At 39.4% G+C, this 286,308-nt stretch overlaps 6 protein-coding genes and 2 long non-coding RNA genes across 12 annotated transcripts in view; 3 read left to right on the top strand and 5 right to left on the bottom strand.

Moving 5' to 3' along the window:
- Window positions 1–8,858: 8,858 nt before the first annotated feature.
- GCSAM (germinal center associated signaling and motility) lies at window positions 8,859–16,594 on the top strand. 4 transcript variants are annotated; one of them, XM_033132777.1, is made up of 6 exons: window positions 8,859–9,096; window positions 9,788–9,856; window positions 11,460–11,504; window positions 12,505–12,551; window positions 14,241–14,269; window positions 15,170–16,594. In XM_033132777.1, exons 1-6 carry the CDS (start codon window positions 9,068–9,070, stop codon window positions 15,458–15,460), a joined length of 510 nt encoding a protein of 169 aa, XP_032988668.1. In that variant the 5' UTR covers window positions 8,859–9,067; the 3' UTR covers window positions 15,461–16,594. The 4 variants fall into 4 exon arrangements, with proteins under 4 accessions (XP_032988668.1, XP_032988657.1, XP_032988676.1 ...); XM_033132766.1 differs by having other exon boundaries at window positions 15,167–16,594; XM_033132785.1 differs by lacking the exon at window positions 9,788–9,856.
- Window positions 16,595–20,639: 4,045 nt separating this feature from the next.
- On the bottom strand, window positions 20,640–50,087 carry C2H3orf52 (chromosome 2 C3orf52 homolog). Its single transcript, XM_033092199.1, has 6 exons — window positions 49,862–50,087; window positions 43,424–43,553; window positions 35,725–35,852; window positions 30,061–30,131; window positions 26,337–26,518; window positions 20,640–22,120 (listed from the first exon to the last, which is right to left on the bottom strand). The coding sequence occupies exons 1-6, from the start codon at window positions 49,997–49,999 to the stop codon at window positions 22,116–22,118; spliced, it is 654 nt and encodes a 217-aa protein (XP_032948090.1). The 5' UTR covers window positions 50,000–50,087; the 3' UTR covers window positions 20,640–22,115.
- A 6,164-nt stretch (window positions 50,088–56,251) lies between these two features.
- On the bottom strand, window positions 56,252–89,869 carry TMPRSS7 (transmembrane serine protease 7). Its single transcript, XM_033132178.1, has 18 exons — window positions 89,731–89,869; window positions 87,752–88,022; window positions 84,400–84,530; window positions 83,339–83,406; window positions 82,029–82,222; window positions 80,982–81,020; window positions 79,799–80,027; window positions 78,359–78,489; window positions 76,414–76,526; window positions 73,192–73,298; window positions 69,775–69,911; window positions 67,783–67,890; window positions 65,623–65,733; window positions 64,791–64,907; window positions 63,711–63,882; window positions 61,141–61,409; window positions 59,429–59,565; window positions 56,252–57,120 (listed from the first exon to the last, which is right to left on the bottom strand). The coding sequence occupies exons 1-18, from the start codon at window positions 89,776–89,778 to the stop codon at window positions 56,950–56,952; spliced, it is 2,553 nt and encodes an 850-aa protein (XP_032988069.1). The 5' UTR covers window positions 89,779–89,869; the 3' UTR covers window positions 56,252–56,949.
- A 12,417-nt stretch (window positions 89,870–102,286) lies between these two features.
- On the bottom strand, window positions 102,287–115,992 carry TAGLN3 (transgelin 3). Of its 2 annotated transcripts, XM_033091306.1 has the most exons (5): window positions 115,740–115,992; window positions 115,259–115,440; window positions 113,928–114,102; window positions 104,178–104,280; window positions 102,292–102,757 (listed from the first exon to the last, which is right to left on the bottom strand). In XM_033091306.1, exons 2-5 carry the CDS (start codon window positions 115,436–115,438, stop codon window positions 102,616–102,618), a joined length of 600 nt encoding a protein of 199 aa, XP_032947197.1. In that variant the 5' UTR covers window positions 115,439–115,440; window positions 115,740–115,992; the 3' UTR covers window positions 102,292–102,615. The 2 variants fall into 2 exon arrangements, with proteins under 2 accessions (XP_032947188.1, XP_032947197.1); XM_033091297.1 differs by lacking the exon at window positions 115,740–115,992 and having other exon boundaries at window positions 102,287–102,757; window positions 115,259–115,680.
- Window positions 115,993–126,469: 10,477 nt separating this feature from the next.
- ABHD10 (abhydrolase domain containing 10, depalmitoylase) lies at window positions 126,470–141,675 on the bottom strand. Its single transcript, XM_033091960.1, has 5 exons — window positions 141,500–141,675; window positions 138,544–138,727; window positions 133,029–133,140; window positions 132,522–132,659; window positions 126,470–127,481 (listed from the first exon to the last, which is right to left on the bottom strand). Exons 1-5 carry the CDS (start codon window positions 141,633–141,635, stop codon window positions 127,137–127,139), a joined length of 915 nt encoding a protein of 304 aa, XP_032947851.1. The 5' UTR covers window positions 141,636–141,675; the 3' UTR covers window positions 126,470–127,136.
- Window positions 141,676–146,124: 4,449 nt separating this feature from the next.
- On the bottom strand, window positions 146,125–249,315 carry PHLDB2 (pleckstrin homology like domain family B member 2). The gene is given in 19 exon segments (XM_033127558.1): window positions 146,125–146,591; window positions 147,225–147,310; window positions 150,834–151,053; window positions 152,886–153,032; window positions 153,959–154,049; window positions 163,931–164,138; window positions 171,413–171,512; window positions 172,683–172,823; window positions 175,424–175,567; window positions 179,343–179,432; window positions 182,068–182,178; window positions 183,168–183,323; window positions 188,841–188,969; window positions 199,478–199,615; window positions 200,844–200,987; window positions 206,136–206,519; window positions 229,466–230,550; window positions 230,553–230,819; window positions 249,011–249,315. Coding segments are annotated over 19 exon segments (3,948 nt in total). The 5' UTR covers window positions 249,177–249,315; the 3' UTR covers window positions 146,125–146,450.
- On the top strand, window positions 230,738–262,863 carry LOC117034549 (uncharacterized). Its single transcript, XR_004425111.1, has 3 exons — window positions 230,738–230,821; window positions 256,895–256,899; window positions 262,753–262,863. It is a non-coding gene; the product is annotated as an uncharacterized LOC117034549 (long non-coding RNA).
- A 17,011-nt stretch (window positions 262,864–279,874) lies between these two features.
- LOC117034545 (uncharacterized) overlaps window positions 279,875–286,308 on the top strand; it is a 10,648-nt gene continuing 4,214 nt past the window's right edge. The window contains exons 1-2 of the long non-coding RNA XR_004425109.1: window positions 279,875–279,987; window positions 280,731–280,802. This is a non-coding gene — a long non-coding RNA (uncharacterized LOC117034545). The remainder of the gene's footprint in view (window positions 279,988–280,730; window positions 280,803–286,308) is intronic.

Below are 286,308 nucleotides of genomic sequence, written 5' to 3'. Positions count from 1 at the left end.
GTTCCTGAACATAAAGCAAAGGGCTTCAGTTTTTCACCATTAATTATGAGATTAGCTGAGGGTTTGTCATATATGGCCTTTATTATGTTAAGGTATTTTCCTTCTATACCTATTTTATTAAGTGTTTTAATCATAAATGGATGTTGCATCTTGTCAAATGCTTTTTCTGCATCAATTAATATAATCATATGATTTTTGTCCTTTATTTTGTTTATGTGATGTATCACATAGATGGATTTGCGGATGTTGAACCATCCTTGTGCCCCGGGGATGAACCCCACTTGGTCGTGATGAATAATCTTTCTAATGCATTGTTGTGTTCGATTTGCTAGTATTTTGTTTAGGATTTTTGCATCTGTATTCATCAGAGATATTGGTCTGTAGTTTTCTTTTTGTGTGTTGTCCTTACCAGGTTTTGGTGTCAGGGTAATGTTGGCCTCATAAAATGAGTTAGGCAGTACTGTCTCTTCTTCATTTTTTTTGGAAGAGTTTGAGCAGAATTGGTGTTAGATCCTCTTTGAAGGTTTGGTAGAATTCACTAGTGAAGCCATCTGGTCCCGTGCTTTTGCTTTTGGGAAGGTTTTGGATGACTGATTCAATTTTGTTACTGGTGATTGGTCTGTTTAGATTTTCCAGTTCTTCATGGTTCAGCCTAGGAAGGCTATATGTTTCTAAGAACTTGTCCATTTCTTCTAGGTTATTGAATTTGGTGGCATATACTCCTTCATAGTATTCTTGGATGATCTTTTGTATTTCTGTGGTGTCCGTGATAACTTCCCCTTTTTCATTTCTGATTTTGTTAATCAGTGTCTTCTCTCTTTTTATATTAGTGAGTCTAGCCAAGGGTTTGTCAATTTGTTAATCTTTTCAAAGAAGCAGTTCTTTGTCACATTAATTTTTCTATTGTCTTTTTGTTCTCTATTTCATTTAGTTCTGCTCTGATTTTTGTTATTTCCTTTTTTCTGCTAACCTTGGGTTTCATTTGTTCTTCTTTTTCTAGTTCTTTAAGGTGTAACATGAGGTTATTTATTTGGGATTTTTCTTGTTTCTTGAGATAAACCTGTAATGACATAAATTTCCCTCTTAAAACTGCTTTCGCTGCATCCAAAAAATGTTGGTAGGATGTATTTTCATTGTCATTTGGTTCTATGTATCTTTTGATCTCTCCTCTAATTTCTTCTTTGACCCAGTCGCTCTTTAAAAGTATGTTGTTTTATCTCCATGTATTTGTGTTTTTTCCTGCTTTCTTTTTGCAGTTGATATCCAATTTCAAAACCTGGTGATCAGAGAATATGCTTGGTATGATTTCAATCTTCTTAAATTTGCTGAGGCTGATTTTATGTCCCAATATATGTCTATCCTTGAGAATGTTCCATGTACACTGGAAAAAAATGTATAGTCTGATATTTTAGGATGAAGTGCTCTATATATGTCAATTATGTCCATTTCATCTAATGTGTCATTTAGGGCTGCTATTTCATTATTTATTTTCTGTTTGAATGATCTATCCATAGCTGTCAATGATGTATTTAAGTCCCCTAGTATAATTGTGTTTTGGTCAATTTCTCCCTTTAGTTCTGTTAGTAGTTGCTTGGTATATTTCAGTGCTCCGTGATTGGGGGCATAAATATTGATGACTATTATGACTTTTTGTTGTATAGTCCCCTTTACCATTATGAAATGTCCATCTTTGTCTCTTGTTACCTTTTTCACCCTGAAGTCTGTTTCATCTGATATCATTATGGCTATACCTGATTTTCTCTGGGTACCATTTGCTTGGACTGTCACTTTCCACCCTTTCACTTTGAGTCTATACTTGTCCTTGTAACTGAGATGTGTCTCTTGGAGACAGCATATGGTTGGGTTTAGTTTTTTGATCCAATCTGCTACTCTGTGCCTTTTTATTGGTGAGTTCAGTTCGTTTACATTTAGGGTGATTATTGATATATGAGGATTTCCTGTCATTTTATCTTTAGTTCTCTGGTAAGGCTGTGTCTCCATTATTTCTTTGCCTTTTTGTTGTTGTCTATTATTTCTGTGCGGTGGTGTTCTATGATGTTTCCCTCTGTTTCTTCTTTTATTACAGTATATATTTCAGTTCTGGATTTTTTTTTGAGTGGTTACCCTTAAGTTTATGTAAAAGAAAGTTTGATATTTAGAGTATTCCATTTTCTTCAGCGCGCTTACTTTCTCCATTCCCATATTCTGGTTCAGGCCTTATTCTCCCCCTTTTTATGTTTTGGTTGCCACAAATTGTCCCTGTTGATGGTGGTCGAATAGCCCCCTTTAGTATTTTTTGTAGTGCAGGTCGTGTATTAGAAAATTCCCTCAGCTTCTGTATGTCTGGAAAGGTCTTTATTCCTCCTTCATATCTAACGGATATCTTTCCTGGATATATTATTCTTGGCTCATAATTTCTCTCTTTCAATAGTTTGAATATTTGGTTCCACTCCCTCCTGGCTTGTAGAGTTTCTGCTGAAAAATCTGATGATAATCTAATGGGCTTTCCTTTGTAGGTTACCGTCTTCTTTTCCCTGGCTGCCTTGAGGATTCTTTCTTTGTCATTGATTTTAGACAGCTTCAATACAATGTGCCTTGGAGGCCTGTTGGGATTGAGGTAATTAGGTGTTCTATTTGCTTCTTGGATTCGAAGAGCCAGTTCTGTCCACAAATTTGGGAAGTTCTCATCGACAATTTGTTTGAATATATTCTCTGTTCCATTCTCTCTCTCTTCTCCATCTGGTATGCCCATTATTCTTATATTGCTTTTTCTGATGGAGTCAGAAAGTTCTTGTAAAGTTCTTTCATTTCTTTTAAGTCTCTTTCTTCTTCCATCTGTGTAATTTCCAGCTTTCTATCTTCAATGTCACTGATTCTTTCCTCCATCTGGTCAACTCTAATACCTAAGCTGGTTATTTCATTCTTAATTTCTTCTATTGAGTTCTTAATCTCCAGAAATTCTATTTGGTTCTTTTTTAAAAAATTTCAATCTCTTTCATAAAATGCTCATGTTGTTCTTTGATTGTGTTTCTGAGTTCATTAAACTGCTTTTCTGTGTTTTCTTGCATCTCATTGAGTTTTTTCAGGACTGCAACCTTGAATTCTCTGTCATTTAAGTCACATATTTACATATCTTTGAGTTCCTTTTCTGGAGACTTTTCACTTTCTTTCTGAGCTGTCTGGTTGCCTTGGTTATTCATGGCAATTACTGATTTATTATTTCTCTTCCTAGACATCTACAGGAGTGGCTTCTGCAACAGGTTGATAGGAAGAAGTCTTTCTTTTGTTTTCCAGTACTTGTTGGTAGAATGTTTTATTTTCTCTCCTACTGCAGCCTTTCTTTTTCTCTCTCACACGGTAGTGCTATGTTTTCTCTGCACTATTCCAGCTTTTCACACAATGGGGGGATTCCCTGGGAGATGGGTTTCTCCTCTGTTAATAGTTCACCTGGGTCACAGGGCGCAGTGTCTGTGTGGTATGCGGAGAGCTTTTGAAGTTCCAAAGCTCTTCCTGCACCAGATTCAGAGCCCGTATGTTTCAGCAGTTCTGTTTACTCCTGCAAGGATCTGCCCAGATAGGTGGGGCCAGGGGCGGGGAGAGTTGTAAGAGGTGGCCCAGAGCAATGATGGCGCCCACCATGACAGCAGGTCCTGCTTCCACAGCTCCCTCCCCTTTGCCGGAACTAGTTGGGCTGTGAATCTGTGTCTGCGGTCCACAATTCTCAGAACAGCAAATATTCTGTTCTTTTGATTTGACACTGCTACTGTTCTGCTTCTAGCACTGGGCAGGTGGGGGCGGGGCGAGCTCTGGGATGGTAGGGAGGGGGCGGCTAGTCTCAGTGCCTAAGGCTTCCGTTCTCTGCTCGGCAGTGAGGGCTTAAACCACCGTTTTCAGGCTTCTTCCCTCAGTCTTTTCTCTGAGGTCTCTGCCGTGAGCGTTGGGTTCAGCTGTGTTATATGCTGCACCCTCAGCCCTGTGGGCCATAAGCGGAGCCCTAGCAGTCCGAGTTCTTCCCTCTCCCACAGCTGCAGTACTTCTGAGATGCAGCGAGCTCGGAGCGTTGAGCTAGGTCTGTGTCCTGCACCCGCGCGGCTCTGTCTCCGCACTTCTCCCTTCCCTCCTCCCCCGCTTGCGCGATTCACCCACCTTTAGGTGAATTCAGTAGTGGGCCTCTTCGTCTTGCCTGTCTGCTGTGCAGGGAGTCCTTTGTGGAGTTACAGTTGTTCGGTTAGTTGTAAATTCCAGGGGAGATATACAGAGGCTCACCTCATGCCGCCATTTTGATGACGTCTCAGTGTTACAGGTCTTAAACCTAGTTGTCCTTTTTCTTCCAGATATTTAATCTTCATTATTCTATGTTAGTCTTACTACTGAGAAATAGGAAACTTTGCCACAAAGGAACATTCTTTCCAAAGGTTATTGTGAGGACAGAGCCAGGAGTGCAGTTTCCAGGCTCTCGGCCTCATGTGGAAAGGTGCTGGCTCAGGTAGTAAATGGCCATCAACTGTGATTGGATGGCCATCAGCTGTGGCTAATTGGCCATCAGCTGTAATCAGTGAGCCATTGGCCACGAATATAACTGCCGTGGCTACGCTAGCAGAAAAATGGGGGCTAGCAAGAAGATGGTGACTGGCAAGCGCGGATTGCAGTTAGGACAGCGCGTGGTGGACAGTGCGGCTCTTGCTTCCTGTGTCTCCAACCCAGCCACCAGCGAGAATAGTGGCATGACTCCCATATCTATGGCTCTGTAGGTGTTCCTTTGTGGCCTCACCATATCCTGTGTTCTTATGTGGGGAGGGGACCAGAGACTCCGCATGCCACCCTGCATGACAGTTATTCATGGCCCAAACGATGACAGGGACGTGGTGGACCATCCACCTGCTGCTTACATCTAGATATGTCCTCTCAGTGAGTTGAACAAATTCCCATTTTATTTCCAAACAGTCCCCTTACAGTTAAAAATAATGTTCTGCATTATTATTGCTCCTGGCAATTCAGTGGAGTAATATTGTAACATTCCTGTACCAGGAAACAAAATCCCAGCCCCAGAGTTTACCTCAGAGGCCCTGGAACTCTGTTGCTACCTCCTCTTTCAAAAAACAACAACAAACAAACAAACAAAAAACTCTTTAATGAGGAATACCAGCAGTTAATAGTGATAGTTTTCAAACACATGACTCTCTGACATTAGCCAAGACTCCTAATCAGGGCCGGCCCGATGGCTTAGACGTTGGAGCTCTGTGCTCCTAAAGCCGAAGTCTGCTGGTTGGATTCCCACATGGGCCAGTGGGCTCTCAACCACAAGGTTGCCGGTTGGCTTCCTCAACTCCCACAAAGGATGGTGGGCTCCGCCTGCTGCAACTAAGCTTGAACACGGCACCTTGAGCTGAGCTGCCTCCCAGATGGCTCAGTTGGTTGGAGCGTGGGCTCTCAACCACAAGGTTGCCAGTTCGATTCCTCGACTCCCACAGGGGATGGTGGCCCTGCAACTAACAATGGCAACTGGACCTGGAGTTGAGCTGCACCCTCCACAACCTTCACAACTAAGACTGAAAGGACAACAACTTGAAGCTGAACAGCACCCTCCACAACTAAGATTGAAAAGGGCAACAACTTGACTTGGGGAAAAAAAAAAGTCCTGGAAGTACACACTGTTCCCCAGTAAAGTCCTGTTCCCCTTCCCCAATAAAATCTTAAAAAAAAAAAAAAAAAAAAAACTCCTAATCAGCTTATACTCTGCATCACGGAGTATGTAATTAGAAAAATCTACTCAGGAAGACCTTTGAACATTATCCGCCGCGCAGTCTCACCATTTCTATAAGATTTTTTGGAGAGAAGCAGAATAGGGAAAGCTTAGCTAAGCTATTAGATTTCTGACTCTACAAGAGCTCTTAAACAAACTAGTTCTTTTCCTATCATAAGTCCTGTTCCAAAAGCATTTTTTCTTACGCATAAATAGATCTCCAGCTCCCTTCTCTAATCACAAAAATCTAAAAATGAGTAGGCTAGACCTAGATTTGTACTGTCCAGTTCTTTGATGGTAAAGGGGCCCAAAGAATCACTTAACTGAAAGGCGTCTAACCTGCCTTGGCAGCTGAGGCCAGCTGGGAGTTTGAAAGCCAAGCAAGAACTGGGAAGCCACAACACACTCCAAACATGCAAATATGTTTCAGCCTTTCCAGTCACGTTGATGTGATATCGACCAGAGTTGAGAGCCAAGCTTACTTTTCCACAAGTACTTATTAGATAGGACAATTAATAGGTAAGTAAGATCCAAACCCTCTTTGAACTTGCCTAGCGCTCTTCCTTGAGTAAGTCTCTTCTGCGAGCCTGGGTGTCCTCATCTATAAAATAGAGGAAATGATATTTATCCCATAGAATTCTAGTCTAAGCAAAGAGAAATTTTATCTAAAGCATTTAACACCATGTATGTATTATAAAAAGCTCTCAACAAATTTGTTATTCCAATTATATTATCCTATGATATTGGAGGTACAGCAAAATAGTCTTTACATTGGTCATTAATTCTCTGCAGTAATGCCAAAGGATAGAAAAAGTAAATTTAAAGATTCCAATTCAACATTCCTCTGATTTCACCACCATCGGCTTGCAAACATTCAGGCTTTTATTTCTAATTCAATAGATATTGCTTCTCCTATTAGGAGTTCTTAAGCATTTGGGGTATAAGCATTGAGGAGGATAAAGAGAGAATATGATTCAAAGATGTGTTATTTTGGCTTCTTTGTGTGGGGGTATGTGTTGTTGTATTTCCATTTATGGAGTGGGGGTAGATTATTTAGTCCAGAGTTGATTTCACAGCAATAAATGTGCGTATTATAAATGTCCTGCTCTTTCCTGCTATCTTACACAATCATAAGGAATTTTCATGTTTGCTAGCTAATATTTCCATAGCTCAACATCTCCATCTAGTGGCCCCAAATTGAACTTGAAAGTTAGTGAGCAATCCCAGCCTTTCTTTAAATTACAATGGTGGATTGATTTCCAACCCTCACCCCAGGACTTGACTCTCTGCTCTCAGAGAAGGTTTTGCTCAATACTGGCACTAATTAAGCAACCCAAGAAGCAGAGTACAAGCTGTTTCTTCAAGCTACCCTACCCAGTGTCTGGGATATCTTAATTCACACTGGTGAAGTTTCAGTAATAGCCCTACTCAATGGCTAAGCTCCCTTGTCCATTTTGTCTTTCTTCTACAATGCTGAAAAACTCTGGTTCCCTGATGCTGACCTTTAGGAAGCAAAAAAGGTATAGAGGCCATTGAGGAAATCCCCCACAGAGACCGATTCAAATCTAGAGAGCAGTTAGAGGGGCAACGGTGATGTGTAATGGATCTGAGGTGATACTCCGGTTTCTCTAAAACTGTTTCTTCTAAGTCGCTGCCCCATGCGGCTCCTGACTGTTGTAAGTATGTCCTCTATAATACTCCAGGACAAACAATAAAGTATTTTGCACTTTGTTTTATTTCATTTCAGGGAGCTCATGAGGGCAGGCCCGTATCTGCTATGCTCACCACTGAACCCACAATGCCCAGCGTGCAGTAAGTGCTCAATATAGAGGAATGAGGGGAAAAATGAGTGCCCAAATTGGATCCAACCATCAAAACTAAGGATAATATAAAAAAAAAATCCATGATTCCTATCCCCAAGTTCATTTCTTTTTTTTTTTTAACCTTTTTCTATTGAAATGTGATTTACCTACAGCAAAATGCACGCTTTTTGGCATATAGCTCTGTGAATTATGAGAAATGCATACAGTCATGTAACCACCACCACAAGATACAGAATAACAACAAAAAATTCCTTCTTCCCCTTGAAGGTCAACCTCTCCCCCACCCCATCTACTGGCCACCATTGATATGTTTTCTGTCCTTACGGTTTTGCTTTGCCCTGAATGTCACAAAAGGTAGGCTTGAGGTCTGGCTTCTTTCACTTAGCATAATACATTTGAGATTCATCCATGTCGTTGCACACATCACTAGTTCATTCCTTTTTATTACTGGGCAGTATTCCATTGTGTGGATGCAACACAGTTTATTTGGCCATTCATTACTTTAAGATCATTTGGAGTATTTCTAGGGTTTGTTTAGGGTTGTTTTTTTGTTTGTTTGTTTTTGTTTTTGGCAATTACAAGTAAAGCAGCTATAAACATTTGCACACATGTTCTTTGAGGTCTTAATTTTTTCTTTTACTTGGATAAACACCTAGGAGTGGGATAGCCAGGTTGTATGGTAAGGCTATGTTTTCCTTTATAAGAAATTGCCACTGTTTTCCAAAGAGGCTGAACCACTTTGCATTCCCATCAGCAATGCATGAGACTTCCAGATGCCCTGCATTCCTTGTAAATACGTGATATTATCAGTTTTTGTTTCAATGTTAGCCATCCTAATAGGTGTGTGAAAGTATTGCATTGTGGTTTTCTTTCCATTTCCTGGTGACTATAGTTGTGTTGAGCATCTTGTCATGTATTTATTTGCCATCTGTATATTTTCTTTGATAAAGTGTCTTTTCAAATATTTTGCCCATTTTGTTATTGGGTGCCTGTTTTCTTAGTTAATTTTGAGAGTTCTTTATATATTCTGGGGAAAAGTCTTTTATCAGACGTATGTTTTGCTAATATTTTCTACTGGTTTGTGGCTTGAATTTTAATTTGTTGTAAACTTTCCTTGCTTTACAACCAAGATCCTCCCTCGGATTTTTCAAAGACTACAAAGTGGTTGAATAAACCTAATTATCTGACGTGGAAACCTCGTGGCCTCTCTGTAATTGCAGGCGGGGCATCCCCAGAGGCCCACAGCTCTCACTGACCAACGACTTCTGGTTAAGGCGAATAGCCTGGTTCCTTCCTGCTCTGACATTTTAGGAGGTGGCACATGTGTGCACCTCTGACTCTCCACCCCCGGGGCCCCTCCTCTCCTCTGCAGAGAGATTCTCTTCTCCTTTCAGCTCTCTCTGCACTGGTGGCCTGAGCAGCACAGCCCCATCTCGAAGTCAGGAGCTGCCTTGTCAGAGCACGACGCAGGCTGAGGAAAGGCCCAGAGAGGACTGACAGGATGGGGAACACTCTGCTGAGGGAAAACAGGTGAGTCCACACTCTCTAAGAGGGACCAGAAGAGATGGGTTAGGAAAATGTGGCCAGAAAGAGAAAAAGAGGTCTGCTTTTGGAAGTGGGGTAGGGTATGGAGAGGGAATTAGGTAAGGAACTGACAAGAATGAAATGCCTGCTATGTGCCAGACACCAAGTTCGATTCCTTATAGGTTTGGCCTTCTCCCTTGAATCACAATTACCAGCTGGTGGAGAAGAGCTAAAAAGGGAAGGACTTCATCAAAGGAGGTCTACGCAATAGATCACCACTAAGAAATGGAACAACTTTCTGAGGCCCAGGAAGGGATGCTCTCTTAATGCCCTCCAAGGAGCTCAGAGACACCATCACCCTTTGAGTTACTATTTAAGTTAAAAATAAATAGCACGCTTCCTGCCACTATGAGGTCTTGTCTGGTGCACACTTCCAGTGGCATGTAAGCAGAGGTCGTTGAAATCGGTAGAGAAGTAGGCTTAATTTTCTAGACCTCAATTTCCTCGATAAGACTTATCGATTGTGGTGTATGCTTTAGGTGGGTGTATTAAAGGATGTGAGGGCAACAAGAGGAAGCCGAGGAGATCTGAGGTTACATACAAAGAGAAGAAATAAAGAAAGCTGGAAAATTTATGAAGAAAGCTAGGAAACTTGGAGAGGAAACACTTAGCTCACTCCCGATATGTTGAGTTTTAGGTGGCGACAGAACACTCAGGAGATATCCTGTACACTGAGAAATCAAAACTTCAGACAAAGAACATGCAGGTGAGAGCAAGTCCAACAGAACCTCTCTAAGCCTTTGCCCATTAACTCTCTTTGATCTCCATGAGATTAATAGTTATAGGTATCCTCATTTTGTAGATTAAGAAATTGTGGCTCAAAGAGTCCAGAGATAGTGATCTAATGACTCAAAATTGACCATTTCTTTTTTGTTTGTTTGTTTTTTGTTTTTTGTTTTTTTTTTTAATTAAAGTTTATTGGGGTGACAATTGTTAGTAAAGTTACATAGGTTTCAGGTGTACAATTCTGTATTACGTCATCTATAAATCCCAGCCAGAGTCAGTTGTGCTGGTGTGTTCAGCAGCCAGAATCAGTTCTCCTTTCATCACCATGTATTTGATCCCTTTTACCCTTATCTACCACTCCCCACCCTCATTACCCTCTGGTCAAAATTGACCATTTCCTTTCATTTCACTCCATATCTCCTCAGTGAACCTGATTTCTTAGCATTGCTGTGATTCAGTGGTTCTCTTCTGGTGTTTCTTTAGCCAAAGAAACAGGAGATGAAACAGGAGATATAAACAATGGCTTAAACAACCCTGTATATAGCCTGAAGAGGAGGAAGAACTACAGCCATGCCTCTCAGTCCCAAAGGCTCTGATAGTACATAGATCCTAGAGGCTGTCAGAACCCTCAGCCACGGTCCACGCAGCAGATTCATCTCCACTGCTCTTTTGGAGGAAACTCCCTGGGAAAGCTCACAGGGGGAGATATTTTTGGATGGTGTTTTCCAAACTTTTTTACGTAGTGTCACCTGCACATGCGGTAATTTATAAAGGGATTTCACATTCAACTACGCAGGATTTGACCTTGTCTCGTATTCAGAAAGATGCCCAGTGGATACTTAGACTTCAGCCTAGATGTCTGACTGCAGAGAGACCCTGAGCCTTTCTGCCATGAGAAAGATAACAAGTCCTGTTTATTCAGCTATACCTTGGGGCCAAGGATGCAGATTTGATGACCTTTTAAGCCAGTTAGAGTTGCTCTGTTTTTGGCTACTCATTCATTTATCAAATATGTATCGAAAATGTATTTACTACGTGCCAAGCACTGTGGCATATGTTGGAGATACACACCACGCTAAACAGATAAATATGGTCCCCAACTTTGAGGAGCTCATGGCATAGTGCAGGATAGAGGTAAGTGAGCAGACAATGATAATATGGTATAAATAGGAGAAATTCGGAATCCTGTGTAAATGTTGTCTACCCTGTACTTGGAAGAAATTTCTAAAATGTCCACACACTTATGCCTTGATTTCCTGAAGATACCTCTTGTTGTCCTTCATCACAAGGGACCAGGTAAATCACTGGAACTGAGGATGAGGAAGCCCTTTACCTTTGCAGGGAATACAGCAGAAAGTTCCTGCCCTGATTAGAAGTTCGTAGTGTCATCTTCATGTTTCCAAAGGGCAAGAAATATCCTGGGGGGACAAAGGCATTCTAGCAATACAGATGTGTCCAAGTCACCTAGAATGAATACTCTTGGGAGGAAAAAGATTTTTCATAGAAATGGCAAAGGGAAGAGACACCCTAACAAAGCAGGAGAAACCAACATTGTGATTTGTGTCATCTCTTGGGTATTTTAGATGCTGGAACCGCCACATCGCTGAAGGGTGTTTCTGCCTTCCATGGTGAGTGGAGTATTGTTTTCAGGGGTTATTTCCCTAAGTGTGGTTTCAGTGCGGCGTTTGCTGCAAGTTACCTATGAACTGCCCACTGTCTGTGGCCACAAAGGAAGCGTATCACTAGCCCAGACACAATCATCTGACAGTCAGTCAGGGATGCGATGCTTCAAGTTTAATGAAATACAGGAACAATAGTTTCATGGGTGGTATGCGCTCCTTAAATGGAAAAGCTTCAGATGCAAGGATGACACTGGCAACGAATGCAGAGCAAGAGCCCTTAATCACACTGCAAATCCCAGAGTCTCTCTGTACAGAAGCACACATTTCGGTCCCTTGCACAGAGAATTTATAAGCAGGATGACCATATAATTTATCATCCAAACGGGGAAACCTTTGAGATGAAAGGGATGCTAAAAATAGGTAAGGGTCACTAAGTGATTGGCAACGACATTAACGAGACTGTCTGAGCAAACCAGGACAAATGGTCATTCTCCTTAGAGCAGACGTTATTCTTGCTCCTGAGATAATGGCTTCCAGTATATTTACATTTGTTCGTCTATACAGTGTAGTTACCTCTGTGCTCATATGAGAATTTGTTTGCTGGCTTGTTTGTTTGGAGATCATAGACTGGGACCATGGCTCCTTAACTCACATGACATGAAATAAATATTTTGTCAGGGGAAAAAAAAACTCCAAAAACATTACCTGTAATATCATCATAGTTCTCCATTTATAAATCAATTCTATGTCAGCCTTAGAAAAGGGAGAAGGGAGGAGACAGAGAGAGAGAAATACAAAGGAGTGGATTTCTATTTGATCTCATCCTTCAGTTTTTCCTTTTTGTTTTTTTCTATCTTCTCATTTCTCTAGTCTGAAGGGGGTGTGATAAAAGACTCATAACTTTAACAAATTCAAGTGTTAAAAGTAAGCTTTTAAAAGGAATGTAATTTCCTTTAAGCGTTTCTTAATTTTGAAACAACCAATTTACTTTCCTTTTCTTTTACAGGAAAAAAATACCCATTTTTAAAGCCAGGCAAGATTCTCAAAAGAAAAGTAAGTTATTTTTTCCTCATGATTTTTCACTTTGATAGACTTACTTCCAAACTGTCACTTCTCTGTGCACCCAAAGCTCCCTGGGCATATTTCTGTATAAAACTTACACAGTTTGCTGCCATTTGTCCAGTTGCATGTCTCTGTTTCTCCACTAGACTGTGAGCTCATTGAAACAGCAATTGGCTGATTGATCTCCATGTCCTTCAGCTGATCCCTGAGGTCTGGAGGCTGAAGAAGTTAAGTGGGAATAGTGAACTCAAAGGGTAGAGGCATGAGGCACTCCTAAGGAACTGCCAAGAGACCAGCTTGGGCACAGAGAGCACAGAGGAGGGCCTGGTGGTCAAGTTTAGGAATGGGGCTTACATCTTGAGAACTACAGGAGGTATTGAAGTTGCTTTTCACAAGGGGCAGGTATGATCACATTTGCATGAAATACATCACCCAGGTCGCTGTGTGGAGAACACATTGTAGTATGGAGTGACAAGAGCAGATGCTGGAAGACCAGTTAGGAGGCTGATGCAACGGTCTCTGACAAAGGAACAGGCTGGAGTTAAGGCAAGAGAAGAATTCAAGAAGGAGAGAGTAGTGAATAGTATCCCACACAAGAGAGAGAATAAGAAAATATAGGCCTCAGGACAGATTACTGCATTTTCTTCTAAAGAAGGAAAATGAAGGAATTTTGCCTTTGCCTTCCTGGGTTTAAAGAGGAGAGCATAGTTCATTCACCCTGAATCTTAAAAACTAGCCCTGTAAGGTGTGTGAATAAATAACACAGCCCTCCGACTCCTGGCCATTTCACCCAGGGGAATTGTGGGCCCAGGAAAACCTAACCTGCATTAGAGCAAAATATGGTAGAAATAAGACCTCACAGACCCATTTTCTGTACTGATAATCAGGAAAGTCCTAGGTGGCCACAGGAATCTATGGAGATGTAAGAATCTGGGCGATCAGTATTGAGAGAATGTAAATCCATATAAAGTGGCCTGCCTGGGCACACCCACCTCCGGCGTAGGGTGGTGTGGTGCGTGAGGCTTCCTTGTGAAAGCTCAGTTTTGCTTATTGAGCTGGTGGTGTGTTTGTGAGGGGTAGCAAGTGTGTCTATCTGCCTCTTTCAGCGGTGGCCCGAGCCAGTTGCTTTTAAGAAAACCGGCTTTTTAAAAATTGGCTTGCTTCTGTTTGTATCTGTGAGCAGGTTCAGGAATGGAAATGTTCAGCTTAAGAGTTTCCTCCTCTGCAAAGCTTTCCTTGAGCACCAGCTCCCATACTACCACCCTCCCCTGCCGTCTACAGTAAAAACTACACCCTTCTCCTTCTCTTGGGCCCTTGTCTGCCTCCTGTGCTAGTCGGAGCCCCTTAAGTACATGGGGCTGTTTCCGATTCTTTGCCTGGTACAGGGTGTGCATGCAACGAGCTTTGTGTAAGGAAGGAGAAGGGGGAAGCAGGGAAGTGTGATTTCTTAACCAAAGACCCACAGAATGTGTCTCCTTCCACTCGGTCTCTCCTCCTGAGCACAGCTCTGGCTGTGTCTTGGTTGGATGGCCCTGTCACTCCCCAGGGATGTGTTGTAAGTCAGGACAGCATGATTAGGGCTACCCCAGCTGTTCCTTGGCTCCCTGGTTCCTTATATCCCAGTCCCCTCTCACGGGTCCCCATGACCTGAAATTCATTTAGTATATTTTCTTTCTCCAGATGAAGGAACATCATCTGCTACCACACAGGTAATATGAACATCTATGAACTTTTTTCTGAGATGATGGGAAAAATGTAGACACCCCAGATGGCAGGAGAAGTTGGCCTCCAAGACCCCTTCTGGCCTTAATATGAAAAAAGGAGTTCAGATGCTCGTGCTTATGAACCCAGGGACCTATGCAGGAACTAGTGGCAGAAGCAGTAGCCACCTCTGTTGTACAATGTATTGAAATGAACTAATATTTATTGAGCACTTAGTTTGTGCCGGGCAGTGTGTTGAGTGCTTTGCATGCACCATCTCATGTAACAATCGCAACAACCCTGTAAGATTAGTGCTATCATTTCCCCCATTTTACAGTTGAGAAAACTGACAGATTAAGTGAAACTCCCCAACTCCAGACAGCTTTCAAGATGGCAGAGCCTGATTTAGAACCAGGCCTCACTGCTAAATCCATGGTCTTTGCCCTGGACTTTCCCGCTTTGTTTTTTATCTTCTGAGGTTTCATTGAATGAGACCTTCTCCTGCATGGCTTCCCTTCATATTATTGCAAACATTTCTAGAACAAGTGGTTAAATATCATAACACAATCATTTTTAGGTGTCATCAGAGTGTTCTCTTTTATAAGAATGGGCTGCTTTCAGGGCCCTGAGACTGGGAATTATACAGAGTGGTTAGGGCTCACTCTGGGACATGGGGCAGAGAGCATGTGCCTGAGTCGGCTGAACACTCTGGGCAGCATACGCACTCTGGCTGCCCGGGCCAGGGGTTGGGGTGGAGGCAGCCATTTTGGAAACAAGTGGCCAAGAGATGGAGGGGAGATGGTTCCTGGAAGACGGACTTTGCCCAGGTTTGGGCCTGTGTTGAGACTGCAGGGTAGTGGGAATGACCAGAGGCCAAGTCTTGATGCCAGCTCTACTTTGACCAGCAGGACAATGCTGACCAGACCTTCATGGAGGAGCTGTGCTACACCCTCATCAATCATGGCACCCTCAGCAGAATGCCATCAGGGATCTCTGCCGAGGCCTGTTATGAGAACGTTCCCCCCAAGGCCCAGCGGCCCAGAGAGTTGGTGAGAGGAACTGAGACTGAGTACTCACTTCTCCGTGTGCAGTCCACCCCTCAGCATCCACCTTCCCCAGAAAATGAATATGAACTTGTCACACCCCATAGAAACTCCTCTCACCCTGCAACAAACACATCTATTTCTGCCCCCTTCTGAGGCTCGCGTTTCCCATTTATAATGAAGTGGTTGGACCAATGTTTCTTTAACACCAGTAAATAAAAGCTGTGGGGAGGGGGGCCCTGGGTGAAGCAGGCATGGAGCACAGCGCCCTTCCAGCTTGCCTCCTTCCCCACTCCGCCCCACACCCACAGCGGCCCTTTCTACAGGGGTCTCTGCATAACGTGGTTTGTAAACCACAGGGCCTCTTAGACCCTACTCAGTATCCAACATCTAAAGATGAACCGACTGTTCTGAACACCACCCTTTGAGGAAGGAATGGACATAGTTGGTCCTAAGTGGCTTTGGAAACGAGCTTCTCTACTCAGTGGCAGGAGGGGCTTCCTGGTCCCCTACAATGGTGCACATCACAAAGGGTTCTGCTCCTCTGTCAGGTTCTTATAAAATGGCCACATGATTGTCCTCTAAAGTCACAGGAATCCACTCATTCCACACATGCTTAGGGCCCAACCTCTAATTCACAGACTTCTGGATAGCCACCTGTGCATCCGTCTCACTCCATGCCTCCAAGTGGTGTCCTTTGGATAGTGCCTAGGGACTTCTTGGCCCTGGTGGCTCGCTTGGCTGGTTACATGGGTTGAATCCCATGTAAGTCTCAGGCCAAGATTTTATATAATTTTTCATATAATTTTAGTCCATAAGTTTTTTAACTTTTGTGTTTCTTCCCAGAAATCTTAAGGAAATCATAGCATCAGAGAATGATAGAGTAGAAAGATCGCTGGAGATTCTCTCATCCCATTAAGACACATAACATTGAAAATTAGTGGCGAAATGTTATTTGCAGTTTAATTTCCTGGCTTCCATTATATTGGCTTCTTTCTTCCAATATACTATATAGAAGAGCCTCTACTCTGTAGTATATGTGTGTATTAGGTAATATGTCACGTACAAAATATGAATAAAATGTCCTCATGGGAAGAATAACACACACACACACCCCTTTTCTATCGAGCACTTCTCTGGATGCTCTGATTATTTATTTTTCCTCATCTTTTCTTCAGTGTTCCTAGAATTATGTCTATCCCCTAAAACAGGGGACAGCAAACTATGGTCCAAAGGCCAAATCTGGCCAACTGCCTGTTTTTGCAATAAAATGTTATTGGAATAATCTAACCACACTCATTTGTTTATGTAACGTCTGAGGATGCCACAGGAGAGTTGAGTAGTTGTGATACACACTGTAGGTCATGCAAAAAAAAAAGACAGAAATACTTACTTTTCAGCCCTTTCCAAAAAAAAAAAAAAAAAAAAAAAAGGGTGAAGAAAGAAAGAAATAAGAAAAAGTTCATAGACCCCGGCCCTAAATAATCAAAATTGAGATCAACTAAACAGAAATACGTTTGGGTATGGATGTAACATATAAGAGCTGGTACCAATAAAATGGTATGGAAATATTAAACCACAAGTTAGATGAGTGAACCCAAAAACAATTAGCAAATTAGACTATTTCTACACTCACACCTGTTTCTCAACTTTCTGTTTAATTTCTCCGATGGCCATTCTCCTAATTTTAGGGATGTTAAAATAGTAAAAGGTCTGTTGAGACAAGAGGTAAATGCATTGTGTTTAATTACTGTTTTGTTCCCCAAACTAACCAAAGTTAAATAACCTTATTTTAAATGTTCTAAGTGGCCAATAAGGACAAATCCAGTGGCTTGAAGTTTTATGCAGTAACTTGGGCTCAGCGGGCTCAACACAATTTTGTTGAGACTTCATCCAGTTGGATGGTCACCAGTTAAACAGCCAATCACATCTTAGTATTGTATCCTGGGCTGACTTCCTGTTTTTAGCAGAATTCTTTCCCATGGAACCCTAACTTTGACCCTTGCCAGGATTCACTTAAGTTCAAAAGGAGGCATAGGTGCTAGCAGGGAACACTTTATAAGATATAACATGGCTTACAGGGAAGAGCATGAACACTAGAGTTAATCAATGATTCAAATCCTGTTTCTATCTCTTCCTCCCTCTGTGACCTTCAGCATGTATCTAGGAAGCTCAGCTTTTTCACCCATAAACAGGAGGAGTACATCTAATGTATGTAAATCATCTCACAGACCCTGAATAAATGATATCATCAATACAAAATAAACAAAAATCTGTATGATGTATAAAGAAGACCATGTGCTGATGTCCCTGGTGAGCCAGGGTCACCCAGCAGTCTTCCAGCAAGGCAGAAACAGGGAATTACTGGGTTTTATGCTGGATTTTTCACTTGGACATTGAACCCTGTGGAAGCTGACTCGTGCAAATATTCTTAGTACAACATAATAAGTTAGATTTGTTTGAGTCTTATCTTGTGAAAGTATTACCAGTCCCAAATAGTATATGCCTTTTATCAGGAACATATTAAGTACAAATGCTTAACCAAAGAAAGTTGTTCTTATAATGAAACTTAAAGGGATTATGGAAGGGAATTATTTTTGAGCAGGAGAGCCCTGTAGGAGTTGCTTTGAAATACTTACAATGTCTCTATATAATGCTGTTCCTTTTCTATAGATTCCAGGATTTCTGATGAAAGCTGTGCACCCTCTTCACAGAAAATGCACACACATACACACAATTGGTATACAATATCAAGGGACCGGGGGTGCAATCCCTTAGTTAAAGAATTTCTGTCTTGATAAAGAAAATGAGGCTGAGGATTTAAATTGCACCCTCAAGCCACAAATATATCAGAAAACTCCGCTCTCTCATGTTGGTCTTAAAACTGTAAACACCCAAAGTTCACAGAAGCACATTTTATGCATCAGCTGCGGGCTTTGTGGTTTCTGTTTTACGTTCATACTAGCGACTAAAAATAATCCCTTAGTCTGTGAATGCATTTTTATTTAGAACAGAAGAAAGTACAAGAAAATGACGAAGATAGATGAGGAAAATCTACCGTTAACAACAAATGAATTCAAATGCTGGTGCTTTTTTAAAGACAACCTTGGGTGACAGGTGCTGCAGCTATTCTCAAGGATGGAAGGGCAGAGGCAAAACAGAAAAGATGAGCCCTCAGGAATCCACAGGAGCCTGCAGAGAAAAGGAGATTCGGTTTATGTTGTTCTCTTCCAAACCAGCCTCTTATGTTCAGAAAGCACTTTGAAAGCCATTTGATGTGAGCGTACCTCAGTTGTGCCAATTGTTAAATAGATCAGTGTAAGTCCCTCCCACTTTCCTATAGAGAGGTCTTTTGCAAAGCACTTGGGGAAGGATTGAATGTCATTACCCTCCCAGAGAGTCTGTTACAGTCTGATAATCACACCTTTCAATGCATCCCTCCCCCATCACCCCTTGTGCTCCTCGTGGATTCCCAGATATCAGAGCTAAACCTGAACTGAGCATGGCCCTGGGATGACCATCAGGATGAGAGGTCTTTGATGGTGTGTGGCTGCCCGGTGAGCTGAGCTTTGCTCCCCAAACCTGTGGAACTTCTGTGCTTGTCCTTCCTCTTCTCCAGACCTTGGTTTCCTAACTGTAAGAGGAGGGGACTGCCTTCTGATGCTGAGAGGATGTGATCTCTAATTACGAAGAAAAATTTAAAGAATGTCTCTGGATGCAGCTGTCAGCAGTGCAATAATAGTGTGAATTAACCGATCTTAAAGCAAACAAACAGCAATGGGAGGAGAGAAGGGAAGACTGAAAGAACATCTCCCATTTTCTCATCACTGATCAGACTCTGAGCAGGGCAGGAGTCTGGTCCAGAGTCCACAGCTAAATGGGAAAGGACAGATGTGCACCTCATCCTAACACAACACAAACTCGTTTATTCAAATCCCACCACTACTTCAGGGTTCAGCTTGTACTTCCTAGGCAAAGCCTTCTCCAATTAAACTGTACTGACCACTCTTTCCTCTGACCACCCACAACCCTCTAGTTTGTCTTTATTTAATTTTAACATCTGACTATTTTTTTTCTGTTGTTTCTTGTTTCATCTGCGCAGAGCCTGACGCCATGTAAGACCAGCAGCTTCTTTTATTATTGTCTTCTTCTTCACTGGTGTTTCCTATAGCCTTCTGCAAAACACCTCATTAAAAAGTCTATAGATCCATCCAGGCATGTTGTCACAAAGGGCAATATTTCATCCTTTCTTATGGCCGAGTAATATTCCATTGTACTCGTATATATGTAACACCACGTCTTCATCTAATCATCTATCGAAGGACACACTCAAGTGTGGGATATAAAACTGAAAACAACAAACGAACAAGACAAATAAAAACTCATAGACACAGACAACAGTTGAGTGGTTACCAGAGGGTAAGGGGGAAAGGGGATGGTAGAAGACGGTAAAGGGGGTCAAATATATGATGATGGAAGGAGAACTCACTGTGGGTGGTGAATACACAATGCAATATCTAGGTGATATTTATTATAGAATTGTACACTTGAAACCTATATAATTTTACTAACCAATGTCATCCCAATAAATTTAATAAATTTTTTCTTCAAGTCTATAGAACTAAGTTAAATAGCAAGGCAAAAAAATTATTGGACACATGCATAGATTTTTTGTTAGAATTGGGGGGTAGGTTCCACTGATCCGGTTGTACCCTTTCTGTCCGTATCTAAAGGACTTCCAGAAAAGACCAGCTATCCTTCTCAAATCCTTCAATTATTTCACAGATAATTGTTGAAACCTCATTATGTACCAGGCATTATGCTTATCATTAATATGTGTGATGACCAATAAATTCACCTCTGATAGCAGAACAATGTATATTTAAGTGCCATTTTTTCCAAACATCTCAAAATGTTTTACTCACAAAGGTCAGTTTTTTCCACACCACCTAGACCAAAGAGTCAACCCCAAGGACAGTTCTATGACTTATAAGTGGTACTTGCATCTGTTGCTTTCCAAAGAAGGGAAGATGAAAACCAAACCCAGTCGTGTCCCCTGATATGACCAGCCTTTTCTTCCAGCCCCAGGCCCTGCCAGAGAGGGCCTTGGGAAGAAGTGAGGGAGCAAAGGCCCTGCCCTCTGCCCACTGGAATGCATAGGACTCAGCCTACCCCAGCATACCCCAGTTCGATCTTATTCCCTCATAGAGAAAGCCGCCCTCAGGGAAATGACAAGATCACTTCCAACACCATTTGCTGCAAGAAAATATCAACCCAAATCATGGCCCTGGAGAGTCAACGCCAACGAAGCAAACACAAATAAACAATGCAGAGGCAACAATAATTTATTGTAAATATTTTTAAATCCTTTTCCATTAAAGTTCTTCATTATTTTCTAAAAAGTACAAACACACTGACGTTTACATATGATGTGTAAAAACTAAAGAGGAAGAAGGAAAATTCACCTGTTTCACTAGTTTAAGGAACTAGTATCCTCAAAATGAGACACTGAGTTACAATAAATGCATCTTCTATTTAAATAAGAAACAAAGTTCACATTATCCAGAGTCCTGGGTCATTAAGAGCTCAAAGCAAACCTACCTGAGACACACACGGGTACATCCCCATACATAGCTGCCCACATACTAACTTCCACCCCAGGCCAACAACTGAGATATCAGGACTAAGGAGCGCTTGTTATAGGACCACAAAACTCTTTCTCCTGGAAAATTTCCAGCAAAACAATTTTCCCAACAAACCAAATACTCTGTTCTTTCATGACAGGCGATTCTCTATCTGCAAATGACCGATACAATCACTGATATCGCCCCCACCGTGCAAATGAATTAGCATGAAGTTTCTGTTTATTTCAGAGAATGGTTCTTCCTGTTTCACAGCTATCTTCAACAAGACCCACAATCAATGCCTGAAGGCACTGAGTCCTACAGAAAGGCTATTAACACTGGACAATGAAAAGCCAATGTGTAATAGCTATAGCAGATGGTAAGCCGTCTTAATGATTCCCTGACGGAAGTCTGTGAAAACACACATGGAAAAACTATCCAAAATGATAACAGTGTGTTCAAAACTCACAGGGAACCATGTTTCTAAAAGAGGTGCTCAGGAGTCACAGGAAAAATGAGGAGATGCAAAGTAATTAAGAAACACACATCTTATTTCTGCAGCTGTATGTAACACAGTAACGGTGGGTGATGTGCCACCTAGCAAGCCTATGGATGGGTTGCTAAGATACAGAGGTACAGGTCATATCAGTAGCCACAGAACCATGCTGCTTCCGTCTTGTAAAGTGCCTTCCTCTTCCTCACAGGCTTGCTTAGAGGTAGATCAAATATATGGTGAGTGGGAGCAGGATTTCAGTGAGCAAGTGGCCCGATTCTCCCTCACCTCACTGCCTGCCTCTCCTGAGCTCTCTCCACTGGCACAGGTTGGCAGGATTCTTCCTGAAAGGCCACCCCAGCCCTAAAGAGAAGGTGTCCATGTGCAGGAGGCAGCTACTGCTTCAAGAATAGCGGTAACCTCACAAGGCAAGGTTCACCCAGCCACCCAGTCACCCCTTCCCCATCTGGCTTCCGTCTTTGTTACAACTGCAACTGGCTGGAGCTCTCCAGTGCAACTGTGCTGGACGTCATCACTGTGCAGAATCAGGAGAAAAAGGACCCTGTCTACCCTGCTACTCATTTCTAGTCCTTCTGTGTGAATTCACAGGATCTTTTCTGTAAAACGGCATGAATCTCTTCATCCCACAATTCAGTGAAGCACTGCTTTCAGGCACAGACCAGCCTCCACCACTTCACTCTGAAAAGAAAATACAGACAAAAGGTGCTAACGTTTTTAAATCGTGATTGTTTTAAACATTTATGTTTCTATTTGACTTTATTGGGCTTGAACATAAACTCATGTAAAACTGGAATGTTTGTAAATTCCTAACAGTTTACTCTCCAGCCAACACACCACACACACACAACTTTGAATCCTTTTTTCAAAAGACAAATAACATATTGTTTGCTCATTTGTTTTGGTATAATTCATGATAAATAACATTTTGATGAGGACTTTTGGATATTGAGGACATTTTAACATTCAATTCTTTTTCATACTCTAACTATAAAAAATACCTCTAAATGTTCAGGTTTTTAAAAGATGGACAATATACTGCATTAAAATTCTGATGAGGGAAATGGTGCAGACCTGGCCTGACCTGGTGGGGGTATGAAATTGCCCTCACTGAGAATTACTGCTCTTTGGGTAAACTCTCCAAGTTTCCTGAAGAATCTATAAACAACCAAAATGGTTTTCCCTTGATGCCCGAGATGGTCCTTTCAAGGACAGAACTCACACTGGCTTCTCCGCCAACAGCCAGCTCATCAGTTTAGCCCAAAAATGTGCAAACAAGATTCACTGTTCTTGCCACCTTGAGCTTTTTTCTCTTCACTTTTATATAAGTCCAGTTTTTGCCTTTCTTTCTCACTCAGTCTACTGTGGGTAGCTGGTGCCTTCACATGAGCGAAAACAGTACAAAATAATTAACCCGTGCCCAAAATAACTCATGAGGTCCAAAATAAGCCACTGTTTTACATCTGTAAAACAGACTTCCCTTCCTTATACCCAAGCCCTACCCATACATAAGGTGAAGAAGTTCAAAGACAGAGCAAGTGGGGAGGGGACATGATCCATTAAAAAAAAAATTCCTTCAACCTTGAGGGCATCCTGCTAAGTGAAATATGTCATGTAGGGAAAGACAAGTAACACATGGTCTCACTTATATGTGGAATCTAAAGAAACAAAACTCACAAGAAAAAGAGCAGATTGGTGGCTGTGGGTGGGGAGTAATTTGGGTGGAGGTTGTCAAAAGGTACAATCTTCCAGTCAGAAGATAAATAAGTACTGGGGTGTAATATACAACATGATGACTACTGTTAACAATGCTGTACGCTACATTTGAAAGCTGCTAAAAGGGTAGATCCTAAAAGTTCTTACCACAAGATGAAAAAAAAAAAACGTAACGTTAAAAAAACAACAGACTCAAAATGAAGTCACTTGTGCTAAGAGACTTACTATCTTTCCCACAGAGACTTACTATCTAACCTAACTGCAATTTCAGCCTCTCCCAGGAATGGAATTTTAAACCAGTCTGGAATTTCCTGGCCAGCACTACTGAGGTAATCTGCCTGATAAATCTGCCAGAAAACCCCCGTTTTCTCCTAAGGGAGGGTAACCTTGCCTGAAATAATCCATTCTTTTAACTTCCTTGTCCCACCCTCTTTCTGCCTATAAAAACCTTTCATTTTGTACAACTCTTTGGAGCACCTCTCTATTTACTAAATGGGATGCTTAGCGATTCATGCATCATTCAACAAAGGTAATTATATCTCTTTAAGTTTACTCGGCTGAATTTTTGTTGTTTAACAGTAACCGTATGAGGTGATGGATGTTAACTGAATTTATTGGGGTAATCATTTTGCCAGTACGTGTGTGTCAAGTCATGCTGTACATTTTAAATTCAGTGTTGTAAGTCAATCATATCTCAAATAAACTGGAAGAAAATTAAAAATAACAAACTCCCTTCTGATTATAATATTAAGGGATGTTTTATTTTTATAAGACATGGAAATATGCCTGCAGCTCGGTCAAATAGTCATTGTATTTCCAAATTAGAAAATGAGAAATACACACACACACACACACACACACACACACACACACAATATCCCAGGAATCCAAATTACAGTCTAATTTAAGCTTCGGACTCTAAAGTACACACTAAAATAAGCCCCAAAGGAACCACACTCTGGCCTCAGGTTCCAATCCTTGGAACCCTGGAATTGTAAAATTTTGCGTAGGAGGAGGACTATGTTCATTTTTTTTCTGGGGAGAAGGTTCAAATTCTCTAAGGGACATACAAACCCAATGATTTTTTGTTTTGTGAGGTCGTCTTGTGTTGATCTTGGTTGTGAAGGAAACCAACAATTTTAAGAATTTCTGCTCTTTGATGAATTAGAACATTATTTCGTGGGAAACTAGTTGCCCAACTCATCACAGGAAGTGGGTGGGGGTAGCCTGCCAAACCCATGGCGCATATGTACGTGGGGAACTGGCCTAAGAACAGACCGGGCCTCACTCGGTCCCTCCCAGGGACTTCCGCCTATCCCTGCTCTTCCCTTTGTTGGGAGTCTGCCCCTGAGCTTGTCCCCTATCTTGGCCTGCCTGCCATCTCTTCTTCCTTCCTCACTTTGCAAATGGTCGCTATCTACCCCTCCATTTGAAAGGTAACAGATACTCATATTCCTGAAACTATCAAATGGCTCAAATACTGCACAGGCATGCTCTGGAAAGTGGATTTGGGGGCACAACCTGACCCCCAGAAGAAATGTCAGAGATAAAGATGCAATCTCCTGAGCAGCAACTGTTTAGCTCAGGCTGTATTCCCAGGGCCTGAGGCAGATCTGTACTTGGGGAAATGTCTCTGGGGCTGTTTGGCTGAGTTCAAAGTCTCCTCTGAGTTCTCCTCAGGCCTCACAAGCAACCTGTCCTTAATCATACTCTGTGTGGACCTCCCAACCTCATAAGCCTCGTAAACCTTGTCTCACCCTCCTCCCACCTCCCTAACCTACATTTGGAAAGAGCTGGTAACCATGATATTACAAGAGGAGGCTCAGAAAAATCACAACCCATCACATCACAGCAGCACCACCACACACGTCTCGTGCAGAGCAGACCTCCCTTCTGTCATCTCTTTACACAGGAGGGGGTCATAAGATACTTTCTTTCTTTTTAAAATTATTATAGAGGAAGCCTAACGCCCTCACTCCATACCTGTATGCCACCTTCCTGGCCCACAGACACACTTTATTTGTTCAGATCCTTCTGTGAGGAAACTTCATTTATGAGACTTTGCCAGTGAGCTAAAATTTGGCCTTCTGAATGTCTTTCTTTCTATTCATTTGGGGAAAAGAAAACTTTAGAAAGCACTTTATATAATGTTCTGCTTTCTTAGGCTGAGATTAGTCTACTCTCACCTCCCATCATCAAAAAATAAATGTCATCATAATAAACGCCTCTTCTGGCGCTTTGCGGTGACATGTGTGCTTTATATTATACGAGTAATCTCCGTTCCGCTCTTCTGATTCTAGGCTGCTGGCACTGTGCCTGGTGCTAAGCACATCTCCTTCTAATTTCCCTTTGTCATTTTTTCAACTAGTACTTCCTACTACTAACGTGCAGAGACTGTTTCTGATGAATTGTGGATAAGAACATAAAATATCCAAGAATGTTAGCATTATGGGCTAGCAAGAGCCAATGCATCTCCAAAGGAGGAATCAGAAGTGGGAAATAAGAAGAGATGGAAAATAAAGGCCAAAGCTTCAGTAGAGCTGCAATGGAAGGACATTTAAAAAGCTGTGGTAGTTTTCTAAGGAAAGAGACTAATTTGCTTTTTTATGCCCCTCTGTTAATTTCTTCATGGACTCAGAGGCCTTCCACAAAAAAAGAGATAGGTTCCTACATTGAGATAACCTTTCACTGATTTCGCTATATTGTTCATTTCAAATTCTTCAATACTGACTTCGTTTGTGAAAACATGGTTTTTTCATGAAGGTTACAGTCCTACCTCAGAGATATTATGTGTTGGGTTCCAGCCCACCACAATAAAGCGAGAACCGCAATAAAGCGAATCATAATCTTTTTGCTGGTGGAGGGTCTTGCCTTTAATTTGTAAAATATGCAACCTCTGTGAAGCACAATACAGCGAAGCACAGTAAAATGAGGTAATAATGATATTACAAAATGGGATATGGGGCTTAGAATGTGGGTGTTCTACAACAAGAAAACATTTAACAATCCTCATCTTTATAGTTTAATTATTTTTTTCCATGATTTTTTTCCCCCCAACTACTCTGTCTGCTCATGGAGGGCTGGAACATCACCTGCACAGAAATCATCCCAAACCATCTGTCCCCAATCTGGTTCACATGTTTACCATCACAGCTCTGTCTTCCTGACTTGCTTGACTTACCGTAGACCAAGAGGGACTCTGGACCAAGCCCCAGAGTCTCACAACCAGGCATGTTCTGATCATGCAAATCCTGCAGCAAAATGCCCAGCACCAACTCCTCACTCATCATATACTTCATGAAACTGTCATCTCCTGATGGAACCCCAAACTGCAGGTGGTAGGTTACGGTGGCATTTTCACCACTGAAAGGCAAATCAAACAGAGACATTAAAACATACAACAAAATTGTACTGCAACTCAGGAAATCGGTCTTAGCAATAACAGTTCTTTAGCTCTGCATGTTCTTCCAAGTACAAAGCAGCAAAGGATGTACTACCCTGGAAGAGTGTGCTGTCCCAGAAGAATCCTTTTCCATAGGTACACCACTAAAAGTTTAGGTGATCCTAACATCCTCCCTCCACCTAGAACCCATCTCCCAGGAGTCCACCAAGAGAGGCCATCAGAGGGAGAGGCGTGACCCAGCTATTGTGAAGGAAGCTCCAAGGGCTAGCACATTGTCTGCCCCAACACCAGCCCTTTACCCCGCAAGGCAGACCAGGAAAGCCCTGTTCTCCTCCTGTATTTCTCCAATTCTCACACTACACCCTCTCCCTGCCCCAACAAGTACATGTTATTCAAAGCTACTCATTATTTAAGCTATAAAAATGTTTTAGGTAGGGTCCAGAGCTCCCTGCCATCAGCTGGGGGCAGAATTGCTCTCCAACAGACTGCTCCACGTACCAGCAGCAAACCATACCTCCCCTGTTTGTCCCCACAGTGAGAAGCTTGTTCTGTCCCATTTCCACTACTGAGGCTCCCAGCTTTGCAACTCTCAGGAAGAGAACCTAAGGAAAAGGAGATCTAGAAATATCTTCCTAGAACATATTTTTCCCATTTCCAAAATTAGAATAATCATAGGGCTATCCTTAGTTAATTAGTGGCTTATGCCATTTGTTAAATGCTACCTCAACATTTAGATTTTTCACAATTATACTATTTACTTTGGTTCAAGAAGGCCCAGATCAAGAGCTAGCAATAAAACAATTAGGACGTGGCCACATCTGAGACTCTCACCCTGAGGCAAGTTTTATAGACAGTCCCAGTAGTGAACTTTGCCTCTGCTACAGACCGGCAAAGAGCGCCCTCTTGTGGCCAGAAGTCACATAGGCCAACACTCTTACATTAATGTGGCTGACATTTCAGTTTATAAACTCTACAACCAAGAAGTGTGCCAAACCCTGTGGTTCAAATGAGTAATATACAGTGTGGACTCTGGAGAAACTGACAGTTTCAAGGACACCTCTAAAGGCAAGCTGACAAATGAACTTTCAAACCCTAAGCCAGCTACTCCAGTTGGCAGGTGGTGTATCCTGTGCTCCATCTTCTAATTACCGCCAATGACAGTAAACATCTTGACACGCAGCTACCCTGCTACTCCCATGGGCAAGGCCTGGGGTCAGCTTATGGAAAGGACCAGAGGCTGCCTTTCAGAAGACCTGGCCAGAAGCTGAATGAGAGGACTGGTGAATGATTAGGATAACCCAGCCTGGCTATCCTCATCCCACCAAGTCAGATCACGGGTTGAATTTACATAGTGCTGAATTCTGAGGGAAGAAGAGGGATTTTCAGGGAAGCACCCTGTGGGCTTTGCCTCAGCTGCCCACCCCTAGAGTGGGTCAGTCCCACAGCTGAAGAAGCAATGGGCATTTTCCCAGGTTCCTGTTGGGCTGGTCCAGGACTGAGGTCAGGACCCCCTGTAGACAGACACAAATGTCTGCCACGCACGTGGCTGTCTCCTGTTCACGTGCAGCAACAGCCTTTCAGAGGCAAAGGCTTCTGTTTCTCAATTCAACATTGTTGAGACTCTGCCTGGGTGTTTTTTTTTAATGAAACAAAAATGTTTCCCTGACAGAATTTCTTTATCCAAAATACTGAAATCCTTGGGTTTTTCTTCCCAATTACTTTTTTTTTTTTAATTGGGGAAGGGGAACAGGACTTTATTGGGGAACAGTGTGTACTTCCAGGACTTTTTTCCAAGTCAAGTTGTTGTCCTTTCAGTCCTAGTTGTGGAGGGCACAGCTCAGCTCCAGGTCCAGTTGCCGTTTTCTAGTTGCAGGTGGCACAGCCCACCATCCCTTGCGGGAGTCAAACCGGCAACCTTGTGGTTGAGAGGACACACTCCAACCAACCGAGCCATCCCGGAGCTCAGCGGCAGCTCAGCTCAAGGTGCCGTGTTCAAGCTTAGTTGCAGGGGGCGGAGCCCACCGTCCCTTGGAGGAGTTGAACCGGAAACCTTGTGGTTGAGAGCCCACTGGCCCATGTGGGAATCGAACCGGCAGCCTTCGGAGTTAGGAACATGGAGTTCTAACCGCCTGAGCCACCGGGCCGGCTCCTTCCCAATTACTTTTAAAAGCAGAATCTCTAACATTGTGTTCAGATTCTAGCCATGTTTTACTGTTTTCTGATGGTATTTTTCCCCAATGTCTACCCCAACCCATTAGGCAATCCCACTTCCTCTGGACCCATATGGCTGGATTCTTGGAAAAACACTTCAGGCTCAGACCTCTTCCTTCTCTCAACTCTGTCTCAGTCTTCGAATTGCAAGTTGGAGCAGGGGCACGAAGAAAAGCACGTTGTGTCTGATTATGCATTTCTCCCTTTGCTATTGGCATTTTAATATCAGTGGTTTATGATTCAAATAAGCAGTGTAAAAGATGTCACCTTAATGTAACATGCACAGGGAGATCCATAAAGAAGGGATAGCGAGTGTTGTTGCCAAGGCAACCTGCCATTATATGCATTTTCAGATTTCAGGTCCACATTGGTCCTACCCTGTTGTGTTACCACTTGCGTTACATGCTTCCCTTCCCAGGTATACTCTTGTTATGGCTTAGAAAATGTAGGGTTTGAAAGGGGGAACCTCAATATAATATTGCCTGTGATCGTCACATTCCAGGGATATCTTAGGAATAGTAGATAAGAAAGCTTAGCCATGTAAATTTTCTCCTAACAATATATAAAGGATAATCAAATAACTCCTCTATACACATACACCCTTTTACATAAGTTTCTACTGATATAGACAAAAATATTAAAGATCATGAGGAAATTTTTTTTAAATGTGTGTGTATATGCTATACATGTATAGGATATAAAGTATATATGGTAAATGCATGTATAGAAGAAATAACACCAAACTATTGATGGCTGCTCATTTTGAACAGGAAGTGGAATTCACTATGTGTATGGAATTGATTGGCACATACATTGTCCAGGGGTAGGAGGGCGGGGTGGGTCAGAAGGTAGACTTTTCCTGTAGTGTACATGTATATTTTTTAATATTATACAAGGAATATAGACCCCTGTACTACTTGTGTTTCTCAAAATCCAATACATGGATTCTATCATTTCCATCACATCACTGTCTAAGATCTGTTTCTATTTCGACCATTAGCTCATTTGAGTATCTGTTGTTAAACAGGCATGGTCTACCTAAGACTGGCTTTTCCTCTCTTCCATGTGACCTTGTTGAGTCATCTCATTACTCAGGGCTTCATTTTTCTTCTTTGTAAAATGAGGGAGTTGAGCTAGTTGGTGTCCAAAGACCCACCCAGCACCAAACTCTGTGATTCTGTTGTTGGTTCCCTTCGTGCTTTGGGACTCTGGAAGTCCTTCTAGGTATAAAATGGTGATGGGTGTCACTTTCCAGAGAAAAAGACCAATGTGTAATGTTCCACATTCTTACCTGAAGTCCACGATTTCCACCGAAGTAAAATAACGATTCAGAGACGGGGATGAACTGTACACATCTGTGAGCTGAAACAAACAGGAACAAGTAAAACAACCCCATACATTACTGCCAGATCATGGTGCATGTCACCTGACAAAGCAGAACTACTCCTAGACAAAGAATATCCCATACTTGCTAGAAATTACCTTATCCAGAGAGCCTGGGTCAAAAAATAGAAAGGGGAGGCCTTAGTACCAATCAAAATTCAAATTGATACTCAAAAGAACCTCATTTATAAGGAACAAGTGATCAGACCAGGATTTTCAACACCCCATAGGCTGTGCTGACATCTTGTGGCCTTAACGGTGCGAGAGGTCAACAACCTGAGCCCACACAGACCCCAAGGAACCTGGGAAGGAGCGAACACCGCAGTGGCTGGGAAGACTGCAGAACGGGCCACTCGGGGCCTGGCAGGTCACTGGACCAGGGCTCTTCTCTCCTTTATCTCATTGCAAGGAGAAACAGCCATGGTAAACCACCGGTATGGCAGCCCTTTCCCCTGAAAAATGGGACCAAGTGGGGCTGGTCTATAATTGCAAAGATATGGAGTTCTTATTTTATGCCTGAAATAGTGCCATCACAAAAAATAAGGACACCTGTGTTTCATGCCTTCAGATTTTACCAATTTCGGTTCAACCCTTTTCTTTAAGAAATAAAACAAAGCCAAAGCTACTCCTTCACATAATTCTTGGTTTCCCTCCTTTCCTCCCCTAGGGCTAGTTACTGTCCTGGTATGTATCCTTTTCACGCATGTTTTTATAAATGTAATACTTTCTTGTGTAATCATAACAATACATGACTTAATTTGTGTTTTTATTCAAATGAAAAGTACCGTAATCTTCTAAGACTTGCTTTTTTTCATTCAAAATTATGTTTGAGATTTACTCATCATGGTACATGTAGATAGGGGTCGTTCACTCTAAGTCCTACCTCCTGCATAGAATAATTAAATTAAGCAATTGTACCAACTTTTCCATTCCCCTACTCATGGCCATGTGCATTGTTTCCAGTTTTCTCCTATTATAAACTTTGCGGAAGTTACCATTCTTGATGTCTCTGTGCCTGTCTTCTCTACATGTTTGAGTGTCCCTTAGGTACATGCCAAGAAATGGACTTGCTGGGTCCACAAGCAGGTCCATCTCCAACTGAAATAAATCTTGCCAAATTGCTCTCCACCTTATTCTCCTCCTAGCAATGTAGAACCGGTCCATTTCCCACAGCCTTGCTGGCACTTAGTAGTGTTACCTGATTTTTAGAGTTTTGAGGGGTATAACCTTGTGTTTTACATTGGTTTAATTTGCTTTGTCTTGCTTACTAGTGAGGTTGAGTATCTTTTCATATGTTTACTAACTCTTTGGGGTTTCTCACCTTTGAATTGCCTATTAGTTCCCGTCTTTTCTTGGGCTGTCTTTTACTTATCTATCTCGAACGATTGGTGTTATATTCTGGATACTAGCTGTTGGTTTTACATTACAAATATCTCCTCTCAGTCTTTGATTAGTCGTTTCCTCATGTTTCAGAGATGTGAATCCTAACCTAGCAGTACTTGAGAGAACATATCTATGCTACATTTCTTTTAAATTTATTTTTTAAGGTAAAATGCCTTGTTCTTTAGCAGACAGGTTCTAGCATAAATCAAGAGAACTGCTCTGGGATCTGGTTACAGCATAGATGCACTCTAGGGCTGGAATGAGCCCACAGCCAGGCCTCTGGGAACCCAGCCAGACCCTCTCCTGCCCAACCTGAAGCCTTACCCCAGACATTGTCATAGAAATCTGACCAGTATCCGATGTCACCCTTGTGCTGAGACCAGTGTGTCCAGCTGCACCCATTACGGCTCAGAGTCCATTACTTTATCCAGCAGCAAGCAGCAGAATGTAACAAAAAGCAGTACTCTGAGGGGGACTCTGCCTGTCTTGGTTCCCACTCAAAAGAATCTCAAGGAGGCTGCGTTTCCACAATACATTCCCACTTAATTCACCTGGTGACAATTCAATCTCTCAAAGGTAGGGCGCAAAGATCAGAGAACCTATAGACTATACTCCTCGAATCTTGTCATCACTGCTGTGATCTTTTTAAGAACCTGACATAACAGGCATTACTAACCATCTCTCCCTTTTTTACTGATAAAGAAGACAGCATTCCGAGAGGTTATAAAACCTGCCCAAGGTCACCCTGCTAGTAAATAATTCAATCCTAGGCGTTACAGACACCAAAGCCCAGCTTCTTTGCATGTTACCACACTACCTAGCGAGGATAAAGCAAGGAAGGAAAGTGTTTCCTTCTGAATATCAAGAAAGAAAGAAGCATAAGGTAATAAGAACTTTGGGAAAATATGACTGGGTCATCTTATAGTTTTTGAGCTCCAGAGAAAAGAATGTTGCCACTAAGCCACTTGGAAAACTTCGACAGTAGGAAGAAGGCTTTCACAGAACTGGTCAAGTTGACAGAGAGAAGGATTAGGACGCTATGGATGGGATTTTTTTCAAGTAGTAGTAGTAGTAGTAGTAATTCTCTCTTCCTTTTAGGTTGAGCTTCTTATGGCGGTGGTCATATCTGACCTGTGTGGACAAAGAAGCCGCTCTGAAATATATCTGGTAAGTCCAGTAACCAAAAGTAACCTCACAGGATGGTCTATCATAAATTCCTAACTGGGCAGGTCCTGGTGGGTAGTCACACCGAAGCACATAACTTCTTTAGTAAAAGGCTTATCTCCGCCCGAACCAAGCCCTGTCCATTGTTCTTGTGCATCTAGCTTAACACTTCTTTGAAATGTCAGAATAATCTTCTTTTTCAGGCCTCTTGGAGGTAAAACCACCCACAAAGGAGCACATAGTCTTGTTAACTATCCTACAATTCAAACATAGAGGTTATCCTGCCTTGCTTTCTCCCACCCTCATGTAATCGTCCTGATGTTCCCTCCTTAATTCCAAAGTTATAAAAGAAACTGCAAAACTGTCATTCTCAAGATCATTTGAGATCTTGCTTCCTGGCATGTTGTCAGTTTGGCTTAAATAAACTCATAAATAGTCTCTGCAGGTTTGGACATTCGTATTCAACACCTTCCTTCCAGCCTGCTCTGTTCCCTCCCTCCCTTCCTTCCTTTATTAATTGTTGGGTCTAGCACTGTGTAGGCTCTCAGAAAAAAAAAAAAATTCAAGTTAAAATTTTAAGCTGAGATAGTGTGTTATACTAGATCACTTGAAGATTATTTTTGGTGGCATGGTCCCACGCTATAATTAGGATATGTTTGTATATTTGGGAGCCATTAAGCATCCTATCTACTGTGGGCCCAAGGAAGTGAAACAGGGGTCCTCCTCACCCCTTGTTCTGGTGTCTCCCGTACTGCGCCTACAAGGCTGTGTAAAGACTGAGCTAGGAGCCCGTGAGCTGATTATCAGTCGGGCATAGTAGCTAATTAGAAACCCGCTTCCAGAATAAGAGAGATACCTTCCCCAGGTTATCAGAGGTGCCATCCTTAGCTCCTGCATCAAGCACATGGGCTGAGGTATTATACCTCGTAGCTAATGGGCTGGCTTACGCAGAGTAACAGCCCCAACCCTAAGGGAAGAACACTCTGACAAAGAGATATGAGAGGGGCTAGGAAAACTGTGTTTACAATAGCAAGACAATAAAGCAAAAGAGAGGGCATAGTGTTCCAATAGTCACTCCCATTTACTTCCATATGCAGAAACTTCTGGAGACTGGCCTAGCTGGAGGAAAAGGGTTCTTGACCTGACAATAGAACAGTAATATCCCTAAGTTCCCTCATTTTGTTCCCGAACATATTTGGTTGGAAAGCCAGGGGCAGGAGTCTTTTTACTTCACTGTGCCTTTTATCATCTGTAAATTGGATAATTTTTTAAAAATATTTTACAAAGTTCTTTACATGCATTTCACATGCACCTGTGGGAATACTGGGACAGGACAGTGATTTCCATTGATCAGAGGAGGAACCAGCTCAGAGGCCTGTGAACTTGCCCGAGGAATCACAGCCAGTCCCTGTTCCTTTGCCACTACAAAGTGATGAGCCAAAAATACCGGTAGAATCTGCTCGTGTCTGGCTCTGCGTGAGAGATATGGCTCTAAGGTGAATGACTAACATCCATTTCCCTTTGACATAGAGAGTCCAGTCTGTGACATGTGTGCTTGCTGATTCATTTCATTTCCACTCATCAAATGCAAAACCCCTCAATTTAAAAAAGCAACCAACAGGAAAGCAGCAAAAGGCTCTTCACTCAGCAACTTGCTCTGGAAGCAGGTAGAAGGAAAGGAGGAAAAGGGAATGGCAAATAAGACATAAACAAGGAAAACAAGGAGGAAGAGAAACCAGAATAATCATCCCAGAATACAAACTCCTGTGATCCAAGGAGCAATCAAATGTCAGGCACTTGAGTACACAGAACTGACTCTGGGGTGACCGAGATGGAATCGCCTCCCTCGGGAGCTTTGGTAGGAATCAAATGGAAGCCAGATGAAGAGGACTCACCCCATTCGACCCATCACAGCAAAGAAGAGTGCAATGGACAGCAAGCTGGTCTTGTTTAGACTTTCTTATCAAAATCTTTCCTGTGTCTGGCTGTGAACCACCCTGTCTTTGACAAGATGACCAGAATTGCCCCAACAACCCTCACAGTCTGGATGCAGAGCCCCCATATGGCACAGAGGGCTCAATCCCCTGAATTTCTCACTCCAAGAATGATGCTACCATCCATCCACATGGCCACCCAACACGGGACCTGGAGTCATGCTTTCCCTCATTCCTACACCCAACCAGCCATTAAGCCCGGTTGAGTGAGAAGGCTTCTTAAATCTCACTTGAGTCTTCCTTATCACCCCGACATTGCCCCAGTTCAAGTCCCCCTCTACCCCCCCATTTGTCACCTGTACTACTGCAACACCTTCTAACTAAACACTCTACCTCCAGTGTTTTTCCACCATTACACAGAAAGGCTAAAGTGAATAGTTGACCATGTCTACCTGCAGATTAAAATCTTTCAGTGCCTTACCAAACAGCAGGAAAACCACGGTCTGACCCTCCCTTCCTGTTCAGACTCATGTCTGCAAATCCCCACCACACAGCATGCGGAGGCCATAGTACACTGCTGTGCAGATCCCGTAATGTCTGCTGCTCTTTCATCTAGAACATTCCACCTCATATTTCAAGACTCATCCTGAGTATCACCTCCATCCCACCTCAGGTAGTCTAGATGCCCTCCTTTGTGGTTGTAAAACACACTGCACATGTCTCAACACAGGACAAATCACACTGTTTGATAACTATTTAATTTCTTCTTTTACTTGGACTGTGAGCCCCCACTAAGGGCACAGACTTTGTGGCCCTGGCACTTGGTAGAGGGTCCTCAATGAAACCACAAGTTAAATCAAATAGAGCAGAGTAAGGAAACAGAACACTCTCCTCCAGGATGCATTTCACTGGAGGCCAGGGTTCTTCCCTCTGCTTTTGCATGATGGAAAACCCATTTCTAAGCATCCGTTTCTGCCAAAATCCAGACAAAGAATTCAAGCCTGAAACTACTTACTCTGTAGTTCAATGCCACCTGTTGTAGCAGAATCCATACTCTAATGTTAAGAAAACAATGCATAAGGTGTCATTACCCTCTTCTTGAGCAGGTGAGACAATTCCTCTTCAGCAACACACTCCTCTGGAATCTTCAGCATGACCAAGAATGTTTTATTTGATGATAACTCAAGTATTTCATTTTCATCTTCATCGATGTAAGTTACTAAAGAGAGTGGAGCGTGGGGAAAAAAGGTAAAAGTAAACACATGCATAAACTACTCAACTCATTGGCGGCTGTACTTTAAAAAACAAAAAATGAGTACTCTTCAAGGATAAAGCCTGTCAACAGTAAGCAAGTAAGAACAGAAATGCTTTTCCCCCTCAGTAAGATTGAACAAAGACAAGGTCTTGCCTCCATCATGATAAAAAGTTTATTTTACCCCATAAGGGGTCTCAGATTCTATTGAATACAGACTGGGAGGAGGGCCAGCAGGAAGGAGTGGAAAGAACACGAATTTGTTTGCTAAACTAAACCTGCAGCTTAGCTCTATACATGTGGTGTCAAGGCAGGGGATGGGGACAGTCTGGGGGTGGGGGTGAACAATGGGTGATGGGGCATAGAGTGTGGGAGCAAGGAATCACCTTCACTCTGTGCACTTGATGAGTGACATCATCGACCAGAACAGAGCGGGAACTAGAATAGGAGCGTGTGAGCCCACGACTTGAAATCTCCCAGGGAGACACAGGATGGGCAGGAAGTCATCACTCTAGAGTATATCGCACAGATGAGGAATGTTGACACACTCTGTTTGCAGAAGGGAAACCGGAGCACTCAGAGCCTCAGGGCACACAGGCTATTCCTGGGACAATGAGCTCTGTGTGGTTGCTTGCGTTCTAATCACTGTGAGCTAACTGAATTTTATGCTAGTTAGAGCTCAAGGAAAAACACACAAAGTCAGGAGCCAAGAGCTAGAAGCTGGCACGCATGGTACTAATTATGCTCCAAGCTCCGCCTGGGCCTCACCGGCTGGGCCCACACAAAAGCCACCTATCTGACCCTGAAAAAGGTGTCGGTGGGCAGAACCAGGTGTTTGTGTTGCCCTAGACTTTTCAAATCCCAACTGATCATATAATCAGCTTCTTTTCCTGGACTTTGAAAAGGCCATAATGGAATCAATTCAGGGTTTATGATGAAAGGGCAGGTGAAAAGAAGTGAGAATCCTGGTACCTATTCCCTGAGAAAGTCTGGAAATGTGAGGCATGAGGAGCAAGGGAATATGCACAGAAGAGTTAACAGAGGACAGAGACTGCCAGCTTAGAAAGCCCTCTTAGGGTGGCCCCTGGAACTTGGTGGCCCCTGGAGGGTTCCCACCATTCCCTGACAAAAGTGGCTCACATGTTCCTTAACTGTTTTCACAAACAACGTGACTCATGTTGAACATCTCCTTCCCTTCTGGGAGTCTGGAATTTTAGTACATGCCAGGCAGAGGTTGCCTATATGACCAACCCCTATAAAACCCTGGGCACTGAGTCTCTAATGAGCTTCCCTGGTGGACCAGATTCTACACCTCATTGCTAGAGGAATTAAGTGCCTCTTATGGGACTGCACCTGGACAGGACTCTTGGAAGCTTGCACCTCATTTCCTCCAGATTTCGCTTTATATCCTTTTGCTATAATAAATCAGTCACCTCTAAAACTATATGCTGAGTCCTGTAAGTCCTCCGAGCAAACCACTGAATCTAGGGGTGATCATGGGGGACCTCAAACACAGGGAATCTCTGCATCTTTATTTGTTTTAAGTTATTACATTATTTTGTCTGACAATAAAAGTTACGCCCTCATAGCAGAAAACTTGCAAAGTATATAGAAAATTGTAGCAAAGGAAGAGACTAATAATTCTTTAATCAAGTTTTTCCCCCCACACTTTATATTATATATTTGAGGTCTTAATGAGAAGGTAATTTGTATACAGCTTTTGTTGTTTGTTGCTGTCATTGCGTATTTGTCTTGATTCTTTGGTGGTTGCTGTTAACATATCAAAAGCCATTCCCCATGTGTTTGAAATTCCTTGCAAAGATTAATTTAATGGCTGCATCTTGTTCATAACTGGCTTGCCCATTTTCCTAAGTCTTTTAGTGTTTTCAGCTTTCCACTGTTGCAAATCATGCTTCAATGGAAATCTTTGAGCTCTGCACCCATGACATATCATTACCTTGGAAAGGAAAAGGGGATGCTAGAGGGTGGATATGGCATTCACATAACTGCTGAACTCAAGGGCCCTGACAAGAGATGCCAAGTTCAAAAAGAGGGTCTCCCAATAATAGTTCTAATGACATACACTTAACTTGTATCATCAAATAATGAATCTGTCCTAAGATCTGGCTAAATGATTGTGTTTGGTAAATAACAACAAACAACAAAAACAGTGGGTTTACCTAGTCAGCAGAGGTTGTATGTCATTAATGAGACTTCATCTGGGCAACCCTTTCCATGTAGAAGATGTGTTCCAAAAAACAGAAAGCCTACAACATGCAAAGTACATTGCAAGTACACAAAATCAGCTCTTTGGCTGGAATATAAGAAATGAGGCTGCAGAGGGAATCTTTACATGCCAGGTAACTGCAGGAGGTAACGGACGTCATGAAATGTCTCCCAGGAAGGAGGTGCAGGTTAAACTGGAACCAGGAGAGACCGGAGGCAGGGAGGCCAGTAGGCACAAGATTGGGAGAGACAGATTTTGATGGACAGCAATGAAAAGTGCAAGGAAGGAAGGAGAAAGGCAGGAGAAAGGGAAGGATGGGGAGAGGGAGGAAGGGAGGAGAAAGCCCAGGATGGTGGAAGCAAAGCTGGCTTTAAAGGTAGCCAGACTTCATGTGAATCCCAGCTCAGGAATTTATTAGCCACGGGATCTAAGTAAGTCCCTTAAGTCCCTGAAGCTGTTTTCTCAATAGAAATATCGATGTCCACATTGTAGGTGACAGTAACACAATGGGAACCAATATGTATAAAGTATCCCCCACAGTGCCTTGGAGTAACTGGATAGTCAACGACAAAAGATGCTATCAAGACACTACCAAGAAATGACTGACAAAACTTGGTTATTTACCTAGATATGGGAGAGAAGAAGAAATCAAAAATATTCCAAAATATAAAGTCTGGATAACAGGAAGAATACTAGCAACTATATGAAACATCACATACAGACACTTTGCCATGCACTTGTAGATATTTCTCACGTAATCCTCAAATCAACCCTATGCGTTAAATATTAATGTTTTCATTTTAAAATAAAGACATTGAGGCTTAGCGAAAAGGCATAATTTGTTCAGGTCAATCGAGCTACTAAGTAGTAAGGTCAGAGTACCTTTATAGATTCAGATTCAGAAATCATTTATATTTTACTAATCTGGAAACGGAGGCCAAGTGGATTGAAGAATTGGCCTAAAATTACACCACTGGATGGTAGCAGAGCTGGAATAATCCTGGTCTCGTGATTCCCCATGAAACTATGAAGAGTGAGCTAACTGGGGAAGGGGATATACACGAATAGTAGTTTCATATGGGTAACGCTTGAGGTGATGACAGGTATTTCCAGGTAGAGCTCTCTAGCAAACAGTATGACTAAAACTCAGGAATGGTATGTGGATGTAGACCTAGGAGTCACCTCCTAGGGAAGGTGGCTGCTGACTGAGGAGTAAATGAGCTCCTCAATGAAAAGAATGAAAAATGTGAAAAGTAAGAAACCTGAAGACAATACGGAGGCTGAAGGCAGAAATTACAGGAGACCTCAAGTCCGGGAGTTCTGTAGACCCTGAAGGCTGCAAACACGGCAGGGGATGAGAGAAAGGTTATTAAGCCTATTATTCATTGGGTGTCGTGATGAATTGCTAGCGACCTTCAGAAGAATAATTTGGGACTGATGATACAAGTGATTTAGAAGTGAGCAGGAGGCAAAACCCGAATGCAGTCCTCTCTTTCTAGAAGTGTGCTGGTGAAAGAAGGAAAAGTGAAAAATGCCGAAATGAAGCAGCAAGATTCTAATGCAAGACGGCTTTGAAGGAGAGATGACACTAACACATTTGAAGAGGTCCGAGTTGATAAGAGTCTGTGGATGCTTAGAGAGAAATGGAGCTACCTGAAGGTCCACAAGTCAGAAGAAGCTGGCAAGGATTCTATGGAGAGCACAGGTCAGTCTTGGGAAGGTAGAGAAATATATGAGTCTTGAGGAAAAACAGGTGAAAATGCAAAGAAATTTCAAGGTACTTGGCCTACAGGGTTGCTAGTATGTTCCTGCCCCCAAGGACTTTGATAGCTAATGCTGTCTGCCTAAAATTTTCCCATGAGTCACCTGACAGCAGACAGAGCATTGCCTTGTGCAACCTGTCTGTTTGCCAAGACGTGTGATAGCATAAAATGTAGCTCTTTCTCCCAACTCACAAGGAAAACAAATCCATTCACTACAGCGTCACTTGGGATTTGTAGTGAAAACAAATCCATTCACTACAGCTTACATCTTTGTGTCATAGTGTTCCTAATCACGGAAAAGTCTGTGTGTTAGAGAGCAAAGGGGTCAGACAGAAAACCAGAATGCTGGGGATATCACACAGGGGTCCCTAGAGTGTTAAATCTGATCACCTTTAAATCAGATTTCTAAGTATCCTCCTACTTGTCACAGTTTGGTTTTCATAACATTTAAAATATTTGCCCAAACAAAGAAAGGTTTCATTAGTATAGTGTTACTCAATGTCTCTCTTCTCTGAGAGAGAGAGAGAGAGAGAGAGAGAAAGAGAGAGAGAGAGGGAAAGGCTTTTTTACTGCACCACTCACACCAAAGCATTTATAATTTCTCAGGGAGAAGGAGAGAATCGATTAATAACCTCTCCCTAAAGAGCTGGGACAAAACCAGGCTTCCAGACTCAGCAGCATTCCCTGGGCTCTGCCCATAAAATTGTCCAGTTTAAAAAGATTTCATTGTCCATTGTGAGCCTGGCAGAGTGCTAGCCTCTCCTCCACAGTGTGTACGCAGCCCCAGCTCAGGATCATTAAGCTGAGCCATGATCCTGAATTTGCCATCATTCCCATGGCAATGCCAAAGGCAGAGTGGCAGGGAGCCCACCCCAGGTGCAAGCAATAAGGGGTGCACAGTCTATAGAGAATAATAATCAAACCAACCACAGGTTCTTCTGCTTGCATTGTTTCAATGTCAGTGACAAGATACACCCTTGCCCCCCCAGCAAGCACCTTGCCCTGGGTACCCCCATTTTCCTAGTTAACCTCTGCATTCTGGGATGTATGTACTGTCCCTTTCTGTGTCCACTCCAGCTCCAGAGTTACTAACACCTCTGCCACCAAGCCTCGGTCTGAGGACTACAGAGTCCTGAGATAGGAGATTAATGAGTTGAGAGGAAGGGAAGGAAGAGGCGAATGGCAAATGCAGTTCCTGAGGAACTCGCTTCTTAGCACATCCGGACGGCCATAGGTAAGCCTTTGACCCTCTTGACACTGCCCTTTTCTCGGATTGTAGTGATTTCCACAGTGCCCAGAAGTTCTACAAATATTTCATTCCTGCCAATGGGCTTAGCAATTAGGCAATAGTTGATTATTGCAAATTGTCATCGCGCAAGTGCCTACAGAGCTGCTGTGGGTGGTGGAGGCTGTCATGGAGGGGAGCCCTGTCCCCACCCACTTTGTATCTATTGCACCCACTACCACCTACCATGGCTCTCCCATAGGCCCAAAGCCTTGAAGGCTGAGGCGTCACGTAAAATGAAATGATTTCCCTAATTAAAAAAAGTAAAAGTTTGAAAATCTCTCTTACAGCATTAACATTTTAAGGACACAACGTTATACCCAAATTGAAAATGAAGATTGTGCTACAAGTGTTGAAAAGTTCTTCCCTGAATATCATCCTATGAACTTTCATGTCTCCCAAAGAAACTGTTGAAGGAAATGGAATCCTTTCCTCTGCAGGTTGTTCTTTGTGAGTTGAAAGGGTCAGATAACTTTTTCAGAATGGGAGACAGCTCCTGAGTCTTGTGCTTTAGAATCCTGAATATTCAACCACCTAGACCTGTTGCGTCATCCCTTGTAATAGGCCCCAGATGCCAACAGACAAACCCATCTGCTTTCAGGAAAGCACCAACTGGTTGTGATAGGACAAGACTGTGACTCAACTTCAGTGTCCACATCCACATGTGGGGGTTGATGGTAAGAGGGAGCATCAATGCTCACACAAAAACTATTGTCCTCAGCACAACAGAGGAGGTGGAGCACCTCTTACTAACTTCTCCCTACCTCAAAACCAGCCTATGGCCTCAAAGAATCATCCATCCCACTTCAACAATGTCCTAAGTAACTACGTGAACATGATGCTTGCACGAGAAACGCACATGCTGGAGACTGGCACATGTTATCAATGTTTTCCTATTTCTTCAGGGACCATGAAACCTTGAGACAGTAGCAAAAGGGGTTGGGAGGAGGAAGAATGGGAGGTGAATGGCAAATGCAGATCCTGAGGAAAATTCCCAGGGTCACCTCTGGAGAGACTCAGGGGCTCCCCTTCTTGCTCTCATCTGTGACCGGATTTGCTATGGAGAGCCTGACTCAACCTTGAGGGGCTGGATCACCCTCAAGTGTGTCCCACTCCAGGAGAACCCCCTCTCCCCTACAATCACTCCCACATATAACTAAAAAGTTTTCTTCTATCATGTTTTGAAATTAAAATGATTGCCCACTGGAGGGTGCTATATTTGTGCATCATATAAACCTTAATACCTACATATCATCATAAAAAATTGGTAAATACCTAAAAGGCTTTAAAATGGTGTAGAAGACTACCTCATTCAGTCATTTAAATAAGGAAGTTTTTAGACTTATTGTGGTGATCGTTTCACAATGTATGCAAATATCGAATCATTATGTTACACACCTGAAATTAATATAACGTTATATGTCAATTATATCTCAATTTAAAAAAAATGTAAAGATGTTCAGAAATAATTTTTAATAAATTGGCAAAATGATCTCAATGTACATTAAATTTTTAAAGCTAGGCCACAAGACTACAAAAAAATCTGATCTCAAATTATTTTTAAAATGCAAGTGAAAAAATATACCAGTGTATGACAAAGTATTAATATTAATATGGATGAGTTTTATGGGTAACTTAACATGTATTTTTATATTCATAATAAATAATTTTAAAATGCGATAATGTATGTAAAACATATAGTTAGCATCATATAAGTTTTTGTTTTACATACACATGCAATATAAATACGATAAACAGTTATTGCCAAAATAAGTTCAAATACTGACAGCTTACAGGTACATGGTTCTACAAAGAAGTTTTGAAAACTTTCAAATACATTATTCATCATTTTATCATTATAATCATATACCAGGTATATCAGATGAAATATGATAATTATTTTTACTAAACAAATTATAAGAAAAAAGTCAACATTTTTTATCTCAAAAAATGTTGAAGATAGAATAAAATATAAATTAGTGTTTAAATAAGTTAAAAATGTAAGAAATCTACAAGCTCCAATGGGCAGCATTTAAAGTAAAACGTTCTCCATACTTCAAACAGTCTCCCTACTTCTTCCAGAGCTTATTAAAACAAACAAGAATTGTGTATTTCTCCCATATAACATATTCCAAACCAGTTTTAAATTCAAATTATAAATAATGAAATAGCAATGAGTACATCTTCCATTTCAGTGTAAGTCATAAGCATTAAACAAGTTTTCTTAAAGTGCATCAACTTAGTCACGTTGAAATCCTCTTACCTCCAAAAAGAAATAAGCTTATGATGATCACTATAACGAGACCTAGGAAAATGGAGGCGATGACCATCCAGAGTTTACACTTTCCGATCAAATTCCTATTACAGGAGCTCCAAGGGCTTTTCTGGTTAGCCTGGAAAGCAGAGAAGACTGTGAGGCAGTCACTCTGTTTCAATAAACATTTCTGAATAGTTAGTATGGGCCAGTGATACAGAAATAGGGTAGCAGGATCCTGACTTCAAGGGGCTACACTTTACAGAGGCAAGTTTACAAAGGGTACAATGGAACTTCACAAAAATGCTGGCAAGAAAATGCTCTGGGGGCTCTGAGGTAGGCAGGGCAGGCAGGATTTTGAAGAATGGACAGAGTAAAACACTTGAAACCCAGGAAACAGAGAATCCTCGGTGTTGATTTATAACGGAAATGGGCAAGAGACTCATCTGATTGAATAGTGGGTTTCAGAGACAATTAATGAGAGCTGAGATTAGAAAGAGTGAAAGCATGGAGCACATTCGAGAGGGTTTTGAATGCTGCCAGAGCAGTTTGGACTTAATTTGGTGTGTACTGGAGACCTGTTGAAGTTTCTGGAACACAACAACTGAATTGAAGATTAAAAGAAAAATGATGTGGAGTTTAGAGTGGACACATCAAGAAAAAGCAAAGAGGCTTCTGCTGCAGCCCAGAATCTATGCAATAAAGGTCTAGAAAGGAAAATGAAGGAAAGGACAAGAGAGACACCAGGAAATAAGCTGTAATGGGGATAGTGAAGCTCAGCGTGGGCTCAAATAAAATAATTACAGTCAACACCATTGCATTTCATCCTAACAGCCCTCAAGCGATGCATTAGCCCATTTAAAAGATGCGTATCAGAGAGAATAGCCAGGACTAATCCCTGCTGTGTTTCACTGGAAATCTGGCGTGCTCTCCCTTTTGTCCCCAGCCTCCCGGTGTCATGAGCTCCAGGTCAGGAGCTAGCCTGGTTGCTGTAGGGCTGCCTCCACTCTCAGCACTACTACCTGCCCCTATAAGGTGCCATGACTCTTCTCTTTCCTCCCTCTGAGGAGTTCGGTAATTCCCACGTGGAGACCACGGGAAACAATGGAATGTGAAGAGGGGAAAGTGTGTTCCTGTGTCAGGGTTCCAATCCCCATTATACCACTTACAGGCTGGGTGACTATCAGCAAGCTACTGAAACTCCCAGCCCCGATGTCCTCCACTGTAAAACACACAAATACTAAATCTAGCTCACAGGGCTGTTGTAAAAACTAGAGATCGTGTAAATGAAGCACTTGATGAACAAATATTAGGACCTCAACAAATGGGTGTAATCATTACTGAGTGTTTACCTGTCTCACAAAGCAGCAGCAGGCACTTCAGGAGTACCTTACTTAGTGCTTTCAAAAATGACACCTTGTTTGTTCACTTGCTCTCCCATCACGATTTCAGTGGTGGCCATCAGAAAAGAAAATTGTCCACATTAGGACTACAGCTCAGACTTTTTCAATGAGAGGTTCCTAAGCCTGGCTGCATATCAGAATCACCTGAGAAGGAATGTAAACTACACACACATAGGCCCTACCAGGATCCAGATTATAGAGAGGTGTGGGCAGGTCCCGGCTTGTAATTTTAAACCTCCCAAAGTGAATCAATTGTTTTAACAGTGTTGAAATCTCTTGTCTGAAGTCTCCACACTCTTCAGGGGCCAGGTCAAATCTCTCACTTTGTGGAGGCCTCCCCACCACCCTCCATGGAGCTGTCCACACAGCTCATCTGCCGCTGCCTTGTCTGGTTTCGTGTTCAACTATAAACCGATACTGGCCTTATCTTCCTAGGTAAAGTGAAACCACAGAGAGGGAAGGATGATTCTTAAACTTCCGTGTTCCTATATCCCACACTTGTGCCTCATGTAGGTAACAGGCACTTAATACTTGTGCATTGCTGAGTTACAGAGGGCTCCAAAATTTTAAAAGATGTACCTTGAGAAATTCTAGTAGAGGTCACACTTTGTAGCACCCGAGTGTACTTTCACTGGATCTTCAGATTGGGGGTAAGGGAGCAGTAGAGGCCCTGGGACTATCTGGACAGAGGAAAACCCTCTTGAAGGTAAGTGGTTCTGGAGTGCAGGGACAAAGCCACATGTCCTCCCCACCTGAAGATGAACAACTGTTCCAAAGCCACCAAAGGCCAGGGCTCACTAAGGCACGTGGGAAAAGAAGTCCCAGTACAAGGAACCTTTAACGTCTCAGGGGACAGAAGCATAGCTTCCTAGTTACAGAGCTCCTGAGTCATGTGCCAGTTTAATTCTTATACAAGAGGCAACCAGAACCCTAAAGATTAGTACACAATGGAATGGTCCCGAGTCTCAAAGGAGTCACAGAATGAGCATCCATACACGTCTTCAGCCTCTTGTGCCTTCACATATGTAGTCCCTTAGAGATGATAAAGCTAGGACCCTGGTGGTTTGAGGAGACCACTACTCTGTGACTTCCTGGGGGCACTCAGCTCAGAATTGCACAGCCCTCATCTGTAGGAAATGCTTCTTCCTGTCCAGCCCAAAACTGCCATCCTACAGCCTGACCCCCTTCCTTGTCCTATCGTCACTCCTAAGATAAAGACCACTAACCCTTGTATGATTAATCTTCACAGGATTTAAGTCCTTATAAAACTGTATGTCATTCACTCCTAACCCAACATTAGGATTCAGTGCTTCTCAGCTATCTACTCATCAGAACCAACGGAGGAATTAGCACTTTTGAGAAGTGCCCCCAGGAGATTCCACTGTGTCCTGAGGGTGGAGAGTCTCTGAAACAGCTGGTGTGCACCACCTGTGCTAGGTATCTGGGTCTCCCTTCAAAACCGGAACACGGAGACACACGGCCTCCTTCACTGGCTTCTTCCTCCTCTCTTGCCCAAATTTCAGGTCATGAGGAGAGGCCACGCGCAAATTCTTCTTCAGGGTGTCTTCCCGAGAGTTTTGCAAACAGCATCTTACACTCTATGATTGCATTATATGGCTCAAGAATTTGTGTGGCTTTCCTCTGAACATTCCCCAGGTATTCACATCCCTCTTCAGACAAGAGTCCAAATACGTGGCACAAGGCACTTCAACTATGGCAGGACTTCCTACCTCTTGAAAACAAAAAGATTTTCTTCTCTTTGGCTCAATCAGCAGTAGATATTTCATAGATCTAGAGAAATTTTCTTAGCACATAGGAAAATCTGTACTTTATAATATTCAGTGTGAGATTTAATCCACTTGTTGATCCGAGCACAAAAAGCCAGTTTGATTCTTGTCCTACATTCTGAACAATGCATAGCAATGGGGCTAATTTATAGCTAGTCCATTCATATAAAGTCTTGCCTGTCTCAATCCTATCAATATACTCAATTATTATTGTCATAATAAAGTTCCCACCCCTTAAAACGTCTCTGGGACTTCTATTTGGAAACTGAGCCCATCTAATGAGCCATAAAAGAAAATCAATCTCCCTCTATTATCCATCATTTCTTTTTCACTTTTGACTCAACCATAGTGCCATGTTTACAGTGCTGGCAAGCAAAGGGAAATTCAATGGCTTATATTCCTTTCCCTCAAGCCTCAAATTCAATTCAAGAAAGTGAAAGAAGTTCTTTCCAAGATATTTGTATGCTCTCCCCAACAGGCCTATATCCACAATATAGGATGTCTTCTTCCCAGTGATCTCCAAACGGTTTCCTACTCCTCACTCATCCACCTGCAACTCCCTCATCATTCCAGATAGGCTATTCAACTCCTCAATAAACTTCTTTAAGTTTATGAACTGACAGAAAATAGTGCTATATAATATGGGTAGTCATATGGAAATGAGTATAACTATATATTATATTTATATATTTAAATTATGTGTTGCTATATATCTAGCTGTATAAAATAAATCGACCTAAATAGCATAGGTTTGAGATCTTAAAAATCCAAGTTCAAATCTGAGTCACCACTGAGTAAACTTGAATATTTTAGTAACTCCTCTGAGCCTCAAGTTCTTCACTCAGTTCATCTGTCAAGTTCTTCACTTCATCTGTCAAATCAGAATACATACTGACACCTTCCTCTTAAGTTTGTTGTGATAATGAAATACATGTATGCATGAGAAGCATTTGGCACAGGATAGGTACAAAACATATGGTTAATAAAAATACATGGACTTAAGTTTACATTGAAAAATTGTAAATCTTATAGTTTGAGGAGACCTCCATACAAAATTCTTAAGAGTCTGAATCCTGTGCTTGTGCTAACCAACACTTTTAAGAACTCTATATTAATTGACTTTTCAATTTAAAATACAGTTCAACTTATTCTATAGAACCAAAGAGAAAGGTTAACGCATTAGATGAGGGATTTTTTTTCCCTTTTTAAATGTTTTTCCCATTCAAGCATTTCTAGAAAGCCCTCCAAGTGCTCATGTAACGCTCATCTTCACGTCATTCAGTCACTCACCACAGATTTCCTATTCAGTGACCTACAAAGCAAATTCACAAGGAAGTCTGGGCTATCTGTATATACCTGACTAAGGAAGGAGGAGGTAAATAGAACATGAAAGAGCCATCTGTACTAGGTAGGTGCTAAACAATTATAAAATACTGATACTCTACTTGTGTTTGGCATGTTCAGCTGTTTTCAACACGGCATTCCCAGGCCTGACGGAGAAGCCAGATTAGCCTCATTACCACCAATGGCCAGCTAGGAAAACACACACCTCAGTGCCTTGCCCCAGGACACATCTTTTAGTGGTGAAGCTGTCACCAGAATGTGGATCTCTGGATTCAGTCCCAAGCCACAGAATCTTCGGGTGTCCTGGGTCTACCTAACATGAGGCAAGTATTCCTAACTCCCATTCCTACACACTTCATTGGAGAATTGCTACAGCAAGTCCACAATGCGGCCACTTGCGCAGGGATCAGACTTTCTTCTTCCAACTTTCATTCTTCTGTTGTGTTCATCTTTCAGTCAAATATAGGATACCAAATTATTCTCCAGGGTACCTATAGGTACCTATAAAAGCAGACTTTCCAGGAATCAGTGTCAAAGCAAAAGCAATGCTTTCACTGTTTGAATTTCCTGCTTATCCCTCAAATCAACAATTGAGCAGCAAAGGTCGGAGTGGAGAAGTGGGACCCTATAAAGATCAGGTTGGAAATATATATATATCAAAAAAAGTATACAAATTTTTAAGAAAGGAAAAAACTGAATTAATTGTAATAATATATACTGCTAACAACAGATGAATACAAGTCACACTTGACTTCTGCAATCATAAGAGGTGCTCAAAGTGGTTACCATCAGCGTCCAGACACTTCTGATTACAGCGAACTACTGCTTGAGCATAGATACTGTGTTTCCTCGAAAATAAGACCTAGCCGGACCATCAGCTTTAATGTGTCTTTTGGAACAAAAATTAATATAAGACCCAGTATTATATTATATTACATTATATTATATTAGACCTGGTCTTATAATAAAATAAGACTGAGTCTTATACTAATTTTTGCTCCAAAAAAGATGCATTAGAGCTGATGGTCCAACTAGGTCTTATTTTCAGGAAAACACGGTAACATCTCCTAAAATGTGTACACATATTTTGGCACCCCCAGTATACACGGAGTTCCGTGTACCCAGTAAACCTGAAGTCAGTCTTATAGGTTAATCACAAGGTAGATGGCTGAGAATGCTAAGTCTGCTGTTTTACAAGCATTTGATGAGAATGAACAATGCTCCTGTCACTGCTAGGGCTTAATCAGAAAGAGTTCAGCAAACGTCACCAAGGACTTCCTTAGAGGCTGAGATAAGACAGAAGCGAATGAAGTGCAGTCTAGTTCTTTGGGACAAGTACTTTGAAATTATTTCCCTTCAGTTAAGCCGGGCAAGTTCACGCCCTAGCAGCCCTTCTAGTTCTTGCTGCTTTTTCCACTCTCCCCTATCTCTCTTGCTGTGAAATCAAATGGCCAGACTGGGAAAAGATTAAAACTATGTGGATGTGCGCCAGGCTGGGTGATGGTGGGTGAGAGTTAGGAGAAGGGTAGAGGGTGACTGGAAGTGGCAAGGTAGTCAAGAGGGAAGCAAAGAGATATTCTGAAGAAAAAAGGAGAAGACTCCATCTATCTAGTTTTCTCTATTTGGAAAAATAAAAAAACCTAACTACATTAAAAGTCACAGGCTTTTTTAAAACGACCTCTTTCTCTGGGGATTCACTTTCAGAAGCCACACACCTCCTAGGTAGGATACCGCAAGTTTCATGGGGACTGGAGGGGTCGGCAGGGCCTGGAGTGTGTTGGCGGTTTCCGCTCTATTTAGAACTTTCCAGCGCGGCTGGCGTTGGTGGCGCGGGGAGAGCTGGCTGGAAACCCGGCCGGGAGGCGGGCTCTGCGCGCGCTGGGATGACGCGGTGAGCTCCACGGAAACCTTACCTGGGCTGGACAGGGGTCCTCCGCCGAAAAAGGGATGACCTGGGCGGCTCCATTAAGAGGCGTCTGCTCATCTGGCTGCCCCTCGAGCACTGAGAGCTCCAGCTCATCTTCGGGCGATGGGGGCCTGGCGCCTTCCATGGACAGCAGAGGAGGACTACACAGCCCGCCGGGAAACAGCCGGCACGCATCAGAGAGGGGGCAAAGTCCTTGGGTGGCTCACTCTCAAGTCCCTGATGGGCGGGGCGGGGTGGGGGTGGGGGAGACCTCGGCCGGCGGGCGGGGCGGCTGGCACCGGCGCGGGGGAAACTCCGCTCGCTCCTGCTGGCTGCTGGCAGCCTTGCCGCCATGGGCTCCCTTGCAGAGCAGAGGAGGGCTGTTTTTCTGGTTTGTTCAGGGCGCTACGTGCACTGCCTTTCCTTGTTCGTGCTGATACAAAGCAAAAGCTGGGCCAAAGGACTGGTTGGGTGGCGGGCTAGGCACAAGTGGCCCGGCAGTGCCGTTCCAGGGAAGAAAGTTGGCATTCCATCCCCAGGAGCTGTCTGTTTCTGGATTTGACCCAGCTTTCGCTGCCTAGCAAAAGTTCATTCATTTACTCAGCAAATAACTAGGAAGCAGCTTTGACATCCTAGCCATGGTAAGAGGTTCTGCGCATGTGGAGATGCCTAGTAATCCACAGAAACACACTCCTTCCTCTTAACAAGTCCAGGGTCAGGCAAATATATCAATGGTGGAGGGGACAGCAGGCTCTGGAGCCAGGCTGCCCAGGTTAATCCACTCTGACAGGGTTCCTCACTGTGAGACCTTGGGCTTCATCTTTCTGTGCTAAAGTTTCTTTCCTCATCTGGAAAGTTGGCATAATATTACCTACCTAATGGAGCTGTTGCCAGAGTTGAAAGAGTGAATGTCAATAAAACACTCAGAACAGTGACTGTCACATAGCAAACATTCATCAAGTTGGTTATTATTATCTACCTTTGAAGAGGAGTCACAGACATCACCCCACACACACACACACACACACACACACCCTGAGGGAAAATTACAAACACCCACACACAATCCATAGCTCAGAACTTCTGGCTTGGTGAGCCTGAAATTATGTTCGCTAAACTTGGTGTGTGCTAATCCTCTCGAGCTTCTGTTCAGAGCAGGCTTGCCTCCCTACTTCTTTCTCAAGCCTGCCGTCAACACACACACACACACACAAACATATTGAGAGCAGTTTGAGGTGTGGACAAGATGCATATAAATAAGCTCCACTTCAGAAGATGTTGACTTGTGTCCAAAAGTCTGGCACCCTCAATGCCTACTGTTCAGACACTGCCTAGATGTTGGGTCTCTAGTTGTCTACCAATCATCTGGACTTGAGACTCCATCTGCCTGCTGGATGTGGTCCTACTAGCTGCAGACACTCAGCTGCTGGCCTGCACTGACTTCTGCTTTCTCTACTTTTCCCTGTTTAGAGCCAGATCCTGCAGGAATCAGGCTGCATTTTCAGCTGGGAATTTGGAAGAGACTTTTTAATGAAGGAGCAAGGGTTAAGGGAACCAAGAAGGGGTGCTGAGGCACCCAAAGACTAGCAACAGCAGAAAGCTGTCAGCACCCCCAGACCTGCTGGACCACTGAGGAGGGCCCTCCTGATAAGATCTGTAGTCAAAAAAAGTTGCAGCCACTATTGAGACTGCAGCCTAGCAAGGAGGGAGCAGAGGGGAAATACTCTGACCTGTCTCCCCACCTGCCAGTCTCCTGCCTGTGACTCCCATTAGTGATGGAGATTGGGGGTCAGCCTGGGGGCACTCAGAGCAAAGAATGAATCTAGGAGTGGGCAAAGAGAGAAGAATCTGAATGTATACCTTTCCCTACAATAGCTGACATCTAGTCTTCCCTCTCAGGCATTCAGTAGTAAGTAGACCCCTCTGGTCTGACCAGATTCCTCTTCCTGGAGGGTCCTTACTTAGCCCATTGTATTGCCACCTCTACTTCTGTGTATATGATGCTTCTGCTGCTTGGAATATTTTTTTCCTCCCACTCCAGCCCACTTTCTGCATGGACATCACCCATTTATCTTTAAATCCTGACTGAAACATACTTTTCCCACTAAACCCTCCTTGACTCCCTTTCTCTACCAAAAGTTATCTACACTCTTCTCTGCTACCAATACCCGTTGTCCTTGTGCTAAATATGTCATATATTCAGTCCAATTTAACAAGTAGTGTTGAGTGCTTGCTACGTGTCAAGCATTCTTCTGGGTGCTTGAGATATGTCTGAAAACATAACTAAATAAAATCACTGCTACTGTGAGGCTTATCTTTAATGAGGGGAAACAAACTTAATAAATCGTGTTTCTAGAATATAAGAAGGTAATGTGTGCTATGGATAAAAAAGTAAAGCAGAGTATATGGGAGGCTGGAGTGCTGAGTGGTGAAGGTTGGGGGAGGGGAAGAGTTGCAATTATAAATAAAGTGATCAACTTAGGACTCATTAAAAAAGTGAAATAAATAAGTCATGGGATCGAATGTATGGCATAGTGTCTATAGTTAATAACACTATAATGCATATTTGAAAGATGCTAAGAGAGTCGGTCTTAAAAGTTCTCATCATGAGAAAAACAATTGTAACTATGTATGGTGACAGATGTTATTGTGGTGATCATTTTATACACATATTAAATCATTATGTTATATACCCAAAACTAATATAATCTTATATATCAATTAGTCCTTAATAAAAAAAAAAAAACGGTGAAATTTGAACAAAGAGTTACAGGTGTAAAGGAGTGAGCTGTGCAGATTTCTGAAAGAAGAGGGAACTCCAGAACTAAGGACCTGATTGATACTGGAGTCTATTTGACATTTACTGTCTGAGAATCAATAGAGGCCAGAATGGCTAAAGTGGAGTATGAAAGGTAATTTTTTTCTTGTCTGTCTTCTTTATTGTTTAAACTCCTTGAAGTACCTATGTAGTCCCAGTATTTAGCTCTGCATCCAGCAACGTGCCCTCTGTATGATTAACTTGAATGATATTCTCAGCAGTTTTCTAGGCCCAGGACTCAAGACCTCTCAAACCTGGACCCTCTTCCTTACCCAGTGCCCGTACAATCTTTCCCACAATCCCCTTGTTGATTGCAAGATCTCAGTCTCAATGGGAGATTCCCTCTGTCATGTCAGATGAATTGTAGCTGTCTTCCTGTCTGGTTTCTCCATGAACAGATGTCTAAAATCTCCTTCACTCCCCCAGAGGATCAAAAAGCTACTGTTTGCCTGTCACAAACGCACTCTAAACTGGATCTTTTAATGCCTTCTGAATGTTGTACAGCAAGGTTTATGTACTCTCTAATCTAGACTACATTTTCAGAATTCCATAAGCCTAACCCTCGTACACAGTTGAAATCCATATGGTAGTATAGGTTTTGAAGACAAGCACAGTTAGGGTATTAGACTCTCGCAGTCTGGGTATTCTTGGGCAAGTTTAATGTCTATGAGCTTTATTCCTCTTTGCAAAATGATTCCTACCCAGAGTGTTGGGAGGAGTAAATTATTGTAAAGTATTTATTCTTGTGCCTGACAAATAGTAGTGTCAGTAAATATTCCCTTACTTTCCATGACTATAAGTATTTTTGTAATACTTATACTTTGTAATACCACCCACCCCTGACCTTTAGCATCCAGCAAGAATCCTTGACTCAATATGTTTTCTTTCAATATTGATTTGTGTTCCTGTCCTGTCATATTTTCTTCATCACTGACACTTGACTTGCTGATACCTCCCAATATTGCTGACACTACTTAAATTCCTGCTTGCAACCTGTTCCTTATTTCTGGGAACCGCAGATTTCTTAATCTCCAGACAGCTGACCTAGAATGTAGCTGAGTGTCCCAACCTCTACTTGAGGACTGTTTTCATCCTTCCACTCTGATTCCAAACTAACGATTCAGAACGAGTTAGAGGTGTTTCTCTCTGGATATAGAACCAGTTTTGGATTAAACAATTCTTGATGAAAATTAAGGATAAATGAATTCAGGAACTAAATTCTATTTAAATTTTCTTTTGCAATTTCTTCAAAATCCATTACTATAGGGTAGCTTTTTAGAGAGTATTGTTCTTTCATAAATACTTCTTTAAACATGCTTTTTTAAAAAACAAGTTATACTGTCTTTATACAAGCAGTTCCTTTTAATATAATTTAAAATTAATATTGACTCCATTGCTTTAGTTTGTTCAGAGTCAAATGCAAATAACATTCAAAAATTAAAACATACTTGTTGCCAAGACTTGCTGACCAGTACAAGATTTTCAGTTTTGCTTTTCTTGTCAAAGTATTTGCTCTTCTTTCTTCATCTCCTTTAAGAGCAAATGATTTCCTAAATGTTATTGTATAAACCAAAAAATAAACTAACATTATCAAAATGACATCACCAAAGCACCAGAGTATCTCATAACCTTCAAACAGATCTGTGTTCTTGAAAACACAACAGTCTGTACCCATACGAGTAAGTTGTCGGATGGCAAGCGGTCCTACTCTGATTATCAGAAATTGGGTCAGCCACTCAGGCTAATCAAGCAGAAAACAACCAAGAAATAGTTGCCTGGCTTGTTATGTTTCATTTTACAGTTTTCAAGACACTTGTAAAGAAGAGCATGCATCCCTACAAATTCTCTCCAGTAATCTGGCACATGAAATTGCTGCTGCCCTTGCACTCTGCCAACTAAATTGGGATTTGCCTCTATTCATGCCTTCGTAAGAATGAAGTGAATATTCAGGTTCTAAAGGCATCTTGGCATGAAATAGCCAATTAAGTTAGGTTGGTGTTTCTCAAAGACCCCCTCCCTCACCCTCCGCCCCCCCCCAGCCCGCCGCCCCGCCCCGCCCCCCCAACCTCTGAGGAATGTGGATGCTCCTATCAGCACCAGCAAGTAAGTACTTAGAGTGGTAGCATGAATGTGTGGTTTGAAAACTCCCTCACGCCAATCTAATACATTCTGCCGGCCCTCCTCCATCTCCTCATTGAGATCAGAAACTTACGCAAGGTTTTGGTGTATGTTGGTGAATAGTAAATCACCTCTTTAGAAATGACCGTAAGTAAGAAGTACAATTCGCCTTATACCCAGGTCACAGCAATACCAGGCAAAGTAAACACAGGTTTTAAGAACTGTCAGCCTAATTGGCTCTTCTACACAGTGGATTCAGTAGCTAAATTCCCCTTTGTGAATAAAGTGGTACACTTGGCTCTCTGAACTGCACTATGTCATAGCCAGTTTCCTGAAACCTTAAGGACCTATTATCTTTCTGAATATGTCCCTAATGGTTTATCCAAAATGTTTTATCTTTTATCTGAGGGAAACAGCCTTTCAGCAAATCAAAATATGGTTGGTGAACTGGAAAATATTCACTATCTTAGGGAAATCATATCCACATTTCAGTCTTTCTATCCGATACAAGGGATGACCCTTTTGGTCTCTCTCCTTTTACTGTTACATTAAGAGTTATTGAGGTCTTATAAAAACCATTTTTATTATTCTGGACCCTACTTTAAAATATCATTATTATTACTCTTTGACTTTGTTTCAAGGAAAGTAAATGATATCATTCTTCTCCGTTCTGCTGTTTTCACCAGTTTGGTGGTATTGTTAAGTCTGGTTTCTGTTAATGAAAAGATTACTTTGAGATCAAGTGTGAAACGCTCTAAATCAAGACAAAATAAATTGATAACTATAATGTGTTGAGTATGTACTACAGATTTATAACTATGGTAGGTATTATAAGTCTCTGAAAATAAAAGAAAGTCTTGGCAATTGGAGTTTTATAAAGGAACCAAAATCCAGATGATAATATTTCTTTAAAAAAAAATTCATTTTCAAAACAATCATTCAAAAATTCCCGTCTTTATTTTTTTTTCCTTAAAATTGCATGGCTCTCTGTGTTTACTCTTACTTTTATATTTTTTACAGTGAATAATAATAGAGAAAAAATATTTCTCTTTTCTTTTAATGCTACTCAACTGCAACTGTTTTACCATATAGTAACTCAGAGATTAGATGGAACATCTGACTTCTCATGTGAAATCTCAAGTTTTTAAAATGTTGGTGAATAATTCTCTCTCTCTCTCTTTTTTTCTTATTGGTTTCAGGTGTACAAAACAATGCAATAGTTAGACATTTATACCCCTCACAAAGTGATAAGCCCCACTCCCCCAATCTACTACCCTTCTGACATTGTACATAGCTGTTACAATTCCACTGACTCTATTCCCTATACTCTACTCCATATGCTGTGACTATATATACACATTTATATATATATATATATATACATATATATATAATTATAGTTGACATTCTTTATTATTCAGCTTTAGCTTCAGGTTTACACTGCATTGGTCAGGCACCCGTGTCTTTTAATTACTGACCAGAATTACTGTAATTTCCTTAAATCCCATGCAAGTTGTTTCAATTCAACTACCACAATGCTTTATTATATCATATTAGTAAAGATTACTGTCAGTTTTGTTGGTTGGTTGATTTCTCTGAACACAATATTATCATGTGTCACGGCTGAAGAAAGTCCAACTATGATATGGTTAGACAAATTGGATTAGAAAGCACCAATATAGGTACTTCCTCTGTCGATAAATGAGTTTAGCCCCATTTGCATTTGTGGAAGAGACATTTTTGTGTGTTGAATTTCATTAGAACACTGAAGATCAGGCACATTTGTTATGGAATTTCTTATTTCAATAAATCAGATTTGCCTAATTCCTTACCTTATCTGTACATTGAATTGGAGCAAAAAATAAAGTATGACTATCTGAGCATCTCACCCACTTCTTATTTTAGAGGCTTAGTTCATGACATTGCTTTAGATTTCTTCCATTCCTGAATCAATGACCCTTTAAGAATGAATACAGCTATATCCTTAAAGCAATTTGTATGAAATAAAATGCATCTCTCAGTTTTTCAATAAACACCAAATGTATGCAATCTGAAGTTTGCTAAACAAAAAATTAAAGTGTTTCATTTTATTTATAATTACTCCATTTTTTTAAAAAGTATCTATCACATAAATCATAATCAAAATCCAACTTGTACTATTACAAAAGAGAAGGGACATATTTTTGAATCCAGGAAACAAAGTTTGATACCCTTGTATAAACACCAGGAAAGTTTGGTCTTCCACATCCATGTCCCCAGCTAACAATGCCAGTCAAAATCCATTTTCCATCGCTTTTTCTTCGACAAGCTAAAGGTCCACCCGAATCTCCCTGCACAAGAAGATAATGTAAGTATAAAGCACATCTGCCATTAATTTTGTCATTAATGTGTCTAATGGATTATGTTCAAAACTCCCATTCTGACAGGTTTTTTCTTGGCTAATTATTACGGAATTTGGGGAAGTGTCAAGAAACAAAGTGAAACTTCTAATGTCATTTTCAAATTATTCTTCCTAATCAAAATGCTGTATTTATCACAAGAAACTTGATTCTTTAGACCAAGAGTAATATTAGAATAGTCCTGCAGGGAAAACAATTCTCAAATACCTCCAAACAAATAATAAACCTCAATAGTAATGGTAATAATAATAATAACAACATTTATTTAATGTTAATGTTATTTAATGCGAGCTATGTGCTAAGCACTGTTTTGGGTCATTTAACCTTCACAATAACCTTATGAGGCGTGGTGAGACAGGTGAGTTAGCATGTTGTTAGGTAGATAGGAAAGTCCCTGGTGGAGTAAACAAAGGCCGCCATATCCTGGAACTCCAGGTTCTGAAATAACTCATTCACTCCAGGACAAAAATGTAACTGCTCCCTGAGGTTAATAAGTTATCTCGTAAATCCCTTTAGGCTGGACAAACAGAACAGATCTGATAGACAGAAATGGGTTATTTCCTTAATCCCTTCAGGTTGGAAAAACAGAGCAAATCTGATAGACAAACTCTATAGAAGGTGCCAGCTCCCTTCCCCTAGCAGGCAAGGGAAAATGTAAGAATACTAAGAGCCGTTTGCCTTAGCCAGTGGGCATCCCAGTCGGGTACCCACTCTTGCTTGAGAGCTGTATCTCCTTGCTTTAATCAACTATCCTCTTTTGTAATTTCTCGCCTCTCTGGTCCGGGCTTCCTTTCTTTGGTTTCGTGGGACCACGATCCCAGCACACACACGCAGAAATTTCCTACATCAATGGTTGCCTTGGAAGGCTAACCTCTACCTCTGGCCCAGCAACTTCTGTGAGTGGCTCATGGTCCCAAAGAAGAAATTAGAAGAGACCATGTTTAGTTAGCCAGGTCCAATGAAGCAACCCTAAGGATCACTGGCCGATAGCTGCCACAGACAAATCACCCTCACCTGAGAGTCCCTTCTGATACCTCAACTTCACAAAGCAAAGACTGAAATAATTCAAAGTTTAAACATAATTTTTACACTATTCATCATTTAAATTATAATATGTGGGTTATTTTCTCATTTTGGAGAATGAGTAAAGCTGCAACTTAGAGGCCAAGATAAAAATGCTTTTCAAATTTGCCCATGTTGTAACCCCACAATTCTCAACCCGATTAGGTAAATTCTGACTAGTAGAGAAATGGCTTTTTTTTTATTTTAATTATTGCCATATCAACTCTACTAATTTAACCTGTAAATCCTGGTGGCTATAAGAAATAGGACTATATAATAGGACAAGCTGGGACTTCTGCAGGAAGCACCCAGAACCCAGTAGTTTTAGTATCAGAGAAATAAGGGTTCAAAGCCCAGCTCAGGCATTACTTACTAGATGTGTGACCTTGGGTAATTTACGTACCCTCTCTGTGCCCCAGTTACCTCTTCTGTAAAATGGGGACGAAAGACTTATTTGAATGAATTTGTGTAAAGAACCTAGCACAGTGCTTGCCACAAAATAGGAACTCAGAAGATAAAAATCATTATTATAATAAGATGGGTTTTTGTGGCATGGTGGCTAAGGTTGTTGAAAGATGTGGCAACAGCTTCTAGTATCCACTTCATCTCCTCAATCACCTGTTGGCTTTTTGGCAATCATTTAGATATCTGCATAGATTGGAATCTGAGGCTCAGAAAAATGTCCCCCGTGAAAGTGACCTCCAACTTTATCACTGTCAGGAGTGTGTCCTCTGTCACATCTCCCACTCCTCTTTCCTTTCCCACAGTCTGTGTGTCAAAGGAGTAAGTGAATAAAACCATTATTATTTCAGAAGGTAAATAGTTGCTGCTAAGGAATTATGTAGGTAGCAATCCTCTGTGTGTGTGTGTGTGTGTGTGTGTGTGTGTGTGTGTGTGTGTGTTGCTTTGTTTTTTAGTTTCTGATTATAAGAAAATCATGTCAGAATGATAAATGCTGACCTCATTCTCTAAATGTTGGAAAACACATGGGCACTAAAAAACTGAGTTTTATAGACCCAATTTTTTTAATCACCTTTTCCTGATCTTAGAGAATTGGATTATATCTGAATTAAGGGAAGCACTGGCCCTAGTTATTTCCCAGTGTTGTGTGAATCAAATGTGAAAGCTTTTATGGAAAGTATAACATGTTAAGCAAGGGAAAGGTGAGATGACTTACTCTGCAAGCATCTCTCTTGCCTGACATGACACCCGCACAAAGCATCCTCGAAGTGATGATCCCATAGGTGGAAACACAGAGGGTTTGGTCAATGATCTCTACTTCTGCTTGCTGCAAAACAGGGGACCCTTTATTGTCTGGAAAACACAGTAGAGACAGAAATCACCGAAATGGCTATCTTATTCAGGGCCTTATAAACAATTTACTCACATTATCTTCTTTATCCTCATACTTTCTTTTGGATAAATTCTATTATGATCCCCATTTTGCTAATGAAGACAGAGAGTCTGAGGAGGTTAAAGGACTTGCCCAATGACACACAACTAGCAGGAAACAGAGCAGGATTCAAACCCAAGGTCTGATTCCACCATTTGAGCCAAAGTGACATACCCCTGCACTGTGTCCTCCGGCTTTCAGCAGGACTGTGAATCTCTGGTTATTATCAATACTTACTGGTCAAGTGGAGCAGCATAACTGATATATGGGAGTGTCCAAGGAACCATAAACACGTATAAGTTTAGATGTAGCCCTTTCACTTCCTTGTTAACCTGTCTGGCTAAGATGACTCCAAAAAATAAACACACATGCACACTCAGGCTTGTAAAGAGAGTGTTTCCTAATAAGATGATTGAGGAAACTCTTTCCTCCTGTGATACATGATAATATAGTTGAAGTCCTGGTAGGTTTCAGATATTCCAGCAATTAGTAGCCACTTCTCTCATTGAGTCTATTGAGACCTCAGCAAGCCCAAACAGATGGTGAATGTCCTAACTTTAGTAGCTAAATGAAGGCAGTGAGCACTTGAAGAGCTGCCCACAATGAATCTTTAGAGTGTCACTGAGGGTGTGGTTCATGATTTATAAAAAATGTATGTCCTAAACTCTTAGAAATGACTTCAAGGGAGTCTGAGATGGTTGGGAGACCAATGAAAAGCTAACTAACATTTAGGTAGACGTTCACCAAGCTTTGGACTTTTCTCCTCACTACTATATATTTAGAATCAACCACGACTCCTAGGCTATGGAAAATCTTGGCAGGGCAGATGTGGGGCATCCCTACCATACACTCAGACATTTGTGCATAATGAAAACAGATATCCCCTCTGGGTGGAGGAAATGTCAAAAGGCATCCCCTTTGGGTCAACGGATTCTAGGCTGCTATAACCCCAGGCCTGAATTTACAGTCTGAGGAGCTAGGGCAGGCTGGATTTCAGCCCTTACTCTCATCACCTTGGCCAGTTGCCCTTGTGCAACACATACTTATATAATCCTCCAGACAGTTGTCCATAAGTTGACACAGTACGGTGTGTGTGTGTGTGTGTGTGTGTGTGTGTATCCTACTCTCCTTTATGAAAATGAATCACTTCTTTGTATGAAAAGGGAACTTAAAAATAAGGAGGAATTCCTTGATGTTTTATAGTGGGGAACGTAGAAAAGCCTTCAGAGTTTGAAAGAGCCCAAACTATTCAATGCTGCCTTGCGCATAGACCCCCTTTCCTTATGAGGTGTGTCCTGCTTTTTTGAGGGGTAAGGAGAAACCGTCATACAACAGAAAGAATCATACCCTCCTCCATCCTACCTCTGCGAGTTGTTAGGAGGCTCAAATGAGACCATGCACAAAATCCCTCTCTGTGAACCCCAAGGCACCACGTCAGTACAAGTTATTATCTGAGGGGAAGGGCATGGCCATTGGCCATTCATTCGTACACACACCTGCTTCGTGCCTGCGCCCCCAGCCGGTTACCCAGCACTTCTCCCCACTGCGTACTTTCTGGCCAGCAGGAGGAATGCATATTGGCTGTATGAGCTGTTTCAGGGTCTCAGGCCAGGCGACACTGAGCTGTAGCAAGGCAATGTCATAGTCAAAAGTGTGGCTGTTATAGTACTCGTGGACCACGATTCTTCTCACCGGGGAGATGAACTTGGCATTCCCCTGCACATACATCCCGAGGTGAGCAGTCCATGGAGTGGGGTCTGACAGCCTGGTAGAAAAGGAATGAAGCACGAAATCAGTGGCTTGATGAACCATACATGGTGAAGACCATACATGGACCATACATGGTCCCGCAGACAGATGAGGGCTCAGGAAAGGGAGGCCTGACTTACAGTCTCTATCGTAGTCCCTGGCTTTGTCCACAGACATGGCAAAAAGCACAACTTCTCTGAGCCTCCCTTACCTCCTTACTAAAACCAGAGATGCAGTAAGGTGTAGTAAAGGTGGTGAATGATAGCTATGTTCCAGATAATTCCCTCGATGACATCCTAAGGAAAGGCTGGAAATGTTATTGCCACTGGTATTTCATGAACTACATACAGGTCAAGAATGTTAGTGACTAAAATTAATGTTATTTTTTTCCTATTCATGCTGACAATGGTATTTGATGGAGACAGCCAGCCAGGACCAGTAAGACAGTGGTCTGGGGTTCATTTTGTCAAATTTAAATGATATGAATACCAAGATAGATTAGAAATCAGTCTCACAAACAGGAATTTAATGAACTTGCTTCTTGCAAACTGCCAGAAGCTTCAAACGTCACTGCTCAGGCGTAACCATTCACAGGGGTCACACTCCCTTTAGTCCTTCCAGAATTCTAACCTGTGAACTTGCACAAAGTCACCAAGTATCTTGTAGTCTCCATGTGAGGTTGCCATCTCTACTGGTGCAATATCCTTACTATGGTGGGGTGAAGAGAATTTGGAAGCTTTGGGAAAAAAAATAAGGGCAGAGTCCAGAGTGCGGCCCCTAATTTGCTTAGCTGAGATCTCATGAGTGGTTCTGGGGACGCAAGGGAGTGTTAAGGTTAACATATTACTTAGAGCAGTTTCTTTGCATAAAAGATTAATGATCAAAACAGAAGACATTTTAGTTATTAACCTGAATCCTATAATTTCCAGCAGAAGAAAACACTCTGATAAATTTGTTGAAATACTCCACTTAAACATTTTTTGAAGAAGAAATCAATGATATTTTTGTATCTAAGATCTAGTAGGTGACATTTTAAGTGAAGTTATTTTCTAAGCTTTCCTTTTACCTTTAGCTGGAAGAACGTCTGCCCCATAATAATCCCACTGGTAAAGACAGAGCCCTTCCAAGGCTAACATTAATGGATGTGTCCCGGATCCCCCTCTGTGATATTGTGATATATAATACAAAATATTTATTTGGTCTTAGGTCCATTTCTGGCACAGAGCTCCTAAAACCCTTAGAATTTCCTAAGTGATGAGAGGGACAAAGGGTTGTCTTTTGTTATGTTAATGAGATGACTTTGGGATCTAAGGTTGGTGGCACATTGCCAGGAAAATCAAACATGTGATTAGAGGGTTGGAACTTTCAGTCCCACCCCCCGACCTGGAGGAGGAAAGAGGAGCTGGAAGGTTGAGTCTGTCATCAATGGACAATGATTTAATCAACCGTGCCTACATAATGACGCCTGCATAAGAACCTGAAAGGGCAGGGTTCAGAGAGCTTCTGGGTTGGTGAACACATGGAAATTTGGGGAGAGTGTCTCACTCAGAGAGGGCATGGAAGCTCCTTGACCTTTCCCCATATATCGCCCTATGCTTCTCTTTCATCTGGCTGTTCCTGAGCTATATCCTTTGATAATAAACTGGTAATCCAGTAAGTAAAATGTTTCTCTGAGTTGTATGAGCCTGTCTAGCAAATTAATCGAACCCAAGAGGGAGGTGGAACCTTCAATCTATAGATAGTCGGTCAGAAGTAGAGTTGACAACCTGGACTTGCTATTGGCATCTGAAATGGGGGGGGGGGGGTCATTCTTGTAGGACTGAGCCCTTAACCTGTGGGACACTCTCTCAGGTAGGTAATGTCAGAATTGAGTTGAATTTTAGGACACTTGGGTAGTGTTGGAGAATTGCTCGGTGGTGTGGGAACCCCCACCACCGCATTGGAAATTGGGTGCAGAATCCCACTCTAAAAAGGGATCCCCACACCCCAGCCATCCTTCAGTGTCTACTCTTCACCACATTACCCACACATTCCCATAGGTTTGCTCCCTCTGACTTGAAAGCCATATCCTATTTTTTTAAGTTTAGTAAAAGCCTATTCATTCTCAATGTTCCTTTGTGTTGTTTTTTTTCTTTATATCAATAATTCCTAGAAGGAATATTGGGCACACAACTAGTGTCAAAAAAAGAACAACCACCAAAAACCTACAATTGGATTGCTTGAATGTCGCCAACAGAAAGCTTCTTCCCCCACTTGAAGGCAGATGTATGGTCTGTGGTCAATGTGCAACTTTAGAATAAGGATTGAGATGCCCTACCTGTTTCCATGGAAACAGTGGGCTGCAGAGAGAAGCCACTCCCTGGAGATGACGGAGGCTCCACAGTAGGCAGAGCCAACGAAGTGGAGGCTGACTTGCCACGGCCAACCCCCTTCCAGTGTGTCAGTGCCCCCAATGATGCGGTGGAGGGTGGAGGAACTCCTTCTGCAGCCTTTAGGAGAGGAAGGGTCATGTGATTTAAGGGCAGACTTAGAAGAAAAGTCAAATTAAGTTGAGTTCAGTTCTGGGTCGGTAACTGATTAGCCAGGTAAGTGATTTGAAACCTGCTTTTCTAGAGAAGAGGCAATACCAGCAACAACAAACCACTCCCTCCTTCCTGAAAACAGGCTTTTACAGAGTCTCTTCTATACAATAACGTGAAGGGAAAACGGGGCCTGCTAATAACAGCTGCATTGATATGAACAGCAGCCGTGGGGTTGAGGTTGTTAGATAGAAAGGAAAAGATTAGTTCCAAATGCAACAGAATTGAGAGTGTCTTTGGAGTTGTACTGATTTGAGAAAAGCACTGGGAGAGAATTTGTAAGTCCAAGACAAATGAAAACCTAGTAAGAAAAACTAATTATCACAGCACTTCTTTTCAAGTGTAAATAGTACTGAGAAGGATGTAAAGTTAACCTGTTGCCTAGCAGCTGATTAGAGGTCACACAAGTAACAACATATGGCAGGTTACAGTTCTCAAATCATAGCTAAAGCAAGAACGAGCTGGCACTTGATATTGACCTAACGTAAGGCACAATTAACCTTCATTCACTGCATTCCAGTATTTCTTTTCTCATAGGTTTTTTTTTATTTGAGAACTTATTTTTTGATTAGTTACTAAAAAGTGAAGTATTCATTGCAAATATCTAGTATATTAATGTTTGTTAACAAGAAAGAAGGTGGAATGTACACTAGCATTTTTTATTCTGACAAACGATTTTAGATTCAGTTCACCAGTGTTTTTCCCTGGGCCTAAGGCAACCTCCGCCAGGAAGATTACACCAGGAAGAGAATGAAAATGAAAAACAGGCAGACTGAAGAGGGAATAGAAGGACTCAGAAGAAACCAATTGCTACTCACTGCAGCCTTCTTCATCGCTTCCGTCTGGACAGTCCACAGTCCCATCACATTTTGCATTTTGTTTCCTAAAGCAAATATCATTGCCACACTTAAAAGTTCTATTGTTGCATGGAATGCCTAAGAATAAACAAAAGAAGAAAAAGTTTTTCCTAGCCAAAAATAGACGACACTGAACTCCGCCAAGGATGGCTTAAGCACAGGATGGGTATTTGCCACTCTGGGAAACACGGCAGACCAAAGGGAAACAACGCTGTGGTGACCTGTCCCTTCACCTCAGCAGCCTCTGGGAGGCAGGCAGGCTGGCACACCTGCTGAGAATCAATCCAAGGGCCTCTCCTTTCTTCCACTGCAGATGAGATGGAAATCAGGTGGCCGTATCAGTGGCTTTAGGCCAGGGCCTCTCTGTTATTACCTTGACTTTGTTCTCCAAGAAAGTTTTTGAGCAAAAAGCATACCATACTCAGTCATTTCATAACATTGGGGGGAAAAAATGGACAGACTTTGTGAATTACAGCACATTTGTTTACAACACTGGCAGTGTGTGTTTCAGCAGGGGCTAGAAAAAAAATGCTGTGTCCCATCACAGTATCTAGCAAATATATAATGAAAATCTTCCAGTATTCACACACACACACACTCCACCTCAGAATGACCAACTGTCCCGTTTTGTCTAAGACTGAGAATTCCCAAGATGTGGGATTTTCAGTGCTAAAACTGGGAAAACCCTGGGGAAAATGAGACAAGTTGATTATCCAATCCAACAGAGGTATTTTGATTCTGATTTAAAAGCATTTTATAGGTAGCACAGCAGAGGCAGAGGACTCGCCCTCACTTTGAGTGCAGTTCTGCTCGTCCTGGCCGTCCTCACAGTCTCTGAAGCCATCACAGACCAGAGGGCCATGCTGCTTGAAGGAGCTGGCATTGCAGGCAGGTTTAAGAGTCACTAGAATGAGAACAGACAGAAAGCTCACGAGCCTGACACACCAGCTGGACTCTCTGACGACCAGTAGTGCCCCTCTAAAGGTGCAAAGGGTTAAGAAGACTAAAAGGAAATTTTTTAAAAAGTGTACACACATGGAGAAAAGCAAATGTTTAAACTTTGGTGTAATTCCTAGCACTTTGACTCAGTCAGATCCGACTTTTGCTTTTGCATACATGTGGTAAACTCTGGCAGCTTGTTTATTTAATTATAATTAAATGCATTGTAAGATTTTATTTTCAGGAAAATACAAATCATAAGCTGTTATGTAAATTGAACTCATCTACCTTCCTAAACAAAGTGGAAGTATCCTGAGATGGGAAATTTTGTCTTATTTTTCTCTGTACCTCAAGCCCCTAACCAAATAGTAGGCGGTCACTAAAGGTTTGTTGAATGACTTAATGAGTGTGAAATCTTAGAGGACAACAGACTGTAGTCTGTGTGTAAGGAAAACTCTCTTTAAAATTATTTTATCCCGAGACATGCATTTCCTGAATTGGAAGGTACCAGTGTAAACTTACCACAATTCAGAGTATTTTTGAAAATGGCCTTTATACCAGTGACAGATACAGTATATTAGCAAATACTCTTAGCAGGTCTGATTCCTTAGACATTTCTGGTTTTGTGAAAGTTATCATTTTTTGTTATCTGCTCCCTTTTTTTCAGAAATATCTTTTGTGAGGGGTAAGGAAAGGCCATTGCTGACCTAAAATAGTTCATTAAGTCTCTAAGAGTACCTAGTTGACTCCTAGAGAATAGCCCTCAAAATGGCATGATAAGAAATAATGATTGCCAAAAAATGGTGTTTATTATCAAGTAACAATAATCACTTTTGTTTGGAGCATCATAGCAGGTAATAATAAAAATGTGAAAAACAAAAGCAACCTTCATCACTGTATAATGGTCAGTGTTTATTTTCTTAATAAATAGAAGATCCTATAGATTTTTCTGAGGGTTTTATTTTGTCAATTAAAAAATAGAGAGTATAGAGCCAAAGGTTGTTTTTCATGAATATCATCTTTTCACATTTAGTTTTATTAACTGTAATATTTATATCGAAAAACATGAAAAAAATTAAATAGCTTCACCATCACAATCATTTGAACTAAACTCTGGATCTTTAGGAGAAAGTGTTACCAGTGGTCACATATGGTCCAATGAACTGGCCTCCCCCTATTGTTCCCTGAAACTGGAGATAAATTCAGGAATGATGTGCAAAGAGTAATGAAAAATCAACAGAAATTCTCTGTCCCAAATAGAAATATTCAATACCCTACCTTTTAGCCATCACCAATGTGATGTCAATGCAAACTGTCTAGGTAAAAAGTACTTTTATTCATAACACCTGCACTCCATAAATGAACATGCTGAAAGAATTTACCTCCCTGCTGATTCTGTGTTTCTCTCTAGATGAAAGATCTGTGCTCTAAAATAGGATTGTTATATTTAAGATTGTAGTTGATTAGATTATTAGCCACAGGCCCTCATCCCTGTGGTATACTATGCACTCCCACTCTTTCTATGACCCCAAACTGTTCAGAATAAACTGTCTTGTCCCTTGACTATGACCTCAGCTATATGATTTGATTTGGCTGGTGGAATATGACACAAGGGATGGTGTGCCAGTTCCAACCCACAACTTAAGAGGGATCTGGTGATTTTGCTCCCTCCTCCTTTGCTTCTGGCACTTCCCTGGCTAGCCCACTAGATCAATGGGGAAAAAAGCCACAAGGAGTAGACCTGACCCCAACCTGGGAATAACCAAACTCAGGGGAACCCACCAATTGAAGCAGAGCCACCCAGTGAGGCCAGCCTAGATCAGTCACATCCCAGACAACCCACAGATACATAATTCAGGATAAATGATTGTTGAAGCCACTGAGTGTGGGGTCTCGTTTGTTTTGCAGCAATAGATAATAGGTGCAAAGACCCATGATATGCACCAGCAGCAACAAGGGCTCTGACAAATTATTTATTCAATAAGAATGTCATAGCAAAACCTTGATTACCCACCACAGAAAAGTTCATCACTTTCATCAAAGCAGTCATTTACTCCATCACACCGCTGGGCCTGAGGAACACATAGACCGGAGGAGCATCTAAAAGATCCAACAGGACAGGCTACAGACAATAAAAAATTGGAAATCTTGTATGGGTCCCTAAAAGTCACCAGACCATATTAATAAAGACATATGAAGTATTAAGTGATTAAGGAGTTGACAGTGTAGCAATAGCAATTATATAATTTCTCCATCAAATCAAGGTTATAGGTAATAATTTAAAAAACAAAAAAGCAAAATTTAGGAGAGCAAAGAAAGCAAATGAATTCAGCAGAAACTCTGAGTCATCACTGCAACCAGGTCACATGTATAATCAAACTTCTACTACCTCCTTCCTTGACTCAGTTCCCTGGCTTTATCACAGACTCAATGAAAGCAAAAGCTGGCAGATACATTAGAGAGTCCAGCATGCTTAGTATGCAGTCTATACACCTCTCAGGAAATTATAAGTGGACTCTGATGTCTCTGAATTCTCTAATCAGATATATTAGTTTGAGGAGTCTGTACCTTTAATTACATTTTCAAGTAATCTCTGCCTCAAAATATATTAGTAACCATTGATCTTAGAAAGTTAGACCTAGAGAGATTAGCGATTGGCCTCAAAACTCAGGACTCTTCTCTCCTCCCTCCCAGTCCATCATTTTTTCCACTTTAACCAGACTACTAGACAAAGATTCCCACCCTCGTCTTGAATCATTATTGCTGAACTTATCACAAACATATAGAAATAATAAACCCTTCCTCCTTGCTATGGTCTGAATGCTTTGCGTCCCTCTAAATTCATATGTTGAAATCCTTCTGCCCAGTGGCAAAGCCTTCACGAATGGGATTAGTGCTATTATAAAAGAGGAACCACAGCTCTGGTTAGCCCCTTGCACCATGAGAAGATACAAGAAGTCTTCAGTGCCCAGGAGGGCCCTCACCTGACTATACTGGTGCCCTGATGTTGGACTTTCAGCCTCAAGAACTGTCAGAAATTACTTTCTGTTCTTTATAAGCTACTCCGTCTGTGGCATTTTGTTACAGCAGCCTGAATAGACGAAGACACTCCCCTTGTGCAAAGGAGTAGGTAAGAGTACATGGTCAGTTCACCACTATCTCAATGGCACACAGGGAGGGGGATGAGTTCCTGGAAAATATTCATGATTTGAAAAAAGCAATTGAACATAAAATGGCTTACTATGTACCTGTGTCCTTGACAGAAATTCTAATAGTCTCATATTCAGAAGTATAATATTCTAAATCCAGAAGCAGGTATATTGCGGATTAGCAAAGAAGGACATCATCTAATGGAGCTTTCTCTGAAGTCTTACTCTCGTGGAGTCCTAAGTAGTTAACCCTGACTTTTCCCCTTTTAAAACAGATCAAGAATTTCCTGTGCAAGTCAGTATCTACTCTCTCCAGCTCTAATGACTTCCCTCAAACATGGCTTTTCTACTAACCACTTCCTGGCCACTGTTCTAGCAGTTCTCAGTGTGAAGTTTGACATTCTGAGGGCTGATAGTTGAGTTCTCCCTAACCAACCAGCTCTCCCTATAGGGCACAGGCCAAAGTGAGTCACAACTGTTGGCCTCTGATCCACCAAATGTCGGTGTAAATATCACATTTACCAAGAATTATGGCCAGCAAGAACAACAAAGCAAGAAATGGGCTTTTCCTATATTTTTATGAATAATGTGAGATATTATTTTTCAATTATAAATTAATAATTACAACCATATTATTTTTTTCTATAATTTAATCTATAGCAGTAATAAGTATGTACTTTTATATATTATTATTTATCTTATATTTAGTTTACATTATATATACTTGCTATACAAATGAAAATATAACAGAAACCAGCAGCAATAAAGCAGTTTTCATTCCTTTAAATTCTCCAAGTTTAGAGTTGTAAAGTATTAGCCTCCCTTTACCAATTTATTAAAGCTAAGCCCAGGCTTACGTTGACTGATGTTGTAACTGCCATATTCCACCAAAAGTGGCTGGTCCGATAGCCTGGAACTGCACTGAAACTGAATGTGAACAAGGGCGCTGGGCACTCGAAATATCGTCTGGTGATCCATGTAGGAGCCACAGTACCTGAGGAGACAAGAGTTGGAGGATACATGGTCTAAGGGTCTGTCAACTGCATTCCTACTAACAATGAATTCACTGATGCTTGGTCATTTAGGCTTCACACATGAGAAGCTTCTGGTAGAGCTAACAGTAGTTGTCCATTCCGTGCTAAGTGTCTGTGATTGATTAAGTTCTGCGCCCTGGATTTTTCTCCTCTGCTAAGTAAAACCAGAGCAGTACTATCGACTACCTGCTACCCATTGCTTTCCTCACCAACACTTATAATACACAGATACTATACGAGTTTAATTCTCCCAATCAACCCTCTTTATTTGGCGTAAATAACTGCAATACAAGAATTGCCTGCTTTTGCCCACAAACCTGTCTATAGAGCAGAGTGGAATCCATGAGCTCAGGTTGAAAATAAACAAAGAATCTAAGCAACACTTAAAGCAGAAGACAACAATACTATTTCAAACTAAATTGACATCTGATACACACTTCAGGGCTTGTCCTTGGCAAAATTTCATAGCAATGTCCATCTACAATATTTCCCTCTCTCACTTTTTCTTACTCAGTTTTTCTCAAGCAAAAGAAACTGTCCCTCCTGTTAGTAATTCTCATTAGACGAGCGCTATGGGTAGTGGAACATGAAGTCTTATTACACAGGGGGCCCAGGGTAAGTTAGGCCTCTGCTCTTTGTAGGCAAAGCCCTTCCCAGGGTGAAAACTGCAAGGTCTCACAAGGAAACAGGAGACACAAGCCTTGAGGAGCGACACCCTCCATTGGAATCCATGAATGTCAATCGCTCCAGGTCCCAAAAGCACTTGGGAACAGTGTATGTTCCATGGATCAGACACCGTCATTCATTGGAAGGAGCACAGAGGTAACCTATGATTTCAAGGTTCAAAAGAGGAAAGCGTCTATGTATATTTTAGGAAGAATCTTTTGCAATTGGCTGAAGTTCAGGACCTGACAGGAAAATAGACCAGCTCCTGGGATATAAGGAAGAAAAAACAGCTGCAGGTAGCCACCTGGTCAAGTTGTCTGAGAGGCACCTGAAAACCAAGTCAAGCTTTTGCGGCCAGAACCGACTCTCACTGGTCATCTTGGGATCAAAATATAAAATGTGTTCTGAAAACATGATTGTTATCTGTATCTCAAAGTGATTTTCTTCATGGTATTCATTAACATTTTCTAGAGTTTTCTTGCAAAGATGAGCGTCACTCTAATGTTAAAAGAGGAGTCAGGAGGAAAGGGGTCTTTGGATCCGTGCTTGGGCTGGAATTTAGAGGGGAACTCTATGTAATGGGGCATGTCGGTGGCTAATGGAACAAAAGTTTTAAAAAAGTGAAAGGTTGGAGAAACCCAGTAAGATGTAGTTTACATGTACAGATATGTGACAGGTAAGAAAACCGAGATGTGAAAAGGTAAACTTGTTAAAGTTCAAACAGCAAGTAAGTTGAAGCCGGATTTGGACACAACTCTGCCTGATACTAAACCCTAGCACTTTTTAGCATACCAGCAGTCTTCCCCTCAGGAACTTTGTTCTGCTACAGCTTTGTAGGAAGGCCTTCCATTTTATCAGGGTTCATATACTACCTTCAAGCTGCCCCGAACCTACATACCCCATCCCCATGTTCTTTCATCTCAACATCACTGGGCTTTCTGGTGTCAGAATTGCTTTTTCTTCCTTCCCCATCACAAACCCAACACCCTTACGCTAACTTCTCAGCAAAGTGTCAGAAATTAGTTCTATTTATTAAAGCCTTTCCTCTAATTGAGACTCATAATGACAAGGGCTGGCATTTTAAATCCCAAGAGTACTGCTGGCTTCAAAGGAATCTGATAGGATTTCAGCCAGCCCGAAAGACAAAATGAAGAGCTGGCCCTTCAGAGCAAGTATTTAGGGCAGAAAGCTTTCCTGGTATTGTTTGGAACGAGTCCCTGCTCATACCTTGCAGCACCATGTCTGGGTTAGGCCAACCTTACCTCTGGATAAGGCCTTTTATCAGATTTCACACATACGGAAATCGTGGGTGGTAGGTATTGTATTGGGTGGGAGGGTAGGGAGTATCTCATTTCCAAAGCACAGCTCTATTTTAGGCATACAACTTTACAAAAAGTTTGTTTTACAGATCTCTAATTAGAATACTAAAATGCTCTATCCTTAAAGCTTTGGGGCACATTCTGTAATATTTTTCTACCCAATTTCATTTCTAAAGCAATCTTACTAATCATAAGAAAGCCAATCTTTCTTCATGTGTAATATGCATTATTCCATTGAGTGTTTAAAAAAAAAACCACCCACCTTATTAACTAGGAATGATTACCTCATTTTACAGACTGAAGATCAAAGAGGTTAAATAATGTGTCCTAGTTAATGTAGCTACTAAATTGCAGGGCTGGAATTTGAACCCACATCTTCTGCTTCTGACACAATAGATCCTTGATTCTGTAATACTCCCCAAAGGAATACAAGCCACATCTTAATAATGGATCCAAGAATGCCTTTAAATCAGATAGACTCTACCCAGTGAAGACAGGACCAATGACTGTTTAGCAAGTAATCTGAGTCTAAACTAAATGAAAGGCGGTTTTTCAGGAAAATCCTATAGAAAGGAAAGGTTTTCATTCATGGAATAATAATAAACAAAGAATTAGCAGGCAAATGCCTTGGGCTAACTTCACAAGGATTCTTATCTCAAAGTAAACTGAGAAGCTCTTCTGCTGCCAAGACAGGGCATCTTATATTTTTAAATACAAGACCTATTATAACTTCAGAAGCAAACAAAAAATAATGACAACTAAAGGACAAGTTACAGGTGAAAGTGAGGACCTACTAGGTGGGCTCAGGAAACCCAGGCATCTAGATTTGTCTCAGCCTCTACCTGGTCAGTCAGCCTCAACCCAGGTCCCAGCCTCAGGATAAAACCAGCGATTGGGGCCTTCCTACTGCACAGAAGTAGCTAATGGTTTCTAACTTTTCTACCACCAGGATTCCTATTCACTATTTTGCTCCATGGCTCCATGGTTTGAAAGACTTTGTGTGTCAAACTATTTTAGTAAAGTATAGTGTGCACAGCCACAGCAGCATAGAGCAAGGACTTGGGGACCATAGACCCAGGCTTGTACCCTAGCTTACTCACTTACGAGCTGAGTGGCATTGAGCAAGTTATTTAACTCCTGTATTCCTCCATTTCCCTATCTGTAAATAGGAAACTCTTTGGGGACCAGAAATCCAAGGCTTTGAACCTCTGAGCGAGGCCTTTCACCAGATTCCTTACATATGGAAAGCACTTACATGTGCTCATTAATTTCCCACCATCCGTGGTCACAGCCTTTCATACTCTTCTTGGTTATTGAATAGTTATGGAATTTCAGTGCGATGCCAAGAGTTGATAGGGGAGTCTGTGAAAAACAAACAAGTCAGAAAACACACACAAAAACCAAAAATGACCCAACTGAACGACATGTGTCAAGCTAAGATTCCCTTACTCAGAAGTCATTCCCTTGGTTTCTGTTGTAAGGGCATTTCATTCTTTGTGCCCTGTGGCCTTTGGTGGGGTAGACCACATCCCCTGAGCGAACTGGGATGACGAGGAGAGCATGATGGAGAGGAAAGCGGCAACGCAGTGCTCAGGGAAGAGCTATGAGGCTGCACTTTGAGTGAGCAAGGTGACAAGGGACACATGAGGTCATTCATCTCTAGGTTTCAGTTTCCTCCTATTCAATGAACTTAACTTTGATATCACCCACCTGCCAATGAGCGTACACATTTTTCTCCTTAAATGACAATCATGACATTGTTTATTTAAAGTACTATTCAGATTTTTAGAAACAGGAGAAATGAATCAACATCCTTTTCACATGAAACCTGGTTACTCCTGAAGACAGTTACTGAGTGACCCCTAGGTCTTCTCAGAAGAGATAAAGCGAGAGAAGGAACTGCCTGTATAGAACCTGTACAATGAGTGCATATGCACACACACACATACACACACACACACTATACAACTAACCTTTTTATGGCATTGTATGACATGCATATACATTGTGTCTGATGTGCCACAATTTTTATTTTAATTTTCATTTTGACCCAGAAATTATTTGAGAGTTTTTACATTCACAGGGAGTAGAATTTTGGTTTACACATTTTCAAGTTTTCTAATTCTACTTTAATTAGATACAAGATCATTTATTGCTTATACTGTTTTTAATTTTTTAATTTATTAAGGATTTTGTTTTGATCAAACGTATGAATTCTCCACAGTCATTTTAAAAAAGAGTAATTTCTGTGTGTGTGTGTGTGTGTGTGCGCGTGTGTAATCCTCATTATTTGTATGGTTTAATACCTTTCCTAACCTTATTTATTGTCCCCCACTACCTCTGTCATGAACCAAGAGAAAAAAATTAAAATATCTCTTTTAAGCATTGTCCATTTATTTTTTATTGTTCCATAGGATTTGATTTATAAGTACTAATGCTATATCCTTTGGTGCATAAATAATTGTCATAATTACATCTTCTTTTTTTCACTGAAGTTGTTGCCCTGATTTCAACATTGCCTGGCACTAAGTTTGTGATCCCTGCTTTTTTTTGTTTACGTTTGCCTAGAATGATATTGCCCATCCACTTCTCTTCAGCTTTATTAAATCACTTTTTTATTCATTTTGTCTTTTAAAAGCAACATACTGTACAGTTAAGTTTGCAGCAACATTTTGTGATTCAATCCTACTCTCTTTCTTTTTTGTTGTTATTGAGATTTTATTGCCTAAACATGAGTTAGAACATAATGATTTGATATTTATGTATATTGCAAAATGCTGACTACAATAAGTTTAGTTAACATCTATTACTGTGCAGTAAAAATAGTTTTATTGTGATAAGAATTTTTAAGATCTACTCTTAGCAATTTGTCAATACAATACGATATTATTAAATATAGTTAATAAAATTATGTTAATATTAACTATAGTCACCATGCTATACATTATATCCTCATGATTTATTTGTTTTATAACTGGAAGTATGTACATTTTGATCACCTTCATCCATTTTGCCCAACCCCTGTCTCTAGCAACCACCAATCTCTTCTCTGTATCTATGAGTTCAGTTATTTATTTATTTATTTATTTATTTTAGATTCCAACATATAAGTAAGACCATAAAGTGTTTGTCTTTCTCTGTATTTGTCTTTCTCTTCCTTTCTAACTCCTCCTTTCATCTTCTCTTCCCCTTACCCTCTCCCCAAACTTCAGACTTGATAGTCAACTGAAGCTTTGAGATTTTGCTACCCTGAGGCTTAAGAACCTGGCCGTGAGTAAGAGTGCAGTACCTTTATGTTTTAATTACTTTGTAAATGTTTGTGATGATGATAAAAAATAAATTAAGGATGCATGCCATCAAGACATTGACATCAAGTACAGATTTGGGTATAATAAAATCATTAAAAATATTTAACTTACTTGCACAAATCATACGTGTAGCAAGCGTACACCTGCCTCAGGGCCTTTGCTTTAGCTGTTCCATTTGCCTGCCACACTCTTTCATAGGTATGCACAAGGTTAGTTCCCTCATATCTTTCCGGTTTCTGTGCAAATGTCCCCTTGTCAGTGAGGCTTTCCCTGACCATCCTATTTAAGATAATAAATGTACCCTTTGTACACCCCACCAGTCACTCAGCTACACCCTCCTCCTTGCGTTAGTGTTCTCCGTAGCACTGGGCCACCATGTAACATACTATATATTTGTCACTTGTTTGTTTGTTGCCTATCTCCTGCTGCTCTCTGTGAGAGCAGAGCTCTTGTGTGGATGTGTCTGATCTTAGGGATCGCAGTGTTTAGAATACTCCCTGATATGTGTAGGCATTCAATAATAAAATGCTGAATGAATACAAACTATATACTGCTGGCTGTTTGCATCTAATTGTTATGCCACACAATAATATATGTACTGAAAGAGCAAAGGTGATATCTTACTCTATCTCCCGCCACATGATAGTACCGTTGGAGAAAGAAAACTAGTTTGCAGACTAAGATTTAAAAAAAAAGAAAAAAAGCAGGAACACCCTATCTAGCCCCAGAGGGAAATGTATATACTTCACATAAATTTGCACTCTGTGTTGCTTATTCAACTGAAATATATATTGCCTAATCCAATTCATTATTCCTTTATTATTCCTATTATAATACTGATGATGAAGTAATTAAAATTTAATAAATGAGCTCTGTAATAATAAATTAATAATTTGTTTGATCCTGTAACAATGTCTTTGCATTTTTTAATACAAACAAGCAAAAATAATAAATTGGAAAAATAAGCCCAGTCCGCAAAGGGCAGTTAATTTGTGGGCAGAGGACTGAAATTATGAGAAACTTTAATGTTTTGATAATACGTTTCAATAAAGTTTAAATATTATAAAATTAACTAATGTATTTGTAATTAAATTTAAATATAAAGGTAATTTAATTCAAAAATAAATTGCTACTGAAAACAGGATAAGATAGTGGTAAAACTTGGCTACCTGAAATTTCCAGGTACACTTGCATTTTGGAGGATAGTAGCTTGGGTAATACGGACTTGAAATTTTCCCTTCAAAGCCAGTGATTTCTTTGACCAACACTGCATTTTCACAGTCTGGAAAAAAAAATATCCAGTAACACAATGATTTGTAGTTGTGAGATTCTAGGAAACACATTGCATATATTTCTTTAAAAATGTACACTTTCTTGATCAACAAGCGTATATATTTTTTGAAATGTAAACTAAAATTTAAAAAAAGAAATAGTATCCTTCAGATGTAGAGCTAAACTACTTGTTCAAATTCTATATTTGTTTTCAAATTATATATTTTGGCTACAGATCGATAGGATGCTTTCTTTCCTTTAAAAACATAGTTTAAATATATTTTTAAAGCTTCTGGGCTTATTTTGCTCAAATGAGTGTATATTTGTTGTTGAAGAACTATACCCAGTTTACATAACATGTTGTTCTGTTTAAATAAGACAATCTAAATGTCTTTTCTTACTGATATGGTCATCCTTCTGCTAGAATGTGAGTTCCCTGAAAGTATTGATTTATGTCTGTTTTGTTTAATGCTATTTCTCTAACACCTAGAATAATTCTTGGCATATAATAGACACTCACCTGAATAGATGAAGTCCACTACAATCTTTCTGAGATAATCACATTTTTAACCTTTGGAGTTAGAGATAATTTTCAACCCAACAATATCTTAAATATCTAGTTCAATTTTGTTTAATAAGTCCATTTTACATTTGGTTCTGTAATAATTTGAAGTGGAAAACCATCAAAATAAGCCACTGCCCTAAAATATAGATGAAACTATAGCTCCCATCATCTACTTAAGCCAAAACCTCAGCCCTCCTCATCTGCATCTCCCATTCAGATCCCCTTGGCTTTACTAATGCTTATAAAGAAGTTACCAAGACATGACTTACAAGATCTGAGCAGTTGCAACACATACTACAAAGCGACTAGAGTTTCAGTGAAGGCTGTTTTTGTTTTGTTTTACTTCATCAACCCAGGTCAAAAAGAGAAGAATGAGTGGGAGAATGACATTTTGCTCATGATTACCTAGAAAACCCCATTAAATCCTCGACATTTTGCTTCACAGGCACTTTCTAGGCTGGCATTCACATGCATTACTATAGATGAGAAGTCATGAAAGACAGTTTAGTATGCTGTTATTGACCTATAGTCTCACAGCTCCAAACCAAGCCTGCTTTGTCCTGCAGTGTTGGGGTTGGGACTCTGCAAACCACTTCTTTCCTTTACCGCCTGGCTTCCTGATAGGCTCTGCCAACAGGGGGTGCTAAAGGTAAACTAGAAAGCTGGAGGAGGAAGAATTCCTGGGAGTGTCACCCAGCAACCCTTCTTCACCCTGCAGATACATTTCCTTCCTGTAACAGAGTTGAATCCTGTTAGCAGTTTTTCCAGCTTCCATTTTATTGCATCTCCTTTAAAAATACCAACTGTCTGGCACCCACTCCTCAAAGGTCTGGGTCCCAGGTTCGTGAACACCTGCCTTTCAACTCAGAGACACCAGCCCCAGCTGAGCAATAAACCCTCCTCAGAGGTCTCAGTTTCTTTCTGCAGACACTTCTCCAAGCTCAAAACTCTAATCATTCTGACTGCTTTCCTTCCCCTGCCCGCCCCCCCACCTATAGGTGGAACTTACTTCCTACATGTGTTAGACCTATTGTACCTTACAGTTTTCTTTTTGCCTTTTCAGTTACCTAGTTAACACCTTATACTGAGTTAATAGCTCTTTACATTAAATTCGTTCTGTTAGAATAACTAATATGATCTCTCTCTTCTGACTGGACCCTGAGTCAGAGTCCCTGACTTACACAACTAGTGTGATAGCACAGCTTCAGGACAGATCACACAGGAGTGTCATCACAAATATTTCTAAGGGGGACTTTTTTCAGTTGGAAAAGACTTACTTTGTTCTGGAATGACCTCAAAATATGCCCGGATTCCTGATAGCCTCTGTATCTGAGGAGACTTAAATATCACCAACATGAGATTATTTGTAGAAACAAATGACATTAATGTTCTTGTGGGTTCACAAATTCTGAAACCAGATAACAAGAGTACATGAATAATATGTTACTGAGGAGTGGGCCTCTATCCATCACTGATGCACACATTTCCTGGGGCCATCCACACAGTTCTTGTGAATCAGGCTCTGCCAGCCAGATTTTCATCAACTAGTGGCCACAGGGCATGACAGAGGGAGGGGAGTTGATAAAGATACACAAGTATTTGTTCAGTAACTACCAAAGAATTCTCTTGAATAGCCATCACTGGATCCTCCTTGAGACCAAACAAGGTAGAAAGGAAGGGTATTTAATAGCTAAGACCATGGGCTCTGCACTAAGACAAAGTGGGTTCAAAGCTCAGTTCCATCATTTAACTGGCTGAAAAACTCTGGGCAATGAAGTAATAAAATCTTCACAACTGCCAGTTTCCTTACTATGAAATGGTAGTAATAATAATAGTATACGCCTCCTAGTACTGTGGTGAGGATTAAATGAGATAATAACTAATATGTCTGGCAGGATAAAAATAAACAAATAGTAAGGACTGAGAAACGGGAGCCAGCGATAATCTTACTTTTCACTACATATTTTTATATATTGTATGGATTTTTAACAAGCACATTCATCCTCAAAATATACATAGATACATACAAACAGAAAACACTGTTACATACATACATAAATACTATTAAAATAATGAGATAATTCATGTACCTTTTTAGTACAGTGAATAACAAATAATAAATTTTTAATAAAGCCCAACCATCATGATTAGGCTAAAAGATATTGAGCATTCATGAAGTAAAAAAATATTAGGGTATATATAAGTATATGTGTGTGTAATAACATATATGTATGAAATAATTTATGCAAAAATATAAGACATTTGTTCTGGGTAATGGGATTGTGAAATAATTGATTTTTTTTTTTGGATTGACCTCATTTTCACAATGAATATGGTGTTATCTTTACAATAAGGAAAAAAAATCATTTTAATAATTTTATGCAATCATCATAGACTATTCTCATATTTTACTGAAACAGTATACTTCATTGTGACTGCAATATAAAATTAAAGAAAACATGTTATGTTTCAGAACTATTGGCTAAAGTTCCTGCTGTATTGATTTTTGACTCTCATATGCTACCAGAGCAAAGCAAACATTGTTTGTTGTCTGATAGGCTTATACAGAGGGTCCTACGTAAGTCGGGAATGGGTCATTGACTTCATGAGTATACACAAAAATGGTTTTTAAAAAATCCAAGGGGAACTCAGACCTACAAAACAGGAGATGTTGTAAAAAAAATTTTCACTCGCCAACCAGAGTGCTTGCATGATACCTATACAAGATGGTGCTCCGGATTGGCAAGAGGGAGTCGTAAATTGTCAGGGAGTCGGTGACACAGTTGTCGGCTTCAATCTGGACGGACTCTATTGACAGACGAATCACATAGCCCACTATGGCCACCAGCTTGAAGTGGCACACCAGCCTCCCTGAGGTTGCAGAAATCTCCAGAGGGTAGCGGAGAGACAGATGATCTGCATACAAGTACTGAGAGCAGCCTTTCTCTGTGGAGACAGCACTTTTATTTTGTTTTAGGAACTACTTTTCTAGTCATCTTTCTAGAAGAGTAAAGAGCAAAAGAGGTCACGTGGAAAACATCTGCTGTCTTTGCCAGCCGAGAGCCCATTCCCTTCTCTCCTGATAACAGCACTAGATTTTACTTTGAGAAATTATTCCTACCCTGCCTATATGGTTGGATTAGGGTTAAACTCACCCTTAGGTATGGGGTAGGCACATGACTCAGATTGGCCAGAGTCAAAGAAACTAGTTCAGGAGTCAGCACGTCAGCTAATCCAAGAATATGAGACTCAGCCCCAGAATTTCTGCAGGAACTATTAGGAAATATGTCAGGATTTTTCCACCATACCGTGTTTCCCTGAAAATAAGACCTAGTCGGACCATCAGCTCTAATGGAGCAAAAATTAATATAAGACATGCTAATTTTTGCTCCAAAATAAGAGCAGCTCTTATTTTAATATAAGAGCGGGTAGAATATAATATAAAATAAAATAAAATAAAATACCGAGCCTTATATAAATTTTTGCTCCAAAAAACTTACTAGACCTGATGGTCCGGCTAGGTCTTATTTTCAGGGAAACACGGTAGTTGCTAAACTGATAAATTATAAGCTTGGATCTGCTAGTGGCCATTTATGCTACCACATTGGAAGAAAACACTTGAAGTCTCAAAAGAGGAAAACAGAGACGCAGTCCTAATGATAGTTTATCTTAGGACCTGGACCCAACAAAGCCTGAAGCCAGATCACCCCAAATATGTTCCAGTTATATGAGTCAATCAAGTTTCTTTTGTGCTTGAGCCAGTTTGAGTATATTTCTGTCACTTGCAACCGAGAGAGCACTAACAAATACCATCATTTGAAACGGAAAACTATAGCCAAAAAGGATACTGATTTGGAGGAACTGGGGGAAGGAGGGAGGAAACCACACGGCATAATTTACCGGATCCTATGGTTGAAGAGTAATCTGACCGAAGCCCAGCTGCATTAAAAAAACACACAGAAAAGAGATTGTCAGTCCCAGTATTTCATTTTCATTTTGTTAGAATTTTGTCTAGTAAAAATATTTTCAGTCCTTTAAGAGCAATCGGACATATCTGAGATTTGTTTTAAAATAATACAGTGAGAGTAAGGGAGGTTGTTTAGGTATTTAGACATCAAAAGGGACAGACATGAATTGATAGTTGTTGAAGCTGAGTAAAGGGTATGTGGGAATTCATTATACTATTCTCTTTCCTTTTGTATGCTTGAAATTACCCACAATAACAAGTTGTAAATATTTTTAAAAGGAAAAAGAAACCAAGCAAATATGATAATAATTAGTCATATTAATTAGTCTTATATCTGAAATAGTGTATGTGGTACAGCATTTTCATTCATTTGACGAATACTTATCAGCCACCTAATAACATATGCCTAGCATACACATACATATATATACTATGTATATATATCATTTATATCATATATACATATAATTTAAATCATAAATATAATTTAAATTAAAAGAGACAGCTGCATAAATTTTGGGTTACACAATAATTAAACCATTTTACTGTTGAGACAAATTGATGGAATTTGCACTTTGACGGGGCTATCGGGCAGGTTGTTTTGGAGCACTGGGCAACACTACATCACATAGGTTCAGTTCTGTCTGGATAAGAGAAGAGACAAGATAAACCTCAGCAAAATTTTCCTTCTTCAGGACTATGTTCCTTGGTGCTTTAGTTTGAATAAGCCAAATTAAATATAGGGGGGCTACTCTTTAATAATTTCAATGTTATATATATTGTGGCTCCAATTCTATTGTGCAGTCACTGTGTGTAACATTTAACAACTTCCTTTATCAACATAGCTCCAATGTCTTCAACTAATCCTGTTCCACTGAGATTGTGAAAGAGAATACTCCCTTACAAGAGTGACTATGAGAATGACAGTGTCAGGAGGGCTGTAGGAAGGAATGCTTAAAGGGGAATTACCCAACAATCACCGTTTAGTACCACAGAGTCCATGTCCACAGCCAGACCCTGCAAGCTTCCCACAGAGGTCCGGTTTATGATGCTCGTCTGGATGGAGTCCTTCAAGATGGCAGCCACACAATCCTCACAGAAGATATGGGTCTTAGCATGTGGCATGACAAACACAATCCAAAAGTGAACAAGGAGGCCACCTTTGTTGTTACTGCTATAGTGAAAAGAGAAAGATATTCAAGGACATCTCGTAAGAAGTAGACTTTTATAGGAAACCAGTGACCTAACTGATAAATTCAAGGTAAGGCCAGTGAGCACATCCTTCAATGAAACATAACTTCCTTTTTTAGGAAGTCATTGACTCCTGGATTGGGAAGGGAGAGTGTCACGGTATATGTATTCTTGTGTTGAGTTCAAATGTATAACTGTTAGTGTATAGTTGCATCTCCACAGAGAATATAGTATTTCTATGGGTAGCAATCAATATTCACTGCTATTATAATAACAAGTTATAATTTTTGATACTTCACTGTTTAGCGCTTCACAGTGCTAAATCTGCTTTATCCCATTTAATCTTATGAGGAAGTTCCTACTATTACTCTAGATTTACAGATGAGGAAATTAAGGCAAACAACAACTCAGAATCACACAGCTAGTAAGTAGGAAATCCAGGAATCGCCCTTGGTTTGGTTTCCAGTGACCGGAAACTCCTGGAGCAGAAGCTCCTAACTGCATAAATATTGTCACGTTTTATGAAAAAAAAATATACAAGAATGCTCTACAGTGAATGACTTAGAAAATAAAAGATGAATGAAGGTAAACAAATTATTTTATTTCAAGACTTCTCAGTGATTTTAATATGCCAAAGTGGATTGTGAATCTCTGCATATATATTGCGGGTGAAGGATGGTGGTTTCCAGTACCCAGCACACAATTTTTCCTAAAAGTTATTTAACCATGGGATCCTTTTTGTCTCAGAAGGTCTCTAGTGACCAGTTTTTTACTGAGCATAGTCTGAGAAATGCTGACCTATGTTTTATTTTTGCCTCCATCCAATATAGTCACCATATTTACGGCTATTTTGTCCAGTGACTTTCATACAGGGTCCAGGATCCCAGCTATGGGGAAAGAGAGGGCTTTCATAGATGAAGAGAAAAATTCAGCATGACAGCATAGCAAAGAATTGCGTCACTATTGCACTAAAAGGGCATTAACTCTCAACCACTCCCAATAAGTTACTTGAGAATGGTGGTATCTCAGCCCTTCTGTGGCTCTGAGAGGAATTTATAACAGTGAATGTAGAAACCCCAAAACAAGGAACACAGATTACCTGACATCTGCAATGACCGACTGCTTGTAAAATTTGGAGAAGGCAGATGTTGTGTAAACCAAGTTTACCTGAAAAAGAAGAACTGAAAGGTTTCTGAAATCTTTCAAAATTGGCTTCCTCTCATAGTACCTAGCATGCCTTAGGTGCAAGCTCTGATTAGCTAGCAAGGAGAAAAACAAAGCTCAAACTAAAGGCCTCTATCTCCAAACTCAGACATTATTCCTTGAATTCAAATACATTTTTACTTCCTCTAGTAGTCTTGGGTTGCTTTATTTTCATTCTGCTTTCTGTGAAGAATAGTTTACCTTCATTCAGTTACTCCTGTGTTTATACACCCTAAACAAGCTTAACTTCTGTATTCTGCCTATTCCAAAGTTAATTTTCTCCACAATTAATAAATCAAAATCCTTTAAGCATACTTTCAAAGTATTTGACCCAAGCTCTTTTCTATCAATAAATAGCATTGAAAATTTAGACTCTTAAGGATACATTCCTGTATGAGCCACTAGGGGGCGGGTGGTGCCCACCGCCAGGTCTACTATTCCTTTTCTGAACTCCAGTCTCCAGGGAAACAAGCAGCCCTTTTAAAACTCCGTAATTAGCTCTCAAAAGAGAGAGATTTCCATCAATTTACTTTCTTTACTCTTACTTAGCATTTCTGAACCAAACTGACTCATCTGTCAAATCTTTTCCTGTATTTCCCTCACTACACAATAGCAAAATCACCTACCTAATTGCCCAAGAGTAAAACAAACAAACTTAGAAATAATATTGCATATATAGCATAGTAGAAAACATTAGGAGCTGTGGAGTTTAAATTCACTATGTAATACGGAACATTTTACCTACACCTGCTGGCCCCATTGTGGTTTTTTCCTCCTCTTTTTCTTTCTTTCTTTAAATAAATCTGTAAAGTGGTGATCAAAATGCCTATCCCTGGGATAATGTGACAAATAACTGATATATATTGCACAGTAAGATACTTGTGACTGTTCGACACCGTCCCCTCACCCTCTGAGCCCACGCTGCCCAGACTCTCACCCTCTCCCCCATCACCTCACCACTTGCTGCACAGTCTGTGCCACTGACAGAAATTCCCTGGAATCCTTCTGTTGGTATTCAGGAAGAAATTCAATGTTGGTGATGCGAAACATCCCAACAAAGTAAAAAGCATCTCTGCTTTCTGTCTTACCTGTAAGACAGAGAAAAGGCAGGTAGGGGGTTTTCCCACATGAGTAATAATGAGGTATTGTCTGATCTATGTCAGTATCAGGCTCCCCAAAATGATTTTATTTTACGCAACTATGTATTTTACTGGTTCACAGCTTGTGAAGCTCTAAATGTAGTTAACATCTCTTCTATCAGTAGTAAACACCATATCCCTTAAAATATTCTATCAGATTCTGACAAGTAGTTAAGAACAAGATTAAAAGATAAAAGACAGAAGATATCTCTTTGACTTTATACGTGTTCTAACATTAAGGGGCCAAAAAAAGCATATACAGTTTTTATGGATCTTGAGTCTATGGAAGGTAGGGAGGTAAAAAATGTATCTCCTCAAGCTCTGAGGTGAAGTGAGCTTCCTGGGAGAAGAGGAAAGCTTCCCTCAGCGGACCTTCACTGAGCTCATCCTCTCTCTGACTTGTATGGCTGATGCCCAGGGTGCTGGGCCAGTCCTGAGCTCTGTGCAGTGCAGGGAGAATGTATCCTGATGATCCACAAAGCGTGGTTCTCAGACTGGTGTCAGGTCACTCCTGCTCAAATACTCTGCCCAGTGAGGACCATAGGATGGGGTGTCAGGCCCGCACAGAAACTTCTGACAAGACAAGCAAAGACAGTGCTGTGTCTGAATTGCCTTCGGGCACCTGAGAATAGCTTGAGGAGATGGGGCTCTCCTTTCTGCCTTTTCTTTTGGTTACCAACGTCTTGCTGCTTTGCGGCACCATCCCCCAGACTCCCATGGCTGTGGTATATTTCTTTCCTGTGGCACCTGCCCCGCTGACTCATAAGTTCTGTCTGCATGTCTGTCCTTCTAGAGGAACAGTAACTTCTCAGCCCCTAACGTAGTGCACCGAGTGCCTGAGTTCATTTTGAAGTTCAATAAATGTTTTTGGGAAGGAAGGGAGAGAAGAAGGGGGGATAGAAGAAGAAAGGGAGATAATAGTTCTAGTCTCTCTTAGCACAATGCCCAGCACACGGAAATGCTAAATAAGTGATGACTGAATTAAAAAGTCAGTGCATGAGTATCATGCTAAGTGAAATAAGTCAAATGGCAAGGGACAAAAATCAAACGATTTTACTCATTTATGGTATACAAAACAAAAAGCAACAAACAAAAAAACAAGTGAACTCATCGACACGGATAACAGTAATGTGGTTACCAGAGGAGAAGGAGGACGGGGGCAGGATGAAGAAGATAAACGCGGTCAAATATGTGGTGACAGAAGGAGACTAGACTTTGGGTGGTGAGCATACAATGCAATGTACAGGTGATGTATTTTAAAATTGTACACCTGACACTTATATAATGTTATTAACCAATATTACCCCAATAAATTTAATTTAAAAAAAAAAAGGTGCAACCTGTTTGAGTGATAAGAAGCCGCCTCCTTTATATGACTCAGCCAGGGTCACATCAGCTTCAAGCAGTGCAGGGAGGTGGGAGTGGGGGAGGGGCAACAAGGAAGGGGCAGGAGGCCTGAGCTTCTGTCCTAGATTTATCCTTTCAAGTTATGTGACTTTGGATGGATCACCCTGCCTCACTAGGCCTCTCATTTGGAACAAACGTTGTTTTTATTTCTGATTTTACCAAGGAAGTGCTTCTTGGACTTTTTTCTTTTTATCCCCTTTTAGACTCTTTAAAATTTGAATGAGAGCTATGACTTCTATCTAGAAGGTCATACCTCCTTCGGGTATCAGTAAATGCGTATGAGTCAAGATAACAACAATGCAAGGGAGATCATTTGGCCTTGACCCAGATTACATTTACCTAACTCTCTAGCTCATCCCAACGTACAAGACCCTGCATCATCTCCCAGATGATCTGTCACCTCATGTCTCAGGGTCACCCTCCACGCCCAAATTTCACGCATCCAAACTAACCTGGGTTGTTTGTTGAACAATTCTTGCTTGTTCATACCAGTTTCCATTATAGTGATCTGTCTTTATGAAAGGCCCTTCTCTGATTTTCACACAGCCAAAAAACTACTTCTACACAATTTTCCAAAACTTGATACAAAAATGCTACGGCGATGCAAAGGTACCAGGTAAGGGCTGGCAGAGACCTGATGGGAATTTAATCGGTTTGCTCTGAGTTGTAGTCGCGTGTCTTTTGTGTTGTCTTAATTGCCCATTGACTTGACTTCCCTCATTAGTCTATAAGGACAAAGATGCTTTCTTGTCTACCACTCGGTCCCTAGGGCTCTCAAAGGCCCAGCTGGCATTCCAAGTGTCAAATGAATTTTCAGGAACCAGTTGATGAAGCCTTACTCAGGACTCCATATCTGGGCAGGTTGGGTGCCTCCTTTTTGTGATTGCCAAGTAATTACTTAAACAAACAAACAAACAAACAAACAAAAATCACCTTATTCTCTCTCTCCAGCACTGAACTGTGAGATTTTTGAAATTAAAAAATGTGTCTGTGAGCTTTTTGAAGATGAGAGGCATTTTGGTATGCCTGATGTCTTACATTGTGCCACACAAATTATACGTGATGGACTTGTCTATGACCTGAACTGTTCAAGACAATATGTATTAATTCTTTGCCTATAAATCTTGCTTTCCTACCAGATTTTAATATCTTGGAGAGAACACATATCTTGTATCAAATATATTAAGGTGTATACAGTGGGAAGTCTAGCATAAGTTAGCAAATGCTATAGTTGCTGAGCTGCATGGGTTCGTACTCTCTAAGGAAGAATTTCGTTATGACTCCTGTTTCAAAAGGATCAATTAGATCGACAAAAACATAAAAACAGAGGAGAAAAAGGTACATGAATAAAATGAAGCCCAGGGAGCTGGAATACAAGGTTGCCTAGAAACAAGCAGTGGGTGGAATGAGGAAATGAAATAGCTTAGCATTCTATTCTTTTTTTTTTTTAAGCTAAAAATGGATTACATTTCTGAACTAGTCAAAATTTGCTCCTGAGCGTTCTCCTCAGTTTTTCTCATCCTAGTCCCCATCTTTGCTCCTCTTGCTTTCCTATGGAAAGAAAGCGGTGGTCGGAAAAGAATAAATGGGAAAGACAGTTCTGGTTTCTTTCTCCTTAAAACCTCAACAGTTTTAGAAATGACTATTAGTCTGAGAAACAGGAAAATTCTTTCAGAAACCCCAGGGGCAGATTGGGCCTGCATTTCTCCTGCGGAACTCACAGGATAAGCTCTAACCCCAAAGGAACACAGATTTTAACTCACTGATGTAGAGCCACAGAAGTGTCCAGGCTATGACTGCTAGGATGAATAAAAATACTGTGAAGAGAATGATTTTATTTTGGACATTCCAAAAGGGAGCTTTCTTCTTGAGTTCCTTCTTGGGTTTGGCTTTGTTGATGGGCTTTTGAGGTGGTCGTCTCCCTGGTCTCACTGGTCTCATTGGTCTCATTGGTCTCATTGGTCTCACTGGTCTCACTGGTCTCCCTGGCAACTTCCCCGGGGTACTGACCACCTGAACTGAGATATTGGATATCTTTAAAAAAAAAAAAAAAAAAAAAAGCAAAAAACAGAAAGATGTATTACCGATCAGAAGTAGTCTAAAGTTTACCTGGAACCACTCAGTAAAGAGAATCTTGGTGGTAAGAATCCTACATATGTGGGACAAACGATTTATATAAGCGTACCAAATTGACTTGCATTGAATTACACAATTGAGATCAGAAAAAACAGACATTATAAGAACTCTAGTGAAAGGGTTCCCAGGTCCTGTCCTCAACTCCCTACTTCTGCTGAACAGATGCTGTAGAAGATAAGCCTGAATTTCATAGAGTGTAGACTAGCAGACCTGGAGATCAGGAGGTAAGGATTCTCTGTGGGTCAATTCATGTGTACACAGCTGTGCAGATGAATGTGTTTTTAAAATGTTTGTATTATATATTATATATATATATTTTCTCCCACAATCAATTTCTTCTGGGCTGAGACAGGATTGAAAATAATACCATATGTTAGTTCCTCAGAGAAATGAGTTGGTTTCCCAATTATGGCTTCATGACAAAGTGGTGGGGAAAAAGAGTGAAGGATGATTTTGTGGTTTGGGTAGGGCTGTAGGATAGGGATCGAAGTGCTTGTTTCACCATTGCCTCGTGTGTGTGAGTGCTGGTAAGCCAGCCACTGAAGTGATCAGTGACTCAGTTTCTCAATCACAAATGAAAGAATGATTTAAAAAGAAAGACGGAAACAGAGGGCTTACATTAGAAAATTATTGGTTTTAGCATATTGATGTGCAAAGTGTTATATGCAAGAGGAAAAAAATACATTATTTAACTGTTTCCCCTTCTCTGTTTTTTCCTACTCTACCCTGTGCCATTTGATCCTGTGAATTCTTGAATAATGTATTCGAGAGTTTAGCTTCTTTGAAGGAGAGATTTATACATGTAACTAAACTCCAGTGATGAAATGACTTTTAACCACACATTCTTTTAAAGGCAGCAATCTAGAACACCAATTCCAAAGAAATAATCTCTCTTTTGAGCTCTACTAAGAGTTCTGTCATTCTCTCTTACTCTCTCTCACTCTTCCCTTCAAAGTACATGCCTTTCTGTCTTTAATCCTACCAATTAATGGGATAATACGTGGCCAAGTACATTCTGAATTATTCATGGCTCCCTCATTCTTTTTTGCCAAACACCCTTGTCAACCCCTTGAGTGAAATGTAGCTTATATCCCACCAGGTGAAATTGAACTAGACCAGACCTCATTTAATGTGATGTCCTGCAGGAGTGAGGATGATGTTTCTAAAGAGAAAAACATTCCATTGTAGGATGAGTCGACTATGGTGTCAAGCTACTTTCAAATATTCCGCCAAATAAATAAAACGGGAAAAACACACAGGAATACTAGCACATGTATAACTGACAAGGCCAAAGTTGGGTCTTTAAGTGCAGGAACACATTAGAGGCAGTCTCAGTTAGCACTGATTAAATTTTAAAATGGAATTTCTGTAGAGATCAGTACAATTTCCCTGGAGTTTTAGAAAAACAGCTGCAAATCAATTGCCAAGTACAGCACTTCAAAACAAGCCCACATTTGTAAAATCCATTAAGTGAGTACCATAGGAAGATAAAATATTCTATTATTGTTGCTCTTATTTTTATAAAGTAACACAGTCTCATTTTACTAACAGGGTCAACAACAAGTAGCATTCAAGTAACAGAAACAGCTTCCCACACTGTACTCACCTTCACATCAGCAGGTTTGGATGAAACGTCACTGTTTTCTTTGTCCATTTTTAGGTGTTCTGCCTGTGAACATCCAGAGGTGTCTCAAAGCTAGTTTTCACCCCCTTACATTCTCGCTTGAGAAGAATTGGTTGCCGCATTCAAGCTAGCTTTCAGAGGAAAGGAATCAATTTACCTCCACTGGGTCCAGTTCAGAAACTGAAGCTGCCTCATTGCTATATAGTGAATGTTAAAGGGACCTAGCAGTTAACTTTGCACCCAAACTAATGGTTTCTTAATGTAACTCTAATATCAGTCAGACCCCTCGGAGCTGAGTCTCCAGACAAGGTTGCCTCACATGAACACAGTCCAACCACCCAAAAATATTAACAAGTCTTTAAATGTTTACCAGTCTTTACTGAAGAATATTAAGAGCTCTAACTTATAACCCTCAGCTCTGTTTGCTAGAAATCCCCATACCCTCATTTCTCTTGCTCCAGAAACTTCACTCTCCAATTTAGCTACCCATTTTCCAGCTACCCTCTCTGAAAATCCCTATCTGATTTTCTCTGAAAAACCAGTAAGAGCGTTATTTTTTTTTCTTTTTCCTCCCCCTCCTCTTGAAATCCTCAGTAAATCCAGGCCCTTTCTCATAAAAATCCCCTGTTCCCATCTCTCCCATTCTTCCCCATGCCAACCTGACTTAGGTTCAGGGTGGGAAGAGGAAGGTAATCATTAGGGGGAGTGTCAGAATTTTTCTTAGCAGACATGGGAAGGAAAAAGGCTAGGATTGGTCCTACACATCTCATCCTTGTGACGTGGACTTTCTCCCTTGTGGACACTTGGTGTCAATGGAAAGCTGATCAATCATCTTTGAAAGGGGGAAATACTGCTGTGCTGATGTGGACACAAACTTTGTTGTCATTCAAAGCCAGGTCATACAAAAGAAAGTGAGAAACTGCCTGTTGAAAGTGGTGAAAGATTAGGGAGTATAGACAGAATGACAAACAAGTTATGTCATGTTGTGCACATTTACTTCCTGGCTTTTATTATTTATTAATAACACTGATGAAATGACTAATGATGCTTCGGGCTTTATAATTGTAAGATTGGGATATTTAAAAATGAAGTCCTCTTTAATTGACCATCCTTTGTGTATTATTTCCCTTGTTTCTAGAACTACTTATTTCACCAATGTAAGTTAAGGATATGTCCTAGGCAGTGGCCCCTGACAAAGATTCTCTTCTTGAAAGTCAAGCTTTCAAGGCTTCTCTGAGCCCTCGTTTTGACTAGGCCTCATGCTTGGACTCGGAGCTCCCCCTGCCTAGCCCAGCTATAGCAAGAATCCTGCTGTCAGTTTGGTGAGAATCTCCATCTGGATATCTGATCAAGTTCCTCATACCTCACCCTTGATGTATAAATCTTTGGCCTGCCTTTAGGAAGAACCTTCCTCCCCGTGATGTCTCTTTGTAGTAATTGTCTACCAATTGTCCCCATCACTCTGCTCATTGGCTATAAATCAGCAACTGTCTTTACTATATTTGGAATTGAGCTAAGTTCTATTATGAAGTCTCTGCCTTATTGCAATAGTACGGAATAAATCTCCCTTTACAGCCTTACACTGTGTCCAGCTTTGTATTTCTTTGAAACCATCAAGAATGGAAAGGGGCAGGAAATCATAGGAGGCTGTACTTTATGCAAAAAATTTAAAAACAATTATAAAGCCAACTAAAGGCTGCTTTTTTATTATCACCACTTGCCAGCAATTCTAAATAATGTCAGTGATAAAATACTCCTCTCCAAAGAGAATCTTTGACAGGTATAGGTTTTAAACAATTGCTGCCATTACAACTGAGTTTTAATTATATATATATATATATATATATATATATATATATATATATATATGTATTTGAATAATATATATATCCTTTGAAGCTTATATACATACATATATGTATGTGTGTATATATATATATATATATATATATATATATAAGCTTCAAAGGAGCACATTTTTATTACTCATCTTTTAATAAGTAATGAATGTCATGTAGAACTTAAGAAGTACACAGAACGGGAACTGCAAGGTGTAATATTTTATATATAATATTTTGTATGCAATATTTACTTTGTTAATTTTAGTTTTACTAACATAATTATACATACAAAGTTGAATAAGTTTTTTCACTGTTTTTCTAGCCATTATTAGTTGTTTTATTTCATGATTATTACTGAAAATGTTTCCATTGTATAAAGACATGAGTTGTTAAAAATGATGTAGTCTAGGTGGACAGATGTATGACAAAGTATAACAAATGTTAATGGTAGAATCTAGTGTGAGTATGGGTTTACACTATAGAATTCTTTCAACTATATTTTTGAAACTTTTCTTGATAAAATGTTGTGGGGCAGGGCGGGGGTGGAGATTATCACCTCCAGGAGTCAAATACTCTACATAAGCCACGGATTTGAGAGGCAATAACAGAAAAAGCGGGGGTACAAGATAAAGTCTTGGTGAATGAGCATGCATACGTCTCCTTGCTGCTTTCACTTGCATGAACATTCTGGTACAGAGCCCCTTCAATCCCAGAACATATGACCAAAGACAATCACAATGACCAGATGTAGGTTGGTCCTTCCCATCATAAATAGCTTGAAAGATAGTGGAGAGCCTTTTATTCCTTTTCCAGGAACAAAGGCCCTGTGCTAAGGGAAGCCGGGCAGGTATCTACCTGCCTGCCAGCCGAGCAGATAGTGTGCATTGACCTGGATCGAAAGAGAAATACCTCTCTTTATTGAATTCAGCAGTGATTGCCAGGAACACAGAACTTACCCAATAAATCAATTCAACACGCGAAAAATTTCTAAATATTTCAACCTTCTGACGCAAAGGTGAGCCCAGCGCATCTGAAGGCCTGGAGGCCAAGACGTCCATTTAATCTGAACCCATGGCAGAAAAGACGCTTAGCAGGATGTGACAGTTCCATCCTTGTCTAACCAGAGGAGAGGCCATCTCTCCCATAACTGATAAAGTTCATTTCTGCTGCTTAGACCCACTTCTCTCTATTATGCTAAATGATCACATGCAAAGTTACCATCTGATCACCACTCATCACTGAGCTCTCTGCAGGGGGTGAGGGGGTGAATCCTGAGGAATCACAAGGTTGCACAGGAGCCTGGGAAGCGAGCCAGCCATTTAACACCATCACTCTCAGTGTCCTGTAATAAAATGACATGGCAGTGATCCTGGCTTCCCTTTCCTTGCCGACTCACAGGGAGCGTGATCCTAATCCTTTGTGTCATATCACATTGATCTTTTTTAGAAAACGAAATCATAGGGGGCATCTTAGAGAACTCCTAGATCTATTTTAATATCCCCTTCAATGGTTTTCCTCCTCTAGGCTCACCCTTTCCATGTGCATATCACTACTAACCAAATCTTCTTAACATAACGGTAAGGTCACCTCCATCTTTGACAATTGCAGCCCAGCCTCCTTTTGTTCAGTCCCCCTCGCCTGCCATGCAAGGTCTACCTCAGTGTGACACCAAGCCACCTTCCTGTGCCCTCCTGTCACAGCTACTAAATCTGCTCTTTCAAGTTATGCATTTTCAATCTTTGTTCATCCATTTACTCATCCACCCATCTGTTTACTTAACAGTTATTGTATGCCTACTATGTGACAGATGCCAAATATTTTTTGAATGAATAAAATATATCATTGCCCTTAAAAAGCTTTCAATAGAGAGGGAAGGCATGCCAATGACAATATTAGGTAATAAACGCTATCAAAGAGATGTCAACAAATGGCATAGCATCACAGAGGAGGCTGATATTGACAGCCAACTCCTCTGAATCTGAAGCCCCCGGCCCACGTTACGTTATTCAAACCCTAACCACTTTCAACACCGTACTTGTAGTTCTCCTGTGAGTTTTTCCACCCCAGCCTGCAGCATTCTCTTTTTTTCCCTAACTCAAAAGCTTTATTGTACATACCAGTATGTGAGAATTTAATAATGTTATAATAAGTAACACTACTTTGTGGAATCTCTCATGTTGTCTTGGTTATTTAGCTTTGTCATATGTATAGCCTATCTTCGAGGTCCTTGAAGACAAAGTCCCTGTATTAGCCTTTTTGATGTAATAGGCTCGGAGGCCTGGAGGTGACAGCCCCTTCAGGAATTAGTTACCTCTGGGATTGCTTTCACCTTATTTACAAGCTAATAAGTTAGCCTGTTACTATTTAATGGATGGCGGCAGAAGACAATGAGATTCATGGCTTAACAAACAGCATGAATATGCATGTTTGCATTGGGTCTCTTCTTCCCATGAATCCCACAAGAGTGACACAATGTGGTTCAGATAACTGCAGGGGGTTTACATATAGCTGAGGAACAGGGAGCCTGGGGAATGCCCCATTTTTACAGCATGCCATAAGAAAGTCTGCCCATTGACCGAGATATTACCTCGTCCTTCAAGTTGCTCCCTAAAAACATAACCAGAGAAATGGCCAAGATAGAGCGCAGTCAGAACATTTTTTTCATATACAGTGCATCCATTTCCTGGGGTTTCCACAATAAAGTACCACAAAGGGGTTTAAAAGTAATAGACAATTATTGTCTCACAGTTCTGGAGGCTAGAAGTTCAAAATTAAGGTGTCAGCAAGCCATGTCTAAAATACATAAAGAAGAATCTTTCCTTGCCCCTTCCTAGCTTCTGGTGGTCGCTGGCACTCCTTGGTGCTCCTTGGCTTTTAGCCACAGAACTTCAGTGTCTGCCTCTGTTGTCACATGGGAGTCTCCACTCATTTGTCTCTGTGTGTCTTCTCTTCTTATAAGGCTACCAGCCATATTGGATTAAGGGCCCACTCTACTCTGCTATGACCTCATCTAAAACAACTACAACTGCGATGACCCTACTTCCAGCCAAGGTTATATTTTGAGGTAGCTGGGAGTTAGGACTTCAACATATCTTTTGGGGGACATAATTAAGCCAATAACACCCTGAAAGAACTGCAAGAGTAGGAATCCGCGCTTGCCAGCGTAGCCACGGAAGTTATATCAGTGGCTAATGGCTAACCGGTAACAGCTGATGGCCAACTAGTCACAGCTGATGGCCACCTACTACCAGAGCCGACACCTTTCCACGTGAGGCCGAGAGCCTGGAAACTGCTCTCTGAGACTCTGTCCCCACAACACCCTCAGCAGAAAAACTCTAGAGGGCCCAGATCAGCCCAAGCTCATAAACAGCACGCTCACAGAAAGCCATCAACATATTGAGCTTGTGAAGAAGCATCTGGCTCGCTGTAGGAGCTGAATCAGCTCCGTGTTTGATGAAGGAATGAATCTGCTGCACTAAAAAGTATTGACTTTGGAAATTATGCAAAGGTCACTAGATTACAAAGGAACGCTTTTTTTTAATCCAACTTTAAAAATCATAGTAATCAGATTGAAAGGGGAGGATTGGGGAAATGACAGAATCATGGAAAATAAGGACAATTATGATAGAATGAAATAAAACAGATGAATCCAATGAACTTGGCACAGGGAGGCATGGAGAAAAAGGAGAAATAAAAACAAAAGGAGAAAAAAACAAAGCGACAGGAGCAATTAAGTCATTTGTAATGTGTATACCATGGCTTAAACTGGCCCGGAGAACATCTCACTTCTTAGCAGAGTCCAGTCCTGCCCTGCTCTGCAGTTAGCTTCTCCACCAATTTCACTCTGTTACCCGGTTCCATGGTCTGAGCTTCTCTAGAGTTTAGCACCATGTCATACCAACTTCCTCACAGGCTATGTGCATATTCTGGAATCTGACATAAATACCATTTAACTATTTGCTCATTATCCTGACTCATTCCCAATTCAAGGCCTCAGTGGCCTCGATGTAATTTACAAATGGCAAATGAGAAATGCCTCAGTATATGTTCCGGTCATTTCTGTCAAAGGTTAGATGCTTTGCAGCACAGCTAAAATCCAGATAAAATCTTTAGTGATATGGTAAAACAAAAATCCTCCCTTTCCCAAATCCCTCAGCCCCCAGAAAAGTATTTCAGAATTAATTAGACCCTTTCTACTAAGAGCGGTTTGGCTCTTCAACATTGCCTCCGCTAACTGAGGAAGTTATATAGGGCTGAAGCAGGGCTTTTTTGTTTGTTTTGTTTTGTTTTTCAGTTACAAACGAACTGTAAGTTCAGGTTTTGCTCCAGTTAACGCAGACAACGACTGTGTTATTTCTATAGCATTAGCTACAAAATTATTTTTTATTCATTTCCACCAGCATCTATGATTAAAATCTCTTAAAATCTCGGGGAAGCTGAGACAGGTGCTTATTTGCCAGGAGGTTTCCCGGCTGTCCCATTGCTATCGAGCTCATTGGAGAATTCTAAACTAGGGTTGGGGATATTCATGGGCCTAGTATCAGGATGCAGGGGCCTCCAGTGGAATTTTATTGCGTTTCTACAACAGGCTAAGTGCATCTGACTTATTGAGGGTGTCTGCTGCCCTCCTCTCACTTTCTCGTCAAGCATAAAGAACATATGAGTGGACGTCTCTGCTAAGTGATCATTCAGGGCATCAATTTGCTCCAATGGACCGGAAAGAGTTTTATCTCCAATGGCATTTCCACACTCCTTTCACAAGTTGGATGTCACCAAAAGTCCCTGATAACGCCAACTAGCAATTACTCACAGCTCCCAGATTCCCTTTCTCAAGATTCAGGTTCTTCAGCCTCACTGATAAAATGCCTTTGTGTCTTAGCAAACCAGCGAAGGATGGAATCTGTCCCCTGGGCTGGTATCAGAAGGTGAGGGTCATTGTTCTCCACAGTAAACCTGAGCCGCAGGGCAGAACTGCGCAGGTAGAGGACTCTGATTTATGACTCTTGTTATGATAAACCCACATCCACTGAAGCAGTCTGTTCCTTAGAAAACCCTGAAGGTAGCGTGATGCCCGATATGTAGCAAGTGCTCAGTAAATCTTGGCTAATGTAGTAATAAAATATTAATTGACGACATATACTAATCACTATGAATTAATGAATACAACATTGCTAAAGACCTAGTTTATCCATCCTTATTCTTTTTACCACAAAGGGGAGTATTACAGACTGCTTTGCTTCTCAAAATTAAATTTTGTACCCAAGGAGAGTGCCTCACCCACCTTACCCTAATCCTGGACCTAATTAAAAGATCCCAAACAAAAAGAAAGATTTACAACATTGACACAACATTGCAAAAATAATCCTGATCAAGAATCATATGTAAAGCAAACTACCTTAAATATTGGCTACTTGTGTACACAAGGTGCTCGGAATTCAGGAATGAATTAAACACATCTTTTGAGCTGGGTCCAGAAAATTATATATATCTGTGCTTTCCTGAACTATAGACAGCTCTTCCCAGTGAGTTCCTACTGGGGAAGGTTAAGTGCTAATCAAATGTAGGGACCACATCTTCCCCTGTGTGTCCCCTAGAGCCTAACACTGTGTCGAGGATGGAGAAGTCAGTGTTGTATTCATAGAACTTTTGAAGATAATGTTCAAAGTTCAAATTCCAGTTCCCTCTTACTAACTGTGAAAGCTTGGGCAATCTTTTGACCTCTTAATCTGGAAAACTGTGTAAATACTGACCTTGTGGGATTGTTATAAACATTAAAGGGGGAGAATTACATAGTGCCTGATACTTAGTAGCTGCTTAATAAATACCATTTGAGTGAAAATTCCTCATTTCATTATTATTTTTCTTTCCAGTTATTCTGAAGCAAGATTTCTTCTAAGGCAGTTTCTTTTTTGCAATCTATATGGGCTAAACTCATCCCATCTTAAGACTGATGCATTGTTCTTCCAAAGGATTGTTGATTCAAGAATGTAGAATTACAATGGATATTTAACTTTATCCAATAGGAGGTTATTCAGTGTGTTTCATTAAAATAAAGGTCACTAGGATAATATTCATCCCAAATGAATATTGAACCATAGTGAGATTTATCCTTGCCCTTTAAAATAGCTTTACATTTTTAGCTCAGGGCCATAAAAGTTAACATATTTATTTTGAGAATATGTAATAGGCTCCTAGCCACATCAGATCTTTGATTTAGCTGAGTAGCAAATCAATTAACCACATTTTGCTTTAGTTCTCTTGTGTAAGACAGTCAAGTTGAATTCCGGAAATGATAATTTGTTTTGGTCTCATATTTTGCAGTATTTTTTTTTTTTTTTTTTTACCAGTTGACCCTTCTGTCCACCAAACCTGTATGCTTCTTAGAGCATTGGCAAGCATGAACAGTTCATGGATTTAATGTGCTCTTTGGCCGAGATGAAAAATGCTGAGATTTGGGGCAAGGACACAGCAATCATAAAATTCCTTTGCAGCTGCACAGGAAGAACACCAAGTTCTACCAACATCCTAGTATGCAGATGGTATCTTTCAAAAATATTCACACATATATTTTTTAAATGATAATGCTGATAAGAGCGTAGAGAAATGGCCACGCAAACTTTGCAGGCGAGACTGTAAACTGGTAGCGTGGAGGATAATTTGAGAATATTAATCAAAAATAGATATTTAGCCTCTAGCAAATTGCCTTAAGGAAACTATTATAAAGATATATCTATAAGGGTGTTTTATAGCATTAATTTTAATGGTGAAATTTAGAAGCGTTCTAAAATTCAACAATAAAGGATTAATTAAATGAAATGTGTTACACCCATTCAATGGATTTTCAATGAAAAATTATTCAGTCTTTTCCATGTAGAAGAGCTTTCCATGTAGAAGGGGCCATCTTCCCCTTCCTACCTTGTTGGGACATTCCCATGAGTCACCTCTTCCTGTGAAAAGATATCTGCCCTCCTCCTTTCTATGAAGCTTCATTGGTGCACAGGTTGTAGTAGAGAGAAGCTAGTTGACTGCCAAGGGATAACAGAGCTGTAAACTTTCTAAAAATGTTATGCTGATTATATATACATTTTAATATTCTAAAATCATATGCACTAAATTGTGAGCAGTGGTAATGCCGGATGATGGGATTAAAAAGGGTCTTTCATGTTCCCTGAATTGTTTACAAAGATTTATCAAGGGGGAATAAATCTATTTTGAAATATAAAAAGGAAAAACTATCATGCTGGCCCAATGCACAAACACCTTGAAGCTAGAGAGATAGTCAATAAATCAATTAATCATGCTAATCATTAAGATCTGTGTTATTAATAAAGCGGTAACAAGATAATAAAAATGTACAAACCAACACCTAGAATCACTGTATGCTTCCAAGGAGCATTGCTTCAGAGACTCATATATTATGGATTATATCACAACTCCATGCACTACAAGGAAATTTTGACTTACTGATGTATTACAGAAAGTGTTAATGTTAGAAAATATTCAGTTAACTTCCTATTGTTTGTTGGATGCACAGGATGGCAAAGGACTCTTTTGACGTGAAATTCTCATTTCTACAATTTACAGCATGTTAATATCGCATGGAGAAAAACTAAGCACCAGAGAATACTACTGCTCAGTTGGCCACTTAGCCAGTAGTTTTAATGGCACAGTGGTGTCCCTGAGACACAGGGTTTGCATAATCATGCAGTTTATCCTCCCTCAAGCACCACTGCTTGTAATTAAAAAGAATACATAGCATGCTAAATAGGTCTATAATTTAAGAGAAAAAAGCTTGCTCTTAAAAAAAAAAAAAAGGACTTGACTGTACTCAGGATCCAATCAAAACATTGGATTATTTTAAGGAGCTGAAGTGGGTAAAGGAACTATCAAGGACTGGCACCTACCATTTGAAAAGTTTCATAAACAATGCTTGGGAGCAGAGAATCTTATCTTCCTCAGGGGATATAGTGGCCTTAAGCTTATTCATTATCTGCACAGTGTGAGGGCATTACGAAGGCTGCGTGAAAAATGGTCTTGAATCTACATCATCCAAGAAACTGACCATGGCCTATTTAAACAGGGGAAATTTAGCCTTCAAAATGTCCAAAGGAACTAGGCATACAAAACAACTTGCAAGAATGATGAGCTCTTTTCCACCAATAATGCTACCATAATTTAAAATTTTATCTTTGTGCTTTGTTGTTATCATAACAGTGAAAGATTCATAGTCAACAGGATTACTTCGATTTCAATGGTGAATTTAGCAGTTTTGCTCATTTGAGGCCATGGCAATTACATTTCCTATCAACAACAGTACTGCCACCTATGTCATTAAAGCTTTGTGTAATTAATAACTAAAATGGCAGCATGCCTAGAAATGAAAAACAAGACCTTATAAAAAGTGAGCTTTGTGTTTCCATTGACATAAGACCCAGCTTCAATCAGTTATTGATGGGAGGAATGATATGAAAAGTAGAGAACTCTGGACTAGTCGGCCTGGAATCAGACATTTTCTTAAGTCATTTTTCTTCCTTTGACATATCAGAGAATAAGAAGTGGGCCTTGTATTCACACTGCAGCCTGGTGCAACTCTACAGATAGCATGCCTGCAGATGTCACTAGTCGTTCGCAAATCTTAAGATCTACAGGAGCCTTGAGAATCGTCACCTAAAGAAGCTAACACATCCTCTGAGAGTCCACTGGAGAATTGTTCATTCCTAGAAAGATGTCATATGAACATGGCAAATGAATGCCTTCCTCAAACCTTATGTTAGAGTTGCTGCAAAAGCAAAAGGGGGAGGTTGATGGATCCCAAAAAGTGAAATAAAACTGGGAGGAAATGCCTGGAAAGAGACTGAAGGTGGTTAGGACTCTTTTTAGGGTTGGGAGTGGGGAACCATCAGCAGGAGAATAGATTTGGGAGAAAGCTTTCAGGCTGTCTGTTCTGTTTCCCTCATTGCTCAGGCTCACCATTGCTATACCAAAGACAGTAAGGGGCAGAAAAACAGCGAAATCAGCATAGAGCTGGGAGGAAGTAGCCTGCCAAATCCTGGGCAATGCGGGAGCCCAGCCAGAGTGAGGAGCAGGTAATAAGAACAGTGGTAGACTTGCCAGCACCTGGGCATTTCAACCAGCGGTTGTCAGAGGGTCGTTAGGACTCTTGGAGGATACATTAAGTTCTTTAGGTGATTCACGGACTAATTTCCTTTAGCATAATCTTTTTTCCTGTTTGTTTTTAGTATTAAAAGCCTTTTAAATCTTCTGCTGAATCCTAATATATAAAATAAGTAAGATCAGCCATGGGACCGGCCCGGTGGCTCTGGCAGTTGGAGCTCTGTGCTCCTAGAGCCGAAGGCTGCCGGTTCGATTCCCACATGGGCCAGTGGGCTCTCAACCACAAGGTTGCCGGTTCGCTTCCTCAACTTCCACAAAGGATGGTGGGCTGCGCCCCCTGCAACTAAGATTGAACAGGCACCTTGAGCTGGGTTGCAGCTGAGCTCACAGATGGCTCAGTCGATTGGAGTGCATCCTCTCAACAACAAGGTTGCCAGTTCGACTCCCACAAGGGATGGTGGGCTGTGCCCCCTGCAACTAACAATGGCAACTGGACCTGGAGCTGAGCTGCGCCCTCCACAACTAAAATTGAAAGGACAACAACTTGACTTGGAAAGGATCCTGGAAGCACACACTGTTCCCCAATAGGGTCCTGTTCCCCTTGCCCAATAAAATCTTTAAAAAAAAAAAAAAAGATAAGCCATGCCCTGGTTGAAACAGGCCTGGAGACCCAAGGATTCTGCCTTCTCAGCAGCCAACTCTCCCCCCAAAGGGGATCCCATAGAAATCTTTATGGAAGCCTAGAAGTGGAAAAATGAAAAACCACCACCTAGACATTTAATGTGGCAATATCTATAGTTCCATTTACTTTACCTTTTCTTGTCAATTAATTATACTGATAAAAGACCTTAGTTCTTTTCTTATTAAATAAATCACCTTTGTTGTGGTGGTGGTTTCTATTGGTAGGAAGGAAAATATGAGTTGGCGGTCCCGGGCTTATTTGCCTTCTTTATTTTCTATGGATGAGAAAAATCTTTAAAATTGATCTCACTTAGCTAGATCTCAGTCTTAGGCAATATCCAAGAGTTTTAGGGGTTTAGGCCCTAGAAATGACTGTTAAGAGAACAATCTGCATAACTCCTGGCTAATGAAGATACTGTAGAAATGTTGGACTCAGGATCCGGCCTGTACGTAGAGGGGAGATTATTGCTAGAGAAGTGAAAAGCGCTCACTCCTTCAAGCATTCATCACCCATGCATGCGATACAACCACCCATCCATTAGATACGTCTTGGGCATCTATAGAGAATTCCTTCAGAACTGGGGCTTTGGCTTGCTCATTCCTGTGTCCCCCCTACAGAGTCTAGCATAATAAGCATAAGGTAGGTACTCAAAAAATATGTGAGAGTCAAAGAAGTTACTCTTGAACTCACGGCATGAGGCTCTCAGAGTGGGCAAAACTGCTTCTAAACTTTCTACTGCAATTGCAGAGATAAACATTACAACCTTGTAAGGGCTTCCTCAAAGCACACCTATATTTTCCACAGCTACAGCTACAGCTTAATTCCATCTTGCTGGTCATTTGAAGGAAATAGAAATCAGCCCTGCCTGCAAAGTCCCTAAGACAAAGAATGAACTTTACACTTTAAGACACAAGACTAATTTGTTTATTCGGTGCGTTCTATAAGTTGAGGAGGGACATTTCTGGCCAATAAATAAATAAATAATCAGACAAACGGAGATTTGAGGGCAAAGAAGGAGCCGAGGAAGAGGAAGCGGAGTCTTTGCATAGTTCTAAACGAACAGAAGGTGGCAGCAGTAGGCAACGCGGATTCTCAGCAGTAATGCAGCACTTGCAAGAACCAGGGACAGGAGGCTTCGAGAAAGAGAAGGTCAGAAGGTGACTATTTCTTTGTCATAGAGACCGTGGTGTGGAACGTTCATCCTCTCTACTGGAGGCGGGAGGCGGCGTCTTACATGATCTGCCTGGGCATCCCGTACCCGGTCATGCCCGCCTGGGAGGCGCCCTTGTTGCTGCCCATCTGCAGGCCAATTACGTTCTGTCCCTGGCGAAGCTGCTCCTCTGAAAATCCTCTCCGATTCTGCTGGGCTTTCCTGGGCAGAGGGAGTGAGATGGTATAATGCCATTCTGACAGTTTTCAAACCGTTCCCAAGATATGCAGGGAGACAGGCTGTCCTGGGAGTCAGCAGATAGAAGAGCGAGCAGGCCCTGTGCCAGGTTATGGTCCTGCCATGAGCTATGGCCCTACACTGGGCTGTGGTCCCACCAGGAGCTATGGTCCACGATGAACTATAGCCTTACCACAAGCAAGCCCTACCATGATACTCTTAGAAACCCAGATGGTTTTCCAGAATTTCCAGCAATGATCAGTAGATGCTTCTCTGGGGACTTCACTCTCAGACAGAATTCCTGTCACCCTCTCTTTCACAGTTACTTTAAAGCGTTGTGAAAATTAAAATCAGCTCTCGTTGCCAAGCACGTCGTTAATCCCATTCCCCCCTTCCCTGTATAAGGCCAAGGATGAAATGTTCCATCACACAGCTGAGGGACCTAGGAGTTAAGGAAGGGAAATCTCTTACTCTGGCCTAGAGGTCAGCAGACCTCAGTAAAGAGCCAGATAGTAAATAATTGTGGTGTTGGGGGTCATATGGACCATGGTAATATGGACCACTCACAAAGCTGGGACTGAAACAAGGGTTTCAACTGGCCATTATCAAGGACGTTTTCAGACCAGGTTCCTTTGAAAGGACACAAACTGGTACCTTTTTATAACAGTCAAGAAGAAGAAAAGGGGATTAGAGAACTAAAGAGTCAATTATCTGGCACATGTTCTTTTCTCTTCATCTCCCACTGAGCCATTAGGTAGAGTTTAAGCTCCCTTGCTACCCCTACCCCTGAAAACAACAACAACAAAACAAATCATTTTAGGAAAAAGCCCTTTACTGACATGACCATATAATTTATTATCTCGACCAGGCCACTTCTGAGAGCAAAAGAAAGTGCTATTAATAAACACACTGGGCCAGCAGGCATTAAGCACTGTCCCAGGCAACTAGGACATATTTTCTCTCTATTAAGTGGATGGATGGATAGATATAGATAGATAGATAGATAGATAGATAGATAGATAGATAGATGATAGATAGATAGAGATAGACAGATTGATTCAGGGCTGCTTGGGTCATAATAAAACCAAGTTCAGACATCAAGCCACATCTGAGAAAAGCTATTCAGTCCTCCTCAGCCTCAGGAGAAACAGAACCTGGGCAGGGTTGGAGGATCCAGCTGTCAAACAGGGAAGGCCCCGCCACTTCTGCTCTGGGTGGGGTGTTGGCCTGAACATCAGCGTCGGTCTTTCCTTGCTCTGGGGGAACTCAGTTGTGGGGCCAAGAGTGCTTGTGCCTAGAGGCTTTGGCTTTGTGTTGAACTAGCCTCTGGGGAGCTACAAGGCTTCAGATGCAACCTCTTATTAAAATCGTCCTCTGCCCCAGAGCCCTGAGAAGGGATTTTTACCTGTGAAACCAGGATGGCTCTCCCCGGTAGCAGCCATCATCCTTGGTGACTGCGACACTACCAAGAGCCATCAGAGTCCTCTGCACAGCTGCCATGTCCTTCCCTGGAAACCAACAGAGAGATTAAAGCCCAGCATATGTCATGGTGAAGGAATCTGGAAGGATGGGGTTGGACCTCTGGGAAGGAAGTTCTGATAAGACGCTGCAGGCAATCACATTCAGGGGACAGGGACAGCAAATGCTTCCCAAAGTGGCCCAAACACAACCATAGCAAAATCTCTCAGAAAGGAACAAAAAATCACCTGGCTCATTCGTCTCTATATGGCACATACCAGAAATGCCCAGTTTCTAATCCATTCAGAGTTGCTGTATGAATAACACATCCCAAACACTTAACAGCTCAGATATAGGTAGGTCCCTGTCCTGAGCAGAGGACTGGCCTCAGTGGGTTCTGTGGGCTGTGTTAAGGGGAAGCCCTGTGGGTAGGCTGGTGTGGTGGACTGCAGGACAGGAAAGAGAAAGGGAAACTAGAGAAGAGTTGGTTAGATGGATTAGCTGCAACAAACTCCAAGTGGCTTCTCTCTTTTATCTGTTTAAAAGGGTCTAAAATCACCCATGTGCATCAAATTGAGTATTCACTTGGTTATTTGGACTTTTGGAAGCCTGACAAGTGAAGAAAAGCAAATCAACAGAGAAAGCACTCAATATGACACAAATGATAGGCCCTTTACTTTGTGCTGCTTGAAAGGAGCTAAAAGGAGAGAATAAATAACTGGGCTGTGTGTGTGTGTGTGTGTGTGTGTGTGTGCGCGCGCACACACACACACACGACAGAAAGAGAGCGAGACAGAGACAGAGAGAGAGAGGGAGGAGGAAGAGGGTGAAGAAGGACAATGAAGAAGATGAAGAAAAAGATGAGGATAAAGAGAAATGTGTGATGTGCCCCTCACATCACAGGAGGGAAAGCACTGTTTTATGAGGAGCCCAGCGACCCTTAACCCACAGAGAAGGCAACTGGACCCTACAAATTAGCCTGTTCCTCCCATGCTTTCTCCTTTCCTCCCTTCCAGTTGACTGACATGGTCTGGACTGGGAAAGATGCTACTGTATGGTTAGCCTGCAATTTAGAACCAGATCGAAAGCCATGCAAGACACAAGTGTGGAGTGCAAAAGCTAAAGGCATAGGGTTAGAAAGGAGGGCAGCATTCAGCCTGGTGGGGAGCTGGAAAACTAAGGGCAACTGTTCAAATGCTCTCTTTAGACTGAGTGATCTGCGGTCTCTCCAGCCTGGCTGATGCAGCCCAGTCACTAGGAAATACAGAATTACAGAGGAAAGGCAGATGGAAAGTGAAAATGAAGTATAATGCCAATAAAATAAGCAATTAAGGCCCACAGAGGAAGTCCAGTTCAGGATGCACATTTATTCAAAGATGAGAGAGAGACAGCAGATCCTTCTTCCCTCATCTCTCTCCTCCATCCCATTAACTATGGGCCAATTTCCTGGATCCCGTGGGATTGGTTAATGGATACAGGGATGAAATGCTCTCAGGGGGGCAGTCCTCAGACTCAAGGGATAGCTGGGGTGGTGGAACATGGAGAATCTTGGCAGCACATGGAAGGAGGAGGGCACAAGAAATACTGAGAATTAAGAGAGACGAAAGAGAAATAGTTATTAGAATGATTCTTCTCTTCCACAGATAAAAACATTTCTGTCACTGTCACTGTATGACAGGATACTTGGAAACTGTTTTTAAATAGACCTGTAGTGATGACATTCTGAAGGATCACTCTGGGAAGAGGAAGGGAGAGAGTTCGCTCTTCAGTAGTGAGTCATTAAAGAGAAGCTAGAGAAATGATTAAGCACAGGGAGGCTTAGGAAGGTTAGGGCATATCACTCATCTCCACTCTGTACAAATGACACCCTGGAAATCTGTTTCTGACGATTGGAAAGAGTGGGTCTGATATGTCCAGGTTCTGGGGGAATGTGGAGTCTGACACCTAGCAACTCAGCCACAGACATTCCCCTGGAGCCGTGGGTGAGGAAGCAAGAAGCTCTGTTAACCACAGACCTGGCCTCCTTCACAAGTCGCTGGCAAATGTATCTACTACATGAATCCAGAAAGGATGGAGTGAACAAAGTTTCTAAGTTAAACCTAAGAAATCTAGGAACCTAGAACTATAAATACCATCCCACCCTCATCCCCGACAGTGGAAAAGGAAGCGATTGCACGATTGGTGCAGAAGAAGCTGGGGAGGGAGGCATTAGACAGCAACAAATTGGAAGAGTTTTCTTTCAGAAAGTTCGCAAGGCAAGTGATTTGATATAAATGATAAGCCAGACACTTAATTATACATGACATTGACCGCATGTAATTGATATTATTCCTCCCAATATGTGGATGGGGAACTAGTTCAGGGAAGTTAATTAACAGGCCAGTCACCCAACAAGTAAAGCAGGGCCCGGCTCTAGTTCAGGTGTCTGAATGCAAAGCCCACAAACAGTCCACTAGGCTACCCTGCCATCTCCCATGGGTCCCCGTCGCTGGCTGCTTGGGGAGGCACACGCCTCAGTGATCAGGGATGATCTGAAGGTTGGCAACAGCTGCTTCAGTGCCAGGCCAGAGGGAATGCACTGGGAGGATAAAACTGGGCCACAATTCTTGGGCCCCACAAGATCAGGGCACCAACCCCGAATGGCGCTTGGTAAGTCTAGTGTTTTTGTCTGGAATAATTTCTCCAGGTCTCAACCCAAGTAAGATTAAAGCAGGAAAAAGTAGTTGAGACCTAGAGTCCCCCATAGGTGTGCCGATCAAATCAATTATTGTCAAGATTCTAAATAACATAATACACAGAAATCTGTCTCTGCAACCAGTTCATGTCTAGCTTGTTTTCTTGTCATGTCTGATTAGTTTTCTAATAGATATTCCTGTGAAGAATTCCAGCACTCTTAGGCTGACAAAATGGAGAGAGGGTCTCTTTGCAGCCTCACTTTTCTTGCCAGTTCAAAAGCCTGCATCAAGTGCTGTTTAGTGGAAAGGGGACATTGGTGGGGGCTGATTCCTGTAACTAGGGGTCAAAAATTTAAATGTCTAAAGGAACAGTGAGATTAAGGAAGATCTCTGAAGTGAGTCCGGTAGAAAGCAACGAAAGCTAAACTGCTTGTGTCACAAGCAAGTGTACCATCTGCCTAGAACAAAGCCTGCTTCATGGCAGGATTCCCCAAGCTTCTTGGATGATTTATGGGACGACATAGGGGGATCTCCTTTAAAACTATGAAATTTGAGGTCATTGCCCAGAGAGACTGACTCAGCCTGGGAGTTTATATTTTTAATTAGCTCCCCAGGTGATACATGCCCTCAGGCAAGTTTGAGAAACATGGGTTTCACCTGGTGACTCCCAAACTAGATTGATCATCAGAATTACCTGAGGGTCTTAAAAATTCAGATTTGGGGACAGTCTCCTGAGATAACTCCGATGCAGCCAGATTGGATAGGGAAGCACTGCTCTAATTCTTTGGTTTTCCATTAAAAAAAAAAAAATCACAATGGCTGACGTGGTAAATACTAAGCAATATTTGTTAAGCATTAACTCCTTCCTTAAGAGATATCTCCCAAAGTCAAATTGCAAAATCAATAATTAGAAAGGCTCTGATCCAAGTTGGGAGTCAGCTCAGAGGCCTGGCAGCTTGGAATCTCTTTGTTCCCTGAAAGCTACCCCTAAATATTTTGGCAAGACAGCTTGAAAACCACTGCTCAAGGATATTCTTCCAAGAAAAAAAAAAAAAAGAAAGAAAAATATCAACTAGGTGCTAGAAATTTTCTAGATGCTGGAGAACAGAAATGAGACTGAGTCCTGGTGGCAATCTAAAAACGAGACCACCAGACATAAGAAGAGTAGTGACACATGAAAGCAGAGAGGCCAAATGTACACTAACAGCTTGGAATTTTAATCAGGCTACCTGGAACTTTCCCGCCCCCATCACAGGAGGAAGCTAATATCAGAACTTGAAGTTGTAAAAAAAAGATGGCGGCACAGCAGCTGCCCTGTCTCACCAGGTAAACCTTCTCAGACAGCGTCTCATCTAGCAGCTGACATTTTCACTTGAGAATAGAATGTTCCCTGTTTCCTGCATTATCATAAAACAATGTTTCCCCACGAGTGGCCTTATACTGTAAATTACTGAATGATAATCTCTGGGGAGTAGAGCCAAGACTTCTGCATTATAAGGACCCCTGTCCCAAACCAGGGATTCTTAATGCCCATAGAGTTTGAGTACCATTACCATAAAGATACTTGAACAGGATTTGTTCTCTTAAAATTTTTTTTATTACTTTCATGATATCCTATGCATGTCTTTCAAACAAACAAACAAACAAGCAAACAAACACACAAACACAACACAGAACAGTAAAGAGAAAGAAAAAAGGCAGAGATAAGTCATATGCGTGGGTAAAGTCAGGTTGGATACTCTACTTTCAATATTAAAAATCAATCTTACAGTCTAAACTCCTTGCTTCAGGGCTACTTTCATATTACATAAAAATGAGTTTCAACTCATTTTTGTTACTCATGGAATACTGTTGTTTTGTTTTTGTTTTTGTTTTTGTTTTTTTTATCTGCCTGAGATTTACAGAGAAAGCAATGAATGGATGAATCAACTATTTCTTATTTCCCTGAGTAATGACTTAGGCATAGCCCCCAATTTTCCACTCATGGTAGAGGACATATTGTTATAATCAAGGGAGAAATGTCACAGGATAGGCTGGGCTTCCACTGTGGGTGTTATGAATTTTTGTTGCTTCCCTCCCTGGAGAAACTCCCTCGGGCAGTGGATTTCAAAGTGGGGTTCCCAGACCAGCAGACGCAGCATCACCTGTGAATTGGTTAAAAAAAAGAAATGCAAATTCTTAGGCCCTCGCCCACACTTAATACCTCAGAAACTCTGGGGCTGAGGCCCAGCAACCTGTGTTTTGACAATCCTATCTCGTGATTCCAACACACATTGGAGTTTGAGAACCACTGCCGGAGGGGAAACAAGCCAAACACAATTGTGAGCAACACTTGGAATAAATGGTGTGAAGGCTGTTCTTACAGAAAAGGAAGCTTCAAGCTGGAGGCATCTGTGATGTCTCAGGTCACTACAGGAACCTCACAGTATCCCAAAATATCTCTCAGACTGGGTGAAATCTCTTCCTTCTCTGCTGTTGAGGAATGATACATACAGTGACACCTCCCCAGAGAATATATTTGGACCTTCCAGGCATTCCACCCCTGATGTAAAACCACACCTTCTCCATAACTCCCATTCATCAGGGAGAGGGAACAGGGAAGAATGACAAAACCATGTGTCCAGGACTCTCATCAGTAGAATTACTAAGAGTGATCAGATTTGATTGATCTTTGAGTCTTACCTGCTCTGACATTCTAGAATTCTACATGTCGTATGCTCGCCACATAGTTATGCAAAGGAACCCAAAAGGTTAGTTGCTGATAGACTTCCAATAGGGGAAAGAAGCCAGCACTTATTAGGTGTCTATTAGCCATGCATTGTGTTAGGCATTTTACCCATTTAATCCTTACAAGAACTCTCTGAAGGAGGTGTCAGACCTGTTTACAGAGGCGAGAATTGAGGCTCTGAGAAGCTAAACAGCTTAAGCAAGGTCACACAACTAGGATGTAGCTAAAGAAGAGTTTCAACCCATCTACTTGGCTCCAAAACCCATGCTCTTTCCACTGCACCAAGATCTTCTGGGTCTGGAATTGGCAAAGCAATACATTATGGGGAAAGACATCAAGAAAGCAATGACCAAGAGGTGGAAAGAGTCAATAAGGGGACCCCTGAAGCTGGCCTCTCTGTACTGGGGAATGGTAGATGTGGTGAAGATATGAGAGATGACAGAGAGGGCAAAGGTCATGCAGGCAACCCTACCAGCTTCTGGGTGAAGCCATTAATGAACTCCATTTATTCCAAGACAGAATACGTGCCTTTCCTGCCTTGCTCCTATGCCTCATTTTCCATTAGTCTTAAAAAACGACATGCCAATAACAATGGTAATTTTTATATTACCAGCATTTACTGTACTCTATTAAGCAATTCTAAAGCATGATCTCATTTACTCCCCATATCATCCCTGTGAGATAGATCTCATTATAGCTGAGAAAATCAAAACGTAGAAAAGTTCATTGGTAAGTGATGGAGCAGAGATACGAGCCACGCAGTCTAGTTTCTGATTCAAGAGTCTGTACTTGACGACCTTCCAGGATAAGCATTCTGGAGTCTGCCGGACCAGCACACTCACCAGCTCTCACAGGTTCTCTCTCTCTCACACACACCTACCTCTCCTTGCTCTTCCCTTTACCTCCTCCAAACAAAAGATGCTGAAGCCTACCTCCAGTTCGCTCTCCTGAGGCATAGACAGCTGAGATGGCCCTTCAGGCCCACATGGCATACACCAGGCATTCATTCATCTTACTCATCCAAGAGAAATATTTGCCCAGTCCCCTCCCATTGCTCTAAGTGGCCCTGACTCTTTTCCCATTACTGAAAGGAAATGCTCACTCCAGCTTCCTCCCAGGGGAGCTTCAGTACTTTGTCTGTAATATCCCTATGGTTGGGTTATTTTCTGGACCATTCAGCACTGGATTTCTTCTGAAAGCCCCTGAACCTTTCCTTCTGGTTGCCCCCAAATCCATTCCAAACATTTCACATTGCATCTAAAAGGGATTTCAGGATAGTGGGTACATCTGGGGCCTCTGCCTGTCTAGATAACAGAAGCCTAAATGAGAAGGCATTTGGCAAGCCTGGGTTCCTGCAGCTTTATGGGTCTGCAACATAATACAGCATGAAGTCACTGGGCAGCTGTGGGCAAGCAGAGCTTTATTTGGAAAGATGCCATGCAGGGTAAATGGGGGGCTGAGAGCTGTTGAGCATAAAATTCCAGCAGAGGAGGAAGAGAAGTATTCGGGCAAGGAGGGTGGTACCCACAGCAGCCATAGCCACCACAATCACAAGCAAAGAATCAAAAATGAATGGGAATATACTGAAAATCACAGTCAGGGTATAGAATACTACCACAGGGCGACTGTGACACTTAGCTGAGCAAATGTTTGGTCCAATAGCTGTATGTACAAACATGTCCACACTCACACACACATAGACACACACCAACCCTGCCTTGAGGTATTCCTCTGATTCCAGCATACTCATCCCCAAACTCAGGAGTGACCGACAGCTCTTACAGAAAGGATCCAGCCTCTTTCTCAATCCATGTTCCGTACTGTGGGTCTCACTGCTGGGCTTGCTCAAGGCCACTGTCCCTCCCCCTTTCTTTGCTCAAAGCAACCTCTGGCTCCATTACATGGTAACCAGCTCTGGACTGAGATTCAGACAGTGATCCTGGGGGACACCAAGTACCCACTCCAACACTTAGACTCTCCCTGAACCTCAGTCCTCAGGAGGGGCGTCCAGAGAGGGGGCTACCAGACCCTGGGGCCATTTGGCTACTGCTAAGCATCTGCTTTCCTGTGGCAAGCTACCCCCACCTATTGCATAACCTACCTATAGCAGGTCAGCCACAGCATCCTTAGTACGGGTTTCCTTCCTTATTTGCTTTAAAGTCTAATGCTCTTTCTGCCTTGGGGATGAGACCTCTCTGTGTCTGCCTTTTTCTGTTTTCCTAGAAGCAGTTTCCTGTCCTGGAGCCCACTTGTCCACTCTCCTCTCTCAGGCTAATCACACTCATGCCTCTCAACCTCCCTCTTCCCTAAGAGGTATCTAACACACAGGGCTAGTCAGGTAGTATACGCCTCTCCCTGCTCTATTTATCAGGGACCATTGCTCCCTCCACCCCTCCGCACTCACTGCCAGCACTGCTGGGGTGTAAAGTTCATTTATTTGCGTGGTTTTCGGAAAAAGAAGAAAGGCGAGCAAAGTATCTTCAGTAATGGAAAGACAGGAAAGCACTCTAGGGATCTACACCTCCCACACACCACCCAGTTTCTTTGTCCTCCACTTCCTGGGTACTTGGGGGGCCTCATGGGGCCCCTTCCATTCACACAAATCCCCTAGTTAGTGCAGGGGTTCTAACTCTTAGTCCCACACAGCCCTGACTCATCCTCCTCCTCTTCATCTCATCAGTCACCATTATGACTCAACAGCACGCTCATAGTATAGATGACGGCAATAACTGGCCAAATCATGGCACGGCAGACTAGTGAAGGCCTATTCTTTGGCATCAGAGAGCCTGGGCTTGAATCCCGGCTATTACTAAGTAGCCATATGATGTACATGCATAATCATGGGCAAGCTCCAGTTTTGTCATCTGTGAAATGGGCAAGTTAATAACACTTACCTCAGAGAATTCTAAGAGAATTGATTGGTATTATGTACTAAAGCACTTGAATCATGCTTAGCACATAGGAAAATGTCAATAAGCAGTAGCTATCTTTATTAGCCGGGGATAATCATCATAGTTTTGATCTAAAAAGAAGGGAACAAGTCTCAACTGTGACATTCCCTGTGGATTTGGAGGTAAGAGTCCCTGAAGCCAGTGGCCTGGACTAAAGGTCTGGATACCTGAGTTTCTAAGTAATTGCAAAACCAAGGAAAACTGATTGTTGTCTTAGGATTTGAACTGCTTAGGATTTGAACTTCATACTCATCTATGAAGGAAACAGGGAATGCCGGCTTTCTGCCTGACACACAGGGGGTATGAGGATTAAGGATACAAATGTTTCTTTATAAACTATTTAGTAGAATGGTCCTCTGCTAGAAATCTATGTCAACCATCATCTGAATGTCCCTTAAAACACCACTGTCTATTAATCACAGGAAAGTTACCTCATTCTCACTGTCAGCAGAACCATTTGGGTCACTGCCCCAGGTATCCTATTGGTTGGGCCACTGATGACAGCCAATGACAATGAGCATGAGAAAGTAGTCAACCTGGCAACCCTGCTTGGACTGGTCCGTATCTCCCAATGCCCAGGCAGGCCTAGTATGAAGAGTTACATGGGTGGGCACCTACATTTGGGCTTAGGGGAACACGAAGCACTACGACTGTAGGTCCCAAATTCTCTGGCAGTGTCTCCATTCCTATACTTTCCCCCCAATTACGGTGAATTATTAAATATGTTAAGAAATATGATTTGATTTTTATGCCTCTTAAGATTTCTTAATCAAGGCAACTCACAAATGTGAAAGAAACAATCGTCTGTCACTGTCTCTGAGAGAATGCATATCTGGAAAGTAGAGTCACTAAAGCTCCCAGATAATACTTTAATAAACAGTTGGGGTGCTATTTATTTCTCAGATTGAATAATAAAATTGCACCAGGTGGATCTATGAGCGGTGCTGCTGATGAGTCAGACACACACTCATCCCCCCACTCTCCTCCAGTAGCTATCATTTGTTCAGAAACCGTACATTGTGGGAGGGGTAGCAGGAATGAAAGGCATCCACGTAACCATTTTAACTTTCTCTCCATGGAGGCTTCTGTTTACTCCTTAGTTTGCTAAGGTCCCCGCTGTGCCGTGGGGTGTGCATTCCCTTAGAGGAAGATACCCCTTTCAATAGAACATCACAAAGGGGAGGCTAACAGCGCCCCCCGGGGTGACAGCTGGTAACCCTCCCCCCTCTACACACACACACACACCGGAAGGCACAGGGAAGAACACTGTGAGCAGTTTTCACAAAGAGATGGGCAATGGGAGGGGGAGGGGAGAACAATCCCAAAGGCACAGGGCTGTTTACCTTCCCACAAATCCACAGTCTGAAAAATATCGGTGGTCCTGACGCCATAGATCTCCGCAGCCTTTAGGAACTGGGAGATTTGCTCCATCTGCTTAAAAGCCATCTTGGACTCTGAGATCTTGGCAATGGGTTCTTGTCCGGGTGGGTATAAACTGTTTATTAGCTTGCATAGGACCTGAAGGGGGGAAGGGAAGGACATAATCAATGTTTCCCTTTGTATCTCCGGGTCACTAATGCAAAGTGAATCCTAGTCCCCGCAGGTCCCTGCTTACAGGTTTGGACACAGGCAAATCTTGGGCCCCGGGAAGGCATGGGTTCTAGGCTGGGTGGCTAGGCTCCCACATCAAACCCTGAAGACCCAGGCAACCCCATTCCCAGGGCTGTTGCTGACCACAGAGAGTCCAATTGCCTGGGAACCCCTTTCCCACCTTGCTCCTCCCTTCCTTTTTCTGGGTGAAGGAAAGAATGTTTACAGGTAGGGAATGATGTGCAGGGACCAGGTCATGATTCCAGACTTGCAATGCAGGTATGAGCTAGTGGAGCCCGGGGAAGTCAAATGATAGAGTCTAATATTATTTCTTCTTTCAAAGACAGATCCGGATCAGGCTCCTATTGAATAACTCATCCCATATGTGTTAATGATGTGTGCAAGAACTGAACTGAGTACCTTCCTCCTAGATATCTATAACCCAAGTCCTGGGCAACCCAAGAGAAGCGTGGGATAGCAGTTATGTAACAACAGTTAATCACAGCCTGCAGGAGAAAGATGGGCTTGTTTGAATCGGCAGAACCTGCAGTCCTCCATTCCCCAAACACACAGGATAATCTGGTCAGAAAAGCAGTTATCTATTAAGGATTCCCTTCAGTTTCCTGAGAACCTCTCCATTCAACAGACAGACAGTGAGCATCCCATGGAGCATGGTTCTTGGGAGGATGGTGGTTAGGTCCCCCCACCCCCACCCCTTTGTTTTACTATGTAAAACCAACCGATTCCCCTGGGGAACGAATGGCCCCAGATGAGCTGATGCACCAAAAAGGTTGGAGAGGTCTCAAGGAAATACTTATCTCTATTCTCACTGGAAAAAGCAAAAGGGCTTCAGATTTGCCAGCAACTCAGAAGGAGGCTGCGATGCTCCAATGGGTGGAGAATCCTCTGAACTAGCTAGGGAATTGTGCAGGGAGCCCAGAGTTTGCTACCCGGAAGAAAGAAAGCCATTTTCATTCCCACCCCGGGAGACACAGAGCTTGGCAGCAGCAGCCTCACGTGAAAAGAGAAGGCCCTGGGAGGTCTGCCTGCCCGCAGCCCAGCCACGAGATCTCTCCGTGCTTACCGTCCCGTCCATTAACCACTGCTGAAAATGGGCCCTGCCGGGGGGCGGGTGCTCTATGTCCTCCGCACACTGCAGGATGATCCAGTCCACCAGCTTGTTCTCCAGGTCCGCGTCATACTTCTGCTCGATCTTCTCCTGCACCTCTCGGCTTAAGCCGTAGCTCGGGCCCCTGTTAGCCATCTCTGCAAGAGAAGAGAGTTCACCGCGGCATCCACACAATAACAGCCCGGGCTCCCTGCGCACGGGGCTGGGTTGTGGCTGGGCCGCCTGGCCCAGCTGCAGCGAAGCGGGCAGAAAGCCGGGCGTGGTTTAAATCAAAGAGCCAATGAAGCCACTGGGGTTTCACCTACAAACGGGAAAGAAAAGCGCAGCCACGCTCCTGTGACAGACACTAGAATAAAGCCCCTGCGGGTCCAGGAGGGCTGGATCCTGCCTCTCGGTCCCGCCCATTAAAGAGAGGCGATAATGTACAAAGACTCACAATCGAGGCTGAAGCCCCAGGCAGCAAGAGGACTGGGTGGTCGTTTCTTCCCCCTCTAGTAGCACTTTGCAAAGGCAGGAACCCTGAGATGGGAACGAGCAGGTCATTAACAGGCGGAGAGGAGGGCCGCCTTGACGTTCAGCTGCTGATGCTGCATGGCTCTTAGAAGAACGGTACACTGATTCGATTTTCTCCTGGCTGAGGAGGGTCAAACCAGGGCCGTTGCTAAGGGCCATCCAAAAAGCCAGCCCTCTCGTGTGTCAGTCAACCCCGCCAGTCTCCCTCCCTCTGAGAGCTTTTTTTCAGTTGCACAATTCTTTCCCCTCCTCCGGGGGAGAGCCCCCGTTTTATCCGAGGCCAGCACACAGCTGCACAGGGGATGAAGTCTGGGGGAGGGTCCATTCAGTCAGCTGTCCATCTGTCAGGAGTTGCCAAACCACTTTCCCTCTGCCCTGAGGGAACAGTTGTCTGGCAGGCTAGAACAGGAGGGGCTGGGCTCTGCAACCATTAACCTATTCAGCTGCCAGCCAGATTTCGTTCAGAAATTTCCATCCTAATGTGAAACTCTTGTACCTCAGTTTGACTTATTCAAGGAATGTAGTTTTTTTAATGTTATTTTTAATCCAAAGACATTAAGAGCGTATTTTGTAAATAAAAAAATCTCAACATACCAAGAACTCTTGGAGTGAGAGATTTTGAGTGTAAAGATTTTCTCTGTTTATTTTAATTAACGACCAGGAAGGCACAACTGATATACTATCAGTGGTAACTTGAGTATTCAGTATTAACAAACAGGACCTCAGGAGAAATCATCAGACTTAAGTTGGCCTGAAATTTTTATAACTGCTGAAGGGTTTAGCAGTTTTTCTTCTTAGACTGGGAATAAAGATTGAGTCTTATTGGCATTGTGTAAGTCTCTGGGTACTTTTCATGAGAGAAAAATTTGTTTTGTGGTTCATTCAACAAATATTTTTGTGTGCACTTAACGATGCCAAGTACTGTGCTGAAGAGGAATAAAGTATAATTTCTAGTACATGGGATGGTAATCTTTGTCCCAGTGGGAAATTGATTAGAAGCTATGCAGGAAATGACTCCTCAAATAATACATGTATTGAGAAAAATCTCCTGCTGGCTGGGGCCTGGACTAGTGAAAATTTGATTACTTGGTAGATATGTGGGTGGTTTGCTTGAGACAAGACTTAGTGGTCAGTAGGCGAATGCCTAGGAGTGAGAACTCTGAAAAACAAAAGGGTTGTGGGAGAATCAGGAACTTTCAAGAGAGCAGTCAGTTCAGAAAAAGGCATGAGAGGGGCTGACGAGCGCAGGGCTGATGCTGTGTGGAATCCTCAGTTGAAGAAGCTCTAAAGACGACAGAACTGCCTATCGCCAGAGTTGGAGCTCAGAGAAAGAGCAGGAAAATTGTCAACAGAATTTTAAAGTCACTGAATTGCATCTTGGGTGGCAGCAATAAGGTCAATTCCAATCTGAGACTAAAGAAAGGGGGCCCAGACAGAAAGCATGCTACTCTCTCTGTGGCTGGAATTGCTCTGAAGAAGCTGTTGGTTTGTTATAAAAGGTAGAAACAATTCTAAAAGACGTACATTTGCTTCTCACCTTCTCCCCCCTTTTTTTGCAGACTGTGCTTTGCAGATCTTTTGTACCCAAAGATGTCTTCCCATTATATGGGGGCTTTAGGTAAATGATTGAGCTCAAGGTTCTAGAAAGGATACAGTGGGCAGGGGTGTGTGGGGGGATGGGCACACTTTGCTAGCAAGGCATAAGTTAGACACGTCCAGAAACCCACAGGAAGTCTTTAGAGAAAGAAGCTTGATCCCCTGGGGGAGTGAAAATGGAAATTGGCTCAATCCTACATTTAATGAGTGCCCACAAGTATTATAGTTAATTGTTTCAACAACTTTTTTAAGGGCATATATATCTGAGATTTAAAAAAAAAATGAGTGAGCCCCACTGATGAATTCTCACCTGCCTCACAAGGTTCTGTGGTGCATCCCCAAGCATGAGCGCAGAATGAAGTGACGTTTGGAGGGCGAGGAGTCACCACTGTATGCAGCCCAGCAGCGTTGGATCCCTGGGAGCACAGAGGCTTTTCCTCACCCGTGCTGGGTGCTTGCCTCCGCCCCTGCAGTGTATGAAGTCATATCCAAGACCATGCAGCCAGCCATTGGAATTCAGTACTCTGTCACACCCAGCTATCAGGTTTCAGCAGTGCCACAGGGCTCGGGTGGTAGTCGTGGGCTTACCATAGCAGTGGTTCATAGCAGCCATCATCACCCAACAGCTGTGCAGCCCCATGGAGGCCAGGCGGTCCAGCGTCAAGCTCTTCCAGCATCACCAGTGCAGGGACAGCAGCAATTTCAAGGCAAACGGCAGTGGAGGATGCACTGTCCTATCTTGACCAGGTGAGGCTGCAATTTGGTCGTCAGTCTCAAGTGTACAATGATTTCCTTGACATCATGAAGGAATTTAAATCTCAGAGCATTGATACTCCAGGAGTGATGATAAGTTATGTGTCCCAGCTGTTCGAAGGCCACCACCCCGACCTGATCATGGGCTTTAATACCTTCTTGCCCCCTGGCTCAAGATTGAGGTACAAACAAATGACATGGCGAATGTGACAACTCCTGGCCAGGTTTTTCAGATCCCTACCCATGGTGTGCAGCTCCAGACTCAACCACCACCCCAACGTCCTTCCCAGCCTGCAGTCCGGCCAGCTCTCCGGGCCCCACCTGCCAAAATCAGCAAGGTGAGCACTTAGAAAACTATCACATGACTTGCATCCTTAGAAAGCACCCTCCTTTGACATTTCCACTTTATGTAAGACTTACCAGTAGATACACGTTACAGTGGGTCTAGAGAAGATGCAGTAGTCACATCCCTGTAAAATGATTCACATTGACGTACCACATATTTAGATATGTTTAAATCTCGACATCAACAACCTACAATGACTGTCTTGTCCCCAACATCTGCTTATTAAACCCACAAGCATCCCAACAGGTGGTGACTTTGTGTAGTCGTACTTTGACAACAAAGGTAGAAATGGTCATCTTATGGTCAGATTATGCTACTGCCTGCGTGGTCATCATTTTACCAAAGTTACTCCATGTACCAGATTAGGTCATATCAAGCTAATCAGAAGATGGTGTTGATGACAATGGTTATGATGAGGATGGGGAATCCTTGGTCTAGAATTGCACTTCCTGATACAGTGGCCACTAGCCAGATAATTTAAATTTAAATTAGTTAAAATAATTCCATTTTTTAGTTGCACTAGCTATATTTTAAGTGCTCATTGCCTCAGGTAGCTAGCGGGTATCATACAGGACAGTGTAAATAAAGAACATTTCCATTATCTCAGAGAATTCTATTGGGTAGAGCTGGCTTAGAAGATTTTTATGTGGAGTTACCGCAACAATTGAGTTGTCTTGTTTTGACATTCAAGATTTATGTAGAATGAGGGTTTTTTTTATTCTATTTGTACCTGTTGAGCGAGTGAGCTTAAAATTGCATATGAAAAATTGTTCATTATATCTACTTTTAAGGTTGTATTTAGAAATTTTGAGACTAAAATATTGGTACTAGGATGTGTGAACCCTCCACACCTCCCATCCCTGCCCAGTGTGATTGAGTTGGGCTGAAATGGCCTTGCCAGAGTAAATAAAGGCTATAAGTTGATCAGAAAAAGAGAGAACGAGAGAGAGAGAGAGAGAGAGAGAGAGAGAGAGAGAGAGAGAGAGAGAGAGATCGAGAAATGAATGAGACATGGCAACATGTTCTAGTAGCAAAGTTTAACTTGTAAACAATAAATGCAAGCCAGGTATCATGCCAAAACTATGCAAAAGGTACTCAGGTACGATTATACCTAGAGGAAAGAAATAGGGGAGTAGGGAAAAGGTTTATAAGTGAGATTATGTTAAGTCTCAAAAGATGAGCATGTTTTTGCCAGGTGAAAGGGCAAGATATTTGCTAGGCGGATGGATGAGGCAAGAGGAAAAAGGAAGTTTACTGGCAAAGTCAGCTAATTTAAGAAGGTGAAAAATGTTCTTTTATAAAATTAATTTAGTTTTCTAAAGCTTTTTTTTTTATTAGTTTCAGGTGTACAAAACAACATAATGAATAAACATTTATACCCCCTCACAAAGTGATCACCTCCTTTTAGTGTGCTACTCCTCTGACATCATATATAGCTGTGTAGGGTAGATGTTGAGGAAAATTTGCCTTTATTGGTTGATTTGAGCTTTTGTCTACTAGCTTTTATCTGTTCCTGTATGTGAGGTGATTCCTGTGCTGTGATCAGGGGTTGAGTAAATTCCCCCTTTGGTCTCAGTCTCCCAAGCAGGGGAGATATGGGATGAGGTTACTTTTCTGTCCCCCTTTGGTCCCATTCTCCCGAGCAGGGGAGACATGGGATGAGGTTTTCTGTTTGGTCTCATTCTCTCGAGTAGGGGAGATATGAGATGATGTTTGTTGTTCTGTCCGTGTTGTAAGGTGATGGTTAGCTTAGGGTTAAAGAAATTCTTGATCAGGGGTTGAAGGAATTCCCTCTTTGTTCTGTCTGTTTCGCCCACATCAGCAGATGAAGTGAAGAAGTAGCTAAGTTATATCAGGATGACGTGACAGGCACGTTGCCAGGCTTTGGAAGACCTTGGGCTGATGGGGCCAAGCAAGAACAGTAAATATTGCTTGTCCGGATGAACTAGCCCTTTGGCCGAATGGGCAACATTCATATCAGTAACTGCCAGACTGTCCCGGAACTGGCCATTCCCAAAGGGGGAGGCAGGAACAAGAAACTTGGCTCTAAGTTACATCTGAAAAAATATGTAAGACAGACCTCAGTTGGCAGTGTTATTAATTAATTATTTCATCATTTGGTCATTTGTCATTTATGATTTCTCATTCATTCTCACATTTTGAAGACTTCCAGCAACATGTAGCATATAACATCAGGGGATGTCCTGACTTCCAGCAGCGTACCTGATGAGGTCTGTCTGGCTGGTTCCCGGCCTCTCCAGTGTTGTTCCCCACGGTTAGCCTTCTTGAGAACTTGTTAGCATCTAGAAAACTTGTATGCAGCTTGCAGCTTACAACATCAGAAGATGTCCTGACTTCTAACAACAACAACGCCAACAGCAGCAGCATTCTTGGGAACTAGCAAGCAGCTGTGTGGGAGACGCCTGAGTTTCTCTCAGCTACAGACCTGGCAAGGTTTTGATTTATGACTTTTTCAGTACTGTTCTCCCCCAGTTTGGTGAGCTTTTGACAACTACTGTAAAAGTTACTATCCTATAGAGCTTATTACTGCTTTTGGATACTCCTTACTGATGTTATTTGTATTTAGCCAAGTGATTTTTGATCAATAGTAAACATATATTGAGATCTCTTAAACTTATAGGTATGTGTACTCCTTTGACGTGACATTGGTGTCAATGTATATAGTTTAGTCTTAACCACCTTTACTTTCTGTCATTAGCACATTCTATTAATTGCCTTTGTCTTTTGCTATTGCATATTGCTAAATAAATCGATTACTGATAAATAAATTAATTAGCCCCATTCTAGCCTGTGTCCCTCCTCCTTCTTTTCCCCGCTCCTCATCACAAGCTGTTACTATTGGTTGTATTTCCCATGCTATAATTTACTACATGCTGTGACCATGTATATTTATTTAATTATGCTTGACATTCGATATTATTCTACTTCAGCTTCAGGTGTGCAGCGCAGTGGTCAGGCATCTACACCGTCTAAGAAGTGATCCCCCTCATAAGTCCGGTACCCGTCTGGCACGTTACATAATCTTTACAACATTATTGATTATATTCCCCATACTATATTTCATAGCCCCATGACTATTTTGTGACTGTCAATTTGTACTTTCTAATATTAACATAAGGTGGGTAAAGAAGGTGAAAATGTAGTAATATCAACAGATCATAGGGTTAAAGGGAAGAGACACACAGTAAGAAAAATAAGGCTGGAATGTCAGGCAGGCTCCAGAGCATAAAGTAATATGCTTGCAAGTGCCCTTGTTTAAATTTTCAGGAATTTTGAGGGCCAGTTGTTAAATTCAACCATCATAAGCAATTAAATTATGTAAACTTACACTTAAATTATATCACAAACAAAAGTTAAATACTCAAAACAGACCACTTTCTAATTTATTTTGCTATATTTTACTATTACCTTGTTTTTGAGGATACTTATGTTTATTGTCTCTATATAGTTGTCAACGAAAGAAGGTGTAGCCTAAGAAAAAGTCTCTTGAGAGTTTATTTGAGCCAAACTGATGATAATTGCCAGGAAGCAAAATCTCAACAGACTGAGAAAATGCTCTGGAGAATGGCAGTTTTGCAACTTATTTTATACATTAGAATCAAAGGAGGAGACGTAAGGAGGGTTATATGAAATGCATTGGTGCTACTGTGTTTCCCCCAAAATAAGACTTAACCAGAAAATAAGCACTAGCATGATTTTTCAGGATGCTCATAATATAAAATAAGCCCTAATGTCTTTGGGAGCAAAAATTAATATTATACCCGGTCTTATTTTTGGGGAAATACGGTAGGGTTTATTTTAGATTTACGAGCATCCTGAAAAATCATACTAGGGCTTATTTTCCGGTTAAGTCTTACTTTCAGGGAAACACGGTAGATAAGGGAGGTAGGGGAAAGCAAAGCAGGAGAAATCTCTGAGATTGGATAAAAAGTAAAACAGACACATGAGACACATACTTCTTTTACATTGGTGGGTACAGGCTAGTTCATAATTAACATTTACAGCACCTAGAGAGGGTATGAGGGCAACAAGATAACAATGTGGTCTCCTGCTCTGGTACTGGTGGTTGTGCCTTTCAGGATCTGGAAACAAAGATGGCTCTGACATTCCAAACGCATGTTATCTTAGATGCACAAAGACAGTAGACAATTTCAAAGGTTAAGACTGACCTTTGTCAAGGGAGCTACAGGCCTTAGGAGGTGACTACCCACCGAGACCCACATTTAGTTAGGAATTTTTACTCAGACCGTCCTGTGTGGTTACTTTCGCTCTCTGAGTTTGTAAGGCCCGCCATGCAGGCCTCCCCTGAGCTTGTCAGGTTCATTACATGGCCCCTTTATCAGGCACAGTGTCTGTGCTATCTAACGGTGTGCTGCCGGCCACTGCTTCCCCGTCTCCTCGTGTCAGTGACGTCACAGTGGTCACTTGAAACTAGTCAAAATGGGAATTTTTATTCCATGGATGTTGGTCAACTCTACAAGTTAGGGCTTCCCTCTCCCCGCTACCCCCGGAAATCTGGGCTTATGTATAACGCAGAGGACTTTGGTTTTTTTCCGTAAGGAAAGAGAACCATCAGGTCTGATTTGGTTGAAGCAAAAGGGGATGGTCAGATGACTCCCAAGTTTACTGTAAGGAGACTCGTAGGCAGGGAGGTACATAAGGCGGAAGGATAATAAGATTTGTGCCTGCTGCATGTGGGAGGCCCAGGGTCCATCCCAGTTCATTAGGCAGTGGTCTTACGGGTTTGGAGCTTGAGAGAAGTCTGGAATGGAGGAATGTACTTGAATCATCTGCATGCAGGTAGCACGTAACACCAGGAACACGGGTGTGGTTGGTCCAGGTGAATAAGTAAGTAGCAGCAGAAGAGTAGCAAGGTCAGAACAGAAAGGGAATATTAACATAAGGTGGGTGAGGAGGAGGAGCCAGCAAAAGGGGTTGCTGTGACATGGTCGAAGACACCTGGGGGTAAGCAGTGTTAAAGCCCCTCATCTCAACAGTCTTTTGAGAGAGGGAGGCTGGCATATAGACTGAGAATCTCAAAGTTGTAAGTTCTATCAAAAAGGGATGAACAGAATGCTTGCTGTTCATGAAAGAGGATAGAGCACCCAGGGACAAACTTCTTGGAAACAGAGATGAGGATAAGTCAGGAAAGGCTTCACTGAGAAGCTGACATTTGAGCTTCTTTTTAGTAGAAGAAAGTTTATCTGTAAGCAAAACCCTGAAAAGCCCAAGAAAAGAGAACTCAAATGGGAAATGATTATTTCCTTCAAGAACACATTTGGTTAAAAAAATTTGCCTGCCTCTTTTCTAGGCATATTCTCTAAATGTAGGAAAGCACCATCTCTTTTTCATGAAACCAAGCTGTGCATACTACATGATTATGTGTCTAAACTTAAGTTACTTTAGATTTGTATTTAAAGGGGATCTTAAAAGGGTGTATCAAAATTCCACCCATTTTCCTCCAGAAACTAAGAGTTTGTTAGTTTTTCTTTCTAAATAGTTCAAAATTTAATGAAAATTTGATATATTCCTTTTGGGTACTACCCTGGAAATGGTTATGTGGTAAGCAATGCTTTCCTTGCTTTCTATCTCCATGCTTTATAAAACAGCCTTGCCCAAAGCTCTTTTCCTCCTCTCCTCCAAACAGACCTATTGGGTGCTCAAACAGCATACTGTTGAGATTTGTCCGGAAATGGATCTAAGCTCAGCAGATGCAGCAAAAACAAACACAGTGTATTTTGTGGCCTCACTTAGCGTTCCTTTCCATTGCACATGCATGAGATTGTTTAGAGGGATCATGTCACTTTTAACATAATGCAGGCGTTACACAAGATAAGTCTCTCAGGGCTGCTGGCTGTTCAAGCATTTTCCATGTCACTGAATATATGGCATGAGACGGTGGGAGTTTGGAAGAAAAATAGAAAAGAACACTGAAGTAATTATGTACCAGAATACAATAAATCTCACTGATTCTTCACTCATTTGGAATTTGTGACGTTACCCTCTGCAAATCTAGATTAAATTTTAAAACCGCTTTTCCTACCTTAGGTAGTGAAGGTTTCTCCCCTCCCCCTTTTCTAACAATTGACTATTTGAAAGGATATCATACAACTAACATTGCAATTTGGGATTGCGAGGTTAGGAAGGTCTAGTGCAGTTCAGCTTCAGAAACCTATCTACTTTGTTGCCTCTGCTTTTCTTCCTAAACCCCCATGAATTGTGTTCGTTTCTCACCGACTGTGCTCTGTGCATAATAAAAGTGAAAAGGTAGGGATAGGGAGTGACTCCTATGTATCTTTGTGCTAGCTGTGTTGTACTTATTTAACCCTTCCACTTTATCTAGGTTTACATTGTCATTTTACAGAAGAGGAAACCTCAGGGAGGGTGTGTATTGCTCAGTCACAGGCCTAGTAAATGGTGAACCAGGATTTAAACTCAAGCTCGTCTCTGTCCTTAACCATTACACATACTGCCTCTACACATGTACTATGAATCTCTAATCACATTTATTACATTTTGTTATAATGATGTTTAACCCTACGAAATTCTCCTGGGCAGGGGCCCTTTTTCCCGTCTCATCCTCCTGTCTAGCAGCGACAGCGAACAGAAGGCCCCACCATCCACTATCAACTCACTATAGCAGCAGGTACCACGTGGCACACACACAACTCATATATTTTTTATTTGTAAATGGTTTTGGTATGAAAGAGAATTCAGAGATTGTAGTTTTATTGCCTTGGAGGACATTAACCTGTTTTGTATCTGTGTCAGGCATCCCCAAGACCACCCCCAGGTTCAAGGATTTGTTAGGACTCACCACACTCGGTGTGTAGTTCTACTCACAACTAGGATTCATCACAATGGAAGGATACGAAGCAAAATCAGCAAAGGAAAGGAACCTGCGGGGAAAACTAGGCACAAGCTTCCAAGAATTCTCTCCCAGTGGAGTCACACAGGATGAGCTTAATTCCCCCAGCAGAGTTGTGACAGCCCATGTGAAATGTCCATCAGGGAAGCTTGTTCGACTCAGTGTCCCGTTTTTGTTGGGAGCTGATCACTTAGGTAGCCTCTGCCTAGCACCTACCCAAATTCCAGACTCCCAGAAGGAAAGGTGTTCAGCACAAACCATATTTTTTACAAAGTTGAGGCACACTGAGACACTTTTATCAGTACTGGGCATAGTGGACTCCTCCTAAAATTCAAGTTCCCAGATGACAACCATGGGCCAACCTTGTAAGCAGGTCTGAGGATAAGTAGTCAGGCCTGCTATGTTAACTCTTTTTGGCACAAGAAATTTGTCCCAACATTCTTTCTTAATATATGTCATGTTGTCACCTTAAATTTCACTTTGACAGACATAACCCAAGCAGACTAAAGTCCAACCAAACTTAAAAGCTAAAAAACATCAACTCAGTAATATCAAGGCTGACTACTGCACAAGCTCATTTTAGTTATTAAAACAACTTTATATTTGCATTTCACATTTTCTTAATATATTTGCACTTCAGAAACTCCTCTGATTTAGATGGTAGCCACTTGCCTATTTGGACTTAAGGTACTTAATAAAACAGAAATGTTTCTGCAGGTAGGCAATAATACATAAAGATTAATTACTTCTTTAGGTTATGAAAATACATTTAAGATTAAATCCCCCCAAATATATTACATAAAGCCAAAATGTAGAAATGATGTATCTCCTTTTTATCACTGTAGTTTTGAGCCTTTAAAAGATAACCTTAATTTTAAGCTCAACTATAACAAGCAGAATGTATATATATATATATATATATATATATATATATACCTTTATTTTTTGAACTTTATTATGCTTAAGACATTTCTCCAATCATTTCGGATTTATTTTCCTACATTTTGTGAATTGCATTTTAAAATCAGAATTTTACAAATCTCTATCTACAATGATACGAAACAAAACCCCCCAAAATTAAGCTTTATTAATAATTCTAAGAAGAGAACACAATTAAAAGCTGGCACAGTTAGCAAAAGCATTAGAAGTTAAACATCTCTTTAATGAAAAAACAGAAAATATTTTAATGAAAAAAATATCAGAAATTGAACGAAGGAGAAAATTTTCCAAACAGCAGCTGGTATAGTCAGCCCTTCATATCTGCAGATCCCACAGCGCTGGATTTAACCAACCATGGATCAAAAATATTTTAAGAAAAATTCCAGAAAGTTGATCCCTAAACAATACAGTATAACAAATATTTACACAGCATTACATTGTTTTAGATATTATAAATAATCTAGAGGTGATTTAAAGTACACAGGAGGATGTTCGTAGGTTGTATGCAAAGGCTGTGCCATGTTATATAATGGACTTGAACATCCTCAGATTGTGGTGTCTGAGGGGTTGTTGGAGGTGGGATCCTGAAACCAATCCCTTGAGGATACAGACAGTCTGTACTTTCTTCACAATTTGTATCACTTAAGTGCTAATACATCATTAAATAAATACTCATGTGATAATTACAAAATAGAGATTAAGAGGAAAAAATTTTCTGAGTATCAGGGTCTTCCTTTTGTTCTCTCTCTTCCAATCTTCTGGATCCATCAGTTCACACACCAACTAAAACTGTGACTCTAGTTAACTACAGTTGAAAGCTTATCAATTAAGTCATCAATCGTGCAAACAAGAAGTTGAATGTCTGCTTTTTCCTTCATTCGGTGATCACTATCTTTTCGGAGGATGACGTCTACATCCCTGCTGACTACTCGGTCTGCAATCTGTATCGATGTATGCCAAGGCACGATGTCATCTTTCATGCCATGGAGCAATCTGATAGGGCAGGTCACAGGAATAGGACTATGTAACAAGCAGTGGTGTTCAGCCTCTTTGATTAAATTGTATGGAATGTGATAAACTCCTTCTTCACTGTATTTTGATGGCATGTTCCACACGCCTTTCATCTCTATTTCTTTTTTTACCTATTGGGAAAAATTAGGAAAATAAAAGTATTTACGAAACATTAACACATGGAACAGTCTTAAATAACCTACAGAAAGCAGTCCTTGAGGAAGAGGAAAAGAGATAAAAATGTATCAATGATAATTATCAGTAATTAAATACTACAGGCAAGGCATTGTGACAGGTATTTTACACATAGCATCTCATAAGATTCTAATAATTCAGTTATTATTTCATTTTTACAAAAGAGGATATTAGAGTTTAGAGAAGTTAAATATGTTCAAAGTTGAAAGGCAGAACTGTGGCTAGGATTCTAACTTAGATTTAACTAACTTTATCAGGTAAAATCTTAAATCAGGTGTTGCTTCACCCCAACTAAAAGGGAAAATGAAGGGGAGGAAAATACAATAATTTCTTGGAATATATTATATTCCAAATATATATAATTTCAGATATCATTCATATTAATAAAATCAAATCTTAGCAATAAAAATTGTTTAGATTTCAAAATCATAAATCTTTAGCACCTATATGAGAAGTTACTAAAATGGGGAGGGGTATGAAGAAAAGAAGGATCAAGCATAGAACTAAAAACGGAAAAATAAGACAGTAGATATTCTGAGACAATCAAGTACTGAATATAAATAAAAATGTACAGTTTCTGCCTTTCAGAGTCCTATGGAATGAGAAAAACATTTGTTTTGGCTGACAATGACGTCCTCCAAATACTTCCTAAAAACCGAGCAATGATATTTCTACACTTACTGCCTTAAAATGAAACATTGGGTTATCTTTTGATTCTTGAAGAATTTTTACATTTAGATTTAATTTGTCTTAACCAATTTTCCTAATTAAAGTAACATATACTCATTACAGAAAACATGGGGAATTTCTATAAAAAGAAATAAATCATCCATAATCCTACCTCACCTAGTGGATATAACAACCATTAATATTATGGCTTATTTCCTTCCAGTATTTTTCTATGTGTGCATTAAGTCCTCACTTAACATCATCGACAGGTTCTGAGACTTTAAGTGAAATGACGTATAATGAAATCAATTTTAATTTAGGCTAATTGGTAAAAACAAACGTTAAATTCCTAAGGCAGCTCATCAACATAACAAAATGACGTTTAAAGAAAAACATTATTTGAGGATCCACTGTATTTGATTTTTATATATATAATATGTAAAATACATACCTATTACACATTCATGTATAGCTTTCTATGCTGCTTTACTTATTTAATACGTATTTCTGGATTTTAAAAATTCTATGAAAAATTTTAAAGACCACATAATAGTCCACTATAATCAATCTAAGATAATTGACTTGACTATTCCTATACTGCTGGATACTTCCATGAATATCTTTGAGCAAAAAGGTTTATATGTATATGAATAAATTCTCTGTAAATATTATCAGAACTTGAACTGATAAATCAAGATACATACTGTGTAGTTTTAAGACTCTTGCAATCATATAATATGAAGGGCATTTCTGACTAGAAAAACAAGTGGGCATCTTATCAAAAATAAAAATATAAGGAAAGAAAAACCACATATATTTGAAAAATTTTGTATTTAAATTTTCAATAAAGATATGATTTTTCCATGTTTAAAGTTGTAAATTTATTGCAAACATGTAAAGGAAAACAAGAATTTAAGCAATAAAATATTTACAATATAATCTACACATACGGGGGCGCCAAAAAAATGTATACAAGTAGACACTTTGGTCAACGTTGCTCACGTAGTAGTTCGCCGTAATCATAAGTGTCTGGATGCTGATGGCAACCAATCTGAGCACCTCTTGTAATTGCAGAAGTCAAACGTGACTTGTATTCATCTTTTGCTCTCGGTATATAATGAATATTACAATTTTAATAGTTTTTTTTTCTTTCTTAAAATGTGTATACATTTTTTGGCACGCTCTGTATATTTAGGCATTTTAATGCATTTTTTTAAATTCCAAAAAAATTTGATTCAGTGAAATTGAGCAGTTGAAGTCATTTATTTCAGTGAAAAAAGCTGTATATCTGAAATGCATACTTTTAAATATCTGTTTCAAATGATTTGAAATTAGTGAAAATCAAAAAGCTATAAAATATATGAATCTATATTAACATCATGGGATTTTTCTGTATTAAAATATGTGAACCAAATATTTAAAGCAAAAATGATAATTCAGTTATCCTCAAACTAGTCAGGATTACTCCTGAATTTATAATTTCAGTAATTAAAACTTAGTTTCACTGGTTATTAGATGAAGAAGGAACTATCATAATTATTGAGACACAATAATAGTTTCATTTTAAGCATCCTTGCCCTCAACTAGCTGTTATCTGTTACTGACTTGAATATTGTCCATTTGAAGAACAAACTTTATATAAAATGTTATATGTCCCGAATCCTCCAAAAAAAAAAAGTTCAGAAATAGCAAAAACAGCATTAACCGAAGAAAATGTATAATGTATAATATGCATAAGGTCTACAAAAAAAAGAAACTGTATCAAGCAAGACAATGCGGTTGTGAAGTTTGGGTTCCAAACAGCTGTGCCTCCTGTCTGGCGCCCTCTTGTGTCCAAAGAAGGAGACAATGATTAGAGTCAGTGAAGAGGTAAGACAAGGTCCCCGCAGGTAAGACAAGGTCCCCGCACAATGCGAAATGCTGGGTCTTAATATCCCAGGGCTAGAGAAGATATTGAAAATCTCCACTTCTGCTCCCATGACACTGTTAGGGCTAGCTGTGTGTGGGAAAAAAAAAAAAAGATAGTGATCCTCCTATCCCTACTCTTTCCTTACATGTGCTTTTATTTAACAAGGGCTTAATATGTTTCTGTTAATGACCATTTGCTGGTCTGATTTAGGATTAGCAAGATACGCTCCGACTACAGATATTTTTAGTCACTTAGTGGGTATCTACCATATCCTTTTTCTGAATGATATGACTATACACACATAAACAGAAATGTACGCAGATTTTGCCATTTACCAATAATTCTCCCAAATTGTTAATCAATTCCTTTCCAATCTGCGATGTTCTTGAAATAATTTCCTACCATGAGAAGTACTGTATTACTGGGTTAGAGGATGGGGTGAGTGGTCCCAAGATTTAGATGCAGAAAGATGCAATGGCAGGAAAATATAGCAGCATGAGGACACTGAGCAATTATGTATGAGAAACAATCAAGAAAGTGAAAAAAAAAATTCAGAAATGGGAGGTAAGTGCAAGAAAAACCAGCTTCACAATTTTAGCCCTGATAGGAAGTCATATGAAAAACCTGACTATATAGTCAATACCATTTTTTAAGGAGCTGGGAAGAACAACATGAACTATGAATAAACTTAGAACATAATATGGCACTGAGTTCTATGCAGAATTTGAGGCAAAAGTCAATAACATGTTACCAATCAACATTATATATGCTTTTCTCCTTTTTCTCCTCCTGCTCCTCCATTCTCTAGAGCAGGGTTCTCCAACTTCACCTGAAAGACTTGTTCAAAACAGATTATTGGGCCACACTCCCAGTTTCTGATTCAGCAAGTCTTGGGTGAAGCTTAAAAATATGCGTTTCTAGCCTGGGGACTATATTTTTTGAATCCCTGCTCTAGACTGTTTTTCTTTTATTCTGGGCTTCAGGGCTGACAGGATGTTAGTCCCACAGGTGAAATTTAGATCCCTTGGGTGTGTGTGTGGGAGGGAGAACGCCCAAGGAGAACTCAAATGATTGCAAAAATATAAATAAATAAATCACACATACAAAACCAAACAGCTGTTACCTACTATTTCTTTGTTTGCAGACAACTGAAGTGCTTAAACATATGTCCAACAATAAAGTATAATAAACTAACTGCCTTGCCAGTTATTTCAGAAATCTCATTTCTAGCATGATCTGTTGAAGGACCTGCTAATATGTACTGAAAAGCACCTTTTATTTTTCAAGGTAAGAATTAGGAGTAAAAAAAGAATGCCAACTAAGTGTCTAAATCAGGAATGGCAAGTCTCACCGCCTGGGTGCTAATTTTGATTGACAGTGTGTGTTTGGAGAGCTCTGCTGAGAAAGGACCTAGGGCTGCTTTCAAGCTAAAAAGTTTCATGATTGATTAGTCAAGTCTAACATGGTCAGAAGAATAGGTACTATTTCCCATATGCCACAAAATAAGAATAAGAGGCACAAGAAAAGACCACAATGTATGATGTATGCTATCTAAGTAAACGTGATTAATAAAGAAAATGTGGCTAAAAAAAGAAATTTAAAGTGCGATTTCATTAATGTGGCTCAAATATTTGAGAGAATGATTGAAGGGACTGAAGAAAAGGAAGCCTCAAACAAGAGACCAAGTAACAAAGAAAGCAAAGAGATTGTATATAAAAAACAGCTAAATCACAAGATGGGCCAACATAGTACAAGGACGGACAATTAAGTTTGCAAACTCATCCTATATACCTCATTGCTGAATATCACTACGGTCACCTTCGAAGTACTCCCCTTGGGAAGCTATGCACCGATGCCAGTTCACCCTTCAAAGCAACTTTGGAACTCTTTTTTTGGAATGGCCATCAGAGCTGTGGTCACATTACCCTTGATGTCCCGAATGTCATCAAAATGTCTTCCTTTCAATATTTCCTTTATCTTTGGGTAAGGAATGAAGTCACTGGGGGCCAGATCAGGTGAGTAGGGTGGGTGTTCCAATACAGTTACTTGTTTACTGGCTAAAAATTCTCTCACAGACAGTGCCGTGTGAACTGGTGCATTGTTGTGATGCAAGAGCCATGAATTGTTGGCAAAAAGTTCAGGTAGTTTTTGTCTAACTTTTTCATGCAGCCTTTTCAGCACTTCCAAATAGTAAACCTGGTTAACTGTTCAGTTGGTACAAATTCATAATGAATAATCCCTCTGATATCAAAAAAACGGTTTGCAACATCGTTGCAACAAGTTTGTGAACTTAATTGTCAGACCTTGTAAGTCAAAGGATAATACATGAATAAATATTCAAAGAAAGAGGGAGCAGAAGAACGACAAGAGGTACACACTGAGGTTTCCTGTGACTTACCTCAAGAGGAAGCTGATTAAACTGTGTCACTAGGCCATCTACAGCTGTAGCTACACCAATAAGAGCCACAACTTTTTGTGGCCGTGCAATTGCGGCATGAAACATAAGCCATCCACCAAGGCTAGATCCAACTAATATCTAAAAATAAAAATATGTATAGTTTTAAAGAGGAATTTCTTTTTCTTGTCTATAAGGGGAGTGAGTAATTTAATAGAATGTATGTACTTTCTTCTTTTATATCCTTTGGCTACAAGACTTAATATTTGACACAAAGTAGAATTAAAATTAATTACTTTTTGTTAAATATAATAGACAGTAAACTACAAAAATAAAATTTATAAAAAGTAAAATGCTATTTATACTTTATAAGAAAGTGAAAATGACAGAACTATTTCAAATCAAATATCAAAATTGTTTGCTAAACATTTAAAATATTAAATGTTCGTATCTAACAAAACAGCTCAAATGTCACAAGATTATAGTCAACAATTAAACAAAAACAGTCACCTGTGGTCCCTCAGCTAAGTCATCAATTATAGAAAGAACATCTTTTCTCCATCTTCCCACTGTACATTCTTGTAAGTTACCATCTGAATTTCCAACTCCTGAGTAATCAAACCTGGAAAAATGGAAAATATATATCTATACCTAGATGTCTATCTATATATTTGCTTCTCTGATTTTTAAGGAAGATAGCACATTCATCATTATTACAATGCCAAAAATATATTAAAATAAAACACTGAAGTCAATATACTAGTATACGTCAGCAAATCCTATTGGTTGAACCGTCAAATATCTCCTATAGCTACTTACTTTTTGACCCCCTCCACTGCGGCCAGCCTGGTCTAAGTCACCACCCTCTCTCAACCGGACTAAGGCAAGAGTCTCCTTTTCTATTTTTCACCCTCACAGTCTGTTCCCCACACTGTAGTCAGTGACCCTTTTAAAACAAAAATCTTGTCTTGTACAAACCCTCCAAAGGCTTTCTATAATCTTTAAATAAAATTTGAAGTCCTTACTACACTCTGGCCCGTTGACTACTTCTCTGATCTCATTTCTCACTGTTTTCTCTCTCTCCCAACCATATGCTCACTTTACTTCTTGAAGTTAATGGAACACATCACCCCTATTTCTGCCTCAGGAGTTTTACGTCAGCTTTTCCCTCCACTTGGAATACTCTACCTCCCGATATCCACTTAGATTGCTCCCTCACTTGATTTCAAATGTTACAGTCCCAGAGAGGCCTTCTGTGACCATTCAACCTAAAATTGTACTTCTTTCACCATTCTCTATTTCCTTAACCTGTTTTATTTTCTTCATAGCAAATACTGATACTTGACACTACATATGATATTTGGTTATTTGTTTCTGATCAGTCTCCCACATTAGAATGGAAGCTCCATATAGGCACAGGCTTTGCTTTGTTATTTTCCACCACTGCTTTCCCAGTGCCTAGGTCAGTACCCGGCAAGTGCTTAGTGTATATTTACTAAATTAGTGGAAGGGAAAGAGGAGACCAGAATCAAATTCATCATCACTAGCCCATCCATTTAGTTTGCTTCTCCTTCCAACTTTCTAGTTCTCCAGGTTCAATGTCTGCCTGATCTGTGAATTTTACCTCTCAAGGTCTCAATTCAGTAAGTTATGAAGTATCATACGACTCCCGCAGATTACTGTTAACTCTAGTCATACAGAACTACTCCCCATTCCTAGAGAAGCCCTTCCACAACTTTGAGCCTTTGCATCATGTTCCACTGCCTAGGCCTTCTTTCCCCACCCAAATTCCTAGTCACCCGTTAAGTCATGTCACCTCCTTTGAGGAACATTCTTTGACACATCTGCCCTGTTTAGTGTAAGTGAGTCACTTTCTTTTGTATGTACTCAACGAACACTTTTCATATTGTGTGTTGTAATCAAGTTTTGAATATTTGTCTCTCAATGACTAGAATGTCACTTCTTCAAGGGCGGGCTTCAAGGTCACTTCTTCAAGTTTGTTTTTCCAGGGTATAGAACACTGACTGTCCTGGACCATCCTCACTCACTCACTTCTTCTCACATTCATCCCTTTCTCTGTAATTAGGTAAGACCAATATCTTGGTGCAGTCTTTGTCATCTTAAAACTAGCCTATCGCAGTAGCCTCCTAACTGTACCTCTATGACTATTCTCTCCAAATGGATTGCTCTATACCTCTCAGGTTTTTTCTAAAAGATTATATTGATATGGCATTGATTTCAGTGGCTCCAGTGACATACAACATAAAAATTTACTGCTTTAACCTATTTTTTTAGACCATTATGTTCTGGCCACCTCAGATGGACCTTTTATCATTTCATCAGAAGAAATTACTGCTTTAGCCAAATTGATCACCTTGCTGTTTCTAAAACAGGTTCTACACTTTCTGTCTCTGTTTCGGGCCTCACACTATTTCCTTCACCTGGCATACCTTCTCCCATCACCTTCATTAGTAATATCCTCTCTCAGAGCTTAGTCCGAATGAACCTTTTTTTGCTGGAAAGGCTTCCCAGACAAGTTGGGAAAAACAAAACAAAACAAAAAAACCTCTACCTAATGGAACCTCTACAGATTTCATTTTTATCAATCACAATCAATTTCTTATATCCTGCTTTATAAGACAGTTTGTGTGTGTACATATCTGATCATTCCTGTGAGATTACAAGATCTTGGAGGAAGAAAACCATCTTATTTCTGTCTCTGCGTTCTTCATAGTGGGTAGGCATATAAACCTCACACACTGAGTATTATAATACATTCTAAATGAATAGAAGTGGAAGATAAAAAATTACTTTATTCAAATTTAAAGCTTTCATGTTTTTGATTCTTAAAATCTGTTGAAAACTAATAAATCCTAGTATGTTTCGTGCACATGTAAGACTATATACGTGATATACAGCATATACATGTTTTCTTACAGATAAGAGATTTTTAAGTGATGGAGGAAGAAGAAATTAAAATTTTCTTTAGGTATATGGCGAAATAATTTTAGATCATTGGAAAATAGTGTAACGAGGCAGCTGTTGAATCTAAATCACAGTTATTATTTCCCTTCAGTCCAAGGTAGGTAGAAGAAAGATCAGGGAGAAGAGGGGAGAATGGTACCAACTAATTCTCCTTTTTCCCTGGCTTGGTGGGCAACTGGACATCTCTACTCGCTGTATCTTTTACAGTTGCCATCCAAATATATGGTGAAGATGCGAAATACATGTACAGCCCCTTCGTAAATGAAATTATAACCATTTAGTGACACTAATAAATACAGTTACAAGTAAAAAGTAGAGTTCATTCCTGCTGAAAGCTAACCAAAAGACAAAGATAATTCAAACATATGCAGCAGATTAGGACTTTTAAACACAGTAACAAGTCTGTCTAGCAGTCTCAATACTCTAGGACATATTCCTAAATCTAGAATTAAAAATTCTAATAGAAATAACTATGAGAGAATACCAGCCCTAAAACCATCTTATATTCCTTAGTTCTGACTCAATTTTACTTTAGGCATAGTGACAGGACATTAAGAAAACATTTTCATATAGCTATATGTACCACTTGTATAATATACAAACCATTTCCTCCTTCAAGATCTCAATTTTACAGACACAATCACAACAAAATTAAACTCAGAAATTGGAGTGTAAACAAAAGATAAAATCTCTTATAACAAGCTAAAATACAATCAGTAATTAATGGTGATTAGACTTTAATGAAGTTTTGATAAAAGCAAATAGAAAGGAACTTGATCAAATTAAAAATTTGTAGTGAAGGGTTATACTTCATAAAGATTTATAAAGATATACACAGGCTACATTTTACTATAGTACCATTTAACAGTCCGTACACATTATACTCTCATCACGATTATATAATATACCTTTAAAAAGAAAATGTATTTCACATGATCAAAACTGCAGAAAACCCACATATGTCTTATAGGGCGATAAGAACTGGTTATAGCTCTCGTAATCTCAATTTAAATCCAAGAACTGGTAGAATGACAATTTCTTGATTCAAAATCTTTTGTGGACAAAAAGGGAGAATGATGGCAATATTTCTGATAGTATGCTGTTTTGCTCAGGGTAGGTCCCTTACTCAAATCCTAACTATTCTTCAGTGTTCCTTTATAAAGTCTTTTCTATCCACTTCAACCCCTAGTTTTCTTTTTCTCACTTTATACAATTAAGTGTATTGATTTTTTGATGCAATCACATTTTGATGAGGATTTTGTTCAGTATCTCAGATGTATTTTATCCTGTGTTTTCCCATCCCGATAAAAGACCCTTAAGGGCATTGGCCACGTTTTATAATTCTTTGTATGTTTTACAGCACCTAGAGCTGTAAAAGCCGACTTGCAAAAGATATTCAGTTGTGAGGGGTGTAAATGTCTAACTATTACATTGTTTTGTACATCTGAAACTAATAAAAAAATGAATAATTTGATATTAAAAAAAGATATTTAGAGTAACAGTTAAGTCAGAACAGATTTTTAAGAGTTCTGAGCAGGAAAATGAAATAATTCACTTAATTTGATAAAAGAAAAAAAGACTAAATCCATATAATTGACATAATTTCTGCCAGTATATTGACCAAAGTCTAAAAGTTTTTATTTTTATTTATATTTATTTGTTTTATTCTTAAAAGCTATATTTCCTAGATCTATTGAGTGAATGTTAGTGAAACTACTCTTCTCAAAATTTAGATGAATAGATTTTTAGGCTGTTAGTACTAGCTAGAAAATAATTCAGAAATAATCTTTAATCCAACCTCTTCCTTTTTTTATGAAGAAAATAGGTCCAGTATTTATTAACTGATTCATCTTGTCATAGTTATCGCTAGAATTGATTCTAGAATCCATGTTTCTTGAATTCCAGGCCTGGGATCTTTCTACCAAACCATACCGTGTTTCTCCAAAAATAAGACCTAGCCAGATAATCAGCTTTAGTGTATCTTTTGGAGCAAAAATTAATATAATGCCCAGTATTATATATTTATATTATATTATGCTAAGTTATATTATATTATCCTATACTATATTATACTATACTGGACTATATTATATTAGACCTGGCCGTATGTTATAGTAAAATAAGACCGGGTCTTATATTAATTTTTGCTCCAAAAGACGCTGATTGTCCAGCTAGGTCTTATTTTCGGGGAAACAGAGTACTATTTCTTCTGGCAAATCAGGCACTGAATAAGTGATTTTTATAGGTAAATAAATCTAGTAACAACAACGTAAACATGTTATTTCACTAAAATAATTATCAGTATGAAATTTTATGAATCGTGAAATCAAGTTTTAGTTATACAACACATATCCCTATTTATGCTTAGACAAATTCAGATCAAAGAGTGAGGGGGGAAAAAAAATTCAGTGGAAACGTGCATTACATAATGCTAATTTTACAATACAGCAGGTCCTCCAATAATGTCGTTTTGTTCAAGGTTGTTTTGTTATAATGTGGATGAGATGTCATAGGAAATTAGTTCTTGTTCATATCAATCAGCCCATGGTAAAATTGGTTTCATTATACGTTGTTTCACTTAAAGTCGCAGAACTTATCAACGATGTTAAGTGAGGACTTACTGTACTTTTACGAACATATAGTATCTTTAAATACATGCATTAAAAGTAAGGTAATAAACAGAGGTCAAATAAAAGTCCTTAAATCCCTAATGGAAAACCACAATACAATTACAAAAGATTACAAGAAAGCCAACTAGTATACTGGCTTCTTGACATGTTAGGTTATTGTAGCTAAAGAGCTTAGTTATCACTATTTTCCTTTCCTGCCAACATTGTGAGTGTGGCACAAAGACCTTAAAAAAGGCCTTTTAAAACTTGCATTTACAGAACCCTAAATCACAAGATGAAAGTTTACAGGCCATTACAAGAAATTAAGCTATAAAAATGCTGGCATTTGCTTTAATTAGTTAGAGCAGAAGTAATTCTCCGCTGCCGTACTAAATGGTAGTAATATTTTCTTTGAAATATGTTGTTCCTACCTTATATAGGCGTGACCTAGAGAGCTGCAAAACTCCTCAACCGCCAATGCTTTTGTACCATTCATACTAGAAACATAGCCAGGGATGAAGATAATTCCTGGATTTTTGCCTTTTAGTCTTTTATAAGCCAGGTTGGGAAGGTCTGGTCGACTAAGGAAAGAGACTGATGACTTTTGTCCGCAAGCTAAAGAAAGTACACAAAACATAAACTATAATTTGTAAATACTGTTTTTGGAAAACCATACATATTTTCAATCTTAACTTTCTTAACTTGTCAAACTAATGTCAAATACTATTTCCGTTTAATAGGAAAAACTAAAACAGACTTGAAATATTAGTCACAAGTCTGTGCATATTTTAAAAATCATTTCAAAATCAGTATCTTTTTTCAGCAAGGTTTAATCTTTTTTTTTTTTTTTTAAAGATTTTATTGGGGAAGGGGAACAGGACTTTATTGGGGAACAGTGTGTACTTCCAGGACTTTTTCCAAATCAAGTTGTCCGTTCAATCATGGTCGTGGAGGGCGCAGCTCAGCTCCAGGTCCAGTTGCCATTGTTAGTTGCAGGGGGCACAGCCCACCACCCCTTGTGGGAGTTGAACTGGCAACTTTGTGGTAGAGAGGATGTGCTCCAACTGAGACATGCGGGAGCTCAGCGGCAGTTCAGCTCAAGATGCTGTGTTCAATCTTAGTTGCAGGGGGGAGAGCCCACCATCCCTTGCGGGACTCGAGGAGTTGAACCGGCAACCTTGTGGTTGAGAGCCCACTGGCCCTTGTGGGAATTGACCCGGCAGCCTTCGGCGTTAGGAGCATGGCGCTCCAACCGCCTGAACTACACGGTCGGCCTGCAAGGTTTAATCTTGATTCTTCCAAAATACACAATGAGGTGGAAATTTCAAGGCAACAAGACAGAGACTCATCAAAAATGTTCTCCTATTGCTGCTGTATCATCTCTCCTAAACAGCATCAATCAACATTCAGATTTACTTACACCAATTTTAGCCCTCTCTTGTGATATTTTTGCCTTCTAATTTTTTTTTTTAATGTTTGAGTAGTTTGGCACCCTCTATTTTTTTAAAATGTCTGAGTAGTTGGTGGGGAGAGGGAGAAACAAATTTAGTCTGCCCTTGAGAAACTGTTTCAAAGGAGGAGGTGCTGTGCCCCTTTTATTACTGACTCCCTTTCTACCCACTAAATTATGGGCCATGATAATAGCTAATCATGATTCCCTATCAGCTGAGGTGCACTCAATGAACAGTTTCTTTACAAGCAACCTTGAAAAATATATGATAGTATAATTTTTGGAAAAAGATTTCTCATAGGACTCTGCAATCACTGTGCTTTATTTGTTGGTTTGACTTTCTGTGACTGTACACATAGATCTCAGTGCAATTTAAGTACAACAGCACAACTGATAAACCTTACAAATTACTCCACTTTATTGCTTTTAAAGTTCTTTCCCTACTATAAAATCAATACTTGCTCTTAAAAAAATGTAGAAAGATATTTAAAAAGCAACAAGTCATTTACAATCCCACCTCCTCCTTCCAAAGAAATTAGGTTTGTGTATTTCATTAGTCTTTTACCAGACCAAAAAATTTCTTCTTTTATATTACATGAAACCTTCCTCCACTTTACTGTGACTAACAAAAACTTCTCAGTCTCTTCATGTGAGCTGATAAAGTTTTCCTCATTTTGGATTTCAGAAGCTGATTTAAAAAAAATGGAATTGGAGGCCTTAAAGTTGTTTGAAAGTTTCAATGCACATTGAAATATGCCAAATTTAAAACTTCTAGTGAAAAACAGGGCTAGTAGGAGCCAGTTATGTTGGTTGGCAGGTTGTATCTGCAAAAATGTTCATTATCCATTTCCTTAGCTCAGCCCTCAAAAAATCCTTCCTTTCTTCTTTCGATACTACTTCCCAACCCAGGAATTTCTCCCTAAGACAACAACAATTTACTTAATCTTGAGGAGTTGTAAGTGTACAGGTTAACATTACATCCATTAGTGATCTTTGTACAACAAGGACAAACTCAAAGCCTGGTGCGTAAGTGCTCAATGACTGGTTGCTAAATAGATGAAAGAATATTATAGTCTAGGTAATGAAATGACATACTATATTTTGCTAGAGAAACATATATATGACGTCTTTTGGTTGTGCACAATTGAATGTAAATTAAACTGGTTATATATGTTTAAAAATTTTAACTCAAAGAGTACCTGCAATGACAATTCCATTCCAAGCAAATATGCATCTGATAGCTGTATGAACACAACAGAACCAAAAACTAAAAAAAGGCACAATTCAGAAAGACAGACTATATATATGGGAGGCTGGGCGTGGGGATGGAGTGGGACTTGGAAGAACCAAACACAAGATAAAGAAGATATTCAGGTGCTCTGATTTTTTATTCAAATTTGAATAGTTTGAAGTAATGATTATGGTTTTCACTGAGCGGAACCATCGAGAAGGCAAAACTAGAAATTAGGCTTGATGACACTGTCTACACTTTTACAAAGAAAATGTTCAAATTGTAAATTCCCTTAAACCAAGAGAGGGCAGGTCTAAGCATCTTAACACAGAATCACGATCTGTAAACCCCTTAGAACCCGCAAAGAAAAAAAAGAAAAAAAGCAACTAATAATCAAACACATTAAATGCACTTGTTAATTTTTCCTATTTGGCTCTTAATTGCAGAGAAAGCAGGCGGAGAGCAAGATCCTTAAACTAAAGGGCGTAAATGTCAGCAAGGGCCGGAGCTGTCCAGGATACCCCCGAACCACCGCAGAGCTCTCCACATAGCCTTTACCAAAATTGTCGAAAACGCCCAGATCTGGAGTACTTAGAATAGAGAAAGAGCAGTTTTGAATGGGGCGCCAAAAATTCACTGTACGGAAACGGACAAAACCAGGGATGTTCCAAACCACGCGTCCCACTCCCGCCTTTCGGACACTAACCTGGGAGCCACCGTGGCGTTCTCTCCGGCTTCCGTGCAAGTAACGCGCTGAGGCCACGGTGAAAGCCGAAGGCCGTGGAGCCCCATCTCCGACAAGGATCCCAGGCAGCCACAGACGCCAGGCCAAATCCCGCCATCTTCCCAGCGGTCTCCGCGCCCCGCTCCGACCTCCCCAGGAACGCACGGCGCACCGGAACTGAGACTGCGCATGCGTTGCCGCTGGATGACGGCATTTGTTCATCAGAACCTGGATGACTTGCAAGACCGGGAGGGCGCACCCTGGCCGAGTCATCGCTCTTGTCAGACTTTCGCTTTTGGGTTGTTGGTTCTCCTGTTAGGGAGTTTTGGCCTGTGACAATTAGGCATGTTTGAGTGGCCGCTCGGTAGACTGCTTATTCAGTGGGCAGGTAGATATTCCAGGACTGGAAGCGAGGAGAGGAACTGTAAACAACGTTCCTAGCTAGGGAATCATCTCATCAACCGGACTCTAGGGAGCTGAAGCATAAAATGCGAGGCTTGCTACATTGTAAAGCGCTCTCATCCCGAGTTTTAACCTGTACTGGAAATGTTCTTAAGATCTAACCTTAATCTTGCTCCTATAAATAGCTGGAGTGCAATGAATATTCACTGCTTCTTCACCCCTTTTTAATTCGTTTTTATTCTAGCTCTTCCTATGCCTAACTATTGAACTAGTCTGACCCTGGCCTCATTCTGTATGCAAAAATGAATCCCAGTTGATAAACGATCTCAATGGAAGAATAAAACAGGATTAAATATACTTCGGAGAATATTTTATAGTCTGGGGATAGAAGGGACTTTCTTAAGCAAGATTTGAAACCCTCAAAATTATAAATAAAAATGTTTGACTATATATGGATTTAAGCTTTTTGAATAGCAAAAGACACCTCGAGTCAGTTTAGAAAAATTGACTTTACAGCAAACAGAAAACTTCTACTCAGTCTCCTAGAAATAATTAAAAAAAAAAAAAAAATATATATATATATATAATTCCAATAAAATTGGCAAATGTCTATGAATAGGCAGTTAGTATGTGTTGTGGACGTAAAAGGGGTCAGATAGTAAGCGTGACAAGCTCAGGGGAGGCTGGCATGGTGGGCCTTACAAATTCAGAGACCAAAGGTAACGGCACAGGATGGGCTGAACATAAAAATTCCTAACTAAAAATGGGTCATGGTGGGTAGTCACCTCCAAGGCCTATAGTTTCCTTGACAAAGTTCAATCTTTACCTTTGAAATGTCAGAGTAATCTCCTCTTCCAGAACCTTCAGAGCACACCCACCATACCAGAAGACAACACAACCCTTCATTGTTATCTTGTTTCCTGAATATCATCTCTATGTGCTGTAAATGTTAATTATGAACTATCCTGTACACACCGATGTAGAAGAAGTATGTGTCTCTGTTTTACTTTTTATCCAATCCAAGAGATTTCCTCGCTTTACTCTCTTCCACTGTCTTAATCTACCACCAATGGATTTCATGTAACCCTCTTTGTGTCTCCTCCTTTGATTCTAATGTATAAAATAAGCTGCAAAACTGCCATCCTTTGGAGCATTTTCTCAAGCCATTGAGATTTTGCTTCCTGGCAATTGTCATCAGTTTGGCACAAATAAACACATAAAAATCCTTGATTAGTTTAGATGTTTCTTCATCAACAGAGTAAACATAATGTTCAACCTCACTAATTGAAAAATGGGAATTAAAAATACAAAATGCCATTTTTCCTATTCATCAGGTTGACAAAAATTAGAAAGAGCAACTATTGGCAAGGATGCTGGGAAACTGACACTCGTGTATGGTTGGTGGAAATGTGAATTGCTAAACTTTTGTTAAGTAATCTGACCCCATCTATTACAATTTAAAATATGCATTATTCTTAATAACCTCTGACCCAATGGGCCCAGTTTGTGACCATCCTGTAGCAAACAGCTAGTTCATAAGGATGCATATTTATCTACTACAGCACCCTTTTTTAGACAACGGAAGAAAAAAAATGAGATGGCCAATAATAGAAAAATGGTTGAATAAATTGTGCTACGGGGTTTCTGGATTCCAGCATGGATACCAAAAGTAATTTGGTATTCTTTGGATTACTTTGGATTCTAAGTAATTTCTGAGGGTCTGAAACATCAACAAGTAAGGCCTTATCTAGTTTTTTTCTACTTAAAAGTTACTGTGGTTAGCATAATACTTTGAGTAAAGCCACTTGACTATCTTGGTCATAAATACTGGAGCGATGATTGGTGCTAGAGTTAAAGCAAAGGTTAGATACAGTGAATCCAGCATACCTTTGGAGTCCTGAGAACCCATCCTATTGGAACATATTGGAAAAGTTGGATAAATAAAAACTGAATAGAAACAGATAGCAAGGACAGCCACTTGATTTCAGGACATACTCCAAAAGTAGCAAAGCTGTTTTGCCAGTCCTCCATTAAGCCTGTTTTAGACCCCAAAGGGACCAAATCAATATGGGGTTGCCTAATGCACATCACTGCACTATTCCTTATATCCTAACAATAAACACTTCTGCCCATGGTTTTTGGATAATTGCAAATATCCTGAATAATTCCTGTCCTTATTCTCTTCCTTTATTTTTCCAGGTCTTCTTGCATTTTATGTGCAGCAAAAGAAAAAAAATCTGAATTGTCCTCATAGTGGGAAAAACACTGCACAAAAAAAGGAGGGAAACCCATTGGTCATTTCCTCTATTCTCCCTTATTGGTCTAACAAATCAGAAAAAATTGTGGCTAGTGTCAAGTGAAGGTACTTCTACTAATAGTGGTGGGCTTGAAGTAGACAAATTCATTTCCCTTGATCTATTGTAAATGTTGTGTTCATTAGCGGGGTGAAATGACATATACTCGTATTGTTGAGGGCAATTTCTTTATCTGAAATCTGCTGCCTTAGTTCAGGGAGACAAATCAGGTTCCCATAAATTAAAATCCTAAAGCTTTACTTCACACCTGAATGATTTATTCTTTGTCAGATAGAAGGATAAGTAAACACAGTCCTTGCAATCCTCAGTACTAATTGCATCTGTGTAAAAAGACAATAAGATGTCAGATTTTTCAGGGGTTATCTCATTTTGTTAGCAACAAGAATGTGACCAAAGATATTACTAATTATTTCCGTTTATAAACTACAAATCACAATCTTAGCACACAACATCCTTTATGTAAATTCTACAATTGACTTTGGCTAATTAATCCACCCCACCCTACCCCCATCATGTTACTAATAGGTAACTTTCTAATGAGAGATGAGTTTATTTTTAAACGTGAAATATAGTCAACATTTTAATTCAAACTCAACATTCTTTAACACACACATTTTAAAGGTCTACTACATCATGCAAGATATAAAGTTGATTAGAATATCTTTACAATCCTATGAAGAAGGTAAAGTACAGTACAGAAAAGTTGTATCTTTACATTAACCAAGAAAATTTTAGCAATTTCATTTCACTCTTGTAGATCATTACTGGGTTTAGGGGTGATGTCTGAAAAAATAGATTATAAAAATGTCTTCTGCAATTGTGATTTTGTCCTTCACCATTCAAGTAAAATCGTGTCATCCAGTTGCAAAATCTTATTATTGGCAACATGTATACATGTACACAAACCATACTGCAAATGTAAAAAAAAAATTGTACCCAGTCAGGTCTGACAGACATTTATACACTTCTAATCTAATAATTTCACCTTGTGCTACTAAGTAAAGTCATTATTTTCCACTTCTATTCATTTGCTAAGTTTTAGGAAAGAGTACATTCATACTTACAAACACACACACAACATGACAAACCAGGATAAATGGCATTTGAAAAACTGTTATGAAAGAGACTTGCCTGAAGTCATTTCATTCAACAAAAGTTAATTTAACTCTGACAAAGGCTAATTGTAAAGAAATACATAATAAAATATTACATTACAGAGAACATTGTTGAATTTCATTTGTTTTTTTCTAAAACTACTTCTGTAAATAAGTATTTTAATTAGTCTGTTCTTTGGTGAAAACAGCTTTGATTTCATAGTTATGATATGTGAGGCTACAATTAACAGGTGTGTTCCACAACACAAAAAAACCAAACAATCTAAAGCATACTGACTACTGGTTATTCTTATTCTTAGCACTGGGAATGGAGAAATCTTCAACAAAACAAGCTGCTAACACTAAATATTCTCTATTTTAATTGCCCAATGTGGCAGAATGTCTGTTTAAGATTGCTTCTTTCTAAAGCACATGGCTTTTTGTTTTCTTCTTTTACAAAAGGTGGTTAGCTATATATCTACAGTAACTAATGCTGGTGACGACTTTTCAAAGTCAATTTCTTGGGCACTTGATGGCATCAAAGTACCATTTTAAAACACAGTGCAGTTCATCACTTGAAACTACTACTATTAAACAGAAGTCATGTCAAGTCTTTGGTTTTGGTGCAGTACTTAAAAATTAGAGCAAAATTCCTCCTAAAATATATTCCCCTCCAAATCCCTATTTGCTTATATTTGTAAAATAACCTTCAACAAAATGCTCCTTTGAAAAAAAAAATTGATTACCAATAGTGTCGATGATTTGGATGCTAAAATAATATTTCCAAGTAGGTACATACTGTAAACTGTTTATTTTATTTCACCAAATAAACAATTGATAAAAATAGTTCATAAGAAATATTGCTGTAAGTGATGCTATTTACCAAGTAGTGCTTTCTTCCTCATAGGTGCTTCAATTCTTTAGCTATTTATGATCAAGCTTTAAATTAAAACTCCTTCTTTCTCTTGTACAAATGACTTCCGGTTCATTATGAAAGGAGTTCTGAGTATACACAATTAAAGGGATGAGTCTGTGGGGTCTTTCCATCTGCAATTGAATATGGCTTCATTCTTGTAAGAGATTATTGCAGTCTGCCCTGAAGTGGATGGTTGCTGCAGTTCACTACAACAAGAAGTGAGTGTAACCTTCTGCCCCAGTAACTATAACATCCATCCAGATCCGCATGGCTTCCGGCGATGGGGCCACCATATAGTAGATTCTGTCATGTGTCTTGACACTAAAGGTGAGTAATGGATTAGGGCTCTAAAAACAAAAAACAGGAAAATAATATAAAACAAACACCTTGAAATTCTAACATTAAACAACACAGACATATGTGAGGGCTTCTTCCTCTTTAAAAGTTCCAGTTTATAGAAATCTGTACAGGCATTACTTTTGCTCTAGAAGTGGAATTCTAACCAACAGCCCCATCCCAACGCCCGTCTCAAGGCTGAATATCTTTCTGGGATTTCTGCATAAGAAATCTCACTGAGAACCCACCAATCCTCTCAGCGGCTACTTTATAAAGCTCGAGGAGGGTACCTAGCTGATCATGGGTGGTCAATAAATAGTACCTGTTATTCTCAGCCCTACTAAGATCCTTCCTCATAACTAGGTCCTTCTTAGAACCCTAGCAAAGAATCACTTGGCAGGGTTCTCCCAAGCGAATGTATCTAGAATATTTCCTCACTTCACCATGACTTTTTAATTTTTTCTTCACAAAAAGATCAGCTAGAGCTATACTAATTGCTTCTATGTTTACTTTTCCAGCAACATTCTGATCATATCTAACCATTATGCCAGAACAACAAATATAAATTGCTTCAAATTAAAAACACATATTTTCCCAATTTAAATATGCATTTAAATTGTAGGAATCTGACAATCAATACTTACCTTATTAGCATTCTTGAGGTGATCATAATACACTTCTTCAATGGCTTGGAAGTATATTACTCCTTTTAATTTAGCTTCATGCTTGTCTACAATGATAGATGAGTATTAAAAACAAACACTTTATCACCAAAAATGGACAGGGAAGATTATAATTCAATATAATTATCATCATTAAAATTTTATCTAGTATTAAAATTATCTAAGATTAATTCAGATAATCTAGGTTAGTGCATTACCCGGTTCTATATTGAAAAAAGAACTAAAATAAAAGATTAAATTATCAGCCCAAACCTAAAGGACTAACTGACTTTACCCAAGGCTCTCCAGCAAATTAGAAGTCAAAACATAACCCAGAACTATTGACTGTCAGGTTGACACACAAAGTATAAACACCATTGACACTGATATAAATTATTTCTCTGCATTCTCTAAGACATTCGTTGGAATGGAAATATGCAGAGCTTACAAATATAAAATTTGTAAGAATTGTTTTTTGACTTGTAATTTAAAATAATATTTCACTTATATTTCTTTCCTATCAACTTTTTTTTTGTCCTGCATGCTTGATCATTTTTCTTGTTCCAAATAGAGCTTCAAGTCAATAATTTAATGTCCTCTCAATAAAGTATTTTCCAAGTTGTTTTTTTTGAGATTGCTTCAGATTTGCCATGAAAACCGTACAAAACATTTAAAAAACTCAAACAACCAAACCACCAACCAACCAAACAGCATCACTCTGTGATCTAATAAGCTCTTGAAATATTTTGTGATTTAAACTCAGCAAGGATCATAATGCACGTGAGAATTTCAAAAGCATGGATGAGAATGCAGAGAAAGAGACTCTACTATCCCTTCAGTGGAAATGCAAATAAGAAAAAGCCCCCTTTGGAAGGCAATTTGGTAAAACAAGCACAATTAAAAACACAAAAGAATCCTCTTATTCAGCAATTCCACTTCTAGAACTTTACTGTTTAAGAGCCACTCATTCACATGCACATCGATTTGTGTTTGTTATAGCAAAAGGATGTAAAAGATCTGCTTGAACTTTAACAAGGAACTGATTCAATCATAGACCAGCCACACAATGGAATCTACACAGCCACTGAAAAGATGGGGTAGACCTGCATGTGCTCATTAGAGAAAAATCTCGAAATACTGTTATGTGAAAAAAAGCTATGAATAGTGAATAATTTGGTCTCAACTGTATTAAAGAAGAAAGAACACATACACATACTAAAACATATATAAAAATGAATGGAGAAAATCTGAAAGAATATTTCAGGTTTGACAGTGGGAAAAGGTCAGAACTTTTGTGACGGGAAAGAGGCAAATTTCAGTATGTAGACTTCCGTTGAATTTTTAATGTTTTACTAATGAATGTCCCTTTTTTTCCTAACAACAACAATATAAAGCTAGTTTGAAAAACAACAGCACTGAGAAGTTCTGCAGAAAATAAAGCTGTTTAATTGCATTTATTAGTGTACTTCTCAAACATTTGCTGGAAAGGATTCTGCAGTATTCATGGGAATACAATAATACTTTGTTTTCTGAAAAACAGATATAAAATAAACCTGGAGATAGAAGTAAACATTGTCAGTATTTCAAGCTGACAAAGAATTGAGGAATGAAACTTGTCTGCAGGACACTTCCTAGATGAGAAAGAACTCTGAAAATTATAGGCCTTACAAGGACATTGTGAGCTAAGAGAACAGATAATGCTATTGTAGGGTGACAAACTAACGCTGTTCATTCTGGTTCAATAGCATTATCCTACCAATTTACAGATCTATTTTCTGTGCCTCATTTTTCTTTAGAGACCCTTCCAGAGTTACTCAGTTAATACATAGGAGGCCATGTACAGAGGCCAGGGTCACAGGCAACATAGAGACCTGAGACTCCAGCTTTCAGTGCTCACATTTATAGTTCCGTCAGACATACCAGGGTCATGTACCTCACTGACAAGCTGAAGGGGAATGGCACCTCCGGGGTTAAGTCTAGCCTGAACTGCAATCTGCATGACTTCCTGTGGACTGACCTATTCCTGTACTTGAAGGTGTTTTGGGAAGAAGTGGGGGTGGGAGTGAGGGGAGCAGACAAACCTGACAATAGCTGTAAACAGAGCCAAATGGGCCTCGTTTGTCAAACTACATGTCTCCCTGGTCAGTTATATAATATATAAATATTAAAGAGCTGAGTTAAATATAAATTTTGCCTGTTTTATATATTAAGATTCTGAGTAATCTTTCATATACAAAAAGGTTTTGGTGTTTACAAAAAAAAAAAAAATTTGAAAACCAGTCATTAAGAAGTTTAAATTTGGAAAAATTCATTTACAAGAGTCAGAAGGAAGGGGTGCTGAACCATCCACCTGGCTGACAGATTAAAAAATGAAATAAAGCTCCCAGGGAAGAGTGAAGCTGTTTTGTCTGAAGTTATTTTAAGATTTTATTTTTGGAAAATTCTGGGTGAGTTTGCCTGTGGAGACTAGAACATGGCACAGTTTTGTTTGTGCAAGTTGCAGACATTAAATTGATATTTCTTATTAAATAGGAATCTTTTCTATTGTGCTAACTGAAGAGAATGTCTCTGGATTCTTACAAAACCCAAGGTCAGAAAGCCCTGGACAGGTGAAGCAGGGGACCTGTGAGGGTTGGGTTATTCACTTCAGACCACTAGCCACGGTAGTAACTGGAACCCCGCACAAAGCACTCCTAACTGAAAGACATGTATTCCTACCTTCTCCTCATCCCAATTCTGGGGCTCCAGAATATTAAATATCAGTATATCCTTTCTTCCACGCGTTTCTTGGTTTCTCATACCTCTCTTCATAAACATATCCTGACCTCACACTATAGATTAAATGACTGGACTGTTATTTTTTTATTTATCACATCGATATACTTTTTAACAACCCCTGACAATGCTCATAAATGCTGATTCAGTCACCCCAAAGCAGAGTCTCTTCATAAACTATGTATGATACTGTTTTTCTTCAGCAGCTGAAAGGAGGGCAGAGGTATATTTGTGGTAATAATGGATGTGTGGTCAAGAGTAAGAGGCTTCTTGACAAGAACACCAATATTCCTGTATTTATGGAAGATTACGTCCGGTATGTTTCTTATAATGCATCAGTTAAGCACCCAAAACTATTTCAGTCACTTAATAAATACTTAGTCACTAGTTCACTGATAAGCTTTACTCTCTGTGCTTAAGACCATTCTAGTTTATAAACTATAGTTGAATGACTGGCAGCTAAGACTGTCTGATTGTGTGTGACTTAAATAGGGCATATGACCATAAATAAATAAATGAATAGAAATCTTTTTTTTTCTTGGCCTCATATTTTAAAAGACAATACTTTGTCTGAAAAAATAAATTCCATTTAATATTTATTTGGACTTAAGTTTGTTTCAGAACTAGAATAAACAAATTCACACTTTTTAAATAACATAAGTTTAATTATTTCCAAGAGGAAATTCATTATCATGTGGACCATATAATCTGCATATAACATAATATACATTTATACTGAATTTTACTGTCTTTGATCTTTAACAGAAGGTTACTGATTTGAATATATTACTTAGATTTTTTTTTTTTATTACCCACCTGCATAATAAGAGAATGTGCGCTTGTTCCGATCAAAAACAAACCAACGTTTTTTCCAAGTTTTAATTTTTCCACCCATTTTAATGAGGAATCCTCGGCAGGTCTTCTCTGTGATTGATACATGATAACAGGTATCAATATTGTGGCCAGCAGTCTCCACATGGCTCCGCAAATCAAAGTCTTCCTTCCGGACAGGCAGATAGCGTGTCAAAGGTCGAGCCTGGAAAAGCAAACCCATTGCATCTATAGCGAATTCATTGTTTTATTTTAGGTAACAAATGTTTAGAAGCAGAAATAAAGTGAAAAACCCAAGCATTAAGATGCCAATATGATTATGAGAACTTAAGATACACATCATCATTTGGAGTCTAAAAAGTAGATAGTTATTTTAAGAAGGATGCTGTAGAATATGGGGTGGGGGAGGGGAGGAGATAAACTCAGGCCAATAGATTCTATTCCTTGAAATGGGCAGATGAGAAAATGGAAAAAAGTCATTTATCTTAGCTTTAAAAAAGGTGCTTAGCAATTAAAACCACAAGGAAATGATGCATGATGTTATCTGGGCTGCTTCCTAGAGATGAGGCCTCCTCCGTGGTAGTTTCCAGGAGTTCTCCCCACCACAACTTCACAATAGTTCTCCTTAAATAATCTCAAACATGATATGATTGATGGACAATTATTTAGTAAGTACAACTCCGACAAGATCCCACAAAGCTTCCACACGCTCTCTAATAGAAATTGAAAGCAGAGACGTATGTTTTGCAAAGTGAAGCTAAAATAAGGTAAAAAGTGGAATCAAAGCTGTCCAGGACAAGACACCAAAGAGACGGACATAGATGTCTTTTATTTTACTACAGTTGGAGTAGAGGTTCATCTACTCTAGGGAGCTCAGACCATCCTGGGTAATATTTCTAAAATGATGTTTTATTTATCCTGTTAAATTACCCCACCCCTTTGCCCTAGGGGAAATGACCTAATCATATATGTGGAGGCAAAATTTAGGATTAAAGTAGAATTGTGCTTGTTGGTTTGGCTTCAGATACCAAACAAGCATGGATGAACTTCACTGTGAATCAAAATTTGCAGAGGTTTAGCACAATGAAATAAAATGAACAAATGTGCACGAGTAGTTTATCTTCAATATTTTGCCTTTGATTCTGTGGTACTTGGACAGTAGACAGAGGTCACACACCTACTGATACCTCAAAGTGTCTCACTGTTGTCTATCAAACTGCCAGCAACTACAAAGAATAAGGGAAATGGCATGTTTTACCTCTACATCTAGCAAACACTGGTAAAACTGTTTTGAACTTTAACTTGCATGATACTTAACGAAATTTTATTTTATTTACTCAGAAAACGTACATTATGTAAGCAGCTCTAGTGACAAGAACAAAGATTCCAACTCTATGATGACCAAGACAGGAAGTTAAACAAAATAGGTGATTTTTCTGAATTTTGTTTGAGCTCAGTAATCTTGTACACATATGTGTGGTATAGTAAAGGGGACACGAGTGACAAGACAGTAGTTGGAAAAAAAAAACACTCAAACTCTAACACTACCACCAAGAAACTGGGCTGATAAAATTAACCTGTTCTGGAGTGTTTGCTTACAAAAGATGGTTTAATAGATCCCCTTCTATCCCTCAAACAAAGGTTTTGGTTTGGATGTCGTGTTTGTTTTCAGTAGAAAATCCAGCTGCATTTTTCAAAGCTGCTCAAAAAAAACCCACCAAACAACAAAAAAAAACCACACAACAAAAAAAACATTCTTTCAAATATATCCCCCCAAAAAACGGGTAGAAAAGTGCCTTTCCCATCAAAATGTTCCGTGCATGAGGAAGAAAAGTGTCATTTGGTTAGTAGGTCCCCAATAAGTTTTCAAATAAGCATTTTTCTTTTTTGCTTACTAACGCACATCTTTCCCTTAGCCATCACATATCCAGAGCTAATGCGCGCAGGTGGAAGGCATACAGACACAGCACTACCACCCTCTACAGAACGGCCACTAGAGGGCAACATGCTCTTATCTATTCAGATTGACCCACCAACCTGTGCCCTTTGTTTCTCCCTTATTTTTACTTCCTTTTCAATTAACTTCTGCCTCTGGCTAGTTTCTTCCTGCAATCGTTTTTCCAGGAGTTCTCGGCGTCGTTTTTCATCTTCTAGGGCTCGTTTTTTGGCTTCCATTTCCCGTTCCTAAATATCATTAGGCAGAATGAATTTTAAGACATACTGGTTATACTTGAATGATTCCAGATAATATCAAAAAGTAAATTCTCATTAGATAATTTTGATTTAGAACTTAGTCCCTCAAAAATATATAACTTAGACCAAAACACCCGTAATCACCTCTCACATAGCGTTCAAAATCATCCTATGCAGAAATGCAACCACTAAATTTAATTAACAATTGAATTATTAAAGTGAAAATCCAGCTTGTAACTACATTCAGTCATTTCATACTGATGACCAAAATTCTCTCATTTTTAATAAAAATCCTCACAAATTGTCCCTCGACACTGGTCATGAGATTTTTGCCTTTGTTTCAATTGTTGTCTTCTAACTAAAGGTCATGCATGGGTCCTTCCAATTCCTGTTGTTGCTCTGCAACTTCCTGTCCAAGGTCACAGAGGAAGCACATGGGGAAGTGGAAGAGGAAAGGAGGTGCCCTTTAGGGCAGGATGCAAAGGCATTTTGGGGGATTCCTAAGGAAGTTCAGATTCTGGCTTGAAATACAGTCACAATAATGTGGGATTTTTAATGTTACAATAGTATAGTTAACGCAAGCTGGCAAGAAAGAAGGAATGCATGAAGACATGACATTCCTCCTTGTTCCTTGGCAGGCAAACAAAGTGGCCATCAAAGGAAAAATATAATACAAAGCATTCATTTTGGTTTATGTCAACACTATATATATTTTAAATTATGAAAAAACTGTAGTGCAGCAAAGAGCCTTAGAAATCATCTAAGTTTTCAGATAAGAAAATGAAGCCAAGAAAGGGTGAGTGACAACTCCACGATCACACTGCTTAGTGAAGCCTAAGGACAGCGTCCTGATGTCAAGTATAGGACATCTTGAACCACCACGTTACTGATCTCTGGCATAAAGATATTAAACCTACCCTGGATTCAAGCAGCCGTGTCTTCTCTGCATGAGCCTGCTTCAAAAGTCTCTCCATTTCTTCTATTCTGGCAATATTGGAAGTGCTGGCACTGAATAAAACACAAAAGCTTTTCAAGAATATTGTTTCAGGTTGATGTCTCTACACACAGACACACACAGAGACACAGACATGTTCCATGAAGGTATATGACAAAAATCCAATATGACCTAAAGGATGTTACTTAAGAAAGTCACTGGTCTGTAGAGGCAAATCAATTGAACTCTGCAAATTGTAGGAGATAGTGACTTATCTCAGTGTAGTAGACAAAATACGGGCAAGCAAAATAATGCCAAAGTAAAGTGCTTTACTCATAAATAAATAAACCAAAACCAAATTTTACAAAGTGTGTTCTCAAAATAGTTTTTGCAAAGTCCAAAAATGAAGGCCTGTGGGAGGCCTTCCCATTTACCTTAATTATTCAGAGATGCCAGCCCAAGTAGACTATCATCAAAGTTCTATGTAGATGACACCTAAGGTTTCAAGTCACTTTGTCTGGCTTGGAAATATGTGTTACCAGCTGCTTTTCTGTTGTGCTTTATACATGTGGACATTTTATTTCTCAAGAGATGATGCCGATTAAAAAGTGATTCCTCTTATAGGTGCAATGGAAGAGTGGTGACCAGTTTTATCAGTAATACCCATCCACCATACCAATGAGGAAACTGTTTAAAGGGATTCAAGAGCTTCAAAAGAAATGCGTCTTGGGAAAAACATCACACACAAAAAATGAAGGAAAAAAACAGATGTAGTGGAAGCTGCAAGAACAGTTAGGATAACTAAAAGAGAAACAGAAGAAGTTGGAAATATTTAACTCTAAGAAAAAATTTTCTATTTTTCACTTGCTTACATGTTATTTCACTATTTTGGAAAAGAAGGATCATGGCCTAGGTCAAAACTTATTTACTCTGATGTTACAGCCATGGAGAATCAAAGTTGTTTCTCATGTATGTATACTTGTGTAATCATTTAAATATCTCTCTTCTTTTCTAGATAGAGAGGCCATCATGTCTCTCTCCCCCATCGCATAAAGCCTGGCAGACACTAGGGATTCATGTTTGTTAGTCACATAAAAATGAATTCATATAAAAATGAGTAAGATCATGTTAATATAGTCTTCCAAAATCATATTTTGGATCAATTCAAACCTAGGATGTTTCAAACATAAGGCTAAGAGGGTTTTTTTTTTCATTTTTAAATAAACTAAGAGTGCTTTTGAAGAGATAAATAACCACAGTAACACAGTGCATATGGGTTATCTTAAAATCAGTACTGTGCACACAGATGTTTATAGCTATTTTATTCATATTTGCCAAAACTTGGAAGCAACCAGATGTCTTTCAGTAGGTAAATGAATAAATACAGCGTGCTACATCCAGACAATGGAATATTATTCAGCATTAAAAAGAAATGAGCCACAGTGTGATTTATGGATGATGTGATGCAGAATTGCACACCTGAAATCTATGTAATTTTGCTGACAATTGTCACCCCAATAAATTAAAAAATAAAAAAAAATAAAAAAAATAAAAAATAAAAAAAAAATTTAAAAAAATAAATAAATAAATAAATAAAAAGAAATGAGCTATCAAGCCATGAAAAGACATGAAGGAAACAAATGCATATTATTAATTGAAATAAGACAACTTAAAAAGGCTATATACTGTATGGCTCCAAGTATATAACATTCTGGAAAAAGGTAAAACTAAGGAGACAATAAAAAGATCAGTGGTTGGGCTGGCCCGGTGGCTCAGGCGGTTAGAGCTCCATGCTCCTAACTCCGAAGGCTACTGGTTCGATTCCCACATGGGCCAGTGGGCTCTCAACCACAAGGTTGCTGGTTCAATTCCTCGAGTCCCGCAAGGGATGGTGGGCTGCACCCCCTGCAACTAGCAATGGCAACAGGACCTGGAGCTGAGCTGCGCCCTCTACAACTAAGACTGAAAGGACAACAACTTGACTTGGAAAAAAGTTCTGGAAGTACACACTGTTCCCCAATAAAGTCCTGTTCCCCTTCCCCAATAAAATCTTTAAAAAAAAAAAAAAAAAAGATCAGTGGTTGCCAGTGGTTTGAAGGGTGTGGCGGTGGGGGGGCAAGTAGGGATGAAAGGACAGAGCACAGAGGATTTTTAGGGCAGTGAGAATACTTTCTATGGCACTATAATGATGGATGTGTGTCATTACACATTTGTCCAAACCCATAGAACGTACACTACCAAGAGTGAACCCTAAGGTAAGCTATGGACTTTGGGTAATAACGATGTGTCAGTGCAGGTTTATCAATCACAACAAATGTACCCTCTGGTGAGGGATGCTGATAATGGGGAAAGCTGCACATGTGTGGGGGCAGGGGACGTGCGGGAAATCTGTACCGTCCTCTCGTTTTGCTATGAACCTAAAACTGCTCTAAAAAAATTGTTTTTAATCTTAAAAAAAAAAAAAAATCCGTACTGGCAACTCCATTACAAAATTCATCTATCAAGGAGAGAGACAGTCGTAGGAATGTTGACTCCTTAGAAGCTTAATCGTTAGGCTGCTCTTCAAGGGTTACCTTGGGCCAGTTTTCAGCCAGGTGTTTTTTCCTGAGAAAGAGAAGAACGTGGCTATTTCTTCTCATGATTTTTTTTCCATCAGCTGTTGGGATAGGTACAAAAAGGTAAGTTCTGTTCTCTTCAGCCAGCAAGAATTTTAAAACAAATCTTTAATTTTGTGCAGGAATTCCTATTCCCCTTTATTGAGAATACCCAACTTCATGAATGGAAAAGGGACAAATTTCGTCAGCTCAACTGAGAAAGCCTAAGACGGACATGTAGGTCATATAATAGCTCACAATTATGTTTATATTCTATAGTGTTGTCTGTGATATCAGGTACATATGTCTTATGTCTGCAATTAATTTGGAAATAATCTGAATTTTACTAAGTCTCAGGTCTTAAAAACTCACCAATTAAAACAAAAACAAAAACAAAACAACCACCAACAGGCTAACCCCCATTTGTTCTGTAGTACTTTCTATCACATCCCTGTTTTTCATCTAGGTTGTGCCTGAACGTTGTTAATTATAGGAAATTCACTGTGTCCATCTGTTGATTCTTTTGGACAGCATTTTTGTTGATTCTTATGTTGATTCTTATGTTGAATCAAAATCTATCTTCCTATAGCTTTCATTCACTGGCCTAAATATGACCCTAAAGCCACATGAAACCCATCCAGATGAATTGGTTGCAAATAACTTGGTTAGAAACAAATATTTTCAGTTCATGGTTTTTCATATATTTGTAATTTGGGCACATCTTGGGAGCAAGTTTTCAAACATTTATCCATCTTTAAATATTTTCTGTTCATTTCTTAGATTTTTCAGAGAGTTTTCTATTTATTTTATAATATTTCTACTCAATCTATTTATTTGGCAATGTTCCCATAAATGTTTTAATTTTTGCTCCAAATGAACTGAGTTTTCTGAAAACACTTGATACATATTAATACATTTACCACTTCATGACTTCATACGGTTAGGCTTAAAGTCACCTATTTAACTATATTTTATATACTTTAAAAGCTACCTTAGCTCTTTTGTTAAAAAAATTAATATTTATCCATAGACAGTTGTTCTCTATAGAGAACACTTTTGCTATTCTTGATTTTTTTAATATTTCCTTGACATTTAATTCAGTAAAACTTTTGGTTCTCTATAATACTATGTTTGGTTCTCTATAATACACTTTTATTCAGTAAAACTTTTGATAGCCTTTTACACTTTTATAGAGTAAAACTCTATAATACTATGGTGCCACCATTTGATACTTTTTTCTGGGTTCAAAACTGCACCTGCAGTGAAAAGCAAATGCAATAGGAATTTAGGCAGAAGTCTAGGCTTATCAATACCATGGCATGTGAAAATGTCAACAAATGAAATGCCATTTAGCCTAGCACCTCCCATGCAAAGTGCGAGTCTGAAGTCACTGAAGATAAGCTTTAAAATGCATTACCCGTGGCAATCTTGTGACTACCGATTTGTGCTTTCGTAAAGATTTTGTAGGGTATCCGATGGACACTTGTCTTATTAGGGAGTCCATTTCATAGACGGTGTAGATGCCTGACCACTGCAATGTACACCTGAAGCTGAAGCTGAATAATAATGAATGTCAACTATAATTTAATACATATATAGTCACATGATGTGGAGTACAGCATAGGGAATAGACTCAATGGAATTGTAACAGCTATATACGATGTCAGAGGGGTAGTAGATTGGGGTAAGGGGATTATCACTTTGTGAGGGGTGCAAATGTCTATTGCATTGTTTTGTACCCCTGAAACTAACAAAAAATAAAAATAAAATGTGTTACCTGTGGCACATGACACTCATCACTGTTTGCTCAAGCCCATCCGAATTACAAGAGGAGTAATACTTCCTCCCATTGATACAATTCCTGACCTTTTTCATGAGGCAGGCACACATTTCTGATCTTGTAAGTGATTGCTATAAGAATGCTGATGATACTGACTCACTAGGCCAGGAATGGTATAAAGATGGATAGTTTTGCCTACTTTCTCTACTTGGTAATATTCTGCTATTTATCAACTGAAGATTTCTTTTGTATCTGATCAACTTTAGTACAAACCATATTCATAAGGAAAAACAAAACTTATATCAGGATAAAGGTATCTAAATAGCAGGTTTCAGGTTTTTAATGCTGAATATTATCTTTTAGCAAAATTTGAATTTTCTTTTGAATATTCATGTTAGAGGCAAAGGCAAAAACAGAAAAAGAAAGGAAAGTAAACAAGAACACTGTCATACAAGAAATAAGTAAGCAAACACAAAACATGGAGCAAAACAAAATTCTCCATAAAGACATACAACATTTTTCCACGACTGCCTTCAGTGCCCCAATATTACCACTAAATGAAGAGCCAGTGTCACAGAATATTTATTTTCAGTTAATCTTCAGTATTTTTTCAGCTAAAGCAAATTATTACCCCTTATATAATGCCTAATATTTCTCTATAGCTCCTTGAATATTAGAAGAACACAACATGTCCTCTCTTCTCTAACACTTCCTCCTCAACCATTTTCTTTATGATCTGATATATCTGATCCCTTTGATAGTTGGCTGCCCCCTCTGAAATCATGTGGTTTTTCTGTATCTTTTCTGAGAGCACTCTCTAGAATAAAATGCATACACTGAGTGTTGACTATTGATAATGGAGAAAACAAAATGGAATAAGCATTACTAAGAAATGCTTAGTACTCAGGAGGCCATTGAGAAAGTAGAAATGCTTAAAATAGTCAGGAGGCCATTGAGAAATTGGGGCCTATGCACATCTTCTGTCTCAGTTCTCAGAGCTGCTATAAAGTTGCTAAACTGTTGCTAAACTCAGCTCAAGGCTGAGCCATAAACATCCTGAAAAAACTGCTGGATAGACATATATGGACTTTACTTCCTCCTTGTGTTTTTTGACTCCTTCATTTGCATATTAGAACTAACCAATCTCTGTTAACCTAGTAAGAATCATTCATTTACATGGAGGACCAAAATGGGACCCATACTTGTAAATTTCACCGCTATAAAACCCTGCTGTTCTTTGTTTTCTCTGCAAGTGCCTCCCAGGTTGTAACCTTTTTTGTTTAAATAAATGTTTTGTGTTCTTTTCTGAAACCTCTTTGGTTAACACCATCTAGGGTAGAAAGCAGAATGTAAACCTTGGCCTAAAATGAAGGGATTAGAAGCATCTGAAATTCTGTTTAAAGTATCTTTTAAAACCAAGTTCAGCCATGGATTGCTCTCAACCCCATACCCCTCCACAGACACGCTGCTGGTATTTGAGCTATCATGAGTGATCAGCTTCCTCAAAATTTCCTCAAAATATGAGCACAAGGTCAGTACTTAGTAAGTTAATAACAGCAATAGTAAAAATAATGTATCATTGTAGGTGGTATTCACAACACTATAGTCTATAAACCAGTTCAGTAATCCTAGCGGAATAGAGATTGGATGCAGATTTGACTTTGAGTTACTGCTTCCTAAGACCCAAGACTGTTTTCTTAGCTTTATGTTTGTTTACAGTGTAAGTACTAATGCTGAAAAAGCAAAAACATTGTCTGACTCAAATAACTTTTTGGTAGACAAAAAATGATGTTTCAACAAAAAGTGAAGGGCAAATATACCCACAACTCTGAGTAATTCTATAATTCTACCAATGACTTTTTGTGACATAATAAACCACAAGACTAAGTTTATGTCACTAGAATTTCGGCATGGAATTACCTCTTTAAAATATGTATAATTTCAGGGTATTTTAATACATAACTTCAAAAAAATCTTAAAAAGAGAACATTTTTAGTCCCTTATTTCTCTTTCTACCCAGCTTCACAAGGATGTACTGTTATAATACACATTCCAAACCTAAGTTCCTTTCCTGATGTTCGCCATATTATTTTCCATTATAGTAAGGGTACAAGCTTATCTTAGGGTATCATGAATTTTTTAAAGGTAGGTGGTGGAACAGAAGAGAAAAGCTTTTTTTCTCTTTCCCTTTAAAACTAGACCATTTATAGGCATATTCCACTTTGGCTTCAAGTTTTTGACATTCAGAGGATCTGACAGCACAATGAAATAAATACGGTTAGTAATTTCTGACTGTGGTGATTAATTATCCACAATTGCTAGCACCACCAGGTCAGTTCTGTGTGAAGTTAACTATGCAAAATGATCGTGGCCACACATAACTACCTGCCAGGAATGATCACTCCGCAATAATGCTATTTTCTTAATATGGCATGTTCAGAGGAACCATTCTTTTTCTACCCTTGGAAACCATTCGGAGAAAAAGTGGCTGAGTGAGCAAATAAATGTACATTAAGTTTTTGCTGGTCACTGTACTTAAGTGTTCAGATTTGAACTTCTAATGTTTGGTAAATATAATCAAAGTGGTCCCTTTTTAGGTGATTTCCTGTACTTACTGCTGATCGCTGTTTCCACCACCATTAAATGTGAGAGATGGAGCGTGCGAAGTGATGATTTAGAGGGCTACCTATTTACTTCTAACTTTTGGAGTGGGAGAAGAGGTGAGGAGTGGAAAATGGAAGAAGAAAAACATCAAGATAGGAAAACCCTTAAGAGTGTATTTATTTATTAAAGATGGCTCAAAAATAGAAAGAAAAAAGGTCAAGCTATCAGGAGTTCACCGTAGGAATATTGTTATAAAATGCTCACAATTATTAGGGAAGAGGGGAAGTGCTCATATTTTGACGTTTTCAAAATAACGACTAAATAAAAAGTGCCATGGAAATGTGGGAAGTCCCTCAGAGATTACTCCACTGGCAAACTACACCGCGGAATTTTATGTTCTCTCTTTTAACATTAACTTTTATTCCCCCATCATCATTATATAATAGTTGCTGAGTTGCTGACTTTTGTTTGTGCCTTGTTATTCAAAAATACCACACTGAGTTAGTCAGTTTACATTGGACAGTAGTCATTTATGAATAATTACTCAAAGTTCTAGGCTTTCTGTCCTGAGAAGGTCAGCTCCTGGCCCCGCTGACGTGGCTCTGACAACCTCCTCAGAGCAGTGGGCATTACCAGAGCACATTCAGGGTGAGAGATGGTTTGATGCCCAACTGTTCCACACACTCAAGCGTCTTTCCCAAAATAGTCATATTACATTTTTTTAAAAAGTGACATGCTGCACTTTCTAATATCAAATAAAGTGAAATGCCTTCTAACATTAAATAATAATGACAGCAAAAAAATTATCTTTATTCTTTGTTATTACATAATTCCCTCCTTAAATTTAGGTCATTCCCATGTGACAAGCAGTAACACAATTCTCATGATTGCTTTCATGTTTTTTTTCTCCCCAGGAACTCCTTTCCTTCTCTGATAGGATAAATCCAGTAATATTACTACTTTACCCTTTAATGCCAGAATTAAAATATACTGTATTCTATTTACCACAGAATGTAACATCTAACCTTTTCGTCTACTCCTCCATCCCCCACATTTCCTGGCTATAATGTCTGGTTACATTTAGGTCTCTCATATTCTTCTCATTTATGAAACATTAGCTAATTCAAAGGTAAGCATACCTTGCTGATACCACTTTCCCTCTGTCACTGTCACTTTTTTTTTTTTTTTTAGGGGCGAGAGCGAATCACTCAAAACTTTGTAAAGAAAGAAATTATATTTACATGATGGTAATTTTTGGTTAAAATATTTTTAAAATCCATCATCCCCCTGTATTCAAGAAACAATCCTTTCATTCCACAGACTAGCAAATCAGGACCACGAGAATTCTGAGATCTGCTTCAAGTAGCACAATCAGTTGTCAGGTCAAGTCCAAGGAGCACAAGTATTCCTGCTCAGCCTGTGGCTTCATTCCAACATAGGGAAGTTTGCTTGCTGGCAGTTATCCAACTAGACATTTTCATTTCAGACACAAGTGCTCAATTAACATTTATTGAATATCGGATATTTCATGGGTTGAAACGATAATGGTTCTCAGCCAATTGTAATAGATGAAACACAGAAAAATATCAAAATTGAAAATATATCCATTTTCCTGTATCCTGAGATATTTATTCAGCCAATAGTTATTGAATATCTATTATACGCCAAGATCTCTATTGAGTGTGGATACCAAAAGATAATCAGACATCCTCTTTGACAATGAGGAATTCACCAACTAATTATTAAAGAACAAAAATTTATACTGCAATGTGATAAGTAATATAATAGGAAAAAGAATCAAGCACATGGGAAGGCAGAAGGCAAAAGCCCTAAAGGGAGAAATTTTCATAAGTTTCCAACCTAAGTTTGAGCTTGAAGGATGAGGAGAACTTCTCTAGGCTCAGATGGGAGGGAGATGAGGAGGGAATAGATATTTTGCAATGCCAGATACTATCATTGCTCAGTAAGCACAGGTTGAGTGAATAATCAAATGAAAGGATGAACTGCCCGTAGATAGGGGTGGGGTGAAACCAGCTCTGTGGAGGAAAACAAAAACCCTGATACGTAGCAAATGTCGATGTATGTGGAATACGTACTCCCACCACGGCCAATTTCAAACTACCAACATGACACCACTGATCACAGAGTTAGGCGGCAATATGCACTTCTGGCACTTGCCAGCCAGTGCCGGCTCACTCCAGCCCACCTCTGACTGGAGAGCATTCTATAAGTGTTTGTGGAATGAAGGAGCCTATAAATGAATGAATGCAATTCCTGGGGTAGGACCAATATAATCAAAGGCACAGAGATCTGAGAATTCATAGCCCTGTCAATTGCTAAGAAGCTCTGTAACATATATCAGGAGGAGAGAAAGATCTAGAATGCCATGATCTGGGGTCTGACTTTTTCAAAAGGAAGTAGGGCATCGTCAAAGCTTATGAAGAGGAGGTGTACCATGATTAGACCTATGTTTTAGATGTGCCTTTAGCCAAAATTCCGTAAAACCACCTTTGCTTGCCTCAAAGTATGAACACAACTGTGAATGGTTAAATCCTTACAAAAATTATAATATGCAGAACAGCTAAAGCCTCCCTTTTCATGAAACACAAGAGTAAGAAAATCTTCAAAGTTCTTACTCTATTGGTGGAAACGATTTATTTCATCAAAAACAGTCCTAACGAAGTTTGGAGTCAACCAACAGAAGCAAATCAATTTTGAAGCACAGTATACAGGTGAACTCAAATGTAAATAAATAAAGGAGAAAAATGGGTTACATGATGTCTGACTGGCTAAGTCACACAAGATACAAAGAAATGACTCACAAAGGCCACCATGACACCCAACCTTCTGTTGTGTTCTAGAGACTCTTTATGTCTCAGAAATCTGGGCTTCTGGGCACATTCCCCCAAATGGATGTCTTTAGCATTTGAAACCAGCGGCACTTCTCCAAACCAGAAACCTCACCGAGGAATCTTACCTAGAGATATTGTCAGGTGAGCAAGCAGAGATGCTGGTCTCCATGCTGTCAGAGCTGTCTAGGCTCAAAGTATCAAAGGCCTGGTCCTTGTAGCTGTGATCTGGGTAGTGGAAACTGTTTAAGTAGACATTGGATTCAGATGCTGTGCGGTTGTAAAATTCAGAAGATTTCTGCCTTTGTCCTTCACTCATCTGTTGGTGATTATACCCTAAGGAAAGAGCCATAAATATGTTAGTATGTCTCGTTTTTCAGTCTTAGATCTTATACAACTCAAACCAGCAACCCAAAACATCTGCCTATGAAACTTGGCCCTTGGTCTAATTTGTTTTGAAGCCAAGAAGATCAAAGAAACAGCGTCATGCTCAGTGCAAGCAAGAGTTTCAAAGAAGTGATCTTTTTTGTCAGCGGATTACTTGACACTTTTTTATGTCATTCCCATATCTCTGCACAACTGAGGATAATACATCAGCACACACAGAAACACAAGAAAACCAAAACAGAAACACAATTAAAGGCCCTGAATCCTCTAAAAATAGCTGGGTTCCAATGTCAGCAAAACGTATGCTAGTGATAAGCACCAGCAGGATTTTAGGGTGGTCCCCTGTTCAATGATGTTCAAATTTAAGGGATACTTGATCTGGTTCTAAAAGAGCAGGTGGATATCTAGGTGCAGGATTTGAGAAACTTGTCTCTCACTCATCTTCACTAACACTTTTAATCTGGTTAAGAGCCAAATTGCACATTTTTCTCATTCTTTTTATTTTTTCAATTTCCCTTGTCTGCTAATGACTTACTTAAAACATACAGCGTCAACAATCCTTTCAGTGGTGCTAATCCTCCTAATTACTGTATATATAGTAAGCTCTCAATGTCATCCATAGGTTCTAAGAACTGTGGCGAAATGACACATCAGAAAACCAATTGTACCATAGGCTAATTGATATAAACAAGAATTAAGTTTCTATGGCATCTCATCAATGTTATAACAAAATGTCACTATTTGAGGCCCTACTACATATAGCTCCCTTTATTTTCCACCTTAACCATCAGCTTCTGCTAGTTGGTAACATCAACCATATGACAATGTAGGAACTGCGCCAACTGGTGCAAAGCGCCATTAATAAGAGGTGCTTTCCTTACCCTGGAAATTGGTCAGCTGCACATTATGTCACTGGCTTTGCTTTGTGTTATTGCTATGGCTTTTCTCTAGTAGCTAATTTTGGGCATCATAAATTGAATTATTCTTTCCTTTCAATTCTCTATGTACCATATACTCAGGAAGCAGGGATCATACTGATAAACAAATTCTTCAATTCACTAAAAAGATGTTGCTCTAGGCAGTATTGGCAGTTTTCAATCTTTCTCCCTGAGTAAATTTACTAACAGACCTCTTGAGAGTTTACAGTTACACCATTTGAATTTTGCCTCTTTTCTTGTGCTCTGCCTTCCTTTTAATGAGGCTTTTAATTAGTAATGAAATGGCCAAAAAGCAGGCAAGAGGGTGAGAGAAGGCAAGTGATTCCAAACCGCTCCCTTTGCTGTTGATTACATATTTCCATTAAAAACAGAAGCCACGTCCCTGATGCTTGAACAAAGCATCATACTCCAAAAGTTACTGTAAAGTGACTTTAGTTCTATGAGGAGTTTTCACGCTACTAGTATTTGGAGCACTTTTAGATATCTAAGTGAAAATATGTTAGTTCAAAGTAAGGTATTTCTGGGAAAACAAGTTTCCTTAGTATAGACTGTAATTATAAATGATAAATACCAACACACACATATATATGTAAAAGCTACGTATCATTTAGCTCAGGAAAGATGCAAAATATAAATGCACACCATAAGACTTTCGATAGAATATCATTAATTGTAATGACTAATACATAAAGCATTACATGAAGCCAGGGCAGGCAGAAGCATGGAGCATATGCCTTTTTATATACATATATATATAAAGAAAGGCAAAATAATTCACTACTCAAATATTTACCTTTAATATGTGAACTTTTGGAATTACTAATTGCTCCTTTTAAATTGTTCCCAATGATTCATTATGAAAAGGAGAGGGACAAAAAAATCAGAAGTTATTTGAAAAGGTCACACTGGTATGTTTCTTCACGCTTTCAGAGACAGGCTTGGTGACAAAGGCTACTCCCACACTGACACCAACTCCATGGAAGAGATTTTCTTGTTTTAGCATGAAAAAGAAATCCCTAAAAGACAGTCATGTAATTAAAAACACACAAGAATGATGTCCCTGGCGAAGCCACATGCCACAACCTCCCCGTCCCCTTCAGTTTTTCATGCTGAGGAAAAGTCGATCGCAACCAGGCAGCGAACACTTTCTTGAAAAAAGCAGAGAAGAGGGTGAGTCTATTTCTTCCTGAAACAACTGTGTACCCTGCTCCTCAGCTCTCCCAGGATTTCTTTTTCTCCCAAGTATCACAGGATAAGAAAATGAACTTACCACCCTCAGGGGAGGTAGACAGTAAAGCAAAACGACTGAGAATTTTCCGATGCGGCACGCGGGACAGCTACGTGGCAAGGTGTGCTATGCTAGGTAAGGACTGTGCACATACATTCCTCAGACCGCCTCACTGTTTTGTTGAGGTTCGGTTCCATGTCTCAGAGAACCGCCCATCATTCTGGCCGTAAAATAGCCTTATACTTTCATGGCAACTTAAAGGGAAAAGCCTGCTGCCCATGAGCATGTATTTCCCAGAGCAGGACTTTTGTTTCCTGTGGATGCAGTGTGAGTGGAAATGTTCTCCCTCATGGAGCCACTGATTCCTCCCAACTGGCAACACTCTACTGATCACGATGAAATCAACTGTCCCCTGGCTCAGCCTCATCCCTCCTGCACAATTCTAATGAAACAAGTCACCTCTGCAATTACAAATAAGGGGATGGATCCTGTGACCCCGGAATTGCGCCCGTGTGATTCCAAAGAGCTGGTTTTAGGATTCAGGCCGTGGCCTGGCCATCCAAAGGGATAGGTCCTTTCGATAGAGGAAATGCCAGAGGAGAGCCGGAGACCACAGAAAGGTACCCTGATGTGAGGCCCACGGAGAAGTGATGCTGCAGTGAAGTAGCTCCAGAACAGGTGTGTTTTATCAGGGAAGGCACAGGTACGTCCTGTTCATCACAGTATCCTCGTTTATTTAGCATATGGATGTCACGAAATACAGTCAATGAACGAATTCATTTTCTCATTTATAAATTACAACTAAATTAGTGGCTAAATAAGGAAGTGGAATGTGTTTACTGTTTGGGGCAAAGTAAGTGGATTAGGAAAAATTAGACTTTACCAACCCCTGAGACTACTTGTTTTGTTTCTAAGTTATGTAGCAAAAATAACATTCAGCAGTGGGACAGCAACTAAAAAGTAAAAAGGGCCTTGAAAATGCTCCAATTCGTTTCAATCCAAACAGAAATAGCTGTAGACAGGGGTATCTTATAAGGTTTATAAAATGAGACCCGATCATATCTGAGGCTGTTTGCTAAGCACATTCAAGGAACCCAAGTCAACTCAATTCTCTTCACCGCCCTGGGAAAGCCAATACTTGGCATGTGCATGGCCTGTTTATTATTAATATTATTTTTAATGCCATTCTCTGTGAATTCTGGCTAATTGGACCTGAAAAGTCCTTTGTGAGTTACCACTGGGGGATAAATAGTCTTGCCAGTATCTTCCAAAGGTGTGTTATAGAACTGATTATCTAGGCCTCGATATACAGAAAATGAGATGACTTAAAATTACAACCTGGGTTTAAGAGGATAAAATCAATCAGTATTTCTGACAACTCAGCCTTTCATAGCTCACCTGCTGAGAAATTCATTCTTCCTAACCATAGTCCACAGCCAGAAGATGAAGGTGCAGGAAGGAAAGAAGAACAACAGAGAAAGGGAAAAAGATACAAGATCAAAGAATGATAAGGGAACAGGAAAAACATACGACACTTTCAGCATGCACTCACTGACTGTTAGTAACAATACCAGACTGACGAAGTAAGATGCCCACGTTTTCAGACTACATCTGAGTTTATAGAGAACTCAAGAAGTTAAAAAACAATAATAAGCTTATGACACATGCATACAGTTAGTCAAAAAGATTTGTTACCGAAAAAAGAAAGATCTTTCACACATATTGGTTCACCAGAAAATGGGGAGAACAAAAACATCTATATCTATAAAACAGTTCTTTTTTTCCGAGAAGACAGTAACAAATCATTTTTAAGAGCTAAGGTTTGTAAAAAGCCATTCAATTATTTGAAGCAGCGTCCATCAGACTTTAAAACACGTCTGTCCTCTAGCATCCTACAAAACACGTCAGTCCTCTAGCATCCTACATCTTTACCAGCTATACACTTATTTTTTTTATATAAGTATCTTATTTATTTAAGCCAGTCATTTAAACTGTTCTTCGCTCTCCACTAAGTCTTTCTTATAAAATAGGAATGATCAAGTAGGAGCCCCTTAAATCCTCCCTCCCTCCAATGTAGCCTGCTTCATGTATACCTGGCCTTTATAAAGGAGCAACCTCATGTTTTACACTTAGCCTATATACTTCACAAGGCCCACTCTTTTATTTATCTAGATCCTGAGTCTTACAAAACAATGCTTCCAAAGGACTCATGTTTCCTGCACGGTGTGACCTTGTCATAAAAAAACAAACAAAAAAACCGAAAAAACCCCATAGAGATCATGCAGCTGCCTGTGAAGGAACAGCAGCTGCCCCAAGAGCATTGTGTTTCTAGCAAATGTGCAGCAATTTTTCTCTATTGTGTATAAGGAATAACCATTAGACTAAAAATCCACCATTGTATAGTTTTAAATCTGATCATTTCTTAAAGATGACTTGACAATGACCTTTCACTATTTGCTGGGAATAAAAACACCACACAAGGAAGTCGTCATACCTTTCCTGGACTTTCCTGCATCAAACAGAAGACAAAAGGACAATGATTTCATTCATTCTAAAGCTTACAAAGCAATAGTTCACAAGTTGTACAAAAGCCAATAACCATTACAACTTTAAGAACTGAGTTCCTGTTCTCTCTGCTTTAAACTCTACTCTCACAGATCTTCGTTTGCATGATTCACACTGTCAGTTCTATTCAAATGGTCTGATTGAAGGAAGGCTCATACTTACACCGTGGTCCTTGACGTATCCATTATGAATAAGCAGCAAAAAAACAGTTCATTTAAGTTAATTGTGTAAGTCAAGAAAAATGATAAGATGTTAAATTTGAGTTAATGAAAATGTGCTACATCCAACTTTTTCAAAACCATGGCATTTTACTTGTGTTGGCTATTTTAACAAAGACAGCAAGTGCTAGTAGTGAAACAATTCTAAATGAAATTATGATTCATCCTTCCTGGTCATTGTGGGCTACCGGTATGGGCTCAGTAGAAAATCCTGCCAATTTTATGGTCAGCTGTGGCTCTAATAACTGCAGTCCTTGACCCCTCCTTCTTTGGGTAGGGGAACCAAGGGAGGCAGGGAGGCCTCACAAGACATGTCACATCCGCTTGGATCAACACACACGATGGTTCTCCACTTCCTCAGAAGCTGCCTCATCAGCACCACATAAACTCTTTAAGGAACACCACTTTAGAGCTGCAGTAGGACAAGACTGAAGCTGCAGTCATCTAGAGTGTACAAAGTACCTGCCAGTGAAGAACCAGAGCAAAAAGGTCAGAGACAATATAGTTTTCAGAGAGCATGCCCCTAATGTGACCTAAGGGAATTGGTTCAGTTTTCCATGAATCCAGCATGGGGATTCCTATTATGTGAGGAGAAAACAGAGATTAGAGAAAGAGAGATCATATTTCACCATATTCTCACAAGAATCCTCTTAGATGATAATGTTAACAGCTCTTCATTTTTACAAATCTATTCACTTAGTATAAAGGTCTAGTTTTTCTTACTGTCTATTCTAAGAAAATATTGTCAACATAAAGTATGGCATTGGGGCCAATCCAAGTTGTGACATCTTCAGCCAGAGGAAAAAAGAACATTTAGAAAGGAGTCTATAAATATCACAGAAAAATGCTTTAATAGAAAATAGACTTGACCCACAAATGAAAAATGATAAATGAGAACTAAAATATACTCATTTATGTTTAATATTTATAAATCATGACATATTTGAGCTTATTAAGAAATTATGATAAAGAAAATAAAAGAGAAGTTCAATCAAATATATTTGATTGAAATGCTAATATTATAATCCTATCACACATTATAAACCTCTCTTATGACTAATACAGCCTCTGTTAACTTCTAAATCACTTCTATTAATGATTCAAAAACTTCGTTCAAGTGCTATATATACATATATATGCACACATATATATACAAAACTTATACACATACATGTACACGTTACATATACATACATATATACATACACCACAATTTATATATATATATTTTTCCTTTTTTTTTCCTGATAGAAAATGAGTGAGTATCCCCTGATATCATTGGTAGAGAGGCTGAGCAGGCAGAATGAATCCCACTCTGCTTGGAGGAAAGGGTTTCAATCCCACTAATGCATGAATGCATTTAAGGGCCAAATGCCCACCAGTCTATCAGCATCCACATTTACATCTTGGCATATCTCCATCACTGCATTTACCACATTTTATTGAAATCATCTTTTGTGTGTCTTTCTCCCTCACTAGACTATAAGCATTTCAAGGGCAAGGATCGTGTCAGCCATTTGCATTCTTGGTCTCTAACACCAGGACTAATAAACAGTGAGGGCCAATAAGTTGTTGACCTAAATGACTGTGTTAACATACTAAATCTAATCTTCTCAATGACAAGCTCACTCCTGGAACTGCAGTATAGTCATTTCTTCTAGCCCCACAAAGGCTATTTGAGAGCTCCATTATAAATGCATTTTTACAAAGAAATAAAACATACTGAGAATCAAAGTCTACCTGAAACCTTACAACCACATAGAATAAAAGCTCAAACCACAATAAAAGGCCTACGAAAATTCTGGGCCACTAGTGCTCTATTTACTGTGTCAGCTCAATGAGTCTTTGGCACATGGTTCAATGCAGTGGCTCAGCCACAAACCAGGTGAGTGACTTAGTTAAGTACTTAGTTAAGTACTCTGGTAATCTCTCTGAATCTCAGCCTTCTCTCTTTTCATTCTACCTATCAAATGGGAAAGTTCACAAGCCTTTTCTGGTTTGAGAATTCTACTGAATTTATGAAGTACAATGTTTAAAACATACCAGCCATATACATATGTAGGAAAAGTTAACTTGGTACAACAATAAGGAGATATATATATGATATATATATATCATATATATATACATTCCCTCCTTAAACGGGACACATTAAGAGTAAAACTGAGGACATTGCTTGATCTCCTTTCTAATGATTCTCAACCTTGCTCTCCCTCCCTCTCTCTGAGGAACTGCTTAACAAAAGACATGACATTTGATTAAAAAGGGACATACCTCTGAGCATCCTTCGAGAGTCTGAATCTTTGGTCATGGTTGCCAGCGAGTGAGGGAGCACGCTGCCACAGCTGTTGCTCTGTCCCAGGGGCAGATGAGCCTGTGAGAACGAGGAGGAAATACTTCAGGCAAACTGCAGGCCAAAGAGGCCTTCAGGACATGACCATCTCCCTGCTTCCATAACTGCTATCTAAGAGCAGAGGGCAGGGAAGTAGGTCTTTTGTCCCTTTTATGGATACTCAATGGTAAAAGCCAGTCGCCATTCCTCCCAAGGAGCTCTATGGAAGTCTCCCCATCACAGCAATTCCTCCAGTGGCATCAGTTCCAAAACATGGGGAAAGCACTGTCAAAAACCACCTTAGAGAACAACTCAAGGGTCTTCATGCACAAGGAGCAGAGGGCAGATGAGGGGCAAGAACACATGCACGTCATGCACCAGAATAGAGGAGATCGACCCAGTCACAAGTACGCCAGTTTCCATCTACCCCAGTTGTCTAGTAGGCTGGTCACTGGAGAAACCTATGAACTGCCATGGCGGTTTAGCACTCTCTTTAATAGCAAAATCTTTTATGTAAGATATACTTGCAACACCAACTTATATAATAGATTAAAACAAAGTTACTCTAAGGGCAAAGGAAGGGCCCAAATGTCTGTCCTACTCAGACCCTCTTCCCTTGCCTCTCCTCCTCTTCCTACAACCACCCCTCAGGCATGTTGGCAGAACATGAACGAGGATTTAGGCGTCGGATCACGTGTGTTCATATTCCAACTTCACTGCTGATCAGCTGAGGACACTTGGGCTAGTCACTTAGCTTCTTTATACCTCTGTTTATCTATATGTACAATGGATATAATAATTACTGAGTAGTGTTGATGGATTTCAAAACGAGACAATCCACATAGAGCCCTTAGCCCACTGTCAGGCTCAGAAAGGACTCAAATATTTGTTGCTATTATTCCTGGAATCCAGAGCTTATATTCTCCAGTTTCCAGATCTGGGATGCAGCCATGGGAGTCTGTCACATAATTGAATACCCCCTACCACTTATGTGGTGGTAGTAGAAAATATCCTTATTCTTTGGTCCCAGAGAGCACAATTCCAAATGTCCTCTGAATGAGACAGAAAATGCAATTTACTTCTAATGTCTGTCCAACAAGCAAACTTACTCGTTTACTATTTAGCATTTTCTTTAAGGACCTTTGACCATCAGCCAACGTAAGGACAAGAAGAATTCCCTGAATGTGAAGCCCGTGGTTTTCCCATTCCTACCTTTGGGGCGGTGCTTCTCCCCATAGTAGCACTGCTGAAATGTGGGGATATGGAAGGTGTGGTTTTCTTTCGAGGCAAAGTGTCACTCTGATAGAGGCCTTCTTTATGCTGTTTTTTCCTTTCTTCCAGACTTCTAAAGTGCTTTAAATGCAAATGTAAAGCAGAACAGCAAAACTTGACTAAGTGAAACAGGTCACTGAAGAATTGAAGAAGCATGCATTTACAAAAGAGTTTGGGAATTTTGACATAATTAAAAGTAATTCAACTTATACTCGTGTTCACTAACAGACTTGGGCTAGCATCTGGTGAGATACATAGACAGTAGAAGAACTAACTGAACCAAAAAATAAATAAATAAATAAATAAATAAATAAATAATCCACCTCTCACTCTCGTAGTTAGTGCCTGATGCCTTGGGCCTCAGGACAACTTACAAATTATTATGATGGTCGCCAAGTGGATGGCGGAACAGCCAATGGACAAAGCAAGTGAGCGGTTTCTCCCCTTGTCTGTCTGGACAGTGCTGTGGGGGGAGATCCCAGTGTGAGGAGAACAAGAAAAGGGAGGGAGAAGGAAGAAGATGAAGAGAAAGAGCAAGTAAACGGGGACGTTGTTTTAAAGTTGGAATAATATTTCAATCACATGAACACACTCCAAATCCACGTTTCCATATAAGGCATCCTTCTAGGTTACTCTTTTATTTAAAAAAGAGCTTGGCCAAGAGGCCCCTATATTTAAAAAAACTTCCTGTTGACTATTTCTTCTTTTTATTTTTCAGATTCCTAAGGCAAAATTTTGCCAACTAGAAATTTATCCAAAATTTTCTTGGCCTCTCAAAAAAATGTCTTCAATAGTAAAGTTATTTCCTATTTAAAGGTTCTTTCGGTCTGGTCATTTTTATACTAAGCTCAGGCTGTTGAAATATGTAAAAATTTATGCAAATATGAGTTACCAAATTGATTATCAATCTTCACACATTCAATCATGAAAAATATCTGCATTTTAACTTTATAATAATCTACTTATACTAGCTAATATTTATTAACCTAAAGTAGGGGGAAGATATAGTCCTTTAACCAAAGGTAATAGATTGTAAAGGCACCTTCAAGAAATGTAAGGGCTGAGCAAGCACAGTAGGGCTCACCTGCTTTGGGGATCTAGTGACCATGACTCCTTAGGACCTCCTGAGGCCAAATTCATATAGCAATTTGATTACAATTGAAAGGAGTCAGAACAGATTTTTTTTGAACACCCAAGCATAAATATGTACTGAATGTAGTAAAAGAAAAGAAGCATTAAGAATAATAAACCATTTATTTAAAAATCTCATCAATAAAAACTGTTCTACGAACCAAATGCAGTACTTGTGGGGTGACCTTGGACAAGCTATTTACCTACACTGAGCCTCGGTTCTCTAAATGTCAACAAGGAGTTAATTCTTATTTCATGGGACTGTTAGAAGGAAGAAATGAAATATTTATTTGTAAAATATTTAGCAAAGTTTGACACATAGCAAGGTATCAATTATTATTATGGTGTCAATATTGCATAAAAAATTTGTGTTGTTACAGCAATTTTCTATACCATGGATTGTATGGAAATAATTATTATTCTGAAAAATACCTGAGATAAGTTGCAATATTTTGGTTGAATGGGAACTGAAGTAGGAGGATGTGAAACAAGCACAAACACATCAAAAGCAAGAAGAGGACAATCAAGGTCTCAAACTTTATAACACTCCCAACACCCTCAGAACATAGTAAATGTCCTTTAAAAAATAAATAAATAAATAAAAGCAAAGGAGTATGCACCTTGTCTTTTTAAAAAAGATCTTTGGAAAAGTTGAAGAAAAGATTCCACATAAGTAACTTTGTTGTCAAGATCAAATTCCCAAACTCTGAACACCAGTTCCTAATTACCTGTTGTTGCTCCTGCTGCTGCTGCCTTCTGTGTTTCTTAGCTGGTAGAGGAGGAGGTGTGTCATTTAAAGGGAAAGGATCGACAGATGAAGCCATGACTTCAGGCCAAGGGGCTGATGGAGGTTGAGTGATAGGATGAGGAGAAAGGGTGGAAGGAAACACAAATCCAGAACATACAGGTGATCTTTGCTTTATAGGAGAAAGAAAAGGTATATATGTGTCCATATGAAATGAAAGAATAAGGCAAAGAAATGAAATCAATTATCTGATCATTCTCTTTTTCTATTTTAATCAAGAAGTCACAGATGATGGGCAGTATCTTTAGCCTCTTGTTGAAACCCCACCCTGCAGGCAACTTGGATCAGGAGAAGGTATTTTCATTTACTACTACTTGCCACTTTCCAGACGTTTTTTTAAAAAGGCATACCATTTAAAAAATCCACACTGCAAAACATAGTAGAAAACAAAAGCAAACTGGAAAGGTGATTCAAACCAACAATTTTAGAAAGACTTTTAGCTTCTAAGAAAAGTAGATCAGGTCAGAGGGCTTAGATACAGAGGTTTTTTGGTTTTGTTTTGTGTTTGTGTTTTTTAACTGACTTTTCCTGGTAGTCCACTCTGTACCATGCATTCCATGATTTCTAGTATTGTAATTAGTAGAGCAGTTCCCCTAAATTGGTATGTTTCTCGAACTCAGTATCACTTTGCCCCTTTGGCCAACCAGACATACATTTGTCACACATGCCCTCAATTTCAGTTAACCATGGGTTAATGGTGGACACGAGGAAAGCAGTGAATGAACGAAACGTCATGCCAACACACCTCTTTATTTTGTGGCTGGCTCGCCAGCACAGCCGTGGCAGGCCCAGTGGCGACAGCATCAGCAGCAGCAGGGAACTGAGTGGAAGGGGAGAGGTTCGTGGCATTGCCACATGGCTCATTAATTTCATTTACACTGATATAGCCCTAAAAGGAGGAATTCAGAAATTAAACACAAAGAGAGCAAAAGCTGAGGCATGCGAGGGTATTAATGCTCCAAAACAATGGAATTAGCTTAAGAGCGGCACAGCCAGATATCTGTGGTATTATCAAATGTTTCATTAGGGAATCGCCAGCAATTAAAATGGATTTACAGTGCGTAATCTTGGACAATGATATTTCAAACATTAAAAATAATTGCTTTTTTCTGGTGAAATCAAGATGACTAGATTATAAATAACCCAACATCTCCGATTTTAAAATACCCAGAGGTATCAGCATTCATTCTGTTGACTGAATGAGGTTGTCACTACACAACATTTAAAATAATCACACACACAAAATCTGAGATATGAAATTGACAATGTAATCACTCACTCTCACTCAAGAGCCTTTTCCGCAAATCTTTATTTTTATATTTTCCCCTCTTCTTCTGTTTCCTGACAAATTGAAGTGTGAGTAAAAGTGGGCTGAGGGTATTGGGTTTTGCTCTAAGACCTTTATAAAACAGTAATTTATTTGTAATGGAATACAGCTTTCAGGCACACTCGCACAACCTAAGGTGGAGTTGCAACTTGATGGTGTTTCAATTCCAGGCAGCTTCTCAACTCCCAAGTCTATCTCCAGGACAGAGAAATTCCAGTTCCTTTAAATTCAATGATTCAGTTTTGGCTTCAGTTTAGAGAAAATACCCATGAATCAAAATCTATGATGTTCAAAACTTCTGAATTTATATTTGAGGAAAAGGCACTTGTAAATTTTAATGGAAAATAACTGTACAGATCAATCATGATTTTCATCACATCAATAAAACAGCATGAAAAAAGAATAAAGAGTATAAAATAATATCTCTCTTTTAAAAGTAAAATAGTGTTAAATTTAACACTTGGGTTCTACTTAGCCTATCAATCCCTTCAAAAAATGGCTTCAGGACACGCCAAGATATTATGCCAGTGAAGCAAAAATTGCAGGCTGGAAAGCAAGGTTTTTACTGAGATCTTATAATCAGGACAAAGTAGAGAAAGCTGGACTTGACTGTTCATAAATTGAAGGTATCAAAATACTGCTGAATATACTCTTGCACTTCAGATAGGGGCAATGGATAGTATGCAAAGTTTTCTAAAGTTAAATTGAAGACAAGAAGTTGACAACTTCATTTTATCTTTGTTTCAGTTTATCTTTGATAATGAATCAGAATTAATAGTAACAACTTTGACTTATTCTTTTGCTCTGTCCATACCAAAGTGTTTTAAAACCAAGGTGTGATTCCTTATATGAGTCATACACCATATAACCTAATTAACTGCTTCAAAAATGTATCCTGTTTGTCAAAAGTGTTTAAGAGTTAGACAAAAATTAATCACTCCTTAAAAATATGGAGAATGAGAGAGAGAGAGACAGAGAGAGACAGAGAGAGAGAGAGAGAGAGAAAATCAAACCATCTTGTGAATCAAGTTGGGAGTCAAGCCGACTTGGTCCAATGAAAAACATACATAACTACTCAACAAACATGAGAGTGCAGACATACAAAAGTAGCCAAAAAGCCAAATGGCCTTTTGACCCGAGGAAGTCTGCAGAGAAAAGAACTCATTAATAGAAAAGGAAAGATTTTATTCTTCACGTAAGACATAGAGACCTAGGGAGCCCATTTAATTCATTTGGATGACACAAGCCCTTCAAACTCAGTATGTCCAGAGTCAAACTGCTTATCTTTCCTTTTAAATCTATTCTTTCCCCAGTCTTCCCTACCTCAGGAATAAGTACTCACTATCCACCTCATTATTCAAACTGGAATAGTGGCATCATTCCTGACACCACCCTTAATTTACTTCATCCCCACATTCAGTCTATCAACAAAAACTGTCTACTCTGTCTCCAGGATACCGTATCCAACTACTTCTCTCTGTCTCTCTGCCGTTGCTTGAATCCAAGCCACCAGCATCTCTGCCTATACTATTGCCATACTGGTTTCCCAGCATTTCCTCCTCCTCCTTACAATCACTAGTAGCACAGCCCAGAGTGATCATTCACAAATGTACATCAAATAAGGTCACCTCCAAGCTTAAAACTACTCAATGGCTTCCTGTCCAGATAAAATAAACCATGTATTTTTTAAACATGACTCAGAAGATCTGTCCCCTAACCACCTCACTATCTTTCTACTACACTCCATTCACACAACCACCTTTTGTTACTGAATCTGCCAGTTCCATGTTCTGAACAATAGAGGAAAACTGTGAAACTGAATGATCTAATAAAGTTTTTGCAGAAATACTTAACAAAATGCGTCCGAGGTACACATTAGGCATATCTATTATGGGATGATCATTTATTTCACATACCTACACAAACACACACACAATACTTTCTATGTAGGAATTCCTAACTCTAATGTCTTCTTAAAAATTTATAAATAAAGGGTTTTTTAAATGCAAATTTTTATGCAGATGCAAGATTTCTTTCATTTTTTTTGAAGAAAAATACAGAATGTGCCAAAAAAATGTATACACATTTTAAGAAAGGAAAAAATAACTGTACTAAAATTGTAATACTCGATATATACTGATAACAAAAGATGAATACAAGTCACCTTTGACTTCTGCAATTACAAGAGGTGCTCAAAGTGGTTACCATCAGCATCCAGACACTTCTGATTATGGCGAACAATGTTTGGTAGACTTCTGTGGCGAGCGTGTGAACTGTTCCAACACCAGAGCAGAAGCAGGACTTGTTGCTGTGCGAGGCCTCCTGGATCTTCCCTTGTACACATCACACACAGCACCATGCGTCTCAAACTTATCACGGATGCGTGCAATCGTTAGGTGTGTTGGAGGTTCTGTTGCGTACTCACGCCTCCATTGTTGTTGTACTTCGACAATGTTCTCTCGAATTTCAAATACCACAGAATGGTCTTGTGCTCCTCAAATGACAACTGTGCTTCTGCCATTTTCTTTGACTGTCCTGCCTGTGGCATGGTGACGCTAGTATTTATCTGATTAATGCCATCTTTTGAGCGAAATGTCATACTACACATTGCTACCGTAATTCAATCCAACTTCGAAAAGTAATATATAGATAACATCTCTTAAAACATGTATACATTTTTTTGGCACCCTGGTATAAAAAAAACTATTTTCTTTCTCAGTCAGGGTTATACTTTTCCAGATTAGAATTGAAACAGTCTATCACTATAGCAGTGTAGCTCTATAAAAAGACACTTGGGAAAGAGTGGTGATGTGGACTGGGGAAAAATGCCTGATTGGGATAAAGAGTGTGTATAAGATTTTCCAATTTAGGGGGAAATAGCAACAAGATTGGGAGGAAAAAAAGAGAGAAAAAAAAGAAACAAAACTATTTTCTCAAATGTTAAGGGCCATTTTCATGTTCTGTAAGACAGGAGAAAGAGAAGCAAAGTAAGGAAGAGGAAGAATTGAAAAAGAAAACTGCAAGGAAAGAAGAGAATTTAAGACTAACCTCGGTCTGGATCCTAAATTTTTTGAAACTCCAAGTTAACCCACAATGTCACTGTCAGTTGAAGTACACATACACACAACACACACACAGTGCATTTGCATTAGACACAAAGATAAACCCTGAAATCCTCAAAGCATAAATAATGAAAGGGAAGAAAGCCATCAAAGCACTGAGTGCTTTCCTAAGTCATTTAAGTTAATGTTTTTCCTGTTCAGCTAATCATATAAAACTGAGCTACATCTCTTGATTTCTAAGGTGACATGAGTGGGCATGTAAAATCATAGCTTACCTCTTTTAGAGTACTGGGGTTGACAGGAAACCCTTTTCCCCCAGAGAGGCTGGAGTATTTCTTTTCCAAATTACAAAGATTTTCCTTTTCCTGAAGGAACACAAAGTCTATTAAGTTTAGTCAACCTTGGATTTCCCTCATGACTAATGACGTTGAACATTTTTTTTCATGTGACTTATTGACTCTTCATATATCTTTTGTGAAGTGTTTGTAGTCAAGTCTTTCACCTTTTTATAAAAAAGAAATATTTATTTGGTGTTTATATCTTATTATTGAGTTATAGGAGTTTTTAATATATTCTGGTTACAAGTCCTTTGCCATTTCCTCTTTAAGAAATCTTTGCTTACCCCAAGGCTATGAAGATGTACTAGCACTTCTATAATTTCTTCTAGAAACTTAATCATTTGAATTTTTATGTTTAGGTCTATGATCTATCTCAAATTGATTAATGTGTATGATGTGAGGATGGGTGGTGTTGAGGTTCCTTTTTTCCATGTTTACCCAGTTGATCCAGCACCATTTGTTGGAAAGACTTTCCTTTCCTTACTGGGTTGTCTTAGAGGCTTTGTCAAAAATCAATAGACAGTGTATGTTCGGGTCTATTTCTGGATTCTGTTTGTTCCCATTGATCTATATGTCTATTTGTATGCTAGCGCCACACACACGAGTAGTCTGAAACACTACAGCTTTATAGTAAAACTTGAAAACATATAATATAAATCCTCCAACGTTGTTCTTATTTCAAGTTGTTTTGGCTATATTTTTACCATCCACTATACTATATCCTTTGCATTTTCTTATACAGTTAATTCTCATTATTTGCATAGTTAATGTTCTATTACATTGTCATGCACACTGAATTAGTGAATACTGAACCATTGTTCCTAGGGGTATTACAGGGTTGGGTTTCTCTTGTCACAATATGTTCAGCAACTGATCAATATACAACTTTGTTTTATGAGTGTTTCTGTTTAAAAGATACCTATTTAATACACATTGTTGATTCATATTAATATTAAACTCAGAGCCAATGGCACTATAATTGAACACATGCATTTTCTCCATAAGATACTTCACAGCCTTCTTGTGCTTAGGATACCAGACAGTACTTAAGCACTATGCTTAGGAGCCATTTTAGACAACAAAATCACCAACAAAATGTGAAAATATGGCACTAAATAGTCCACAAAACGGACATCATATAGTATTAGAGCTGAAAAAAGGCAGAGCGTTGACTTGTTCAATCTCAGCAGGGGACATGCATGTCAAGGGACTTAAAATTTTCTCGGTTCTGTGCATGTCCCTAATGACTGCATGACAAGTATTGATCTTGTTACAAGTAAATTTTAGTGAGAAAGCAAATTCACAAATACAGAATCTGCACATAATGAGGATCAACTGTAAATTTTACCATCAACTTGTCAATTTCTACAAAATGTCTATTGGGATTTTTATCAGGATTGAGATGTATTTATAGATAATTTGGGAAAATAGAAATATGAATACTCGTGGACCATAATTTTTACAAGAATTATATTTTATATATTTTTGATAAGGAGATGGTATTTCTGTGTGTGCTTACCTATTTTTAAAAATCTATCCCTAAGAGACTTTTTCCTTCTTCTGCTAAAATTTCAGAAACTATGTAAATATTGCATGTTAAACTATTTAATTTAATACTGTGTGCAAAGGGTAAATGGTGGTGGGGAGATTAACGGCACTAGAGTAGAGTTATTCCCTAGACCAGGAGATAGGGATGGAAAATATAGCTCCATTGAGACATTTCTAGGTGCTGAAGATGCAAGAGGAGGGGAGCTATCAGGGCTTGGGGAGGGCTACCGAGGCACCTCAAGTGAACTCATAATTCCATGTGAAGGACCAATTTTCCTCTCTCTTCTCAAACTCAAAATAGCTAAGACAGGAATATTCACTCCAGCTATATTTCTTCTAGGTGGGACTGGTTCAGACTCATATTTTAATGCATCATTCTGGATGTTATGTTTTTCCTACACATCATTCTGGGTCCATCTTATATTATCATGATCCCAAATATCATAATGCTAGGGAGTGGCCTGCATGCAAGACTCAGTCAGGAGACTAGCTTCATCAATGTTAACTTTTGGTGCCTTATTACTGAAATTAGACTAGGGATCATATCAGGGAATTAGGCTGCAGTTTGGGCAAAGGAATCCCTTTCCCTATAGCCATGTTAGGTGCTGGGATGTAGACACAGTCCATTTGATGAGGGTGATCTTGCCACCCATGATGGAGGGTCTACCTAGCCAACTAAGCTCAACTAAACCCAATGTGTCATTTGCCAAGAAGATCCACACACAAAGAATTGGAGCTTAAAACACCAGTGCAGCTGAGCCAAAATGTTGGACAGCTGTAAAAAGAACAGAACATATTTTGCCTATTTGATCAAAAGTATGATTGTTTTTTTAAAAAAGAAAATCAGAAAATATTCAAATTTTTCATAGTTGGATTTTCACACTGTGAAAAACCATGGAAAAAAAAATCCTTGCTTATTTTCTGAATTATAGTTAGTCATTCCCAGAACATTAGCTTATTAATGTGGAGGATTCAATAAAAATGTATGTTAAAGTCTTTCTGAAATTACAATCCACTATTCACTATTAAAAGGCACTTGCTTTGAAGGAAGCAACTTCCCCCTAAGTTGAAACCTGTGTTTTATTGCAACCAGTGCTGAAAAGGAAATACTTACTCTTTGCAGCATCATTATTAAATTATTCTTTTCTTTCACAAAATGGTCTTGTTCTCTCTGAGCCTGCTGGACAATATGATTGGCTTGCTTTTTCAATGCGGAAATTTTTTCCTGGAGGCAAAAAAGATGACCACAGAAAGATGCACATTAGAAATTCAAAACTTTGCCAGTCTGTCCTGGGAAGGGGAAAAGAAGTGGCTGGAATAACAGTGACCATATTTTCAATGATGGTTGGCAGTGATTATTACCCAGAGACTGTGTGTGGCAGTTTCTTTGACCTGCCAAGCTCACAACTTTTCTTTACCTAAGACTAATATATAATATAGTTCAAGAGATTTAAAACCTATTTGAAGAACTCAGAAGTCAACAGGGAACTTTGTTTTAGACTGTAAGTGAATTTTTGACATCATCTTGGGAGACAACTCATGGCAAAAAAACAAGGGACTTCTTAATTTAAATTGAGAGCTTAAGAAGTCACCTTCTCCTCTTCCCTTCTCTCAATTTTATGGGTTTAATACAGAGTGCTGTGGTGTAATTTTTCATTCTGAAACAAGAATTGAATTCTGGGCTGGATATCTGGGTGCTACGAGTCGGGTGAGGTCAGGACTCCTGTGCAAGGCATTCCACAGGGTTCTGGGGCTGTTTCTAATAGTAACAAGCTATCAGCCAGCGTTGAGAACTATTGATTAATGGATACAGAGAAAATTCCCAAACAGATTTTGTTCATGCAGATTCTGCATCTAGTTACTATAATTGCAAAAGGAAGTAATTTAAAACAAATACCTAAATTTCTAATATTCTCTGCCTTGGTTTTCACATAAAATAAAATATTAGATATTATTCATAAATGCATCTACAACATTAAGTAACAAGGACTGCAATATGTTTCAGTTTATCTAGTTTGGAGCACTATTTGGCACATAGATGGCAGGCTCCATAAACTGCCAAATGTGATATGTGATTAAACACACAAAGATATTCAGATGTAATGTCAAGATAGGTAGACAGACACACGCTTCAGCTATGGTAATGATTATCACCGCCACATAGCGAGAAGTACGTCTTGATTTTTTACATTGAATGACACCTGGCAAAAGTACCTTTCTAGTTACAATATTCCGTTGATATTCAGCCACTTCACGCAGGAGCTGTTGGGTCAGGTTCTCCTTTTCCTCATCCAGACGGCTCTCATGTTCAAGTTGCTGGAATTCGAGGTCTTCAAAGTGTTTGCTCTCCACATCCAACAGGTCAGCATCCTTTGGAGAAAAGGAAATGAAAACACGACACACCAGGATGGCTGCAACCTTCTTAATGTGAAGAAAAATTATGAAAAGCAAACAGTACAAAATATCTTTCCAATCATAACACTGACCACAGTTAAACTATGATAATCCTCTCTTTTGGAATTCGCCCATAAAGCAGAGACTTATTGGAATTGAAAGGGACTGGTGGTATGGGGCGGGGGACACATTTATTTCACCATTGGGTTTAGACTGCTCTGTGGATATAGAAATTCGTGTTTTCAATCTGCAAGGAGGCTTGAAAATGGATCACGAAGTGTAAAAGAACTCAGTAAATAACCTAAACATTATTTACGGACCAATGTGTGACAGTTTCTTGAGAAAATTTCTGTTTTCCACAAATTTCCAATAAAATGAGACTTTAGGATAGAGATTAAACTCAAGATTCCAAAGTTGTTGACTATAAAAAAATATTTTAAAAGTTGGCGCACATACCAGACCAGAGGTCTCTAAAAGGGATATATGTACCCCAAATGGCATACGACACAATCCACTGTGATGTGAAGAGAAAATATTAGACTTTCTTTATATTTACATGTAGTTTTTATCTTTCTTTTTTTGTTTTTACAATTTCTAAATAAATTTTCCTTAATGTACATAAAGATAGAGTAATATATGGTACATTATTTAAAGCAAATATTTTTGAGCATGCATAAGTATATCTATGATCTGTATAATGTATATATAGACATGTATGTTCAAATAATTTAATTGAAGGGAGACGTAATAAAAAATATTTGGAGATTGGGATTCTTAAACTGGACTTCTGTGAATCCCTTACTACTGTTTACACATCTTTTTAAGAATGGAACCACAGCTTTCATCAGTCACAAAGAGTGACTCAAAAGATTATGCACCACTATTCTGTGGATAATCTTGAGGATGTTTAAGAAAGATCAGAAATCATAAAAATCAGATGGTCTGCACTCTCCTACCTATAAGATGCCTGCAGACAGGAATAAATCTGCAGCTGTGCAGAAATTGATGCGTGTTGTATAATTATTTTCCAATCTACTTTTTCTTAAAATTCTCATCCCTCTTAGTTTTGGAGCCTTTGACAGAACTATAAATGTGGTATGTATAGATTTTTAAAAATACGGAGGGTGCCAAAAACATGTATACACATTTTAAGAAAGGAAAAAACTGTATTAAAATTGTAATACTCAATATATACCAATAACAAAAGATGAATACAAGTCACGTGTATACATTTTTTTGGCACCCCGGTACATAATTTATAAATGAAAGGAAGAGACAGCTGGACTATGTGGCTCACAGCTCTACAGAGGTAAAAGAACCAGGGCATTTTTTTTTTAATCAAAACATCAAAAAGAGTTGGAAAAATAAATACATGATAAATTAGATCTATATCAGTATTTAACCCCACCCCGCCTCCTGGTTTTCATGCAAGTGATAAATTCTTTCAATTAAATGGAATATATTTTTATTTTATGGAATGAATTTTATTCTGGGGATGATTCATAGAAGAACTATTAGCTACCATGTAACCATGTAATTACAACACTATAGCAACAAGGTTATTATGTCAACACAGAGAGTGGATTCTTAAAGCTTAAGAGCAGGAAAAACAATTTCAAAAACTTATATATCGTTTAAAACTTCTTTACATTTTAATTGGCCAAATAAAATGTGGTTTTGGTTTCAAGTTATTGGGTGACATTTCAAATTTATCAGACATTTCATGCTTATAACTTCTAAAGAAATTAATGAACTCAGACCGAATCTAGTCACTACTGAAAGAATTAAACAATAACTCAGGTAGTGTGTCTTGAAACAAGACACCTATAGTCTTGAAACAATACATTAGCTGATATATTTATTCATACAGGCATACACACTCATTTTTAAGATCTTTCCATTAAGCTTGGTTTGTGTCTAAAAGTTATTGAGATAGAAACTTAATAACCCCTTTTTTTAGTTTATAAATAATCTATATTCAAAGTGGATACAAGGCTCACTATATATGCGTACAGTACACTAGTCCGTAGCTCACTCCACATCTGGTTAATATGCAACATTCTATTTCAACTTCATGAAGGTCACAGAGTCACTGATTTATTTGTAGTAAATATTTAAACCACTGCATGGGTATAATAGTACACTAGGAAGGAAAGTTGAAAACTAAAGCTAAACTCAGCACTCAGATTCCACCGGTGTAATCATCTGATCAAGTTATCTAACCATTAAAATGTGTGTATATACAATTACACTGTGAAAGAAAAACAAGTTGGGAGGGGGAAAAACAAACTTTTAAAAGGTATTAGATAAGAATAAGAATTCATAGGATGGAATTTGGGTGCACAAGAAATTTAATTGAGTACAGAATAACATATACAGAAAGCTCAAAGTCAAGTGTATGCCTAATTGAATGAAAATTTTAATTAAACCTCTCTCACTAAAAGAACATTACAAATCTCTACTGGCTGGCAAACTCAAGGTCAGGTGTGAAAGGAACTAAAACAGCTCATTAAAGAAAATTCAATGCAATTCCTTTTTTTCTTTTAAAGTTTTAAAAAGTTTTTCAATAACTTTTTTGAGAATTAGCTGGCAGAGTTTACATGCAGATCTTTATGTTTTCTTTGCCTAGGGGAGGGACAGAAAGAAGAGAATAGAAATGGTATGGCCCAGAGAGATTCAAGTAATCTATGAGAATTCAAGGCCAAGTCTGAAAGCAAATTTAAATGGAGCGCAGGATTTGTTAACATTCCTCCATCTTACGTACTATATTCAACCCCTTTAACTGCATAGTTTTGGAATTTGGAAAAAGACAACGGCACAATGGTACATCTAGTACTACATCCTCATTTTATACATGAGGATATTGAGGCCCATTGAGGTTGAATGACTTGTCCAAGATTAAATGATAAACTGATTGGAGAATCAGAGAGAAAAAAAGTTCTCTTAATTGTATCATCAAGATTAAAAAAAAAAAAATTAAGAGACTAAAATCAACCAGTCAGCAGAGTAAATATCAAAAGCACAAGAAAACTTTCCTAGCCAGCTGCATATAATAGTGGAACCTATCCCGGCAAATGAAAGACACATTTAACTTCAGCTTTCTTTTCCACACTACTTGTATCCCAGGGAACAACGGGATTGGTGAGCTCATATAAACTACATACAACTGCAGACCATGAAATCAACATCAGATGAAAACTGTATTCTGACTCTAAAGCAATGATTTAGAGGTAAGGAGCCCAGTCATAAATCCACAGTGTTGTATGCACAAAATCATTCTACAATTTCAGCTTAAGTATTTGAGACAACATACAGTTTAAGAAAATGATGTTCTTCCTATTCATTTATTTTTTTATTTTGTATAACTTGCCATCTAATGAAGTTTGTTGTAATAAAATCAACTTTATTGAATCTAGTTAAAATGCCTTGGGGAAAACTTTGTAATAAAGTGGTATTTTGAAGTGTTTGAAGTCTGAAGGGAAATTAGTTGCAATAACATAGGAAGTTCTTAGTATGAATGGACTTCTCATGAAATTAGCAAACTTTTTACTGATTAAGCCAAAGGACGGATGAGGACTTACTCTGGTCATCGTTCCTGAAAAACAGAATTAGTAACACCTTTTAATATCAGGTAAACAGAAGCTACCACAAGCCAGTTATCTCTCCTAAGGAAAGGGGTTTTAAGATAAGAATTTTCACTCTGCTTGGAGAGGAAGAGGAAGGAGTCTTTGCCTTTGATTAGTGGGATAGGCTGTCTGCACCGTTTCCTTTCCTCTTTTTTACTCAAAATCATTAGGACATATACAAATTTCTGCTATAGAAGTTATCCTACAGAGTTATCCTATAGATTGAGAAAGCAGTAATTATTTATATCAACCTGAGTCCAGGTTATTAGTAGAATCTACCAATTGTTATAAACATTTATATTCTTTATAATACAAATATTTATAACAATTGCTTCAATGTTTATAAAGAATCCAAACAATAACTGAATTACTAGAGAAAAAGAAGAACAAAATATATAACTATGCTGCTGATTCAAAATAAAGTATTACAACTGGGTAAAACTTTAGCAATAAGGAAAGTTTAAAACAATAAACAAATACAAAAATCAGTTTCCCAACTTCTTTTATGAATGGGCATAAACACAAACAAATGAAAAACTTTTCTTAATCATTTTTACCACAAGATTTCCAGAGAACTGTGACCCTGATGGACAAGAAGTTTTATCTTCTTACAGCAAATTTAGCTTACACGATAAAATGAGTAAAGAGGAAAAAACATGGCTGGAACTTTCTTTGATTCAACATTGTAAGAGATAAACAAAAATATTAAAACTGTTTTGCTGCAGTTTAAACTCTGTGCATTTGGTATTTTTAAGATGCTTTCAACCTCTGCAATAACATTGGAAAGTTTTAACTAAGTTTTCATAACCTAATGATACCCAAGGCATCAAATATTTTTGTATTAAAGGTCATCTTGAATATTTTCAAGGGTGGGCTATCTTAAGTGATTTTTTTTCAACTTGCCTATTGCCAAGAAGGTACAGACATACTGACATGAATGAAACTAGCCTTCTTTTCTACTCACATGGAATCGTAAATTATGAGTCACTCAGGACTGATTACTATTACATGATGCCTTTAGAAGTCCCAGACTCTTAATGACTGCTTCCCCAGGGTCACAGTTTATTTGGGCTATTGTTTAGAGAAAACAGCTCAGTTGTCTATAAAATGGTAAGTGGGCTTGCCAGTGATTGTGAAACTATCCACATAGGAAATCTTGTTTTCAGAAGACGGCCAAGTTAAACACTGCCAGCATCAAAGATGGGAGAATAGCCCGATCAAGTTCAAATACAAGGTCTATGCTGCACTAAGGTTTTAAAAACCATGCAACTCATACGAGAAGATGTTGAGGACATTAGTACTGCCCTGCATCTTGGGTCTGGGTGTTTGATTGTGCTAATGAGTTCAATGTCATAAGAAGCAGAAAGAAATTAGTTCAATGTCATAAGAAGCAGAAAGAAAAAGAAAAACAAAATGAAAAGTGATGGTGGGAGCAAATCAGAGAACAGGGTAATTTTTGAACAAGAGTATAAAATCAAGCTAAGAAAACAAACATTGAAGGGTAAACAGTACTCAGGATGCAGCAGAGAATGGTGGGGAGGAGGGGACCCCAGGAGATGTCAGTTGATTTAAATGTTACAATCTTGGTGATGGTTACATGTCAGGAATTGCTCTCTTTGGTTACAGAGAATGACTCCAGAAATGTTTTTGCATTATAAATTAGGTAAAGGATTCTAGCAATGAATTTTTAACTGATTAGCATGAAATAATACATGTCAGCATGCATATTTCTATTTAAAAAGTATCTAATGACCAGAACTTATGCAAATTTATAGTATGTGAAGAAGGACGTCAGAAGAAAGTGGAACTTAATTGATAAAAACAAAAAAAACCATAAACAGCTGGCACATTCCTGTTTGCTACTGACCCTCTTCAGTTGTTGCTGTAACTGTTCCCTCATGGACTCAGGACAATTGTCCAGCTGGGTCTTCTGCTCGGAGTAAAGCTCCTGAAGCCTCTCTAGTTTTTCCCTTTCAGCATCAAGCTTTACCTTCTCCTGAAGTTCAGAAATCAGAAAATAGAATAGAAATTACCTTCACACCTAAACAGGCGTTAGTGAACATTTCCCAAGGATAACACAAACAAGTAAACACAAACTCTAGATATCCTACGAACGTGGAGACATATCTTGTTAGTGGCCAGGATAAGGCATATAAGTGGAAGTAAAGACAAGGAACCCCATTTCTGTATTCTCAAAACATAGTCTACTTCATTGGGTATTGTCAACGACCCCCATTCTTCCTTCCTGCCACCGTCTTACAAAAGCAGGGGAAACAGTGGTAATGTCGGTCCATGGTCAACAAAGAACAAAAGAAATACTAACTGAATTCATAAGATAGCCTTGCAGAGTTACTTGGGCAGAGAACCAGACAAAGAAAAGCAAGTATTTACCTCAAGTACTGTGGTAGTCCAATTTGCTCTAGCATTTGTTAGGCAAGCTTTGGAAATTATTGAAATTTTGTTCCCAGGTCAGAGGCAGGCTAGGTGGTCTAGTTGACACCCCAGTCATCTGAAACAGTTCTAGCTATTTGGCAAACTTCAGAGCTTAAGCAATTAGAAAATCTGATTGCAAGGACAGCATCTAATTCAGAGGCCAAGAGAGCTAGTAAAAATGCAAGACTGATGAAGCAGCAAGAGGAAGGTAAATCAGGCAGCTCAGAGACACCAAAAGTGTTTACTGTGTACTGTGGAGATAAGGGCTTCCCTACAGTGACTGACACAAAATAATTGAAACATGGACTGTAAAAAAGCAAAAAACAAAAAAAAAAAAAAAAAGAGCAGATCACTCAGGAGTCAGAGAATAGAAGAACAGAAGGGAAAAGATAACACTATCCCCTCCTCAGTCACACACACTCCAAAGTGACCCTGGACATTCTCCAGTGTATAATAGGCAAAAACTGTAATACAATGATTACATGGCCTTACAATGTCACCTCATAAATCGAGAGACAAAACAAAACTTCAATCTGTTTAGTGCCAGTCTTTCTAACTTGTATAATACTCTGAACCCTTGAAGTCAATTTTAGATTTGATCCTCTCCTTGGGTAACACTCTCAGCCTAAAGAAAAGCACTTTATGAAGCACTATCACAGTCTGACTCTCAATAAGCAAAATACTACCACCTTACTTTCCTTCATTCACTCTATGTGAATTGGGAGAAATAAATTAGCTTCTACGCATACTTTTTAAAGGATGAAGCTCTGACATAGTCCTATAGAAGTATACTTACTATAACTTCTTCATCCAAATGGCCATGATTTCCTGTGTAAACATATATTTACATTCTTTATAAAAGATATTATGGTTTAAGTCTAAATCTATATGATATCATTACTTATTCACATGAGTCTACATAAATCAAAATGTATATTTGATTTAAAAATGCATTTTTCCCTCAAAATGATTAAATATACAAGTCATAATACTGAGAATCCTACTTCATATATCAGTCTAAAAATGATTCCACGACTTAAAGCTTAGCAGGCTGTAAAGACGGTGTCCTCATCTTTAATGGTAAGTCGGCTCACTGGGCACATCTATTGTGCAGGAATTGGAGAAAGCAATGACATCGTCCACAGAAAAAAGGAAAAAAGGATTCTCAAGTGCTAATTCAGAGTAAAACTGAATATACTACCAGTACAGGTTAGATTTAATCTTTAGTTTCAGAATTAATATTTTTTTCCCGTAGTAAAACCAGCAATACAGAACACATGTTGTCTTTTGGCTAAGAAAATGTGTTATTTCCTGTGTGTGCAGATCCAATACTACCCTGTTTACACAGCAAAATAATTTTATCCGAAGAGCTCTATTTCTATCGTAGATACTATATCACCATATTTTGCAGCAATTCTAGTTCCAAACAGAAAGTTAAACAAATAAAAAAACTATCCATTCTAATTAAATACCATATGTTCAAAGCCCTAAAATTTAAAGTTATATTTGATAGAAAACACTGATACAATATTTGATAATATGAAAAGGCACTGGCCTAAAACCCAGGTCTCGATCTGAAGAAATAATCAAATGATTCCTCGGATGCTCTAATTTTTTACTGTAAATAATAAGTACCAATAAACAACTGATAAAAAATACCTTATGTTTACATAGTGCCTTCCTTCTGAGGTGCTCAAAACGTTTCGCAATTCCATACAAGGGAGCGGTTAGAAGAATTATGCAAGCAGGCACCATCAGAACCTTCTGCAGCTTCTCTGTGGTTTGTCAGTAAGGCTGTGACCACTACCTGGGTCTCAGAGCAAAAGCTCAGTGGGGCAAAGCTAGGGCAAAGGAAGTAAAGAGGAAGGATGAAAGAAGGACTAGTGGCAGGTGGGCCCGGCTATAAATCACAGACGTCCAGAAAGGTGATATCACTCCTGCAGGAGCCAGAAGTAGACCAACTCTGAGCCAGAAAGAAATTAATATTCCTCTCTTCTATTTATCACCCAGGAAGTTTTCAAAGGAAAATTAGCTCTGGGCAAGCAGTTAATTAGAGTTGAAAGTATTAGAAAATAGATGGACCAATTAGATGGTGCTGTTGGGTTCAGGGTTTCTTGCTTTTTACATGTAAAATATTAAAACTGAGTGTTACTCTCTTCCCTCAGATTTAAATTGGTAACTTCACCTATTCTAATTACTATAGGCACAATGATATTTTCCAAACACCAAACTGGGAAAGAGTATAACTTTTTTTTAAGATTCATAAATCTATTTTCGGGAAACAAATGAATTAAAATGAAGCTTTAATATTTTAACAAATTTAGCTTTGTTGAAAAAATAAGATTTCAAGGAATTGGAACACTCCAGGGAAATACAAGTGTACAAGGGGACATTTATAAAACCAAGAACATTCAGAATGAGACTTCCCTAGAGACATGGCTGCTTCTATCAGCACTGTTCTGGCATTGACTTGTCCTCTCTTGATGTTCTGGCAAAATCCAGTTAGATCACAAATTCATTGCCAGGTTCTGCCTATTTTGTATCTTTAAGACTGATGTTCCTAAAGTGTATATATAGCCAAAGGTAAATTATTCATGGGCAAATGGAAGTAGAAATCAGTATAGTATAAAACCGGTTGTATATTTCTTCCATAGTGAGTTCATTCACTCAATAAATATTTATAAGGGGACTAGAAGTAGAGAAAAGAGGGAACTTGATTACTGTCCTCATAAAATATAGGCTATTTAGCTTTGTGGTTCTTAGCCCTGACTGTACATCAGAAAAACTTGGAAGAGCTTTTAAATACACTATTTCTCAGGCCTCACCTGGTCAGAAAGCCTAGGGAACAAGCATTTTAAAAATCGCTAGCTTTTCTTGTATGCAGCCACGTTGAGAACCACTGACTTAGCCACCCAGGATGATCAGAGAAGCAAAGACAATTAACTACAATTTGATTTTTCCAATGAAGACACAGGATTCTAATACAGGATCCACCAAACATTGTTCTTAAACATTTGGTCTTAGCACCTTTACTTCATAATATAAAAAGCTTCCCTTACAAGTATCATCGCCAATTGTTTTGTCCCAAATTCTTACATTCAGATTAAATGCCTCAAGTAAACTAAATGAAAAATGAACTGTGAGAGATTCCAACATGCAATATATATTTGGAGAGAAATGAGGCAATTCAAATTCAGAAGCAAAATGATTCCCTTCTAACAAACAAATGGTCAGGAGTGGTTATAAGTGTACCTTAAATAATTTTAATTTGTACACAAGAGTGGCAAATAATCTTGAATGAATGTAATAATCCAAGACTTGTTATAGGATCACTTATTTTGCTAGACCTATGGTTAGAAGACAGTAACATAAGTTTCCTCTCTTTTAAGTTGTATTCTTTTTTTTTTTTTTAAAGGAGCAAAGATTTTATTAAAGTGAAAGTACAGCTCTCTTTCAAGAGGGGGTACCCGAAACTGGGATGCCCCTTACGTTGTATTCTTGAAGGAAGGAACTGAAATTGAACTTGTTGGCTCTATTTGAATTCCAATACTATACAGAAAATTCTTGAATAGCAATGATAAAATCATTTTATCATATTTAAGTGTGCAATACTTGTGAAACAGATGGTTCAAGGTTACCCTGAAAAAATGCTCACTTTATTAGCTTGTATGGCTGCTAGATAAAGTAGAGAATACCCAGTTAAATTTGAATTTCAGATGAACAACAAATTATCTTTTAATGTAAATCTCTCCCAAATAATGCACAAGACATAATAACAACAAAAAATTACTGTTTATCTGAAATTCAAATTTAATTGAGCATCCTGTACACACACAGAAACACAGAAACAGACATAGACACACACACACACACACACCCCGCTAAATGTGGCAACCCTATTAGCTTGATAAGATTTTCTTAAAAATTAAGATCCATCTTTGTAACTTCCAAACTGCTTAGCACAGAATCCAGCACATACTATGTTGCATATACTGCCATGCTGCATGAAACACTGGGTCAGGTTTTGAATAGATACAATGATGTGTTAAAATTCATCCCTAAGCCATCATTTTTACGGGCGGGACATCCAAAATCCTCTCGGTACACCCTGAGAATCCCTTTCCTTCTATTTCCTAAAGGCTGTGGTGTTGTTTGCAAGGCGGGCATCCTCCTAGGTTCCTAGATTAGGCAGTTGTTTTAGGCCACAAATCACTTTTGTGAAATTCTTAAGGCCAAATGAGTTCCAGATTCCAGAAAATTCTGCATTTTAGAGAGGTAATGCAGTTCAGACAGCATATATCACACGGCATTTCCAGTGAGGTCTGCGGCAGTGCCCTGTACTTAAGCACATTACTGCTGCAGCTACTTAGGAATATTCACACCAAGTGTGTGAATATTAGTCAAAGTCAGGATTTGCAACCCACTAAATTTTGGTGCCAACCTTACAAAAGGACTTTTTTTCTCTACAAAACTTTTTAGATTTTGGAACTACAGAGGGAAACCATGGATCTGTGTCAACAAACAATGATTGTTGAGAACCCTTGCTCTGCCTGCCTCTAAGGAGACACATCCTTATATGGCTTTCTCAAGATTTTTTTTCCCTTAGGCTTTGACAATTTAATTACACAATTAATGGATGTTTAGTGTAGAAAATGTTGAAGAATCATAACACTAAAGATTTATGTAATCAAACAACCACAAGAAAAAAATAACCCTAATCTGGAATCCAGTTGATTTAATCCCCATATCTCATGATATATTTCCACTTCCTTTAACCAGGGAGTTAACTTTGAAATGTAAGAGGCACGGGAAGGGCTGGGTCCCTCTGAACACTGACTGTTACTTGGCAAATGCTCTGCACTCAAGAGGCATTAACACTTTGCTGAGGAATTCTGGGCTGGCTCTCAGTCTTCCCCTGACTCTGAAGGAAGAATGGGGAGGGAAGTAACAGGTATTTTGGCAAGACAGTAATGGGGAATAAAATTTAACCATTTAAAATACAGTGATATATGCTTATTGTAGAAAAATGAGTCGAGTAATTTAAGATTTTATGCAGTAATATGTTGTATGGTGTAGAGGAATTTAGCTTCAGTTCACACCTTTAAGAGTGTTTCGCTCAGGATGGCTAAAAAAGTATCCTCATCTATCTGTGAGAGGACAGATCCTTAAACAAAAGGCTGGTTTGAGCTTTATGATTATCATGTGGGTAGATGGAAAGAGTCTTCAACAAGACTACGGAAACAGAGCCTTTTTCTTAACCATTTTACTTAAATTCAGTACAATTGACTTTTGATCTTTGGATGCTAAGATAATTCCAAAATGGAGAAAATTGAACAACTGTTTTTAGTTTTGAATTCTTAATATACTGAGAAATAGAAAAGATAGGAGGAAAATCTACACAAACAAATGCATACACTCAGCAACTGCCTCAGCTACATGGTTCTTGTGGTTTCCCCACTCTCAGTCACCAAGCCCATCAAACTACAACAGTTTACTACAGCAGAGGTTAACAACCCTCTCTCTCTCCTTTCACTCGCCCCACGAAAACATGATGGCGTCTTTGCTTACTGCTTCATCAAATCAACATCCTTTCTGGGTTGATGTGTGAGTCAGACACTTATATTTGTTCAGGGTTTCTCCATGTTACTAGCGACTCTATCTGTGATGTGACTACTGGGGGAGAACACCACAGGAAGGTGGTATTTAGCTCAGAGCCACATGGAAACAAACTTATTGGTGCTCTTGACAGTGGTACCCACCCATAAAGGCAGTGAAAGGTCAGCTCACGATGCTGCTGCAAAAATGTTCAATACATATAAAATTGAATATATTGTCATATTTTATATGTATATATAAGTATGTCTATAGTTTATATTTTACATGCCAACATATAATACATAATTACCTATAATACATATTAATTCATACTAAATATGTCACATAGAATGACAGTTCCCAAATCAGCTAAAGGAAATAACACCAAAGACTGGTCTAGAGAGCCAAGGAAGTGACATTGATAATTTCACACCAGGATTTGAACTCTGACGTGTTACTAAACTTGCTTCCTATGTCTCTAGGTCTTACCTCCAAAACACTAGAGTCAGGCTGACAGGATGTGCTATCGACATCTGAATCGGAGCTTGCCCAATAGGGATATTTTTCAGGTTTTGGTTTTCTCATTCCACAGTTTATATCTGACAGCCGCAACAGGTGTGTGGAAAAGGAAATGAGATCCAAAAGGGCAAAGGCCACTTCCTCCTTCTGTCTCACGCTCTGGCTCAACTGGCAGTGTGATTACAAGCCCACTGGCATGTGCACTTGGACGACCATCCCAGCTGTCCTGAAACTTGGCCTCAAGTAGCTCTTGGGCAGGTGTTTGGCTCAGTGTTGCTGTTAAGGCCCAACCTAGACCCATCGTTAGCAAGAGATCCAAGGACAATATTCCCAAGGAATACTGGGTGGTGTTCTGGCAGCTACTTCGAGCTGGGTAAACAGAGGATAACATTGCTTTTCTCTGTTTCACAGGCTAGAGAGGGAAATGAGTATCTAACAAGCCAAAACAAATGTAAATTATAAAATGTGATTTGTAAAAGGACTAAAAGAACAACAAGGAGAACATAATCTGAACCGTAAAGGGCTTTTCTGGAAAACTAACACTGAACCTAAGCCCTGAAAGAGAACCAATAAGGCATGGAATATGGATGGGGAAGGGAATTCCAGGAAGGGCAAACAAGGGATCTGCCAGGGACCTTTTGTGAGGGTGGGGAGACCACGTTGAGAATGGCGTGAAGAGTGGGGAGAGTTGTGACAGAAAGGCACTTGACAGATAAGGAATTTAGATTTATATAAAATATAGCGGAACACAAACCAGAATGATATGATCTAATTCATATTTTATTAAAAATCACTCGTTTCTGTAAAGAGAATGGACTTAAAGGAATCAAATGAAAACGGGATAAAGAATAGATTTTGATGACTCAGAAGAGAATGCTTTAATGGAGATGCAGCAAAGTTGAAGTAACTGAGAAATATTTTCATAATTGATAGGATGTGGGAGTGATGGAGAAAAGAAGTGTCAAGATTTACTTCCAGGTTTCTGTCTGGACACCTGGGTGGACAGAGATGCTATTTTCTAGACTGGGAAACTGGAGGAAGAATAGGATTGGATGGAGGGGCAGAATGTGTGTAAGGCAAGGGGGAGGATAAGATCAGAGTTCAGCTATAGGATATTCAGTGGGCAATACTTGTGAAATATCTGAGTGGAGATGTCAGGTAGGCCACAGGATATGAGTCAGAAGTTCAGAAAGGGGTCGTGAGCTAAAGACACACATCTGACTGTCACCAGCACATACAGGTCATTGGAAGCCAGGGGTAAAAAAGAATGTAAGGATACAAGAGAAGAGGGTTCAGATCAGAGTTGCATACTCTTAACAATTGGTTCAATAGAGACAGAGGAACAAGTAAACGGAATTGAGATGGGAAAGTCAGAGAGATAAGTAAGAGAAGAGAAGGAAAACCAGGAGAGTTTGGTACAGGGAGGCAAAGGGGTGGTGAGGGGCAGGAAGTACCAAGAAAAAGAGCTGCCCCCATCTTGAACGCTTCTCAGGAGTCTGATCACAAGAGGACTGAAAAGCACCCCGTGGGTTGGGCAGCACCTAGGTCGGTCTTCCGTCATCTTAACAAGAGCAAATCTGGTGGAGTCATGGGAGCCCAAGGCAAATGGAATGGGAGGAGCAGTTAATGGGGAACTGAGGAAGAAGACACACAGTGTACTAAGAAAACTGTTTGAAATGTTTGGCTATGCTGAAAAGAAGCGAAATAAGGTAGCAGGTGGAAGACAATTTATTATTACATAATAATTTTTAAAAATAATAATGTTGGCATGCTGACAGTAAGAGTCCAGTAAAGAGGAAGAAGTTACCGGGAGAGCAATACAGGAGGACTGAAGACCTTGAGATGGTGGGAAGGCATGAGGCCCAGAGCACATCCAAAGGACCTGGTCTTTGAGGGGAAGAGAGAACATTCCATTGCTGTGAAGAGATGGAATGTTTCTAATTTGTCCGTGAAGTAGGTGGTGCTATCATCTCAGAGCCAATGGGAGGAAAGGGGACCAAAGGTTTGAATAAAATGGTAAAATAAGTTCATTTGAGAAACATAGTAATGCTGCCAAGCAGGACTGAGTCTCTATTTGAGTTTGGTTGTCAAGAATATGGAGTAACATCATCTAGCCCAGTCGTTTTCTACTTCCGTCAGCCTCCTCTGGACTTCCCCACCCAAAGCTAGTTTCTGCCATTTTTCACAAGATGTGATGACAGACAATAATCCCACCTTCCAAGACCAACTAATCCCCTAACAGCTGCATGAGCCGATCCTATATTTCAGGCCTCCACTCTCCCCTGTACATAGCCTCTATCAAGGCACCAAAACAATAATAGGAAGAATGGAGGTGACCTCCTTGCTTGTTTCTGCCATGTTCCTGGAGTCCCTCCTCTATCCAAGGTCTGGAGAACATGACACAACTTTCCCTGGGAAGTGAGATTTAGCACTGACTTGACTTGCTTCGCTTGTGTGTAGAATCTGATGTTAATGACAAGTAGACAAATAGAATTTGTAGGCCATATCATGTGTGGGCTACACAAAGATACATAACTACATCGATGGGGAAAGCAGAAAGGTTCACCGGAAACACCATACCCCACTCCTATTTCTCACAAGTTTCCCGGAATGATATAAACAATAAAATACTAATAAGTCCCAAAACAAAGACTTTGGATTCCTCCAATGAAAGATGCTTGCTGTCTCAGTGCAGGATCTTTGAAATGCATAATCCTCCCATATAGCAGAACTAGACAATCAACCCTTTGACTTGCTTTTGAGTTTTTAAAGAAAAATGTACCTATTACCCAAATGGGTTCTTTACTATTTCAAAGTCTGGGGCTAGAAGGAACATATATAAAATTTAATATGAAAAACCTGTGCAGTTTAATCATGACAAGCAGACAACCAAGAAATTGATGTGTAGCTTTTCATCTGCCTTCAATTTCTGACAATATCTTTTTGAACTCATTCTCTGGCACCAAGATCAAATGCCCTTATCTACAGGTCTCAAACAAAGAAGAGCCTACAAAAAGGAAGCCACATCCAGCAGAAATCCTTTCCATTTTGTTACCACTAGAACTTACTCAAACTGCAATTTTTTTTTTTCTCAGCTGAGTAGAAAACATGGTGAGCAAGAAAAAAACGTGTTAAAGCTCATTTTGCCTGCTCTTTCCCAAACTTTATTTTTTAGTTTAGGCTTAGTTCAACTGTAATTAACCCAGAATGTGAGAGGAGAGTAAGTAAAATATTTTCCAGAGAAAATAAACAGACAAACAAAAAAACACAACTATCATATCACCCTGGATTCTAAGTAATTTGCTAGTAATTTTTCATACTTTCCCTAGTAGATATCAGCTAACATTCAGATTGTGGCCTGAAATGTATAAGCAAGACCTTTTCCAAGTGTCAACTGTGTTTCATAGACACTTTTCACTTGGCAGTGTGTGAGGAGCCCCTGAACACTGCAATGCATTTTTCAAAGAGCAGTGCACTTGCATTGAAAACCATGGCAAGGCAAGACAGGTGAGATGAATGCTATCCATTCATCTTTTTAATAAACAGAAAAATGAAAAGAAACGAGGCAACCATATTTGAATATGCTTAAGCCACCCCTACAAGGAACCAATGGTGGTAAAGAAGTTCAGTATACTAAAATAACTCTTTGAAAAAACACAGTGGAATCAGAAGAGCAGAAAGGCTTATGGAAAAAAAGCAATTCACTCATCTCAAGAAAGAAAAGCTTCCATGAATATCAGCTTGAAATTATACAGGCTCTACATTGCCAGCACCAGCTGCTCAGTACCTGACAGTTCTCACCTGGTGACAACTTACCTCATCTTAACATGCTTCTCTAGTGTCTCCGGGAATAGAACGCACAAATCCAAAACCGTGGTAATGCACACATTTAGATTCAATCAAATAGGACCACTATTTTGCCCATAAAAATTGCATTCAGATAGAATTTTCTTTTACCTTGGTCTTTTCACCAACAATGTTCTTTTCCAGTTCTGCTATCTTCCGGTTTAGATGATCCAAAATCTCCTTCTCTTTCATAAGTTCAGTTGTTTCAGATTTCTGCTCTCCATCCAAAAGAGCACATTCCATATCCAACTGAGGACACAAAACAAAGCTCAGCGGTGTTTCACTTTCAGGGAAATTCTCAGCTGTTTACTTAGGAGGTGTATTTTTAACAGCTACAAATTTCAAAAAGTACTACTGTTATCAACCAGGTTATGGGGCCCATAGAACATTCCAGAGAGCCTACGGAAGACTCAGAAAGCTGGAGAAAACAAAATATATTTGCTAAGAAAACTAGTTATCTTATTATTTGATTTTTTTATGCTATCCCCTTTTCTGCTTACTTTTCCAGGATATTTTGCCTATTTGCTAGATTCAGGCTCAAGCATGAACCATCTTGGTAGCAGCCAAGTCTTTATTAGTGCCTAGAGTATGGGAAATGAAAATTACCCTCAGCCCAGCATGCAAGTACTGCATTCCTAGCGATGCCAGCTGGAGGGGTTTCCAGGGTTTGCGCATAAACTGACAGGTGAGCAGTCCCTTTCCACTTATGGGACTATCTGCATCATCTGTGAGTACAGACACACAGATCCCACCTACCCAGAATTATCTGCTTTTTCTCACTCCATGAAGGTAATATAAAAATGAACCCTCTTTTCAGTTACAGTTATAATTCTATAACTAGAGTTATCGTCTGTGTCTGTCTCCTTGGTTTGCAAACTTCTAAAAAGCTAGGTCTATGTTTGATTGACAAGTAAATTCCCCTCTAGTACCAACATGTTATCCAACTCACAGTGAGCATGCTCAGAAAATGTTGGTTGGATTTGAACTTGAACACCAAATTCATGGTACCTCAGCTAACAGATCTTGTCACAAGTCAGAAAGCATATATAGTAAGTCCTCACTAACATCGTCGATAGGTTCTTGGAACTGCAGTGAAACAACGTATAACAAAACCAATTTTACCATAGGCTAATTGATACTTGTATAAACAAGAGTTAAGTTCCTATGGTATCTCATCAATGTTAGAATGAAATGACGTTATTCGAGACCTGATGTACTAGTTAAGACAAAGTCAATTATCCATACATTAAAAATGGCTTAATATGTTTATTTATTCTTATTTTAAAAAAGAAGGAAAAAAAAATGTAAAAACAGGCATTTTTACCCTCCACATGTACCCATTGGAAACAACGCTTGCTCATATTGACTTCTACATATTGTTTTCAGTGCCTGTACCCTAATGGGAGGCAGAATTTTTAAACTAAAGGAAAGAAAGAAAAAAGACAGAAGGTGAAAAATGAACTTGTGGTGTATATACCTCTCTGGAAGATTCATCTATCTGATCATTTATATCTTTGATTTTTTGTTCAAGTTCCTCAAGGTTGTTCAGAATTGTTATCCGAGTCTCTTCCATGGCAGCCAACTCCTGAATCCTTTGTTCTTCACTTACGCCCTCTGGGGTCTGTGATCAATCGACAGAGAAAAGAGCTATTCACACTTTAATTCCAGAATTTCCCAATTTGTACACCAGCCACAGGTCTAATGTTTTAGTCCCTGTGCCTGTTTGGATTCTAAAAGCATCCCTGTGATGGTTTATTTGGAACTCACATTTTCCCACAGACACTCAGCAGTTAGGTTCTTAGGTTAGCTCATAGAAAGCAGCTGAAATTCATAAATGCATGTCTTTTAAAAGCTGAAATAACTAAGAGGTTATACAAATGAGGAAGCTGATGCCCATATAAACTGTAGTGACTTCTCTAAGGTTATAGAGACAGCTCAGCACAGCAGACAACTAGAATCTAGAAAAGACTTGGCCATCTTCCTCAGGAATCTCTTGGGCATGCTGCTTTACCGTCACTACAAGCTCTGTATCTTGCCCATCCCCAGGTGAGTACCTCTACAACAGCCTCTGAAACCTGTAGCCACACACTGGGGTCCACTGCTAGGATTATCTGCAAATGAGCTTTTATGCGTATTTCATTTTCAACACAAGGTGGGGGAAAAGCAAGGCACATCACACTTGGCCAAATTTCACTGAAACGTTCCACAAAATTAATAACCAGAACAAAACAGGCTTAATTACATTGGTGACCACATCCCCGCCCCCCACAAATGTTTTAAAACTACACACTTAATATTAAGTTAATTCATATTTCACTTTTTGTGTTAGCGCGCTACTTACTATCTTTATACTATAGAGGACCTTTTTTCTATTATATATAATGTTTAAGACACTAACTGGGCCAATGGCCTTTTTTGACACTGAAATAGGACCCTGGCCACCATTCATAAATTTCATGGAAAAAATGAGTTCCTTGGCAAGAAATAAGAAAGTCAAGAAAGAAATGGAGAGAGGGCATACTTACGCCCCTGAAAAGAGTTATGACAAATGCTCAGGAAAGAAAGGAATACTGATCATATACAGCCAAAATGTGACCACCCATGATTTTAAGAAGAGAATATAGTGAATTGAAAATAGTCTCTTCATTCAAGAATTTCAGGTTAATTATCTTGTATATCACTAGGCAGAGACCTATCTTTCTGCATGTCAAAGGATGCCAGTATATTTAAGTTTTATCTCTCTTTGAAAAAGAAGTAATTTCTTTGCATCATTAAGTCAATAATTATACAATTTCACAACCGGAAATTGAAAACAGCAGGCTAGACAAGTAAATTATTGGAGATTATTTATTAATCACTAAAAAGAATATTCAAATTAACCAAAGAACACATTAAAATTTAGTGTATCTCACTAAGTTCATTTACTGTATTTAATAATACTGAAAATAATGTTAAAGAGATAGGTATCATGTCATCTTTATTCCTTACCCTACTTTGCTGCTCCTTAAGGAGATTAAATGAGTGAGAAGTATCTCAGGTTGATTAGAACAAAGGTATGCAGGGCTTCCAAGCTTTGACATTTAGATTTTTGTCACTAAAATCTGTATCTTATCGACTAATAAAACAACTGCTGACCATTTCATCCCAGACAATGACTCGCATTGTCCTATTACTTAGGTGCCTGGTTTCGGGCCTGAGGAATGCCTGTAACATTGAATGGCATTCCAAAATCACTGACCAGTAATCCTAGCAGGAAAGCCTCAAGAAGGCTGGTATCCTGTTGGGTCAATGTTTCATATTAGGTTTCAACTTCCAACATGGTTTAAAAATATCTCTCTCACTGGTGGAAGCAAAGCATTAAAAGAAAACAAAAACTGAAGCTAAGAGCTCGAGAAAATCTATCACAATAGTTACATTTAACAACAGACAACTTGTGAGGTTGTTAATAGCAGTTAACGCTATCTAAGAAAGGACTGCTGTTTTTTTCTTTACTGTTATTTATAAAAAGAAAAATCTTCAAATTCTGATTTGTGATAGAATGGGGTGAAGATATTGTAACTTCATTTATGTCCAAATAAAAAAAAAAAACCAATAGAAAGCCAAGGGTGTGGTGGCTACTAAATAGGTTTAGTTTTATGGTGACAAAGAAAGCTTTAATTTTACTCTATCTGACATATTTTTATTGTAATCCTTAGGATTCCACTGAGAGTGACATGTTTGAATAAGCCCATTATGCACGAACGTGCATCCCTAAATCTGCCATCTTTGAGGTAACTTGATCCACACAGAGAAAGGGGAGAGAGAGAATAGGGATAACACACTTTCCACCTGCTCCATTGTTTTGTAGCTTTCTTCTTAGAATCCTCTCGTAACCAGAAGAGGTGGCAAGTGGGAGGGCTTTGCACTGTACACAAAATGGTTATTCAAAAAGAGAAGAGTGAAAAAGTTCTCATTACAAGGAGAAAACATTTTTTTGTAACTATATGAGGTGATGAATGTTAACTAAGTTTATTGTAACCGTTTTGCAATATAAAAGTCCAGTCATTATGCTGTACACCTTAAACTTACACAGTGCTTGTATCAATTATATCTCAATAAAACTGCATATCTCAATAAAAAAGAGAAGAGTGAGCTATTCTCAGCTTTCACCTGAGGTGGTGGTAGATAGGTTGACAAAAACTAATTAAAATTAGCATATTTCCAAGGTCATCTGCATCTTTAAGTGTTAGGTAAAACAAGTTCCAGAGTGGTAAATCTCTAGTTTCTTAAATATTAAAATCTTTATTTCGTAAATCTGCGTATTTTACACATTCCTCTCTTCTCCAATGACCTTTAAACTGATTAGTAACAACACTGTACTTTGTTAAGTAAGTAAATAATTCAGTGAGTAGATTACTCAAAGAAGAAGAAATCTAGAACAAAGGGTCAGGGTTTTTATTTTTTTTAAGATTCTTTTATCTCCTGTCTTGATGCAATATATGTCTGTCTTCAAAAAGAATTAAATGAAAAGCTTATTCCCTGGAACCCATCGCCACCTCACTTGCACTCTGTCTGAGCTGCAGTGTGGTAACCAGAGGTGCCCTTGATAGTTCCTATCTCTCAGGAAGGCGCATTCTTCTATCTTGCCACATGGAGGCTGCTCCTAGTTTCAGAGAACTCCGGCCATATTCCACAAAAGCAAATTTGAGCAATGAAAAACATCTGTCATGATCTGCTCACTTACACACCAACAGCTTTCTTGTCACAGCCCTCTTCAGGAGGAAATCTGTCTCCAAAATGGCAGTCCTTAGAGAGAGCATGCAGCTTACTGTCTTAACAAAATCTAGCAGATCTTCATGAAGCGAGTAATGTGAAAGATTTAAGATAAAAAGGTGGCGAAGGATTTCTGAGGAAACCCAATGTCTGATGACAACAGGTCAAATTTTCAAAAGATGGCTCATTTACTTTGCCTGAACATCAACAATGCTGGATTCCACCCCGCGCCTCCCACCTCCAGATCCTAGTTTCTAACAGTTGCATCTTTTTGAATAGAGACAAATGTCCTATTCAGAATTACTCTCCGTTGAGAATTAGTAAGATAAATGTGGTCATTAGAAGAGAGAAGGGATCCAACAGTCCAGAGTGCCAATGTATACGGTGGGAGAAGTCAATAGGTAGGTAAGGACTTCTGACCAGGAGCATTCAACAATGTTCAACAAGAAAAAGTCTTGTTGTAGCCAAACACACGAAAATAAAAACAAACACAAAAATTCCCCTGAATAGTACTCCATGTGATAAATTACCTCCAGAATTTAGCAGCATGATAAAGCCTTTCTCCTAAAGAATCAGTATGTACTTTTTTATAACAAAAATATAACTAATGTATCTTTTTTATTTTTGGTTCTTTGCCTATGATTGCCAAGAATCTCAGAATTGAACTTAATGGTCAGTGACTTTAATTAATTAATTAATTAATTAGTCTCTTTTATCCTTAAATAAATTCTTGTGATTATGGTACCTACTTTTCAGGTATCTGCTTTTCCGTTATTTACTATCTTGGTGTTCAAATTTTATTATAATAAAATGTATATCTTGTATTATAAAGGCTCTTAAATCTTTCCTAGAAAACAGGTAGGGGAATATATTTTTTTTTAAATTTCATAAATAAAAACAGTCTTAACCAGTGTGAAAAAAAAAACAGCAAAAGATTTTCCTTGAACTCCATTTTAAAAAATCCTCAAATTTGGAAGACATTTTTAAATCAGCAAACAAAAAGGAGACGGAATAATAATTATGATGACATATAAATCTAAAATTCTTACATGTCAAAAAAATATCGTAAAGTCAAAAGTCAAAGTTACCACTCATGATAAAAGATTAATTTCCTTACCACAAATAGTTCTTATTACTCAATAAAAGCAAGACATTAAAAAATGCGTGAAGAACATAAATAAGTGGGTCAAAATACAAATTAATAACTAAAATATGAAAAGATGTGCAATTTCATGCATAAAGACAAGTAAATTAAAACACTTATTAACTTAACAAATTGAAAAATTTAAATAATATACAGCCTTGGCGAGTGTATGGAGAACAAGGTGCTCTCATAAAATAAGCTCTTAGTGAAAGTGTAACCTGGAAATACAGTCTTTTGAGAGTATAAAATTTGGAAATACTGATTAAAATGAGTAATATACAAACTCTTTGACCTAGCAATTCTACTTTGAGTGGATATAGTGGATTTAGTACAGATTACATCTACATAATTGTGCAAATATATATATCTATATCCTAGAATATTTGCTTCATATAGATTTTATTAGCAAAAATCTGGAAACAAACAATACAACACTAGTCAGCCATTAAAATGAATGAGGAGAAGCTGTGTATACTACTAATATGCAAAGATGCTCAAGACATTTGGGAAAGGGGAAGAAGTGCAGAACACTATGTGTGTGTATACGTGTGTCTACGCCTGGATGTGCATAGAAACATTAGGAAAGTACATAAAACACGAACTGTGTTTATCTTTCAGGTGTACAACAGGGAGGAGACAGGATAAAGAGAAACCTTTCTTTCTACTGTGCTGTACTGCTATATTTTCGTACAGTGCAAATTTGTTGCTTTATAGTAAACACTAATTTGCTGCACCTTGCTAATTACCTCTTAGACTGCAGCTTCACTGAAAAGATTTTGGGAAACAAGCATGACAAAGCCTCTAGTCTCTAGGCCAATGCAGATGCAAAGTCCTAGGCCCTCAATCCCAGTCTCCGTGCTCTGCTGCCCTTACCTTTGGTAGGATACTTAGGTAAGTGGATTCGTTGGAAGCTTTCAGAAAGGCAGAGGGCGGAGGTGGGGGTGTCCTGGTGGGGTCCCTGAGCAGTTCCTCATTTCTGACGCTCCTGGGGGAAAGGAAGCTGGCACTGCTCTGACTGAGGCTCCCGAAGACTGCCAAGTCTGCATCGTGGACGGAGCCTTTCAGGTGGCACCTGTATCTGACATCAGGGCTCACCAGGGCTTCTTCAAACACAGACTCCTCATCAGAGAGCTGCAGCTTCTCAAGCTCCTTATTGATTTTCTGCACATCTGCCACGGTGGTGCCAGGGGACAAGCGACTGTCGGGCTTTGTGTATTCAGCACAAAGGGTGAGGATCGTCTCCAGACGCTGTCTCTCCTAGAACGCAGAGGGGAGAGGGAGGTCAGTGGGTTTATGAGAATGGAGACAACTCCAAATAAAAAGACTAAAGAGGCTGGGACCACCAGTGATTTCATCCCACACAGAAATCCTCAGACACTTGGCTGGTGATGATTTTTCCATCATCTTTGATGGATGCATTGAAGAATCCAGATGACACTCAGGTTAATCTCAGTTCTGGCTGTCCCCTTTATTTGTATATCCCAGTGCTGATCCTAGCATGTAACAGCACTCAGTAAGCTTTTTTCTTGATTTATCAAGTCTCCAAGTACTGCAATGGTTTTTCTTAATCTCTATTTTCAAAATCTTCACTCCACTTCCTTTCACCTACCTGCCTTCAACAATATCTGGATCCTTCCTCACTATAGACTTAGTATTTGCACTTAAAATTAACTCTCTAACTTCCCATAGAAATATTATTCTACTGTTAGACACACAAAAAGAAAAGTGCTACTTAAAGAATCTTTTAATTTAAAAGGCATAACTGGGCCTTTAATGTTTTTCTTGAAATGCTTCAAAATTTTCAGAACGCTTTTTTAAGTCTTATCACCATGTAAAGGGATTTTTCCACCAATGTCTCACATGAGTAATTCAAGTGATTTTTAAAAAGTGGGAATGTTACACGAAAATGAACATATCATGTCATGTCCAAATAGAAAGACATCAATGTATTTCAAATTCTGAGATAATTAAATCTTTGATTCCTTTAGCTGGAAAATAAGATCAATACATAGGCCATTGCTGTCTCTAATGGTACCAAACGCTGATTCTTGACTTTAAATAAATTGACTATCATATTTTTGAATAATGATATATAACTTACGAAATGCTTATCATTAAGTCTAGACAGCACTGTTTGGATTGGGAAGTCTCAACATGTTCACCGCTCACCTTAATTCCAATGCCAAAGTGGAAAGAAAACAAAAACCAGAAAACATCCGTTGTGATTACAGCTCCCACACTAAAAAGACAATTCACAATCCTTCCAGAGGAAAACATTTTCCAAACCGGTTATCAGTAACAAAATAGAAAAAATTTAAACAGCACTGGGCTGCTGTTTTCAAGTTCTAATGGCAGCAAATTGTAAAGACAAAATTCTGAAGGCAGTTTGCTCTTTATTCGTCAAAGGAGTGTCAAACAGAAAAGTCAAATAGGAACAGACCAACTTAATTCCCTGGTTTTCATAAAATACATTCATTAAATGACGAGGTAGAAGTCATTTATGTTGTATCTGAGTTTTATTTCTCCTCTAAAATACCACCCCCCCCAAACAGAAAAAGCAGTAGCTTAATAGAACTATTAAACTGGTTCCTATAAGCCCCCACCTCCCTTTCACTGCCTGAGCTGGAATCCATCTGCAGCTCCGTCCTCATGGCCTCTTCCAACAGCAGGCACGCATAGCCACACAACCTCATCTTAGGCGCTTCTGCACCCTGTCCATCCAGGAGCCCTGGTGCTTATTTATCTCCGCAGCTGCCACCAGCTGCCAAGCCCTACCCACCTCAGCTTTATGGGGAGGGAGTGGGGGGAGGGGGAGCCGCGCACTCGGCCTTCATTGCTTCCCTTTATTTTAAACTTCTTCAACAATCCAGAAAAGTCTACATGAGAATATGAAGAAACAATCCGCAATATGTGAGGAGGGGGACAGGAACAAGATATTATATTTTACCTCTTTTCAACAGCATCTACTTTAGAGGCTAATCTCCAAAAGAAAGTGCTCTTTCTACTCTTAGGTGAACGAAGTCGTAGCATCTAAACTCGGTCTTTACTAATGTTTTTAGATCATAGTGTGTACACATTAATTAGCCTGGACATTATTTACATTTGGGATTATCTGAAAGTTGTCAATTTCCAGTTAGCAGGGCTCTAAGGAAGAGTGTGGTCTTCAAAAGCACGAAAGGTAGTACTTCTGCCTAGCCTGTAATACATAGCAAAATTCTTCCCACATCTCCTTCCCAAAATAGTTTCTTTTGCTGCCAGTGCTATTGCTTAATTCCAGAGGGAATAAATGATCCCAGCCTTCAGATGAATGCTATTTCAGAGAGTGAAATGCAGCATCCAAAGACTTGTGCACAGGAAGTTTGGTCTACTGGTATGTGCTTCTCTCTATTCTTATCACCCCATTCACAGCCACTCTGTCCAGTCTTGAATCTCTCTCTGTCTCTCTGTCTCTGTCTCTGTCTCTGTCTCTCTCTCTCTCTCTCTCTCTCACACACACACACACACACACACACACAGTACTGCTGTCCATTAGTCTAATAGAAATCCAGGCCTTGCTGAGACACAGTCGTCCTGTAAAAGCGGCAGCAAAGAAAAATAAACCAATGATAAGTGCATCAGAAGAAAGTCTGCAAGGCATTTCAGAAAGCATTACAAGAAACCTTTTAAGGAAAACCCTGAACAGAATTTACCCTCAGAAAATAATTCTCCCTTGAGTCCTCTTCAATCCAGAGTCTTATTCCTTTCCATTCATCATGCCAATATTCTCTACTCTGTGACCTAAAACCAGGGCAACCCTCCAGACCAGGAGACTTTGAGAATCAAATAGGGCACTATTAATAAATATGCTGGAATCGCTTCTCGGCCTTTTGGCTAAGATCAAGTGTAATAAATATGCTGGAACACCAAGCACAAACGGGGATAAGCAAACTACCTGAAACTCAATTTTCTTTGGTGCTTCACCTGGCTGTCTGCTGAATTGGGAGGCTACCCTTTTTGACATCTCCAATTCCTACCATCTTTCCAAACCAGCATTCCACTGGTCAGCCTTCTGAAAAGCCACCAGTACAGGACCTAACCATCCACATGGTCCAACACATTGCTACTAAGGATTTAAAGAGCAGGTCACTTAGAATCAAATTATTTCAAATACATTTTAAGTTTTTTCTCCCTCTCCACTCTCCCTTTCTTCCATCTCCATATACCACATATATCAAAGAAATCTTTGAAGGGGACACAAGATCTTAAGAAATAAACCTGAAGAAAATGGTGTGCAATTCTTTCCCTCAGGGTTTTTTTGTTTTGTTTTGTTTTAAAGTTGTGGGCTGAGTGCATGTGTTTTTTTAACCTCAGAACTTTCTTTCTTTTTCCGAGGAATGTGTCTGGCATTGCCCCACTGCAGTTCACCGCCCTCATCCATCTCCTAAAACCATCACATTTCCTTGTAATCAATTGCAGTCAGTCTAGGCCATAAGATTGTAAATACAATGCAGAAATAAATTACGCAGAAAACCACTTCTTGATACTAAAGCATAGGTGAAATCTTTTTTAAAATCCTTCTGTTACAATTAAACATGTTGGGTCATTTATTACATAAAACAGAGGGTTAATCTTCAATGGTCAGAAATAATTTAGTTGAAAGGAGATTGTTTGTTCTTAGAGCACCCATTGTAACTGATAAGATTGTTTTTTCCAAAGAGGATCTATTGTACCTGATAAGTATGACTTCACTTCTCTCTACTAGTAACCTTAGAGATTCAATATCTCCACAATCTTCAGTTCAACAAAGATCTTTTAAGTTACTCACTGCCCAGTAATATGCTAGGGATACACAGATCAAAAAAGACAGCATTTCTACCCTCAGAACTTTAACAGAAGGCACAAATAGGTTATCAGTTAAAGAAAACAGAGATCCAAGATCGCAGAGTAGATAAATGCTGTGCCCGCCTTCTTCCATTCACACATTACAATTACAACTAAATTATGGAATAATCAACCTGAAGAACCATCTGAAGTCTAGATGAACAGAAGTTTTATAACTAAGGATATAAAGGAAGAAGCTACATCAAGACTGTTTGGAGGGACGGAGATGTGAAACTGGCTGGCCCCAAGCCTCTGTGTGGTGGTTGAAAATTGGAAGGAATATCTCAGCCACAGAGGTTCCCCCTGTAGGAGCAAGGGACCCCAGCCCCACACTGGTCTCCCCAGCCGAGAGTACTGGTGCCAGGAAGAGGAGCCCCCACAACATTTGGCTGTGAAAAACAGTAGGGATGCTGACCATCCGAGTGGGACCCAGACGTCCTCTTAAAAGGCCCACACGGAGACTCACTTGCTCACAGGCACTCACGCTGGTCTCTGGCAGAGGGACAGCGACTCAGGAGGCATCAGAGACATGGGGAGAGACGGAGGTGTTTGGCTTTGGAGAAAAGACTGAAGGACAGTTGCCATTTGCCCTGCGTGGAGTTTTCTTCCGCTGCAGCCATCAGGTAGGCACCATATTTCTTGTGTTGGGCCCACCCCCACACAGCCAAATCTGAATCTGATTGGCCTAGTGAGCTCGTTGATACACCCTGCTGACTCACGGAGAACCTGTCCTACCCAACACCAGAGGCACTTTCTAAGTGAGCAGCCAGCCCTGCCCTGCCCACGTTGCACTCTTTCTTGGAAAACTATTGGGGTCTGCAGGACCTAGGTGGGTGACAACTGGCCTCAGTGTGCTCTGAGACTTTTGCTAAATAGCTCCAGGATCAACACTAGCAACAAACCAGAATCTATATTAACCTGGTAAACACAACTTGTCCCACTCTGGTGACTCATTGAGACCCTGCCTCATCACCCAACTTGCATACTGCATGATGCTTTAGCAGCTGAACTTTAAGAGAGCAGGCCTTGGGGTGTCCCAGCTTTTTGCAGAGCGACCCCAGGCTGGGTACTGGTGGTAGTCATCCTTGGTTTGCAGTGTGGTCTCCCCCATGTGCCTCCAGGTTTAGTACAGCATCAAACAACCATGGATCACTCTGCAGCTCCTATCAGGTAGTCTCTGGCTGGTCACAGGCAGTGGGTGACCTGGGACTGGACTGGAGCCTGTTGCAAGAAGCCCCAGAACCAACATACTTGGAGGTTGGCTCAGACCACAGTAGAGCACTACCCAATTAGTCCCACAAGTGGCACACACAAAGGGTGGTCTCAACAGGCACCAGAGCCTACTGGGGCAAATCCCACTCAGTGGAGTAAGCCCCCTGCACAACCCTAAGCTATGGATGTGGCCAAACCTCCCAGCCAGTCAGCCTGAGGGCCAATCCCACTTTCTAACATGCCAGTAGCAATCAAAGCTAAAATATAACAGGAGGGCACACAACCCACAAAAGGGACATCCCTGGAGCTCCTAGCACAGGTGACTATGGAGACTGTGCCAGGGCACCACAAGGCACCTACTACATACAGTCACTTGGCCAAGGCTGGGAGACATAGCAGATCTACCTAATACATAGTAACAAACTCAGAGAGGCAGCCAAAACAAAGAAACAAAGAAACATGTCCCAAATGAAAGAACAGAAGAAAACTCCAGAAAAAGAACTAAACGAATTGGAGGCAAGCAACCTACCAGACATAGAGTTCAAAACGATGGTTATAAGGATGTTCAAGAACCTTAGTGAGAACTTCAACAAAAGTCAACAACCACAAAAAAGGACATAGAAACCAAAAAAAAAAAAAAAAATGAGTCAGAAGTGAAGAATACAGTAACTGAAATGAAGAATGCACTAAAAGGATTCACCAGCAAACTAAATGAAGCAGAGGATCAAATCAGTGATTTAGAAGACAGGGTAGAAGAAAACATCCAATCAGAATGGCAAAAAGAAAAAAGAATAGGAAAAGAAAATAAGGCTACTTTAAGAGACCACTGGGACAACAACAAGCATAACGACATTTGCATCACGGGCACCAGAGAAAGATAGACAGCAAGGGACTGAGAACCTATTTGAAGAAATATTGACTGAAAACTTTCTTAACCTGCAGAAGGAAATAGACATACAAGTCCAGGAAACGCAGTCCCAAACAAGATGAATCCAAAGAGGCCTACACCAAGACACATCATAATTAAAATGGCAAAGTTTAAAGACTAAGACAGAATCCTAAAAGCAGCAAGGGGAAGACAGCCAGTAACTTCTAAGGGAGCTCTCATAAGACTGTCAGCTCATTTCTCAACAGAAACTTTGCAACCAGAAGGGATTGGCACGAAATATTCAAAATGATGAAAAGCAAGGACCTACAACCAAGACTCCTCTACTCAGTACGGCTGTCATTTAAAATTGAAGGACAGATGAAGAACTTCCCAGACAAGATAAAGCTAAAGGAGTTCATCACCACCAAACCAGTATTACAAGGAATTTTACAGGGAATTCTTTAAGATGGAAAAAAAGAAAGATAAAAAATCTGAATAATAAAATGACAATACTACGACAATTTCTTTCAATGTTAAGTGGATTAAATGCTTCAACCAAAAGACATAGGAGGGCTGATGGATAAGAAAGCAAAACCCTTACATATACTGCCTACAAGAGACTCACTTCAGATCGAAAGGCACAGACTGAAACTAAATGGATGAAAAAAGACATTTCATGAAAATGGAACTGAAAGAAAAAAGCTGGGTAGCAATACTTATACCAGGCAAAATAGACTTTAAAACAAAGGCTATAACAAGAGACAAAGAAGGGCCCAGTAATCCCGCTTCTGGGTAATTATCTGAAGAAACCCAAAATGCTATTAGGTTGGTGCAAAAGCAATTGCGGTTTAAAAGGTTAAAAATAATTGCAAAAAACACAATTATTTTTGCACCAACCTAATACTTCGAAGGGACGTGGGAATCCATGTGTTCATTGGAGCATTTTCTACAATGGCCAAGATATGGAGGCAGCCTTGGTGTTCGTGGATGGATGAATGGATAAAGAGGAGGGGGTACATATATACAGTGGAATATTGCTCGGCCAGGGAAGGGAATAGGTTTTTGCCATCTGCAGTGGCGTGGATGGACCTGGAGGGTACTGTGCTGAGTGGAGTATGTCAGACAGAGAGACAGATGCAAAATGTATGTCACTTATATGTGGATTCTAAAGAACAAAATAAACAAAGAAACAAAACAGATACAACTCATAGATACAGAGAACATTTTGATGGTTGCCAGATGGGAGAGGTCAGGGTGAAAAAGGTGAAAGGATTAAGAAGTACAAATTGATAGTTACAAAATAGTCATGGGGATGTAAAGTACAGCACAAGGAATATAGTCAATAATATGGTAATAGCTATGGATAGTGCCGGGTGGGTACTAGACTAGTCAGAGGGCTCACTTCTTAAATTATAGAAATTTCTAACCACTATGCTGTACACCTGAAATATAAAATAATACTGAATGTCAACTGTAATGGAAAAATTAAAAAGGGGGGAAAGATGAAGGGGAATAAGAGGTCAAATTTCCAGGTATAAAACAAATAAGTCATGGGGATGTAATTTACAGCATAGGGAATATAGTCAATAATATTGTGATAGCATGGTACAGTCTCACATGGTTGCTGGACTTATCCTGGTGGTCACTTCTTTAGGTATATAAATGTTCAATAATTATGGTGCACACCTGAAATTAATATAATATTGTATGTTAGCTATATTTTGGTAAAAATATTTAAAAAAAGAAAACAGTGACAACAGAGGTTACAAAAAATGTATGGATTCACATATGGGGAAGAAATACACAAAAATTACAGAAAAACAAATTTGAGTTGAGTCCACAAGGACAAATGAGTCTGTGTGGTCTGTTGGACGGCAGGGTGGGCAGGGCATTTCTCTTAAGAAGCCATATCAGCAAAGACATAGAGTTGCGGAATATCACAGTATATCACAGTATGTTCAGGGATCAGCAACTTCTATAAGGCTAGAGAGATGGGGTTCTTTGGAGGAAGAGGGGTGAGGTACATGTGGAGAAAACAGCCATCCTTTTTCTTCTTTGTATCAGGACCCAAGAGATCCCAATAGCCCTAAACAAACTTTTGAAATAAATTCATAGGATGCACCAACAAGAATCACAGACCATGGTCTGAAAGTGAATGACAGAACAAGAGCCAGGGCTGATAGCAAGTAAGCAGAATTTCTAGGATTCCACAGATTCTGATGTCTTATTAGGTAGGACAATCATGAGGAAGAACACTAACAATAGCCGAAAGCCTTTTATGTGCGTCTACTTGTTTTTAGAGATAAATCCATTGGGGTAGTAACTGGGACTACTGTGTTCAGTTCTCTTTCTGGACACAAGATAAAATAGTTCTCTGCCCTACCACCAAGTAAGACATGACTGTCAAACTTGCACTGGCCAGTGAAATGTGAGAGGCAATGTGTGTCACTTCTGTCTGAACAGCCAGTGCATGATTCATTCCACGCCTTGCTTTGCCATGGCAGAGGGACACTTCAGCCTGAATCCCGAGTGAGGATATATGGAACAGAGTCCTCATTCAACCCATGCTGACTGTGCAGTGTGAAGGAGAAATACACCTATGTTGTTTTAAGCTTCTGAAAAACACTTTTTTTCTTTTCTTTTCTTCTCCCACCCTCCCAGAAGTCCATTATAACTGATAAACTTTGCTTAATTTCATGCAGGTAAACTCACCCAAAATTGGAGATGACCGACTCAGGGATTCTACTAAAGGAAGCTTAGTTACGTACTGTGTAATAAAGAATCTGGCCTTGCACAACGAAAGGTCTAGGCTTTGCTATTGACTTCTGGAAGGTAATCTATATCATACCCAAGAAGAGTGTTTATGTTTAGGGCAAAGTTGGCTGCATCTGATACTCCTAGGGTGGAAGCTGGCCACTCCAAAATGACCAAACATGTGATTTACTGTAGAGGTTTTGGGTCACGTGGTATCAGTCAACCCGGAGACAGAGATTAACCACAGGGACAATCCATCAATCATGCCTACGTGATGAAGTTCCAATAAAATCTCTGGACAGCAAAGCTCAGGTAAGCTTCCCCAGTTGCAATATTCATGCATATTGTCACACACCAATGTGGGTAGAGTAACACACCCTGACTCCGCAGGGAGAGGAAAGTGGAAGCTTCACATTTGGAACCGCCTGACTGCCCTATGAGTCTCTTCCTTCCCTGTAATAAAAGATAATTGTGACTATAATAGCTTTCAGTGGGTTCTGTAAGTCTTTATAGATAGATATGGCTAGCATTTAAAATGGTGTCTGGGACAAAATAAACACAATATATTAGCTCTTATCTAAGGAGAACTCAGGCTAATCCCTCAGGCTAACTGCCTGCACCATTGCACCACTGCCTCTCACTATCCTTGTGGGATATCCCAATTATCCCTTCTCCTACACTCTTATTTCCTCTCTCTTGACTCCTTCCCTCTGTTTTAAAATGTACTCAAACCTCCCCCCTCAAAAGAAACATTTAATTATCCTTATATTACTCTGTATTCCACTCTTCTACGTCCCCACTTTCCTTTACAGCCTCCCGCTGCACACCGCCCACCCCCCCACAAACACACACACACATTCCCCATCTCAAAGAAGTTGACGATGCTTGACACTTCACTCCCCATCATTCCCAGCCCTTTGCACTCGGGAACAGTGTGTCCTGCCTTTGTGCCTATTGGACATCCTGTAAGAGAAGGAGCACGTCCCACTTCTCCAGGAAAATTAGGAGTAAAGTGACCAGAAATAGGCGAAGTGCTTTGAAATAAAGATATCAGGACTCTTTATGAAGGAAGCTCAGGGCTGCTCTCTGTAATGTTAATGTTGTAACGATTGTACTTTTGTCTCCCACAGAACCACTGACTTTTGTCTCCCACAGAATTCTGCTCTGACAGTCAGAGCAGAATTTCTAAGTGTCTAAGCTTGATTATATGGAAAGAACAAGGATTTGGATTTGAAGTTCTGGCACTTACCAGACCTATAACACAGAAGTTCTCATTAAGTTCAACCTTTCAAGTCTCTATTACCTGGTCTCTAAAACAGAGATGGTAAGATTGGCACCTAGCGTAGGGTTCTTGGGAGAATTCGACAAGGGAGTGTGTTAGAGAATATTTTACACACTTTATACCATGAAATCTAAAGTTGGTGCCTGTCACATAGCAGGTGCTTAGTGTTTGTTAACCACAATTAGAGATGATTTCCATCAAAAATTTGAAGTAAAATAAGTAATTGTCTTGGGGTTCTAGGGAACCATCTATAATACAGGTTAACAAGCAAACCTCAAAACCAAACCCAATAACATCCAGGGAAAGGAAATATAGGAAAAATGTGTTATGGAACAAAATGTCTCCCTGAAAAATTCACAAATCTATGGGATTTGTCTGCCAGTCTGGAAGGAGAGAAAAATCCTTCACTGTCCCAAATTCCCTCCCCTTGGTGGACCATGTGCCTGAGCTCCTGGCAGGAGAACTCTGTCCAGTTGCCATAGCAACCCAGGGAAGAAATCTTTTCAGTCTCACTGGCATTTGGTCCCTCTATCCCCACTAATACAGAGCAACAAATATTCCCTACAGCACATTAATCCATCAGGGTAGCTTCTAGAAAGAGCTACCTTCCAAAAATCCATTCTCCTATCTAGTGCACACACTTGACACTTGACAGGAATCCTAGATTTCTATTGCACATTACCCCTGGCTCCACCTTAACTCCAGAGATCATCGGGGGTGCCTGCATCATTCAGATACCTGAGGACCTTACCATATCCTACCTTTGCTCATGCTCATACAAAGATATACAGTTCTTTTAATCTTACTTCATAAATCAATTCCTCACACTCCTGATCATTTTTTAAAAAAATTACTGTTACTCACCAGTGTGTCAACATCTCCCTTAAACCTGCTGACCTCTATTACTATTTCTAGTTGTGTCCCTATTTAGAAGGAACTTGAACTTTAAAATGTATACATAGGAATATAAAATAAGTATAGAATATATTTAATTATTAACACATTCACGTTATAATTCTACAGGTTATATATAATACATATATACGCTGGGATAATGTTTATTTTTATTTTCATTTACATCAAGCACGTCCTTCAATACTATCACTTGATTGAATTAATCCTATTACTTTTTGACCCAAGAATGTTTTCTCAACTTGCTTTTTCCACCTCTCGTTATTACTTGCATTTGTTAGGCAAACAAGTTCATCTCTGACCACAATGGCCATCTAACTAGGATTTTCTGCATTTTAGTCTTTTTCCTAATTCCTCTTTGCATTATTTTGCCATTTAAAATCAATGGGTAAACATGAGGATTATGAGAGGTTTCACTTTTATAAACTATTAATATTAGGGTTGAGGTGAACTGTTCTTAAAATATTAAAATATATCATCTGAAAAACAAATGCCCATTATGAATGACTTTGTAACATCAGTGACTCAACTAAGATAATATATGGGGGAAAATAATGCATTTCTCCCTATAAACTGAAAAACACTGGTTATAAAGACAGAAAATTCACGTGCTTAGTATCACCATAATTTCCACATAGTATCTAAGAAAAACATTCCAGATATTTTCTTCTTAACCTGGACAGTGTTTCAGAAGAAAATCTACATGGTGCCTGAGTTACTTCTGTTAAAGAAATGATGCTGTTGTTCCCCACCTTTAATGAAAAAAGTCATTTGTTTACATTTTCACATAGGCTTAACTAAGTTCCAGAGGATCTTGTTTATTTGCCCGAAAGACCCTAGTCTATAAAACACAATCCATTAAAATCCTTTTAGAATTTTATATAATATTTTATTTTGTTCAATAAAAACCAATGCATGAGAGGTAACAAGACCTTAAACTGAATCTTCACGTCTGAAAAATCTATCCTAAAAGATACGAGGTCAGACAATTAAGTTCACGAACTCATCCTAGAAAAAGTGCTCCATACCTCATTGCTGAATATCACTGTGGTCATCTTCGAAGTACTCCCCTTGGGAAGCTATGCACTGACACCAGCACTTAGTCCACCCTTCAAAGCAATTTTGGAACTCTTTTTCTGGAATGGCCATGAGAGCTGTTGTCATATTACCCTTGATGTCCTGAATGTCATCAAAATGTCTTCCTCTCAATATTTCTTTTATCTTCGGATAAAGAAAGAAGTCATTGGGGACCAGATCAGGTGAGTAGGAGGGTGTTCCAATACAGTTATTTGTTTACTGGCTAAAAACTCCCTCACAGACAGGGCCATGTGAGCTGGTGCATTGTCATGAAGAAAGAGCCATGAACTGGTGAAAAGTTCAGGTCATCTAACTTTTTCACATGGCTTTTCCAGCACTTCCAAATAGTAAACCTGGTTAACTGTTTGTCCAGTTGGTACAAATTCATAATGAATAACCCTCTAATATCAAAAAAAGTTTAGCAACATCATTGCAACAAGTTCGCGAACTTAATTGTCACACCTCGTATAAGGAACTTTTTTTTATGCATAAAGAAGTTGATAAAGTAAAAAAGTAGTAAAGTTTGTATGTAAAAAAAGGAGCATGGACTATCACAAATTAACTGAAAGTATTGTGATGCAACTATTTATACGATATATATCACATGGGAAATACTATTTATTAAAATAGCATACTACAGAGTTTTATGCATAGAAATGCAAAATGAGCAAGACATGTCTTCTTTCTATATTTGAGATGTTAAAAAAGTAATTACATTTTCCTTTCTCCCAGGACAACTTTGTGATGTGATGGAAAAGACAGCTTTCCAAAATTCCAGCTCTGTTATTCTATAATTAAAATGAAAAATAATGTCTGAAAAATTTGTTCCTTTTCATTTAACTTAGCATTTTCTCAAAGTTGTCTTTTCTTGAAATCTAAATTACATTTCCAGAGCTGGGATATGGTTTTAGCAATTTTGAGTGAGAAACATCAATTTTTCCAAACCCAAATTCTTTAACAGAACATGTCCCCACAGAAAGGTTTCCCCCTTGCAGTCAATTAGACTTCACCATAGCAAAATTCTTGGCTGTTGTGGACTGAAACACACATCTCACTGACTTCCGCTTTTGAGAGGATCGTGGAGGTACTTTATCCTACTCCCCCCAATAAGTACAACTAAGAACCCTATACAGTATACAAGACAAACACAAGAAAACTCTGAAATGTGGAGAAAGAGCAGCAGGTCAGCTAGGAAATAGGACCCAAGGGAAAACACAGAAATGAGTTCCCTGGGATTTCTTTTGCCACGCATGTCCCAAACTTGGAGCAGAAGAAGCAGCGATAATAAGCAACAACCTGGCCCAATCTTCAGAGAATTAAGCAGAGTGAGGAAAGCCAAACTCAAAGATAGCATATGATTACATTTATGCTATATTCTTGAAATGACAAAATTACAGAAATGGAAAACAGGTGAGAGTGGTTGCTAGGTATTAAGAAACAGATGAAGGTAGTAGGAAAGTGGGCGTGGCTATCTATAAAAGGGCAATGGGAGAAATCCCTGTGGTGGTAGAACTGTTCTGTATCTACTTCAATATCCTGGTTGTGATGTTGTACTATAGTTGACAAGATGTTACCAGTGGAGGAAACTGGGTATGGGACACACAGGATCTCTGAATTATCTCTTATCATTGCAGGTGACTCTACAATTACCTCAAAATAAAAAGATAATTAACTTTTTTTTATAAAGTGCCTTCTAATAGGTCTTAATGTACACATTCAGATGGTTGAATCAAAATTCATCTGTTGAAAAAGTGATGAATATTGTATTATATAATACCTTTTTAGTATTGAAAACAAATCTCAAATTTTAAAAATATTCTTCATATCAAATATTTCCGTAAACTTTTCTACAACTGGGAAAGAAAATTTTTCATTATGAGAATTAGCCAGCACCGTCATAAACCTATTATTTGACGAGAACTTTTTAAAAGGTAGATCATAAATGGCTTTTAATTTAGAGATACTAAGTAATTAAAAATAAATATAGGGATCACTTTTCCCATGGCGTATCAACGGTCCTCCCTGATCATTCCATTCCCATGTATCTGTTGGTATAGATATACTGTATTTTGAATTTTCATCTAGTTTGTATGTTTCTCTATGAATTTTGTTTATGAGCTTTATTTCTTATTTAATAATGAGTCTTCATGTACCAATTTATCATTTTTAAAAAAGAATCACTTTTTTCATAACCAACATGGTGACATACAGGGCCTCCTTTTAGTCTCAATTACTTTTTATATATCAGCATTTAGCCCAAGAATGCTAAACTATGCTAAGCAAGATTCAAAGCACACATCCCTTAGTTCTAATCAGGGATTTTTAAATGTGTGGCACCATCAAGAGGCAACAGCTTGTACTGCCACTGTAACAAGAACCTAGGCTTTGCTTTCAAATATATATAGAAAACTGTCATAGACTATTGTAACACAGAATAGACTGTGTCTGCCCAATGCGGAGTCACTAGATTATTACTAAGCACTATTTTTCCCTTTCCCATTACCTTCCTAGCCCTCCAATTGAAGAAGGAAAAAAAAGATGTGGTAACTGTTTTTATTCTCAGTTAACTGGGTAGAGTTGACAATCCTAATTCGCTAATGACTAATCGCTTCAATATATACTGAATATCTACATATGCCAGCGATTTGCTATTTAAAAGATATATAAAGTCTTTATTCTCTAGTGACTCAAGGTGATCTGACCATAAATAAGTCTTCTTTATGTTACCCACTAGTTATAGATTTACTCTTATTTTATTAGAAATAAAAGAAGTTGGCTCAGAGAATAGATAGCTTATTCAGGCGATAGCATCATCAATCTAATCCTGTGCTGTTCAATATATTATAATTTTATTTCTGTTAACATAAGAAAAATTTAAATTACATGGTTCACACTTATGGCTCGCACTGTATTTCTGAGCTAGACTGTATAAACCATCCAAACAAGGCATAAAAGTGAATGACGACAGAGGATAGCAAAGAATTGACTGGTTGTTTCAAACATTAGAGCTAAGGAAAGCAAGGCTCCACAGAAATAAATGAGGCTTATGCTAAATCTGAAGATTAAATCAATTAATGTAACAGTGGACATTCTGACTCAGAATATAGGAAGAGATTCACAAGTTCTTAATATCCTGTTTTAAAAGTTTGAGCCACCAACTTTACTTGATTAGAAAACCAACCTTTCACCCCATTTGCAGTTTAACTGGCTCACTTTCCACTAGTGCAAATACTTAAAAACAAATAAATAAATAAAACTATAGTCAGAATGTAGCACGAGGAAGGGCAATATCAGACAGGAGATGACTTTCAACTCTGACTAGAGGACACAATAGTTTTCAGTACTTAAGCTTGCTTTCACATTCCAAACACATTCTTCTTAAGGGAAAAAAAAAAGATTAATGTTATGGCTGCACAACAATAAGCATTCTCTTAATATTGTCCATTCTGTACCCAACCAAGAAATGCTGTCAAATTTACAATATGAAAAAATCTCCCATTCGGTTGATTGCCTCTTTTTTTTGTCGATCGTTTCTTTTGCTATAAGGGGCTAACATCCAAAATATATAAGGAACTCATGAAACTCAACAAAAAAACAAACAACTCAATTGAAAAATGGTCAGAGGACCTGAAGAGACATTTCTCCAAAGAGGACATACAAATGGCTAATAGACATATGAAAAAATGCCAACATCACTAATCATCAGAGAAATGCAAATAAAAACCACAATGAGATATCACCTCACCCCAGTTAGAATGGCTATCATCAACAAAACAAATAGTAACGTGTTGGAGAGGCTGTGGAGAAAAAGGAACCCTCATACACTGTTGGTGGGAATGCAGACTGGTGCAACTCTATGGAAGGCAGTGTGGAGGTTCCTCAAAAAACTACGAACAGAATTACCGTATGACCCAGCAATCCCTCTCCTGGGTATCTACCCAAAAAATCTGAAAACATTTATCCATAAAGATATATGTGCTCCAATGTTCACTGCAGCTTTATTTACGGGGGCCATGACATGGAAACAACCAAAATGTTCTTCAATAGATGAATGGATAAAGAAGTTGTGGTATATATACACAATGGAATACTATTCTGCCATAAGAAAAGATGAAATAGTACCATTTGCGACATGGATGGATCTTGAGATTATAATGCTAAGCGAAATAAGTCTGACAAAAGTAGAGAACCATATGATTTCACTGATTATGTGGTATATAAAACTGAAAACAACAAAAGAACAAGACAAATAAATGAAGAAACAAAAACTCACAGACATAGGCAATAGTTTAGTGGTTCTAGAGGGTAAGGGGTGGGGTAGGGGTTGTAGAAGAGATTAATTGGGATCAAATATACAGTGATGGAAAGAGAACTGAGTCTGGCTGGTAAACACACAATGTGAGATATAGATGATGTATTACAGAATTGCACACCTGAAATCTATGTAACTTTACTAACAATTGTCACCCAATAAACTTTAATTTAAAAAAATCATATGAATGGAAAAAAAACAAATTACAATATGAAAAGGTCTGAATGCCCACTTTCATTTGGGGTCAGGAGTCACTGAAGAGTAGGCAGCAAGATGCAGGGAAAGAAGCAACACAGTTACAGTTAGAGTAACTTCCACCTGAAAATATTCCCTCTTCTTGGGTTCCCAGACAAATTTTCCTAATTATAAAACTGCAGTATAAAACCCGTTTACACTCTGATCTTTAAAATAGTATCTATATCTTATCACCTTAAGGAGATCAGAGCACATATACATTTATTTTATAAAATTCCATAACTTAAATATGTTCAATTGCACTTTTACTTATTTTTAGAAATGTTAGATCTATGGTATACTCAAAAGTACACAAGCCTTGGTTTTTGCATGATCCTGGAGAGCATGAATTCTTACAAAGAATGCTACCAACTTTCAAAAAAAGAAAAACAACTCATTCTCACCTTTTCCTTTTTTAATTGAAATTGGAAAGAAATTTCCCCATTTCTGGAAGTAAAAACAATGTACTCATGTTTAGGTATTTGCATTCTTCTGTATAGAGCCTGACTGTTAACTACAACTAAATGTAAAACTTAAGGTTGGGATGGCTGGAAACTATTGGTACAGCCTGCACACAGAATAAGGAAAGCCAGAATGAATGTCTTGAATGGGTATCAACATGCATTTACTCTTCTCAAAAGCATGTATGCAATGCTTCCCATAGTCTAATCTGGCTGGGAGGTAGATGTATAGTGGTGAGCAAGATAGATTTGGTCCCAGCCTCTTGCAATTTGAAATTCTTTAGTTGTAAACTGCTTTCAGAAAAGCTATTGGAAAAAACACCTTCCAAGCAGTGGAGAATTGTTGATCCAGACATTTCACCTATTCAACTAATAACTACCATGGAAATATTAATATGAGCCTTGAAAGAAAGCCAACCTTATCTTCAGGGTGGTAGAACATGTAAAAAGTTAGAAAACCTTATTCCATGGTGCCGGATGAAAGCTGGCATCATATTACAACGTGTTTGAGAAATGAATACCAAGTGTGGCTCTACATAGTTCTAAATGGCGACAATGCTATTTATCAAGGCACCACAGATGACTGTCATCAGCCAGAAAGAAAATATTGGATTGCTACAAAGCAATTTGTGGGAGTCCACTGGCTTCTCCACAATAGCACACAGATGCTTTTGGCAGTGGAACCAAATGAATGCTCTTAACAGCAGTAGGATTGGCTTTAAGTTTTTCTTTTTTTTTTCCTTTTCTTTTAAAAATAATTTTAACTGCCTTGGCCCCTATGAAGAACCACTTCTGTATTACTGGAAGGAATGCAGGTATCGAATGAGATGATTAAAATAATATTCTGTCTACTTTCTAATGACTTCTCTAGCTTCATCTACTTAGTCAAAGGCTCAGCATACCAGCCCACTGGAGAGCCCTTATCCATTACCCCTACTTGGAAAACAGGTCAGAACTAGGGAGAGTAAGTGACCACTGACCGGCTCTAAAGGATGTCACAAGGCCGACGAACTGAAGTGCACATGCTTCATGCACACACGACCCTCTCAAGACCTCATACCTAGTAACTCTTAGGTTGGAATATTTTTAAACAAGACTTGCTATCTGATTTCTAAAATCATAAAAAAGAAAAAGGAAAAGGCTGGCATATTGACAAAAGCAATATTTGGCAGCTGAGAGCAAGAAAGACGGAAGAAAAATTATTTTTAAAAAAACTTAAGTATCTGAAATAGCACAGCAGTTGGAAGCTATTTAATATAGATTCCAAATGGATTCCTATGCCTCATTAATACGTTCTAGGAGGTTTGTAATTAGGGTTCAATCTTTAATAATCAATGTAATTATCTTGAGTTTTCAAATAAAGATTAAACAAGTATATGTATATAAAAAAAGAAACGAAACACTGTCATAATCTCAGCTAAGCTGAAAAATACTACAGAAATTATGCTTCATGAACCAGCTTTATCCTCCTTGGTTTCCTCGTTAATGAATTCAAAAAATCTTTGGCATCTATTTGTGCAAGAGTTATGCTTATCCTTTTGTAAATTATGCTTTGACAATATGGAGGTCCCAGTGAAATGTCCAAGTGGACTGATTACATTGCTCACAAAATATATCTCATGGGTTGGAAGCCCAGGCAGAGCTTTTCTTGGCTCCTGGAGTATCTCCCAAATGGCAGGAGAACGTTACCTTCACTGACTCGGTATTCTCTGAAGTTTTTGTTTTTTTACTCTGTGCTTTTGTTTCTGATTCTTGGTCAAGTTTGACTGGGATTTTGGTTGGCACACAGCCAACAGTTATTATCCTCGTTGGTGGCAACAATGAGTGGAATCTGGTTTTATGTTCTGACCACTTAAACTTGGTGATCTGTCGGGTAGAACCGGAATCTAGTCTTGCTCACGTGAAAGATGACTGAACATTTGTTTATTGTTTTTCTATTTGTGAGCTCAAATCAGGACAATATTTTATGCCTAATGGAAAAGCGACTAGTCTTTTGAGATCTGGAACAGTGAGATTTTGTGTTCCAGTGTTTACTTTTGATCTGTAGCTGACGCTGTGGAATTTATGCTATAAGTTTTTTATCTGTCTGTGTTTCTGTACCTGAGGGGTGGGGGAAATCACTGTGTGTGGGTGAAATATTTTCCTATCTCCTGAGGTTAATAATAAATTAAAATAAAGGACCACTGCTTCTGATTAGTTTACAAAGACTAATAAGCATTTAAATAAATCTAACATTTCCCAAATTCCAAGAAAATAAAATGAAATTCACATAATTTTAATGTGTTCCCCTTTTAGAAAAAGACCTTTCTCATTAAAACTGCTGACTTCAGAAGCATTTTTTCCCTTAGAAAACAGGTTTACATGATTAAAGTGAATGCTTACACAAGCCAGGTTGATTCGATAGCCTGGTTTTAAAAAACAGATCTGTGTCTTTGCCTTATTTTATCAGTGTACAGTATAATAGAAGTGTAATTCCATTTTTAAATAGGTTGGATTTGTTATATCATAGAGATTAGTTTATCTGAACTTCTTAAATGTCTTATATTAGTTTACTGAAAAGATAAGCTAAGATTACTTCCAGATCATGTTTAAGATTAAGAAAAATATAAAATCTGTGCTCATCTAAACTGAATTATAATTGTGACAACCTTTTTTATATCATTAGTAATTACGTTCTCTGATTTGTCAGCTTAAACATAATTTCCAATGTCTTTAAGTTAAGTACCTTTGTCTTAAAGTTGTTCAGTTGTTCCAATTTGTGAAAGAAGACTGTGAGGAACAAAAGTTGATGGAAATTTAAAAAATTGTAGTTTTGCAGAAATGGAACTTTATTTGCCTTGGTTTATAATATGTGCAAATAGTTAAGTCTATGAAGATATAATAAAATATTAAAATGTTGGCAAAGTTTGTACAACTTTAATGGGTTTATTTATGAAATAATTTTTAAAAATGTAATGTATATACAATTAATGTAAAACTAAAATGCAGTTATCTCTATTGAAATGACACACAGTTCTTGGAGAAATCCGTCTATGTTTACAAAAGGCAGTAAAAGTTTGTTTTTCTATGTAATCTGCCCAGAAAGCAGAGTTTCAGTGTCTTCATGAGTAACTTCATGTGTCTTATGCTAACTGGGATATATCCTTGCATATGTAAAATGACAAAAAAAGTTTGTCATTTCTGAATGATTTAAGATCATTCTTGTTTATTGTAAAATAACCAACTGTCGCTTAATTATCTGATAACCAAACTGCGAACAGTCATTGCTCTCAGGCATCCACAATCCTATACTATTCAAGCGATGAAGTCTCTGATTAATATTTGATGTTTGCCTTCCCACGATCAGACCCTACAAACAAAAAAAAAAATTTTTTCCCCAAGGTATCTGTTATACCTATCTTTAAAATTTCACAGAGGACCCCTGGACAATCACAAACATTTGTTCCTTAACCTGACAAAGAGAAGAAAGCTAGAAATTATTAGGTTTTTTTGTTATACATGCCCCTTACAATATTATTAACAGCTCAACACTATCAAGAATTGCATAGGAAGGTACATAGGAAGACAAATGAGAAGCTCAGACTTCCCTAGACTAATTTTGTACAGGTAAAATACTATAATATAAATAAAGCTCAGAGATTGCATACTTTACAGAAAGACCCTAGATATATGTCAATGTCCTCACTCTGTAATACGTTTTTACCCTCAGGAGAAACACTGATTAAATAAGACCAACTTCTTACGCCCTGATAGAAGTTTTAACTCTCCTTCTTGCTGATACTGTTTATTAAATTAATCATAGATTAACCATGTGCACTTACTCTTATCCTCACCAAATAGTCTCTGCTTTTCTCTCATGCTTACCTAAAACTCTGCTTATGTCACAGACCAGAATGTGCCTTTAACAAAGAAAGACAGTCTCAGAGCCTCGTTTACCAGGCACTCTTGATATTTCAAAGAATAGATTTATGGGTACAGGCTTCTGAGCTGACATTACGTAGACAATTATGAGAAAGTACTAGGCAGCTAAATCAGATTTTCAGGACTTCTTTTAGTCCAGAAATAGATGACTTCATGAAATCAAATTAATGACCCAAGAGGCAGAAGAATAAGAATTAATTACAAATAACTGGCCGAACTGATATAGGAAATCTAATTTCTAAATGTGGTTATGTGTTTTGGAAAATTGGTATTATTTTAAATGTTTTATTTTCCGATGAGGAAAACCCTGTAGCGTTCACCTTGATCTATCTCTGAACTTCAATTTAGTTGACTCTGATTTTGCAAACGAAATGAAACATTCTTTTAAAGGTAGCTTATTCTGCTTGGCCCCTCAGAATTTAGGAAGAAATATTTTTTCTAAGACACTTTAGTTTTTAATGGCAATAACATTACTTGCATAGGCTCAATAACAATCTGTACTCCTTTAGTGGGATGTAATCACACAAACAGACAATGCAACAGAGACCAAACCTAGGGTGTCATATTTTAAAATAAGCCTCATTTCACCAGAGATGACAAGCCGCTTGTTAAGGAAAAAGAGTTATAACTTCATATTTGGAGCCAATATCCACAAAGCTCTCCCAAGAAGTTGAACTGGGATCTGTTGGTGGCTCACAGGCAGTAAGGAAAGTCACTTCCTGGATTGACAGGAACCTTAGCAGATTTGGGGACACTAGAGGAAAGAGAAATTCACTGACACATATAAGTGCGAAAGATGAAAATCAGTGGAGGTGAATTTCAAGTTTGGTTTCATATCCTTGGACTAAAAGAGTAAAGAAGAGCATTTGAGGACAATCCTGGAGAGATGGAAGCCACTGCAATGCTCTCCTGGATTCCTTAATAAATTATTAGATAGAAGTGTATTCTCCGGCTTCATTAATAATAGTTGTTCAGCAAAGCATAACGCTAGATTTGCGATCCATATACAAGACTCCTTTTATACGCTAATGAAAACTTCTTCTGAACTTATGTCAATGAATCAAGCCCAAATACAATGCCTTTTTGTGACTACGAAAAAAATCTCTGGAAATTATGATAACAAAGGGAATTGTCATGTTGGAGCATCGTCTAACAGACTCACCCAAGTAATATCAAACTCTCTTAGGGTACATACATTTGTATTCATTCACTATTACTGATTAAGACATTTGGAAACTGTAAGAATAGACATTAACCTATCAAAAACTATGAGTGATACAAAGGATTCTCTTTCTAAAATGTCAAACAAATTTTGTCCTGTATAGATGCAAATGGTTTCTGTTCATTGTAATCCAAAGGTTACAATTGTATTGTCCTATAGGGCATTAACTAGTTTGGTATGTGATTCAGAAATCTTATTCCAGCCTACTTTCTTTTACTAACTAAAATACTTTTGATACTCCTACACTTTTGTAAACCAGGCTTTACCACCCTACAGCTACCCTCATTAAGGAAATACAGAATTCATCATTAATGAATCAAAATAATCTCTGACACCTATTTATCCTAAAAATAAAAACAAAGCAAAATAAAACCCTATGCTTAAAAGAAAAGAATAGAAAAATGCAGTAGTTTGTCCTCTTCACTAATGGGACTCTTGAGGGATGTTTGTTCCTTTCTCATTATTTTCAATATTTTTCCACAATAATCATAAATCCATTTTAAATAGGAAAAGACAACTCAAAAAAATTTGAGTGTGTGTGGTTGGGAGTCACTATGTGTACTAAGGGACATGGCTGAAGGGCGTATACAGTGCAGAACAAAGGGTGCGCACCATTTAGGCAACCTTTTAACTTTCCAGACAATTTACTACACAGAAAATTTTACTGCCTAATTCCCAATGCATTGTGATTTCACTGATTATTTCTATCATACCATGTACAAGTAAATTTGATGATTATAAATAATACAAATTGGTGTTTCCTCCTTTTCTTAAAGAAAAAGTTTGTGCGACTTACAAGAAATTCGGTAAAATTTACAACTACCTTTGTTAGGTTTATCAATAATTTATATTTGTGAGACTCTGTGGAGCAATGTAACATAACATTAGGCACATATGGGCCTTCAAAATACCCACAGGTGACAATTAACAGTGATCTGGGAAGAGGAAGAATAGCAGGAGAAATTCTAGAAAGGGACAGCAGTGGACGGTGCACATGGACATTCTATACACCCACATAAATCCTTGGAGCTTGTCTCCAAGAAGCTGTTCAATGAAACAGGGAAGTCAAGTCAGATGAAGAAGATTACCAATCGCTCCATCTCCTGCTCCCTGAGTCTCTCCTCCCTCTGCCGCCGGTGATAATCCATCAGGTCATCGCGTCCTGAAATGGAACTAATGCTGCTTTTCCGTTCCCGAAGGACAGGCTGGGGAGTTCCTGAGGCCTGTCTGAGGCTGTCCAAATCTGCATCATCCAACTCAATAGATCCGCAAGAGAAGTTCCTCCTGGCCACAAACACTCTGTCTGGCTCTCCAGGAGGACATGACTGACCAGAGCTAGTCCCCGAGTAGGAGGCCCGGTCAAGGTCATCAGAGGTACAGGAGGAGGTGGAGGCCAGAAACATCTTCCGAGCCACTCGAGGACTTCCAGGGACACTGAGGGTGGAACTTACATAAGGATTGCCCTCAGATGTAGAGGTTTTATAGGGTAAAGCCCCTGAGCTCAAAGAAGAAAAATTCAGGTAATTGTCATTGTCTATTACGCTATGAGGTAGATCCTTTTCCCCCGGTTTCATTCGTTTGGAATTACCCAGAGAGGTTCTTGGAGGCAAACTGAAAGGCGTCAGCTGGTTCTCTGTGGCCCTGTGCAACCTGGGAAGCGATCGGCTATAGGCTCCCATGTGACTCAGGCTGCTGCCTGAATACTTCCTAGTTCTTAAACTGATGCTTTCAGATGCTGGCTCCTTGTGTCTGGTCACCCTGGACTGAAGTGTCAGGTTGTCCTGGATACTCATTTTCCTGGCTTGCTTTGGGCTTGAAGGCATGCTGGCTGCCCCTGATCTGCTGATGGGGGAGGCGCCAGTGTCACTCAGGGAACTGCCATTCCACATGGCCAGGAGCGAGCCAGATGCCTTCCGGCCTTCCAGCCCTCCGAGAAAGTAGACATTGTCATGGGATTTATTCCTTGAGCTATATTTGGAATAGGGAGGCTTCTCTGAGAGCCTCAAGGACCTTTCACTGTCCCGGCCAGTATAATGATCAAAGTCCACTCTCCCAAGTGGATATCCATACCCACTGAGGGAGGGTGAAGTGCTACGTAGAGGAGTGGGAGGTTTCATGGAAATAGTTTTGTCAGTTCCATCACAAGAGAAGTGCTTGCTTCCCTGGATTTGGTCAAGGAGGGGCTACTTCTGATACCGGTTCCCAAAGGAGAAGGGCTTCTCTTTGCAGGTACAGGTTGTGAGAGGGTTAAATAGGAGCCAGAATAGTCTCCGTTTGCTTTAAATCTCAGGCTGGAAGAATATTTCTTTGGACTCAGGCTCTCCATCACGTTTTGGGAATGGTTCTTGAGGGAATTCGCCGAAAAATGTGCCTCTAAGCTACTGTTCTGTAAGTCCGGCTGCTGTTGCATGTGGCTATGGTCTGCCATAATGTTGCTGGAATCTGTAAAGGAAAAGAAAGAGAGAGAGAGAGAGAGAGAGAGAGAAAGAGAGAGAGAGAAAGAGAAAAAGAGAGAAAGTTTTACTTCACAAAAAAAAATTTAAAAGACCAAGCACTTGTCAGCCCACATCTGAACAAACAGCCTTGCAGCCTGACCTAATGTAATTAATAAACATAATCTCTGTTTTAGTACTAAACCTAGCAAAACTGTACTGCAAAATGAAGAATAAACACCACTGATCTGGGATGTCTTTGTTCTAAAGAAAAATAACTCAAGAGGACATCAATGACATTTGAGAGGAACAAATCCCTAACCAAGTACGGGGGCAGGACTAGGCCGGTACATAAAAAAGACAATTTCCCTTTAGTGCTCTAGTCCTAGGCAGACCACCTGCTTCCTGAGTGCCTAGCAAACACCCAGAGGAATGATGCAATGGGCCTTCCTCTAGATGTCTCTGCTAGAATCATTAACTGCTCAGAAGTAAAGTCCTGAGGAAACAAAATTCCCATTCTGGCAGAGACAGAACATTTTACGTTAGACTCTGATCAGTAACATGAGAGTTACAAGATGGTTCTTTCAAAGGAGTCTATGAGAGTTACTGTCTCAACAAAAAGACTTAGTATAGCTCCTGCACCCATCAGAAAAAGGCAGATAGGGGCCAGCCCGGCCAGGCGGTTGGAGCTCCGTGCTCCTAACGCCAAAGGCTGCCAGTTCGATTCCCACATGAGCCAGTGGGCTCTCAGCCACAAGGTTGCCGGTTTGACTCCTCGACTCCCACAAGGGATAGTGGGCTGCGCCCCCGGCAACTAACAACGACAACTGGACCTAGAGCTGAACTGTGCCCTCCACAACTAAGATTGAAAGGACAACAACTTGACTTGGAAAAAGTCCTGGAAGTACATACACACTGTTCCCCAATAAAGTCCTGTTCCCCTTAAAAAAGAAAAAAGAAAAAGGCAGGTAATAGAGGAAAGAGTGCCCCCAAATTACTGCCATATCAAGGTCAGGATGGATGGAGTATTTAAAAAGTGATTTCTCCTTCATTTTCCTGGGTACCCCCAAATGCACCATGCTCATCCTTGATTTCAAACTCTCTCTTCTCTCAGAAACACATTTCTTTCTCCCTCTTTTGCACCTACGATTTGAACCCACCCATTCTTCAAGGCTCAGATTAGGATTCTATCTTCCACGATTACAATTTTTTAAAAAATGTATGCACCTGTAAGAATATTTTTGGACTCTAGTTTGAACAACATTAACTTAAGAAACTAAAGTTTTAGTCTGTGAAAATGTCTTTTAATTACAACTATCACTGCAAATGAGAAGTGATAGAAAGATTTTATCTTCCTGATAAAAAGATTTCCTTTAGCTAATCATGGAGGTGAAAACACAGACGTTCTCAATGAAGTCATGCACTGCTAGGATGGTCCTTCCAACTCTTCAGGCACCTCAGACATTAGTTAATCATTTCTGGTCTCCATATAAATTGTGTTGCTTATGGTTAGTAATCAGTTTCATAATGTGCTTGTTTCTGTAACTAGGCCACAAGTTTAAGGAAGAGGTTTATTATGTCTGATGTTTCTATCTTGTCCCCACCCTCTCCTGACTTCCGTTGTCCCACAGGTGAGACATTCAATGAACACAAGTTTTAGATTACCAATCACAGCCTTCCCCACTCCCTCCCAGCCACAGATTGAGGAACTTCATCTTGCCTGCTCAGCCTCACAGATTTTCTAGGCACATTTAGGCAGCCCAATAAGGATCCGCTTTTAATCTACAGAGTGGGGCCAAGAAAGGGTCTAGCTGCTTAAATCTTAGTGATGGGTTTAGTATCCATCACCGCATAAAGCTGCAGTTTTTCCCAACAAGCTCTGCCTTGGCTTCCCTACCTTCTAACCCAAATGAATAAAAGCATGACTATCTTTTGAAATGGACCTCAAAAAAAAAAAAAAAATTGGGATTCTCTTTTAGAATTGCCTGTCCGCTGGGATCTGGCCTTGCCACCTGGCTCTTGCCGGCTCTTTCATTCCTAAGGGACAGTGCCATCTCTGCCCACAAGACAAACGTCCTTCTCAGTAACTGCCTACTACTAGCAGTTCTGACCTTGAAAACAACACCAGCCTGGTTTGAGACATACCTCACCATGCCCCCTTGGAGTACTGACACTAAGATGACCTCAAGTCTTGGTCCCTTCTATTCCCAGCTAACTTCATCTCTGGTTGGTTTGCCGTACGGAAATGCCAGCAAACCTTGGCCAATTCCACCAAATTAAGTATTTTCAAATTGAGGAAACAAAGACATAGGTGAATACGAAGGACAGTACAGTGTTATTTATTATGGGGGCGGGGGAGAGAAATTCCCTCTATCCCTATTTCCTCTATTCTCTATCAATTCTATCACTTCTTTATCACTTCCTTCCTCATTCTAGCTATCAACAAATCCTATCTACATTATCTGGAAAACATATTCTCAATGTGCTAATTTCTTACCATTTCCACTGCCACCTTCCCATTACAAGCCAATATCTTCTCTTGCCTTGTCTATATGCCTCTTCTCCTACAAAGAACAGTAACAATGGCCTGGAATCACACCAAAAAGTTAGCAAAGTTTTATTTGGGTGGTGGTATTAGCAGTGATTTTTAATTCACCTTTCTCATAGTAGTTTGTATTTTCCACAATGTATTTGGCTTTAACAATTAGAAAAAAAGGGCGGCCGGATGGCTCAGTTGGTTAGAGCACAAGCTCTTAACAACAGGGTTGCCAGTTCGATTCCCACATGGGCCAGTGAGCTGCACCCTCCACAACTAGATTGAAGACAATGAGCTGCCACTCAGCTTCCGGAGACCAGATGGCTCAGTTGGTTAGAGTGTGAGCTCTCAACCACAAGGTTGCCAGTTCAATTTCTGCATGGGATGGTGGGTTGTGCCCCCTGCAACTAAAGATTGAAAACGGCGACTGGACTTGGAGCTGAGGTGCGCCCTCCGGAACTAGACTGAAGGATGACTTGGAGCTGATGGGCCCTGGAGAAACACACTGTTCCCCAATATTCCCCAATAATAAATAAATAAACAAATAAATAAACAATTAGAAAAAAACCAGTGTATAATACTAGAATACAATCTATAGTTATACTTCTTTTTAAAGTTTATTAGACTCATTTTTCTTAAGCTCCTGTCCAATTTTTGAGTCAGTAATTAGCTTATTTTATAGGACGTCTTGCTCATACTAACTTAATATGTAAATATCTGACTTCAACATTTTTTTGAACTCTTCTAAAGAACACAGGAAAAAATGTTAATATGCAAATTTATCCATTCCATACTTAATGCATTTGAAAAACTACAAAATCAAATGTAACACCTTCCTTAACATGAATAAAGTGAACAGAGTAGTTACAAAAAAAGTATCCAAATGTTTGCTGAACATCTGACAATAATATTAGTATCTTCATTTTTTAAAAATGTAGTTACTAGGATATTTCATGATTTGAAGTGGTTCTGCTTATTTTATAGAAAAAAATTAAAATCTCAACAGATAGTTTTAGGTACTGCATTCATTAAGTAGGTATCAAGTGGTTACCACATGTTAGACAATCAGACATTGATTTAACAGGCATTAGTGTTGCACACTAATATTCCTGTCCTCCTTTCAGAAACATAGTGGCATTGCTCTTCCTTGTCCCTGGGACATTAGATGTGGCTGTGAACTTGCTTTGATCAATGAAATATGAGAGAAAGTGACATGTCAGTTCCAAGCTGAAACCTCAAGAGCCAGAGCATGATTCATCATTTCCATCCTCCTGCTAAGATCACTAGCACGCATCCAAGTTTGTGGAAGCTTTATTAGCTTGCACTCCTCAACGAGGACGCCATGGGACAGGGTCCTCGCCAACCCTAGATTGTCTTAAGCCACTGAGATTTGCGAGTTGTTTGTTACGAGGAAGGTGTTAATCTTCATGAAGGGCCTACCATAAACCAGGCTTTGAGCTAGGCACTGGGAAGTATGTTGTCAGACACCATTTCCTGCCTTGACGTAGCTTACAGTCCAAAGAGGGAGATGCATGTATGAACAAATGTGATACATTTGCTGTAACAGTGTGATACATGCCTTAATAGAGGACTGACTGACAGATTGGTAAAGGAGCATGGAGTGGGGCTAACCCAGTGAGAGTGGTAGTCTGGGGAAGTTATGGTAGAAAGAAATGACAATGCAGTTAAGACCTATTAGAGGAAAGGGAATTTGATGATATTATCCAATGGTAGCATAAAGCTACTTCCAAACCTAAAATTTTATGATATTAAGGATATAAACAAAATCCCAAACCCATTTGAGGCCAGTCTACTGGTACATCCAGCAAATGTCCTATCTCTGACAGAACAAAAATTGTGTGGGAAAAAGCAACAGTTATTTTCTATATCTTGATCCTTAAAAATCTAGGATGTAACTCTGCTGGGATAAATTGTTTTTAAGAATCATGTATTTCTCTCTCATAGTGAATCCTTTCCCATCTCCACCACCATGTAAGATATGTCCTCTGGGATTCCACAAGCCGTATGCCTACCCTAACAATGGTTTAAATTGGATAGCCTTCTCCAACCATTTAGGGTATTTTAGATAAAGATCCAAAGGAAATCCATAAGGAAGGTGTTAAAATAGACATTTCAGAAAATAATTAAAGCCAGTTAGTGGGAAAGATTTCGGTTTTAAGATAATGTATACAGAATGGGAAACAGACTAAGTTAGATAGAAAAGGTATTCCCAAATGTGCAGAGACAGCAATCCAGACAGCAAGGCAGGGCAGATGTTATTAAATAGAAGTCAAACCTAAGCACGGAGCCCAAGCTCTGCATTTAAATATTTACTCTAACAGTACAGAGTTGAAGGGCTTAACACCTTATGTCAAAATGGATACTTAAAAGTTTAATTTTTGACTCAGTAGCATAAGATGTTGATGTCATTTTAGATGATAAAAATGTATTAATATATTTCAACCTGTTTGCAGCTGCAAATGCTACTTAATCACCCAAATGAAATATTACCAAACTCTGCTCCCTCTTTATTTGGGCCAATAAACCTATAGTATAAAACTACTATAGGTTTCTTACTACCTACAGGGCGGCAACACTTGGTCCCCTTTCCTCCTCACACACACTTCTTTTAAAAATCAAAAAATGTAATCACTGAAGCAGTTTGGTTGATCAAACAAAAGACAATACAATATTCCAAATACAATACAATATTCCAAAGTAGTGTTGGCTGAAAGATCATCTTTGCAGTCTCCAGGAAAGAGACAAGCAGGACATTTGCAAATAATAAAGCACATCTGAGAGACAGCCATGCAATATTTCTCCACCATACACATTTGTAGAAGAAAGTTACAGATGATGTGGATGGAAGGACATTCCAAGGAATATGTAAAGGGATATTCACATTTGATACTCCAGTTTTTCAGTTGAACTTTATTGGCTCTATTAAGGATGTATAAAAAGTTGTATGTTTAAAATTTTATTACGAAGTACAAATATGGAATTCACTCATTTTCCTGAAGTTCAGTTTACTTGCCATAGCTGAGTGCATAGATATACTTGTCTCAACTTGATATCTCTTAATCCCACAAATCAACTCTACTCAAAAGGTGGAGAATCAGCCACACAGGTGGCCTTTCTGGCCCCAGGAGTGAACAATGATGGCTGTTAATACCTCACTACCATATTTCTGGAGTACTCTTTTCATTGCAGGTGAGATCATATGAGTGGAAGTCAAGAAATGGGAAAAGCATAGAGGAACTTAGAACAGTATGGACAAAAAGGGTTCTATGCAAAGTAACCTCACAGAGTAATCTGATCATAAATTCCTAGCTAGGTAGGTCATGGCGGATAGTTAGGGTTTCCCGGCAGGAATTCCCACCCATTCTCAGGAATTTTTTTCGCTTTCCCATTCCCAAGAGATATACACTGTTTTCTGTTTTCCACGATGAATCGTTTCCACAAAGTGACGGCCGATACTACCAACCACCTGGGTTCAAGGAGCTGATTTTCCCGATTTCCCTACCAACTTTTCTCGGGAGTCGGGAATGGGAAAGCGAAAAAATTTCCTGAGAACGGGCAGGAATTCCCACCTGGAAACCCTATGGGTAGTCATGACCCAAGCATGCCAAGCATATAACTTCTTCAATAAAACATTTATCTTTGCTTTAAACTAGCCCTGTCCATTGTTTCAGTGCATCTAGGTTAACACACCTTTGAAATGCCTCTTTTCAGACCCCTCAGAAGTGAAACTATTCTCAAGAGAGCACATAATCCTGTTAACTATCCTGTAATCCAATCCCACCTCCACGCACTCTTCTTTATATAAGTTCCCTCCTTAATTCTAAATGCATAAAAGAAGCTGCAAACTGACATTCCGGGAAGCATTTCTGTATCCTCTGTTTGGCTCAAATAAATTTTTATAAAAATTCTCTATAGGTTTGTATGTTCTTATGTCAACAACAGTAACCAGCAATGTACCTTGAATGAGGATGAGGGTGTGGGCAAGGAGAGTGCAGGCCAGAGGGTAGAGAACACAGTGGAAGAGATTGGGTGCAACTCCTCAGCAATGGTGGACCGTGAGTTATGATGGAGCACTGCAGACAAAACGCATCAGAGACTGCTAGGATGGTGGGAGGGGAGAGGAGCACTGCAAGAGGAGCTGCCCAATGACAAACAAGAGAGGGCCGGTGGGAGGGGTCTGTGTTAACATATATAAGAGAGGAGACAAGGAAGACGCCAAGGTTTCTACACTGGTGTGTCTATTTTGGGTTTCCTGTACATTTTATGTAAACAAAGAAGAAGTCTCAGGGAGATTATAAAATCACTACATGATGTGACTATGGAAGCATGGGCTTTAACAGCTTATATTGCATGCATAGCCACAGAATGGGTCTGGAGAAAGCATCTGGTGCCCACCTGAGAGAAAAGACAACACCAGGAAGTCTAAACAGGAAAGAAACATTGAAATGTTTGGGTTTACTTTCCAATCCATAAACTTAATCCCCCAGAGCTCTTGTTATTTTATCACCTGATATGTACATCATTAGAAAATGATGGCATTAGAAAATGTCAGGAGTCAGGAAGCGATCTCAGCAAGATACCACAGAAAGTCCCAGTACTTTTTCCCTAGAGAAGCAAATCACTTGATTTCTAATTTCAAGGATCATCTGTAAAAGTTTCTTGGTAGAGTCTTTTCTCTTTGGTACAATTCGGGCATTTGTTTTAAAATATGTAATTCTCCAGCTTCATTTATACCAAATAACAATACAGTGAAGCTTATCACCAACAGTGAATTTACAGCATTGTGAGTGCTAGAGCTGCAGTGATCTTGGTTTCAAGGCGATGAAAATATACCCAGGAAGTAAAGCTTTAAAAAACAAACAAATTAAAATGAAGTGTTTGCTGTGCTGTGCTGTGTTGTGTTGTGCTGCATTGTGTTGTGTTGCATTGTGTTGTGTTGTGTTGCATTGTGTTGTATTGGAGGAGATGCTTATGTAAAGGCAGTTTTCCAGGTAGTTTATAACAAGCGAATTTGTAGAGTCCTGAATTATATAACACGTTGTCACTTTACATTGCCATGCACAGACATTTCTTAGATCACCTAATACAGCAGAAATTAATCAAAGGGAGACCACAAGAGCAAGTGATAGAAAAGTAGAAATCATTTTATATTGCTCGGGAAAGGCAGGGATGTAGATTACAGAAGCAAATTCAGGAAAAATAATCTAAAAACAAAAAAATTATGAGGCTGTAGGTTAAAATTTCCACTTTAAAATAAAGTTTGATTCCCCACCTGTGTCCTACAAGGGCCCTTGGAGCCGAGGAACTGGCTCTGGGAGCGTATTTTGTTGCAGACAGTGATTGTTGCCTGGTGTTCAAAGCTCTCCCAGAACACTGGTGGTCGACAGGCTGGTCTCTTTCAGCAGTGATGTTTACAGTACAGCAATGTTATAAATAAAGCATGTACTGATGACATGTAATTGAATTCAGACACCAGCTTAGAACAGTCCCTCAGAAGCAGCGCCATTCTTTACATAAATGCTGGGGGTATTTCTGTGAAGACCAATTGCAGCAGATGGGGCCCAAGAGGAAGCTTTTAGAGGACTAAAAGGGGAAAACTGAGAAATCTATTTCAGCCCCAAATTCCAAGCTTAAACATGGAGAACAATGGACACAAACACCTCCCTCTTTTTCCACTAATCCCAACAAGAAAACATGATGGCGGGGAGCTCATTAGAAGCTTTAGGAACAACCGCTTTCTTCTCTAGCAATTTCCTCATTTCAGAAACCCCAAAGCAGCCTATTTTCCCCATCCTCCCTATCCAAACACCATCGTTAGTCAAACCCTCAATCCTCTCAACTCCTCCTTTGCAAACACACTCTCCTTTTCGGCAAATATTTCTTCTCACTATTACTAAACCTTCCTCAGCCTCCTCCATCTCCGCAAACAAGCCTCACCTCTCCACACAGCCCCACACACGCTGTCAAACACCTACTCCCGGCAAATATAGAACTTCCTCATCTCCTACTCACTCATCCCAACTTCCTAAATTCTGTTCCTTTACACACTTCCTCCACATTCAAGATTTTATATCCTAGTGCAGAGAAGAAAAAAACTCTGCTAGTAGTCATAGTACCTGATTGTTCTTTTGACAAATAAACACAGCAGCAAATGGATTCTACTTTTCTTCCCTTACACCATGTTCTTTGTCAATTTAAAGATCTGCTCATTTGAACAAAATTGTCATCCACTAGATATATGGAGGTAGATTAATAATCTCCAACGAGGATATTTTCATTTCTCAAAAAGATCCCAAGGAAGTAGTTCTACAGGAATAAATGTATTTTCATGGTAGAATAAGGAGGCTGTGTTATTCTCGCAGACTGAGGCTATTACAACAGGTGGCTGTAAATCTTACTGTTGTGTCGACATGCACACTCACAGACAGACAGACTGATAGATACAGACACAAAGTGCCCATGTGCTCACAGCAGTCTCAAATGCACAAAGGCTTTTTTGGGACTGCCAAAGGAGGATAGCTCTTCAGGACCTCAGCAACTTGAGGCACCTCAGAATTAACCAGGTGTGTTGGGGTGATGCTGGGCGGGGCTGGCAAGAAAGATGAGGACGGCTATAATGCAGGCGTGATGTCTCAGGACACTGATTACACAAGTTTTCTTCTTGGTTTTCTTTTGTCTTTGCTTCTGAACTTTTGCTTTATTACATTCTGAAAACATCTAAAAGCAGAGGTAAGGGAAACCATTAAGGAAAGAACAAAAGTATCAGATGATGCGACAGGGAGAAAAGGAGCACAGACGGGAGTGGTGAGTGATGAGGGACAATGAGAACATTCAATCCAGATGGGAGAAGTGAGGACACAAAGTAAAAAAAAAAAAAAAGTTTCAGCTTGTTCTTATCACAATAAGGGAGTCTATCCCCCCACTACCATTCCCTTCTGTCATCTCTAGCTGTATTGAAGTCTAAACTTTGGGGAAAAAAGCACTCCAGATGGTATTCAAAGGTTCCTAAAAAGTAATCACAATCAACAGCAAAAAACATACTTCAATGAAGATCTTTATCTTCAGTCATCAGAGGATACTTTAAAATAAGTCTAGATAGTTTTATATTAGGAATTCTTAAGAATCTTAGAGGACTCTTAGTGAAGAGGGTAAAACATCAATTATAGGGATTTTTAAAAATTATGTGCCAGACCCTTGAATACAACTTGTCTGTATGAACTTTAAAGTATTCGTTAGACTATCCAAGGAATTTGGCTGCATGTTTTCCATGATTAACTCTCTTCAGCCAGTGAGAAAGGCAGGGGAGGAAGGACAGAAAGCAAAAACAACCTCACAGAATATTTTTGGTCATTCAAATCCCCTCTCCACTTGCAAAATTCCTGACTTTTACCTAAACAATCAAGATGTGACTTTTATCAACTAGACTCACATTTGTGTTTAAACCAGTATTAAGGAAGTACTAACAACATTTAAAGAAGAGACAATATTAATTCATAAGTATTTACATATATAAATCCAACACAATGATGTGGCAGGAAAATTCTCAAATTAAAAGCATGCTGTCCCTGATTACAGAGCAACAGAAGCATATATCAAACAAAACCACAGAGATGCTATCACCTAAATTTAGAATATGGGAAAGATTACAGAAAAAAAAGAAAAAATCAATGTCTTCAACCAGCAAATGGCAAGAAAAAAAAGAACAACTCAACAAGAGAGGGAAATGTTCTAGATTAAGAGACTCAAGAGACATCCGATTAAATGCAATATATAGACATTGTTTAGATCCTGTTTTGAATAGTCCAGCTATTGAAAAAAAAATGAGACAATTAGAGATTCTGAACAGACTAAAAAATAGATGATATTTTAATTAATGTTTTTTAGGTGTCATAATGATATAGTTATAATTTAAATTTTTAATCTGTTAGAGTTATATATTATCTATGAATGAAGCATCACAGTGTTTGGAATGTGCTTTATAACAATCCATATTTTGGGGGGAAGTAAATTCTACAGATGAAACAAGATTAGCATATGCAGATTATTGTTGAAGCTGACTGATGGTTACATGGGATTTCACTGCATTATTCTTGTAACATTTGTGTATGTTGAAAATCTTCCATAATAAAATATTTAAAAAGTAAAAGATATACGCATTCAGAAAATTAAAATGAATAAAAATATATGAATGTATACTAACTTAAAAATTATAGTGGCTCACTTTACAAAGAAGGATACGGTCATATCAGTAGCTCCTAGCTAATTTTTTTAAAGTATGAAATACTAACTCTCTATCGTATTGAATTAAGCTTCTAAAAACTGATATATTTTTTTAAGTCCCTGGGAGAAATTAGAAAGGAACTGCACTGTCCATATTACAAGTATCAGACCATTGTATTTGGGATACTTGCAAGAAAATGCTAGATGGGGTTACTATATCTCACTACTATATGTGCCCAAATAAAAACTATCACTTCAGAAAGTTAACATGTAAAAGTATTCACAAAAAATGTCCAACCCACCATATTTTGAACAATTTCAGCCTCAAAAAACATTTAAACACACACAACACACACACACACACACACACACACACACACACACCTTACATATTTATGCTAAGAGACTGACATACTTCTTCGATTGTAGATTCTCAAATTATGTTACTGCCTCTCTGACAGTGGGAGAGTTTTTTAGGTAGGAAATTCTAGCCCCACATTTTCAGGGTTCTTTATAGAATCCTAAAACAGTTTTAGTTCAAGATAAGGATTTCTAAAACATTCCCAAATAAATCAAATGTTTCCAGAATGTTTCTTATTCCTGATTATTGGTATAATTCATCCCTGGGGTTAGGTGATTCTGACTGTAGACCTGGAAGAATCCCCGTGTTATGTTGTCACCACAGTGAAGATGAAGCCAGAGAAGTGGTGAGTCCTGGAATAATTGCATCAGAGGACTTGAATCTCTGTGTGCACCCGCGCTTCACACTCACTTCCTAAAGCAGAGGAATACTCCAGGAAAGAGCATCCTTTCAGCTCAAAGCCGATTTCAAATACTGACCCTGGGATCACATGGAGACAAAGATGCTCTCTACTGACCCTGAAAGCACTTCTATGAGCTTGAATTGGAAGTTGAGAGTTTATGGGAGCAAACTCTTTCCACCATCCTGTCCCCATTCCACACTATTGATTAAAATCCACTCTCTTAAGGGTCATCTTTTATTAAAGTAACATTCCCCCAACCTAAACACGGTACATTTCCCATTCTGTTACCTGATATTTGTAAACTGGAAATTGTCAGGGCATAAGTAGGCTCAGGAGAGATGGAACAAATATAATCTGACCACATGGTCCATGATCACGTTTTTCCCTTTAACTCAGAAGTTGAATGGATGGGTTTCAAAAATACTATAACAAAACAAAACAATAATGATACAATCTCTTCATTACTTAATTTTTCCCTTTCCTGCTCCCTACCTTTTAACCATTTATTTCGCTTAGAAGAAAAAGAGAAAGTACTTGAACCAGCAGAGATCAATAAACAACTGATTAAATAAAATTTAATCAATGTTGTTTTTTTCATATCTGGTCAAAAGACCTAATAAAGGAGATGGTTACATTAGGATGTTATTTTTATTGTAATGGGCAATCTAGTACAAAGAACACCGGACAGGCTGTCAGGAACGTGAGTCAGGAGACCCATCCTAGTCCTGGTTCTGCCAAAATAACCAACAGAGGGGAAAAGCTGGAGCACGTCACTTCACCTGTCTTCACCTTGTTTTAGCAGAGGTTTCCCCATATTTAAAAAGTTGAGAGTGAACTACATGTTCTTTTTGTTCTGACTTTCTGGACTCCCGTAGATACTGGTTAAATAACTAAAGGCATGCCAGTTATACAATGCAGGAAATGGAAATGACCACAGAACAGAAACATGTTTTAGTGATAAGGTGGCAGCTACCTAATTGGGAAAAGATTTCACCAGCGCGGTTGCCCGTGACATTCCAAGGGCATGGTAAATTGTTTCAGTATAACATAGTGGGAAAAAGGCCTGCTCAGAATTATGACAATGCACTATATAATATGGATATTTGATTCAGCAGGAGCTGTAAGAAATATTTTGTCTGCATCCCCATGGCTTGCAGTTTCCTTAATAAATCTTACACTGTTTATGAAACCTACTTATGCAGTGACGTAAGTAGTGTGGCAGCCAGACATCACTTCCCAGTCCGTTCGGAGTATCTGCTGGCTATGAAGCACTACTCAGGACTGGGTCTGAACTGGTCAAAAGAATGCAGGAGCTGGCTTTCCTCTGCTTTTATCTGCCCTTGTTTCTTTAGCAATACAGTGGTCAAGAAAGAAATCTAGGAAAATTTTTAACTTTTAGCTTTTGTGGGGTATTCCAGATGCTAATTCCACAAACATACTGCCATTTGGTGAAGTCACATGCAGTGTGCCTACAAAATATTCTAAGATGATCAACACTGGTTTCCACTGAACTCTAGATTTAGCACCAAGTCTTAAAAAAGCTGACCCTGCTTCAGATAACAATATTAAATATTGGCATCAGCAAACGTCTTCCCCTTCATTTTTAAAGTAAGGAAAAGCAATTCATCTGATAAATCAACCTACATATACTAAGTAAAGCAAACATCTCTTGTAAAAGCTTCTCAAAAATTTCTTCGTACAACTTAACCTGTTATTCTCTAGCTTATTTATCTGTTTCTTTGTATAGCAAGCTTCGCCAGCCCCTAGCTTTCCCACTTCACCTCAATAAAATGATTTTTATACTTAGGTTTCTCTTATTGGCCACCAGCTGCTATAGACAGCAATCTTGCCTTTAAAGCTGATACAGCACAAAGCTGCTTTTTCAACATCTAAGAAACATCCCTAAATATCATGAAAACAAATTAATATCATGTGCACATTATCAGGTTCAAATTAATCCCTAGAAGATTTGAATTCCTGGGTGACAAAGACAAGTTCTGCCCTAATAAACATTTATTGTGAAGGGATTTGAAAACCTGAGCTACCCTTTTTGGTTTTATTCACTTTCAAACGATAAGAGTCACATTATTCAAATACCAATCAATATTTCCAGCTAACAGTTATTAAAAAAAAAATCAACTCATGTCTTCTTTACTTATCATCTGAAAAAAAGGTAACAAGAATAACTAGACAAAAAGTGATTATGAGTAGGATGTTATACCTCTTTATTGCAGCACCCCCAGGGACCAGAAACCTTTAAAGAATCATCACTTTCGAATCATTTCTAAATATACTATGTACTTGGCTTTGAGGTACACCCATTGGCTAGTTGTCAAAATGATAAGAACCTATCTTGGCACAGTTCAGAGCTCTGACCTCTCCCAAGAACTGCATACTAAAAAATTCTCCTATATTGCCAGAGCGTCCCAGATTTGAGGATTGTTAACTATTCATATCTTGGCAGTACCACTAAGCACACAGAACTAGAATCCATAATCACAGGCCTAATGGCTAATCATAGTAATGTAAATGTGAGAGTACATATGTTCCTAAGTGATCGGGCCACATGTGCACAACTTTTCTGATAATCAAAAATTCATTTCTATAAACAGGGCCACACACAGATACCATGATTTTAAACTCTCCTAGGATATTAACAAAGACTATCATTTTCTTTCCCATGAGGCAAACATATGGAACAGTAGAGACGGTGGGGTATAAGAGAAAGTGCAATGGAACAGGAGTTAGGAGAGCAGGCGTGCACGTTCTCACTATCCAGCCAAGTGAGTGGATTGTGGGCAAAGGGTTCAGATAAGAGGATTTCTGAGGTTCCTTTTGCTCCCAGAATTATTTTATCCTACTCACCCAAAGAATTGCCAAGCTGGAATTGTTTTCATTCTTGACCCAAGCTCTATGCAATCACATTGACGTTAGATATCCACTTATCAGCTTATGACTTCCCCGTACAATTCCCAATGCACGTTCATTTCCTTGTAAGCCAGGTGTCTTTTTAAACTCTGCACTCAGGAGGCGTCGCATGCTCCCCTCTGTCCAAGACAACCCTATCCATTCATGCACTCTACTCTTAACCCATTAGGCAAGAAGGACAGAAAACCTCAAATGTTCTGTTTTGTACCTGGATTCAAAAGCAGCATCTGCTATGTCTGTGGAACCATCTGTTGCCCACTTTGCCATGGGAAGGACGGTACAGGCATCAGATGTGGAGTGTCATAGGTCACACAATGGAATTATCCCCTTTTGGGGGCTGCCACATCCGGGCATATGCTCTACAGTCACTATGGCTAATGCCACTCTTTTCCCATCAAAAAGTTTATTTATTTCATCATGCAGAATGGTACCTCTAAACTCTCACAAAGGGTCAGGTCCAGCTAAAAAAAAACAACAAAAAACAAAAAACAAACGAACAAACAAAAAACTACACTTGCCTGAATATCAGCTTCTAAATTCTCTAATCCTGGGCTATACCTAGAACTATGTCTGCCACTATCTCACGCGAGAACTTTCAAGTCATTAATCTCTGAGCATCTCAGTTATTACATTTATAAAGTGAAAAGGTGGAACTTGCTGATCTCTGAGGCTCTCTTGCACTCTAACACTCCAAAATTCTGTAATTTTAAGCCAAGTCAAAGTCCTGGGTGAACACAAGTTCCTTCAAATCTATGGTATAGTAAGACTCTTAATGACAAGGGCAAAAGAATCTGCTGCAGACAAAAAGCCTTCTATGCTATGGTCTCTTTGTGTTGAACAAGAACACAATTGGTTTCTTAAGGATCCAAATTAGATTAAGACCCCTAATCTTGTTAACAAATGTCCATGAGGTAACAATGTAGGGGAGAGTTTGGGGCTGGATAATTCTTGGGGTGTCCTGTGCATTGTACATTACACAGCATCTAAGGACTCATCCCACTAGATGCCAGCCCAAGTTGGCAGTTGGGATTGTTTCATACCCCCAATTTGGGACTACCAAAAATGTCTCCAGACTTTGGCCAATATTCCTGGAGGCAAAATTCCTTCCCCGCCCCATTGAGAACCACTGCTGTAATGTATACCAGCTCTTTAAAAAAAAAAAAGCACACCACTTAATAGTTATTTTTGTTTCAAATGGGTGACATTTACACAGCTAAAAAGTAAAGTACACCAAGACCTAACAGACAGTTGTACAAAGCCACTGTTTTCCCAGGTCATTTGGAGCACTACCTCCCTGGGAAGGATTGGGAATTAGCATACAAATTCATAATCTCAACTGTTCTTAAAAGTATTTAAAAGGAATCACGATTTTCACAGTAACTTCTCTAATGTGCTCCAGAATCAACTCTTGCTTACATACCTCAAAATAGGGTTTTAAGAAACAATGGTTGGTTTAATCCCTTGGCTTTTCTTCTTCTCTCTCTTGTGCAAAAGCTGATAAGTAAAATGTTTCTGAAAGACTGCTAAAGAGTTCCAGGTTTGGTTTGGGTTCTTTAAGACAGAAGTTAGCAAGCTCTTAGCCCACTTTCTGGAGTATCTTTTCCTCCCCCACTTCAGAAAGGGACCCAAAAGCCACCCCCTATAGTCTGACCACAATCCAAAAAGAGCAGCAGTTGCCAGCTGCATGAAACAGATTGAAGCCTGTAAATTGACTGAAATGATGACTACTCTTAACCAAACATCTCATTTTTCCATTTGTGAGAAAGGCTGGGATTTGCAAACCTCTGGGTCTCAGGAGTTGAAGGCTACATTAGTTAACTAAGAGCAAAAATTCAATTTCTCCTTGCTTTTAAAGGAAACGCTACTTACAAACATTTTGAGGACTTTACAGTTTCTTAAGTACGCATGTTTAAATTTCCACATTAAATATGTATGGCAAAACAACAACGACGACAAAAAACACCAAAACCATTTTAAATAACTAAGTTAAGTCCAGGACATGAAAAGGGAATCATGAATAGACACAACTGTTACTTTTCAGAGAACCTTAGCTCTTTATTGGAACAAATATTTACACAATTGAGGGCGATGGTACCAGGGATGCAGACATTCTGTTAAAATTGTGGGGAACTGTAAAGGTTTACTTATTCCACATCCAACTACTCTGTTGCTATCCTACCAGGAACCAAGAATTCAAGTGCTCTCAGGGCAAAAGTTTAGCTCTCTGAAACTGTGAACTTCATTTAGACCTCCCCCAGCTGAATTCAGATAATGTTAGCATCTCAGAGACATATCTCAAACGCTTAAATTAAACCAGACTAGGAAGCTTTAAGTTATAAGTCCAATACTTGAAAATAAACATCTGTAACTTACACATTCATATAATGAGGGGAAATGCGGCTAGTAAATATTTGTACTAAAAGGACTCCACATTATTCTGCCTCCTTTCCTAGTTCCACTCCTAGCTGTGTCTGGCTGTAACTAGCTGTGCATTCTAGAACTCTTGAGAACTACTTTGAAGCTGCAGAGGAAAGACTTCTAGGGATGAGGGCAGAGCCAGCCCAGAGGATTTCCAGCCTGGGGCAAGTCTACCAACAAAAAAGGCTGCGGGCGCAGTTCTCTCTTTACACTCGAAAGGTAGATGGGTAGGCGCTGAAATTAGGTTCAACTTCCGAAACTCTTTCAGACAGGAAACCCCAACCCTGCAAGGGACAGCCTGTCAGCCTTTTAATTTCCTGGCGGTGGCGGGAGTTAGCCAGGTCCTTGGCTCTTTAATAAGTGATCACTGCTAGAGCTAAGTTATTAAATATACCAGCCAACCTTTCAGCAGCGCCTCCCCTGTGCTGGGCGCGGGTTAAACAGAGGTTCAAAACATCTCCTATCCCTTCCAGCCGTATCTTTAGGGGTGCGGAGACCGCCATACCATACTTTTGGGGGATTCAAGACCAAATCGGAATCCGAGGCCCTGGGCAATTCCAACTCGCGAGCCCTACTTTTGAAACAAAGTGGAACCAGAGGCGCAGCTAGCCATCTATTTGGGGATGGGGGTCTTCTTTGAATCCCGCGCCCCACACCATCCAGCGGCGGACCTTCTCTTTCCTCCGCCTTCAGCGACAAAGCAGCTCTATCCCGAAGATCCCGATCCCTCTCTCTCCGGGTATCCCAGAGTTCTCAGCAAAAGTTGCCCCGGGTTCCCACAAATCACGCCTGTTCCCTACAATCGCTGTGAGCGTCTCCTCTACCCCAGCATCCTCGCAACCCGAGGTCCACCCTTCCCCCGGGGTTCAGCGCTCCCCAAAGCTGAGCAGCCCGGGCTTTTGTCCCTACAGCCCGCAAGAGAAGCACAGAAACTCTGCGTCCCCGGAGTCCACTCACCGCCTCATCTTTCCTCCGAGCCGCCGCTCTCCACGAGCCCCGCCGCCCTCTCTCCTGGCCCCAGCCCCGGCCCCCGCCGCAGCCCGCCCTCCCTCCCTCCCTCCCACCCGCGGCTCCGGGTCCCGGCCCCGCCGCAGCTCCAGCCGCAGCGGTCGGGCCACTCGGGGCTCGCCGTGCGCAGTCAGCGCGCCCCTCCGCGGCCCGGCCCGCCACTGCCTCCTCTCCGCCCCCAACCCTCGGCCGCGCAACCGGCGGCGACCAACTCCGCGGCGGGGGAGGCAACGCCCAGAGAAGCGGCCCGGCCGCGCGGAGCCGGCGCTGCCCGATTCTCTCGGCCGGCCGCCGCCCCCTCCTCACCTAGCGCGTCGGCGCTGCCGGGTGCCGGCGGCGAGGGAGGGAAGGTGTGCTCCATCCGCACCTCCACTCTGTGAGGTCCCCCTCGGGCCGCGGTGGTGGGCTCCGCGCGGCTCGGTCCAGTGCCCTCGGCCCCTTCCAATCCATCGCGGCTGGCACCGAGGGACATGGCGCAATGAAGTTGCTGACCCACCCAGCTCACGAGCAGTTTGCAGTTGGGGTTTTACTGCTGCTGGAGGGGTTTGGCTGTGCACCCCATTATCAGGCTCCTCAACGCCGTGTTTACAGCCGCGCAGCAGAGACTTTTGTGGCAGGCTTTTTTTTTTTTTTTTTTAATGAGCTGGAAGAAGGGCGGGAGGGTACGTGTCCTCGGGTGATGATTTCCTCACCCGACAGGGAAACTCCAGGTGGCCGCACCTTCTCCCGACAGTTCGCCCCGGGCAGGTGCCTGATGCGTCAGAAAAGCAGCTTCGTTAAATCAGCTATGGGCTGAGGATTTTAAAATAATTTTATACTAATTTCCTTTCAGTTATTTCTTTTGAAAGTTTCTATATTTTACAGCATGGTTTTTGTTGTTGTTTTGAGTTGCTGTGGTTAATGAAAACAACGTTGATGTGAACGTCCTGCAACGGTGCTTCGGTAGAAGGCAACCAAATGGACCCAGGGTGGCCGGCGACTGTGGTACTCGGGAATGTGAACCTCTGCCAAGTTTTGAGCGAGTCTCTGGGGTTACAAAGATAAAAAGGCCGTCAGCCCTCCCTCGAGGAACTCACAATAGCAAGAAACAGCACAATGAAGTACACACTAACTTATGATCAGTGTGGCTTTGGGCAAGTTGTTTTAGCTCCCACAACAATTTCTTCATTTATAGTGTACTAATCATGATCCTGAAGCTGCAGTGTGGTTAATAAGCTTCCGGATAATGTATGCAAAGTACCTGACACCATGATTGGCACTCAACAAACAGCTTATTTAATGCACTTTTCATTTCTGCAAATAAAAGTCTGAATTCCAATTTTGGGGAGAGGCTCACCCATGGACAGCTTGGTGTTTTATAGAACTTTCTTTCCCCTGTCCTTTTTCTCCCCTTTCTCCTGCTCTTTGCCCCACAGAAACATACAGGGATCCATCCAACACATAAGTGCTCCTACAGTTTTCTCTTCCATATCATCAGTTTCCCCATTTATTGGGTCATCCACATCATCATAAAATCATATCATTTCTCCCATATTAAAAACAAAAACTCAGCTCCATTTGCCACTCCAGCTACTTGCCCATTTTTCCTGCTCTTTCACAGCAAAACTCCTTTAAAGCGTTGTTAAGAAAAGCTGACTCCAAGTTCTCTTTCCAAATTACTCCAATCAGACTTTTGCTTCTGCTATGTCCCTAGAATTCTTATCCAGCTCAAACTAGTAAATCGGAAGATATCGCACTCAGTCCTCATCTCACTTGAACTATCAGTAGCAATAAGCAGTGTAATGGCTTTCTCCTCCTAAAAATGATTTTATTTCACTTCTATGAAACCACATTTTCATGGTTTTCTTCCTACCCCACTGGTTGCTACTTTCAGTCTCCTTTGCCGGTCCCTTCTCTTCTCCCAGCGTCTGAGCAGTGGAGTGCCCAGAGCTCAGACTTTGAACCTCTCTCTGTCTTATCTATCTACACTCACTCCTTTGGTGATCTCATCCTGTCTCATGGCACTAAATACCATCTATGTGGTGATGACTCTCAAATTTTACCTCAAGCCTGGTCATCTCCCCTCTACGGACAAGCTCCAGGCAACTGCCCACTTGGATGTCACTAGGCTTCTCCCACTTAACATTTTCAACGCTGATTCCCTGAAAGTCCTCTCTCCATCCCCCAACCATCCTGTATAACTGAAGTCTTCCTCTTGGCAGGCCTAAACCCTTGGTTTCATCCTTGACTTTTCTATTTCTCTCACTTTTTAAATCCAATCCATCAGGAAATCCTTTCAGCTCTTCTTTCAAAACACTGTAAAATTCAACTACTTACCACCTCCATTCTTATTACCAACCACGTCTAATCCACCACCACATTTTGACTTTGCTTACCCTTTTCCTATTTCTACTTTTGACCCCGTGTGGGCTGTTCTTAACACAAGAGCCAGAGCAATCCTTTTAAAATACTAAGACAGCTCATATCATTCCTCTGTTTAAAATCCTGCAATGGTCCTTATCACAATGAAAGCAAATGCCAAAATCCATAGAATGGCCAGAAGGCCATTGATCTGTCATTCTCTGTTCTCAGCTCCCACTTCTCCCACTTCACTTACTTAGCTCCTACCACAGTGGCCACTCCTGGACTAGATTCCTAGACAGATATACTTCCATCCCAGGGCTTTTGTGCTATTTGTCCTCTCTGTCTGAATTCTCATCCACCTCCAAGCATCTGTATGGCTTGCTCCCTTACTTCTTTCCAGACGTTGCCCAAATGTCACCATGTTCCTCATGCCTACCCTGACCGCTCTATTTAAAATTAAAAATGCATTATCCAGTAAGCTTTCTTTAATTTTGTCAACTGAATTATATTATATTACAAAATGTACTTTAAAAATCATATTCCTTGTCTGACTCTTCTCACTAGAATGCAAGTTCTATGCAGATAGGTTTTTTTTTTTTTTTTTAGTTTCAGGTGTACAAAACAATACAATAGTTAGACATTTATACCCCTCACAAAGTGATAACCCCCCCTCCAATCTACTACCTCTCTGATATCGAATGCAGCCATTACATTTCCACTGTCTCTATTCCTTATGCTGTTCTCCACTTCTTGTGACTATATATATATATATACACATACATATATATTTATAGCTGACATTCATCATTATTCAGCTTCAGCTACAGGTGTAAAGTCAGTTTGGGGAATATACTCAGATAGGGGTTTTTGTCGCCTCTCTCCTGTGACATATCTCAAGTGCTCCTAAAAAGATACATGGCATGTGGTTGGTATGCAAAAATGAATGATGGCTTTGACCCAAAGCACGATGGTTGCAAACATTTGCTTGCCCAGAACAATACCAGCAATACACTTGACTAGACAGACATCTTAAGGACAGTTTTCTCTCTCAAAGGGTTTGAGGAGTACGTCTACTAACACAACACACCTAGAATGGGCATAATTAAGTTGATGATAATTCATATCTGAGGAAAAAAATAGCTAACATTTATTGAGAGCAACAATTATGATATGTGCCGGGCACTTTTCCAAATATGTTCCTGTAAAATTAATTTAATCCTTATAACAACACTGTGAGGTAAATACTATTACGAACCCCATTTTATAGGCGTAAAAATTAGGCACAGAGGAGTCAGTGGTTACACAGCTCATAAATTGATGGAGGCAGAATTTAAACACAGGCAGCCTGGTTCTAGAATGCACACCCTTAAATGCTCCCCTCTACCTCTTCTTTAAGTAGGGATATATCAGGGGAAATTTCTGTAAAATAAATAATTCTTAATCACTAGACAAAAAGTGATCCTCGTTGGCATCCTCACACTGTCTTGCTTCATCTGTTGATATCTCTGCCTCTTTTAGTAAAGCCACGCTCCTCGAAAGCTAGAGGGATCATTGTATTTATGTTTGTATAAACCATACTCCAAGACTTGATAGATACATGTAAGGGGAGCAAAGACTATTGATTTAATGTGACTTTCTAAAGTGACTAAACCCAGCAAATCATCTCACTCCTAATGTGTTAGTATGATTTTCTGTAGCTTCAGCCACAGAGACCTGAAGATAGAAGAGATCAACAAGGTGCAAGGGCTAAATTAAATGTGAAGCACACACCCAACATCTTAAAATGTGTAGAAGGCATTCAGAATTTAACACCTATTATTATTGTAATAATCATTGTTACCAGACTTTAGTTATAGTGATGGTTTTAAAAATAGAAAGAAAAAAAGAACCGAGCACTTTCCTTCTACTTTTTCCATTTCCTGGATTCTTTAAAATGAAGTCCCCATTCAATCACAGACCAGAGCCATACCTCCCTCTCTCTGTCATTCTCTGTTGTCCATTAGGGATACTGTGTTGTAAACTACACAGCAGAAATGCCTTCCCTGTTCCCTTCTCTAAGATCTGTAATGGTTACAGTACCTGATTTTACTTTTCTGTATCCTTCACCCTCTCAGGTGGGGAAAGGTGAGGTACTGCACATTGTGATATAAGAATTATTTATGGATTATTTCATTTGGATTTAATTTTGCTATTGTATCCTTCCAGAAGCAAAGACTGCTTGGACGTGATTAATTCTTATGTCCTGAATCTGTACATCTTTTCCTGTCTCTGAGCTGATAGCTTAGCAAAGAATCAAGAACTGTTTATTGCAAAGAGCAGTGGAGAGATCACTGATTTTGGAGTCAGGCAGATCTGGGTTTAAACCTTTACTTGGTCCCCTTACCAGCGAAGTAACTTGAATGTGTTATTTATCTTCACTGAGAAATAAACTTGTATTCTGAAAAATGGGACCAATAACGCCAAACTCATATTTTTATGAATTAATGTGATAATATATGCACCATGCACAAGAGCTAGAAAACGTACTGGGAACACTCAAAGTGTAGTTTCTTTTTTTTTAATTAAAAAAATAAAAATGGCATATATCTAAGGTGTAAAACATGATGATCTGATGGACATACACATAGTGAAATGATTATTATTGTCCAGCTAATTAACATATCTTCTCACATCATTGCCTTTTTTGTATCTATGTGATGAGAACACCTGAAATTTCCCCTCTTACCTAATTTCCAATATTCAATGCAGTATTATTAACTATAGTTATCATGCTGTACATTAGATATATGGACTTAACTTATCCTACTTAACTGCAACTTTGTACCCTTCAACCAACATCTCCCCATTTCCCCTACTTCTCCACCCCTGGTTACTACCATTCTACTCTGCTTCCGTGCACATGATTCTTTTAGATTCCACATAAAAGTAAGATCATCCAGTTGTTGTTTTTTTCTCTGTGTTTGGCTTATTTCACTTACAAGTGAGCATAAGCATTATGTCCTCTTCAAACTAATAGTTTCCAACCACACTTGCCCTTCTCTGTTGTCAATGACATCAACCATTGTGTTGTACGGCCCTATACAAGGTGAGTTCCTCATCATAAACTCTTTTTAGAATTTAGTATTAGGACACATTTTCTTTCTCTTAAATAAAAAACAATGCACTTTTGTTTCTCAGAAAAGTTATCGTCATCTATTTTCACACTAGATTTGCAATCATTGTTAAGGAGAACTATGTCAACCAATGTTTCATTTTGTATCTTGGTTGCCAGGAAGCTCAGCATCAAATTTAGTGTTAAGAGGCTGTTTTTTCTCCATTGTACGTTTTTGGCTCCTTTGTCGAAAATTATCTGCCCGTGTACATGTGGGTTTATTTCTGGTTTATCAATTCTATCCCATTGGTTTGTGTGTTCGTTTTTCTGCCACTAGCATGCTGTTTTGATTATTGTCATTTTTGTACTATAAACTGAAGTCAGGGAGTGTGATACCTCTGGCCTTGTTCTTTTTTCTTAGGATTGCTTTGGCTATCGGGGTCTTTCGTGATTCCACACAAAACTGATGATTTTTTGTTCTATTTCATAAAAAACTGCTATTGGGATTTTGATGGGGATTGAATTAATCCATATATTGTTTTGGGTAATATGGCCATTTTTACTATGTTGATTCTTCTAATCCTTGAACACAGAATATCTTTCCATTTCTTTTTGTTTTCTTCAATTTCTTTTGATAATGTCTTATAGTTTTCAGGGTATAGGTCCTTCACATCCTTTGTTAAGTTTATTCCTAGGTATTTATTTATTTATTTTTTTTTGTAATTGCAGAAGGAATTGTTTTTTTCATTTCTTTTTCTGAAATTTCACTGTTAGTATATAGGAATGCAGTGGATTTTTGTACATTGATTTTTGTATCCTGCAAAATCAGTATTATTTAATTACTGTATTTGTTTATTATTTCTAATAGTTTTTTGGTGGCATCTTTAGGATTTTCTATATAAAGTATCATGTCATCTACAAAAAGTGACAATTTAATTTCTTCATTCCCAAGTTGGATGCCTTTTATTTCTTTCTCTTGCCTGATTGCTCTGGCTAGGACTTCCAATACTACCGTGTTTCCCCGAAAATGAGACCAGGTCTTATAGTAATTTTTGCTCCGAAAGATGCATTAGGGCATATGGTCAGGGGATGTCATCCTGAAAAATCATGCTAGGGCTTGTTTTCTGGTTAGGTCTTATTGTCAGTAGGTTCAACGGTATGTTGAATTTACAGCGGTGATAGGGGCATGCCTGTCTTGTTCCTGATATTAGAGGAAAAGCTTTCAGTTCTTCACTATTAAGTATGATTTTAGCTGAGAGTTTGTCGTATATGGCCTTTATTACGTTGAGGTACTTTCCTTCTCTACTGCCATTTTATTAAGCATTTTAATCATAAATTGATGTTGTATTTTGTCACATGCTTTTTCTGCATCTCTTGATATGATCATATGATTTTTACCCTTTATTTTGTTTATGTGGTGCATCACACTGATAGATTTGCATGTTAAACCATCCTTGTGCTCCTTGAATGAACCCCACTTGATCGTGACATATAATCTTTTTAATGTATTGTTGTATTTGATTTGCTAGCATTTTGTTTAGGATTTTTGCATCTGTATTCATCAGAGATACTGCTCTGCAGTTTTCTTTTTTTGTGTTGTCCTTACCAGGCTTTGGTATTAGGGTAATGTTGGCCTTATAAAATGAGTTAGGAAGTATTGCCTCTTCTTCAATTTTTTGGAAGAGTTTGAGGAGGACAGGTGTTAAATCATCTTTGATGTTTGGTAGAATTCACTCATGAAACCATCTGGTCCTGGACTTTTGCTTTTGGAGGTTTTAGATGATTGTTTCAATTTCCTTACTGTTGATCTGTCTATTCAGATTTCCAGTTCTTTGTGATTCAGTCTAGGAAGGTTATATATTTCTAAGAACTTGTCCATTTCTTCTATGTTATTGAATTTGGTGGCATATAGTCCTTTATGTAGTATTCTGGAAAGCCACGTGCAAAAGAATGAAACTAGAATGCTATCTGTCACCATATACCAAAATTAACTCAAAATGGATCAAAGACCTAAACATAAGACCTGAAACAATAAATTGCATAAAAGAAAGCATAGGTACTAAACTTATGGACCTTGGGTTTGGAGAGAATTTTATGAATTTAACCTCAAAGGCAAGGGAAGCAAAAGCAAAAATAAATGAATGGGACTATATCAAATGTAAAAGCATCTGCACAGCAAAAGAAACCATCAACAATACAAAGAGGCAAACAACAAAATGGGAGAAGATATTTGTAAATAACACCTCCAATAAGGGGCTATATCCAAAGTATATAAAGACTTCATACAACTCAACACCAACAAAACAAATAATCTCATGAAAAAAAGGGCAGAGCACCTGAGCAGACACTTCTCCTACGAAGACATACAAACGGCCAACAGATATGTGAAAAAATGCTCAAGTTCACTAGCTATTAGGGAAGTGAAAATCAAAACCAAAATCAAAACCACAATGAGATATCACCTCACACCTGTGAGAATGGCTGTCATCAGCAAGACAAATAGTAATTAGTGTTGGAGAGGCTGTAGAGAAAAAGGAACCCTCATACACTGTTGGTGGGAATGCAGATTGGTGCAGCCACTACGGAAAACAGTATGGAGGTTCCTCAAAAAATTAAGAATAGAATTACCATATGATCCAGCAATCTCTCTTCTGGGTATCTACCTCAAAAATCTGAAAATATTTATCTATGATATGAAATATTTATCTAAGATATGAAAACAACCAAAGTGTCCTTCAATAGATGATTGCATAAAGAAGATGTGGTACATATACACAATGGAATATTACTCAGCCATAAGAAAAGATAAAATACTGCCATTTGTGACAACATAGATGGATCTTGAGATTATCATGCTAAGTGAAATAAGTCAGGCAGAAAATGTCAAGAACCATATGAGTTCACTCTTATGTGGGATGCAAAATTGAAAGCAACAAAGGAACAAGACAAAGAAAGAAACGAAAACTCATAGACACAGAAAACAGATTAATGGTTACCAAAGGGTAAAGAGGTAGGAAGTGGTGATAGAAGAGGGAAAAGGAGGTCAAATGTATGGTGATGGAAGGAGAACTAATTTTAGGTGTTGAACACACAATGCAATATATAGATGATGTATTATAGAAATGTATACTTGAAACCTATATAATTTTACTAACCAATGTCACCCCAACAAATATAATTTAAAAATTACTGTTAAATATAGTACTATAGTAATAAAGATTTTGCTTTCTACTGCTTTTTGTTTGTTTGTTTATGTTTTCTGTGTATTTTTATTCCAATAACATTATTAGATATTTGGATTTTACTCTATGTTCTCAAATATATATTGAAATATATGAAGTATAAATAGAACAATAGCTTATCAAGTTAACACCAGAAAATTAACCAAAATTAAAGTGGAAATTTATCCCCATGTGCTGCTTTATGTTCAAACTATTAAGAGATTGGTTCTATAATTATGAGAATAATCTAAATACATTTGGATCAATTGACTAATTTCTGCATCAAAAATGTTTCCTTTAGCCCTACCCCTAATCTTTTTTGTTGTATAGTTTTTATTGGAACCAGGCAATAAAAGGATGCATTGTGTGTGTGTGTGTGTGTGTGTGTGTGTGTGTGTGTGTGTATCTCCTTTAGATTAATTAACCTATCCCAGCTGTGTTTATCTGGCCCACTTTTCTAATCACTTGAGGACCCTGAATTGGTCTACTTTCCCTGCATGACAGACTTAAAACAAGGGGTTTTCTTTGTAGCTTATCTGCTCATCACAGAAAATACAGTACTCTGTCAGTAGTATTCCTTGATACTGCAGGAAACTCAGTTTCTCTTCCCTATTACTTTTCTTTATTTTTCCTTTTCATCTGACTTTCCTCATCCCTCCAGTTACCTTATACCTTGATTTTAAATTCCCCTTTAATATAATATGTGTATGTTTTTTGAGCCACATTGAGCAGGGATAAGCAAAAAAATCAAGAACTTTTTATTGGCAGAGTGCAGTGGTGAGATCAGTGATTTTGGTGTCAAGCAGATCTGGGTTTAAATCCTGACTCAGCCTCTTTACTAGCCAAGTATGATAATTGATGTGTCATGTATAAATAGACCTCACTGCACTAGAGACTTCTGACAACTCAAAGCGGGGTCCAGGACTGAGAACATGAGGAATGTTAAACACAAAGGCAAGTTAAGAAGCATCTATTCTGTTTCACACAGTGTGCCCAGATGTGTAGGAGATGGAGCTAAAATAAGACATTTTAGTGTATCTCTATATGAGGAATTTACTGCCAAGCATATAACTGTAATGTGATAATGTAATAAAAAACACAGTACAAAAGGTATTTCTGCCCAATGAGTCTATCAGGGAAATGCATGTGACATTCATATCAAAAGCCAGGACCTTCCAGAGGAGATAACATGAATAAGGCAGGGGCACAGTAAAGCCGAGGCAGGTTAGGGAAGAAGTGACTAATGCAGCCTGCCTGAACCCACAGTGCATGGGAGACAAGACACAGGAAGTCAGGCCAGATTTGGGGGGAGGGGAGAGATGGGGCTTTGTATTTTACATTTCATGTCTAATATCGTTTTAATTATGTCATTTCCTTGCTCTAAACTTGCAGTGGCTCCTCCTTGCCTGACAAATACAGGAAAAGCCAGTGGCTGTGTAGGAAGTCGAAACTGATTACATAGGGCTAGGATGAAAGAGAAAGATGAGCTCCCACCAAAGATTTTAAATATGCCAATAAATCAGCACTGATTCTGTTTCTTCATATGTTAAACAAAGGTGTCAGTAGAAGTCAAGGATGCTTAATTGAATATTCATAAGAGCCCAGCTAAGATACTGAATCTCCCTACCTACTCTTGACTGCCATCCTTTTTTCATCTTATGATGACTCCATACTCATAGATCCTAACATTCTTACAGAAATAAGTATGAAACAGGTAACTTTTGGCTGTTGGGTCAAGTGTTGGACTGGCAAGTCAGTGACTTAAAATTCTAATGTACCGGCTGTGTCACCAGAGGCTTGGGGCTACTTGCTTGACCTTTTTTAATGTTTCACATTATGGGGCTAATTGCATTATTTCTCTCAGGGGAGTTGTTAAGAGAGCTAATAAAAACATTATTGTGCAGCACCCAGCTCTGACTAGAGTTTTAGTGTCAGTGCTCAGGAAGTTCTAAATGGTTGTTTGAAGCATTTATTTCTGAGATACAGAGAGAGATGTTTATGACTAGTACAGTTGTTTTAGACTCATTTGAATTTCTGGCTATTCTCAGGAACCAGGAGTTTCTGTGAGTTACAACTATGCCTAAAAAAGATGATCAAAATTCATTTACCACGTTTCCCCAACAGGAATAAAAAAAAGGCTATTTAAAAGGTCCTTTTCCTGTTCATTTCAAGAGGCCACTTCCCAAGGTATTAGTATTACACTTATAAGCTTGACATAAGAACATCCAGAACTTTAACATGGGTAGATGGATATACTATACCTTTAGTGTTAATATTAAAATTAACTTTACAAAAGATTTAGCAACCCAACAATGCACAAGAGGTAAGTTATATATATTGAATGAATTTGCTAGTCAAGAAGGCAAATATGGGTATCATTAAAGGGTGTGTTTCCCTCTCCCTCCCCCATGCCCACTGGCAGAGCTTTCTGTGGTTCTCCCTCTGATTCCTCTCCAAGAAAGCCTATGTAGGGTTTGAGGACCCTCAACAGCTGGAGTGCTGGTGGGGGAAATCACCTCTGTGCCTTCCGTTCCTCCAGTCTGTTGAGCATTGGTAGGCAATGCAACCAAGACAAGCACTGATGTGGTTGATTGTTTTTCTGTTGCACAAGCTAGTCCCTCATCCTACCTGGCTCTTGAAGCTTAATCAAAGTGACCATCCAAGTGGAAAATTCCTTACACAGACTCCATATATGTGAAGTATCCACATAGGTGAAGGGCAACATTATCCCTGATGAATAATTCACTGGAAATTAGTCCTTAAAAGAAAGTTTTTTCTCTCATGGCCTGTTAGCATTTCATGTTAAATTGTCTATGACTATAAATAGTTGAATGTGTCGTGAACCTATTGGATATAATCCTTGTTTTTCATTCCAATGGCCACAATCCTCAGTATAAGAAAAAAGGAGGGTTGAAGGGCACTCATAGGGGAAGGTGGTAATTATATATAGTGCAACTTCACCGGGATGTCTTCTGGGCACAGCAGACCAAAAACACTTAAATCATTAACACCTTCCCCCACTGGCACCCCTTAACCCTCCTTTGTTATACTGGATAACTAAAGGTCACCCTCCTTATATTTAGTCATTTAATCCCCTGACTTGGAAAATGTCTTCATTCTCTTATTTTTTCTGAATCCCTATTAACAAATCCATTGCCAAATCACATCATTTTTACCTTTTAAATATCTGTCAACAGTACTCTTCTCTCCATCCCCTTTGTCTTTATTTATTGCCTGATATTCTAAACTCCTACTCCTAGAAAGGGCCAGGAACAAGCCCAAGGGTCAGGGGGAGATGAAATTTCACTAGGGCTGAGGCTGAAGGGTCACTGGATGTGTGGTAGACAAGGCTCAGCCAAAGCAGTGGAAGATGGAAGGACCTAAAGGGAAAGCTAAGATCCACACTTAGGAGAGTCAGGAAGTATCAAGTCCAAGATCCTGTGTATTTCACCAGAGAAGGGATGGGATATAGAACAGTTGCTGAGTTATTACTCTGTATTTCAAGCTGGCACCTGTGGCATGGATGTGATGGCTGAGTAGGACAGCATTAGACAGACACTGGAATTATAAAGCTTATAAATCTGTTCTCAAAAGCACTATAAAATTTGTAATTATTTGGTTTCTTTTTCCTTTTTTCCCATTAAATTCTAAGCTTTGTGAGGTCAGGAACCTCTTATGTTGTTCACCATTATATCACCAGTGCCCTCCCACCATACTTTATACATGACAGACACTATAAAATGTCTGTTGAATAATTATATGAATTGGTCCTGAATACTGAAAATCTAATCTCATCACTTCAATCTTAAGAATTCTTCAGCAACTCCTCCAAGTCTTTAGGATAAAATAAATCAAGAATCTTCAGTTTAGCCTTAAACAAATAAAGAAAAAAATAAGTCACGTGGTTTCTCTAGGTTATGTTTCCACGTAGTGGCTTACCATTCCTCCCCTCCTCTCCCTGCAAGGACGGGAATTTTCAGTCATAATACACTTCTTGCAGTTATTCCCATGTATCATGTTCATTCATCTCTTCCCTTACAACAAGCAAGGAATCATGCTCTCCAGAAAGCTTTTCCCAACTCTATCCCCAGTCTTTGTAAGGTGCCAATGTACTTCATACTATTGGATCGCAAATTTTCTGTTTTGTCTTCCATCTCTGCTCAAGATATTAAACTCCCTAAGATCAGAGGGCTCTGGTGGTTAATTTTGTGTTAACTTGGTTCGGCTATGGTACTCAGTTGTTTGGTTAAACACCAGTCTAGATGTTGCTGTGAAGATATTTTTTAGATACAATTAACATTTAAATCAATAGATTTTGAGTAAAGCAAATTACCCTCCATCATGTGAGTGGTCCTTATCCAATAGTTCAGACCTTAAGAGCAGAGACTGAGGTTTCTCAAAGAAGAAGGAAATCTCCTCAAGACTGCAACATAGGAATGCTGCCTGAATTTCTAGTCTGTTGCCCCACGGAATCCAGATTCAAGACTGCAGCATCAACTCTTACTTAATTCCAGCCTGAAGCCTACCCCACGAATTTCAGACTTGCCAGCCCCCACAACCACACGAGACAATCTATCTCTTGTATTTAGATATATATGTCCTTGATTCTGTTTCTCTGGAGAACTTTCATTAATACTAATACAGGAGTTTTATAATATATTTCAACTTCTGTGTCTAGAGCTTAACACAATAAGTAAATTAAAATTTAGATCTAGCTTAAAGTCACTCTTCCTTAATAGAAAGGACTTTGCTTGCAGAGATCTTCAGCTGGTTTCAGGGAAATACTAATGAGGTTAATTGACACCAGGTCCCCTGCATATCCCCAAGCACGTCCTCCCTGGTTACTTGACCATCTGAGGCATAATAAAAAATAATGAGGAAAGTACACATTTTATGAGTTCATTTGTTCTGTTTTGAATGATGGGAATACATTATAAAGGTTCAACCAGCACCAAACCCTGTGAATTGGGTGTAGTTGGGTTGGAGCCTCATATCTCCTGCAAGGAGACAGCAGAATCAGCTGCTCTTCCAGAAAGCCTAAAAATGTGATGCATTTCTCTCTGTGTCTCATCCACCCCTTTTTGTGTGGGCTTTGATTTTTGAATGACTGATGAGTCACCGGAAAAGATCTTGCCATGCCAGCTGCTTTGGCCTACCTGTCATTTAGCATCTGGTCTAAACAGAACCTCAACATGCTTTCAGTGAGGTAAATAAGCACATGACCAAATATTTAGTGAAGGATTGCCAGCCTTAGGCTATATGCTTACTGGACTCATGGGTTTACATTGAACAATGCTCAGTCATTCCATATTTATGGAAGAGAGTAGGTACTCGTAAGTATTTACTGAAAATCTCCGAGAATGAAGTGCATGCCCAGAGTTCTCACCTAAGAGTTTCATGTCACCAACTCCATCCTCTTGGGGCATCTCTCTCTGGGTATTATCTTCCTCCATCAGGATATTCTGCTGAATCTCAAAGGCGAAATTGAGATTGGTGCCACCCTGTACACAGAAAGAAAAAAGAAGTACCATGCATGATTGGGAAGCTGAAAGCTGAGGTGTCCTGAAAAATGAATGTCACAGAGCTAACATCTGGGGAATAATAACTATTGTTAATTTGAAAAGCAGACATCCTTGATCATCCTATAATCCACTGCTGACTATCCTTTAGAATGACAAAACTTAAACACCATCACCACCAACTATCATCAATGAAAGCACACTTTTGAATAGAATAATTACAGATTTAAAAAACAGATGCCAGCAAATAAGTAATGGGCAATACTTAGAAAAAAAGAATCCATTCCTTGGCATAGTTGTTTCTGCTTTGGGTTTGTTGTTGCTTATTTTCTGTTTTTTTTCATCTCAGACTTATTATTTGCCAGTCATTCCATTAGGTACTTTGTCTTTATTATTTGTTTTAATTTTTACAAAATCTCATATTATAGAAAAGGAAACCAATGTCCTTTTTATTAAGAGCATTCCAAGGAGCTCCTGAATTTAAGTCAAGCTTCTCACAACTCTCATATGTCCATTTTATTTTCTGCAGACTCAGGGGTACCTAGGAGATGATGTGGTCTCACCGTCATGTAAGGACTCAATATATTGTGCACTTACTGTAACAAGTATTTCTCATTAGTTTTCACAATCATTCTAAGACTAAGGTTATCATTCCCATTTTACAGATGAGAAATCTGAGGCTCAAGAAAAATAAAAGAGCTGTCAAAATTCACATAACCAGTAACGTCCACTACCTTGAAAGGTAACGACCCCATCATCTATTTAATTTTGTCTAAATTGTTCCTGATGTATTAAGGAGAATGGATTTTAATGGTGGCAAAACTGAGGCAGAAAGACTAGTTAGGAGTCTGTATAACATTTCATGGAGAGATGCTAACAAATTAATCTAGGTCATTTGTTTAAGATAACAAGGTTCAGGCTATGATATACATGTGAGCTGAAAGGCAAGATGATTTATGGTATGGAAGGTAGGTGCTAGGTAGGTGCTGGGGAGAGTCTGATGTGAATTTGGTTAAGTGATGGATGATGGTGTTATTATCTAAGAATGGAAATACAGACTGGAGCAAATGTGGAGTGAGGAGGGGAATTCATTTTGGACATACCGAGTTGGAATATATCTATAGAACATCTAAGTGAAGTGCAGGGGGGAAATAGTGGCTAGAAAACTATATTTGAGGATGCAGATATTGAGAGATTTTGCTTTTCTTCAAAATGGGAGTGAGTGGCTAAGCTTGTTCATAGGCCTGAAGGAAGATAGAGAGGGACATTGTAAAGATCTAGGCGAAAGGGGGAGTAAGTGATGGAGGAAGGTCCTGGGAGAAGAAAGAGCGGATACAGTGAAGAACAGAGTTGAGAGATTTCTGGTCAACATGGCAGAGTAAGTAAATGTGCTCACCTCCTCTTAGGACCACATCATTACAACCAAACCCACAGAACAACCATTACTGAGAATCGCCTGAAGTCAAGCTGAACCGAAGCCATACAATTATAGACATACAGCAGCTATCACAATTAACTGGTAGGAAGGGCAGAGACATGCAACGGGCTTGTCCCACACCAACATGTGGCCATTAAAAATTGGGACTGATATCTCAGCTGCAGAGGTTCCCCCCTGAGGAGTGAGGGGTCCCAGCCTCTCCCCAGCCCAAGGTTTACTGAAGCCTTGGAGAAAACTCCCCATAACTTCTGTCTGTGAAAACCAGCAGAGATTGTAGCTGAGTAAGATGGAGGGTGGCTGCAATCCCAGGCGTTCCCTTTAAAGGGGCCACACATGGATTTACTCACTGATAAACTCACTTGCTCTAGCACTGGGGCACCAGCTTGAAAGATGCCAGGGACATGTGGGGAGGAACTGAATTGTTTAGCTTCAGGGTGAGGACTGGAGAGGCAGCTTTCTCCCAGAGGGAGGAGCTGGTGGAAGCCATTGTTTCTTTGTTGAGCCCTCCCACTCGCTGTGCATACACACGCAGATGCCATATCTAAGTTTCCACCAAATTGACTACCACCTTTCGTCTTCCCTGCCTTAGTGATTCCCTGAGACCTCATCCTACCCAACTTTCAGGCAAACCCAAGCTGTTTCCAGTGGCTTTTTCTGTATAAACAACTTTTCTTGGCTCATAATACAGACTTTCCTAAAACTCTCAAAGGTACACAAATCCCAAATAAGCAGCATATGGCTTCAGTGTGGCTCGTACCTTTGGCTGAGTAGCACTAAGCCTGGCACTAGTAACAGTTGGCCTTGGTTTGCGGATTGGCCTCTCAAGGCTCCTCCAAGCACAGCATGGGCAGTGACCATCTCTAGATTGCTTTGTGGCTTACGCCAGGTGGTCCTGGGCATAGCACAGACTGCTGCTGAACTCGGCCTGCAGCAGGTCCCCTTCCAGTAGGCCCCAGAGCTGGCAGGCCCAGTGGCCAACTTCTGACTGGGTTGGAGCATCACCTGGCCACCTCCAAAGACATCATACCCAAAGAAAGACTGGGGAGGCACCAGAGCTCTGCTAAAGTGAACCCTGCTATTTAGGGTCAGTGCCTGCACAACAGCTCCTCCACTGTAGTCACAGCCAGTCCTCATAACTAATTAGGCTAAGGGTCAATTCCTCCCATTGATGTACGAATAGCAAACAAGTTTCAACTACAACAGGAGGGACACACAGAACCCACACAAGGGACACACCTGCAGCATCCAGCTCTGGTGACCGGGAGACTGCACAACTGGGTCCCACAGGATACTGACTATATAAGACCATTCTACTAAGACTGGGAGACATAGCAGCTGTACATAGAAACAAACACAGGGAGGCAGCCAAAGTGGAGGAACAAAGACAAATTACCCCAACAAAATGACAGAACAAAGCAATCTACCAGACAGAGAGTTTCAAACACTGGTTATAAGGATGCTCAGTGATCTCAGAGAGAACTGCAACAAAGAGATAGAAAAGATAAAAATGGAGATAGAAAACAAAGAACAAGTCAGAAATAAAGACTGAAATAACTGAAACGAAGAATATATTACAGGAAATCAAGTAGATTAGATGAAGCAGAGAATTGAATCAGTGATTTAGAAGATAAGATAGCAGAAAATACCCAATCAGAACAGCAGAAATTAAAGGATTCCAAAATAATGAGGATAGTTTAAGGGTCCTCTGAGACATCAAGCATAACATTTGCATCATAGAGGTACCAGAAGAGGAAGAGAGAGAGCAAGGAATTGAAAACCTACTGGAAGAAACAATGACTGAAAACTTCCTTAACATGGCAAAGGAAATAGACATACAAGCTCAGGAAGCGTAGAGAGTCCCAAACAAAATGAACCCAAAGAGGCCCACACCAAGACACATCACAATTAGAATACAAAAGGTTAAAGACAAAGAGAATTTTAAAAAGCAGCAAGAGAAAAGCAGTTAGTTACCTACAAGGGAGCTCCCCTAAGACTGTCAGGTGATTTCTCAACAGAAACTTTGTAGGCCAGGAGAGATTGTCAGGAAACATTCAAAGTGATGAGAAGCAAGGACATACAACCAAGATTACTCTACTCAGCAAAGCTATCATTTAGAGTTGAAGGACAGATAAAGATTTTCCCAGATAAGAAAAAGCTAATGGAGTTTATCACCACCAAACCAGTATAACAGGGAATCTTAGAGGGACTTCTTTAGGATGGGAAAAAAAAAGTTAACAAATATGAATAATGAAATGGCAATATGTACATATCTATCAACAATTACTTTCAATGTAAATGGTTTAAATGCTCCAATCAAAGATAGGGTGGCTGATGGATAAGAAAACAAAACCCAATATGCTGTCTACAAGAGACTCACTTCAGACCACAAGACACATAGAAACTGAAAGTAAAGGGATGGAAAAAGATATTTCATGAAAATGGAAACAAACAAACAAAAAAGCTGGGGTAACAATAGTTAAACTGGACAAAATAGACTTTAAAACAAAAGCTATACCAAGAGACAGTGAAGGACCCAGTAATTCCAATTCTGGGTAATTATCCAAAGGAATCCAAAATGCTACTTTGAGGGGACTTGTACATCCATACGTTCATTACAGCATTGTTTACGATGGTCCATATGTGAAGGCAGCCTGAGTGTCCATTGGTGGATGAATGGATAAAGAGTAGGTAGTACATACATATAATGGGATATTGCTTGGCCACGGAAGGGAATGGGTTCTTGCCATCTGTGGCAGCATAGGTGGACCTGGAGGGTATTGTGCTCAGTGGAGTGTCAGACTGTGAAAGAAAGATGCAATGTGGTTTTGCTTATATGCAGAATCTAATGAATAAAATAAACAAACAAAATGGAAACAAACTCATAGATATAGAAAACATTTTGATTGTTGCCAATGGGAGGGTTTTGGGAATGGATGAAAAAGGAGAAGGGATTAAGAAGTACAAATTGGTTGTTAAGAAGTAGTTAGGGGGATGTAGGGTATAGCACAAGGAATACAGTGAATAATATTGTAATAACTATGTATAATGCTAGGTGGGTACTAGATTAGTCAGAGGGATCACTTCTTAAATTATATAAATGTTTAACCACCATGCTGTAGACCTGAAATTAATATAAAATAATATTGAATGTCAACTGTAATTGAAAAATTTAAAAAAGAGAGGGGAAGGGAAAGGGAATAAGAGGTTCAAATTTCCATGTATAAAACAAATAAGTTACGGGGATGTAGTATACAGCATGGGGAATATAGTCAATAATATGTGACAGTATAGTATGGCGTCTGATGGTTGCTAGACTTCTGGTGATCACTTCTTTACGTATATAAATGTTGAATAACTATTGTGTACACCTGGAACTAATATATACTGTTGTATGTTAGCTCTATTTTAATAAAATTGTTTTAAAAATTCTGCTTGGATGTTTAATAGACATCTAAAATTCATCATGTTCAAAAACAAACTCCTAATTTTATTCTGAAATCTGTTATTCTGAAGCTTTTCTTATTTCAATAAATGACAACTACATTTTACAATTAAAAAAACAAAAGAACCCAGTTTGAAGGTTGGCCTACTAGACATGGTGCTCCTCATTTCAAGAGAATAAATGGAGGAAAGGAGATAAGATTAGATGCCCATGTAGATCAATAACTGTGTATTAGGAAAGGTTAAGAGTAGAGGAATTCATGTACTGAGAGCCTCACTTTTGTCAATGAAGTACAAGGCCAACTCTTCTATTGAAAGTTTACCAAACTTCATTATTATTGTAGGAGATAAATGCTGAAATATAGACTTCTATTGTTATGTTAAAAAGAAGCTTGAAAAACTTTTGTGCTGCAAACAATACCATCAAGAATGTGAAACGAGGGCCTGCCCGGTGGCTCAGGTGGTTAGAGCTCCATGCTCCTAACTCCAAAGGTTGCTGGTTCGATTCCCACATGGGCCAGTGGACTCTCAACCACAAGGTCACCAGTTCAATTCCTCGAGTCCCACAAGGGATGGTGGGCTCCACCCCCACAAGGGATGGTGGGCTCCACCCCCTGCAACTAATATGGAACACCGCACCTTGAGCTGAGCTGCTGCTGAGCTCCCGGATGGCTAAGTTGGTTGGAGCGCGTCCTCTCAACCACAAGGTTGCCGGTTCAATTCCTTGAGTCCCGCAAGGGATGGTGGGCTGTGCCCCCTGAAACTAGCAACAGCAACTGGACCTGGAGCTGAGCTGCGCCTTCCACAACTAAGACTGAGAGAACAACAACTTGAAGCTGAATGGCACCCTCCATAACTAAGATTGAAAGGACAACAACTTGACTTGGAAAAGAGTCCTGGAAGTACACACTGTTCCCCAATAAAGTCCTGTTCCCCTTCCCCAATAAAATCTTTAAAAAAAAAAAAAAAGAAAGAAAGTGAAACGAGAACCCATAGAATGGAAGAAAATATTTGCAAATCATATATCTGATGAGGGATTTGTATCTAATAATGGAGAGGATACTCATATGGTACTTGTGGGAATGTAAAATGACACTTTGAAAGACAATCTGGCAGTTTCTCAAAAGGTTCTACATAGAGCTGCTCTCCAACCCAGCAATTCCACTTGTAGATATCTACCCAAAAGTAATGAAAACATGTATTTACATAACTTGGTTATGAGTGTTCTTATTATCATTATTCATAATAGCCAAATAGTGGAAATAACTCAGATGTCCTTGAACAGGTAAAAGGATGAATAAAATGTGGTCTATCCATGCAATGGAATATTATTTGGCCACAAAAAGGTAGGAAGTACTGACACATTCTCAAACATAGATGAACCTCAAAACCATTATGCTAAGTTAAAACTCAAAACTCACATTGTGTGATTCCATTCATATGAAATATCCAGAATAGGCCAGTATATAGAGACGGAAAGTAGTTTGTTGGTTGCCTAGAGCTGGTTTTGGGGTAGTGGAGAGGGAGGGATAGGGAGTGACTGCTAAATGGGTACTGGGTTTCTTTTTGGTGTTTATGAAAATGTTCTAAAATTAGACTGTGGATAACTGTGAATATATGAAAAAACATTGAGCTTTGTGCTTTAAATGGATAAATTGTGTGGTATGAGAATTGTATCTCAGTAAGCTGTTTTAATAAAGTAGCTTGAGGTCTGGGTAAAGATTATTGACAGAGGCAAGACCTGAAGAACACCACTGAAGACCAGAAAACAATAATAATAGCCATTATCTTTGAAGATTCACACACCAAGCACTGTGCTACGTGTTTTTACCTACATTTTCTCTTATGATCTTCACCATAAACCCATATAGGTTAGGTACTTTTTCCTCATTTTACAGAGAATACAACTAAAGCTCAGAAAAACATAAAGAACTTGTCCAAGGTCAACGGCAAGAAAGAGACAGAGGCAAATGTAGGCCTCAGTCTGTGTCATTCTGGAGCCTGTTTCTTAATACATGCACAAGTATGTGCATGTCTCCGACAAGTTTTGCTTTTCTATTTAGTTCCAACTTTTTTAGGTTCAGCACAAATGCCAACACCTTTAGGCTAATCTCTTTTCGCCGGCACTTCAGCATTGTGTGTCTACCAGTGTTGGAGTGGTAAATGGCATTTTCATATCTGCAGTCCTAATAAGAGTTGTAGAATAAATGTATCAAAATAAAGAGTTATAGAATAAATTCATCAACAAATGAGCACTCTCCTATGTCCTCCACACTCAAGAGTCCTGGAAGCATGACTACTGCCTTGTACAGAGTGATTTCTCGAAGCTAAGAACACTAAGAGATTGAGCAGCCAAGAGCTCAACCCAGAGACAATTCATCTCTCCATTCTCCTCTATTTGAAGAAGTTACGGGTGAGAATAAAAGAACAAAAGCTAAGCTCAGCTCTTAGATAGAGAGACAATGCTCGTCCCCACACCCCTCTCAAGATGGTTTTCAGATCTTGATGTTATCTTGCAGCTTTCCTCATGTATTAAGTGCAGATATACCTAAATTAGTTCCTGGCATGTCTTAGGGGTTCAAGAAATTTTATCTTCCTTTTCCATTCCTTTCACAGTCCCTCCACCTCTCTTCCCTTGGCACCCATCAAGAGCTTACTCTGCACTAAAACTTCTAGTCTAAAATGGGGTAACTGTAAAAGAAGAGAGAAAATACAAATTGGGCTCACTAAATAGGTCTGCTTAGTCTCTGGGCTAAGTAATCGTAGGAAAATGCTGGGGACCATTTAAACTGAGACAGGAAGTGCTTAGTGAGGAAACTACATCTGTTCACATATATCCTACCACTTTTTTTTATAATGTGAGAAACAGCAGAAGAAAAGTATCCCGATGTTTATGTGAGCTTACATTGTGCCAGAAATTGTACTGAAGTCTTTACAGAAATCTTATCATTTAATTCTTATACAACCTATGTGGTAGATTCTCCTATCTGACAGGTGAGAAAACAGAGGTAGAAGAGGAGGAATAACTTCACCCAGATCACCTAGTCAGTTAGGGAGGGAGCTAGCAACTTCCCCAAGGTCTTTGTGACTCTAAAGTCTGGTCTCTCCTTCTCTCCATTACACCGCTTCTCATGTCCTTTCTGTTATCACCAAGCTCCCTTTCATGGAGTTTATTCTTCTAAAAACAGTATAGGGGAGCATGATTCTCACATGTTAATATATTACAAGAAGTCTTCCAATATCAATGCAAAAATACTAGATTAAATATTGAAAGACAGAGCCCAACACCATATTAAGAAAATATACCATGACCAACTGGGATTCATTTCTGGAATGTAAGGATGATTCAGTATTAGGAAATCTGTTAATATAAACACCGTATTAGTAGATGTAAGAAGAATAATCATATGACTGTCCCCTAAATACAAAAACAAAGAAAGTAAAATAAAGAAAAAAAGAAAAAAAAAGTTTCTGACAAAAGTTTCCTGATAAAAACAGTCAAGAAAATAAGAATTAATGCATGTTTTCTAAACAAAGTACCACAGTCCCAAAGCTAGCTTTATTCTTAATTGGAAAATACTAGAGGAATTTCTACTTAGATTAGGAAAGAGTCAAGAATGCTCACTATCTCTGCTACTATTAAACATTATTCTAGAGGTATTAGCCAGTACCATTAAAAAGAGAAAACAATAAGAAGCAGGAATTGGAAAAGAAGAAGTAAAACTATTTCCAGGTCATGTGATAGTTTACTGAGAGAACCTGAGAAAATTAACTGTAAACTAATATAAACAATAAAATAAATATATTTTTTAAATGCTAAAGATAACGTTAATTTTAAAATAATTTCAAACTCCAAGAAAAGCTGCAAGAATAGCACAAAGAACACTTTTTCTTTTTCTGGAATCATTTGAGAGCAAGTTTTGAACATGTTGCCTGAATAGTTTTTAGTATAAAACACTTCAAACAAGGACATTCTCTAGGTAACTACAATATGAGGACCAAAGTCAGGAAATCATCATTGACACTTCCTAACATTGAAGTCACTGGCTCCATTCAAGTGTAATCAATTGTCCCAATAACATTCTTTATAGGGTCTAAGCTAGGATCATGTGTTGCGGTTAGTTGTCACGTCTCTTTGGTCTTTTTTCGTCTGGAAGAGTGCAGCACGGGTTGTGTCTCAAAGACTATTTTATCTTCTCTCCCACCCCCTCTACATCACGGGTGAAAGAAAAGGCAGGGATTGACTTCAGTCAAAACCCATCCTGCCAGACATATAAAATGAATAATTGCTTGAGTGTGTAGAGAGAAGCCTGAAAGTGATGTCATGCTTTTATCTCCTTTTATTTTTACCATAACAAATTTTAAAGCAGACTGTTAAAATAGAAATATGTTAAACCATTCACTTTTTGCTGAATTCTTCCTAGATAGACTGCACACACACACACACACACACACACACACACACACGCAAATTGTCTTTTTTCCAAAATTGTTCTAAGATAGTCTCTCGTAGGCTAGATTTAACAGTACATATCATAGATTAGTATATTATTAGGTCTGATTGATCTCCAAGTTAATCTTAATTAAGCAGCCTGTTCTTAGACTAAATTATAAACAGGCACACAGAGCACAACTATCCCCATCGTGTGAGATAAAAGTTCTAAATTAGTTTAAAAATTCTCATCTCACTTTGCCTCAAAGTTCTGTTGGGAATTCTTGGAAATCTGTCAGATTATCACTAATTCCATGAGGTTGTAGTTCAAATTTCTTTATATGTACCACCTACAACTACCTTTCCCAAATTACATTTTTTTATGGTAATCAGATCATTAGCTTTCACCCATGTTGACTGTCTGCAAGGTTTTGAAAGCACAACAGGTACATAGGTAACTGTCATACTGCACTTGTTTGGTGATAAATATTTGTCCTCCTGAAGTTTTCTGGATAACCTACCCAGATACCCAGATACATTATTGAATATTTCTTATGTCTTGAGTCCATACAGTTTTCTTGAACCAGTGTAAATGGTTATGTTGAGATTTCTAGTTTTTTCTTTTTTTTCTTTTTTATTTTTACTGGGGAAGAGTGTGATTTTCTAGGACCCATCAGCTCCAGTTGTCCTTCAATCTTAGTTGTGGAGGGCACAGCTCAGCTCCAAGTCCAGTTGCTGTTCTTCAATTCTAGTTGCAGGGGATGCAGCCCACCATCGCATACGGGAATTGAACCGGCAACCTTTTTGTTGAGAGAGCCCACGCTCTAACCAACTGAGCCATCTGGCCACGCTAGACTTCTCAGTTTTTTAACAGCAAATTCTTGATTTCCCCGAGTGTCGGAATCCATGCTTCCCGAAGCCAACTCAACGGAAAAGTGTTAATGAATGCTGACATTCTATTTTCTAGTCATCTCCTTGGTGGCAGAATAACTTCCCTTGCCTTCTTTTTTCCCCCTACCTTTCTTTGTGAGAGCTATTTTTCTCAGAACAGGTTGGAAAGAAAGAGAGAGAGAGATTATGGGACAGGTCAAATTTCTCTTTCGGGTAGCCTGTTGTCACGGTGACACAAGGGAGCTTTTTAAAAATACAGATTTCTTTACTCTAGACTTTCTGTCAGAATTTGTGGAAGTGGATTCAGTGCTGTGTATTTTTAAGAAGAGATTCTTCCTTGACTAGCATTGAGAAGTTGTGTTCTACTCACATGTTGAGCAGAATGATTGCTAAAACAACTTAGAAGTATTTGGGAAATGATGCTTCCTACATCCCCCTCTTTATAAGCTGTGTGGCTTATATGAGCATATGCTTTTAAGGAAACATCTACTTAGTTCTGTTTAATTCAGCTTTTCCCAAATTTATTTGAGTATAGAACATACTTTTTTTTTCGGAAACACATATTACTATTGCACACCCATAAGCAAAGACTTGGTGAAGTATTGGTGTAAAAAATATGACTCACTGTGTCACCCTTTCTTTATTAACAGTTAGCAACTCTCTGATGTTTGGCAACTCAGTAATAAATGTAACCACAGCTATTCATCAGGACTATTACACAAGGTTTTATAAGGCCTTTGTGCCCGATATTATTCTCTGCCTCTTCCTCTGCTCACACCTAAACTTTAGATGTTAAAAAAAACTCGGTATGTTATGATAGTTATGATAATGAATATGCACTGATTGCTTACTATGGGCCGGGCTCTGTTCTAAATACTTTGCGGAGATTAACCAGAAAAATCTAAGAAAACACACAGTTAGTAAGTGGTGAAGCAGGTATTACAGACATCAAATCCAGGTGTTCTGATGCAGAGCCTGCAGTACTAACCACTCATTATTTTGTTTGAGCTTTAGTCACTGGTCTTCCTTTTACAGGCTCCTCCGTGGCAATCTTATCCAGGCGTGGCTTCACCTTGTCCATGGCTTCCTAAGTCTTTTCACTCTCTTGGTCTCTCTTCTGAGCCACAGGTGGACACCACAGGTGGACACCTCACTTACTGCTTATCAGACACCTCAATGAGGATCCATAACTGGAACCTCAAATTCAATGTATTTTTAATCAAACTTCATCTTTCCCCCTCCAAAGTTATCCTTCCTTTTTTGTTTCTTCTTTCCAGTCATTCATGTGTTTCTTCATGTGACATGTGTAAGAAAGAACCTATAATGTGTTTGGCCCTGTGCTGTGTTAGGAATATAGTCCTCCTAAAAGAGGACTTCCAGAACTGCTTCAGAAAGTGGCAAGAACGATGGGATAAGAGTGTTCGAAGCCAGGGGGAGTATTTTGAGGGGGATTAATGGCAATGTGTCTTTTACTGTAAGACATATTTTTTACTTAAACATTCACTGTATTGTTTGATCACACTTCGTATAAAAGTGAACAGAACTTGGGTCCTTACTTCTAGTTTCTACTGTCTCATAACTTGAGGAAACACACGCTTCATCATGCCTTGCTCCACTGTCTCCATTATATCCTTCCATATTAAATCCCCAGCAGGTATTTTATTCTCCAAATTGTTCTTAAGTTAAATTCACTTGAAAGGGAATTTGATTGTCCTGGATTATCTTCCTATGACAGGTCCCTGGCACATCTATAGGTGCTATGGTAGATTGCATTTTACGTGAGGGTGGATGTACCACCCCATGTGATAGTCTTGAAATGTGACATTGACAGTCCTTCATCATGTGGTGGGGTCTACATTTCCTCCCCTTGGATCTGGGTGGGCCTGTAACTGCAGTGGAAGTGATGCTGTGTGCTTTCCAAGGCCAAGTACTACCAGGCAAAACAGCTCCTGCCTGGCCTTTTGGGGATGCTAGGCCCCAAGCCGTGAATAAGGGGAAAGGCTACATGGAAGGTATTCCCGGTGACAGTTACCACTGAGGACCCAGCTGATAGCCAGCACCGACCTCCAAACTAATGAGTGAGCGAGATTTCAGATGATTCCCCGTCCTGAAGGCCACCTTAGTTAATGCTGAGGGGAACAGAGACAAGATGTCCCTCTGAGCCTTACCTAAGTTGCAGATTTGTGAGCAATATAAGTCACTGTCAACATATTGTCATTGTTTTAAGCTACTGAGTTCTGGTCAGGCTGGTTAGGCAGCAACAGATAACCAGAAGAGGTACCTGCCTTTGTTTTAACCAGCTATACAGAGGCTAGGGCACATGGCACAAAGCAGTCTGCCTGGAAGGAATTGCTACCAGGAAGACAGGCACCATGATTAAAGGTCAATTATGTACATTCTTTTAAATGTTTACATTCTCTATAGCATATGATAAAGGATTTTGCATGAAGTAAATGTCAAATAAATCTTGACGAATTGAATCGAAATGTGGTATAATAGTAAGTACACGCATTTTTCTGTAAGATATACTGAATTTCAAACCACAACTCTACATGCTATAGCTCAGTGGTAAAGAGTAAAATTTCTTCCCCAATCCATCAGTTTCCTCTCTTTTGAAACTGATGTGAGGATTAAAGTATTTACGGCATGTAAAAGTGCCTAAGAGTGTGTGGCTCATGATAGATGTCTCTCAAATTTTTAAATACGTGTAGGAGAAATAAGGACAAAATAAGAAAGACTGAACCCTGATTGTAAAAGATCCTGAATGCATGGTTAAGGTTTATTCTTTAGGCAATGGGGACTCATAGAAGATTATAGAGATGTGATATGTGTAAAGGAATTTTTGAGAAGATTAATATGGCTTTAACATGTAGAATGAGAGATGAGCTATACAAAAACCATTAGGAAGCTGAAGTCAGTGTCCAAACATGTTAGGATCTAAATAGTATCTTTAAAATGTAGCCAGGAGGATATGAGGTCAGGATTGAATGGCAGGGTGATATTACAAAGGAAGTTTTCACAGATTTTGTATTGCGGTCTTCAAAGGAGAAAGTATAAATGAAAAGAGAAGTCCAAAATTGGTCCCAATAATTTGACAGCATTTATTAGAAATTGTTCGCATAGGCTACCCTATGATCTAGCAATCTCATTTCTAAAAATCTATCTTATAAAGAAATGATAGCAAAAGTACTTAAAGTTATACATGCAAAGACTTACTGTATAGCCTTGCTTGTGATAGCACAATAACCATCAGTAAAGTAATGGTTACATAAACTGTGGTATATCTATCCACACAGTGGAATAATATGAGAATAGGGTAAATCTAAATCAACTGACCTAAGTTTTAAGTGAAAAGAACAAATTGTAAACCAATATATACAACATCATCTCAATTTAGTTAAAAGCAGAAGAAAAGCTTAAGTGTCAGAAAAGAAAGACACTAAATTTAATGCTGTTTTCCTCTGATGACTGGGATGGAAAGGGATGAGGGTGGGGTGGTCTTACAATATTTACTTCGAATAATTTGTATAATTTTACCTTTTGGTGTTCTTTTTAAAAAAATAAAAACATTTTAAGTTCACAACTTTCATACCATTACAAGCAAATAGTACCACTAACAGAAAGAGTCAAGTCTAAAATGATTGTTGGATTCAGGGAAAAGATGATGCTTCCATGGAGATTTATGTGCATTTGGTATAAAGGGCTAAATTGTGGTTGGCATTGTGGCAGTTGTTGGCAGCAGTGAGGTTGTGCCTGGGCAGGCTTTCTTGGTTCTGGTTTTGTTAGGGCTCAAACAAGAGATATGGTCCATCCCGTCCATCTTGCAGCTAGACTACAGGGTCAAAGGCAAGACTCCTGAGCCAGCATTCTGGGAAGCAGCGCCAGAGATCTTTTCTGCTTCTGCCTCTGTCCCAGGATTGGAGGGAATAACTCTTTCTGGCACAGCTTGTTTACCCTGATGAGTAGCTCATGTCATCTTTGTGGTTCCCTGGACCTTCTAACCTATAGGAATGTTGGTGGGTAGCACAATATCCTACTGGTGAAATTAGTCTTCATAAATCTATCTATCCCCACCTTGAACTTACTTATATTTTTTAACCTGGATATACCTATATCCATATCTATATTTATATTTATAGCATCTTTGTCATCTATATGTCTTCTATCTAGATAGATGGACAGATATAGATAGATATCCCTGTTTGCATATTATCATATGAAACAGTCTTTATTCAATTTAGCCTTGAACAATACTGGATATTGGGGCATGTTAAATATAGGGTAAACATATTATAAAAATGAATCCCACATGGGGTAACATAGTGGTTATGTTATAGAGCCAGGATTTTATTACAGAATTACTGATTGCTCTTCCAGATGGATTTAAATTTATGGCTGTAAGAAAATTTTTGCAAAAAGGCCCCCTCTCACTTATTGACCCTAGAAATATGCTTATCCCTTTATGGTTTCAAAATGCTTTGGGCAAAAGCAACACTGTGTATTTTATTAAGTGAATATTATTTCGAAGCCCAGTAATGAAAGTTTTAATACATGAAAAGCCTCTTTTAAAATATGTTCAATATGTAATACACACTGCATTGGATAAGTATTAAATAATACATTCAAAAATTTTAAAAATACATATGCAATATGATTTGCAGAAGCCGCCACAATATTTGTAATTTTATTATTGTCAGTTTCCTTTTATTTATCCTATCTCCTGTAGATTCTAAACAGATATGGAGATAATTAAAAACCATGCCATGAGGCCTTTTTTCTCTTTTCCTTTTTTCTTTACAAATCTGGAAAAACGGCATGGAAATACAGTTAGTTTCCTAAGATCCCACAGCCCTTCATACTGACAATAATATTCTTAGATTCTGGGATGTGTTGCTTTTTTTTATTTTTCTTACACATGATATTTAGAAATAAAGGATTTATATATACCCAAGAAGTTATATATATATATATATATATATATTTATTTCTGCTATGAGTCCATATTCTATCTCATAAGTTAATAAAAATGTTGCACTTCAAGTAAAGAATCTTAGATTGCTTTAATTTTGTCTATCTCTTTTTTTCAAACAGAAATACCATCTTAGTTTACCTGCTTGTCTTCATGGAGTATATGTTTTCAAGCTATTCCAAAGTGAAAATAATTACTTTATGTTCTATTATTAACCTAATAGAAGTATGGAGGTGAGAGAAAGAAGAGAAGCTGCTTTTCTGACAATCAAAAACAATGCTGAGAACATGCAGGCCTCCTCCAAATTTTAGTAATTGGTACTTTATTTATTACATGATTCAGTATAACTGAGGGAAACAAAATTACAAATTTCTCCATAATGCGGTGTTTCCCCCAAAATAAGACCTCACCAGACAATCAGCTCTAATGAATCTTTTGAAGCAAAAATTAATATAAGACCCGGTCTTATTTTACTATAAGACCGGGTATAGTATAATATAATATAATATAATATAATATAATATAATATAATATAATATAATACCAGGTCTTATATTAATTTTTGCTCCAAAAGACACATTAGAGCTGATTGTCCAGCTAGGTCTTGTTTTTGGGGAAACATGGTGGTTTTGCTAAAACGTTGAAGTTGGTAGTAGACTCTGTATCTGAATCTCTTAGGAATTAAAATTATACTTAATCCCTGTTTCTTTTGAGTAGTTCTGTCAATTTGATGATAAAATGGAAGAGAAAATGAGGTAGAAACAAAACAAAACAAAACAAAATATTGTGAGTTTAAAATCTAGTGAAATAATGTGGATAGTTTTCCAGAATCTAATTAAATAGAAAACAAATAGAATTTTTATAAATATGAGGTCAAGATTTTTTTTTTCACAAAAGAATGATAGAAAGTCCAAGAATCCAGGATAGGAAAGAAGTAAGCATGATGCTTTCATACAGGAAGGTGAAATAATCCATCTGCTAGTTTGAATTGTTTTTCAGTGTGGTGATGGATTTGAACAATCCATCCAAACCCTTTCACCCAGTTCCTCTCTTTACCAATTGTAAGCATTTGTGAGATAGGGCAATATGGTCAAGATGAGAAAGATAAATGTTCTCCAGTGGTTTCCATGACCTTTACCAGTAGAATCGTTGGTCTCATTAACGCTGATGATAGAAAAAGAGAAATGTTTTAAAATTGGGTGAACAGTCACTTAATTGCTCAGAAAAACATTTGGAAATTGGAAAGAAAATTGTAAATATCTGTCTCTATTTTTTTGGATCTCACAAGTGAGCTTGTTCCCTTTTCTGTACCTAAGAGAAAAAATCCAGGAGATAATGTTGACTGGGTTGCAAGCTCCAGGAAGATCACTGTCATGTATTCATTTTTATACTCTACGGTGTTTTCCACTTGGCAAGCTTTCTATAAATATTTGCTAGGTTTCATTGAATTAATTGAGTAAAAAGGGAGATACAGTCTTTTAGAAGCCAAAATAATTTTAAGATCTTGATAAATTTATCTAAGTACATCATTCAACCTGTGTTCATGGATCAACTTAAAAGATGGGAAGTCAAAATATAATCTATTGATGGATATATATATATATATATACATATATATACACACACACACATAGAAAATTTGGCCGTATTTGTGATCTACTTTTCCTGTCACTTATGGGAAATGTGACTAGCATCAAAATTAAGTAGTTCACATGAGGATATTGGGGAAGGGAGCAACTTCCTTTGGCTGCATGCTTACAAGTCCAAGTTACGTCAGTTGCTGTAACCCTCTTGGCCTCTCTCCCCTACTTGAGTCCCTCTGTCCCAGAGGAGTACGTGCAACTCTCCCATTGGTGTATTCGGGAAATAAACCAGCTCTGTGTAGTTGGCAGTCAGCTGCCCTCAGGAACTAAACATTCTGGTCTGCTCCTTCATGCTGTAAGTTGTGCAGAGGCAAGTCCCCTTGTGGGGAACTGTGTAGTGACTGGTGGGTAAGTCTATCCAATTCTGAAGTGAGGTGTAGGAAGTCTGCTGTTGTCATGCACCTAAGCCATGCCCTCCTTTATCAGCTGTATCAGTAAGAAGGATGGCACTTTTACCTCCTTCTGTCAGACTTCCATGTCTATCTTTTCATTGTTTACAAACTTGATTGGGAAAAGAACTATTTTTAGTCTGCCTCAAGCCCTATATATGTACTGGGCTCCAGCAACTCTATGTAGTTGCCTCTGATAATCTTAACAGTGATTTATTCATTGAGCCACTCATTTGAAAATAGTTTTTGAACCCCTGAAATATGCCATGCACTGTGGGAAGACCTGGGAACCTACCCACAAGAAGTTCTCTGTGTAGTGTGTTTTTAAACCAATTTGACAAATGGGTGAGCACAAAGCTTCCCAGGAAGTAACAAAGTCTGAGCTAAGTTGTTCAGTTTTTTGATGTTTTCTTAATTAAGTCATGACCTGGGAGAATTGGGCCAGGAGGTAACCAGGTCTACCTGATCTACCTGATCTAATCTGGTCTCCCTAATTAGAGCTGAGGCTGAAGGGGTGGGCAGGGGCTTAATTCTGAAAGACCCCACCTAAAAGCCAGACTACACGTCCCGGGCTCTGCCGGGTAAGTAGTAAGAAGCAACTGCTTAAGAGATTGGAGGAGTGATACGGTCAGGTTTCTGTTCTAAATAGGTCACTTGAATATCTTGGAAGACTGATCTGAAGAGGACAAGCCTGAGGAGACCAATTTGCAGATTGCTCCAGGTGAGAGGTACAAAAATTTGATTTAGCAGCATCTTTGCTTATTTTTTGTTTTCCTTTTTTTTTTCCTCCTGTTAATCCTCATGTTTTGTCGGATGAACAGTAAGGGAGAAATTACCAACTTTGGTGATGATGATAATATGAAGAAAAAGAAGATGAAAGGACTATAATTTTTGAGTTCTTGCTCTGAATTGCCACTAGGCTAAAATGTTTTTTTTCATTAACTCACTTCGTATTCACTAAAAAAACATGAGGTAGACAGTATTATTCTTTTTACATTTTATATGTGAGACAACAAAGGCTTGTAGGAGAAAAATAACTTGCCCAAGGGTGTAGAACCAGCAAGCAGCAGACCTAGGACTTAAACTCCAACCTGTCTGACATCAGCTTCCATTCTGATAACTCCGTGCTTTATAAAAAGCTTCATAGTACTTTACAGAGCACTTTCTTACACAGTGTCTCACTAGAATTTTAATGGGATCCTTAGATTAACGTTAAATTCACTCCAAACAGAAGTGCTTATTGTCAATTAATAGAATCACCCGCTCATTAAAATAGTTTGTGATGTATTTTGAAATCACAAAATATATTGCTCATCATTTGTGCATAAATTATCAGTTTGGTGCCTTTGTAGCCAAATTTTAATAATCGAATGTCTTTACCTGGCCATTGAACAGATGTATACAGAATGAATTTTAATGTTAACTTTAAATAAATAAGTAAATACAGTGTAAAATATAATAAGAGAAGTGATTTATAGTTTTTCTTTTGCTATGGATTATTTATTCAACATTCAATAAATATTGACTAAGCACTTAGTGTGTGTTATGCACTATTGCTTTTAATAGCATGGAAGATAATAACCAATAACTTGTTTAGGTTTGCTATATCACGAAGCCCTTAGCTTAGTTTCATCGCACAGAAGTCCTCAATATCTACTCTTAGAACAAATAACTCCAGTGAAAGAAAGCAAAGGAAATACATCATATAGGCCCAAGCTTCAAATTAATTAAACTAATTAAGTTAAATCACTGTGCTCCTTTAAATTTACTGCTTTTATTCTTTGGAAATCATTCAGATTAGATTATTTTGCCCCATCCACATTAATAAGGTAAAGGTGATCATGTTGCTTTACATTCATTTAGCATTAGCTCACATAAATGAGATAGGTATCTATCCAGGATGGCTTCAAGATTTTTGTTAGCATTATTTATTCTATAACACCCAGTTTTGAATAGAAACCTCAAAATGCCATAATGAACGACTTGTCATTCTCAGTGCATGAACTTATGCTTGTTGCGAGTAAAGAAATTAATGATAAAGAGTGATTCCAAAGCACACAGCAAGTCCTGACTAGAATCAGGGCTACAATGAGAAATCACAGATATGTAGCCTTGCTTTACTTTCAGAGATAGGCTATCTCTCCCAGAGGGGTCTGGTTCATCTGATCTTCACTCCCTGCCCCATTTCCACCCTGTCACCCCATAACCACACCTTCCTGGGCAAAAGTGCCAAGGAGTGTGGAATGGCAGTGTTTCTGCATTCCTCCTTTGGCTGTGGAGCGACATTATGGCATTACTATTGGGCTTTTGGGATTCCCCCTTTGTTCGACTGATACGCTTTCTTGTGTCCTGACTCTACCTATTGGAGAGAACATGTAGGGTCCAAGATTCCCCCATGCTTAGGCAAAGGAAGGAAAAAGGGCATAAGTGTTTAATTATTACCCGCATGCTTCAGAAAACTATGTTTTTCAGACATGAATAAATAGTATGTGGGTAAACTTATCGCCAGTGTGTTAGATTTTGTTTTTTTTTTAAATAATTGGGTAATTCCAGCAGGAAGCATATTGAAAGAGTTTTACCTTTTGAGGCTTTATTTAAATGACAATTTGATAAAACAACCAAATATTTAGTTTTATATTGTATTAATATTAACAATAATAAACATACTAAGGAGAGATGACAAAAATGAATTTAAAGATAACCCAGATTTTATTCCAGAAAATTCTTTGCTAAATTAAGCTTCTTAAAACAACCAAAGAGAAGCTAATTAATTGTATTTCAATCTTCCTTTCTTTTTTCAGCTCTCTCACAGACTATTGATTTAAGTGAGGCGAAAATTAAGAATAAAACCTTCAAGCGAAAAACATTCATAGTAATGTAGCACTTATGGGGTTGTTTAAAAGGAAATGTGATTTGTATGTCCCTTCCAATGGAAAATGCCTATTTACCTTGTGCTATTCCAAACATTTACCGATACATTTGCCTTCATAAAGTGTTCAAAAAGATGAGAATTTCTTGCAACTAATGTCTTCATATTACAGATCTTTACTTTTAATGGTGTGAGAATCTTGATCTATGACTGCAGTAGAAATGTACTGAGTTAAGAATCTGGATCTAGCTTATCAGATAAAATCTCAGTGTTTTGTATGTTTGTTGAATTGTTCTGCACTGATTTTGTTTGTAATGATGACCTAGATTATGGAAATCTGTGGGCTTAAGGCAGTCTTTTCCTTTTCAGTATTTCTATTTTCTCACTTATGCATGATTGATAATATTAAAAACTAACTGAAAAACTTCTCTGGAGTATACTACGAAATAGTCATTCTTTGAATTTATCGATTAAGTAAATCTATAATGTTCTTAGCATGAGCGCCAGAGACTATCAAGAGACAATACAGAAAGGTCATGAGTCTACAAGTAGAAATACAAGCAATAAATCTTCCATGGTGTCCAGAACACTCAAGCATAACAAATTTTTTATGCATCTATGACTAAAAAAGCTAAACTGATCTGCGTCATTTTTTCAACATTGTACATCCTCTAAAATGTCCACTAAAGTTTGTATCTGTTAGGGTATTGTCAATCACAAGTCCACCAATTGAGTTTAAACTGTATGGAAAGTCATTGACTCATATAATGTACATCGTGGATTCACTGGGCCTCAGTTGATGAGTCCAGATGTGTTTCCTCTCTGAGATTTGCCGAATAGTCTATTCCTAAGGATAGTTTTCCCCATAATTGCAAGCAGCAGACCTAGGCCTTAATAAATGGGGTGTGTCAGAAAAGGGTGGATACCTAAACAGTATAGCAGTTCTAGTGGAAAGGGAGAAAGGACAGTGAATGTTGTAGGCGACCAGTAATGTCCACTCCAAAGTTTCTAGGAGGAACATGGCAATACTGGAAGCACAAAAATGATCATGACCATCAACACACAGTGACACTGAGCAGTGGAAGCCACCAAATGAGTCAGATAAAAGATCTATTTATAAGGAGAAGTACTGACCCTGAGTCCTGAGCCCCCATGGCTGACAGTGTGCCCACCAGGCTGCTTCTGGTCCAGACTGCCAGAGGGAAATTCGCAGAAAAACAAATCGGTTGGAGGACAAGAGGGTACAGCTAAGGATTTCTTCACTTCTCAAGGAGAGGAGAGAGCATGGTTACAAGTTGTCTGCAAATGGGGAAGCAACAGAGTGATGATTCTGTCATTGATGGCTGTGCTCTCAAGTATACTTCGTGTCCGAGCTTTTTGCGGCACAGCTACATGTGACGATCCTTCCATGTGCATGAGACTAAGAATTGTCAGGACAATGAGATTGTCAACAGCCAGTTTCTGGCATCATCCCAAATGGGAGATTTGGGTCTGCAGCAAAGCAAGAGACTCAAAACCCAGTTTTTTTTAAAAAAAGATAAAAAAGTATTTCTAAAATTCTTTCCTTTTTGTTTCCTTTAATATACCAAGAGGTAAGGCCTGGTGGATTTGATCATAGTTTTAGAAAAGGGGTGTTTGAGTCAGAGAGGAAAAGTAAGCTAGGAAAACTTGATCTTTTGAGTCGTGCAGAATTGCTGGGAGAAAGGGAGACTAATGTATGGAAAGCAGGCGCTCAGCCTTGTGCCCTGACTTCACTGTTAGAAGGGCACTGTTAGACTGAGGAGAACCCCCAGGGTAGAGCAGGGCAATGGTAGGCTGAGGAAAAACCCCAGGGTCTGTCCTGCTTCTTGCTTGGCATGCTGGTAGGAGATCCCCTCACAGGACCTGGGTTGTGTATTAGTTTCCGGAGCTAACATACGAAAAGTACTACAAACTGAGTGGCTTAAAACAACAGAAATTTATTGTATCACAGTTCTGGAAGCCAGCAGTCCAAAGTCAGCGTATCAGCAGGGCCTCTGAGCTCTGCTTCTCCCAGCTTCTGGTGGCTCGCTGGTTATCCTTGGCATTCTTTGTCCTGCAGCTGCAGCACTTCAATCTCTGCCTGGGTCGTCACATGGCATTCTCCCCTCATGCGTCTGTGTGTCTGTATCTCTTCTCATGACACCAGTCACATTGGATTAAGGGCTCACTCTAGTCCCGTATGACCTCATCTTAATTTAACTAATTACATCTGCAGCAACCCTATTTCCAAACAAGGCCACATTCTGAGGTGCCGCTTATTGGGACTTCAAATATCTTTTGGGAGACATAACTCATCCCTTAGCAGGTGGTCACATGAAAGTAAAAGCTGTGTGGATTAGACAGAGACAGGCCTGGAATTTAGCTTTGTTCCCAAGCTGTATAGACAGACTCAAAAATTTCTACTTGCCCCAGGAAGGGTGGTAAAAGTTTGCTGAAGGTCGCTAAGTAAGGGTCAAGTAGCTCTGGAGCTGGAGGTCGCAGAGCAAACATCTGACCTGGTAACCATTAGGGAAGAGCAGTCAGACCTCAGGTGGGATGCACAGCACCACCAAGGACTGAGGAAGGATTGAGTTCTCAGGAGAAATTCCTGGGCCCAGATGAGCTGAGAGAAGAGACCATAAATTATGAATTACACCAGCTGTGGCCTTCAGCAGCAGATGCCAACAGAATCATCAGTCCAGGGAGCAGCTGAGAGCAGCCACTGCACAGAAGGGACCAGCAAAGATCCAGGCAGCATGGGATAGATCCTAGAACCGTGCCTTCTCTCAACTACACGTCTACACTCAGATACCATTGTGGAGATTACTAGGGGGAGGAAATGGGGCTCTGAATGTAACCCTGGCCGAGACCAAGTCACCTAAAGAGACAGATGAGACTACTGTGTTGAACTAAATCTCTGCCCTTTCTCTGTACCCCCACTTACCTCCCCCCTCTCCATGTATGTACACACCACACACACACACACACACACACACACACACACACACACACACCACCCCACACTGATGCAAAGTAAAAAAGAAATAGAGGAAAAACACCTTAAGAGAAACCAATACCTAACTTTACTACCGAAGGTTCTGGTTCATGAAGTGGACTGGAAGGTAATCAGTACAGTTACAAGTAACCTGGACTGCTTTTATTTATGGGACTTGATGTATCATCCCAACTTGCTAAATATAGGATTTCCTGAAATTCAACTGAAATTCAAACTCTTCCTATCTTGCCTAGTAAAGCTGCTACTCCATGGAAGTTATATGGTTTTCCAGTACTGACATTTTTGCCTGCCAGCAGTCTGGAATGAAAATGAACCTTGGAGTTTTTAACTAATAGTCAGCCT

This window comes from Rhinolophus ferrumequinum, chromosome 2 (genome assembly GCF_004115265.2).
Source record: "Rhinolophus ferrumequinum isolate MPI-CBG mRhiFer1 chromosome 2, mRhiFer1_v1.p, whole genome shotgun sequence".
NCBI classification, from domain to species: domain Eukaryota; kingdom Metazoa; phylum Chordata; class Mammalia; order Chiroptera; family Rhinolophidae; genus Rhinolophus; species Rhinolophus ferrumequinum.
This window is presented reverse-complemented; position numbering and strand designations above follow the sequence as displayed.

Excerpts from the sequence above, each read along its gene's own strand:
- GCSAM (XM_033132766.1), top strand. The coding sequence starts at position 9,068 with ATGGGGAACACTCTGCTGAGGGAAAACAG. Across the intron at positions 9,857-11,459 it reads TTCAGACAAAGAACATGCAG|ATGCTGGAACCGCCACATCG; the intron begins GTGAGAGCAAGT and ends TGGGTATTTTAG. Across the intron at positions 14,270-15,166 it reads CATCATCTGCTACCACACAG|CAGGACAATGCTGACCAGAC; the intron begins GTAATATGAACA and ends TACTTTGACCAG.
- C2H3orf52 (XM_033092199.1), bottom strand. The coding sequence starts at position 49,999 with ATGGAAGGCGCCAGGCCCCCATCGCCCGAAGATGAGCTGGAGCTCTCA. Across the intron at positions 35,853-43,423 it reads AAGCTTATTTCTTTTTGGAG|TAACTTACATCGATGAAGAT; the intron begins GTAAGAGGATTT and ends CACTCTCTTTAG. Across the intron at positions 30,132-35,724 it reads CTCACCTGCTCAAGAAGAGG|CTCACAGATGTGTACAGTTC; the intron begins GTAATGACACCT and ends TGTTTGTTTCAG.
- TMPRSS7 (XM_033132178.1), bottom strand. The coding sequence starts at position 89,778 with ATGGACAAAGAAAACAGTGACGTTTCATCCAAACCTGCTGATGTGAAG. Across the intron at positions 69,912-73,191 it reads TGGGAAATTAATGAGCACAT|GTACTGTGGCTCCTACATGG; the intron begins GTAAGTGCTTTC and ends TTGTCTCCTCAG. Across the intron at positions 63,883-64,790 it reads AAGCGATGAAGAAGGCTGCA|GCTGCAGAAGGAGTTCCTCC; the intron begins GTGAGTAGCAAT and ends CCTCTCCTAAAG.
- TAGLN3 (XM_033091306.1), bottom strand. The coding sequence starts at position 115,438 with ATGGCTAACAGGGGCCCGAGCTACGGCTTAAGCCGAGAGGTGCAGGAG. Across the intron at positions 104,281-113,927 it reads GACTGTGGATTTGTGGGAAG|GGAAGGACATGGCAGCTGTG; the intron begins GTAAACAGCCCT and ends GTTGGTTTCCAG. Across the intron at positions 102,758-104,177 it reads GAGCCATCCTGGTTTCACAG|GAAAGCCCAGCAGAATCGGA; the intron begins GTAAAAATCCCT and ends CCCTCTGCCCAG.
- ABHD10 (XM_033091960.1), bottom strand. The coding sequence starts at position 141,635 with ATGGCGGGATTTGGCCTGGCGTCTGTGGCTGCCTGGGATCCTTGTCGG. Across the intron at positions 133,141-138,543 it reads CTAGGTCACGCCTATATAAG|GTTTGATTACTCAGGAGTTG; the intron begins GTAGGAACAACA and ends CCATTTTTCCAG. Across the intron at positions 127,482-132,521 it reads TTAATCAGCTTCCTCTTGAG|GTAAAAAAAGAAATAGAGAT; the intron begins GTAAGTCACAGG and ends TTTTCCCAATAG.